Source organism: Bubalus kerabau, chromosome 7, assembly GCF_029407905.1.
Source record: "Bubalus kerabau isolate K-KA32 ecotype Philippines breed swamp buffalo chromosome 7, PCC_UOA_SB_1v2, whole genome shotgun sequence".
NCBI lineage: Eukaryota > Metazoa > Chordata > Mammalia > Artiodactyla > Bovidae > Bubalus > Bubalus kerabau.
Genome location: NC_073630.1, coordinates 39,119,782 through 39,335,793, shown reverse-complemented (window position 1 = coordinate 39,335,793; position 216,012 = coordinate 39,119,782). Strand labels below are relative to the sequence as shown.

At 38.5% G+C, this 216,012-nt stretch overlaps 1 protein-coding gene across 1 annotated transcript; it reads right to left on the bottom strand.

Moving 5' to 3' along the window:
- Window positions 1–14,471: 14,471 nt before the first annotated feature.
- LOC129657658 (bifunctional heparan sulfate N-deacetylase/N-sulfotransferase 3) lies at window positions 14,472–204,392 on the bottom strand. Its single transcript, XM_055588036.1, has 14 exons — window positions 204,286–204,392; window positions 190,743–191,887; window positions 130,083–130,170; window positions 116,275–116,429; window positions 91,602–91,787; window positions 87,058–87,186; window positions 52,837–53,019; window positions 50,552–50,648; window positions 46,857–46,980; window positions 39,295–39,469; window positions 35,930–36,100; window positions 34,158–34,267; window positions 20,843–20,945; window positions 14,472–14,645 (listed from the first exon to the last, which is right to left on the bottom strand). Exons 2-14 carry the CDS (start codon window positions 191,763–191,765, stop codon window positions 14,526–14,528), a joined length of 2,664 nt encoding a protein of 887 aa, XP_055444011.1. The 5' UTR covers window positions 191,766–191,887; window positions 204,286–204,392; the 3' UTR covers window positions 14,472–14,525.
- Window positions 204,393–216,012: the final 11,620 nt, after the last annotated feature.

Here is a 216,012-nt window from a genome sequence, read left to right as displayed (position 1 = left end):
AAACTGTGATGGTAAAAGTGAAAAAAAAATTTGTTGGAAATTATACACAGCATTCAAAAGGAAAATTTCCAGCTAGTATATTAAAGCAAAAATGTATTTTTTGATTTGGGGCATATCTTACCTCTGTCTTTGCCAAAAGTTTTAAATTGAGAGTTTTCTTTCCCTCCTGTGGCAATATATTTCAAGTTTTTATAACGGAAATCATTTTACAGAGAACATTTTGTGACAAACTTTGGAACTGATTGCTATTAGTCAATGTTTATAATTGAAATAGATCTTCACTGTCTTAAATCTCAATATCAGAGGTTTACATCTTCTTGAGACTGTAAGGACTATATTAAGTAATTTTGATTTGATCTTCAAATAACTGACAGGACTCATACAATGCTCTGAAGAATTTTAGCTTGAGTTGAATCTAGAAAAATCTTAACACTCTTTTTTAAAATGAAAATGAAAGAATTTATGTGATATGAAAATACCACAATTTACTATATAAGATGTTTTAGTAGGTGTTTATTTATTCTCTCCAAGCAAATTTATAGAAAATCAAGTAGAATTAATATCAGAGAAACAGCTTTTGTATTTCTTTAATTTAAAATCCTTTTACTTCTATGGTAATTTATACAAATGGATAATATGTCTTAGAAATCAGAAGAGTCCTGAAAGAAATCCCTGGAATTCAGTACATTTGATAAAAGCAATGAAAATTTTGAGATACTCATCATTCCTTTTTAAAAACAAAATATTTATTTTTTAATTGAAGGAGAATTGCTTTACAGAATTTTGTTGTTTTCTGCCAAATATCAACATGAACCAGCCATAGGTATGCATATGTCCCCTCCTTCTTGAACCTCCCTCCCATCTCCCTCTCCATTTCACCAGTCTAGGTTATTACAGAGCCCCTGTTTGAGTTCCCTGAGTGATACAGCAAATTCGCATTGACTGTCTGTTTTACATGTGGTAATTAGGTTTCCATGTTACTCTCTCCATACATTTCACCCTCTTTTCCTCCCTCCCCACACTGCTGTGTCTGTAAGTCTGTTCTGTATTGCTGTTTCTTCATTGCTGCCCTGCAAATGAATTCATCAGTACCATCTTTCTAGATACCACATATATGCATTAGTAGGCAATATTTATCTTTCTCTGACTTCACTCTGTATAATATGCTGTAGGTTCATCCACTCATTAGAACTGATTCAAATGTGTTTTTTTATGGCTGAGTAGTATTCCTTTGTGTATATGTACCACAGCTTCTTTATTCATTCATCTGTTGATGGCCATCTAGGTTGCTTCCATGTTCTAGCTATTGTAAATCTATGCTGCAATGAGCATGGGGGTACACGTGTCTTTTTCAATTTTGGTTTCTTCAAGGTATATCCCTAGTAGTGGGATTGCTGGGTCATATGGTGGTTTTATTCTTGTTTTTTTTAAGGACTCTCCATACCCTCTTCCATAGTGGCTGTATCAATTTACATTTCCACCAACAGTGCAAGAGTGTTCCCTTTTCTCCACAACCTCTCTAGCATTTATTGTTTGTAGACTTTTTGGTGATGGCCATTCTGGCCAGGGTGAGGTGATATCTGATTGTAGTTTTGATTTGCATTTCTCTAATAATGAGCAATCATCATTCTTTAAAGTACTGAACAGTAATGACTGAGGAGGTCTAAAGATGGAAATATGAGCAGACACTAAAGGGATTCTGAAAAGAACAATTATTTCTTATTATCACCTTCTAGAGGTAATAATTATAGTAATAGTGATAATAATGGTAATAACTAATATTGATTGAGTCTATATGTGCTCATTAACTCATTTCTTTGTCTCAACAATTGAATGAAATTGTACTATTATCTCCATTTACTGATATAGATGAGTAAATTGAAGCACAGGAAAATAATATAGTTAACCCAAGGTTAGCTCTGGCATTTGAGTGTAATCTCACTCAGGTCCCCATTTCTAACTGCCATGTGTTGTAAAGGAGGAAGAATGATATTAGGTATAAGGTAAATTTAAATCTGAGATCAAATCTTAAATTTTTGACTTTGCTTCTGGTGTGACATTGGTTTAGTTATCTGTCCTTTCCATACCTGTTTCTTCATCTATAAAGGAAGCTAGCAATATCTCCTTTTAGAATAATTGTCCAGGTAATTTATACAAATAGTTTAGTAAATACAAAATAGTACTTAAAGGCTAGAGGTCTTTTTTTCATCTTATATTTGAAAAACTTACTTTGCTAATTTTAGTTCTTTGTTAGAAATTTATTATTATTTAAAATCTGAACTTGTTTTTTATTATTTAGAAGAGAGACTTTTTTTTTAAGTCTTTGCATGATTGCAGAAATATATATCTTTACCAAATTTATTGATTGGTAAAAATTATACTTTTTTCTAAGGCTTAAATGGAAGAAAATATGCCTTGTTAAAACTATCATCCTTTGCCTTTATTCTTCCCCATTTATTGCTAAATTAATTAATTTAGCAAGTATTTATTGAGCACCTATTACATGTCAGAGACGACACACATGCATGTGGGGATACACTGATGAAAGAAAACAAACGCATTTGCCTTCATGAAGCTTACTGGAGCAGGAGAAGACAACAATGCTGTTAAATCAGTAAGCTACACAATTAGTTATAAGATTATAGGTACTATGGCAAAACACAAATTAGATCAGGGAAATGGGAATCAGGAGAACCGAGGGAAGTGAAATTTTCTGTAAGGTTGTTGGTGCTGGCTTTTTTTTTTTTTTTTTAAGATGATATTTGAGCAGGGACTCAGAAAAACTGTAGGAGCTGACCATGTGGACAACTGAGAGAACAACAGCACTAACTGTATGTTAGTCATCACGGAAGCCGGTGCAGCTGCCGCAGAGGGAGGGAGGTGCGAGGCGAACCGTCATCTCCAAGGCAATGAACATCAGGTCACGGAAGACCTCAAATTCTGGAAAGGAGAGCTGCTGCGGGAAATTTAACACAGGAGTACTTAATCTGTAAAAAGGTTGTTTTGGGTATGGAATTGACAGATTACTAGGACAGAGATGGAAGCAGGGAAGATATCCAAGTTAAAGAAGAGGTTATCTCAGAGCAGCTGTGGAGTTGGTGTCTTGACAGATTGAATGTGGGGTGTGCTAATCAAGAGAGTGATTGTCCCAACATAGCTACAGGTTCAGCCCACACTCAGGGCAATATTACACAAGGGCATGACTCTCCAGGTGTGTCCACCATAGGACGGAACAGCTTATTTCATAGGAAGATGAAAATCTGCAAGTGTGCTCCATCTGCACACTCATGCCTAGTGAATCACCATGCCTATCCCTGCCTCTTCCTAACTGAGGAAGTCTAGCCATACTCTTGACCCTGGCTGTTTGTTCTTCTTCTGTGCATCTCCATTGTTGCTAATTGAACCTGGGATAGACTGCTTATACAGTGGGTATAATCTACAACCTGTGCAGAAATGTAGCTTTGTTTAGTTTTCAATGACTGTCCCATTTTAGATCTATTTCATCACTTTAGAGATTTTTAATTCTGTTTTAGAAACAATGAAGAATTAAGCCAAAGACTTTTGAATTGTGGTACTGGAGAAGACTCTTGAGAGTCCCTTGGACTGCAAGGAGGTCAAACCAGTCAATCCTAAAGGAAATCAATACTGAATATTCATTAGAAGCACTGATGCTGAAGCTGAAGCTCTAATACTTTGGACACCTGATGCAAAGTGCCAACTCACTGGAAAAGACCTTGATGCTGAAAAGATTGAAGGCAAAAGAAGCGGGTGGCAGAAGACGAGATGGTTAGATAGCATCACTGACTCAATGGACATGAATCTGAGCAAACTCCAGGAGACAGTAGAGTATAGGGGCGCCTGGTATGCTGCAGTGCATGGGGTTTCAAAGAGTCGGAAGAGTCGGACACGACTTAGCAAATGGACAGCAATAGAAACACCCAAATTAAGAATGCATCTCTCCTTTCTCGTCAGGGTATGAGGAAGAAGGTGACACCGGGCCTCAGACATATCTGTCTTCTGCTGGCACTGGATGAGTCTCATCAAGTTTAGCCTTTGGTGAGTGGGTGTCCATGGTCTGGGCTCTTCATATCCTGCAGTCATCAGTCTGCACAGGTCATTAGATGTCCTCCTGGTCCTAGCTTATGGTCCCTTTAGATCCAAAAGGCCCATTTTTAGTGATTTATGCAGCTTCTCATGGAGAATGGGAATTTTTATATATTCTTCTGAGCCACTGTGGAAGCTGTGCAGTCTTAGATTGCATGCCTAGAACACCATGTCACTGTTTTGTTCCTGAACCATTAGTGGGCAGAGCACATAGAGGAGGTTGCTGTTTGGCAAACCTTTATTTGGAAAGTAGAACACAGCTTTGTCTCTTCTTGGAGCCTCAGTTTTAGAGAAAATCTCTCGTCCTGAACTCATACCTATGTTTGCCTCTCTTCTCCCTTTCCAGTATTTCTTCATCTCCAGCCAGGCAACGTCCAGTCTGAGAGTGGAATAGGAAGATGATAGAAGGTCTAGTCTGGCTTTCTATCTGTTTTCTTTCTAGCCTATTACTTTATGGTATAAGTTTTGGCTTATGGTACATAAATTATTTTCAACTTCTATGCCAGTGATTTTCACATTTTTTGGTCTCAGGAGCCCTTACATTTTACAAAATTATTGGCGACTCCAAAATTTATAAAGGTTATATCTATCAATATTTACTGTACTAGAAATTCAAACTGAGGAACCAAAAATATTAATTCATTTAAGAACAAGAGCAAACCCATAACAAGGTCATAGTTTTAATAAAATACAACTGTTTTCCAAAACAAAAAATGAGTGAAAAGGGTGATGTTGTGTTATATCTTTGTAAATCTCTTTAATCTTTGGCTCAGTAGAAGATCAGTTAGGTTCAGTCACTCAGTTGTGTCCGACTCTTTGTGACCCCATGAATTGCAGCACGCCAGGCCTCCCTGTCCATCACCAGCTCCTGGAGTTTACCCAAACTCATGTCCATCGAGTCAGTGATGCCATCCAGCCATCTCATCCTCTGTCGTCCCCTTCTCCTCCTGCCCTCAATCCCTCTGAGCATCAGGGTCTTTTCCACTGAGTCAGCTCTTCGCATGAGGTGGCCAAAGTACTGGAGTTTCAGCTTCAGCATCAGGCCTTCCAATGAACACCCAGGACTGATATCCTTTAGAATGGACTGGTTGGATCTCCTTGTAGTCCAAGGGACTCTCAAGAATCTTCTCCAACATCACTGTTCAAAAGCATCAATTCTTCAGCGCTCAGCTTTCTTTATAGTCCAACTCTCACATCCATACATGACCACTGGAAAAACCATAGCCTTGACTAGACTGACCTTTGTTGGCAAAGTGATGTCTCTGCTTTTGAATATGCTATCTAGGTTGGTCATAACTTTCCTTCCAAGGAGTAAGCGTCTTTTAATTTCATGGCTGCATTCACCATCTGCAGTGATTTTGGAGCCCAAAAACATAAAGTCTGACACTGTTTCCACTGTTTCCCCATCTATTTCCCATGAAGTGATGGGACCAGATGCCATGATCTTCGTTTTCTGAATGTTGAGCTTTAGGCCAGCTTTTTCACTCTCTTTCACTTTCATCAAGAGGCTTTTTAGTTCCTCTTCACTTTCTCCATAAGGGTGGTGTCATCTGCATATCTGAATTTCTCCTGGCAATCTTGGTTCCAGCTTGTGCTTCTTCTAGCTCAGCGTTTCTCATGATGTACTCTACATATAAGTTAAATAAGCATGGTGACAATATACAGCCTTGATGTACTCCTTTTCCTATTTGGAACCAGTCTGTTGTTCCATGTCCAGTTCTAACTATTGCTTCCTGACCTGCATATAGGTTTCTCAAGAGGCAGGTCAGGTATTCCCATCTCTTTCCCATGCCTCTCAGGTATTCCCAGAAGCAGATGGGTCTGGTATTCCCATCTCTTTCAGAATTTTCCACAATTTATTGTGATCCACACAGTCAAAGGCTTTGGCATAGTCAATAAAGCAGAAATAGATGTTTTTCTGGAACTCTCTTGCCTTTTCGATAATCCAGCAGATATTGGAAATTTGATCTCTGGTTCCTCTGCCTTTTCTAAAATCAGCTTGAACATCTGGAAGTTCACGGTTCACGTATTGCTGAAGCCTGGCTTGGAGAATTTTGAGCATTACTTTACTGGCGTGTGAGATGAGTGCAATTGTGTGGTAGTTTGAGCATTCTTTGGGATTGCCTTTCTTTGGGATTGGAATGAAAACTGACCTTTTCTAGACGTGTGGCCACTGCTGAGTTTTCCAAATTTGCTGGCATATTGAGTGCAGCACTTTCACAGCATCATTTTTCAGGATTTGAAATAGCTCAACTGGAATTCCATCACCGCCACTAGCTTTGTTCGTAGTGATGCTTTCTAAGGCCCACTTGACTTCACATTCCAGGATGTCTGGCTCTAGGTCAGTGATCACACCATCATGATTATCTTGGTTGTAAAGCTCTTTTTTGTACAGTTCTTCTATGTATTCTTCCCATCTCTTGTTAATATCTTCTGCCTCTGTTAGGTCCATACCATTTCTGTCCTTTATAGAGCCCATCTTTGCATGAAATATTCCTTGGTATCTCTAATTTTCTTGAAGAGATCTCTAGTCTTTCCCATTCTGTTGTTTTCCTCCATTTCTTTGCATTGATCACTGAGGAAGGCTTTCTTATCTCTCCTTGCTATTCTTTAGAACTCTGCATTCAGATGCTTATATCTTTCCTTTTCTCCTTTGCTTTTCACTTCTCTTCCTTTCACAGCTATTTGTAAGGCCTCCTCAGACAGCCATTTTGCTTTTTTGCATTTCTTTTCCATGGGGATGGTCTTGATCCCTGTCTCCTGTACAATGTCACGAACCTCATTCCATAGTTCATCAGGCATTCTGTCTATCAGATCTAATCCCTTAAATCTATTTCTCAGTTCCACTGTATAATCATAAGGGATTTGATTTAGGTCATACCTGAATGGTCTAGTGGTTTTCCCTACTTTCTTCAATTTATGTCTAAATTTGGCAATAAGGAGTTCATGGTCTGAGCCACAGTCAGCTCCTGGTCTTGTTTTTGCTGACTGTATAGAGCTTCTCCATCTTTGGCTGCAAAGAATATAATCAGTCTGATTTCCGTGTTGACCATCTGGTGATGTCCACGTTAGAGTCTTCTCTTGTGTTGTTGGAAGAGGTTTAGGTAGAAGACAGGTGGATTCTGATTTCTGTTTTTGCATTCAGTTTCTTTTGATGTTGCTTTTGGTGAAGTGTGTAGAGAAAATCTAAGCTTACCCAAATATGTGTTTGGGAAAGGGGAGTGTATGTTTATAGCCTTTCAGGTAATTGTGGATATTTTTCTTTGATACTATGCTAAAACTGGACAAGTGGTATTTTCTTAGAGGCTATTTGTAATGTGGAATCTGAAACCAAATCAAAGACCTTTTCACACTCTGCTACATTAAAAACTACTAGGTTATCTTGCCTAAGAATGGGTGTTTTACCATTATTAATGGTTGCACTACATATAAAGATTTTTGTAACCTCATACATCAGTTGTTTGGAAAATACTCATTTACTATTCAGATCTTCCAAACATTGGTACATTTTAATATATAATGTTAAAAGATCGTATTTGTTAATATCACCATCAGTCTCATCAGAGAAAGTATTTAAAAAATAGTATGTGGTTAAGCTCCAAGTAATGCACACAAGATCTACAACATTCTAATTTTCACTTGAAAGCTCAAATTTTATCATTGGCAATAAATACTGTTATTTATTGTTAATTGTTTTTCTTAAAGTGACAGGCTCACTTTTTTCATTAATAAAAGTCTTAAAATTCTCAAGTTTGAATAATCATAGTTCCTGCCATTCTTTTAAGTCAAAATGATGTTCTATGAGTGAGGCGAGTAGTTTTTGTCAGATTAAATAAATTAAAAAAGAAGTTCAATTTGCAACTCAAATAATTGCTCAGGTGCTTTTCCTTGAGACAGCTATCTACTTCAGTGTATGGTGGAGGTACTCCAGGTATGTGTCACATTTTGAACAGAGAAATATTAAAAAGATAGGTATTGAGGGGATGAAACTGAATGGTATTAATAATTCTTACTGCCTTGTTGCATGTTTTCTTAACTAAAGCTGACTTTGTAAATGAGTGTGTGATGGTGGGGAGTACAGTGACCAGGAGACTTCTGTTAAAGCACCAGCAGTTTGACCCATTATTACTCTTGCAAAAACAGTGAAAATATCAGCACAATGACAAGGGAATATGATAAGCTGGTACTATTATGAAAATAGTTCTGACCATGCAGATTCCCTGAAAAGGACTTGGGTCTGCCGGGGGACCACAGACTCTGCTTTGAGAGCCATGTAAGCACTAAGTAACGCTCTGTATTGCCACAGAGGTCTTGCCTACAAGTTAGTCTCCTGGATAACATCCACCAGCTGATGCTAAAATCAGTTGCCAATTACTGTTGGGCCTGAATATTTATACTTATTTTGTAAAAACTGATAGATTATTTCTGTTACTATTGGTACTAAGTAGTACATGCACTTGGAAATGAAAACTCAAATGCCTCTCCCTGGTCCTGCACTCCAGCCCCATTTATCAAAGGTAAGTAACCATTCATATCCGAGTTGTGTTGATTGCCTCCATAATACCAACTATCATTCACCTTATCATCTTGGTTTGTCAACTTGAAGCATCCTCTGTAGGTTCACACATGAAGGACAAGAGGTTTGGCTCATTTAGACCCTTATTCTTTGATGTGTGTAAATGTTTAACTCATTTACCGTCTTGGGCATCTTCCTATTTTTTTAAAGTGTATATTTATATTTTGTTTTTTGTTCCTTTGGTTATGTTTGTGGCCTTAAATAATGTATTTAAAAATAGATTTCTGCTGAACTTACCACAGGCCAAAAGCAGACCAGAGTATTTTCCAAACAGAAGTGAGGGAGGAGGGATTGAAGTACTCAGACCCCACTCCTGCCTCCAGCTTTCCCACCTAGATAATTTTTGGCTCCAGCCTGTGGCAGAATGTGAGAGACAGAGAGAGGCACATGTCATAATAAATGGTGATAAAATGGAACAAGGGAAGGAGCTGGTACCAACGATCTCATTTGGCTTCTTCCACCGAAGGATGGGGAAATTGAGGCCCTAAAGGAAAACTGACTGACTCAGTGTTGTTTTGGTTAAGAACTGATATCAGGGCCAACATCTATATTAGTCCAGTTGATTCTGTCTGCGATTCCAGTTGTACTTAGGGTATCCTTAATTGGGGATAGAAGCAACATGGTTTCATCAAGTTGGTCCCAGGTGGGAATGAAAATTGGTCAGTATTACATTTTCATAGCTTTTTATTGTTTTTAAAGTTAAAGTCTTTAACTTCTTTTAAATTTGTCAATTTATTTATATGTCTGTAAAGCAGACCCTTTGTTTTTGATAGTATATGTTTTGTGGGTTTTTAAAAGTTTTGTTTACTTTGAAAGACATAAATTAAGTTCCAAAAAAATACACTGTAGCCCTAAGAGTATATCGCATTTTGAGCTTGCATTTCTGTTTAAAGTGGTTGAAACTGAAAAATTCAGATTGAGAATAGTATTTACCAAATAGAGAAAAGAAGACCAATCTTTCTGGTCCAACTGTATAAATTATGCATAATATTTAAGAGCAAGATCTGCCTTCCATTTCATTTACTGATTTGAAGAAGAGCGTTTTGGCATCAGAAATGCAGACAGCAGGCATTTCCTACACCTAATTTATTCCCTCATAACCAAGAAACAGCTTGATATAGATGGTTTTATGTAAGATTTGTCACAGATCCTGGGTGCTTTGGAAATGTTTCACATTTCATTCAGTTTAATTCTGTTTTCTATATGAAAAAGTGTGGGTAAATACATTCTTCCTAGCAATATCTTGGAGACTTTATACTGTGAGTATTTAATTTGTGAAATTTGCTTTGACTTCTGTGGAAGGAATTGATAGGCAAATGAAATATTTGACCTGAATCTGGCTAGTGGATGTCTTTTTTAAACACTGACACTATTCATGATTCTTCTTTTTCTAAAAAGGGGATGGTGAAAATATAGCAGGTTCCAATTTTAGTGATCTATTAATCTTTGTGTCTATAACTTTTGGGAATAGACTGAGAAATGATAGAAACTCAATGAGTAAGATAAGTACAGGATTAAAGGAAGAAGGTGGAAGTGGAGGGCAAGAATAAATTTCACCTGCTAATAAATAAATGAATACATTTTTGTGACTTTTGTTAAGAAATTGAATATATAGAGAACTGTGTAGACAATAAATTGAGGACAAAATAGCAGGAACTTGTAGTAGCACTGGATGGGGAGAAATGGCCCTTAAATTCTCCTAGCTACCATTGGCCACAGGTGAAAGGCTTACTCAAAGTAAATTCTAGGTTTTTCTGGGAATGGAATCAATGACACATTGTGTCTTTAGCTCTTATCCTCAAAGCATAAATTAATGGCTTGACCTTATAAAATTTAGTTTGCTTTTAGGTAAAGTGAAAAGAAGTTAAACATGTCAAGCCAACACAAATAATTTCTCAAGGATTATCCACCACAGGGATTCATTGCTCTTTCCATGACTTCTAACTATCTGGGGATGGGTGTGTGTGTGGGTGGGGTGGGGTGGGCAGGATGAAGGCAGTAGCCATGCTGTAGGTGGCAACCACGCTGTGTCAGTTTTGGCAGAATAGAACTCAGCCTTAGAGAATAATTTGAAAATAGAGAAATCCCTTCCTTCTGAAATATCTGAACTGTTCAGTGCCTCCTCATCAGTGAGCCTTAAACACATCTCTTGGAAACTGCAGTGCTGCTATCTCTTGAAAGTAAAATATTGTAAGTCATTATAAGCCACTAACATTGACGGGGTTGGTTTATTAACCACTCACCAGTTGGTCTCAGAGTACATAGAATATAGGATGGCACACATAGAAGATTGGGGGTCAGGTGTATCGTAGACTGGAGAACTGTGTGTCTGGGAGATAATCCTATGAAGAATCAACTGGTGTATGATGACAGGGTGGCTTGCAACATGGGAAAGCCTGATGTTTAGCAAGGAAAGTGACTGGAATAGAGAAAAGAAAGTTTTGTGGAAAATGTAGATAAATGTCTAACTCTCCTGATCCCCTCCTTTTTTTTTTTTTTTTTTTTTGCAGAGATGGTCTGTTTTGCTAATTTTTTTAATAAATTTATTTATTTTAATTGGAGGTTACTTACTTTACAATATTGTATTGGTTTTGCCATACATCAGCATGAATCCACCACGGGTATACACTTGTTCCCCATCCTGAACCCCCCTCCCACCTCCCTCCCCATACCATCCCTCTGGGTCATCCCAGTGCATCAGCCCCAAGCTTCCTGTATCCTGCATCGAACCTGGACTGGCGATTAGAGAGAGACTAGCTGCTGCTGCTGCTGCTGCTAAGTCGCTTCAGTCATGTCCGACTCTCCCGCCAGACTCCCCCATCCCTGGGATTCTCCATATAAAGCTCTAAAGAAAGCAGCTGATTTGTGGGGAGCAGAGCAGAGCACTAGGAGTAAGAGATGCTAATACTTCAGGTTTTCAAGTCTGTTAAGTAACAGCTGTGTGCCCTTCTCACTTTCTGGTCTCATGAGTGACCCTAGGAAATGTTTTATATCTACTAGAACTAAACAAAAACTAACTAATATTGATTAGAAGATCTGTTTAAGGTTATATCATTAAAAATAAAACTCATGTCTTCCTGGGTAGTTTTCCATGCATCTCTCCATTTTGAATTGTATTAGTGGTATCTATGTTCTGTGACCACCTCCCACTTGGTCACAGGCAAACACCAACTATCAAACAAATGCCTTCTTGTTACCTAAAATCACCAGGCTCAAACTCTTTTCTTATCACAGTTTATTGTTGTACATATGAGGTACCATGCTACTATCAGAATTATATCCAGTTTTTTTATTTTAAAAAACTCAGAAAAAAAAAGTTTCCATTAATTTTCATTCAATGTGAATGACAAGAATATTATAGCTATAAACACTGAAATAACCATTTCATTTCTTCCTGAGGAAGTTTCATATTTTAAGCAATGAAAAAAGAATGCCATACAAAGCTAGTTTGAAATCACATTATCTGTTTCTTTCCCCATGTGTATTTATGTTACTTTCAGAAGAACATAACAACCACCCGGAGCATCCAATGTAGTAAGTGTGCGTGTCCCCTAGATTTTGAGTTGTCTTCCAGATACACTGAGTGATCAAAATTCCTTTCAAAGGTTTGCTGCTCTAGGTAGCATAATATCTATATTATGAATGAGTGAATTTCTCCTTTCATCTCACAAGCATCCAGTGTGTTTTTGACATTTCTTAAAGGGTAAGCTGTTTAGTTGACTCAGTTTACCCAGACAGAATTACACCATTAGGAGCTTTGTTTAGAAGTTTAAATGCACATCTCATCCTTGGAGTGTAAATGCATTGTTTTTCTTTTCCTTTCCTTTTTTTTTTTGAATCAGTAGAAATGTTGTTAAAATGAAAACACAATACCGTATGTAACTCCTGGGGCCTGTTCTCACTATGTTTGACCCTCTTAAGCTAATTTTCTTAAAATAATGACGATTAAAGGGTGTATTCATTTTCTAGTATGTTAGGCATGTGCTGTTCGTAAAAGGTAGCGGTAAGCATGAAGACTGACTTTACCATCTTTGTCCAAATGACTTTGATTTTGCTTTTACTGTCAGGGATCTTAAAATCTGGTTCTTTGTCTAATTCTTTCTGCTAATAGCTTGTTTGTTTAAAAATTGGCTTATTATTTGGGTATACAAAACTTTAAAACATTTAATTAGTATAATACAATTTTAGAAATGAATAGTTAGTGAAAGTATCTCAAAATTTGTTTTCAAATTAGTGAATAGTTGATAGAGTTCAATTTCACATATTATAATGGCCATAATAGTTTTATATTATAATGAAACTGGGCATAATTTTTTTTCTAATCATACTTTTGATTACATTCATAAAAGCTTATAAAGTCATAGCAAGGAATTTATTTACTACTTAAATTTCTTATGTGTATAGTATATTTAAAAACTAAATATAAGCACAGGAAAATCAGCATGACATTCTTTTCTTTTTTGAATACTTTATTAATCATATAATCATTAAAAATTTAAGTGTAAAATATATTTTAAGAACCATGCCTGGCTCATCTTGGTACTTTCCCCATTTAATTTAGTAGATAACCCATAAATTTAACTGTGTTCTATTGTCTTTCATGAAAGTGATGTACAAAATGCTCTAAAAAAATGGCACTAGGCTTTGATTATCTTTTTCTGTCTTGTACCATTGCAAATCTGAGATTAAAAATCCTACATTAATTTGTTTTTTGTCACAGATCTCTGCATTATACAATTTCATTTTGAATTATCTGAAAAATGTAATTTTTATGTGTTTAAACATAAATAACCCAACATATCATCTGGAGAAACTGTCCTTAGATTTCAGTTAATAGGTTTTTTCCTTGGGAGCATTAAGAAAAAGTTGTTTACATTAAAAAGTCAGTCTGTTTCTGGAGATGTCATAGACCTCAGATTCTGAGCAAACATTTCTGTAGAACCAGTGAGAACTACTGGAGTTGATCTGCAGCTCACAGCAAAGGGACATAAGTTGTCAATCAGATATCTTCAGACCCCTACAATTTCTCGCTTTTAGAGGATTTAGTCAGACACTTTATATTGCTTCTTACTGTTTTGGTATACTCAGTGTGTTTCTATTTCCCATCCAATATCTGATACAACATACCTTTCAGAATAATAATGTAATGATAGAAACATTGGAAACTTTTACAGAAATGCACTAGACTATGTGGATGAAAAATCACTTTTTTCCTTCTGTAACACTTATCTATTTTTTTTTTCGATGCAGATAAAGCTCAGATATAACTTTACCATTCTCTGATCTAGGACAAATTGTAAATTATAATTCTTTCTAAATACTTCAGTGGATTTTATATTTTTGCAAGCAGTTTTCACGGGCATTAGGCCTCTGGCGCTTTATGCTACATTGTGATGTTTACTTTTTGTTTTGTAGGACACTTTATAGAATCAAAGAATAAGAAAACATTCTACAGGCAAACAGCAGCCTAAAAGTCTACAGAGACATAATCTTAGTTGATATATAAAAGTGTAAATATTACTACGAAATGGAACAGTTCTGCATTGGTATTTGATATTTATATTGGTTGCTATTGATTAACACATGAGTGCACAGTAGTCTCCAATAACCCCACAGGCTCAGATATGGGTTAAGAGAAAGGCCATAGGCCTCAAGGCCTGTAACAAATACTTTTAGTTTAGTTTTGTTTTGTTTCTAATCATCCACGTGCCAGCACATGGAAAGACCTTTGTTTTTCTTTTCTCATTTGAAGAGGTATATTTTTAAACCACCTTTTGGTAGCTCCTGGAAGCTCTGGGAGAGGTGAGCATTCCACGGAGATGCATTCTCGCGCTTCCTCGCAGTGCTATCTCACTTTCTGCAGCTCCTGCCTCAGCCAGGATGGCAGAGGCTGCCCCAGTCTGTGCAGCAGCTTGGAGAGTTCCACGTTGTGGTCACGATAGTAGCTGGATAGAAATGCTCTGCTCTGAGGTGGGAGAAGGAGATACAAGGACATTCAATTTTATTTGTTGGAGTATACTTCATACACTTTGACGATGTTTATTTATATCTGTAGATATTTACATAGTGGCTTAAAATTGATTTTAAGCATGCAGGCTATTTATTTAGCACCAGATAGTCAACAAAAGAATCCAAAATACAATACTTGGGTGCAACCTCAAAAATGACAGAATGATCTTGGTTCGTTTCCAAGGCAAACCATTCAGTATCATAGTAATCCAAGTCTATGCCCCAACCACTGATGCCAAAGAAGCTGAAGTTGACTGGTTCTATGAAAACCTATTACACCTTCTAGAACTAGCACCCCAAAAAGATGTCCTTTTCATCACAGGGGACTGAAATGCAAAAGTAGGATGTCAAGAGATACCCAGAATAACAGGCAAGTTTGGCCTTGAAGTACAAAATGAAACAGGGCAAAACCTAACAGAGTTCTGTCAAGAGAACATGTTAGTTATAGCATTTCCAATAACTCAAAAGATGACTCTACATATGGACATCACCAGATGGTGATGAAATCATACTGATTATGTTCCTTGCAGCCAAAGATGGAGAAGCTCTATTCAGTTAGCGAAAACAAGACCTGGAGCTGACTGTGGCTCAGATCATGAGCTCCTTATTGCAAAATTCATGCTTAAACTGAAGAAAGTAGGGAAAACCACTAGCCCATTCAGCTTTGACCCTAATCAAATCCCTTATGATTATATAGTGGAAGTAACAAATATATTCAGGGAATTAGACCTGGTAGACACAGTGCCTGAAGAACTATGGACGGAAGTTTGTAATACTGTACCCAAGGCAGTGACCAAAACCATCCTAATGAAAAAGAAATGCAAGAAGCTGAAGTGGTTGTTTGAGGAGGCTTTACAAATAACTGAGGAAAGAATAGAAGTGAAAGGCAAGGGAGAAAGGGAATGATATACCCATCTGAATGCAGAGTTCCAGAGAAGAGCAAGGAGAGCTAAGAAGGCCTTGTTAAATAGAGGAAATAGAGGAAAACAATAGGATGGGGAAGACTAGAGATATCGTCAAGAAAATTGGAGATCTCAAGGGAACATTTCATGCCAGGACGGGCATGATCAAGGACAGAAACGGTAAGGACTTAAGGAGAGAGATTAAGAAGAGGTGGCAGGAATATACAGAAAAACTATACAAGAAAGTTCTTAATGACCCAGATAACCACGATGATGTGGTCACTCACCTAGAGCTGGACACCCTGGAATGTGAAGTCAGGTGGACCTTAGGAAGCACTACTATGAACAAAGCTAGTGGAAGTGATGGAATTTCAGCTGAGTTATTTCAAATCCTAAAAGATGATGCTGTTAAAGTGCTGCCCTCAACATGTCAGCAAATTTGGAAAACTCAGCTGTAGCCATTGGACAAGGTCAGTTTTCATTCCAATCCCAAAGAAAGGCAATGCCAAAGAATGTTCAAACTACTGTACAGTTATCCTCATTTCACATGTTAGTAAGGTTATGCTCAAAGTCCTTCAAGCTAGGCTTCAGCAGTACGTGAATTGAGAACTTCCAGATGTACAAACTGGATTTAGAGAAAGCAGAGGAACCAGAGATCAAATTGCCAACATTTGCTGGATCACGGAGAAAGCAAGTGAGTTCTAGAAAAAACATCTGGAAGGTCCGTCTAGTGAAAGCTATGGTTTTTCCAGTAGTCATGTATGGATGTGAGAGTTGGACCATAAAGAAGGCAGAGTGCTGAAGAAGTGAAGCTTTTGAACCGCAGTGCCGGAAAATACTCTTAAGAGTCCCTTGGACAGCAAGGAGATTAAACCAGTCAATCCTAAAGGAAATCAACCCCTGAATATTCACTGGAAGGACTGATGCTGAAGCTGAAGCTCCAGTACTTTGGCCACCTGATGCAAAAGAGCTGACTCATTGAGAAAGACCCTGATGCTGAGAAGAATTGAAGGCAAAAGTAGAAGGGAGTGGCAGAGGATAAGATGGTTGGATATTTTCACTGACTCAATGGACATGAATTTGAGCAAACTCCAGGAGATGGTGGAGGACAGAGGACTGGGGCGTGCTGCAGTCTATGGAGTTACAGAGTCAGATATGACTTAGTGGCTGAACAACAAAACGTAGTGACTCTGTTCATCAAAATACACAGTCCAAACACATAAATGTTTTCACTAGGGAAAAGGCTTTTGTATTAAACATGTGGTTTATTTGTGCAGAATTAAATGTTCAAATAGCTAGATTGAGTTTAGAAATATAGCTGTAACCACTGATTGGTTCCAGTATTATGCTCTATTAAAACCGTTCTGGCTTTGGAGCAAGAGTTGGCTTGATAAATCTATAAAATAAAACACTCTTTTGTCATCATTAATTTACATGTAGAATTTGAAGATAATATTTTCTTAGGAGCACTTTTAAAGCATACACAAAATACTCACTGTTAAAACAGTACTGTGGTAAACCTTAAAAATACAGTAGGTAAATCAGATAAACCTATAACCTGATATATTTGCATTATTTGACCCAAGGAAGGAAAGGAATGCCTTGTAAACTATCCTGATTTACAAGGAGGTAGACTTCCCTTTAATAAAGGAAAATATTTTAATAATTGAAATTGTAAGAAATGGAAAGTGCTGTGTTGTAAGGTGGTGTTTAGTGGGGTTTATATAGAGTTCAAATGACTGTGGTTGGGAATGTCATGGAGGGTGGGTTTCTGGATCTTCATCTGTACCTCTCCACTTTACTATTCTGAGGGTTTCCGTTCAGTTGAATCTTTAAAAGATTAATTTTAAATTAATCTTATTTTATTCTGCTGTTCTCTTAAAATATCATATCTGGTACCCCATCTTAAACGCCATTGAAAAACATGTCATTTTATGTTGATAACTTCAATGTAACATAGTGGTTTTTGCAGTAGTTACGATCACTGGAACAAGACCGAACATTTGTGCTGTACTGTAACCATCACTGCCATCAAGGGAGAACCCAAACCTTTGTGTGGCTCATGTGTCAGTCTCCCTGCTTTTCTGTTTTGGGTCTCCTCAGTCATCAGCTCTAAAACCACCGACAGGCCCAGCTAGCGTATCCTGGCCAGAGAAAGGTGGAGACAAAACATATTCCCAGATCCTCTGTCTGGGGGCCTGATCATTCTGTGCCTCCTCTGCTGCCAGCCAGACCTGGAATCCAGGGCTGAGCCTGAGGCCTTTGTGTAGAGGCTTCCCCACTGTTCTCTCCTAACATTGCCCTTTGCATTGTTCCTCTTTATGAAGGAAGCCCTGGGGCAACAGCAGCCTGGGACTGCCTACATCCTGCCAGCTTGCTCCCCAGTATTTCCCATGTGACAAAGGATTCTCCAGTGTCTCAACTAACTTTAGAATTGAACCTCTTGAGATCCACAGTCTTCCTACATTCCCTTGGGGTTTCATATCAGTATCGTACCTCCTGATATGGAGGATTATCTCAACTACATCTCAATGTATTGGCTTTTTTGGCATTATTTTCAAACCTGACAGCCTGTATCAGCAGCCAAACCCTTGTCCCGTGCCCTATTAAGTGAGTATGTTGGTCCCCATAATCAAGTACCCCTTCTTCTTCTTCTGCTCCCGCCTATGGCAAGATAACTGATAAGAGATTTGTGAAGTACAACATGTCCTATTTGAGAGTCTAATATGTTCAGGCCACAAATTACTAGGACAGAATTCAGTGATATGCAGAATTTACATACATTGTTATCTGATGATTGTTCAGAAAGGGTACTATTTTAAATGGCAAATCAGATAGAATATATGCTAATGTATGCCAATGCAGTCCATTTCATGCAAACCCACAGGAAATTAATGTCATAAAAGGAATAATAATGTATACTTCTATAATATAAAACACGATCAAAGAAGAAATCATATAATAAATCCAGTAACAGGTTGTTTATTGGACTATTATTAAAGAAACTATCAAGTACTTTTGATTTGGAGAGGTAACTGACTCAGTGGTTCATTCAAAATGCCAGCTTTTATTCCTTTCCTATAATATATTTTGATAAACAAAGCCAAAGTGGAAGCCTAATAATCCGCCAGATGGTAATTTCCAGGATCAAATGTATCCTGCGAGGTTTTGGCGATACTTGCGGGGCAGGGCACTGGCGTGTTTTCTGTAGCAGAAGGAGAAGCAAGCAGTGTGGTGACAGTACTGCCTGCTCGCGCCTGTTCTACGCTTTTGTGTTTTCACTGCCTCCAGGAAAGATGCCTTTCTCTCGCCTCCTGTCTGGGCATTTCTGCATGAAGTCAGCCACCCTACTCCCTCAAATAATGACTCTGGTTCCGGCAGAGAGCTCCTAAGACCCTTGTAATTTCCTGAGTTACAGGGGTGAAAAGAGTGTCTTTTGTTACATACAGTAAGTTCCTATAAACTTTGCCCAAGTTTCTGCTAATGAAGTGACTCGTATGGGTCCCTAGATAGCTTCAGACGGGGGCTGGTTGCTAGAGGAGAAGCTCTGGTGCTCAGGACCCTTCTGGACCTTGTCCTGTGTACCTCTCCATTTATAATAATAGGAAGTAAAGTATTTCTGGGGCATGTGAGTCATTACATCAAATTATAAAACCTGGGGAGGAATTCTTGGGAACCCTGATTTGTAGCCAAGTTGGACAGATGTGTGAATAACCTGGCAGTTTTGTGGGACTGAGCCCTTAATCTGAGGGGACTGTACTTAACCCTGGGTAGTTGGTGTCAGAATTGGATTAAATTATAGGACACCTACCTGGTGTCTGCATAAAATTACAGAATTGCTTGGTATGAAAAAACCCACATATCTGACGTCAGAGGTGTTTGAGAAAAAACATCTTAGGAATGTATTACATAAGAAACCTTATTGAGAGGTATGGAACTAGTGATATCCTGAAAAGTTTTAGATTTTTAATCTTTCTCTACCATGAATTTAATATCATGTCTCAGTATATGTTTGATGGGAGTAAAATAAAATGCTAAGAAAGATGTTCTACAGTGTCCTAAATGTTTTAGTTTCAGTGAATATATGGAGAAATAGCTTTGACATACATGAAAATAAAACATTTTATATTGCTGTCTTGAAATGCTATGGAAATCACCCTTGAATATTTATTAATGTGTGCTGTTTTCATAGTGCACTGAAGGTATATTTTAATAATCCACCAAAGAAAACTGTAGCTCTGAGAGTACCCTTTGTTTATCAAAAGAACCCCCAGAATGTCTTTTAGGTAGAATTTAATTATGAGCTTAGTGAGGACAAAGCTCAGTCTCTATCAGATTGGAATAAAAAAAAAAATGGTCCTGAAAGTCTTCAAGAATTAAAAAGGATTCAGATAAGTTCACACCACGTTAGGATTCTCAGACCACTGTAGGATTCTTAGTTACCACAATATATTAAACGTTGTGGGAAAACAGTCTCAAATGTTTTAATTTTTGAGTTAGTAATATTTTTTAATAAAATCAATCTACTTGCATTCTTATGTCCCAACTGCACATTAACTGGACTGATTATGGAATCAAAGTATTAATAAATTTTAATATACGTGTAGTAAGCTTTAAAGTGGAAATACAGGGCCAACAAAGTGGGAAAACTGTAGCTTTAAGTGGCCACCACGGCCATGGCAGCATTTGGAACAGAACAAACATGACATGCCACATGTCTATGGCAAACTTTGGGTGTCTCCATTCTCCAGAGCCTAAATTATCTGCTAGTATGTTACATATTTGGGAAATATATTAATTTTTTAATCTTATTATCATATTAGCAGTTCAAAACTTAGTATACCAGTAGTTAATATTATTATGCAGGCCACATTTACCACTACAGAGTGACTTAGTGAAAATAAAATCTTTGGTCCTATTTTTAATTTCCAGTTGATATATTTCCTGCCCTGGTTTCAGTTAATATTTTTAGTGCTAAAATTTCTGTGAATGTATCTCTTTTTGGAATGAGATGTTGCCTTCTTTGTTCTGATTCCAAATGGCAAGTTCTATTGTTGGCCTTTATTTTCGCATGACAGGTAATGTATCACTGGAAAAATCAAAACAAGCAAGCAGGATGCATCCAATCCAAATGTTGCTTTTTATTTTTAGAAAAGTGAATTTTTTATTTTAATCATTTTTCTAATAAAATAGATATATTTTTATGTATCATTTTGCTTATTTAGTTTGTATTTTTAAGCTCTATACTTACATCAGGATCCATTGGAGGGTATTTTCTTCCTTTGCTCTTTCCAAGGCATTTTGTTTTACCTTCTTCCAGTAACTGACACCAGAAACCTTTATGAGAATCAAACCTTAAAAAGATACAAAGAGCAAAATAGTAGTTTTTGAGCAACTAATATAATATGCTGACCAAAAACATGGGATATTTTAGTTTGGATATTAATCTGTAACTGAGGAAACTGGCATATTTTTTGACTGCATCACTTTACATAAAGTCTTTTGGCACACTTCTGAATTCTCAGTCCATCTGTCATCTCTGTGAGTTTGCCAGATTTCTAATAGAAACACTGTCAGCAGAAGGTCTCCTATTAATAGAAATTAATAAGCCTACCTCCTTCATCTGGAAAGAAAAGTTTTATAAGTTTCAAGTCCATTCTTTCCTTTTGCAGGGTTTAAAAATGACACATCAGGCTTCATCCATATCTGTGGGTTTACATAGTACTTTTATCATTCGATTACAGGTTAATAGAAGAGATAGGGTTTGGGTGTGTCATGGAGTGATTAATTTTAGAATTCTCTAGCTATAATCCATTTAATTTTTTTTTCCAGAGACACTTTCTTATTTTGGTGTGAGCTCTGTATTAAAGTAATAACACTTATAAATGAAGATTTTATGGTATAATTATAATAAAAATCATAGAAGCACATTATATTTTAGTATACTAAAATATTTCATGCAACTCTTTTTCATTTGAGCTTTCCTTATAACTCCTTAATGATATGGAGTATAGCATTTGTCCCATTTAGTGGCACTTAGCTTAGTGTTTGGCTTTTTGTGAACACTCACCGTTAGTTGAATAAAAAATGGGAAAGAAGGAAATGTTTGTCGATGTTTATCTATCTGGGACTATGTACTTTTTAAGTATGCAGGTGACAACTCAAGTCTGGGCCTCCTGACTCCAGGTCCAGGGCCTTTTCTTCTTTACTGGTCTCTGGTTATGTTTTGTATTATCATTCATTATGAATATATAGTAATTTCCATGCTTGACTATAAAAGTGACTGCTAACAGTATTCATGATTCTTTCACTTGCTTTAGTTATTCAGTGATTCTATTGCTATAATTTCTTCATTAGAAATTATTATCATTTAGGACCACTCAGATTGCTGTATCTAGCTCTTTCTTAAAATTATAGTGTTAACAGTGAACAACTGGAAATCAAAATAAAAACACATTTAATTTAGCATAAAACATGAAATACCTAGGGATAAATTTAACACAAAATATGTGCAAGATCTGTGCACTGACAACATATGTTAAGAGAAATTACAGAAGACACAAACAAAAGAAAAGCTGTACCATATTCACAGATCAGAAGACTAAATATTTTTTAAAATATCAATTATCTCCAGATTTATCTAGAGATTCAATGTGAGTTCAATCAAAATTCCAGTGGACTTTTTTGGGTGGAAATTAAAAAGATGATTATAAAATGTATATGGAAATAAAAGCTAACAATTTGTTTTTTTTTTTTTTTAATTTAATTTAATTTAATTTATTTATTTATTTATTTTAATTTTATTTTTAAACTTTACATAATTGTATTAGTTTTGCCAAATATCAAAATGAATTTGTTTTAAACAAGCCAAAACACTTTGAAAGAGGAGATCAAAGCTGGAGATCTCATACTATTTTATTTCAAGATTTACTATAATGTCACAATAATAAAGCCTATGTAGTACTGGAACCAATGGATCAATGAACAAAATAGAATCTAGAAACAGTCTTTTAAGCAAATGGAACTGGAAAAATTGGATATCTATATGGAAAATATGAATATCAATCCTAACCTCACACTATATATGAAAATTAACTTGAAATGGGTTATAAAACCTAAATCTAAGAGCTAAACTGTAAGAATTCTGGAAGTAAACATAGGGAAAAACACATATAAAATTTTTGTACCTTTGTTTAGGCAAAGATTTCTTAGGAAGAATGGTAAAAGAATAATGATAATTTTGAATACATCAAAATTTAAAACTTTTGCTTTTCTAAAATACTCAAGAAAATGAAAGGAGAAACCACAGGTTGGGCAAAAATATTTATAAAATGTATATCTAATAAAGGACTTATATTCAGAGTACACAACTGAAGTCAATAAAAATGACATTATCAGTAAAAACTGAAATAAAAGATTGGAATAGACACTTCATCAAAAAAAATAGATGATCAATAAACAAATGCAAGTTTGCTCAATATTGTTAGTCATTAAGAAAATGCAAATTAAAAATCACAAATGAAATATCACTAGATACTAGAATGACTTAATTTAAAAAGGCCAATACCAAGCATTGACAAAGATGTGGAACAGCTAGAACTGCTAAACTTTGTTAGAGGAATTTAAAGACATTACAGCCACTTTGGAAAATTTCTTATAAAGTTGAATATGTAATTACTTTACAACCCACTAATCCCATTTCTAAGTATTTACCCAAAAAGAAATGAAAATATATGTCCATACAAAGATCTATACACAAATGTTCATAGTAGCTTTGTTCACAGTAGTCCCCAAATGGAAACAACCTTATATCTATCAACTGGCAAAAGGATAAATAAATTGTGCTATATCCATAAAATGGAGTACTATGTAACAATAAAAAACCCCCAAACCCCAATTACTGATGATGTAACATCATGGAGGAATGTCAGAAGTATTATGCTAAGTGAGGAAATGGAAGAGGGGAAAAGATTGACTGCAAGAGGGCATGAGAAAACTTTTTTCTTTAAAAAACTTAAAAGTTCTTTCTTTCTCTTTGTGATGGCATATACATGTTTGTCAAAATTCATCAAACTGTACAATTAAAATGGGTGAACTTTATTATATGTAAATTACACATTAATAGACCTGATTTAAAATTATATTGGGATTGAATGTGTGATTTAGAGAGTAGTCTTTGTAGCTAATCTTGTAAACTTTGTAACTATAGCCCTATGGCTTCCCGACCCAGGGATTGAGCCCCGGTCTCCTGCATTGCAGGCAGATGCTTTACCCTCTATGCCAAAGGCCAAATACACATCTATGAGAAGAAGGCAAACCTATATCTCTCTATCCGCACTGCTTGGGTATTAGAGACACTATAGGATTACTCACATCCCACTTGTGCAAAGCCCATTTCAGTCATTATTAAAGTGATAATGTGGACTTCCCTGATGATCCAGTGGTTAAGAATCCACATGTCAATGCAGGGTACACATGGGTTCGATCCCTGGTTCAGGGAGATTCCACATGCCTTGGCAACTAAATAAATTTTTAAAAATTATTTAAAAAGTTAAAAAAGTGATTGTGTGGGATCAGGACACAACATGATATGTCTTCATGTTGCTTATTTTCTTGTTTGAATCTGTAAGGCAACTGAAAAAATTAGTTTCATACTCAAAGGTATAAGAAAGGAGAGCATTAATAAATCAACTAACTTCAATAAAGTAAATCATTAAAAAATAAAGACTATGATTGAAATAATCTATACATGAAAGCTGGGAAGCTTTAATACAACATTTCTGAAAGTCTGCTATTGATACAGCATTTTTCATTAACATTTTGTCATTAGTAATTTCCATAATTGAACTCTGACTCATTCAGGCCTGCTATTATTACGAGTTTTTTTTGTTGTTGTTGTTAATATACCTAACTGTAGATACATGCCTGGGTCATACACATGCTGCTGCTGCTGCTAAGTCACTTCAGTCATGTCCAACTCTGTGCGACCCCATAGACAGCAGCCCACCAGGCTCCTCCATCCCTGGGATTCTCCAGGCAAGAACACTGGAGTGGGTTGCCATTCCCTTCTCCAATGCATGAAAGGGAAAAGTGAAAGTGAAGTCGCACAGTCGTGTCCGACTCTTCGCGACCCCATGGACTGCAGCCCACCAGGCTCCTCCGTCCATGGGATTTTCCAGGCAAGAGTACTGGAGTGGGGTGCCATGGCCTTCTCCAGGTCATTCACATACCTTATATTAAAATGAGCAGCTTCTGATATAATGTTTCTTTAAGGAACATTAAACTTCACATGTATTAAAATTAAAAGTCAAAATAAAAATAGGTTTTCTTTCACTTCTGGTAATTGATTACATCTCATGCAGTGAGCTGTCATGCTAGACTTCACTGAGAAAAATATGTGTCTGTGCAGCTGACACCTAGCCCAGACACCTATATGCATAAGTTCACAGGCAGTGGTATAAGTGTCTCATAGTGGAAACAAAAAGGAGAGGAAGGTAAAGGAAGATCATATTATTTTTCAGGTTGCCTGAGAAGGTGAGGGACTGATGCTGATGAAGGACCTTGTGAGCAATTCAGATCCCAAGTGAAGAAGCTTGACAGAAGATGGAGAAAGATCTTATTCCAGTCTTTTTATAATACCAGCAGCATCCCTCAGGACTACTAATATCTGGTAGAACACCAAGGAAACAACCTTTTCATGTAGGCACTTGCAGCTAGTCATTTCATGTGGGAAGTAGTACTGGCTAGGAACATTTTGGAGAAAAATTAAGTGTTGTTTAGTGTCTCTCCATGTTTACCCCTCCCTGGAGGTCAGGTGACTTTATCATTGTGTTCCCAGAGTCATGACATAATATTGTCATTCAACAAATCTTTGTTGAATTAAATTTGGAATAAAACAAGAATGGACTGGTACTTAGGTTTGTGTGAAATATTGATATCACCTGGGGATGTCTAGAAATAACTGGAAGAGACTTGTGGGCAGGGACAATCAAGATTCTCCAATGACTCAGCTTCCAAATGGTAACATTCTCTTTGTTAATGAAAATGTGACCCTCATCTTACCTTTGGGCAGGTGAATTCCAGGGAACATTCAGATTATACTTAGGTGCAAGCCTGTTTGAAATGTCTTTACATTGCACTGTTATTTTCATGAATGAATACTGAATTGTGTGGATATGCCAAATTTTCTTAAATCTATTTACCAGACTGGTTCCAGCTTTTGGTTATTATGAATAATACTGCTGTGAACAATTCTTTGTGAACAAAGGTTTTCATTTCTTTTGGGGTAGATTCGTAGGCATGGCATTGGATTACTTGTAAACTTTTGTTTAATTTTTAATAAACTGTAAAACTGCTTTTCTGAAGTGGCTGTACATTACTATCAGCAGTATATGAGGTTACCAATTTCTCCACATTTGTGCCAATATTTGGTATTGTCTTTTGGATTATAGCTATTCTAGTGGTATTTTGATGTGATTTTAATTTGAATATCATTATCATTATACATTTATTGTGCATAGTGACAGTGTATCTGGAGGTGAATTCTTTTATTTTTACTTATTTATTTTTAGTGTATTTAAAAATTTATCCTGTTTTAATTAGTGAATAGTATTCCATTGGATGTATATATCACATTTATATTTATTTATTTATTTAATTGAAGTATAGTTGATTTCACAAACCTCTGTCCATAGTTCTTCAGGCACTGTGTCTATCAGATCTAATCCCTTGAATCTCACTTCCACTGTTCATGTAATATACAGGTTTGTGACATTGTACAGGAATCAGTGATCAAGACCATCCCCCAAAAAAGAAATGCAAAAGGACAAATAGTTGTCTGAGGAGGCCTTACAAATAGCTGTGAAAGGAAGCAAAGTGAAAAGTAAAGGAGAAAAGGAAAGATATACCCATCTGAATGCAGAGTTCCAAAGAATAGCAAGGAGAGATAAGAAAGCCTTCTCAGTGATCAATGCAAAGAAATAGAGTAAAACAACAGAATGGGAAAGACTAGAGATCTCTTCAAGAAAATTAGAGATACCAAGGGAACATTTCTTGCAAAGATGGGGACAATAAAGGACAGAAATGGTATGGACCTAACAGAAGTAGACGATATTAAGAAGAGGTGGCAAATCCAGGTTCGATGCACGATACTGGATGCTTGGGGCTGGTGCACTGGGACAACCCAGAGGGATGGAATGGGGAGGGAGGAGGGAGGAGGGTTCAGGATGGGGAACACATGTATACCTGTGGCGGATTCATTTTGATATTTGGCAAAACTAATACAATTATGTAAAGTTTAAAAATAAAATAAAATTAAAAAAAAAAGAAAAAAAATGACAATATATCCTGTCAACAAATAAAATTAAAAAAAAAACATTTAAAAAAATCATTTTTAAATAAAGATTTTCAAAAATTAAAAAAATAAAAATAAAAGCAGAGACATTACACTGCTAACAAAGGTCCATCCAGTTAAAGCTACGGTTTTTCCAGTAGTCATGTATGGATGTGAGAATTGGACTATAAACAAAGCTGAGCACTGAAGAGTTGATGCTTTTGAACTGTGGTGTTGGAGAAGACTCTTGAGAGTCCCTTGGACTGCAAGGAGATCCAACTAGTCCATCCTAAAAGAAATCAGTCCTGAATATTCATTGGAAGGACTGATGCTGAAGCTGAAGCTCCAATACTTTGGCCACCTGATGTAAAAAACTAACTATTGGAAAAGACCCTGATGCTGGGAAAGATTGAAGGCAGGAGGAGAAGGGGATGACAGAGGATGAGTCGGTTGGATGGCATCACTGACTCGATAGACATGGTTTGAGCAAGCTCCGGGAGTTGGTGATGGACAGGGAAGCCTGGGGTGCTACAGTCCATGGGGTCTCAAAGAGTCGGAAGCAACTGAGCAACTGAACTTAACTGAAAGTTGATTTGCAACGTTATGTTGATTTCTGCTCTACAGCCAAATGACCAGTTGTACATCCATATACATTCTTTTTTATATTCTTTTCCATTATGGTTTATCCGGGGACATTGACTATAGTTCCCGGTGCTATACAGTAGGACCTTGTTGTCCACCCATTCTATATATAATAGTTTGCATCTATTAACCCCAAACTCCCAGTCCATCCTCCCCCCACCCACTCACCCCTTTGTTGTTGTTCAGTCACTGAGTCATGTCTGACTCTTTGCAACCTCATGAACTGCAGCATACTGGGCTTCCCTCTCCTTCACTGTCTCCTGGAGTTTGTTCAGGCTCATGTCCATTGAGTCAGTGATGACATCCAACCATCTCATCCTCTGTCACCCCCTTTTCCCTTGCCCTCAATCTTTCCCAGCATCAGGGTCTTTTCCAACGAGTTGGCTCTTCACATCAGGTGGCCAAAGTACTGGCACTTCAGCCGCGGTCCTTGAATGAATATTCAGTGTTGATTTTCTTTAAGATCTCCTTAAAGCTTGATCTCCTTGCTGTCCAAGAGACTCTCAAGACTCTTTCCAGCACCACAGTTTGAAAACATCAGTTCTTCAGCTCTCAGCCTTCTTTATGGTCCAACTCTCATATCCATACATGACTACTGGAAAAACCATAGCTTTGACTATATGGACCTATGTCAGCAAAGGGATATCTCAGCTTTTTAAAACACTGTCTAGGTTTGTCATAGCTATTCTTTCAAGGAGCAAGTGTTTTTTATTTTGTGTCTGCAGTCATCATCTGCATAGATTTTGGAGCTCAAGAAAATGAAATCTGACACTATTTCCACATTTTCCTCATTTATTTGCCATGAAGTGATAAGACTGGATGCCATAATTTTGTTTTATGAATGTTGAGTTTTAAGCCAGCTTTTTTACTCTCCTTTTTCACCTTCATCAAGAGGCTCTTTAATTCCTCTTCACTTTCTGCCATTAGAATGGTATCATCTGTATATCTGAGGTTGTTGATATTTCTCCTGGCAATCTTGATTCCAGCTTGTGAGTCATCCAGCCTGGCATTTCAAATGATGTACTCTGCATTTAAGTTAAATAAGGAGGGTTCAATATATAGCCTTGATGTACTCTTTTCCCAATTTGGAACCAGTCTGTTGTTCCATGTCCAGTTCTAACTGTTGCTTCTTGTCCTACATACAGGTTTCTCAGGAGGCAGGTAATGAGGTCTGGTGTTCCCATGTCATTAAGAATATTCCACAGTTTGTTGTGATCTACATAGTCAAAGGCTTTAGCATAGTCAATGAAGAAGTAGATTTTTTTTTGGAATTCCCTTGCTTTTTCTATGATCCAGTGTATATTGGCAATATGATCTCTTGTTCTCTAAATCTAGCATGGACACCTGGAAGTTCTTGGTTCACCTATTGCTGAAGCCTAGCTTGAAGGATTTTGAACATAATCCTGCTGGCATGTGAAATGAGTGCCACTGTGCGATAATTTGAACATTCTTCAGCATTGCCTTTCTTTGGGATTGGAACGAAAACTGACCTTTTCCAGTCCTGTGGCCACTGCTGAGTTTTCCAAATTTGGTGGCATATTGAGTGTAGCACTTTAACAGCATCATATTTTAGGATTTGAAATAGCTCAGCTGGAATTCCATCATCTCCATCTGCTTTGTTCATAGTGATGCTTCTTAAGGCCCACTTGACTTCACACTCCAGGATGTCTCTAGGAGAATTGCCTCCTTGGTAATTAGAAGTCAGTTCTCTATGTCTGTGAGTCTGTTTCTCCTTCATAGATAGGATCATTTGTGTCATATTTTAGATTCTACATATAAGTGATATCATATGGTATTTTTCTGTCTCAGACTTAATTCACTTAGTATGATAATCTCTAGTGGCATCCATGTTGCTGTAAATGGCATTATTTCATTCTTTTTCATGGCTGAGAATTATTCCATTATATATACATACCACATCTTCCTTATCCATTCATCTGTTGATGGACAATTAGGTTGTTTCCATGTCTTGGCTATTGTGAATAGTGCTGCTATGAATGGCTGCATGTATTCTTTTTGAATTATAGTTTTGTTCAGATATATTCCCAGGATCGGAACCCTGGATCACATGGTAATTCTATTTTTAGTTTGCTGAGGAACCTCCATACTCTTTTCCATAGTGGCTGCACCAACTTACATTCCCACCAACAGTACAGGGGGTTCTCTTTTCTCCACACCCTCTCCAGCATTTATTTGTAGACTTTAATGATGCCCATTCTAACTGGTGTGAGGTGGTACCTCACTATAGTCTTGATTTGCATTTCTCTAGAAATGAAGTCTTTTTCTAATAATGTCTGAGACAACTTAAAAAACTCATTTTAAGGTTTCAGTTTTTTAAAGGAAATACTTCCTCTTGTTATACTATTCATTAGTAAAACTTTACAGTATCATTTTTCTCTGGTTTTTGTGCCAATTTGAAGAGCTTTGTAGATTGGCAGTGCAGGCTCCAGAGGAATAAGTGTCTTTCAGTCTTGCCCCCTCAGCTTACTTTTGAGGGACTTTTGGCTTGGTACCCAGCACATAGTATTATTATATATAAAGCATTTAGAACATATAAATGTATACTGATTTTGAAATGTTATAACCACTTTGAAAACAAATTTATATGAAATTGGAATAGATTATTTTCTTCCTTTTCACTTAGCATTTCCAGCTGTTTCACAGATCATCTAAGAACCAGCAGATTTTAGCTACTATGGCTACTGTTTTTTGCTACCAAAATAGTTTTATTTTGGCACAATTTTACTCAAACTCATCTAAAATGGGAAAGGATTCTTTGACCAATAGATTTGGTTGCCAGAGGAAGTAATATTAGAAACAACAGAAGCAGCTTCAGTTCTTTTTGACTTAGGTAACCCCATCCATAGAACAAAATACACACACACACACACACACAATCTTCATTTAACTCTTTGCCTTCAAATCCTTATTGTCCATTTATTGAAGTTTTAATAGTAAATTATTATTAAAAATTAATATAACTCAGTCTGGTTTCATTCATGTTAATGAACAGGTTAACTGAGAAATAGAGATGTCAGGTTCAGTAAGTGTGAAGACTTGTCACAGTCACTGGTGGCTGGATATAATTGTTAGTGGATATATTCATGAGAAAATTAAAAGTTTACATTTTTTTCATTTTAGTTTATAAAGCTTATAAAAAACTTTCATTTTAGTTTTAGTTTAACACATATATAAACTGTATGTGCTAGTTCAGTTTAGCACAGTGCCACACTGAGCATTATTTTTCCTGCTTTTTTTTAAATGATTAGACAGCTTAAACACTATATAACACATAATATACAAGCTAAAATAATGTTGGTATATTAATCCTATTTATAGTTTAGTGATTAAGGTTATGTTGAACAAGAATTATAAAATGTGAATTACTTAATTGAATGAGAAAGTTCCCATTCATATTTTTTAAAGCTTAAACTGCTTACTTCCGATAACAACCACACTAAGAAAATCTGATTTCTAAAAACTGTTTTATTTTGGTTGCACCACATAGCATGTAGGATATTAGTTCCCTGACCAGAGATTGAATCCGTGCCCCCTGCATTGGAAGCATGAAACCTTAACCACTGGACAACCAGGAAAGTCCCAAGAAGATAAGATTTTTATGTATTCAGTATATCATCTAAAATCCATGATGACAGTACTAAGTCATTTTAAGATATAGACCATCCATTACTTTATGAAATTTAGAAGTCTTGAACACTTCTGTAGTTACTGTGGAATGGAATAAATAATACTCTTAATGATGGAGATTTATTGCCATTTTTCTTGAAAATAGTTTTGAAATTAGAACATTTTTATATTGAAGATAACCAGGAGATTGTAGATCTCTTACACTGGAGTACTCGTTTGTGCCAAAATTGTATGGAAAAACTTTTGCAGAGGTCTAGTTTCATTGATCTATTGTATTGTGTGCAAAGAACTGAATTTATGTGGTTAGTTGAGAATTCATATCTGTTTGTGGTTTAGTACATTATCAGAAGGCTTTAAATAATTTTTTAACTACCTAAGAGGTAGTCTTCACTATCCTTAGCAGGAAAAATATAATGCAATTAAAGACATTCTTGAGAACATGCATTTCGTACACCCAGTCATCCCCAACATGTCCAAAGCACCAGAGAAACAACTTACCAGTACAGTTATTTTAACAAGAATAACTAAATTTTGAGGGCAGGATTCAGAAAAACTGCAAAGGGCGTGGGTGAAGGAGAATTCAGACCTAAGTCAATGACATGAAATTCCGAATATTCTACAACAGGTACACTGCTGTTTTTTCCAAGGTGTGTCAGGCCAACTGATTGACAAGAGAATATAAAAAGAAACTGAATGGCAGTACATTATTTTTATCAGCAGGGTGAGTGCTTGGGCAGCCCTACTGGACCAGAAACTGTGGTTTCAGAGACTACACACATCTTATCTTGGCTACTTCACCCACTGAGCCCCCAGCCAGGCTACAGAACCATATAAGGGGTAATTTTAGTCAGACACATCCCAGGTGCAAAGTGACCCACAGTTCTTTGGATATAGTATTTTGCTTTGGTATTATTTCCCTTAAGTTTACACTTCCTTTACTTGGCAGTGGAGGTGAATAAAAACCTTGCTGCTGAGCTGGATACAAAGGGGACACATACACAGCATGCAGGTCAAGGACCATTCCATAAGAAAAAGAGATTATGTCTTTATAAAATACTCCAATTCTTCTTTCTGAAATGCAATGCTTTGCTATATACTCTATAAAAAAGATCCAAAGATAAGCCAACTTGAGTTAGAAACCTGTTTAGAAAATAAAAGCTTTCTTTTCTAAGAGATACTTAAAAAGACATAAAGAAGAAAGTGGGCTTGAATTTCTAACTGAAGCTAAAATCACTCAGTTTTCTTTAAGGTCAAGCTGAAAGTTAAATACCTGAGGCTAGTGGCTGTGTTGGTACTTCAACTAAGCTCACCAAAGCTCTGATAGGACTCTCACTATAGAAAACATGAAGGTCAGAAAGGTTAACAGTAACAACAGAGTAAATGACTCTTAGAGAGGAAGCGCAAAACTCTCGAGTTCCACCTACTCCTTTGTTCTCTAAATCAAAATATCTCTCTTACATGTGTGTCTCTACATATGATTTGTGCAAGATGTTTGCAATATTAGATGGTTGTCTGCAAACCTTTTACTGTAAGGGATGGTGAAAAGTAAAGGAATCCTGTATCTCACTTTCTAAACTGCTACAGCATGAAGAGTACACTGAAAAGAGAAAATCAATTGATCTATAGAACTGAGTTTTATACTGAGAAATAGAATGGAAGAATCCCATACTACAGTCTTAATTGGTTTCTTTAAGGCTCAGTCTGTAACCCTAAAATTATATATATATTACATATATGTAAAATACAAAATTATATATGTAATATAAAATTATATATCTATATAATATAACATTTTATATTATATATATGTAATATATATACTACAGTGAGAGCCAGGTCCATGGCTCATCCAACTCAGGCTCTCTCAGTTGCTTGTTCCAGTTGCATGTGAAAAAGGAAGAAACACATCCCTCACACACCTGATTGCTGGGCTTCCCAGGAGGCTCACTGGTAAAGAACCTGCCTTGTCAAGCAGGAGACATGGGTTCAACCCCTGGGTTGGGAAGATCCCATGGAGGGAAGCATGGTAACCCACTCTAGTATTCTTGCCTGGAGAAGACACAGATAGAGGAGCCTGGCGGGCTATAGTTCATGGGGTCATAAAGAGTTGGACACTCACAAGGAGTTGGACTAAGCAACTAAACAGCAACAACAGTAGCATAAATGGAGAAAGTCAGATGGAGGTTTTATTTAAAATGTTAGATAAAATCCAGAGTCAGGATTAAAGTGAGGCAAGAGAGGCAGGTACCTTGGCCACTCACTCTCAGGTATTTGTGGGGTCCTTAAATCCTTGTTGCTTTTCTTGTGTCACCCTGGCTCCCACCCTGATGGAACTGACTACCTAAGAAAATCAGTGGGAACTAGCAAAAGAAAACCAAACAAGAGCTGTAACAGCTGAGGCCTCTGAAGAAAAGGTGATAAGGTTAGTCATACGGTGGGTAAAGACCAAAAAATGGAAGTATGTGTAAGAGTAATACTAGCACCTCTCTCTCTGCTTATTCAGCCACCTATCGGGCTATTTCTTGCTGTGTGATGTTTGTTTTTTAAAATTACACAAAAGAGAGAGGAGCTCATAAATCACCTAGTTCAAGAGGTCTTCTTATACTTCCAAGAGGTCTCAATGCTGTCTGGTTAAATAGGCTTAGTGCTTCCAACACAGTTCCAGTAACCTCTTTTACGGTTAGCTGTTGCTTTTAAGACTTAAAACGCTTTCTTCCTCTTTTTTCCTTCCAGAGAAAACTTCCCTAGTTAGAAATCAATAGGGGACTTTGGACATTTCATAGCCAAACTGTTGACATGTTCTTTCTCAAGTAGTTAACATCAACATGAAAATAATCAGTATGTAAGGAGGCAGCTAACTCAATAGCTGCATCACCAAACTACAACTTCTCTAAAATCAGCTCTCTGCTGAAACTTCAATAAATTAATTAGAATATAAACTTACGTTAATGCTTCTGAGTAATTATAATGAGGAGAGACTCCTAGAAACTTCTGTACTTCATCCATCACTGTAGCAGGATCAGTTCTTAGCTGTTGCCCATCAATAATTAGCAGCTAAATGACCAAAGAAATAAAAAAAAAAGACAATGCAAATTGGAAAAAGACACATAACAGCATGATACAAAAATTCTGCACTTTGAATTTATTCCATTTTAAGACACTGTACTGAGGGGATTTGCATTCATTGTTGTTAAGACTTAACCAGGCCATCCTCATTAATGACATGGAACAAAAAATAAATCACACTAATTAAATGCATTCATGTTTTATAGTTTGAGACGTCCTGCAAACACTATGAAAACAAACAAAAAAATTTGAGTACCAAGAGAGCTTAAGAAAGGTGACTATAAAATCACAAATGAAAATCAAGTTTAAAAACAGATAAAGCAATGATTCCATGATTCAAGGTGGGAAGGAGACTTGTAGGAAAGAAGAAAAGTGACCGGACCAGGTACCATGAGACAGAGGACATATCATTATCCATGATTCCAGTCAAAGGAGCAGCACTGTAAAGTTTGTAGAAATTCTTTGATAATCCATTTGGAGAAAAAGGTAAGATTCCTAGAAAACCTTAAAGTAAACAGAAGTTCCTCAACAGACTAAAGGGAAGAATTTGCTTGTTACTCTGGTGAGGGAAAGGGGTGGTCCCAGCAAGATAAATGACAGGGGGTGGTGATGAAGGGCCATAATGCCTGGAAAGCAATTCCTGCTCACACATCTTCTCGAGTGTTTCTATTTAGTTTATACCAGCATTGTTCATTAGAAATTTCTGTGTTAACGGACATACTGTGAGGCTGTGGTATCTAACTGGTGGCTACTGAACATTTGAAGTGTGGCTAATGTGACAGAGAAACAATTTTTAATTTTATATAATTTGAATAGAAATTTAAATAGCCATATATGTTTGCATGTATGGTATCACTGTGGCTGCTGCTGCTGCTGCTAAGTCGCTTCAGTCACGTCCGACTCTGTGCGACCCCATAGACAGCAGCCCACCAGGCTCCTCTGTCCCTGGGATTCTCCAGACAAGAACAATGGAGTGGGTTGCCATTTCTTTCTCCAATGCATGAAAGTGAAAAGTGAAAGTGAAGTTGCTCAGTCATGTCTGACTCTTCTTGACCCCATGGACTGCAGCCTACCAGGCTCCTCCATCCATGGGATTTTCCAGGCAAGAGGACTGGAGTGGGTTGTCATTCCCTTCTCCAATCATTGTGGTTCTAGACACACAGGTATACACTGTGTCTGATGTGATTAGATTGCTTTATGCAATCCAGTGTAGGGGCTGGTTTTGTAATCTAGGCTAACACTAGGCAAAAGAGAGAAACAAGGATGCCAAGGAAAACATAGGACTTGTGAAAAATCCAGCAAGGTGGTTCAAAGGGAAATAATGTCACTGAAAGCAAAACAGTGCTTGCCTTGTTTGGTTAAGAGCTTTATTCTCAGAATAAAAATCAGGAGTATCAAGCTTCTGAAGCTCTTAACAATCAGGAAAGGCATGCACTGAAAATAGGGCAGGGAGAATTATCCTGAAATAATACTTCTAGAAAGAGAATTAGTTTTTCTACCTCTGCCTGTTATTGTTTGCTAGAGTCTCAGTTACAGCTAAAGAGTAAATGCTAGTCTGTTTTAATGAGTAAAAAACGTCCTTCTATCCTAGAGGCAAAGTCATTGACTTAATGAGACTGTACTATGATGTAGATTCTTATCGCTCAGTACCTGAAAGGGGGGGAAATAAACAAGCCATCTCTCGATGTGGCTGGCATACCACCCTGGGACCAAACATCTCTTCTGCAAGGCTCTCAGCTCGGAGGGTGCACGCGGCCCAGCTGAGATCACTTCGTAGAAACTGAATTTCAGAGCTGCGGGGTCTTCGTGTGATCGCTGATGCTGTGATGAAAAGGTGGATAATTAAACCGACGTGAACCATAGGCATAAATAATTAAAAACCAATCTCTGTGACAAGTCGCAAAGCTAAAGGAAGGAGTGCCTCACTGAGGGAGAGTTATTTGTTTTGCAATTAATAAAGGAAGAAAATGCTTGCTTGGAGCATCAGGCTTTAAAATTACAATACTGATGAGAGTATATGTTTGAGAATTATTTGGTAGAGGTGGAATTCTTCTTGATAGAATTTCTTAACCTATTTTTCTGAGTTATTTCCATAGTGTGTATATATATATATATATATATATATATATTATTCTGAAAGTAAACTTTTGAAAGTCGCCTTAACACCCCTTTTCAGCCTGTAAGAAACCATTTATCATGTCCAGTTAATATCCATAATGCACAAAACACTCTGCCAGTTCTGCCAGATAGTTTTGTTCCATCTAGTAATGCAGTTTTAGATGAGAAAAACCCTATGGGCTATTCAAATGGAGAAACTGGTGAAAACTCTGACATGTGCATTATCTGAAATCCACAGCTTTTATCATACACACTCTAGCATCTAAAAGCCAAGATTATTTTACCTAATGGTAACCTCTGCGGTGAATCAGAACCACTTACTGTATAGAAAATGCAGACGGCAGCAATCCTAAAAGGAAAGCACTTCATAATGGCTCAGGCTCAGGCCCAGGGGTCTGAGGAAATCACCTTTTCCCTAAATTGACCAATAAATATTCAGGCTTAGTGGTGGGTTTGTGGATGTTTACCACATCTAGTTGAATAGCAAATTTGCTGCAATTGAGATTCAAATTACTACACTACAAACTCTACTAGACTTTGTTAAGGCCTGCATTTTGCCCCTGTGGAGTGATTTATTTGTAATATTTAGGATGTTTTGTTAGCTTTCAGCCTTGAAGCTTCCTTTTTCAGCAAATTCTCAATTTTTCAGGGGCTAAGTGGTTGCCAAGCTCCAATTTTCTGCTTCCTCTTTGAGTCAATTAAGGCGGGTTTTCTTTTTTCTCCAGATACCTAGCGGTAAAGGTAAAAGGCGCAAGATCAAATCAGTCAATTTGCTGTGTTTTTGGTTTAAAGGATGGTTCTAGGAGTTGGGCATGACTGATTAGTGTGGAATTGTGGATTTCATTTTTCCAGGATGTCCACTCCCTGTTACGCAGATTATTATCAATATGCCTGTTAAGATCCCATGACCTTTTCCTACTCTGTCCCAGCCATGAAACCTTTCCTGACAATGTGTTCTTTCTTTGGTGAACCTGGAAAAATGGCTTTTGTTTAAAAAATGACCCCATGCTGATAAACTTTGTTCTCTAATATCATAGACTGTCAGAAATTTAGATGTATGAGATCGGTGAGAATGCAGCATCCAGTCTTGCCTGATGAATCAGAGCTTTTTGGGTCACTTTAATTCAGAGAAGCAGCCTTATTTCCAGCCCAGGTGCAGAGTTTCAGATAAAGGATTTTTGGATATAACATTCCATGTTTGTCTTAACTTTAGAGTTTCTAAGGAAGTAAGTCTCTTTGTTTTCCAGCCCTGGCCCTGCTTGCACCTATTAAACAGTTCATGTTAATTTTATCTACATTTCTCCCTATCATACAAATCCTCCCTCTCTTTAGGGAAATGCCTGATAGTTAAGTGTTCAGGCTCCTCCGCTGCAGCCAGTTAATACACCTAACTTGTTGTCCCTGGTGGTCTTTATCAGGTAGGCTTTATTACTCTGTAGGAGTCTATCTGTCACTTAATACTTTCTGATTTATACACTGGTTATTTAAACATATTTCTCCAATTAGATTGAAAGCATTCTCAAATGTAGCATCCACATTTGTTAATTTACTTTCAAATCATACTTAGAACAATACTTTGCATGTGGTAGTCATTAAAATTATTTAATGAAGGGATGAACACATGACCATCAGGAAAGTGGTTTTTAAATTACAAAACTGAGGAATGATAACTAAGGATGCTATGCTATGCTACGTCACTGCAGTTGTGTCCAACTCTTTGCAATGCTATGGACTGTAGCCTACCAGGCTCCTCTGTCCTTGGGATTCTCCAGGCAAGAATACTGCAGGGGGTTGCCATGCCCTCCTCCAGGGGACCTTCCTGACCCAGGGATCAAACCCATGTTTCATTATGTCTCCTGCATTTGGAGGTGGGTTCTTTACCACTAGTACCACCTGGGAAGCTCCTAAGAATAATACAGACTAAAGACACTTACTCTATTAATTTTGTTATGTTCTTATATTTAATATTGCTGTTTTTTATTAAACTTTTTCCATTTGGTGATTAATAAAATATCACTGAGGCAGGTTTTTTTTGGTATTATTTTTAATATTTATTCCGGTAAAAATGTATGGCATGTAAGTTTTATTATTAGAATCTGTTAAAATTCTTTCAAAGTGATCGTTTCTGTGCTAGGTTCTAACCAACATCATAATGGCAATGTTTATATGAGGAAGAGGCTTAAAATAGGGTACTCTGGCTGGGCTTTCAAGGATGAAGAATTCATTCTTATATTCTGTTTTGCTGCTAGGTTATTTCTTCAACACAAGCAGTTATTTAAGCTCTTTCAGAGTCAGGGTCATCAATCAATGGTCCATGGGCTAAATTCTGCTTGTTGTTTGTTTCTGTAAATAAATTTTACTGGAACACAGTTAGGCTCATTAATTTACATATTGTCTATGGCTGCTTCTGCAATACAATGGCAAGAGTTGCAATTATATGGCCTGCAAAGCCTGAAATATTTACTCTCTGGACCTTTACAGAATAAAACCTCTGACTTCTGCTTCGGTGGAATCAGGTATATTTCTTATCTGTAAAACTGAGATAATAATAGCAGCATTATATACATATTAGATGAAAAGAATGATTTTAAATTATAACATTTTACTTTTAAAATACAGATATATAGAAGCACACAATACAAGCACATAATATTGTTTGCTTTAATTTCTTAATTGTATTATACATTTTATTAAATTAATCAAATGAATGCAAAATTAATAAAAACTAAAGGGAACATTTCTCTATGGAAACATAGAGAAATTTATTCCCTTTCTTCAAGATATAAAGCTAGCAAATCTTTTTTGTTAAAACCTGCGGCGGTGACTTTTACTGAAAACCACCTTCCCTTCTCTATACTCCTCTTCTACTTGCTGGATTTTGTCAGTATTTTCCTTACCTGGTACCAGGAATATGCGCGGTCTGATGGGTCAATGAGAATGGTGATGATCTTGGCTTTGGGGACCAAAGAAGCCGCCCTTTTAGGAGCTTCCTCTGAGTGGAAGTAGTTGGCACTCTTCTCAAACAGAAAATCAGTGGTAACATTAGATGGGACTGGGAAGAAATCCATATACCTAGAAAGGGAATATTTCTCAAAATGAAACTCTGGTTTATACTCATACACTGGTGAGTCAAAGATGTTAAAGGTGTCCCACAAACAAAATTCATTTGTTTCCTAAAAAAAAAAAAAAAAAAAGCTTTTTCTTTAAGGCATTTGTCCCCCAAGCCTGTTAGCAAGGAAAAAACATACAGAACACTAATAGTGTATTTTCAAAATGCTTTTCTAAATACATTTTCTTTGTATTCTACTTAATATCAATAAAAAGGTATGGGAAATAACAAAAATGTAGATACAAAGGGATCAAGTGGCAATAATCAACCTAACTATATAAAATGTATCTAAAAGCAGAAATATTTTACTGCATGAGCCTCTGGAGCCAGACAAATATGAGTGCTCAACCAAAAAGAAAACTGGATCAAAACAAATAGTATGTCTACTGTGGCGGATTCATTTTGATATTTGGCAAAACTAATACAATTATGTAAAGTTTAAAAATAAAATTAAAAAAAAAAACAAATAGTATGTCTAGTTCAAGGCATTTTAAACAGACTTAGACAAAACATTTTTACCTCATCACAAGAAAAAATAATTGCATTCCCACCAGTGTGTTGCCCTTACATTCAACTATAAAGTGTGTCAAAGGGCAGAACAGATGTGGTGTGAAAAGACTGCCTGTTTGCTTATTTTTTCACATAAAGAGCCACTTATGTTGTTTAGAATAATTCAGTTCAGTTCAGTCACTTAGTCGACTGGCCAAAGTATTGGAGTTTCAGCCTCACCATCAGTCCTTCCAATGAACACCCAGGATTGATCTCTTTTAGAATGGACTGGTTGGATCTCCTTGCAGTCCAAGGGACTCTCAAGAGTCTTCTCCAGCACCACAGTTGAAAAGCATCAATTCTTCGGCACTCAGCTTTCTGCACAGTCCAACTCTCACTTCCATACATGACCACTGGAAAAACCATACACTTGACTAGACGAACCTTTGTTGGCAAAGTAATGTCTCTGCTTTTGAATATGCTATCTAGGTTGGTCATAACTTTCCTTCCAAGGAGTAAGTGTCTTTTAATTTCATGGCAGCAATCACCATCTGCCATGATTTTGGAGCCCCCAAATATAAAGTCTGACACTGTTTCCACTATTTCCCCATCTATTTCCCATGAAGTGATGGGACCAGATGCCATGATCTTCGTTTTCTGAATGTTGAGCTTTAAGCCAACTTTTTCACTGTCCTCTTTCACTTTAATCAAGAGGCTTTTTAGTTCCTCTTCACTTTCTGCCATAAGGGTGGTGCAATCTGCATATCTGAGGTTATTGATATTTCTCCCGGCAATCTTGATTCCAGCTTGTGCTTCTTCCAGCCCAGCGTTTCTCATGTTGTACTCTGCATAGAAGTTAAATAAGCAGGGTGACAATATACAGCCTTGACGTACTCCTTTTCCTATTTGGAACCAGTCTGTTGTTCCATGTCCAGTTCTAACTGTTGCTTCCTGACCTGCATATAGGTTTCTCAAGAGGCATGTCAGGTGGTCTGGTATTGCCATCTCTTTCAGAATTTTCCACAGTTTATTGTGATCCACACAGTCAAAGGCTTTGGCATAGTCAATAAAGCAGAAATAGATGTTTTTCTGGAACTCTCTTGCTTTTTCGATGATCCAGCAGGTGTTGGCAATTTGATCTCTGGTTCCTCTGCCTATTCTAAAGCCAGTTTGAAAATCTAGAAGTTCACAGTTCATGTATTGCTGAAGCCTGGCTTGGAGACTTTTGAGTATTACTTTACTAGCGTGTGAGATGAGTGCAATTGTGCAGTATTTAAGCATTCTTTGGCATTGCCTTTCTTTAGGATTGGAATGAAAACTGACCTTTTCCAGTCCTGTGGCCACTGTTGAGTTTTCCAAATTTGCTGGCATATTGAGTGCAGCACTTTCACAGCATCATCTTTCAGGATTTGAAAGAGCTCAACTGGAATTCCATCACCTCCACTAGCTTTGTTCATAGTGATGCTTTCTAAGGCCCACTTGACTTCACATTCCAGGATGTCTGGCTCTAGGTGAGTGATCACACCATTGTGATTATCTTGGTAGTGAAGATCTTTTCTGTATAGTTCTTCTGTGTATTCTTGCCACCTCTTCTTAATATCTTCTGCTTCTGTTAGGTCCATACCATTTCTGTCCTTTATCGAGCCCATCTTTGCATGAAATGTTCCCTTGGTATCTCTAATTTTCTTGAAGAGATCTCTAGTCTTTCCCATTCTTTTGTTTTCCTCTATTTCTTTGCATTGGTCGCTAAAGAAGGCTTTCTTATCTCTCCTTGCTATTCTTTGGAACTCTGCATTCAGATGTTTATATCTCTCCTTTTCTCCTTTGTTTTTCGCTTCTTTTCTTTTCACAGCTATTTGTAAGATACTTGTTAGAATAATTATAGAAGTTTAAATAGTACATATTCCCAGATATGAAATACTGTCAAATATTCTAAGGTTAGGTTCTGTGTCCTTAAGTGAGGTGGGATTTGTCACCAGCAGAGTGAAGACAGGAATACCTACCTGTAGCCTGAAGCACAGAAATGTAGGATGTAATGGAATTTGTATAATGTGCCATTTGCACAAAATGTCAAATAAAAGTGAATTCAAGCATATGATGATGGGTGTTTCTGAAGCATCAAAGAACATCTTTTAAAGGCAAAGGGGCCTTTTTAGAAAGGACGTGCAAATTTAACGTTTAGGGTTTCTTACATTTTATAACAAAGGAGGCCTCACCCTCCAGACCTACACTGTCTCTAATTCATAAGCCACAATGATTTTGAGCTACCAAGACAAGGTAGTTCAATAATTACTGAAAAAGAGAGACATTAACACTGATGTGGTGAGTTCTTTTTGCAGTGTGTTGTTTTCTTCCCTTCACACAATAAAGCTCCTAGAAGGATTCCAGTTGTTATCATATTACATAATTTGGCTGGTGCAACAAAGTGATGTCTTCAAACTCAGCGCAGCACAGAAATCATCTTATATTTTTCTGGAGATTGCTTTGTTGGTCATATGTTATGCTGGCGTTCCTTTTAGGGGTAAAGACATGTAAACATTTCTGGAAAGTTTGATCTGCTATCTGTTCTGGTATACACTGTGTTAATAGAAGGTGCCAAATTTTAGGACATTTTTTAATTTAGATGCCCACACTTGTTCTGGGGGTGCTAAGGTCATGTCAAGTGTCTTAGTGGTATCTTATTTGGTCCGAGCTTGCTTATTCTGAGAAAGGATCCAAAAATTAAAAAAGAGGGCAGGAGGTACTGAATTCAGATAACTTTTAACTTCTGAAAACTGTGCCACCTTCCTGGTAGTCCTCTATACCTACGGCACTTTAGGCCCTGAAATTGTCCTCAGGCAGTTCTGGATCTTGGACCTAAAATGTATTGATTTTGTCTGACTCCAGAGGCTCATGGAAAAAGCAGGGGCCAGTTCTTGTTTGCTTATGTGCCCACATTTTTCTAAAGTACTGCTGGTACTTATGGGCACTTGAAAAGTGTTTGCTGAATACACAAGGTGGTAAAGAATTCAGCTTCATATTTCCAGGGTGGAAACAGGTCCACATATGGAGAATGTGAATTCAGGTTATTCAAAGAATTGGTGAGCAAAGTAGAGTGGTTTAATAATTTGGGGGTTAAACGTCAAAGGCCTGCCTCATTTAAGCTTTGCTACTCCCATAACCATTTCTGTCCTTTATCAAGCCCATCTTTGCATGAAATGTTCCCTTGGTATCTCTAATTTTCTTGAAGAGATCTCTAGTCTTTCCCGTTCTGTTGTTTTCCTCTATTTCTTTGCATTGATCACTGAGGAAGGCTTTCTTATCTCTCCTTGCTATTCTTTGGAACTCTGCATTCAGATGCTTATATCTTTCCTTTTCTCCTTTGCTTTTCACTTCTCTTCTTTTCACAGCTATTTGTAAGGCCTCCCCAGACAGCCATTTTGCTTTCCATGGGGATGGTCTTGTACAATGTCTCCTGTACAATGTCATGAACCTCCATCCATAGTTCATCAGGCACTCTATCTATCAGCTCTAGTCCCTTAAATCTTATTGGGCTCCAAAATCACTGCAGATGGTGACTGCAGGCATGAAATTAAAAGACGCTTACCCCTTGGAAGGAAAGTTATGATCAACCTAGATAGTATATTGAAAAGCAGAGACATTACTTTGCCAACAAAGGTCTGTCTAGTCAAGGCTATGGTTTTTCCAGTAGTCATGTATGGATGTGAGAGTTGGACTGTGAAGAAAGCTGAGCACTGAAGAATTGATGCTTTTGAACTGTGGTGCTGGAGAAGACTCTTGAGAGTCCCTTGGACTGCAAGGAGATCCAACCAGTCCATTCTAAAGGAGATCAGTCCTGGGTGTTCTTTGGAAGAATGATGCTAAAGCTGAAACTCCAGTACTTTGGCCACCTCATGTGAAGAGTTGACTCATTGGAAAAGCCTCTGATGCTGGGAGGGATTGGGGGCAGGAGGAAAAGAGGACGACAGAGGATGAGATGGCTGGATGGCATCACTGACTCGATGGACGTGAGTTTGAGTGAACTCTGGGAGTTGGTGATGGAGGTGAAGGAGGCCTGGCGTTCAGCAATTCATTGGAAAGAGTTGGACACAACTGAGTGACTGAACTGAACTGAACTGACTCCCATAACAGCTCAGCACTTTTTCTTAAAACTGAAAGATGTAAATTTAGCAACACTCCACATTTATTTGTTTCTGGGTTGACCCTGTATTTCTAAGTGATTTTACTCAGAGCCAGATTAAGATGTTTAGGGTTTCTAAATGTTAGCAGGGCTGTATGGCCCTCCATGTGCTGCTCCAACCATCCACTGCCTCCTCAAGTAATTATAAAAAATAATACCAAACCGTAGAATATAAAACTTAACTGTATGCCTACATCAAACATTTTTCTTAGAAATTCTGATTGTAAATCTTGGCTATTTTTAATCAAAGATGGAGTTTTCTCATTTTCATTTGCCCTGCTTTGCTTGTGTCCTAAGCCTGTGTTTAGGTTGCCTGATAGGGAAGCCCTGGTTTTGCCCAGTTCTCCAGAAAGAACAGATCCATGTATCCAGGTTAATTAACTGTGCCTGGGCTAATTCTGTAAGTGACCTTGGCACGCTGAGACACACAGACTTCAACCTCGTGGATCTGTTGTCTCAAAGGGACTGCTGAGGTGCTGACACTTCAGGGAGAGACAAGGCCAGTCTAAGGACTGAATACGTTTGCTGTCCTTGAGAGCCAAGCTCTAGTTATTGGTAATAGATTGATATTTACAGTTATTGTATTAATTGCCTTTTATAAGTGCATAATTTGTCAATCAAAAGTGTTTGCTACTGCTAAGTCACTTCAGTCGTGACTGACTCTGTGCGACCTCATAGACGGCAGCCCACCAGGCCTCCGCGTCCCTGGGATTCTCCAGGCAAGAACACTGGAGTGGGTTGCCATTTCCTTCTCCAATGCATGAAAGTGAAAAGTGAAAGTGAAGTTGCTCAGTCATGTCCGACTCTAGCGACCTCATGGACTGCAGCCTACAGGCTCCTCCGTCCATGGGATCTTCTAGGCAAAAGTACTGGAGTGGGGTGCCATTGCCTTCTCCACAAAAGTGTTTACAATTGGGGTATTTTTAGCAAGTTATCATTAAAATCTTTAATTGCTCTTTCATTTTCTACTTATTTATGCCATCTCTTTGGGGACCACTTAAGGGACTGTTCATTCCTGTTATAGTCCCTATACATATTACTGTCTTTGGAACAGCTTTTTTTTTTTTTTTTTTTTCAAAAAATGAATATTCTCTCAGATATTCTTAAGTCCCAGGGAATCTAAGTATTATTGCATTCCTCTCTACTTCCAAAGCAGTTTTTAATCAACCCCTTTAATCTTGATGTAAACAAGGACTAAATTTTTTATTCTGCTGTATACAAGCATATTTATTTGAGTCAGTGGGAACACAGCAGCTGAAGTAGTTGATGGATCCTTGACTCTCACAGCTATTATTTAATACTACAAAATTAATCAGTATCAACCAGTGTGCTGAAGAATTGGCAAGAAAATGTATAATAATTAGAATATATATAAATCCTAGTAGGAGCTCAGCTTATACTCAATCCATTTCTTTAGCTTTCCATTTGGACTGCTCACAAGCAAACCTTGAGGGCATTGATACATATAAAATAGAGATCATGCAATCTGACAACAGAAGTTAATATATTAAACCTGTATGCTAAACTAAGCTCTGTTTCAGCTGTATGTCTGATTAAAGCAAGCCCCTGGGCTAAGAGGCCCAGGGTCGTGCCCACGGTCCACCAGGCTCTGTGGTGTCTTTATTGCCCTGCTGCACGCGCCACTCCGGCCAACGACACCTGCCCTCCCCACACCTGCGGCCCCTGGTGAACAGCGATGCCCGTATTGTTAATGCCAGTTTCAGACAAGCACGTGGCTGAGAAAGGAATTTTGGATTGATTCCAGCCTGGCAACTTGTCCTGAAACTGCTAGTTTAATCTCTGTGGGACCAGAAGCTTGAGGGGCAGGCAGAGAAGGGTAGAGACAGCCGTGTCAGCAGCCTGGGCCCTGCATCAGGCCAAGGGGCTGTGAAACCTGTTCTACCCACGATGCTGACTGAAATAAACGCTTCCAACTTAAAAAACAAAAACAAAAACAAAAAAAACACAAAATATTTATGTTCATGCTCTATAGTTGTTATAAGAATTTACTTTTACACCACTTTCTGCACAGAATTTGTACATTAAAGACTTGTAGATACATTTTAGGATTAACACATTTGTTTGTAACACCTATTCCTCCTACGTTACATATTTTGTGTATAGTAGACATTTTAAGTTTTAATTTTAATTAACTCTTTTCTTCAGATGGCTGATATGGTTCTAATTTCAAAGGCCCAAAATTAAATTTTGTATATTGTTGATAGCTTTTTAAAAATAGCTTTCATTACTTATGACATGCATACACATGTCTAACTTTATTTATTTACCTTTTGTACCAAAGTAAAATAGTATATTATATGTGAACTGTAGCATCACTTTGATGCAAAGTACATAAGAACAGAAAATTATGAAAGTGTTTTCTTAAGAGTAGAGAAAAATGAAATTCTTGTGTAATAGGTATTTCTCTTTTTATTTGTAATTACCATCAAAGATAATTAATGCAAGTTAAAATTACACATGAGTCTCTTGAGGTGACAAATCCCTTCATAAACTGAGAAAAGTTTGTTATGAATAATTTCTGTGTTCCTTCATGTTATTTAATCAAGGCACAGAGATAACTACTGTTTGAGGCTAACAGACTTAAATGTTGATTATAAGCACTAATTTAATACTGTGCACAGTACATATACTTTTAGATTTATACTAATAACCCATCTTACCAATCAATCCCCCTGTGGTAGTTATTTCTATTAAAGAACTGTACCTCCTCAAAGGTTTTTGGGCTGGGGGAGTTACTAAGGATGGAAGGATGCATAACCAGGAACAAATACAAAGCAGTGGTTCCTGAAAAGACAATAGAGGTTCAGAGATTAATTGAATGAAAACAGTTTCCTACTATTAGCATTTGAGTTGTTAATAAACTGTATTACAATGATCCAAACAGATACATATAAGTAATCCTTGAATTAAAGTGAATAGATAACCAGCATCTTAAGAAACGAATTTTAAAAAATGAGGACAGTGTTATGTGAGAAAAGGCCTGTTGTAAGACCTGCAAGAACAGGCTTTTGACCTCAGTTCAGTCATTGACTTTGGCTTTTTGCTTTCTCTTGACTTATTAGTGGACAATCGCCTGCTTTAATCATTTGTTAGGCCTTCTCTGAGGACAAAAAGACATACTGTGCCTGAAGATATTTTGATATTAATAAAGTACCATGTAAATGAAAGACATCATAATTTAACATAAGATATTATATTATTAATACTTGGGTTCCCCTATAAAGTTCCTCCCAAGGCCTATGAAAGCTTACTAATTTGGGACAGAATGTAAACTTTTAACCAGTTTGTTCAAGTTTGAATGAATTGGTGACATAACACAATTTGCATTTTTGGAAAGAGGGTGGCATATCATAGGTACCCATATAGATTTGTTAAAATAACTCTTGTCAACAGCAATATTGTCTAAAACAATGAGTTGGAAGAGGCAGTGTTCCTAGATTTTATCTGAACCAAACAATGAACATTTTATCTACAATCATAGATAACTATAGGGAATGAAACACAGTAATCTATGCCATACAAGGTAAAAATGATCTTCACAAACTCGACTTAAAACAGTGGTTCCCAAACTTCAGCATGCATCAGGTTCACTTGAAGTGAAAGTCAAAGTCACTCAGTTGTGTCCGCCTCTGCGACCTGGAATTCTCCAGACCAGAATACTGGAGTGGGTAGCCTTTCCCTTCTCCAGGGGATCTTCCCAACCCAGGGATCGATCCCAGGTCTCCTGCATTGCAGGTGGATTCTTTACCAGCTGAGCCACAAGGGAAGCCAAAGAATATTCTTTACCAACTGAGCTATTAGGGAAGCCCCAGGTTCACCTACAGGGCTGTTAAAACAGAGCTGGGCCTGATCCCAGAGTTTCTGATTCAGCACACTTCAAGAATCACTGAGTTACAAGAAATATGGGACAAAATCAAAAACTCGTTGGGGAAAAAAATGTTCCATTACTTGAAAGCCATAGTAAAGCTTTCTAGAGCATACTTCAGAGTCTGATAACTTCTAGGATCAAGAGTTTTATTTCTAGCACTTACCAGCTGTTTGAACTTGAACAAAAAATATATGACCTGAGTCAGTGTTCTTATCCGTGTAGTGGGGGAGAAAATACTTAGCTATCATGGCTTTATGAGGGTCAAGTGAGGTAATCTCTTTAAAAATAGTTAAAAAGCTCGATATCTGAATATTGTAAGGTATTTTTAAAAAATAACATTTTTGTGCTAAAATTCAGTAATGCATTTAAAACAATTGAACAGAATATAGTGTTTGTAAAGACAAAAAGAATATCTATTACAATATGAAAGAAGAAAACAGGGTAATCCTTTCTGAGATCAACTGATAAAATTCTTTTCTGAATTTTATTTTTAAGAATTGTATTACATCATATTACTTGCTTTTAATAGCATGATAAGCATTAATAAGACAAGCAAAAAAAAATGAAAACAATCTAATTATCTGCCTAGTCAGTAAAGGCATACTGTAATTTATCAGTGGTCAAAAAATTAAGTTATGGTTTCTGAATTCTATCTTTACCTACTCATATTCTTGGGTCTGAATAAACTGTCGTGTGTGTGTGTATTTCAACAATATAATCATAGACACAAAACCAGGAATTCAAAAATTAAAAAAAAAAGCTTCAGGTTTTCTGTTTTTGTTAGTTTCAACACTAAAAATATTTGAATATCCAGATGACTATACCTTTATGCAAAATTATTCAGAAAAATACTTTTGGCAAAACTAAAGATTAAAAATAAAGCTAATTAATTTTTGTGGAATTGATACAAGAAGCTATGTCTGTCTACTTAAAAAATAACCTCAAAAAATATCAATAGATACAAAAGCAATATGCTAAGTGAAAGAAGTCCAACACAAAAGATACTTTATATTTCCATTTATGTGAAATCCTAAAAAAGCCAAAACTACAGTGCCAGAAGGTGGTTTTCTGTGACTAAGGACTGGTGAAGGAAAACTGACTAGAGAAAAGACACGGAGAAACTTTTTAGGGAAACAGTAGTGTTCTAAATCTTAAATGTTGTAGTGGTTGCACCACTGTGTACAATTTCTAAGATTTACAAAACTATGCATTTAAAGTTGGTGAATTTTATTGTATGTAAATTATATCTCTATAAAACTGAGAAAATTTCAATTTCTATAAAAAGGATTTAAAAATTCCCTTCCAAAGGTAAATGTCATATACAGATTGTAACATCAACATTTGGAAACCCAATTGAGCTGAAGATGACAAGTAATGATTCTGCCATGTAACCATGACATTAAAATGTTTGCATATCTAGCGCAACACAAGAGGAAGCATATCCTGCAGGGCTTTCTGAGGCAAACTTCATCTGCCAAGCTTCCGAGAGAAGATGCGACTGTTAATGACAAAGCTATGTGATGACAGTGGGAATTTGCTAAAGAAACTTTAGTGTAAATGTCTTTCTAGTTGCTTCTTGACTGTAAATAAGGACAAGTGAGATAAATAAGGATAAGAGAAGTACCTGCCATATTTATTATTGTTTTCAGATTGATATTTGTAAATGGGACTAAGAGAAAATGAATAGGTTAACTTAACTGTGTATATTACATAGAATTCTCCCAAGTTATTTCTAGAGAAATAAGGAAAGGAAATGTATTCCCCTTAGAAGGGATATGAAATGGCTGCTCTCTGTGAAGCTAGAAACGAAGAGCCCCAAATAATTTATCATGCAGGATACAGCTTGAATGTCTGGCATTTTTAAAGCTTCCACTGGGCTTCATTTTAATACTGTTTCTTACAGAAACAAGAAGTTCATGGGAAAAATTGCACACCAACTTAAAAAAAGGTGCCAGAGATTTCTTCTGGGTATGAATAAATATCTTTCTTAACACAAAGTAACACAAAGTTTTGTTTATGCTTGGGAATTCTGCTTGTCAAACATCCTTTATAAACTTTTGGAAAATAGTCATTTCTGCAAGAAATAGTTTAGAAATAAACTGTATCAGGAAGATGTCAGGAAAAGGATAAATTTCTGGAAGATTTATAGGTACATATATGTGTCCACCATGGATTTGATGAAATCTTGTAAGTCACTCTTCAAACACAGGATTAGTTTTGATTTTAGAAATGTTAATAACAGCAATTTTCAATTAGGATCTTTGGGAAAAAAGTAACAGTCGCCACCAAATTGACTGCTTGATATTCCAACTATGTAATATCTATTTTCATCCTTTTGACTTAAAAAAAAATCAGCTCAACAAAGAGAATAAAATATTATTCATTCATCAATATTTATAGGGAGTTTGAGAAGTCATTGTGGCAAGAATTCACTGTCTAGTCATCAGGATTTTTATACATGTTGATTACAACATAAAAAGTTCTCACCAGTTTTCTGGGGTCCTATTACCAAGAATTTTGGTAAGCGATCACAGGTTTTTTCTTTAGACCAAATGTCTCTGTGGCGTTTGTCATCACAAGGATTCTAAACAGGAGAAAACAACAGAGATGTGTATTTTTTGTGGCTGCCCGTTGTGTGCTAGAGTTTTTCAGCTTCTGTCCTTGAAAAGACATCCCCAGAAACAAGGCTATGGTGGCTCCCTGTTTTAAACGAAAGTCGTAAAGTGGCATCCATGGAGGATTTCAAATAAATCCTTTTCCATCCTGAAGGTGAGTGTTGACAGAGGAGGTGAGGGAGGGGAGACATGTCCATTATGGGTCAACAGCTTCATAGCACTGAGGGTTTAATTATTTTTTTCTGCTATTGGCGGTTCTATGTCTTGATTGTGTGTGTGTGGTTTAAGTTTTAAAATAGTGAGCTTGTTGGGCAGAGGCTGTGCTTGCTTGCCCTGCTAACCTAGAAGAAGATACACTCTCAGCACTGAAATATATAAGGTATCAGATTTTTATTCTAAGTAAATTCGAGCTTTCCTGCTGTGCTTCAAAAGGAGATGGATCTGGTCATAATAATACTGTTTAAAGAGAGCAGATTCCTTTCAGCTGCTTTCAGAGGTCAGTAAATGTATGTCTAAAACTATAACTTTACAAACTATGATGCTAAAAAGCACTAAATTTCTGCAAAAGGGTAAAATGAGGGTGAATTACTACCTTAGGGAATCTGCTTTTGGACAATAGTACTTAAACCAAACTCACTGTGCAAACTGCATCTAGAATATCCTTAATTTTAACCACTAGCTGCATATTACCTAAACAATTATGGCCCTTTCAATACTTTTCAGGAATAGGCAAATGGGACAGTGCTCTATTTCTATTCAATTAATACTACATGTGTAGTTAAACACACCTGCTTATTTAGCATAAACAACAGATTTTAAGACTAAGGTGAGGGTATTTTTTTTTTTGGCTCTTGTTCTAGGAAAAAAGTGGTTTCAACTGAAATAATAATGATTTCCATTTTAAAATAAGGTGTTAAATTAGCAGGAAAGTTTCATATCTTTCCAGTGGCTGACACTTGGTGATGTTCTGTAGTGGTTAAGATAAAAAGATGGATGTTTTAAAAATCTTAACTGCCAAATAGTATGCAGTGATATTTCTACAACCACCGACTTTAACCTACTAAAATATGTAGTTATGTTTCTTCTAGGGGTTATCTGTTTGTGCCTATGAGGCAATTAGCTCAAGTTCACAGATAAATGAATATAAGTGCAGAGCTTGCTGCAACTTCAATCTGTGGAATTTACTGAGTTCTACTTCTAAACAACAACTTCTGAAGATCGTTATTATTATACCATCAGCTCTGTCAGTAATTCTCATTTAGAACAGTGATTCAGAGTGCAGTGTCTGGAGCCATGTGGCCCAGAATTCATTTCCATTCTGTCACACAATAGCTGTATGCCTCTGCTTAGGTGTCTCAGCCTCTCTGTGTTGCCCCAGTTTCTTTATCTGTAAAATGGGGGGTAGTAACTATACCTCATAGGGTAGCTGTGAAGACTGAATGGATGAGCATATGTAAAGAACTTGGTCAGACAGATGACAGGCACTATGCAGCTACTTGCTAAGATTATTACTTTCCCTGGGTCGTGCGGTGGGCAATAAAGCTCAAAGTGTGTTTCTGTAATTCTAGGACACGTAGAGTGTAAGCTTGGAAATCTGGGTTATGCCTGGAACCATTTGAATATGCCATATTTACGAGACATTTTCTCTCCAGAAGCTCAGTGATTTTGCTTCTAAACATTTTCCCCACGTCCAAAGTAATACCTGACTAATGCTTTTGCCTATATTATGCAGCTGTCGTGACCCTGTGGTTCAGAGGCAGATAGCAGTTCTGAACTCTCCTCACCTGCCCCTTTAATGTTGTTTAGTCACGAGAGGTATACGGATATGTTCAAGGCTGACTCCCTGCCTAACACATGCCTAAAACCATTTTCTGTTGTGTCAACCTATTGCAGTCTGCAAATTTATCCCTCACTCCTGATTGAAAATAGGACATCCACTGACCCTATCACTGAGCTTTCAGCATTCATAGTTTCTAAAGGGCCTGGGAACAGAGAAGCTGGCCCACTATGAAGTTTCTCAAATCTACTAACATTTCCAAAATGTACATTATCTCCTCCCACCTCCACCCGATGCCTTCACTTTTCAGATTTGTATTAACTCATAGAACATATGTTTGTGGGATTAATTAATTTTACCAATTATTGACCCAATCTTACCTGCCAGAGAGGGTCTTTTTGATCAGGAAAGAGCTCAAAATACTTGTGAGCCAGCTGCACTGGAGGCAGAGTCTGAAGTCTCAAGTTGGTCCAGCTCTGCACGAAGTTGGCCAGGTTGACAAATGTGTATAATCCCAGCCGGTCATTCCCGTAGTTAGACAAATGGGTCATGAAAATGCTGATCTGAAAAAGGCAAATGAACTTCAGCATAAACACAAGTTATTTTCACCCTAGGGGGCAGTGCAACCATAGCAATGCTAGTTTTTCTAAAGAACTCTTTGCATAGGGTTTCAGTTCATGACAGTTCATGAAATGTTTTGGAATTTTGGACATATCTCAGATATTCTCACTGTATTAATGCCCTATGGAGGATGTGTTATTAGTAAGACTTGGTGAGCATTTTTTCTGAGGTTTTAATGGATTTCATAACAAAAAATGAGTCCAGCTGCCATAGCCCCTGTTAGTACAACTAGACCAATGCTGAACAACATGTCCTAGATGTTCACACATAATGGCTTTCTGATATGTGAACTATTCATAATTTGAGGTAGTAGGAGGGTGGGATTTTGTAATATCAGTCAACTTAATTTGGTTTGTAACACAGTACATAAAATTAATGGACATAAATAATCAATGAGTTGTCATTATTAGCATTAGCTGAAAATCCTCTGGTATGTATTTATCAGAGGCCATAATGACAAAAGTCCAGCAACTGAAGTTTTACTAAGATAACTGTCAACTATTTTCCATCCATAATACTCTGAAAGTCTTTTCCATATTTATTGAGTCTCCTATTTCCAGTATCAAATACCCCGAAGAAAAGTTTTCAATGCTTCAATAGATAAAATAAATTCTTCCTATGCAAGCAGGTGTCCTAGATCAAATCCATAAATTGAAAAAAATATTATAGCAAACATGGGGAACTTTTTATAATGAAATAAATTTGAATTCTGTAAGTTTAATTAGATTGGTAAGGAATGTAGAAAGGGCATTTTTATAGCTATTACTTTAAGAGAATGCAAGTAGTTTTTTTTGGTTAGTGTTGACAAATGGAAATAATTCTGCATGAGATTTTCAATGGCAATGAAAACCACTGTGACATTTATGCTGCTATAAAAAGATCATAAAAATAATTCATGTGATAACAGTATGCTCCTAAAATTTATAATGTCATATGAATGAATAGTAATAATAGTTATTTTAATCATCATAATAATGAACATAATAGCTTCATTCATTAAGAGACAGAAATATTTAAGAAAATTTATTGAGGTAAAGTGGTAGTGATGAAAATTTTGATATAGAGAATCAGAGAAATATAGTTACTTATTACTATGAATAAAAGGAAACAGTGATATCCTATATTCTATTGAACAAATCACACAGACTTTAACATGAAAAATTTCAAGTATGATCAAGGATGTTTGTGTTTCTATTCATGCTGCCTGACTGTATTTTATTTTATTTATTTATTTTTTTTTTAATTTCATTTTATTTTTTAAACTTTACATAATTGTATTAGTTTTGCCAAATATCAAAATGAATCCGCCACAGGTATACATGTGTTCCCCATCCTGAGCCCTCCTCCCTCCTCCCTCCCCATTCCATCCCTCTGGGTCGTCCCAGTGCACCAGCCCCAAGCATCCAGTATCGTGCATCGAACCTGGACTGGCAACTCGTTTCATACATGATGACTGTATTTTAAATCTTAGAACTTTTACAGACAAAAAATACTTCCAGGGTGATTTCAAATAGCTACCAGCACACCATTGCACTCGTGGAGTTGACTGGTGAGATTTTTACCATTTAGGGTATTTGGGAAAAATGAGACTTTTAAAACTTAACCTTCTGGTTATTATGTTTTTTTTTTTTTTTAGTAGTTTCAATTGTTTGACTTTTCTCACCCCCTCCTTTCTTCCTTCAAAATTCATCAAAACAGTAGGCTATTGAGAGACTTAAGAAAATCATTCTTAAGTTTGGAAGTTCTTTTCTAATATCTACTATAGGCAGTCTTTCATTATGTGTTTTATATGCCACATTTTTCATTGTAGCCCAATAACAATGGCAAAATACTCCATGTTGCCTTTCTACTCATTTTTTCATACAATGTAAAAAAAATATATGTTAACCTAGCTAGCCACTAATTCAAATTTATTGCTTTATTTTTATGAAAAATTTATCAAAACAATCTGTGCCTGCGTTTCACTTGAACAATATATACATTGAACAGAAAATGAAAAACTTAGAGATCCTGTGTGACCTTCTGACACAAGTGCATTTGACACCCCTTTGAATTTGTTTTCAACAGTGGAGAGCACTTTATGCTGTGACACTCAAACCACAGTGCCACATTTTCACTTGTATTTTTCCTGGTAGAAACAGAAGTGACCCAAAGTGAGTATGAGCTGGTTGTTGACATTGCTTTTGCCGAAACTGAACCTGATGGGCAAGAATGAAGGTTATATTTATAAGGTGTTGAACTTAATCCTGTAAAAGAAAAGCTACTTAACCTCCAACCAGCGAACCTTTGCTAAATGAAAGTTTCCTAGGTTTCAATTCTTTTTTTGTATGTCTACTTTAACATAATGCAAAGTGTACCATTAGCAAAAGGACTGTGTCAAAGTGATGGTTTTGTAATGATTGTCATCTTGTGACACTATTCTAGGCTTTGGACTCGAGCCTGGGATTGGTTTTGTGCTCCATAAAAAGAATATAATTGATCAGGACATAAAGCATCTCAGTTTCTCATTAAACACTTTTCTAGGGGGTGAATCATAGTATTCTCACCACATATACTGTTGTCTATATCTTTTTTTTTTGATGAACATGTAGCCTATCCAAGTTTTCTTTATTATTTTTTAGTTAGGAAGGGATGCACAACAAGCAACAGGACAGGTGGGAACAGATTATATAAGGAGAAGGTTTTGGTCAAAAATTAGCTTGCTTTCCAAATAGTATTTCTTCTTTTGTCCTGATCTGTGACAACTCTAGTGCCTCTACTTCTGGGCAATCCCTCACCTGCCAGCAATGTCTGCACAGACTAGAAAGAAAGGAAGAAGGAGTTTGAGAAGGTTGCCATTTCAGGGAAAGTAGATATTAATCTTTTCCTAAAGAAGATGCCTTTGTAATTTTAAGAGCGTTTCAGAACTGAGGGGTTTTGCTTGTTTTGCTTTAAACAAGGATTGAATGTATCAAAATAAGTTATGTTTACTATAGATACAGAATCCAATGAGAAGAAAAATGTCAAAGGAAGTTGCAACTGCATTTCTATAACAGTATTTGCTGTAAGCATACTGCAAGCAATTTTTGTTGTTACTCACAAGACTGCTTAAAATTCAAATCATTGGAAATTACCAAAGGCATAAAGTCTATCTGATTAGCAGCTGAAAGCAATTTTAGCCCGATTAACATATATTTGTATAGCAAGATACTTAAATATATATATATATTTTTTTTCTGTAAAGGCAAAAGGTGAATGCCAAACATCATATATCCTGGCATTTATGAGAATGAAACAGTTACCAGTTGTGAAACAGTTACCAATTGTAAAACAGTGACTAATAGAAAGATATGGGAAGTTTTATCTACACTTTCCAGCCTCAGCCATGTGACTCGGATAAGTTCCAGGCGGAAGAGATGAATGAACTACTACCAAGAAGAATAAGGAGCAAATCATAGGTCTTGGTGCAAATGCAGTTGACAATGCAGTAATTACTCTGTTTTGAGAAGGTTAGGAGGAAGGGAGACAAAATTTAGGTGAAAAAAAGTATGTTATCAATACTTATATTTGTTATAAACTATGCCATTTATGGGGCTTCCCAGGTGGCACTAGTGGTAAAGAAACCGGGTGCCAATGCAGGAGACGTAAGAGATGGGGGTTTGATCCTTGGGTCGGGAATAGCCCCTGAAGGAGGGCATGGCAACCCACTCCAGTATTCTTGCCCACAGACAGAGGATCCTGGTAGGCTATAGCCCATGAAGTGACTTAGCATGCACGCATGCCATTTATGATCATGCTGCTTAGTTCAAATCCACCAACTTTCTTATCCTATTTGCCAGATGCTCTGATTGGTTCTGTAGAGGTGCAAATACAAATATGATGCTCATTTTTCGCGAGTCTTGTTTGTGAAAAAGTTTAGAATTCAACAGGCACAAAAGAGTTTATAATGAAAAAGTCTTACCTCCCACCTCTCTCCTTTAGGCAAGCAGTTCTGTTTTGTTTTGGCATCCTTCCAGGTGATCAGAGATTCAAAAGCCTAGCATATTATACGAATCACCTAGGAAGTTTATAAAAGTTCAGATCGCCAGGCCTTACACTCAGAGATTCTGATTTTCTGGTCTGGAGGGTGGCCTGGTACCTACATTTAGAGGAGCATCCCCAGGTGTTCAGATGCAGGTGCCACTGGAATATGATTTGAGGAAAACCAGCCAGACCCATCATTTATTCCCACAGAAAAGATTTTGTTCATTGAAATCATCAGCTTTTCTGTAGTGATTCTTTTTTAATAAGTTTAAAAAACAAACACGATACATTTATGAATATGTTTTGATGTTATAGACTTAAAGCTAACCATGGCACAAAGAACAACTTGGTGAGTGCCCTTGGCCATGCCTTTGAAGGGCTTCTGCATTGCTGACATATGTGTGGAGATCCCCAGAAGACTGATAGAAAGAACTGGTCCACCCAGACACATGCCACTGGTTCCTAAATCTCCTTCCATCCTGTTTTTTGTTTTTAAACCAAAGCAAAATTCTTCTCTGTTTTGTCATGTACCCCTCAGATGCATATTGCCTTATAACGTCTCTATTTAATAGGCTGCTTTTCATATTCATTTTTACTTTATTTCATAGCATTTAAAAGATTTTCTGGAAGAGGACAAGCATAAGGTAATTAACTTCTTTAGGGAAAAAAATAAGGAAAACAGTTCATTTCTAGAGGATAGTAATCAAACTGTAGAAGTCTTATTACCAAGAAAATATGAGTTTCACCACTGTCAAGATGGTACTTCATTCCATGAGGATGTCTGTTTCTGGAAAATAAATTAAAACTTCTGAGGAGAAGGTTCTTCTAATGAGGCCCTGGGCCTAAAGCTCCAATCCGATAGTTTCACAGATCAAACCCTCTAATAGTTTCTCATTGCCTTCTGAATTAAATAAAATTCAGGATGTCGTCCTAAATTACATCATGATCCCAGGTTACTCTTCCAGTCTTATCTGTGTTCAGGGCACCAATCAGCCTGCCTTGCTTATTGCTCCCCAGTGTTCCCCAGACTCACCTACCTCTATGCTTAGTCCATGCAGTTTCTTCTTTAGAAACACTGCCTCACTTTTCCACTTGTCCATCCTGTATATCCAGAGGGTTACAGCTAATTTTCAGATCTCTCCAGGCAAATGCAGTCTTTCAAAAATTTGAGCCTTAGAGTTGATTACAGTTTAGTCTTTCTGACATTTTCTTAACTCTGACTTGTATTATGCTTTTAAAAAATACTTGTTTTATTTGTGTCTAGATTGTCAGTTGCTTGGGGGCTGGCATGAGGTCTCTTCAACTTTATTTTCTGAACTTCCTGGAGTTTACTATGTATAGTATACTCCTTGTGTTGGCACTAATAATCTTACTTAAAAAGCTGGGCAGTCTAGGGTCAGTTATTTTTCTCAGTGCCATTCATTCTGGTAATCCTTTGAAAGTGAAAGTGAAGTCGCTCAGTGGTGTCCGACTCTTTGTGACCCCGTGGACTGTAGCCTACCAGGCTCCTCCGTCCATGGGATTCTCCAGGCAAGAGTACTGGAGTGGGTTGCCATTTCCTTCTCCAGGGGATCTTCCCAACCCAGGGATCGAACCTGGGTCTCCCACATTGCAGGCAGATGCTTTAACTGCTGAGCTACCAGGGAAGAACTGGTAATCCTTTAGCACCATTCAAATTGTGAGCCTCCTCAAAGATTTATTCTTGTCTCTTCCAGCTTTATCCCCGTTTGCTCTGTACTCTTCCCCCGAACTCTGCCCACCCGTTCTTCACTTATCTTTTATGCCCATTCCCTTCTGTTTCCTGTGAAACTTCCTTCCTTTGTAAATTAACGGTATCTTTAGGTCTTTGACTTTAGCCTGCATGGTGGTTAAGAAAGTGGGCTGTACCACATATTGGCTCTTTGATCTTAGCAAGTTATTTAAACTCTCAGTACTTTAATTTACTTATATGAAAGGAAAAAAAGGGATAGAAAAATAGCAACTACCTCACAGGGTTGTTCTGATGATTAAATGTAATAAAACATGTAGGCTACTTACTGTGTGCCTGCATGCTAAGTCGCTTCAGTCGTGTCTGACTCTCTGCAACCTTGTGGACTGTAGCCCATCAGGCTCCTGTGTCCATGGGATTCTTCAGGCAAGAATACTGGAGTGGGTTGCCATGCCCTCCTCCAGGGGATCCTTCCAACCCAGGGATCAAACCTGCATCTCTTATGTCTCCTGCATTGGCAGGTGGGCTCTTTACCAGTAGCACCACCTGGGAAGCCCCAACTGCTTAATATCTGATAGCCATTTGTTATTGTTTTTGTTGTTATATTACTATGGGTTTGGAGGAACATCAATTCTCATTTATAGCTTCCTACCCGCAGCTCATCAATCTTATCTATATCTCTAGTTTTTTAATCCCTTCATTTTTTTATGCATCTGTCTATGTTCATCTGATTACTTCCTTCACAAGGCAAAATTCTATGGTCAGTAATTTGAACTTCTCTCCCACTATCAGCTCAGATTCCCAACCATCTTTTTGCTTTCTATTGTCTGCAGGTCTGAGACTTTCCATCAATTTTCCATTCAGTTTCTCCACTCCCATGTGTGGATGTTCAGCACAGTTAGAGAAAAAGTATACAGTGGGAGCTATCCAGGTCACAGAGGCACAGGGTCCAATTTCTATGGAATCCTCTACTGATGTTCTCTTTATTCTTTCTTTACCTCTTCACTCTTCCGTTACCTTCAGCAGCTATTTCAAACTCTCATTCTTCTCTTAAGGGCTTTTTCTCAGTCTCCACTCTCCCTCATCTACCTAGTTCATCTTGTGATTGACAGAGAAGCAATGGTCATAAGGCAGGAACTCTTTCAATTCCTACCCTCTCTGTAGATACTTGTCTTATAAAATTCCTCCTAACACCTTCAGTGTCAGACAGAAGTGTTCCATTTTGTTTTCAAGACCCAGTATATCTCCAAGTGCCTTTTACCCCCTTTACTTTCAACTCCTAAGATCTCATTCTATCACATATCCCTCTGTTTCCCTCTATTTTTAATCTGCTCTACTGTTCCTTCCCTAATACCTGAAAACATGCTTGAGGCTCTCTCACCTTAGGCTCTCTCTGGAGCTTTTTTATTTTCTAGACCTTATCCTTCCCAGCCAGGGTCTCTAAAGGAGCAGCGTAATAGGTGCTTTCATATCTCATTTTGTTCACTTTTTAGTCTTTTGTAATCTGGAGTTTGTTCCCACCATTCCATTGAAAATGCCTTGTCAAAGGTGAGCAACTGCAAACATAATATCTGCGGTCTTAAAAAATCATTGTGTAACTCACACAGGAAACATTTCAGATTCATGGGATACATTCATTAAAGTAACCTTATCGCTTTTTTGCACTGTCTCTTTAACATTTACTCAGTGTGGGTGGTTTCCCCTTATCTCTGGATGAGGCTGGGGCAGGCAGCATGCCCTCCCTAGTTTCTTTAGTGAATAGATAGCTCTCATGTAGCTTTAAGTTGCTAGCACAGTGTTGATTTACTCATTTAAATCTCCTTATTCAGAGAAAAGAAGCAAAACTCCAAGGTTGATGCAATATTAAATCTCCTTTCTTTCAGCGGCAACCTGGTACAGGAGGAGTGGATCTGCCAGAGAGGCTGGGAAGAGAGCCTGATTGATTCTTCTCCAGTGGGTGATTTTATTCTTCATCTTGCTAGCTGACATTTCTTATCCCTTAGTGTCTGGGACATGGACATGAAGGAGGGAAAGGGAGACAGAGAATTATTCCGTGGTTGACAGTGTCATAAAATGGAATATGCTTAAGTCATTTGAGATCTTTGGTGATACCTCTTCCAGGCCCCACCAATGCAGTTTCCTTTATGAGGCTCAGTCTTTAGTAGAGTCCCTTTAAAAGGATTCCCAGATAACATTCCTACTAAGAATTCCACATCTGGGCCCTGAGAGTTAGAGGCCTTTGATCTGACTTTGGAAAAGAAGGCACATCTTTCTTAGGCGTGTGCTCCTCCTCTTTAAGTCCTCTAAAATAACTTCTTTATATATAAGAATCTATAAGTAATACTGTTATGCAATGAGTTATATTTTCTAAAAGTGAATTATTTGAGGAGTTAGGTAAATCAGCTTAAGAACTGGAGTTTTAAAATGTTACATTTCTGAAACTGTCAACCCTTTCAGACAGTAGCAACAACCCAGAACCACATGTAACAGACCATTGTAGCCAACATCTCTCTCATGGTTTAGTTTTATGAGTCATGAGGCAGACTCTAGCCCCAAATGTCTGTTTTCTGCAGGGAAGTCATAGCAAGCTCTCCTATCGTTTCAGTGGCCCTCACTGCAGAGCTGAGATGAGCAGCAGGTCATTCACCCTCTGCTCTCCCGCAGGCAGAAAGTGGTGGGGCCATGCTCACTGCACAGCACAAGTCTCTCCAGAAATCCTCCTCACAAATTCTCCTTCATTTCCGGAAACTTGATCGTCTTATCATGGTGGTCCCAGGCACAGCTCACTTTGGTGCTAGTATCTTCCATATTTTTGTGCTGTTTTATGCTAAAAATTATTTTCCTTGACCATATCACCCTGTCCAGTGGGAGAAAAAAGATGTCACTCATTTTTGAGGCTTAAATTCATTGAGTATTGTTTTTCTACCTGGCTTGTGCCTTGGTCATCATTTAAGAATCTCAAAGGAAAGCTCAGCTGCAGAATAATTTGGCAAAGGGCCCTTAACATTTTGAATTTGGGATCTGATAGATTTTACAGGAAAGCTGGAATGGTAAATCAATTGCTCTCAATTAGGGACAGGTTTCAAAGGTACAGTGATGAGGTCAATGTAATTTAAGGCAATTTAGCCTGGAACATTTTTCTTTTTTATAACATTAATGTCTCTCACTTAATTTTTCTGGCTATACATTCAGAACTGAAAGTTCAACCCTTTTATTACAAGCTAATGATTGATGATCAATTAACATTTCTGTTAGGTGCCAGAAGTAGTAATTCTATTGGTTTAATGTACTGCCATTACTTCAGCTGCTGGACACACACGAGTGTCTCCAGCTCTCTATCACCAATTTTCAGTGAATTCTGCGTTGTGTACCCTGGGCATGCTGTTCTGATATTGTCTCTGCATCACTCTGAAAGACTCTTACTTATTCAGAAACTAGAAGGACAGCTGTTCTCATTCTATTAGACTTACAAAGTGACAGGATAATGAATAGTTACAGCTTATCATAAATTTAAAAATGATTAATTAAGAGAAATCCTTATTTAAGCAGCAATGTAGTATAAGAGTTATACTCAGTTTTGCAATGAAATTTTCCTCCCCCCCACCCCGGCAGAAAACGTTTTGCTTCTTCGTTTTCTATGGCATAATGAAGACGTAGAGAGGAGATGAAATTAAACATCCCTTAAGGTGTTTCAATGGAAAAAACCTGACAGAATTTTTAAAAAGTTTTCAAAGTAAATGTACCTACATGAAAATTTGATTTTGGCTCATATGTGAATGAATTATTTCTAGGTAATCACAAAGATCAGCTTCATCATCAGGAGATTTCAATTAATTATATTTGTTCATAAAGCTGAATTCACCCTGGGGGCAAAAATATCCATATCAAATAAGTATATTTATTTTGTACAGAAAAGCTAGTTTTTAAAAGCTAGGAACTAATTGCCAAGTTTCTAAATATTCAAAGTCATTAAAAAATTTCTTTTTACTTATTTAAGGCAGTCCCTCTAATAAAGTGATTTGTAAAATGTTGACAGATTTTGGGTCTCCATTTTGCACAGAAATTTAAGTAGAGGGTGAGGACTCAGAGCATAAGAAAGAACAATGCTAAAGAATAAACTGCTGCTGCTGCAGTGCTCAGATGTGTCCAGCTCTTTACGACCCCATGGGCTGTAGCTTGCCAGGCTCCTCTGTCCAGGAGATTTTCCAGGCAAGAATACTGGAGTGGGTTGCCAGTTCCTACTGCAGGGGATCTTCCCAACCCAGGGATTAAACCCAGGTCTCCTGCATTGGCAGGCAGATCCTTTACCACAGAGCTACCTGCGAAGGCTCTCTATACCTTCAACGGGAGGAAAAATGCCAGGGCTGGACTGGGCCTACACAGGCCATAGCTTGGTTCTGACAAAAAGAAAAAGGTATTTTAAGAAAGTTTAGCACAATGTAGCATAAGTGAATTAGTTCTTTTCAGGGCTTTGAGGGAGACCAACCAGATACCAAGAATCAGCTAAGATGCTATATGAAACTTAATTAAAACTAAGCTAACTAGAAGGGCTAACTAAAAGAAATGGGTAAGGAGAAGAAATAGAAAGGAATCCAAACTCTTATGAGTTAGCACAGCTCCTACTGCCAAAGATGTTGGCAGTTCGGAGGGTGTCTTTAAACTGTAGTGTTAATACTATGTTAGAGGTTTCTAAAAGGTGACTAGGGCATAAAAGATTGTAAATAAACCAGGTATCTATTTTAAAAAGTCTGTAGTAGGAACCCCACATTTGATTTATTTCTTATTATTGCTGTAAGTTATAAGTCCTCTAAAATAACTTATTTACAGGTAAAAATCTGTAAGTAATACTGTTATGTAATAAGGAGTTATAGTTTCTAAAAGTGAATTATCTGAAGAATTAGGTAAATAAGTTTAAGAAGAAGTGAAGTTTTAAAATGTTTCTTTTCTGAAACTGTCAACCCTTTCACACAGTAGCAGCTACTCAGAACTACACATAAGAGGTACCAGGAGATTTAATGAGGTTATGAAGTTTGAAATGTAGATTCTAATTTCTACTGAGGTCAACAATGTGATTGGATATCATCATTATCATCAGACAGACCTCATACAGATCAGAATTTTGAAAGAACTTCAAGGGTTTTAATAAACAGTTTCATTAAACACCAATGTCTAGGGAATACTGCATGCTGAATAAGATAATTTACCTTATTTGGTAGATAACTGGGCAGAGGGGAGGAGGGCAGGTTTCCTTTCCAACCATGAAGGGAATTTTCTGTACTTTTATAAATATGGCTCCCATTTAGAGCTTTATTTAGAACTCTACTATGACACTCATTTGTGTTAGTTTGGTTGAAGCAGTAAACCTCCAGGTATTCAGGTGCTTCGTTTGTAAAGATGGGATGGTAATTATATTTCCCAAAGGTTCAGGCTGCGATGCATGATTTCTTCTTTCTTTGCTTAAACACGCAAACTAACACTAGGCATATTTCTGTTCTTGGATGTCTACATTCTTCCTTTATAAAAGTTTATCCATCACTACCAACTTCTGATTATCTCTCTAACCTTATAGCTACCCCTCTGACTTTAGGCCTCACTTCTTTTAAAACTTACTTTGGTTAGGTAATATTGCTTCATGTAAAATTCTAAAGGCATGAGAAGGTATACAGTAAAACTCTTTTTCCTCCTGTCCTTCAGCCACTCAATTTTTATTTATTTATTTTTTTACTTTACAATATTGTATTGGTCTTGCCATACATTGACATGAATCCACCATGGGTGTACATGTGTTCCCCATCCTGAACCCCTCTCCCACCTCCCTCCCGAAAGAAGCCACCAATATCACTGGTTTGTGTGTTCTTCCAGAAATATTATATGTATACAAAACCATGTATGTATATATACTCCTCCTCTTCTTTTTTATTTTTAAAACACAAATGGAAGCAAACTGAACACATGGTTTTATTTTATGTCTTGAGTTTTTTAAGCTTAAATCTTGGAAACTGTTCAGCATGTGTGCACAAAGGGACTTCCTCTTTCTTATTGCCTAGATGTGCTATAATTCTGTTGTACGGATTGCTCCAATTTATCCAGTAAGTCCTTGTGATTTTATGATACTATGAATAATCTTGTGTGTGCATCAGTTCACCTTTTTGCAAGTATATCTAAGCATGAATTCTTGCAAGGGCAATTGCTGAAAATAATATGTGCATTTGTAATACTGATAGATATTGCCAAGTTGCCTTTCATAGAGACTGTACTAATTTACACTCCTGCTAGCAATGTGTAAGAGTGAGGCCTTGCTACTTTTGCCTGAACCACTCTAATATCTTCCTGAATGATCTCCTCCCTTTTATTTCTCCCAGCTCTGTTATATCCCAAATGTGCTGTGCTGTGTTTAGTTGCTCAGTCATGTCCCGCTCTTTGCTACCACATGGGCTGTAGCCTGCCAGGCTCCTCTGTCCATGGAATTCTCCAGGCAAGAATACTGGAGTGGGCTGCCATGCTCTCCTCCAGGGGATCTTCCCGACCCAGGGACAGAACCCAGGTTTCCCGCAATGAAGGCAGATTCTTTACTATCTGAGCCACCAGGGAAGCCCATATCCCATATGCTCACACCAGAAAAATCTTCCTAAAGCAAAACTCTTTTGCTTAGGAAATAATAATAACTCCATATTTTCTACTAAGTTAAACTCCTTTACCTGGCACTCAGAATCCGTGATGAAGCAGGCCCATATTCCTTCTTGAGTTTTATCTTCCCCCACATACACTCTCTAAGGAGAAAATGGAATTACTCCTTATTCTGCAAATGCTTGTGTTCTAGGGCTAATATCCCTGTCCTCTGTAAAGAATGCTTCTCTACCTATGTGTCTTTCAGGCTAAATTCTATCCACCTTTCAAGGACAGTCTCAAATATTACTTACTTAAAGGTCAAAACTGATTGGTTCTTTGACTTACATTCTTTATTCTGCTAATAGTGTACACTTAGAGTAAATAAGGCCTTTCCCGGTGGCCCAATGGGAAAGAATCTGCCCACAATGCAGGAGATGCAGGAGACATGGGTTCAATCCCTAGGTTGGGAAGATCCCCTGGAAGAGGGCATGGCAACCCACTCCAGTACTCTTGCCTGGGGAATCCCATAGACAGAGGAGCTAGGCGGACTATGGTCCATGGAGTTGCAAAGAGTAGGACGTGACAGAAGCTTCTGAGAGGCAGCAGAATATTTCAACTGTTATCATTGACTTTTGGTTCAGACATAATTCAAACCTTTTTGATTGTGTAGATGCTTAGTTCATGGATGACAAAAAGGAAGAGGTCAGAAGCGGAACCTGGTGCAAGGTTTCCAGGGTGAATGTTGTTGAGGGTGGTGGCAGGGAACACATATACACTGAATGCTCAATGTGGCAGCTCTTATATAATTTCATCACTCATAAGGAACTGGATATTATGATCCCCATTTTACAGTCAGACAAACCAGACAGCTAGGAGACAGCTGAGTCAGGATCTAAATTCAGGCCTATCTGGATGCGAAGCCTGGACTCCCTCACACTGCACTACACTGACATATCTGGCAGAGAAGAGCAGCCAGAAATGGCTAATATCTTAAGTTACATTTCTGAAGATGAAGAAAAAAACCCCTACCAAACGCTGATATATGAACATTAGTATAATGACTGGAACCATTCAATGTAAAGCAACCTGCGCTTTGTGGATGTCAGTTTTATTAGAGAACAAGGAGATAAGCAAATCATGTCTAGAGCAGTCTGATTTAGAAGGCAGGGAAAGGTTTACTGTATCTAGCAAGACTTCAATTCTGTTTTTTAAAATGATATGTGAACAAGAACTCTATCTGAAAGATGAACTCACCTCTCTGAATAAGTTAACTCTATCTGAAAACTGAACTCACTTGTCTATCGTTGGTCTATCATTCTGTAAACAGAGGATAAATGGGTAGGGGTGTGTGTGTGTGTGCATGCATGCGCGTGTGTGTACACTCTTGAGATTTTGGCTTTCTCTTTGAGTGTCTGTATGTCTTGAAGCTCATCTGCATCAGTGAAAATCTTCCCTATTTATACACAAACTGGTATCACTATAAACTGGGAGGTAAGGCTGCTCAACTTTAGATAAATGTTGGACACATAAAAAATAGAAGCAAAATAATATTAACATTATTATTATTAAATTAAAAAGAAACTATAAAAAAATAAGTATTTCTAGAATTAACAGCTGTTTTGGAATTCACAGAAAATGAAGTTAAAAGCCACTTTAATATGAGGCCAAGCAATCATACAGGTGTAGAGTGAGTGAATGCTCAAAATTGTTAGGTTTGTTAACTCTAATTTCAGAATAAACTTGCTATAAACAAGTACACTCATGTAAAAATTAGTTCAGCTAGCTTTCCTTGCCTTCCAAACTTATCATATCTGCTGCTTTTAAATTCTAAATGGTATTAAAAAACCAGTTAATAAGAAGCAACAGTATCTTAGAAAGTTTTTGTATCTATAGATCTATATATCTACATACACATATTATATATGGTATAAAAATATATAATTTATAATAAATATAATACAATTATTTATCATTTTGATTTACTCATACTTATTGACTTTAATTGACAGGGATTTATCATTTCAAGTCTTACATATTATGCTAATGTTGGTAGTTGATTTCCTATTAAAGTAAGCTTTTCTTGTTTATAAGTAATAACAATGAATAGAAACTATTACAAATGTTTTAGTCTGCATACATACATGAAGTAAAATAGAATATTCGATAAAAATGATAAAACACCTAAAATATTCCTTGAAATTCAACAGGTATTTACAAATATACTTTAACATATGCATCTATTTCAATTATATTTTAATGTTCTTTAGAAATGTAATTGAATGGCTATTTCACATTATTTGTTTCTTTAGCATTGTTACTTCTTAAGAAACATAAGGAACCAACAGGATATTTTGGACAGAAATTTGGTGATTCACATTTACTGTCCTTGAAGTAAAGTATACAAGTCTGACTTATTTGTGCTTATTTCATTAGCCATTTGAGTAAGAATGAAGAAAAAAGATTGATAGAGAACAAGGTACTTCATGGAAAATGTAAAGGCCTAGGGAGAAGGCAATGGCACCCCACTCCAGTACTCTCGCCTGGAGAATCCCAGGGACGGAGGACCTTGGTAGGCTGCAGTCCATGGGGTCGCTAAGAGTCGGACACAACTGAGCGACTTCACTTTCACTTTTCACTTTCATGCATTGGAGAAGGAAATGGCAACCCACTCCAGTGTTCTTGCCTGGAGAATCCCAGGGACGGGGGAGCCTGGTGGGCTGCCATCTATGGGGTCGCACAGAGTTGGACACGACTGAAGCAACTTAGCAGCAGCAGCAGCAGCAGCAGCAGGGATGGTCTGTAACCATTTAACTTCTATGGTCAGAGGGTACAGGTGAGAATGCAGACCACAGTTTATTTCTTTGGTATACGTAGAATAAAAGCACATTTATACTGATCAGTTATGGACACTTGATATTTTGTATTATTACACAATATTATTAATAAGAGTGTGTTAGTTAGGATTTTCCAGAGAAATATAACCAACAGGATGTATGTATATGTGTATGTTTGTGTATTGTATAAATATGTATGTGTGTGTGTGTGTGTGTGTGTGTATGAGGAGGGCATGGCAACCTAATCCAGTATTCTTGCCTGGAGAATCCCATGGACAGAGAAGCCTGGTGGGCTACAGTCCAATAGGGTTGCACAGAGTCGTACATGACTAAAGAGACCTAACACTCATATATATATATAGTAGTTGGGTATGCCAGAATTTCCTCTTCTTCTGGGGAGGTCAGTCTTTTCTGTTCAGGCCTTTAGTGATCAGATGAGACCAACCCACATTATGAAGGGTAATATGTTTTAGTCAACCTATTAACTTAAATGTTATCCCATCTAAAAAATATCTTCCCAGAAACATCTAGAATAATGTTTTACCAAATATCTGTATGCCTTGGCTTACCATGGAATTTGTAAAATTAGTCATTATAGAGAAGATGAATACTTTTTTTTAAAGGTTTCATTTTCTTTTTCAATAAGCGTAACAAAACAATTCATTAAACTGTTTTGTGTCACATGCATTCTCTTTAGAACTAGTTTTATGAGAGGGCTTCGTTAGGAAAGAAGAGGGAGAGAGAGGTGCAAAACTCTGCAAAACTCTAACCAGGACAGAGGTTCTGTGAGTGAGGAGGTGCCTTAGCCACCCTCTGACTACCTTGGGTAACTGTAGGACCTCCCATTTGCGTGAAAGCCTCTGTAGTCTATCCACGTAGACTGGGGCCAAGGCTTCTGGGTCTCCAAACTCAGCCCAGATTCCTTTATCCCAGCCTGACAAACACAGAAGTCAAGATCTGTTGACTTTTGTATCATCAGGCAGCTTAGCCAATGAACAATTAAGAGGATGTGAAAATGCAGTTATTTTAGTTTCAGTTTCATCTGAGGGCCCAAGATAAAAGCCACTGAAACCTAAATTTCAGGGTGAGGGCCTGGACCACTTGTCTGTATGGGAAGTGGTAACAAATCTTTGACCGTTCACCGTCTTGAGGATTGATTGTTGTTACTAAGGAATTTGATTGGTCTTTGTCCCTGGTTCCTGGGAGGAAAACTCTAAACCCATAAAATTTCCCTAGTGATAGAAGTTCTTTGTTATTCATGGAGAGTCCTAACAGTTTATGCTTTTGAGGTGACTCACAGTGGGCCCTACATAGCTTATGCTAATGCCTCAGAATAGGGATAGGCTACTGCAAGGAGATCCAACCAGTCCATCCTAAAGGAGACCAGTCCTGGGTGTTTATTGGAAGGACTGATGCTGAGGCTGAAACTCCAATACTTTGGCCACCTCATGCGAAGAGTTGACTCATTGGAAAAGACCCTGATGCTGGGAGGGATTGAGGGTAGGAGGAGCAGGGGATGACAGAGGATGCGATGGCTGGATGGCATCACCGACTCGATGCACATGAGTTTGGGTAAACTCCAGGAGTTAGTGATGGACAGGAAGGCCTGGTGTGCTGCGATTCATGGGGTCGCAAAGAGTTGGACACGACTGAGCAACTGAACTGAACTGAACTGAGGCCAGAAAGAGCAATCATGTAATTAGAGGGTTGGAGCTTTAACCTACATGATATCAAACTGAGCTTCTCTGAAGGAAAGGAGGAAAGAGAGGGCTGGAAATTAAGTTTGCATGTGGCCAGTGATTTAATCAAACATGTCAATGTAATGGAATCCCAATGAAAACCCTGGACGCTGAAGGCCAGTGGTGCCTCTCGGCTGGTGAACACACTGACGTGGCCTGGCCTCACCATGAGTGGCAGAGAAGCGCTGTGTTCTTCCCCAGGCCCTGTGCTCTGTGTATCCTGTATAATAAGACTGGAATCATAATGGCAGTGCTTTCCTGAGGTCTGTGGGCCATTCTAGCAACTTGTGCAACCTGAGGGGATGGGGGAAAGCCTGAATTTGTAACCAGGAGACCTGGCGGATCCCTCAGCCACTTGGGGCTGGCATCTGAGGTAAAGGCAGTTTTCTTGGGAACCAGGCCCTTAAACCTGTGGAGTCTGATGCTAATACAAGCAGTTAACATCAGAATTGAATTGAATTACAGTACATTCTTTTCAGGTGGACATAGAATAGGATATGAAAGAGACAAATAGTGAAATGGTTGGGGGAGTTAGAAAATTAGAAATTTTCTTTAATAAAAATTATTGATGTACCATGAGTGCCCTCCTTCTGACTCTTGTGGAGGAAGTGGTGCTATTTTTTCATCTTCAGACTAGAGCATCAGGACTACACTGAGAGATTAATATATTTTTTCAGTATTATTTAGGGCAGGGGCCCTAACCATCGGGCCATGGACCAGCACTGGTCTGTGGACAGTTAGGAACTGGGCTGCATAGCAAAAGGTGAGCGAAACCAAAACCAAACACCGCCCGCCCCCCATCATGGTCTGTGGAAAAACTGTCTGCCACAAAAATGGCCCCTGATGCCAAAAAGGCTGGGGACTGCTGATTTATGGAACTGCAAGTGAAAGCTTAGCAGAAGAGACAGCAACTTATAAACAAGAGAAAGTAGTAAAAGTGGGCAAAACTTGGTGATGGATGAGTAATAATTAACAACAAATGATATTGGAAAAAAGAAGGGAAATAAATGGTACCTAGAGCAAGAGGAGCCTTAAGTTAGTAAAAGAATGAACAATGAGTCAAAAGAGGCAAGATAAAGATAGGGAAAAAAATGGAAGAAAATGTTTATGGTTTCATGGTTAAATAGAGTTTAGCTGGTAAAACTGACATGGATAGGCTTTTAGATTAAAAAAGAGGCAGGAAGGCACCAATATTTTGGTGGACGTCTTTGAATACTTTCTGTGAGGCAAGAAAACAATCTGAAATCAAGCCTAAATGTTGGAGACTGAATTGATGAAGTGAGTCAGTGGGTGTAGAGCCATATATACCCAGAAAGGACTGCTGGTAAGATATGGAGTATTATAAGGGCAATGTGAAGTTCTCTGTAGAATGGCCAGGGTTCTAGTTACAGGTTTCAGCTGTCAGTCTTATGAGGGAATGGTGGGTCAGAGCATAAGAAATGACGAAACCAGAGGTGACAATGTGGAGGCAAGTGGAGAGGAAGTCACAGAAAGGGATTTCTCAAGAAGGTTACTGAAGATGAACTCAAGGATATCTGCAACTGGTTGGGTGACTATGAAGAGAATTCTTTCAAGGCTCAGAGAGTCAAGGAGAAGTAAAAAATTAGAACAAAAATTGTGCCAAACATTTTGTGAATGCTCTTCCTGAATTGGGAAGAGTGGTGGGAGCATTTAAACAAAAATGACATCTGATAGAAATGTTTAAGTTAGTAGCACACTATCAAAATATTCCATCTCCTTTCACTTGGAAACATAAATGCTTAAGAGCATGCTGGGCAGTGCTGCTGAGAGCTCTGTTCGATGCTGGTTAGTTCACAGTCCAGCCAGCCATTCCGAGTTATGAATATATATTTAAAAATTCTGAACAAAATGGTGCGTTACTTCCTATATGCTTCATCAGATCTGATTTCTCTTGTAAATATAAGTAGGGATCATTTGCAAAATAACAGAGTAGAATTTCCTGTGCAGACAGATGCTTTTTATATTTATAAAGCTTGAGCTCTTTTTTTTACCTCTTTAATGCTCTGGGAAACTAGAAACTGATATGATTTTTCATATCGAGTTTAGTTTAACATATGGCAGAGAACTCTCGGAGACGATCTCCAAACGTCGCAGTTAACAGTTTCCAGCCTACACAGGAAGCGGAGCTGTGCTGCTGACGCATTCCTGTTCTATGGGAAAACCACAGAGAACAGCCTAAAGTTAAACCACAGAAACTGTGTGGATACAAAGTGCGGTGTTCAACTGAAACCACAGTAACACACAAAGCTTTGGTTGATGTTTCAATTCTACTTCTACATTGTTCTAGCAGAATATTTCAAGGCATATCAATAACTAAGTAGCTGTTAAGTCTATTCTTGGCTTTTACTTAGACAAAAAACAAGCTCTGAATTTGGATATTGCATATTCTGAGGGGCCTCAGTTTAGTAATCACCTCATGTTTGTAAGTCTTCTACTAGATTCTTAAGTATAACAAAAACAAAACAAACACCTCATCCATTCAGAGCCCTTGGGGAGGAGTTAGGATGATCTTTGTGCAGAATAGCTTTCAGGTACTACGTTCCTCCTGTATTACAGAATATATGAAAAATAAAATATTAAATATACCAATTATCTCAGCTTTGCATAGACTCGTATGTTTTGTCAGAAAACCGTTCTATTCTACTGCATAGCTATGCTTTTTGAGTTCTTGGGTGCTTTTTATTAGGTGTTTTTGTTTTTGTTTGCGTGGGGGGGCTGTGAGTTCCTACTTTCCTTCTCAGCTTTTATTTCCCACTCCCATTGCTCTATCACTGTTTCTCTCATGTTTGTGCATAATATGTCCCTTAGGATGAGAAACCAGATTAAGCAGTGTGGCTTCAGATCAGATCAGTCGCTCAGTCATGTCTGACTCTTTGCGACCCCATGAATCGCAGCACGCCAGGCCTCCCTGTCCATCACCAACTCCCGGAGTTCACTCAGACTCATGTCCATCAAGTCAGTGATGCCATCCAGCCATCTTATCCTCTGTCGTCCCCTTCTCCTCTTGCCCCCAATCCCTCCCAGCATCCGAGTCTTTTCCAATGAGTCAACTCTTCGCATGAGGTGGCCAAAGTACTGGAGTTTCAGCTTTAGCATCATTCCTTCCAACCACAGCCTTGTCTAACTCAATGAAATTGAGCCATGCCCGTGGGGCAACCCAAGATGGGCGGGTCATGGAGGACAGATCTGACAGAATGTGGTCCACTGGAGAAGGGAATGGCAAACCACTTCAGTATGCTTGCCTTGAGAACCCCATGAATAGTATGAAAAGCAGTGTGGCTTAATTCTGTTTAAAAATGAGGCTCTTCAAGGTTCTGAATGTGGGCCAGGTATAGTCTATCAAGAAAGCACAATGACAGAGAAAGAATGAAAACTTTTCTCTTACTGTTTCTCTTTGGTCAAATTAGGGAATTTCTTTGAGCCCCAGTTTCCTCATCTATGATGTGCCTCATAGAATTGCTGTTGAGAACTGAATAAGTTAATATACACAAAGCCTCATGGAATTGCTGCTAGAATGAAATAGAGTCCCTTATGACAAGTGTGGACTTCCCTGGTGGTTCAGATGGTAAAGAATCCATCTACGAGGCAGGAGACACAGGTCTGATTCCTAGGTCAGGAAGATCCCCTCCAGAAGAGCCTGGCAATCCACTCTGGTATTCTTGCCTGGACAATTCCATGGACAGCGACACCTGGCAGGCTACAGTCCATGAGCTCGCAAAGAGTCGGACAGGACTGAGTGACTAACACTTTCACTTTCACAACAAGCATGGTGCCCATGGCCTGGCACAAGGTATCAACAGGTTCCCTTTGTCTCTTTCTCTCCTGTTCAGGGGCCCTTCTGGCTTATCACCTTGTTCTTGTTGCAGTCCATACAGTTGTGTCAGGGAAAAAGCAGAATTACAGAAATATTAGTGTTTCACCACTTATCCTATGGAATTTTACAAGGTGTTAATATTTTAAAATTTGAAGAAAAAGAGACTTTAGATGCTCAAAAAGTATTGTTGAACCAAATCCCCTAATATAATACCGTGACTTAAATAATTTCTATAAATGGTAATTCATAGTTGAACTGACTTGATCATTTTTTGTTAATAGAAACTCCTGTGTTAGTACTTTAAAAGTCAGTGCTTTATCTGTTAAAAAAAGATAATGGAAACTCATTAAAAGAAAAATTATAAAATACAGAAAAGCAGAAAGAAAAAAGTCCCCAATTTCAACATCCAAATATCCATTTCTTTTCAGTACTTTTATCTGTAGTTTTTTTTAAGCAAGATTCTGATACCTTATATATAATTTTGAATCCTAGTTATACATAATATAGGGTTTCCCTGGTGGCTCAGGAGGTAAAGAATCTGCCTGCAATGCAGGTTCGATCCCTGGGTTGGGAAGATACCCTGGAAAAGGGAATGGCAATCCACTCCAGTATTCTTGCCTGGAGAATTCCATGGACAGAGGAGGCTGACGTGTGCATGGGTTGCAGAATCTGACATGACTGAGCAACTAACATAAATATACATATCTTAACTTCTCATATTATTGCCAAATTATTTGTACACACAAATGTTTAAACCTGCATAATAGCCTAAGTGGACACTATGTAAGCATTTCCTTTCAGTCGGACATCATTTATTTCCATTGTCTTTTCTTATTACAATTAGCACTTTAAAAAAAATCTAGAATAGATTCCTAGGAATGGAATTAGTGTGTTAAAGGATAGGAAGATTTCTTTTAAAGGCTTTTGCCAAACTGGAAAATGGCAATTTCAGAATTATAATTTTAGTACGGAGGACACCTAGCCAAGCCTCCCTGGCATTTCCCTGTCTTGTTTTCTCTAGATGAGTCTTAGCATTTTTCACCCAGGATAGCAATCTCACCTGGGTTTGCTCACTTTACTGATGCCAATGCAGTGAGCGCTCAGATGGCCTGGTAACACTTTTGAACCCTGACTTCTAATATCTATTAAATATCTAACTTCTAATAAGAGAGACCTGTGTTGTTGTTATTACCTTGCTGAGTTCCTGACACACTGAGTTTATCCACAAGCCGTACTGATCACAGGGTTCACTGGTTTGGAAGGAAAGATGTGGCCAACCTCCTCATCTTGGAAATCAAAAGGCCCAATTATCTGTGGGACTGATACCTGCCCTGAAGACAGTATCATATGACCTTCAGAAAGAACCACAATTCTGCTGAGACCCAAGACCAAAACCTCAGGAGCAAATATATGCAATGACAATGTGGCTTCCATGGGGGCCTCCATCCAAGACAGGACATCACTGAGGCCTGTAGCAGGCAGCACAACTATCTGGGCCCTCAGGCAAGCGAGGTCCAATAGAACACTGAGCGTTAGTGGAAGGCAGCCGCGGAGAAAGGCCGTGCATTAAACCCCGCAAAGTGAAACCTTATTAAGATCCTACTGGTTACTACAGGGAACGCTGAGACACCCTGAACCTCAGTTATAATACAATACAATATGTCTTGGAGGTCAGATTGAAACAGAACCGAGCATCCTGCAGGGAATATCAAATAGGTGAAATTCTAATTTGAACAGAACTTTCTTACATTATCTTGGCTAGCTCTGATTTTCCTTTCCTAAACAGAATTCTCAGGCATTTTGGGGTACAGTGAGAATTGATCTGGCTTTGACTGAGTTCTTCTAGAGCAGAAGTTCCTACAACCAAGAAAAGAGTGAGTAGGCAGGGAACCGAGGCTTTACATCACACTAAATGTCCTTGCCTGGAGAATCCCAGGGATGGGAGAGCCTGGTGGGCTGCCATCTATGGGGTCGCACAGAGTCGGACATGACTGAAGCGACTTAGCAGCAGCAGCAGCAGAAGCTCTCTGAGATGTGGTACATAGGGGTTTATGGAGAAGATGCTTGAGAGGCAGCAATTAAAATAGAATATTGTAAACTACCCGCTGTTCCTAAAACACACAAAGCACACTTATGGGGTTTTTGTACTTGCTGCTCCCTCTGCCTGGAGATAATATCAGGGAGGTAAGGGTTCAGTTCCCACGGGGTCCTGTAGGTCACGGTAAGGAGTCAAGCTTCTACACTGAAGAAGGAGGTCTGGAAGACGTGAGCAGAGACATAATATGACCTGACTTACATTATTCCCCACTCGGAGGACCATGTTATAAACCTATAGAAAAGCAAAAAATTAGGACAACGAACATCTGTATATTCTTTACCTATTCTCCAGCTGCTTACATTTCACTCCATTTGCTTGGTATTTTCTTTGTTTCTCCCTTAAATGTACCTGTTATTTTGCTAAATCACTTGAAAATAAGTTGCAGATAGTAAAACACTGCCACTAAATCCTTAGCATGCATCATCTAAGAACACTATAAAATCAAATATAATCATGTCTGCTGCTGCTGCTAAGTCGCTTCAGTCGTGTCTGACTCTGTGCGATCCCATAGACGGCAGCCCACCAGGCTCCCCCCATCCCTGGAATTCTCCAGGCAAGAACACTGGAGTGGGTTGCCATTTCCTTCTCCAATGCATGAAAGTGAAAAGTGAAAGTGAAGTCGCTCAGTCGTGTCCGACTCTTCGCAACCCCATGGACTGCAGCCTACTAGGCTCCTCTGCCCATGGGATTTTCCAGGCAAGAGTACTGGAGTGGGGTGCCATTGCCTTCTTCAATGTCTAAGAAGACATAATTAATTCAATATCATCTATTGTCCAGTTCCTATTTAAATTGCTCTATTTGTTCCATAGTTGTCTGTGATAAATCATATTTTCCAAAGATGTGCCCCACCCCACCAGTTTCTCTCTCTTCTAAAATTCTGTCACTCCCTCGTGGAGAGGTGGAATCAAATTCTCCTCCATCTGAATGCAGGCAAGCAGCGTGTGAGCAGACATGCTGCTGTGACTTCTGAACCCCAGGCAGTTCTGCTTCTGCCTTGGTCATCCTGACACGTGATGAGCTCTGTGTGAGTGCCTGAGGGCTTTTTGCTGTGAGGAAGCCCCTAGAAGCCTGAGGGAGATGTCACAAAGGAGAGGGTGGGATGATTGGAGAGAATAGCATCAAACATACACATTATCATACGTGAAACAGGTAACCAGCATGAGTTCAAGCTTGATGCATGAAAGAGGGCACCCAAAGCCGGTGCTCTGGGACAGCCTAGAGGGGAGTGGGGAGAGAGAGGTGGGAGGCTGGGTTCAGGACGGGGGGCACATGTATACCTATGGCCAGTTCATGGTGATGTATGGCAGAAGCCATCATGATACTGTAAAATAATTATCGTCCAATTAAAATAAAGAAATTAATTAAAAACAAACAAACAATAAGAAAAGAGCCTCCAGTGAGGAGATGCCCTGCCAGCTAGCAGCTGTTCCAGCCGCAAAGTTTTCAGCTCTAGTCACCATCTGACTGCAGCCTCAAGAAACACTGGAGACCAGAATCTTCACCATGTGCAGCCCTCCCTGAATTCTGACCGTTAGAAACCATGAGTCATGACATAATAATTACTGTTTTCTTTTTAAGCCATTGTGTTTTGGGGACACTTTGTTACCCAGAAGTATTAACTAGAAAAATGACTTTTACAGATATATATTTTTTAAAAATTCAGGATTGAATGAAGGCTTAAGATTTAGAAATTGTATAAGGTTCTTATGTCTTTTGGGCTTCCTCAGATGGTAAAGAATCCGCCTGCAATGCAGGAGACCTGGGTTTGATCCCTGGGTTGGGAAGATCCCCTGGAGAAGGGCATGGCAACCCACTCCAGTATTCTTGCCTAGAAAATCCCCATGGACAGAGGAGCCTGGCAGGCTATAGTCCATGGGGTTGCAAAGAGTCAGACATGACTGAGAGACTAAGCACAGCACAGATTTTATCTTTTAGTTTCTTTTAAACTAGAATGATCCCTCTTCTTTAATTTTTTTCAAACATATTTTTTTGAAAACTCCAGGACATTTGTTTTATAGAATATACCAGATTTTGGACTTGTGAGATTGTTTTTACATGATTAAATTCATGGTTAAAATGTACTGTCAAGGGATTTCTCTGGTGGTCCAGTGGCTGGGACTCCATGCTTCCCATTCAGGGGGTGTGAGTTCAGTCCCTCACTGGGGATCAGGATCCTACAGGCTGCAACTAAGAGTCTGCATGCTCAAACTAGATATGCCACATGCCACCATGAAGATGTGTCACAGCCAAATAAATACATAAAAATAAATACTAAAAAAAATCACAGCTGGGACAAATTCTGGGAGGTACAAAGAGACTAAAAAATCCAACTGCCCCTTAAAAAAATGTACTGTCAGAAAGATAAAAAGGTATCTTTTAAAGTTCTTTCACTTTTAGAAAAATTGTGGTAAAAACACATGAAATCTACCCTTTTAGCAAATTATTTAATGTACAGTATAGTATGTACACAGGGTTGTACAGCAGATGTCTAGAACTTCTCATCTTGCATAGCTAGAACTCTATACCCACTGAAGAGCAACTCTCCATCTTCTTCTCCCTCTAGCCCCTGGCAGCCACCATTCCACTTGGTTTCTATGACTCTGACTACTTCAGACACCTCAAGAAATGGATTTATGCTGTATTTGTCCTCAAGTTTCATTCATGTTGTAGCCTATGATAGGATTTTCTTCCTTTTTAAGGCTGAATAATATTCCACTGTGCATATATACCATATTTTCTTTATTCATTCATCTGTCAAAGGACATTTCTTGTCTATTGCAAATAATGCTGCAGCGAACATTCAACAGCCAGTATCTCTTTAAAATCTCATTTTCAATTCTTCTGGACAAATATCCAAAAGTAAGATTGCTGGATCATATGTGTGCTAAGTCGTTCCAGTCATGTCTGACTCTTTGTGACCCTATGGACTGTAGCCCACCAGGCTCCTCTGTCCATGGGATTCTCCAGGCAAGAATACTGGAGCGAGTTGCCATGCCCTTCTCCAGACTGGACTGACCATATGGTAGTCCTACATATGGTAGTCCTATTTTTAATTTTTTCAGGAAACTCCATTCTGTTTTCCATAGTGGCTGTAACATTTCACATTCTGTCCTTAGAGGTTGCACCACTCTGCACCACTATGATGTATGAGAGTATATGTTTTCCCACAGCCTTGTTAACAGAATATTTTATCAGTCTTTTGAATTTTTGACAATATAGTCAATAAGAAGTGGTATCTCAGTATCTTTAACCTTGGATTTTTCTTCCTGTGCATGCAACTGACGATCTTTTCATAAAGTTCAGTTCAGTTCAGTCGCTCAGCTGTGTCTGATTCTTTGTGACCCCCATGGACTGCAGCACGCCAGGCTGCATCACCAACTGTCCATCAGCCTGTCCATCACCAGCTCCCGGAGTTTACTCAGACTCATGTCCATTGAGTCGGTGATGCCATCCAACCATCTCATCCTCTCTTGTCTCCTTCTCCTCCTGCCTTCAATCTTTCCTAGCATCACAGTCTTCAAATGAATCAGTTCTTCACATCAGGTGGCCAAAGTATTGGAGTTTCAGCTTCAGTATCAGTCCTTACAATGAATATTCAGGACTGATTTCCTTTAGGATGGACTGGTTGGATCTCCTTGCAGTCCAAGGGACTCTCGAGAGTCTTCTCCAGCACCACAATTCAAAAGCATCAATTCTTTGGCGCTCAGATTTCTTTATAGTCCAGCTCTCACATCCATACATGACCACTGGAAAAACAACAGCCTTGACTAGACAGATCTTTGTTGGCAAACTAATGTCTCTGTTTTTAATATGCTGTCTAGATTGGTCATAAGTTTTCTTCCAAGGAGTAAGCATCTTTTTATTTCATGGCTGTAGTCACCATCTGCAGTGATTTGGGAGCCCAAGAAAATAAAGTCTGACACTGTTTCCACTCTTTCTCCATCTATTTGCCATGAAGTGATGGGACGGGATGCCATGATCTTAGTTTTCTGAGTGTTGAGCTTTAAGCCAACTTTTTCACTCTCCTCTTGCACTTTCATTAAGAGGTTCTTTAGTTCCTCTTCACTTTCTGCCATAAGGGTGGTGTCGTCTGCATATCTGATGTTATTGATATTCTTCCAGCAATCTTGATTCCAGCTTGTGCTTCATCCATCCCAGTATTTCTCATGATGTACTCTGTATATCAGTTAAATAAGCACAGTGACAAAAATACAGCCTTGACATACTCCTTTCCCTATATGGAACCTGTCTGTTGTTCCATGTCCAGTTCTAACTGTTGCTTCCTGATCTGCACACAGATTTCTCAAGAGGCAGGTCAGGTGGTCTGGTATTCCCATCTCTTTCAGAATTTTCCATAGTTTATTGTGATCCACACAGTCAAAGGCTTTGGCATAGCCAATAAAGCAGAAATAGATGTTTTTCTGGAACTCTCTTGCTTTTTTGATGATCCAGTGGATGTTGGCAATTTGATCTCTGGTTCCTAAGCCTTTTCTAAAACCAGTTTGAACATCTGGAAGTTCATGGTTCACGTATTGCTGAAGCCTGGCTTGGGGAATTTTGAGCATTACTTTGCTAGCGTGTGAGATGAGTGTACTTGTGTGGTAGTTTGAGCATTATATACAACCCCATGGACTGTATATAATTCTCTAGGCCAGAATACTGGAGTGGGTAGCCTTTCCCTTCTCCAGGGGTTCTTCCCAACCCAGGGATTGAACCCATGTCTCCTGCATTGCAGGCAGATTCTTTACCAGCTGATCCACAAGGGAAGCCCTTTCATAATGTTAATGACTTTCAAAAGGATATCCCTGAATGGCATGTTGGGAGAAATGAAAGCACAGTAATGCAAACTCTTAAGTCAAATGAATTCTGTGAGTAATTCTGTGGGTATTTCCAAGGCACCTAGATTTTTCTTCAGATTCAAAGACAGTATACATATATGCATGTATGTTAATCCATTGTCATTTATTGAGTCTACTATGCAACAAAATTTTGCAATATATCGATTAAAAAATGGAATAAAACATGATGATGCTTTCTATTAAGGAATGCACAAACTATTGGATGAGAAAGATAATTGATTACAGTATTGGGGGCAAGTTATGTTATGGTTATGGCATGTTCAAGAGAAACTGGAGAGTTGGGGGAATTTTTCTATAAAAAGATGATAAATAAGCTCAGATTTTCTGGAAGGTATGCTAGCTGAGGTAGAGGCACTTGAAGGCACAGAATGAGATAACAGGTCCTGTATAGGGAACTACAAATTCTTCTGTATGCGTGGCGTGAAAGGTGGATATATGAGATTATTGAAAAAAGAAACCATAAAGGTGTGTAGGAGCCAGGCTTAATTTTTTCCAAGTTAAAGATTTTTTGTTTGTTTATAAGTTATGTGAAACTATGAAAGAATTAAACAAAGAATAACACAATATTCATTTCTTTAATATCTAATTTCTTAAAAATATCCATTTCAATGAGTTGAGAATTTACAATATTCCTATTTTTCTTAACTGTAGAATCAAAAAGATTTGATCATGCTTTCTTGGATTATTCTTAATTTCACAGTGGCAAGTAATTATATAATACCAGTTAGTCATGAAGAACACTGATAGAAAAATAGGGCTAATAATGGAAAGTAGGAAACAAATGAAATAAAGTGTCTCTTGGCTTTGCAAATTTAAAAGTCTAAATTTAATAGAACAAAAATTGTTTTAAATGTTTTGTTACATGTAATATTAATAAGATTTATTGTTTTAAGACAAAAATATATAGTTTATTATTCATAGTTCTTTAAAAGTACATCTGATATTTTTCCTTAGCTATAGCTGTTTATTATAGCTTTTTTTCAAAAGCACTTATTTTTTGTGTTTCACTCAAAAAATGGGTTGCTTTTTCTAGACAATGGCCAGAAATTTTAAGCCATTTGCACATTTTCCTGGTACCAGGTAACTGAGTCCTATTCAGAGGTGACGTGCATCACATCAAGGCCAGTTTACCCAGGAGCGCAGAAGCAGTGTGCTGCAGTGCTGGAAGCACCGAACCCAGAGTCACGAAGGCTGAGGTTCTCTTCAGAAAAACACAGGCGTGGTCTTGAGTCTAAAATTGGGTGATCAAGTAGAGGAATTTTGTGGTTCTTTCCAGCTTTAATTATCCATTGTTCCACGTCAGGCTAATTCATCATCACTTGTAAAAACCTGCCAAACATTTAGGGCCCCATAAAAATTTCCTGGATCCTGAATTTCTTTCTCTTGAAAGCAGAGAATCTGCTAGAATGTAGTTATATTAAAACCAGGCTTATTGTAACTCACATTTGGATATGCCCCTAAGTCAAGCGATGGTCCTAAAACATAGCTATTTTTGTGTTTAGTTAATCATTTAGAAAACATTTAATGACCTCTTACTAGATTTAAAACATTAATCCAGATACCATGGGAAGCACAAAAATGAAAGACACATAGATCATTCTGCAAGAATGTCCCCTCATATAGGAGAAAAGGTGCTATATATGTATACAAATAACTGCAGCAAGGCAGGTGTTAGGTGACATGGGACACATAGGGAACAACTGCAATGAGTGAATACTAATTTTCCCTCTGATATATCACTAAATAAATAATTACATTTTATATCCTTCACTGTTAGTGTTACATAATTCTTTATGATTGTTGTCTTTAACGTAACATTTTATGTGTGTGTGCTGGTTTTAAGAGTATACATGTTCAATGTAGACCTATAAAAATTAGGCAAATGAGCAAAAATCATCTTTACTCTTATGATCTAGGGCAACCATTGTTAACATTCTGCTGAATTCATTCTAGTTTAGTTGCATGCTCACATCTAGTTTTCTAATAACTTATTTTTTTCATTAAATAGAAATATTTTCTGTATCATTAAAAATTATTATACAATGTATTTCTTAATGGCTGAATGTATTCCACTGTGGGGGGAACACAATTTGCTCTTGTAGTACCCCTACCCCATTGTTGGACATTAAATATAATTCATTCACATATGAAATACTACTTCTTATCAAGGTCTGGAGTATCACTGAAGCTCATAATTACTATCTTTCAAATCTGGTATAATTTTTTTCTTTCCTGTAGCTAATAACTACTTGATTCTATCAGAATTTCTCATTCTCATTCAGTCCTTAAAAAGTGTCATGTGCTAAATTACTAGCATGCCTACTTGTACCTGGACCTTTCATCTTCTTTTCTTTTTTAAAAAAACTCTGTATTTTGTTTTGGGGCATAGCCAGTTGACAATGTTGTGATAGTTTCAGGTGAACAGCAAAGGGATTCAGCAATACATATACATGTATCCTTCTCCCCCAGACTCCCCTTCCATATCCAGGCTGCCATATAACACTGAGCAGAGTTCCATGTGTTATACAGTAGGACCTTTCTTAATTTTAACACAAACTTTATCCAGACATTTTATTTCGGGATGGAGAATTCATGGGAAACAGGCCGTGGGAAACACTCCTCACTCCGTTCTGCCAGGCAGCCCTTGCTAACTAATGATAGTAGTCTTTCCTTGGCTAAGACGTGGGCTGAGTCTAGAAGCGCGCTTCTTAACGGCAAGTCTCTAGGGAACTACAGTTGCTTCCAAAAATTGGAGTTTGAGTGCCAGATGAAGTTAATTTGGATTCCTTGAATATATTTTGGTATCTAACAAGGTCTGTCATTTATTTTGAGTCCCAGGATTTATCTGAAAGTAATTGTCTACTGAAGGTTTTCTGAATCAGAAAAAACAAGTTTTGGGAAGTTTTTTTCCTCCCGTTTATTCCCTGTGAATCTCCTCAGCAAGACAAATTTGCCAAAGGTTACTGATAAAGGCCTGAAAAGTAGCAAACTTTGCTAAACATTTGAAGGGTTTGTTCAGTTAGTTTAGTCCAAATTAGTATTCAAGGTTAACATAAGCTTTGCTATGAGATTTTTTTCAGTTAAGATAATAATATGGTTTTTAATTAGTAAAAAATAAATATTTGTAAATATATTGGACATGACCAATGCAAAGAAATAGAGGAAACAATAAAATGGGAAAGACTCGGGATCTCTTCAAGGAAATTGGAGATACCAAGGGAACATTTCATACAAAGATGGGCACAATAAAGGACAGAAATGGTATGGACCTAACAGAAGTAGAAGAGATTAAGAAGTTGCAAGAATACACAGAAGAACTGTATGAAAAAGGTCTTAATGACCCAGATAACCGCCATGGTGTGGTCACTCACTAGAGCCAGACATCCTGGAGGGTGAAGCCTAGCAGGCCTTAGGAAGCCTTATTATGAACAAAGCTAGTGGAGGTGATGGAATTCCAGCTGAGCTATTTAAAAATCCTAAAATATGATGCTGTTAAAGTACTGCTGTCAATATGCTAGCAAATTTGGAAAACTCAGCAGTGGCCATAGGACTGGAAAAGGTTAGTTTTCATTTCAATCCCAAAGGAAATGCTAGAGAATGTTCAAACTACTCTACAGTTGTGCTAATTTCACATGCTAGCAAGGTAATGCTCAATATCCTTCAAGTTAGGCTTCAACAGTATATGAACTGAGAACTTCCAGATTTAGAAAAGGCAGAGGAACCAGAAATCAAATTGCCAACATTGGTTGGATTATAGAAAAAGCAAGGGAATTAAAAAAATATATATACTTCTGCCTCATTGAGTAAAGCCTTAGACTGTGTGGATCACAAGAAACTGTGGAAAATTCTTAAAGAGATGGGAATACCACCTTACCTGCCTCCTTAGGAACCTGTATTCAGGTCAAGAAGCAACAGCTAGAACCGGACATGGAATAATGGACTGGTTCCAAATTGGGAAAGGAGTACATCAAGGCTGTATCTTATCACCCTGCCTATTTACAGAGTACATCAGGTGAAATGTTGGGCTGGATGAATCCCAAGCTGGAATGAAGATCGCTAGGAGAAATATCAGCAACCTCAGATTTGCAGATGATACCACCCTAATGGCAGAAAGCAAAGAGGAACTTAAGAGCCTCTTGATGAGGGTGAAAGGGGAGAGTGAAAAACCTGGCTTAAAGCTTAACATTCAAAAAATGAAGATATGGCATCTGGTCCCATCATTTCATGGCAAGTTGATGGGAGAAAAGTGGAAACAGTGACAGATTTTATTTTCCTAGACTCCAAAATCACTGTGGACAGTGACTGAAGCCATGAAATTAAAGACAGTTCTCCTTGGAAGAAAAGCTATGACAAATCTAGACAGTGTATTAAAAAGTGGAGACATCATGTTGCTGACAAAGGTCCATATAGTCAAAGCTATGGTTTTTCCACATTCCATGTGGATGTGAGCGTTGGATCATAAAGAAGACTGAGTACTGGAGAACTGATGCTTTCGAATTGTGGTGCTGGAGAAGACTCTTGAGAGTCCCTTGGACTGCAAGGAGATCCAACCAATCAATCCTCAAGGAAATCAACCCTGAATATTCATTGGAAGGACTGGTGCTGAAGCTGAAGCTCCAATACTTTGACCACCTGTGAAGAGCTGACTCACTGGAAAAGACCCTGATACTGGGAAAGATTGAGGGCAAGAGGAGAAGGGGGTGACAGAGGATGAGATGGTTGGATGGCATCACCAACTCAATGGACATGAGTTTGAGCAAACTCTGGGAGATAGTGAAAGACAGGAAAACCTGGCATGCTGCAGTTCATGGGGTCACAGAGAGTTAGACATGACCTAGCAACTGAACAACAACAACTGAACAACAACAGTTGGTCATGAATGATCTAGTTTTGAATTCTTCTATGTTAAATACAACTAATTTGGTTTAGAAAGTTCTGAAATTACAATACTACTAAGAATTTCTTAAGTGCCAAAGCAACTGTTGTTTAAAAAAATCAAATAAATGATTACCTGTTCACAGTCCTACTGCTCTTTGATGAAAGGAAACAGAAAACATTAGAATTTTACAGATTGTAGATTAAGGAGTCTTAAAATTATGGTGATAATGTTACCATATTAAGAATATTTTAACTGAGTTTTCAGTTCACAATCAGGCATTGGTTTAACTCTTTGGGTTGAATTGAGGGAAAAAAAGAAGAAAACCATATGATATGATTCCAAAGAGACTTCTATTTGTAAAGAAGATAGAGAACCAGGTTATTTATGATATATAAATCAGAATTATTTATATTTTGGCCAGTAGAAAGGTTAATAAACTTCCAAAAGGCCAAATGCCATAGAAATTCAGACTATAGTGATTTGGGGATATATGTGTTGATTTTGCCCAAAGATGAGTTATGCTTACTTACTTCTATCTCATTTTCTAGGAGCTGAGAAATAGATAGCTATTGAATACTAGTAGACAATGAAAAATATCTGCAATTTTGATTGCAAGACTGGTAAAATTAAGGTTAAGAGAGGGTTCTTAGAATTTTTTTTCTCATTTGGAGAATTACATTTTTTAAAAAATCTTGAATATTGCTGACATTAGGGACAAATTTACAATAAATAAGTACAGCTTTATATTTTATATCAGTGATTTTCAGAAGGGAAATAAAAATCCCTTCTTTTCCTTATACACCTTACTTCCATTAGTTATTTCTCATAAACTTGATGACACTTGCCTCAAACAGAAATAAATACAAATGGTTCCTTTGGGAGCTGGCACCTTGCTATTAAGAAGTAAAGGAGAAACAATAGTAGTAGCCCAAAGAACAGGCTGCTCTGCCCTGGCCTGAGACAGAGCAAAACAAGATCTAACATGAGTGTTTCAGCAATGACCATATTTGCTTACCTAATTCCTCTCCCATTTCACTTCTACTTTTACTTTAAGTAAGATAAAAATAGAGGTATAGTCACCTAAATGAAAAACTGGTCCCAGTAGGAACAGAAGAGTTTCATAGGTGAAAATTTTATTCTGCATAAAAGCAAGAATATCTGAATTTTCATCACTTTCCAATGCAGAGAAGGGCTTGCTAGCGCCCTTCCTTGGTTCTTCTGTAAGTTCCTCATCTCATTACAACTTGAAGAATTAGTTTGCCCCCATTACTAAATGTGGTTCCATTTAGTTATTAATTACTGTTTTATAACTGAAACTTCATATTGATTTGGCTGATAACTACCAAAACCCTGGCCTGTTTTTCATCTGTTTTGTCACTTTTCATTATCTATTTGGAGAAAAGCTCAAAGTACTTACTGGGTTGAGGACCACAGTGAAGAAAAGTTCACCTCCCTGAATACTCTTGTCCAGCTCTTTAGGACCTCCTGGATATTCTTTATAGAAAATCGTGTGAGTGAAAAGCCCACAGGTTTGTCTTGGAAGAACCTGAAGGAAGAACGAACAAGTAAGGAAAAAGTTCCCTTCAACCAATTAATATGCTGACATAGCTTCTTCCCTCATGGAAGATAAAGTTGGTGTCATTATTCAACTCTTTACTGTGGTGGTTTAGTGGCCAAGTCATGTCCAACTCTTGTGACCCCATGGACTATAGCCTGCCAGGCTCCTTTGTCCGTGGGATTTCCCAGGCAAGAATACCGAAATGGGTTGCCATTCTTTCTCCAGGGGATCTTCCCAACCCGGGGATCGAACCCGAGTCTCCTGCATTGCAGGTGGATTCTTTATCTCTGAGATCCTTCATCCCCCAATTCCTTCATAATCTGGAAAGTGGGGATGAGATCACTATGGGAGGAATACTGAAGACAGTGGAAGAAATATGTGAAAACTAAGACAGACTTTGAATTATTTTAGCCACTTATCTATTTTAAATCTCCAAGTCATTACTTCTGTTATGAAACCTAGTATGTTCCAGCATCTTATGAAATAAAACAAAAAAAGTAAAAATGAAATTTAAACATATTGGATTTGCCTGTGCTATACATTGTAATTCTAGTATGGCAAAAAATTTAAGGATAATACTTCTATCAAATTCTACACATGCATTAGAAAATGAAGTCAATTAGTAACTTAATATGAATCTTAGGAAATAACATTTTAAATTAGAACAAATATTTGAGACACAAGTCATAGTTTCTGCTCTACTCTGACAGGACCACTGTAGGTTGTAGTAACAGCCCCAGATTCTAAGTCTGAAGACTGCTAGTTCCAAAAGAAAGAAAGAGATTATGCATTTGGTTAGCAATTTTTGTAATGTATCACAAACAAAATGATAAAAAGGTCACTTAGTAAAAAGTATTCTTTTATCTTTTGTATATAGAGCCATTATTTATTTCAATTACACATATTTATAATAAGGATTTTTTTTTCAAATTCTTACAGCTTTCCTGGTAAAATGGCAGTATAATTTTAAAAGGGTGAGCAAAAGCTGTGCAAGATGGTATAATCTTTAGCTAAATTTTATTTAATGACTTCTTTATCATCTGCATTTATCATTATTCACTTGAAGTGGTAGAAAATAAATGAATATATTTAGGAGAGATACAAGTTTTACAGAATTTTAAAAAGGCAAGTCTTCAGCTTATTGTCCTAAGTAATCAATCTTCAGTTTTTTCTGTCTTGATTCTTAAAGCACAGTTGGTTCAGTTAGTGTTGTCAAAATATTACTGTACAGGACTCCCCATGCTTTGCAATTCCCTAGAAATATACTGGCTCTTTTTCTTTCATTTGAATATGCATTATAATAAATTTCAATCTAGTCCTTGAAAGTTTTCTTAGAAAACATGATTCTCAGCTCAATCAATATATTATATATTGCTGTGTAAATCAAAACTGAACATATCCTATTTATTTTGGTAAACTGGTTAAAGTTATATCCTTAGAAGCTATTTTATCTTGATGAGATCATTCAGAGAACTTCAGATTAATTGCAGAGTATTAGCTCTGATGATGTTTCTGTTTAAAAGCATTATATATTCTCATAATGTTATACACAGAATCAACAACAAAAGAGAACTAAGTGCCAAAATATTCTAACCAAATCAAATATATTCCTTAATAACTTATGGAACTACAATTTCCTGGAAATAGCAGTTATTTCACAAATACCAATTCAAAATTCTATGCAAGTCCAGGTGGGAGAACACAATGGTATATCCTTTATATTCAAAAAGGATTTAAAGTGTATGGAAGGTAGAGAGAATTATCCCAAAGCTAAATAATGAAATGACTACATGTAATTAAATGCCAGGTTAATTTTACATTTTAAATATGCATGATTCTGAGTCACTTTTAGGATTTAGTTTGAATATCTTGCTTGAAAAACTGTGGTAACATAAAGAGCCAACTTTGGGACTTGATTATCTAGCTGATTCTATGCAATGGAGAGAGACAGAAGTGAAAAGATATTTGAGCCTCACTGATTTCTCAAATTATTTGTATTTGAACAGAGGGAAGAGGAAGTGTTAGGCTTTACCCTGCAACTGTGGGGAGGATCACGCTTGCTGAGAGGATGAGAGTCACTGTGAGCCCTAGGAGGGTCAGTGGGCCACCGAAGGAGGCTGGGGAGACCATGCGCGTGTAGGAGGCTCATGTCCATTGCTTTGCTCCCTAATTCCAGTGCTACAGGACACTGACCATGTTTCCGGAAATAGCTCTCTTGTGTTAGAGAAGGAATAAGAGAGGTTTTAGGCATTCTGCTCTCTAGAACTGTTTCTGGGAGTGTAATACTATCAAATTCAAACTCTCATATATTGATAAGCCCATGGAAACCTTATAGCTGCTGACCCTAAATAACTAGGAGATGGTTATGAAAACCATAATCCCAAGAATCTCCGCTAATGGACCTAAAGCCAATATCTATATGTAGGCCTGAATTAGGGCTTCCCTGATGGCTCAGTGGGTACAGAATCTGCCTGCAATGAAGGAGATGTGGGTTCAATCCCTGGGTCAGGAAGATCTCCTAGAGGAGAAATGGCAACACTCTCCAGTATTCTTGCTCGAAAAATCCCATGGACAGAGGAGCCTGGAGGGCAATAGTCCAAAGGGTCACAAAGAGTCAGAAATGACTGAGCGATTGAGCACGCATGCACAAGCAAGGCCTGAATCCAGAGCAACTGCCAATAAGTGTTCCTGGTAAATGCCACCCAGAGGCTGCTGGGAGGATTGGTGGGAGTCTCTACCAGTGGGTATCTCCATTAGAAAGAGTAAGTAAATAATCAGGTCTGTAATCTAATTGCTTTGAGGTCTGTGGCTCTCTTCAGAGAGTCACATTTAACAACCAGGGATTAGGATGGGATGTCTTGGTTTTCCATCAGTTCCTTCTGAATTGCCCTATAACACAATAGGACTGGAGCCTCATAGTCTCCGGTTAGGGCACAAACACCTTGAAATGTGGTAAGTCTTTATGTTCCCAGTGGAGTTACAAGATATGTTATAGGTGTAGGCCGGACCTAGGTGTTGAACTGCTAGACATACACCAAGGTGCTTTATGTTATATAAGATACGGGACTTGATACTGAGGAATAAATGGAATAGGAATAGGTAGAGAGTGGTCAGAAAGTCTTTCAAGGTTGAAAGGGTGACAAAGGTATGGACACAGTGATACTGCTGCAGATCTTTTTGGCGGGAGTGAGTCTGTGCTAACTATGGGAAAATAGGAGCTAGAAAGGCAGACTTAGTTTAAATTGTTTTTAGGTCCCTGCAGAGCAAGTTAAAGGGTGTGGAAACAACTGGAAAGAATAGGTTAGGAAGGTCAAGGTGAAGGCAGCATTTTAGGATTAAAAGGTTGGCACTGTCCATGGGATGGACTGTGGTAGGGAGTGGATAGAAGCTATAAATAGATGAAATAGGAATCAGCCCTGTGGTTTACGAATAAGAGTAAAGGCAGTGAATATTACAGAAAGAGAAAGGTAGTGAATATTACAATATTATGAAGGAATTATTGATGGAATGTAGAGACTTGATTGGACATGGGGTGGGTAGTGCAATGTTCCAATCGCTGAAACTGAATTAGGAATAGCAGGACCAATAGCTGGAATGAAGGGAAGATAATAGGTTTCATTTGAGGTCTTATGAGTTTGATTTGTAGACAGATCATCAAAACCCAGATGATCAGAACATGGGTGTGATCTAAATGTGTGTCTAAAGGTGTGTCTAAATCAGGAGACCTACGCCTAACACCACAGTACTCTTTAGATCTTCTGATTTGGGAAAAAATTAGGATTTTTTCCTAATTACTTACTTTGAGAGGCCTCACAAAGTATTAAGTAACAATATATTTTGACAATATATATTTGTCACCAGTGTAAAAACACAAAACCAAATAGAGACACTTCGGAGAGAATTTGACAACAGATAACAAATGACTTAACATCATCTCTCATTTGTACTCTATATTATGACTTCTCAATAATTATGCAGGACATGTGGCTTCTTGTAAATACCTGAGTTTTTTTTATTTTAGTCTGACATTGATAAAGAGGACAGTTTGGCTTGTAAAAGAGTGTCATGGTTAATATACAGAGAGACGGTGTTAGTTTTACATGCTAAGTAACTGAAGAAATGATGGCTTCTATAAATTATCTGCAAGTTAGATGTAATGTCTCCTTAGTGTTTAACATCAGTGCCTGCTTATTAGCAGTAGTGTCAGTAAAATAACACTTTAAAGTTATGTTTGAAGAACTGAAAAAAAAGTGACTGTAACTGAAACATCCTTCGCTTGGATGTGAAAACTATGCTTCCTGCTGCATGGAGCTTTCCCTCTGTTAAGCTTTTAATACGTCCTTCTTCTCTTTGCTTCTTTCTGGCAGAATGTGGTGTGCCCTACCCAAACCACCGATGCTCACCATGATGTTTTTGTGGATGAAGCCCCTCCGGTATCTAGCTGGCTTCAGGTGTGGATATTCTTCAGTGCTGGTGATTCTAATATTCCAAACCTTCTTCCAGGCTTCATATAGCTGAACATGTACAGGATAGACACCTGAATGGTGAGGGGCCACTGCATAGCCCATGTCAGTAGGAATGCCATGCTCCTAAGACCAAGCAGATGTTAGTTAGGATGTGGGAAGATTGATCGGCATCCTATTTTTACCCCAGGATTTTCACATATGCTATAAATACATTTGCTTCAGTCCATCATTACTTAATTATATGGTAAAATTAAAGTGATGAATATGAAGACCTCTAGACTTCATGAAGCCCAACAGCCATCCCACCAGTCTCGATGATGATGGGTTTGTATTAAGAGGCGGTGAGAAGGACTGTCGACTTTAACGAATAATGTGAAAGAGCCTGCATTCACTGTATCCTGTTGCGGCCACATGCTCTTCTCTCCTCACCATCTCAGTAACTCTCATGACAAACACTTACTGTAAAGAACACTCAGTACTTCCCACAAAATAAAACCAACGCTTCCGAGAGGGACAGAACACACTCTGCATTCATTAGACTTGCTAACAGGATTTGACTTTGCCTGTATCCCAGTTTCTACCAACTCTGCTGCATTTCTGTTGGTCTCTCAAGGATAGGGCCAGTAACAGACAGCGTCCCCTGCCTTGGTAGAAGCACACACTTTTGACTAGAAAATGCGGTAAAAATTTTATAGACCAATTTTCTTTGAAGCCAAAGCTTGGTTACAGTGAAGTAGGAAGTACTGAAAGAACCTAACAATCTGGAAATTGAGTCGATTTGAAATCCAGCTTTGGTATATAAAATGAATCCAGCTTAAAAATTTTCTAAATTAAACACACACACTCTCTCTCTGTCCCCCTTCTCTCCCAGCTCCTCCTTCTTCTATTCACTTGGTCCTGACCAAGTCTCGAAGTTCCAAACATAAATCTATGCGACAACTGGGCTATTTTGGAGGGGGCTTGAGACAACTTTGTATAATTGTAATTATTCTTCTTCATTTCAGATGGCCCACTAATACTGTTAAGTGTCTTTTGCATATAAGATGAAATGCCTTTTAACAGAAGAACACACGTAGCTTCAGTGGCAGACATGTTTTTTTTTCTCCTAAATGATATTTTATTTTTCTACTTGTATTTTTCAAAAGTTCCACCCAAATAGACTTGAATTAGTTGTGGTTTTTCTTCATACCAAAGCACAATTTCACATACAGAGAACCATAGTATCAGGAATTATAGAAATATGCTACAAACGGATATGGATAAAATGGAAAAGGCATGGCAAGTTTTGCTTTTCAACCTAAATAATAATAGGAGGTGAAGGAAGTGTCTGAGCACCTAACCACAGAAGGCTCATGGGTTGCCAGTGGTTTGTCATCCCTTAAGTATCTATCAGACTCCTTCAGTATGGCAGAAAAGGTTCTCAAAATTTGGTCCCAACCTACCTAACGTAGATTATTTGCATTGCATCCTATTTGCATTCATCTCCCCACCCTAATTTCTGATGATTCCCTTTACATCTTTGCTGTACATTGTACATTTTATCTACCTAACTGGAATACCCCCTTTTCTCTTAACTTGTAAGTCTTCATCATTTAGAACTCAGCTCAGTCAGCTGTAGTTGAGGATGCTGGAAAGGGAGCTGCCACACCATTGCTGTGAGGAAGAGAATGGGTGGACTGAGAGATGGAATGGATTATACTTGTGTTTCTGAAGGGTGGGAGGGAATTTCCATGTTCTTCACTTTATTTGCATCTTTGCTAGAAATTACCATAAGTAGGCAATTATTATCTGGGCTTCCCAGGTGATGCTAGTGGTAAAGAACCTGCCTACCAATGCAGGAGACATAAGAGACATGGGTTTGACCCCTGGGTTGGGAAGATCCCCTGGAGAAGGAAATGGCAACCCACTCCAGTATTCTTGCCTAGAGAATCCCATGGACAGATGAGCCTGGCGGGCTACAGTCCATGGGGGTCACAAAGAGTCAGACACAACTGAAGTGACTTTAGTATATTAGCTGCTGCTGTTAAGTCACTTCAGTTGTGTCTGACTCTGTGCGACCCCATAGACAGCAGCCCACCAGGCTCCCACGTCCCTGGGATTCTCTAGGCAAGAACACTGGAGTGGGTTGCCATTTCCTTCTCCAATGGATGAAAGTGAAAAGTGAAAGTGAAGTCGCTCAGTTGTGTCCAACCCTCAGTGACTCCATGGACTGCAACTTCCAGGCTCCTCCGTCCATGGGATTTTCCAGGCAAGAGTACTGGAGTGGGGTGACATTGCCTTCTCCAAGCATATTAGCAGGCAATTATTATTATGTCATTTAGAATCAGAAGCAGCAATTGAAGAAATAGTGAATAGTAATTTCCCAAAACTGAAGGGATACTGTACATTGTACAGGGATCTGAACAGATTAAGAAATCTGTTAAACTTCAAAGCAAGATAAGTTTTTTAAAAATCGACATTTACAGAGCAAAGCTGTAAAAACTAAAAGCAATGATAAAGTCTTAAAAATAGCAAAACCAAACAAAAACTTTTAAAGGGGGGGGGAATGTGATTGACAACTGACCACTTGATAGAAACACTATAAATGTGAAAAACATGGAATAAAATCATTTTTAACCAAAAAAAACTGAATTTCACTACAAAGTGAATTGAAATATTTCTTTTTCCCCCCCTTGGTTTTTAAAAACTTAAGCTATGGCATTTTTTTTCAACTAAAAATTACCAACATACACTTTGTGTTAAAAAAAGTCAGTGAAATATTTATCTAAAGTGGTTTAAGAACAGGGGTTGTAGTGATAATGGACCAGTGGAAAGCAAGTGAATTTCAACCACAGAAATTTAAAGGAAAATGGTGAACAATTACAGGTAAACAGCTTTTAAAAGGGTATACAAGGAAGCAAGAATGAAATTCACAATGACAGGAGCGATGTTATAAAATTCAAGTATCTCCAAATGTATGAGAAATTATGCTGACAGAAAGCTCAAGGTAGTTTTTAAATACCTGTAAGTGGTCAGCTATCTCTTCAGAACACCGGGTGTTAGAAAAGGACTGTCCAATACAGCAGAGACATTCCCCTTATTTTGGGATATTTCCCAGGCAAGAACATTGGAGTGGGTTGCCATTTCCTTCTCCAGGGGATCTTCCACCTAGGGATCGAACTGCATCTCCTGCATTGGCAGGTGGATTCTTTACCACTGCACCACCTGGAAAGCTAGGAATATTCCCAAATATTTGCAAACCAACATATACACAATTTCTGTTTTTAGTTTTAGCTCTTAACTCTAAAGAACTACTGAGGTTCTTTAATCTCATCTTTGATTTGTATGCTGATGCAGTTAGTCACTGAGGCAAACTCCACTTCTGGAGTCAAACAGATCTGGCCAATTCACTCTTGCATTTACCACCTATGTGGTCTTTGGAGAATGATTTATGACCTGTAAACCTCACAAGGGGTTCGGAGGAAATTCAATAATATAATACATGGAAAGCATTGAGTGCAGCTCCTGAAACACGATGCACATTCAATGACTGTCGTTTAGTACCGTTGTCATTATTGGCCTGCTTCCATTTTTAAATACGCTATCATCCTCCTTAACTCAATGATATTAACTAGATTACACTAGATAGTGCCACATTCCTGTTGACCATGTATCTTTTTGAAGCTGAGTTTTGGGCCATGGCCGTGATAAAAAGCTAGTGGTGTGTGTGTGCTCGGTCATATGAGACTCTTTGTGACCCCATGGACTGTATGTAGCCCATCAGGCTGCTCTATCCATGGGATTTCCCAATCAAGAATACAGGCATGGGTTGCCATTTCCTCCTCCAGGGGCTCTTCCTGACCCAGGGATCAAATCTGTGTCTCAGCTATAATGTGGAATTATGAAAGTACTGGGCCACCCTTTCTCTGTCAATAAAAGATAGGCCCTTTTTCCTGCTTTCACTGTGGACTTGGGGACTCTGCCTTATGAGCCTTGGTGCTTCTATCCCACTCACTATCCCCTCCTGGGCCTGCTTTCCTCCTGATCTGTCTACCCTCAACCAACGCCATGTGGCTCCAGCCTGTGAATCACTGAGCATTCATTAGTAGGTGGTCTCTTTTAAAAGAGATGAAGGCAATATAAATTGGCCCCCAAATTTGCATTCAATACCAGGAAGAACACCTAAAATATTATTTCACAGAAAAGTTTGGGCTAAGATTGCAGGTTGTATGTTCTGGAAGGCAGTCTATTATGTTTCAGAAGATTTATTCCTTATGCTAAATGCCTGATTTTCTCTTCCAGATCTCTTTTTTCCCTCTTCCAGATCTTTTAATTTGAAATTAAGTACACTATTATTTTGCAATCTGGGTCAAAAAGTCTAAGAGAGTAGACATTTTAGATTAAAAATTTAACTCTCCTTATTCTTTTAATTACTCCTTGATTGAAAGTAGCATCTTAGATCTAGCATCTGTAATCAAAATTTTCCTAGTAGAGGACATGGACCAAAAAGATTGGGGATTATGTTTATGTTACTATAAAATGTATGTTAAATACTTAGAACACAAGTGGGATTAATTAGTCTCACAACTGAACTCTTCAACTCACAACTCTCAAGCTCTACCAGACAGGCTCTTTCCCCAGGGTTCCTCCATGTGACTAAATAACATGATCAGTTATCAACCAACGAGTTGCTGTGTCAAAAAGACAGAGGCTATTCTTGACAGGTTTCTTCATTCTTTTCTTAATCTAGGTCATTATCATGTTCTATCAGTATGTCTCTAGTGTAAATCTGAAACCTATCCACTTTTCTCCAGTTCTAAAATCAGCATCATCATCACTCCCCTAATCCAATCTGCCACGTTATTCCATGGCCTCCTAACCATTCGACCCATTTCTGCTCTGTGTGCTTCCAATCCATCCTCTACATAGCAGCCGGAGTAACACTTTAACACCCAAATATGACCTGGTGACGTCCTGCTCAAAATCCTTCCATGGTTTCCCCTGGCACTTAAGATAAAATACAAAATTCATAGAATGGTTGTGAATCTTGCACGGTGTGACTTTTGCTTCTCTCTCTTGCCTAGTTTTGTATCACCCTCCACATTTTACTGTATTTTAATTACATTAATTTTTGTTGAAAGTCACCAAGCAATTTCCACCCTCAGCACCTTCCACCTGTGATCTTGCCAGACTAGAATTTCCCTACTCCAGCTCTTCACTTAGATGGATTTGATATCTCTCTTAGTTCCTTTATTTGTGATATGTTCAGAGAAGCCTCCACTGACAAGTCCCAATCTAAACTAAGTCCACATTAAGACTTCTCTTAGTAGTGCTCATCTTTTTTCCATGGTACACAGCACAGGCTGTAAGTGAATATTCCTTCATATAATTATTTCCTTGCTTTTAATAAGTACTTTACAATTGTTCATTCATTTATGTGTTTTGGTCATGCGTGGTGATCGCTGCTGTGCTCAGGCTTTCCCTCTTGCAGAGCACGGACTCTAGGCACCAGGGCCTCAGCAGTTGCAGCTACGGGCTCTGTAGTTGTGGCCTGTGGGCTTAGTTGTTCCACAGCATGTGGGATTTTCCTGGACCAGGAGCAAACCCATGTCCTCTGCATTGGCAGGCGGATTCTTAACCACTGGACCACAAGGCAAGTCCCATATAATTGTTTCTTAATGTTTCTCTTCCTCATTAAACAATAAGCTCCATGAATTCTGGGTTCTGTTCTACCCACTGCTATAAGCCCAGTGTCTTGCCAACAACAAGCACTCCAATAATATTAATGAACAAGTGTGTGAACTGATAATGACTACCTCCCTCCAATTCTAATTTTTACTCTCTCAATTATCTCAAACTGTCAGTTCTCTGCAGAATGGACATATGGTAACTCACAGAGAAATTTAACACCTATAAAATTAACACCCATAAAAGTAATACTTCAAAACACTTTTGAGACTACAGTTAAAGATTATTATTCAAGTAATAAACATTTATTATTATGAATTTATATTTAAATTACACTGTATAGAATTTAAAATTTCAAGATTTTCCTAAATTGTATGTTCAGATGTTTCCACATGCAAATATGAAAATAACACAATTTTATTAAGCAAAAAGTGATGTGTTATTTCTCAGAAAAACTTTCTCAAAACCAAAAGAATACAAGGAATAAATTGGTAGTCATGTATTTGAGAAACACGGTAACTTCATTCCTGAAGAAATAGTTGTTTATTACTATCCTTGATAATTGATGCTTTTGAACAGTGGTGCTGGACTCTTGAGAGTCCCTTGGACTGCAATGAGATCCAACCAGTCCATCCTAAAGGAGATCAATCCTGAATATTCATCAGAAGGACTGATGCTGAAGATGAAATTCCAATACTTTGGCCACCGGATGCAAAGAGCCAGTTCATTAGAAAAGACCCTGATGCTGGGAAAGATTGAAGGTGGGAGGAGAAGGGGACGACACAGGACGAGATGGTTGGATGGCATCACTGACTCAATGGACATGAATTTGAGCAAGCTCCAGGAGATGGTGAAGGACAGGGAAGCCTGGTGTGCTGCAGTCCACGGGGTCACAAAGAGTCAGACACAACTGAGCGACTGAAGAACAACAAATCCTTGGTAATATTTCTTATTTAAATTCTTGCTAGTAATCAAGAATGGTACTTTACTTTTTAAAAATTGTAGTTGATTTACAATGTTGTGCCAGTCTCCGCTGCACCAGCAGAGTGACTCAGTTTTATACATATATACATTCTTTTTTAAAATGTTCTTTTCTATTATGGTTTATCCCAGGAGATTGGATTTAGTTTCCTGTGCTATCCAGTACTCTTGCCTGGAAAATCCCATGGACAGAGGAGCCTGGTAGGCTGCAGTCCTTGGGGTTGGGAAGAGTCGGACATGACTGAGCGACTTCACTTTCATGCATTGGAGAAGGAAATGGCAACCCACTCCAGTGTTCTTGCCTGGAGAATCCCAGGGATGGAGGAGCCTGGTGGGCTGCCGTCTATGGGGTCGCACAGAGTTGGACATGACTGATGTGACTTAGCAGCAGCAGCTACACAGTAGGACTTTGCTGTTTATCCATTCTAAATAATGGTTGGCATCTGCAAACCCCAAATTCCCAGTTCATTCTTCTTTCTTCCTCCTTGTCCCTTGGCAACCACAAATCTGATCTCTGTGTCTGTGAGACTGTTTTCTGTTTTGCAGATAGGTTCATTTTAAACTACATATAAGTGATATCATATAGTATTTGTCTTTCTAACTTCACTTAGTATAATGATCTTGAGTTGTATCCATGTTGCTGCAAATGGCATTATTTTGTTTTTTTTTGTTTTTTTTTTTTTATGGCTGAGTAATATTCCACTGTATATAGGTACCATATCTTCTTTATCCATTTATCTGTCAGTGGACATTTAGGTTGTTTCCATGACTTGGCTACTGTGAATAGTGCTGCTATGAACATAAGGATACAAGTATCTTTTTGAATTATAGTTTTGTCCAGGTGTATACCCAAAAATGGTACTTTACTTTTAATATTTTCCTCTATTTAAATCTTTCTAAAGAGAACATTTTAAATTTCCACTAATGACCTAAAAATGTGTTGTCTATTTCCATATTTTTCAGATTAGCAAGTACAAGAACTAATGTAATAAAAAATGCACAATGATAGGAAATCAAGCAGACACTCTGAAACAAAACAAAAACAAACATTCTACATTCTATAGTTGGAAGAAAATCTAAAATTTCATTACAAACTTCATTACAAAGTAATTTCAAAATACTTCTAAATGCTTTTCTGGAGTTCATTTGGGTTAGACTGTCCCATTTCTTCTGTATATAGAAGTTAACGCTTTGTTTAACTATCTTATAGTATTGAGAATTTACATGTACAGATAAAATGGGCTTCCAATAAAGTGTACCTATGTTTATATTTAGTAGTATATTTTGGAGTTGTTTCTAGAAGAAAATGGTTTGCTTCGGTTTTTAAACTGGCTTCTTTAAAAGCTGTGGCTGTATAAGCTATTATTTCACACAGAAAATAATGCATTTTTTCAGATAATAGGAGCTTGTTTGGAGAAGTGGAATTAAAACCTTTTCACTAAAAGACATACACATATACATACACATATGCATGTATATACACATACACACACATTCCCTTAAATTTGAGAAGCATTTTAAAACTTCTAAAGAGTGTTTTCCTAAGGTAATACTAATGATCGACACATGACTTTTTAGCTTCTGAGAACCTGTGGGGCCTCTGGCACTGGGAGTGGTCCTGTAGCAGTTGCTGTAACTCGGGGAGGGAAGTAAGAAATGGAATTGACGGTGGCCCAATATATGTAAAGTTACTATTTAAAGGAATCGTATTTCCTTCTTCATCTAGAACCAAACAAGGCAAGTCAGGATTTATCTTTAGGTTAGGGAATTAGATTTGGTACTGAGTGCTAAGAGTGTAAATATTAGAACACATTCCTGTGATTAAATGATGGTATTTCTGGCATGCTATGCAATGAAAGATCTTAAAAGAAATAACTCCTTTAGTAAAGGAAGCTGAGTTTTCATTTTTTTTTCAATTGTGAATTAAAAGGGTTGTGCAAGTAATCACTAAGATTCAGATTTAAAACTCTGTGTTTTTTTGACATAATCCTTGTGGTGTTTAGAAATAGTCTCATATTTGGATGCTAAATATAAATGCACTATTTTAAATCCATGATCTAATCTTAAACTAACATGTATAATTTTCTTCTTACATATTTAAGGAAGTGATAACACCCTAAAATGTGATAGGCATATTTACATAAATCTGGTTAGTATTTATAGATTTGGCTGCTAGATTTCTTTCTAGTTTTTCAGTGTGCTCCTTAATTCATAATATAAATTGTTTGCTGGCTGGTATGTGAAATCTTCAGTGATGATCATGGTGTTTTTAGATTTGGTTTATGAGCTCAAAATCATCCTCTGTTGGCAGCTGTTATATAACTAAAAAACTGGCTGGTCTTCATCATCCCTGGTTGCTGGGAGGTAAGCCCTAAATCCTTGGAATTTTCTAAGTGATAGGAATGTCCTTTATTCATAGTGGATTCCTGAGACCAAAGATCTGAATTTATGTTAACAAAATGACTCAGTTCAGAATTTAGCCAGGCCTGAAAGACCAAACATCCAATTAGAGAGTTGGGGTATTGAGCCACCTTATATCAACCTGACCTCTAGGCAGGGGAGGAGACTTTGATACTGACTTCAACCATGTGGCCAGTGACTTAATCAATCATATCTATGAAATGAATAGATATGATTGTGTGTATGTTAGTCGCTCAGTCGTGTCTGACTTTTTGTGACCCCATGGACTGTAGCCCATCAGGCTTCTCTGTCCATGGGCTTCTCCAGGCAAGAATACTGGAGTGGGTGGTCATTCCCTTCTCCACGGGATCTTCCCAACCCAGGGATCAAACCTGGGTCTCCTGCATTGCAAGGGGATCCTTTACCATCTGATCCACCAAGGAAGCTCCTATAAAATGAGACTCCAACAAAGACATGGAACACCAAGGCTGAGGCAAACTTCCCCAGTTAGTGATATTCCTGTGGGTCCAGAAACCCCAGGAAGGTGATGGTCTTTATCTCACAGTTTGGAGTTTGAAAAAACATGACTACAGTAACAAAGGGCTTCCCAGGGGGTTCAGTGGTATAGAATCCACCTGTGATATAAGAGGCATGGGTTTGATCCCTGAGTTGGGAAGATCACCCCGGAAAAGGAAATGGTAACCCATTCCAGTATTTTTGCCTGGTAAATCCCATGGACAGAGGAGCCTGGTGGGCTACAGTCTGTGGGGTCACAAAAGAGTCAGACAGGACTGAGCAACGAAACAAACAGCAACAACAGTAGCGAAAGGTACAAAAGTCTTTGGATAAAGGTGTTAATAATGAGATCTTGTTTTTATACTAACTCATAAAACAGAGGTATGACCTTATCACTCTGAAGTCACTCAGATCTGGAGAGTCTAGTGTTTCATTAACTATACAGTGAGAAAAGAATCTTATTTTTCCCATGTTCAAAGAGAGCCATAGAGGGAAGGATGGATTGGAAGTTGGGCATTAGCACATGCAGACTATTATAGATAGCATGGATAGTAACAGGGTCTTATTAATGTAGCATAGGGAACTATATTCAGTATACTGTGATAAACCATAGTGGAAGATAATATGAAAAAAATATATACATGTATAACTGAATCACTTTGGTATATAGCAGAAATTAACACAGCATGGTAAATCAACTATACTTCGATAAAAATTTTTTTAAAGGTAAATAAAAGATAGTCAAACCCACAACATGAAACGATCAGTGTTTACCAGGGAATATCAGGGATGGGGAATGACAGTGTCATGGAGGAAGCACAAATTTAGAAGTTCTGGGCTCAATCTTAGTGCTGCCCTTCATTAGTTATAGCACCCTGAGTAGGTTACACAGCTTCACCAAACCTCAATTTCTTTATTTGCCAAGTAGGGGTAATAAATTATCTTACTGTATTATAGAAAATAAAACATACAAGCAACGTTAGAGGTCAAGTGCCATTTGATTTCCTTTCATCTTATTAACATTATTCTCTTTCTTATTGAAACAACAAATAAAGAAACAAAAGTAAACTAAGAATCCTTCCTCCAGTTCTTCTAGTTCCCCCCCAAGACTGAGGATTCTTATTTGAGAGAAAACATCCCTTAAAAGAAGATATGGGGTGTTTGGCGAGCGCGATTGCTGCGACTTATCACCTCCCTGCTGCTCGTTTATCTAGGTGTACAACCGGCGCACCTTGTTCATCGCAGCACTGTTTATAATAGCCAGGACATGGAAGCAACCTAGATGTCCATCAGCAGATGAATGGATAAGAAAGCTGTGGTACATATACACAATGGAGTATTACTCAGCCATTATAAAGAACACATTTGAATCAGTTCTAATGAGGTGGATGAAACTGGAGCCTATTATACAGAATGAAGTAAGCCAGAAAGAAAAACACCAATACAGTATACTAACGCATATATATGGAATTTAGAAAGATGGCAGCAATAACCCTGTGTACGAGACAGCAAAAGAGACCCTGATGTATAGAACAGTCTTATGGATTCTGTTGGAGAGGGAGAGGGTGGGAAGATTTGGGAGAATGGCATTGAAACATGTAAAATATCATGTATGAAACGAGTTGCCAGTCCAGGTTCGATGCACGATACTGGATGCTTGGGGCTGGTGCACTGGGACGACCCAGAGGGATGATGTGGGGAGGGAGGAGGGAGGAGGGTTCAGGATGGGGAGCACATGTATACCTGTGGCGGATTCGTTTTGATGTTTGGCAAAACTAATACAGTGTTTGAGGTTTAAAAAAAAAAAATCTGTACTAATAAAAAAAAAATTAAAAAATGAATTTGGCAAAAAAAAAAAGAAGGTATGGGGGCTGAAAATACACATTATCAATCTTATCTTAAAAAGGAGTTTTATCAAACAGTATACATTTCTTCTGGAAAAAGTAATTGATATTGTATGTAAAGTAGGAGATTAAAATATCCTTGGTGAACCATAAATTTGATAAGGCCATAATAATGACATCGTCAAAAGCCCTTTCTTGACATCAAATATTCCTCTTCAAGTATCCTAAAAAAATAGCTGAATTATTTGAAGAACTTTAATGAAATTTAGTAAGCCTTAATGCTTTAAGAAATTCCAGAAACACATATAAAACATCAAATCACTATGTTGTGTAACAGAAACTAACATGGTATTGTAGATCAGTTATACACTGCAGCCATGAAATGAAAAGACACTTGCTCCTTGGAAGAAAAGCTATGACCAACCTAGACAGCATACAGCACTCATTATCAGAGAAATGCAAATCAAAACCACTATGAGGTACCATTTCACACCAGTCAGAATGGCTGCGATCCAAAAGTCTACAAGTAATAAATGCTGGAGAGGGTGTGGAGAAAAGGGAACCCTCTTACACTGTTGGTGGGAATGCAAACTAGTACAGCCACTATGGACAACAGTGTGGAGATTCCTTAAAAAACTGGAAATAGAGCTGCCTTATGATCCAGCAATCCCACTGCTGGGCATACACACTGAGGAAACCAGAAGGGAAAGAGACACGTGTACCCCAATGTTCATTGCAGCACTGTTTATAATAGCCAGGACATGGAAGCAACCTAGATGTCCATCAGCAGATGAATGGATAAGAAAGCTGTGGTACATATACACAATGGAGTATTATTCAGCCATTAAAAAGAATACATTTGAATCAGTTCTAATGAGGTGGATGAAACTGGAGCCTATTATACAGAGTGAAGTAAGCCAGAAAGAAAAACACCAATACAGTATACTAACGCATATATATGGAATTTAGAAAGATGATAACAATAACCCTGTGTACGAGACAGCAAAAGAGACACTGATGTATAGAACAGTCTTATAGACTCTGTGAGAGAGGGAGAGGGTGGGAAGATTTGGGAGAATGGCATTGAAACATGTAAAATATCATGTATGAAACAAGTTGCCAGTCCAGGTTCGATGCACGATACTGGATGCTTGGGGCTGGTGCACTGGGACGACCCAGAGGGATGGAATGGGGAGGGAGGAGGGAGGAGGGTTCAGGATGGGGAACACATGTATACCTGTGGTGGATTCATTTTGATATTTGGCAAAACTAATACAGTTATGTAAAGTTTAAAAATAAAATAAAATTAAAAAAAAAAAAAAAAAAGAGACATTACTTTACCAACAAAGGTCTGTCTAATCAAAGCTATGGTTTTTCCAGTAGTCATGGTGTGGATGTGAGAGTTGGACTATAAAGAAAGCTGAGAGCTGAAGAATTGATGCTTTTGAACTGTGGTGTTGGAGAAGACTCTTGAGAGTCCCTTGGACTGCAATAAGATCCAACCAGTCCATCCTAAAGGAAATCAGTCCTGAATATTCACTGGAAGGACTGATGCTGAAGCTGAAACTCCAATACTTTGGCCACCGGATGCAAAGAACTGACACATTGGAAAAGACCCTGATGCTGGGAATGATTGAAGGTGGGAGGAGAAGGGGACGACACAGGACAAGATGGTTGGATGGCATCACTGACTTGATGCACATGAGTTTGAGCAAGCTCCGGGAGTTGGTGATGGACAGGGAAGCCTGGCATGCTGCAGTCCATGGGGTTGCAAAGAGCTGCACACTACTGAGCGACTAAACTGAACTGAACTATACTTCAAAAAACAAACTCATAGAAAAAGAGATCAGATTTGTACTTATCAGATGTGGGGGGTGGGGGAGTGGGAATTGGATGAAGTCAGTCAAAAGATACAAAAATAAGTACCAGGGACATAATATATGACATGATAAACATAAAAGTTGTTAAGACAATAAATCCTAGGAATTTTGATCATAAGGAAATATTTTTATATCAATATTTCTTTGATTTTATATCTATATGAGATGAGGGATATTCCCTAAGCTTACTGTGGGAATCATTTCATGATGTATGTAAATCAAATCATGCTGCACTCCTTAAACTTACACAATATTGAATGTGTATCAATTGTATCTCAATAAAACTGGAAGAAAAAAAAAGAAATCACAGAAGCAAAAGTTAAGCTAATAATTTCATACCAATAAAGAAAGAGGGTATACATACTTAGCTTCATTTTCATTTTAACCTCTAAGAAAGAATTATTTTGGGGAGAGTGACTGATTTTCTTCTAGTCTCCCCTAATAATTATGTAATTTATTTCAAGTAAGTTTCCATTTAACAGAGCATGCTGTTTTCCTTTCTTAGAGTTCCCTTCAGAATTTCTGAAGTGTCATCATATCTTTGTTGAATGTCTCATAAATAAATATACCACTAAAGAGTGCACTTTTGTAAGAATTCTCAACAGAATGATGTAAACACTTTTACTTTACACAGGCCAGGTTGATTTTTTTTTTTTTGAATTGCCAAGATTTCTTCAAATATACACATGAAGGGGTTTATAGAAATGTAAGAAAAAAAGAATCTATGAGGCTTTACTTTTTTATGCTGTAGCAAAATAACTGAAAATAAAATTATCTAGAGACACAGTGAAGGAATTGGAGGGTTTAGTTTAATCCAGCTTTCTCAGAGTTTGAAGTTATGAGTTTACTATGGACCTTCAGGGTCCTTGAGAAGTAATAATGCTATAAACAATTCAGGGGCAGGCTTAAACTCCCAAAGTATTTGCAAACACATTTAATCTTTTTGAAAATATATAAAGTTGAATAGACTAGGAATCTTTAAGACTTCATGGTATTAACTTTAACTGAAGTAATAATACTGACAGAGTAGAAAAGTTGATACTGATCTTTGTTATAACTACTGCATACTGTCTGGTATTTATAATAAACATCAGGACAGTTAATACTTGGATGATAGCTGCACAAACGGAAGAAATTGCACAAATCATATAAAGAGCAATTAAAAGAAAAACATTGTAAAAATCCAGATTCTAATATTCTGAATTTGTTTAAATTAAATATAACTCTTCAGAGAAACAGTAACATTCCAGTCATGAGGTTTTTGTAATAGCAATCAATAACAGTATCAATGGCATAGGCAACTTTCAGTTACACAAACCATGCTGGTTACGTGGGCTCTGGATCTTGACCGGCCTGAGATCGAACCCTTTCCCCAGTTTTCACTGGCTGTGTGATTTTAAGAAAATTACATATGCTCTCTGAGGCTCACTTTTTGCATTTTAAATATGGGAATAACTAGGTTCACAGGTGTCTGGATGAATTGAGGATACGTGGAGAGCACCAAGTTCAATGTCTGGTCGCTATCTGGAGCTCGAAATGTTCTCTTCTTACATTTCCTCTGGAGAGCCAAGAACCTTTCTCACTGAAATGCAAGGTTCTGTTTCATGCAGGGAAAACAGAATAATAGAATTTCAAGTTGCACAGCTTTCCCTCTCTGAGCATAAATTAAAGGAAAAGAATGGGGAGTTGGGGAGACTAGTTTGGATGCTGCTGCAGTGATCCAGGTGTGGGATAAAACATTTGGAAGTGGAGTGGAGAAGGGAAGTTTTGAGATGGAGCAGGAATAGTGCAAAAGAAAACTCAGAAAATACTGAATAACTAGGAACTTGAAGGGGGAGGTACAAAACGGTGAAAATAGACACAAAGTTAGCAGTTGTATAGATTTTACTTTCACTGATGGATTCATCATATTCAGGGTTAACACTCAAAATATTTACCAGTCAACTTGCCATCCACTGATTGGTCAGACCTGGTGCCAGCTGTAGAACTGAAGCTGGATGTTGGAGACTATGAGCCAGGCCCTCTGAGTTGCTGAGTAGTTGGGAGGCTTGGAACATGTATGGGGAGGGTCTAAGGTGGTACTGGGGGTATTGACATTTTCAATATTGTAATAACTGGCATGGCCATACCAGTACTTTAATGTGGATATTAACCCTGATAATATATCCCTTGCTCTCCTCTTCTTTGTCTCGCCCTCTCCAAGTTCTTTCAGCCATTCTTTTCATGAAATAAATTATATATTTCACCATCTTGGTCATCCTGAGCTGAATAATGGCTATTGGCTTTCTCAAACTGTGCTGCTTCCTTTGGTCCAGAAGCAATCTACCAGCTCAGAGTTGACTTTGTGAATTCTGGTTTAAACTCTATTTCTACTAGGATAATTAGAATTACACTTTGTTTTCAATATCAATAAAATGACAACCTAATGTCCTTCTTTATAAAGTGCTTCACTGAAGTGAAAATGATAAAATTCATTCATTCTCTAACTGGCAAGCAAACTAATTAAAAGATTATTATATATTCCTTAAGCCAGCAAGTCTTTCAATATATTTTAAATTACAGTTTGATACTGTAATCTTTATTTCCATTTTAGAAAGTTAATGTGCTCAGTAGCCTAAGAAGTTGCATAATGGGCACTAGACATGTCAGATAACGTAAAGTAACAGGTTCTGCTGAACTTGGAAAACGGGGGAAAGGACACTGTGTGAAGGAATAATGATGATGCAATCAAAATATACAATCCTGCCTAAGATTTTGTTTTCAGGATCTGGAACACTGTTTTACAGCTACCAATTTTAAAAGTATTGCCTATAACAGTGCTAGGTATCACTGATATTGGTGATGAGTTCTATGATAAAAATTTCTACTGATTATCTCTAAAAATTAAACTATCATAATTCACTAAAATTTAAATCCAAGTTTCCAGTTGAGAGTATATATACTGATGATTTTTTTGATGTTTAAATCTGGTAAGTTATTTTATTTTTCTAATGGAATTGTATCCAATTTGAAAAACTGTATAAGACATTTCTACTGTGTTATAGGTCAATAATTAATGTTACAATTAATCTTTGCCTCAGAAATAGTACCTTTCAAAAAAAATTCCCTGTTGAAATTTCATCTTAGTACCTGAATCATCCCATATTTGATAACTAAAAATATTTTCTAATCAACCTCTAAAGCTGTATTTCCTGATGGCTATAATCATCAAATGCAAGTTTGCTTAGAGGATTTGGTTGACCTTCCATAGTAAGCAATTAGACAGAGCTTTCAAAGCTAAATTAAAATGGACATCAAATTCCCTTGTGAGACAGAAGTGTCGATATTGTGCCGAAGGATTAATAGATAAGATGTGTTTGCTAAAACTCAATGAAAATCGCAAGCGTTTGGCTGTAGATGGTGACAGAGAGGATCCCATCCAAGAGTCTTACATCGTAGTCTCAGATTCGCTTAGTTGGAAAAGAATTTAAATGTCCTCTAGCTAACTGCTGTGCATGTTCAATTTTACCCATGGTGTCTAGTCTTGTTTGAACGCCCAGTGGCTTCCCTGTCTGTGCTTTCAGTTCCTTCACTGAGAAACACTCATGCTCTTCTTTAAATTTAGAGCTCCCACGCTGGTGGAAAAAGCAGAGTGCGACCCAATTTCCAAATGCAATATTAGCACAATACTGCTTGTTCCATCTAGTGAGTGGAGAATTGAGGCAGAATTTCCTCCAGAACAGTTTCTTTGAATTAAAGTTGACTCTGTATCTCACAGCAGTGGAGACACAGACATAGAGAGCAGACTTATGGACATGGCTGGAAGGGGAGGAAGTAGAGGGTGGGATGTATGGAGAGAGTAACATGGAAACATATATTACCATGTGTAAAATAGACAGCTGATGGGAATTTGCTATAGGACTCAGGGAACTCAAACTAGGGCTTGATATCAACCTAGAGGGGTAGGACAGGGAGGAAGGTGGAAGGGATGTTGAAGTGGGAAGGGACATGGGTAAACTTATGGCTGATTCATGTTGATGTTTGGTAGAAACCAACAAAATACTGTAAAGCAATCATCCTTCAATTAAAAATAAATAAATTTTAAGAAAGTACCACTGGGAAAAATAAAAGTGCCATTGAACTAAAAAAAAAATAATAAAGTAGACTCTGTATGGGACTGTGAAGTAGACATGATGGGGCTTCCAAGGTGGTGCAGTTGGTAAAGAATCAGCCTGCCAGTACAGGAGAGGAAAGGGATGTAGGTTTGATACCTAGGTTAGGAAGAATCCCTGGAGTAGGGAATGGCAACCCACTCCAGTATTCTTGCCTGGAAAATTCCATGGACACAGGAGCCTGGCGGGCTACAGTCCATGGGGTCACAAATGACTGAGCACACACAACCAACTTGTGTCTACACATGATAAATGCCGGTCAGTCATGTGGAAAGTTCCCCTGATGCAGCTGTTTGTTTTCCTTCCCAACATGTTATAGACTCTGCCTATCTCAAGGAGCATTTGGGAACCTAAGGCAAATGTTGTCCTATGAATTTCACCTCTAGTTCTCAGTTTCCCTGATGTTAGCAGAAGTCCCAGATACCCCCTTGGGTTAACAGGCAAAAGAGAAATCTAGACTTATACCTGTGAATTGGTTTAGGAGGCCAGTGAGGATGCTTGGAATCACAGTTTATGCAGTTTAAAAATAAAAGAGGATTTCTGGTTTTAAATTCTACCACTAGTGAGCTTTATCACCATGAGTGGATCAGTGTCATTTCTCTGACTTTTCAGTGTTCTTCTTCACGGTGTGAGAATAAGTATGCCTACAGTTCAGAGCTGCTGTAAGAATTTAAGGAAATAATATAGAATATATAAAAAAAATAAATAAAACCCTTGAGCTTTTCTTATTGCATCTTTAAATTTAACAGCAAAGCAGCTTTGTGACTAATGACTTAGTGGGCATTAGAGAACACATACTAGAAAATGTAGAATTCACATGAACCAATGTCTTCCCCAATATAAAATAAGCTTTTAAACTTGAGGATCTTTGTCCCTCGTACCTGTCACTCTAAACACAGAAACCTAGGCGAAAACTGAAGATGGCAGTTTTATGATACTGAATATAATGATAATAAAAACAACAGCTGTTCTCCACTGTGTGTTATATACTAATCACTGTTCCCAAAAGCTTCTGTTCTCCTTCACGTTGTTATGACCCAGGAGGGACTGATCCTGGATCCAGTCTCTTTTTATGTGTGTCTTCTCCTGTCAAAAAAGTCAATTGGTTCTGCATCTGATTAAACTTTTATGAATGTTCTCTACTGCCTCAAGACCATAATTTGGGTTGTCAACCTGAAACTACGAATGGCATTTTTAAGAAATGTCCTCTGTTTAACATGTGAGGTTAAGAATGACCAAATTTCAAATTTGAATTATTCTTTCAGTTCATGATCATTTCTCCTGGAATGTGAAGTCAAGTGGGCCTTAGGAAGCAGCACTATGAATAAAGCTTGTGGAGGTGATGGAATTCCAGTTGAGTTATTTCAAATCCTAAAAGATGATGCTGTGAAAGTGCTGCACTCAAAATGCCAGCAAATTTGGAAAACTCAGCAGTGGCCACAGGACTGGAAAAGGTCAGTTTTCATTCCAATCCCAAAGGCAATGCCAAAGAATGCTCAAACTACTGCTCAATTTCATTCATCTCACATGCTAGTAAAGTAATGCTCAAAATTCTCCAAGCCAGGCATCAACAATGTGTGAACCGTGAACATCCAGATGTTCACGCTGGTTTTAGAAAAAGCAGAGGAACCAGAGAACAAATAATATCTGTTGGATCGTGGAAAAGAGCAAGAGAATTCCAGAAAAACATCTATTTCTGCTTTACTGACTATGCCAAAACCTCTAACCGTGTGGATCACAATAAACTGTGGAAAATTCTGAAAGAGATGGGAATAGCTGACCACCTGACCTGCCTCCTGAGAAATCTGTATGCAGGTCAAGAAGCAATAGAACTGGACATGGAACAACAGACTGGTTCCAAATTGGGAAAGGAGTACATCAAGGCCGTATATTGTCACCCTGCTTATTTAACTTATATGCAGAGTACATCATGAGAAACGCTGGGCTGGAAGAAGCACAAGCTGGAATCTAGATTGCCGGGAGAAATATCAATAACCTCAGATATGCAGATGACACCACCCTTATGGCAGAAAGTGAAGAGGAACTAAAGAACCTCTTGATGAAAGTGAAAAAGTTGGCTTAAAACTCAACATACAGAAAACTAAGATCATGGCATCTGGTCCCATCACTTCATGGCAAATAGATGGGGAAACAGTGGAAACAGTGACAAACTTTATTTTTGGGGCTCCAAAATCACTGCAGATGATGACTGCAGCCATGAAATTAAAAGACGTTTGCTCCTTGGAAGAAAAGCCACGACCAACCTAGATAGCACATTAAAAAGCAGAGATATTTTGCTAACAAAGGTCCGTCTAGTCAAAGCTATGGTTTTTCCAGTGGTCATTTATGGATGTGAGAGTTGGACAATAAAGAAAGCTGAGCACTGAAGAATTGATGCCTTTGAACTGTGGTGTTGGAGAAGACTCTTGAGAGTCCCTTGGACTGCAAGGAGATCCAACCAGTCCATCCTAAAGGAAATCAGTCGTGAATATTCATTGGAAGGACTGATGCTGAAGCTGAAACTCCAATAGTTTGGCCACCTGCGAAGAACTTACTCATTGGAAAAGACCCTGATGCTGGGAAAGACTGAAGGTGGGAGGAGAAGGGGATAACAGAGAATGATATGGTTGGATGGCATCACCAACTCAAGGGACGTGAGTTTGAGTAAACTCCGGGAGTTGGTGATGGACAGGGAGGCCTGGTGTGCTGCAGTCCATGGGGTCACAAAGAGTTGAACATGACTGAGTGATTGAACTGAACGGAATAATATTGGCATATGTTGATTAATTCATCCAAGTCCTAACAGAATACTATTATTCCAGATAATGTTCTGTTTTCAGGGGAATATAACAGCGAATGTAGTCAAATATGCCTTGGTAAAATTTTTTTTGAAGGCTACCAAAACAACAATAACAACATACCTTGAAATTTTCTCTATCACTTCTTAGTTTATCTTTTACTAGTACTTTATTTTATTTTATGTATGTATTTTCCTCTTTTAAAAATTCCTTCCTTTCTCTACAGATTTAAAAAGAAACTACAAAATAATTTTCTCCTCCATATCCTCTCTTCCTGATTAACATTGCTAATATCAGCAGTCTTTTAGATTTCTGAAGATGACGGAATTACTGTTTGCTACATTGAGGGGATTTTTAGTGCTGTTACAAACTGTGGCAATGTTTATCCACTTCTACGTGCTGTTTACTAGTCCTATTTATATATATATATTTAGGGAAGAATGGTGGCTCTCCATCTCACAGGAGTTTGCAAATACTGTCAACATATTCAAAATACTAGCATGTAGAGACCTATTTGTGTTTTTTTGACAAAATATCAATGTCTGTAAAATGTGCACTTGAAGCCATTTGTCTATTTTGGGGAGTAGCTTGAGGTTAAAATATAAATATGGGCTCCTGATGCTACCCATAGTATTTGGTCTTCTATATTCTTGTGGAAAAAGCAGTATGTTTCACAAGTTCTAAACTTTTGTTGTACAAATTCGAGTAAGATACTATGTGAGTCAACTATTCAAACCTCCTGGGGCTTTAGAAGTTTATGTAAAATACATTTCATGTTAATTGGGCAAGTGGCCATCAGCACTTTCTTAAATTCTGATTAACCAAAAAAACTGATAGTTACATAACTGGGGGGCCAGCCAAGGGAGATATAACACATGCTCTTGTTTCCACAGAGTTTCATATAGTTTCAGGGTTTAGAGACTATAACACTGGAAAAGGCAAAACTGCAGTAAACCTCAAAATTGAGATTATGCTTCAAATTAGTCATTTCTAGTTCTGGTGCATGTTTAGTCACATCCAACTCTTTGCGACCCTATGGACTGTCACCCACCAGGCTCTTTTATCCATGGGATTCTCCAGAAAGAATACTGAAGTGGGTTACCATTTCCTCCTCCAGGAAATCTTCCCAACACTGGATCGAACCAGCATCTCCTGCATTAGCAGGCAGATTCTTTTACCACTGAGCCACCTGGGAAGACCCTAGTTCTGGGGTCAGGACTTCAAATCTATAGAAAAAAATGTTTGGTCTGTCAAGGGAGTGGTTATATTTTAGAATTTCCCAAATCATATCCAAATTAACTAGTGTAATGTATTTTAATTCTTTTGCACACTAGCCTTAGACTACAATTAGTAGGATTTACCTAGAAATACAGTACATGAACAACACTACGCCAGAGCCTTTGACTGTGTGGATCACAACAAATTGTGGAAAATTTTTAAAGAGATGGGAAAAACAGACCACCTGATCTACCTCCTGAGAAATCTGTATGCAGGTCAAGAAGCAACACTTAGCACAGGAACAACAGACTGGTTCCAAATAGGGAAAGGAGTACGTCAAGGCTGTATATTGTCACCCTGCTTATTTAACTTATATGCAGAGTACATCATGAGAAACTCTGGGCTGGAAGAAGCACAAGCTGGAATCAAGATTGCCGGGAGGAGTATCAATAACCTCAGATATGCAGATGACACCACCCTTACGGCAGAAAGGGAAGAGGAACTAAAGAGACTCTTGATGAAAGTGAAAGAGGAGAGTGGAAATGCTGGCTTAAAACTCAACATCAGAAAACTAAGATCATGGCATCTGGTCCCATCACTTCATGGCAAATAGATGGGGAAACAGTGGCAGACTTCATTTTTTGGGGGGCTCCAAAATCACTGCAGATGGTGACTGCAGCCATGAAATTAAAAGACATTGGCTCCTGGGAAGAAAAGCTATGACTAACCTAGATAACATATTAAAAAGCAGACCTTTGTTATTTTGCTAACAAAGGTCCATCTAGTCAAAGCTATGGTTTTTCCAGTAGTCATGTATGGATGTGAGAGTCGGACTATAAAGAAAGCTGAGCGCTGAAGAATTGATGCTTTTTAACTGTGGTGTCAGAGAAGACTCTTGAGAGTCCCTTGGACTGCAAGGAGATCCAACCAGTCCATCCTAAAGGAAATCAGTCCTGAGTATTCATTGCAAGTACTGATGCTGAAGCTGAAACTCCAATACTTTGGCCACCTGATACGAAGAACAGACTCATTGGAGAAGACCTTGATGCTGGGAAAGATTGAAGGCAGGAGAAGAAGGGGACAACAGAGGATGAGATGGTTGGATGGCATCACTGACACGATGGACATGAGTTTGAGTAGGCTCCAGGAATTGGTGATGGACAGGGAAGCCTGGTGTGCTGCAGTCCCTGGGGTCCCAAAGAGTTGGACATGACTGACTGACTGAACTGAACCTAGAAATATGATCCGATGGTTTTAGCTTTATTAACAACATAATCTATGAACACTGTAATATAAATTTTGGGGTTTGCAAATAAGAAAAATGCTGTAATAAATAAAGATATATTACACTTCACTTGCTTTTTGAGAGGTAATTTCTGCCGCTTTAATTGTTCATACTACAAATATTCACTGAGTATGTTCATGAACTGGGAACTGTGATAGACAGAACACAGTCCTTGCCCCAGTGTACTCTCTGCCCAGGAAGGAGAATGCTGGTTCAGCAAAGAGTTACTTGTCTGGACTTCCTCCACATGTTTGTGTGCCCATCAGAATAATACAAAGATAAACACCCTCCCACCCCAAACATGCCGTGTTGGTTTGTTAACCTCTCTATACCATCTCCACTCATCACAAGCACATTTTCCCATGTACTGCACTTAACTTTAACTGTAAAATTTCCTGTCCAGAATCAGAATCCTCTTGGTTATAAAACAGTGTATCTTGCTCAGTCAAATGAATGTTCCTTCCCTGTGTTATATGTATTTGATGTCTTTGAAATGGTTTTCTTCCCATTTGCCTTTCCAGATTGAGATTTCATTACCGTCTGCCAGCAAACACCTCCTACCTGTGTTTCCCTCAGCCTCATTTAACTCCAAATTCTCCCTGACACTTAAATCTTATTCTTATTTCAGAACGTACCTGAAATCCTATTTACACAACATTTCCTTGGGTAATCTCAATGACACTTCTTTCTCTGAGTGGTGGCTTTTACGTCTATACAGTTTGGCACTAGGTCCAGGAATATCTCATTTTACTGAAGACTGTTTTTTTAAACTGAACTATAGTTGACTAACAGTGTTGTGCTAGCTTCTGTTTACAGTAAAATGATTCAATTATATATCTATATGTATGTGTGTGTATATATATTCATTTCATAGTCTTTTCTATTATGGTTTATTCAGTTCAGTTCAGTTCAGTTCAGTCGCTCAGTCATGTCCCACTCTTTGTGACCCCATGAATCGCAGCACGCCAGGCCTCCCTGTCCATCACCAACTCCTGGAGTTCACTCAGACTCACGTCCATCGCGTCAGTGATGCCATCCAGCCATCTCATCCTCTGTCGTCCCCTTCTCCTCCTGCCCCCAATCCCTCCCAGCATCAGGGTCTTTTCCAATGAATCAACTCTTTGCATAAGGTGGCCAAAGTACTGGAGTTTCAGCTTTAGCATCAATCCTTCCAAAGAAATCCCAGGGCTGATCTCCTCCAGAATGGACTGGTTGGATCTCCTTGCAGTCCAAGGGACTCTCAAGAGTCTTCTCCAACACCACAGTTCAAAAGCATAGCATGTCAAATATAGTTTCCTGTGCTATACAGTAAGACCTCATTGTTGATCTATTTTATATGTAGTAGTTTGTATCTGCTAATCCCCAATTCCTTTTTTATCCCTCCCCCATCTCCTTTGGTAAGTGTACGCTTGTTTTCTAAGGGGAGATTTGTTTTATGTGTGTATTTTGTCTTCTCAGTGCAGCTGAAAGCTCTTTCTGGATGTGAACCATATTTTATGAGCTCTGACTGTAATGTCATGTAGCTGAGTCCTGTGAATGTCCTGAAAATTTCCTTTTAAATTAGACCCCACTCTTGCCTGGGGGGTCCCATGGATGGAGAAGCCTGGTGGGCGGCAGTCCATGGGGTCGCAGGGAGTCGGACACGACTAAAGTGACTTAGCAGGAGCAGCAAAACATGAAACATAGTGATGAACATCCAATACGAATTCAAAAGTCACATGCTGACAGGCTGCACTACCGAGTGTTTCTGACCATCACATAGAAATGCCTGCTTAAAAGTGCCCGTATGCCCCAAACCTCAGATGTTCTCAATATAAAAAGCCAGTCACTTTAGTAGTCTGTGCACTTTAGTTCAAAGTGAGTTACTTACTAAGGCAAACTTTTTGTTGAGAATCATCTGTTCCACCAAAGATGACTCATTATGGAAGAGGTGGGGCTGCATATGGCTCCACATATGTGGAAACCACCAGAACTCTTCAACAGACCCCAAAAGACGGTCATCCCCTTCATCTTCCTCTTCAGTTCCTAGGGCGTAGGGAAGAGGGAAAAAATTATTCAATTAATTTCAGCTACACTGATTGCCTGTTCATCTGTATGTATGTCTATCCATCTATCCATCCAGTAATGTAATCCTATATATGCATTTAGAAGATACCATTTATACTATCTTACATACATGTAAAGCTTTGAACATGAATTGTAACAAAGGAAAATCTGTTACTTGGTGAACACTCCTAGAGGAGAACATAGGCAAAACACTCTCTGACATACATCACAGCAGGATCCTCTATGACCCACCTCCCAGAATATTGGAAATAAAAGCAAAAATAAACAAATGGGACCTAATTAACCTTAAAAGCTTCTGCACATCAAAGGAAACTATTAGCAAGGTGAAAAGACAGCCTTCAGAATGGGAGAAGATAATAGCAAATGAAGCAACTGACAAACAACTAATCTCGAGAATATACAAGCAACTCCTCCAGCTCAACTCCAGAAAAATAAATGACCCAATCAAAAAATGGGCCAAAGAACTAAATAGACATTTCTCCAAAGAAGACATACAGATGGCTAACAAACACATGAAAAGATGCTCAACATCACTCATTATCAGAGAAATGCAAATCAAAACCACTATGAGATACCATTTCACACCAGTCAGAATGGCTGCGATCCAAAAGTCTACAAGTAATAAATGCTGGAGAGGGTGTGGAGAAAAGGGAACCCTCTTACACTGTTGGTGGGAATGCAAACTAATACAGCCACTATGGAGAACAGTGTGGAGATTCCTTAAAAAACTGGAAATAGAACTGCCTTATGATCCAGCAATCCCACTGCTGGGCATACACACTGAGAAAACCAGAAGGGAAAGAGACACGAGTACCCCAATGTTCATCGCAGCACTGTTTATAATAGCCAGGACATGGAAGCAACCTAGATGTCCATCAGCAGATGAATGGATAAGAAAGCTGTGGTACATATACACAATGGAGTATTATTCAGCCATTAAAAAGAATACATTTGAATCAGTTCTAATGAGGTGGATGAAACTGGAGCCTATTATCCAGAGTGAAGTAAGCCAGAAAGAAAAACACCAATACAGTATACTAACGCATATATATGGAATTTAGAAAGATGGTAACAATAACCCTGTGTACAAGACAGCAAAAGAGACACCGATGTATAGAACAGTCTTATGGACTCTGTGGGAGAGGGAGAGGGTGGGAAGATTTGGGAGAATGGCATTGAAACATGTAAAATATCATGTATGAAATGAGTTGCCAGTCCAGGTTCGATGCACGATACTGGATGCTTGGGGCTGGTGCACTGGGACGACCCAGAGGGATGGAATGGGGAGGGAGGAGGGAGGAGGGTTCAGGATGGGGAACACATGTATACCTGTGGCGGATTCATTTTGATATTTGGCAAATCTAATACAGTTATGTTAAGTTTAAAAATAAAATAAAATTTAAAAAAAAATAAAATAAAAAAAAAAACAAAAAACAAAAAAAAAAACAAAAAAAAAAAACAAAAAAAAAAAAAAAAAAAAAAGTTTTAAAACATGAGACATGCATATAAAATCGGTGTAAGAAGGAAATACACAATCATTCCAAAGGACTTTAGAATTTTTAACTTTTAGGATCTTTGTATAATTTAAGTTTGGAGAGAAATGGGGGATAAGCAGGGAATGCAGTGCAGGGAATATGAGTGGGAAATGTGTTGTAGAGCTCTAATAGTATTTAGATCACTCTGACATGGGTTGTAACACAACATTGCCAACAAAATAATTCCATAATTTATCTGGGTTACTCCTTACGTTTGTGAATAAGTTCAGTTCAGTTCAGTTCAGTTGCTCAGTCGTATCCAACACTTTGCGGCCCCGTGTACTGCAGCACGCCAGTCCTCCCTGTCCATCACCAACTCCTGGAGTTCACCCAAACTCATGTTCATCGAGTCAGTGTTGCCATCGAACCATCTCATCCTCTGTCGTCCCCTTCTCCTCCCGCCCTCAATCTTTCCCAACATCACGGTCTTTTCAAATGAGTCAGCTCTTCACATCAGGTGGCCAAAGTATCAGAGTTTCAGCTTCAACATCAGTCCATCCAATGACCACCCAGGACTGATCTCCTTTAGGATGGGCTGGTTGGATCTCCTTGCAGTCCAAGGGACTCTTAAGAGTCTTCTCCAATACCACAGTGCAAAAGCATCAATTCTTTGGTGCTCAGCTTTCTTTACAGTCCAACTCTCAAATCCATACATGACTACTGGAAAAACTATAGCCTTGACCACATGGACCTTTGTTGACAAAGAAATGTCTCTGCTTTTTAATATGCTGTCTAGGTTGGTCATAACTTTCCTTACAAGGAGTAAGCGTCTTTTAATTTCATGGCTGCAGTCACCATCTGCAGTGATTTTGGAGCCCCCAAAAATAAAGTCAGCCACCATTTCCCCTGTTTCCCCATCTATTTGCCATGAAGTGATGGGACCAGAAGCAATGATCTTAGTTTTCTGAATGCTGAGTTTTAAGCCAAGTTTTTCACTCTCCTCTTTCACTTTCATCAAGAGGGTCTTTAGTTCTTCTTCACTTTCTGCCATAAGGGTGGTGTCATCTGCATATCTGAGGTTATAGATATTTCTCCCGGCAATCTAGATCCCAGCTTGTTCTTCTTCCAGCCCAGCGTTTCTCATGATGTACTCTGCATATAAGTTAAATAAGTAGGGTGACAATATACAGCCTTGATGAACTCCTTTTCCTATTTGGAACCAGTCTGTTGTTCCATGTCCAGTTCTAACTGTTGCTTCCTGACCTGTATACAGGTTTCTCAAGAGTCAGGTCAGGTGGTCTGGTGTTCCCATCTCTTTCAAAATTTTCCACAGTTTGTTGTGATCCACACAGTCAAAGGCTTTAGCATAGTCAATAAAGCAGAAATAGATGTTTTTCTGGGACTCTCTTGCTTTTTTGATGATCCAACAGATGTTGGCAATTTGATCTCTGTTTCCTCTGCTTTTTATACTAATGCATAAAAGGGAGAAAAAGGGAAATGTGGGAATTGTTATTGAAAAAACTAGAGAAAACTGAAGGAAAGAAAAAAAGAAAGATGGTGATGGAAAGAAGCTGAGAAATGAAGTCATCATAAAACAACCCAAGAATCACTGTGCTCCTTGGTGAAACTCATGTTCGTCATGCTTTTCCTTTCTTTCAAGTTCTTGGAAGCAAACATCAAAAAACCTCTATTTCCTTGAGAGTCAGCTTTGTGGTTCTTCTGAATTTCATATTTGGGCTTATTTTATTTCCTTCATTTTCTCTGATCTGCAGTTTAGTTGAGAGTGGGAAATGATACGGTTCTCTAATTTATATGCAGGAGTAGGAGTCTCTTTTTATGTTTCTCCAGGTAGAGTTTCTTTACTAAACCATAAATGAGAGCAGTGTAAGGTGTCTGTCCTGACATCTCATAAGATGATATTAATCATCACAAAATTATACAGTCACACTTTAATTTCAGCAATGACACTCAATTCAATAAGGTCCTAGAACAGTAGATTCTTCAAATGATGTCCCTTCTGCATGGAGAAAAACGTCTTCGTATTTTCAATAGCAGTTCTTGTGTGACTGGTTCTGATGGGTCTCTAGAGGCTAATGAGGGTGGACAGACTACTCCCCCTGCACAACCAACCAAGCCACTTGTTACCACCCCTCTATGATTTAATTTTCCGAAAAAATGAAGGTAGTAACTACTGGCAGGAAAAGGATCAGTTAGATCTTATGATTTATTGGGCAAGGAAAGAGACCAAAGGTAAAGATGTAGTACATGGCTGCATGGTTGTTCTGATGTATGCAGGAGGAACACGATTAGTTATATAGAATGGGTGTAATAACATAATCTTTCAATAAGGACAGTCTTCAATTTCACTTTCACATGCTTAGGTACTCTGCTGATGTGAGGGAACTCTTGCTCTCTCTGTAAAGGGCATACATAAATCGAATCTGTTTTAGTTCCCTTATTTTATTCTCTTTAGCATACTACTCATGTTATTCTTGTTACTCATGTCAGTGGAGTTGAACAAGTATAGCCTTTGGAGTTAGAAGCTTTTTAGTTTATTTCTAGGTTCCAACACATTTGAGCTGTGTGGCTGTGGGCAAGTCATATAACCCCTTTAATGTTGGTGTTCACGTAGGCAAAAATATGGACAGCAATATCTATTTTATTCCTTTTGTGAGAAAGTGTCTACAAGATCCAGGTACATACTGGGTAATTTAAAATGCCCGTGTCCTTCCCTCCTGCATTTCTTGCTCCTGTTCTTGCATCTTCTATGTGTCTCCTGGAGTTTTTTCTTTTTTTCACTACAGTACTATATGGGGTGGGGGGGGGCGTGCCGCGGAGGCTTACCAGAGTGTTATGTGACAGAGGGGACATTGTATTTAAGAATTTAAGAACTGATCAAGCCATTATATTAAGTAATTGCTTGATTAATGAGTCACCCACACCAGGCATTCTTGGGGCTTCTAAGCTCTGGGAAGCCTTCTAGAAAGGCATGCAAAAGAATAGGAAGATACAGTCAGGGGCATAGAAATCTGATGACCCCAGTCATGGCAAAGTCTTGTGTCCTGCTGCCTTTTAGGTAATAAATAAGGTGGCCCTGGTAAAGAGACATTTACTAAGTGTGACTGGTGACGCTTAAATACGTTTTTCTTTTTTTTCTCGACATAAGGATGATGCTTTTGGTTTCCCTGCAGTTAAACGTCTCTACTTAAATACTCTCCTCTTGCTTAATTTCCATGTCCTCAGGACACCTTATTAGTTAAGATTACAAGTCAATTACTTGTTGCAGTTTTACTTTCGCATACTGAAAACAAGTAGATTTCTCTTAGGGTTTCCTAGTAATCAGTTCATTGCTGATTTCCACCTCCTCTGGGAAAAGTGAGCTGAGATTTCCTAGTTTATGAATAAAGTCACCCCTCCAACTACTTTTAGCTCTATTCTCTGTCTCCTATAGTTCCTACCTTTCCCTATCTTTTTTCTTCTCTCCTCTTTATTCATTTTTCTAGTTAGCCTTTACTCAAAGTTTATATATGAGGACAGTGCAACAGATTTCAGAATTCTTTGGAAAGATTGCTCAGGCATTTGCTGTCCTTTTCTGAACATCATAGAGGGCCCCTCTGATAGGCTTATGTAAATTCATAGCAGGCATAACTGTAAGGCCCTTCCTTTTTTCTTTACAGCTCTTCCTTATCTGATTTCCTTTAATTCTACTTTGGGGATGTTTTACATCAGAATTAATTATATTGAGAATAAGTATCTGTTGCCTAATACTTCAAATGTCATGATAAAAAACAGTTGAAACATAGTCATTCATGGTTTGATTATCCTGGCTTCTTGTCACTCCTTTATTTCTCCACTTTACCAACTTTTGTCAGAACTAGAGAGAGAACTCAAGTCAAATTCCTCAATTTTAAGTGTCATTTCTTAAGTTGTTACAAAACTACATTGAAATCTTACAGTTAATGTAAATTATTATTTTATTATATATCTATTTAAGTAACTTGTGTCTCTTCAATATTTTTTTCTGTAGTATTTTCTACTCTGATACTATATTAAAAACTATCATTGCAATTGAGACTATCTTAACTGTTTTTCAAGTATTGTCTCATTTAATTCTCACTAGAACTCTGTGCTCAAAGCCACTAATTCCATTTTACAGATAAGGAAATTGATATTTGGAGAGGCGATGTAATTTGCCACAAGTCAATGGAAATATGGGATAGAACCTGAATTCAGAATCTTAATTCTAACCCAAATTACACAACTCCAAATTCAGGACCCTTAACCAACATTTATGGACCAAATGTGGAGTTTAGAGATAAGATGAGCATTTACTAATTTATATAACTTTTCTCTTCACATAGTTAAGTAATTCTCTGATATAATTAAAATTTACACACTATTGGTTCTCATCTGTAACACTATTTCAGATGGTGACTGCAGCCATGAAATTAAAAGGCGTTTGCTCCTTGGAAGAAAAGTTATGACCAACCTAGATAGCTTATTAAAAAGCAGAGACATTACTTTGCCAACAAAGGTCCATCTAGTCAAAGCTATGGTTTTCCCAGTAGTCATGTATGGATGTGAGAGTTGGACTATAAAGAAAGCTGAGTGCTCAAGAATTGATGCTTTTGAACTGTGGTGTTGGAGAAGACTCTTGAGAGTCCCTTGGACTGCAAGGAGATCCAACCAGTCCATCCTAAAGGAGATCAGTCCTGGGTGTTCACTGGAAGGACTGATGCTGAGGCTGAAACTCCAGTACTTTGGCTACCTGATTTGAAGAACTGACTCGTTTGAAAAGACCCTGATGGTGGGAAAGACTGAAGGCGGGAGGAGAAGGGGATCACAGAGGATAAGATGGTTGGATGGCATCACTGACTCAGTGGACATGAGTTTGAGTACACTCTGGGAGTTGGTGATGGACAGGGAGGCCTGGTGTGCTATAGTCCATGGGGTTGCAAAGAGTTGGACACTACTGAGTGACTAAACTGAACTGATTGATTCTTGGTGATCTGGAAAAATATACAAACCTAAAGAACCTATAGATAAGGGGAAGGCACCTTTTGACATTCAGCTTCCTTAACCAAGGATTGCCAATTAAATGATAATAATCCATTTTTTCCTAATACATAAGACTTGGGCTCTGACTGAAAGTTAAGAGTATTGTTTTTTACACTTAACTAGCGATATAACCTTGGGCCCCACTAAGTTTCTATGTTATTATCTAGAAAACAAGATACACATTCTTTAACTCCTAGAATTCAATGAAAAGTTACATGAAAAGTGCTTAGTTAAGTAACTAGAATATGGTGTTGCTCACTAAAAGGGAACTACAATTTTTATTCTTTCATCTCTTTATTTTTCACAAAATGCACAAATCTTTCAAAAATGAAAGTAAACCAAATAAGATGAAACCCTTTTCTAAAATAAAACTTACTAGTATGAGGGTGCTGTTTTTCTTCTTCCCTTCAAGACTGAATAAAACAGAATTTTTAACAGAAAAAGGAGTTACTCATTTAGAAAGGAAGACAATGTAATTCAATTAAACTTTACAATATCCAATTTTCAAAGGATTCAGATGATTAAATTTTATATCTGTTCCCACTGAAAACTGATTTTACTGGTTTTAGACAACCCTAACTAAGTGTTGTGGGAGCTTTCAGATCTTATACAAAACTCTGTCATGCTTTCTCCGTAGCTTCCTCCTGTGTTCCATCTACTCTCCTTGGCTTAGAGAGAGGACACACGTACTGTGAGCTGTTTGGGAGAACCCAAGTAAGGAAAGAGGTGAGTCTCTCAGAAACAGAAATGAAGGAGAGCAACTGGCTCGAGTTGGTCTTTAGCATCAGCATTGGACAAAAAAAAATTTAGTTGCCAGGAATGTTTTCTTGTATTTCTATTATGTTTGGGAAAGAAGTTTTAGTTATTCTTATTGTTTAGAGTGATTTTCTTTCACAACACAACATGGTCAAATTTTATTCTCTGACCTTGTTCCCTATAAATACTAATGGTGAAAAGAAAGTAATTTTATTTTCACCCAATCCTTTATTCATAAGCTCATTTTTTTTCATTAGGCACTGTTCTACTTGCTGGTATTACAACAATAAAGTGTTTTAGAGTGATCATTTTAGTGAGGAATGACAACAGATAATTTATAAATAAAATACATTCAACATCCATACATTTAGCAATCTAGGAACAGAAGGGATCTTCCTTAAGCTAATAAAGACTTTCTATGAAATTGTCTATTGAAAGAATTCCCCTCAAGAACAGGAACAAAACTACTTAAGGGTTTCCCCTGAGGTCAGGAACAGGACATGAGTGTTGTTATCACCATGTTTATTTAATATTTACTGGACATCCAAGCTAATGTAGTAGGCAAGGAAAAGAAAAAAAAAATTCATAAAGCTCAGAAAGGAAGAAGTAAAATTTTTACTATCCAAAAATTTTATGATTGAATAGGTAGAAAATCCAAAAGAATCTTGAAAGTATAGAATTAATAAGTGAGTTTAGCAAGGCTGCTGAATATTAATATCAGTACACAAGATCAATTTTATTTTTACATATTATTAACAGAGAAATGGGGGAAAAAACTGTAAAAAAGACACAGTTAACTACTGCACCAAAAAACTCCACCAAGGAATAAATAGAAAAATAATAAAGTTTTGTCAAGTATAATTAAAGAAGACCTAAATATGAGTTCTTCCCAGTTAGTAAAGAATTCGCCTGCCAATGCAGGAGATGCAAGAGTCTTAGGTTTGATCCCTGGGTCAGAAAGATCCCTTGAAGTAGGAACTGGTGACCCACTCCAGTTGCCTGGAAAATTCCATGGACAGAGGAGCCTGGCAGGCCACAGTCCCTGGAGTGGCTGAGAGTCAGACATGACTGAGCATACACTGAGCACAAATATGTTCAAGCATAGGAAGACTCCATGTTTAGTACAACAATTCTCCCCAAATTAATTAATAGATTTAATGTAATTTAAATAAAAATAGTATAGGGTGACAAAGCTGTATATTGTCAACCTGCTTATTTAAGTTCTACGCAGAGTACTTCATGTGAAATGCTGGGCTGGACAAATCACAAGCTGGAATCAAGACTACCAGGAGAAATACCAACTGCCTCAGATATGCAAATGATTCCATTTGATGGCAGAAAGTGAAGAGGAACTAAAAAGCCTCTTGATGAGGGTGAAAGAGGAGAGTGAAAAACCTGGCCTGAAACCCAACATTAAAAACTAATATCATGGCATCCGATTCCATCATTTCATCGCAAACAGATGGGGAAAAAGCAGAAGCAGTGAGACTTTCCTTTCTTGGGTTCCAAAATCGCTGTGGACAGTGACTACAGCCATGAAATTAAAAGATGCTTGCTTCTTGGAAGGAAAGCTGAGAAACAGCATATTAAAAAGCAGAGACATCACTTTGTCAACAAAGGTCTGTGTAGTCAAAGGTATGGTTTTCCCAGTAGTCATGTATGGATGTGAGAGCTGGACCAGAAGAAGGCTGAGTGCCGAAGAACTGATGCTTTCAAATTGCGGTGCTACAGAAGACTCTCGAGAGTCCCTTGGACTGCAAGGAGATCAAACTGGTCAATACTAAAGGAAATCAACCTTGAATATTCATTGGAAGAACTGTTGCTGAAGTGGAAGCTACAATACTTTGGCCACCTGATATGAAGAGCTGACTCACTGGAAAAGACCCTGATGCTGGGAAAGATTGAAGGCAACAGGACAACAGGGCAACAGAGGACGAGATGGTTCAGACAGTATCACTGACTCAACTGACATGAATTTGAGCAATCTCTGGGAGACAGTCGAGGACAGAGGAGCCTGGCATGCTACAGTCCCTGGGGTTGCAAAGAGTAGGACAGGACTTGGTGACTGCACAACAACAGCAGCAGCAGCAATAACATAAAAATTCCAGTGAGGATCTTTGTGGATCTGGGAAGCTAATTTTAAAATCTATATAAAAATGCAAAAGGCCCAGAATTGCCAAGGCTATCTTGAAGATGATGAACAAACTTAGAGTACTTAAATAGCAGATATTAGTATCAACTCTGATGCTTTGGCCACCTGATGCAAAGAAATGACTCACTGGAAAAGACCATGATGCTGGGAAAGATTGAAGGCAGGAGGAGAAGGGGATGACAGAGAATGAGATGGTTGGATGGCATCAAGATTCAATGGACATGAGTTTGTGCAAGCTCCCGGAGTTGGTGATGGACAGGGAAGCCTGGAGTGCTGCAGTCTATGGGGTCTCAAAGAGTTGGACATGACTGAGTGACTGAACCAAACCAATTAGTAGTGGAGAAATAACTCCAGAAAGAATGACGGGATGGAGCCAAAGCAAAAACAATACCCAGCTGTGGATGTGACTGGTGATAGAAGCAAGGTCCCATCCTGTAAACAGCAATATTGCATATGAACCTGGAATGTCAGGTCCATGAATCAAGGCAAATTGGAAGTGGTCAAAGAAGAGATGGCAAGAGTGAATGTTGACATTCTAGGAATCAGCGAACTGAAATGGACTGGAATGGGTGAATTTAACTCAGATGACCATTATATCTACTACTGTGGGCAGGAATCCCTTAGAAGAAATGGAGTAGCCATCATGGTCAACAAAAGAGTCCGAAATGCAGTACTTGGATGCAACCTCAAAAACGACACAATGATCTCTGTTCGTTTCCAAGGCAAACCATTTAATATCACAGTAATCGAAGGCTATGCCCCAACCAGTAATGCTGAAGAAGCTGAAGTTGAACGGTTCTATGAAGACCTACAAGACCTTTTAGAACTAACACCCAAAAAAGATGTCCTTTTCATTATAGGGGACTGGAATGCAAAAGTAGGAAGTCAAGAAACACCTGGAGTAACAGGCAAACTTGGCCTTGGAATAGGGAATGAAGCAGGGCAAAGGCTAATAGAGTTTTGCCAAGAGAAGGCACTGGTCATAGCAAACACTCTCCTCCAGCAACACAAGAGAAGATTCTACACATGGACATCACCAGATGGTCAACACCGAAATCAGATTGATTATGTTCTTTGCAGCCAAAAATGGAGAAGCTCTATACAGTCAGAAAAAACAAGAACAGGAGCTGACTGTGGCTCAGACCATGAACTCCTTATTGCCAAATTCAGACTTAAATTGAAGAAAGTGGGGAAAACCACTAGACCATTCCGGTATGACCTAAATCAAATCCCTTATGATTATACAGTGGAAGTGAGAAAAAGATTAAAGGGCCTAGATCTGATAGATAGAGTGCCTGATGAACTATGGAATGAGGTTCGTGGCATTGTATAGGAGACAGGGATCAAGACCATCCCCATGGAAAAGAAATGCAAAGAAGCAAAATGGCTGTCTGAGGAGGCCTTACAAATAGCTGTGAAAAGAAGAGATGCAGAAAGCAAAGGAGAAAAGGAAAGATATACCCATTTGAATGCAGAGTTCCAAAGAACAGCAAGAAGAGATAAGAAAGCCTTCCTCAGTGATCAATGCAAAGAAATAGAGGAAACAACAGAATGGGAAAGACTAGAGATCTCTTCAAGAAAAGTAGAGATACAAAGGGAACATTTCATGCAAAGGTGGGCTCAATAAAGGACAGAAATGGTATGGACCTAACAGAAGCAGAAGATATTAGGAAGAGGAAGCAAGAATACACAGAAGAACTGTACAAAAAAGACCTTCACGACCCAGATAATCACGATCACTCACCTAGAGCCAGACATCCTGGAATGCAAAGTCAAGTGGGCCTTAGAAAGCATCACTACGAACAAAGCTAGTGGAGGTGATGGAATTCCAGTTGAGCTATTTCAAATCCTGAAAGATGATGTTGTGAAAGTGCTGCACTCAATATGCCAGCAAATTTGGAAAACTCAGCAGTGGCCACAGGACTGGAAAAGGTCAGTTTTCATTCCAATCCCAAAGAAAGGCAATGCCAAAGAATGCTCAAACTATGCACAATCGCACTCATCTCACACGCTAGTAAAGTAATGCTCAAAATTCTCCAAGCCAGGCTTCAGCAGTATGTGAACAATGAACTTCCAGATGTTCAAGCTGGTTTTAGAAAAGGCAGAGGAACCAGAGATCAAATTTCCAACATCTGCTGGATCATTGAAAAAGCAAGAGAGTTCCAGAAAAACATCTATTTCTGCTTTATTGACTATGCCAAAGCCTTTGACTGTGTGGATCCAATAAACTGTGGAAAATTCTGAAAGAGATGGGAATACCAGATCACCTGATCTGCCTCTTGAGAAACCTATATGCAGGTCAGGAAGCAGCCTTTAGAACTGGACATGGAACAACAGACTGGTTCCAAATAGGAAAAGGAGTACGTCAAGGCTGTATGTTGTCACCCTGCTTATTTAACTTCTATGCAGAGTATATCATGAGAAATGCTGGGCTGGAAGAAGCACAAGCTGGAATCAAGATTGCCGGGAGGAATATCAATAACCTCAGATATGCAGACAACACTACCCTTATGGCAGAAAGTGAAGAGGAAGTAAAAAGCCTCTCGATGAAAGTGAAAGAGGAGAGTTAAAAAGTTGGCTTAAATCTCAACATTCAGAAAACTAAGATCATGGCATCTGGTCCCATCACTTCATGGGAAATACATGGGGAAACAGTGGAAAGTGTCAGACTTTATTTTTTGGGGGCTCCAAAATCACTGCAGATGATTACAGCCATGAAATTAAAAGATGTTTACTCCTTGGAAGGAAAGTTATGACCAACCTAGATAGCATATTGAAAAGCCGAGATATTACTTTGCCAACAAAGGTCCATCTAGTCAAGGCTATGGTTTTTCCAGTGATCATGTATGGATGTGAGAGTTGGACTGTGAAGTAAGCTGAGTGCTGAAGAATTGATGCTTTTGAACTGTGGTGTTGGAGAAGACTCTTGAGAGTCCCTTGGACTGCAAGAAGATCCAACCATTCCATCCTAAAGGAGATCAGTCCTGGGTGGTCATTGGAAGGACTGATGCTGAAGCTGAAACTCCAGTACTTTGGCCACCTCATACGAAGAGTTGACTCACTGGAAAAGACTCTGATGCTGGGAGGGATTGGGGGCAGGAGGTAAAGGGGACAACAGAGGATGAGATGGCTGGATGGCATCACCGATTCAATGGACGTGAGTTTGAGTGAACTCCGGGAGTTGGTGATAGACACAGAGACCTGGCGTGCTGTGATTCATGGGGTCGCAAAGAGTCGGACACGACTGAGCAACTGAACTGATATGACATGCCCACTAGAAGGGCTAAAATAATAAGATAATAATATTAAATACTTGGAGGAATATAAAACAACAGGAAAACTCACATAGTATTGGAAATATAAATTGATATCACCACTTTGAAAAACTGTTTGGCATTTTCTACTAAAGCTGATTATAAGTATACCATATAACCAGCAATTCTACTGGTTGATAAACAACAGAAAAAAACTGTCCTCTGAAGGACAACTATTTTTAACAATAGTTGTGTTTAAAACATTCTTAACATGACTATTCCAAAAAAACGAAAGGCAAAGACTGAAAACAACCTAACCATCCACACTGGAACAGAATGAAATAAATTTGTTAAATTCAAACATTGCAATACTACAGAAAAAGTTGAAAGAAATACAACCCTACACAATAATATCTGCAAAACCAAAATAATGTTAGACAAAACAAGCTATATATAAAAGAGTCCATTTATATGATTCTTTTTATACACATCTTAAAGCCAGGCAAACTAATTTATGATATTAGAAGCCAGGATAGTGGTTTTCTTGGTGGGAAGCAAGTGACTATAAAGCAGCACAAGGGAGAGGGTGTGTAGATTCTGGTAGTACCTCTTTCTTGATCTGGGTACACAGCTCTGTACACTTGGTGAAATCCATTGAACACTATACTTATTAGTTATACAGTTTTATGTCTGTAAATTATAGTTCAATAGAGAAAAGGCCATTAAATAATAACATGGTGAATAAACTTTCAAGCTATTAACATTCTGTAAAGGTTAAATAAGTTAAATGAAATTGAGTAATATGAAGAAAATAAAGTAGTGGAGAGACACAAGAAGGTCTGAAGAGGAGGGGGTCACAGTTTTAAAGAGAGTGGTCAGAGAGGCTAACTACGGGGATAGTTAATCTCTCTCTTACCTGTATGGTAAAATTTCCCTGAAAATCCCAGGTTGAAAGTAAAATTTGCGATTTGTGCACGCAAAAGATTCTGAGTATCAAGCAGGGCCTGAAATACATAATTAAAAAACGTATCAGGTAGAGAATCGCTTTGAGAAGATATCTTCTGTTAGCAGTCAAAAGGTAAAAATACTCCTTTAGGCATGAGAGAATTAAATGATGGAAAGTAGTTTTTTTTAACCACCTTCCAACTAGCAAGATGGTTCTGAGATTACATATTTATATACTTATACATTTATTCTTTAGATGCAGTAAATCAGCAAAAAGTGTCAGTTAGAAAAAGGAAGTTAAATGAAAAGTTTATTCTTCATGTTCGAAGGAACTAGTATCTAATACATAAAATACATCTCATTTTACCCTTTAGGGGATGTACTTCACCAACTGTAAAAAAAAAAAAAAAGATATTCTTTTAAAGTGAAACTATGTAAAAACAAATGAAAGAAACAGTTGTTTCTCAGATACATCTTTGGTCTTCAAAATCCAATTCTTTTCAATCTGTTAAGTCTTAGATTCCCCGAAGATAGTGATTATTCTTCAAATATGGGTATCATGGTAAAGTAAATTTCTGATTTGCCCTTTCATTGGAAAACAGATAACAAACTTTTTACTAATGACAGGTAAAGCTATTTTGAGGTTTAATTATTATATTGTATAAAGTATCATGCTATGAATATTTTAATGGACTTCTCTTTCTCCTTTTCTTTCTCATTCTTATTCAAATTCACATTCTTATATTCCTTCTCTTCCCGTTCCCCAGACTATGGTAGTTCAGTGCCCACCTCAAGGAAGCAAAAAGTAACTCTAAATGGTAGACTTGTAAAGGATCTTAGTTAATTCTTATATTATACATGAAGAAAGTCAGGAGAACTGATTTACCTGTTTTCACAGATAAAATTAATGGTAGGTCCTAGGTTAAGGATATACATCATCTGATCCAAGTTAGGTACTCTTTTTAGTCTACCACTCTAAATCTTTTCCTACCCTTCCATAGTACAGCTGGACCCACAACAGAATCTTTTCCTAGTGTCTGATACCTGGAAGCCCTGCCCCCTCATGCTCATGACCTGAATCTTTTGGGGGGATAGACAGATATTCATTTTATTCAGAGACTCTCTCACAACTGCATGTGTTCAACAATTACTAGTTGCCACTCCTTTCCTATTGCTGCTGCTACAATTACTACTACGAATTTGTTGTTGTTATTAGTGGTAGATAATACAAATCTATCTGAACTTTACCCTTCATTTGTTAAAGTGGAGACAATTACCTAGTTCAGAGAACTGTGATGAGGAATGTAGAATATGTAATATATGCAGGAATGTCTGATAAACTTTTTAAAAAGTGGCATAAAATATTAGGTGTTCATATAATTATCAGCAATATATTACATATTAATGTAATTATGTGCATTATATTATTGATAACTGTATCTGTATATTGTATACTTCTCATCTACTTATTTTTTATTTGAAATACAGCTTACAAACAATATTATGTTAGCTTCAGGAATATAAAATAGTAATTTGACATTTAAATACATTATGAAATGATCAAACCTGAAGTCTAGGGAACATCTGTGCCCACACAAAGTCATTACAGTATTACTGACCATATTTCTTATGCATATGTATGTAAATTACATCCCCATGACTTAATTATTTTATAATCAGCAGTTTGTACTCTTAATTTCACTTACCTATTACCTTAATTTCACTCATTCCCTCAAACTTCTTCTTTTGGCAACTACCCATTTGTTCTCCGTATCTATGAGTCTGTTTTTGTTTCATTTTGTTTGTTTTTTACATTCTACATATAAGTGAGATCATATGGTATTTATCTTTCTCTGTTTATTTACTTCACTGAGCATAATACCCTCTAGACCCATCCATGATGTCCCATGGCAAGATTTCACTCTTTTTTTAAATGGCAAATATTCTACTGTATGTACACACTACATCTTTATCCATTCATCTATTGATGGACCTTAGCTTGCTTCTATATCTTGGCCATTATAAATAATACTACAATGAAAATAGGGTTTTTTAATTAGTGATTTTGCTTTCTTTGGGTAAATATTCAAAAGTGAAATTGCTGAGAGATATGGTAGTTCTATTTTTAATTTTTTGAGGAAGGTTTATACTGTTTTCCATAGTGGCTGCACCAATTTAAAACCCCACAAACAATATACAGGAATTCTTTTTTATCCACATCCTTTCTAGCACTTGTAATTTCTTGTCTTTGCCTTAGCTATTCTGAAGTGAGATCTCGTGGTTTTGTTTGCATTTCCCTGATGATTAGTGATGCTGAACATCTGTTCCCATGTGTGCTGGCTATCTGTATGTCTTCTTTGTGTTCTCTGTTTTTTTACCACAATAAAATAGATGCATCTATATATATATATACACACACACACACACACCCATACACACATTTCATAAGCTTCCCTGGTGGCTCAGTGGTAAAGAATCGACCTGCCAGTGCAGGAGACCAGGTTCAATCCCTGGATCAGGAAGATTCCCTGGAGGAGGAATCACAACTCATTCTAGTATTCTTGCCTGGGAAATCCCATGGACCGAGTGGCCTGGAAGGCTACCGTCCACAGGGTTGCAAAGAGCTGGACATAACTTAGAGACTAAAACAAAAACAACAACATATACTCAGATATACAGATGTATAGCTCAGTGAAATTAGAGACATAAAGTAAAAATTAGAACTGTATCAATTATAATATAAAATACAGGTTTGAATTTTGCCTTTTCCATTTAACAGTATATCATGAGCTTTCATCACATTAACCATTCAAATCCAAAATTTTTAATCTATTGGTTTTAATGGATGCTGAATAGTATATCAAATGTATACATTATAATTTATTTAACCATTTTATACTACTGTTGTACATTCAGATTGTTTCCTTTTTTTTGTCTAATATAAATTCTGCCCTATGTATCAATACATATTTATATAGCAATGAAGTAACCATTTCCTCAGGAGAAAATAATTCTGCTTACTCTTACCAAGCAAAACAATTTCTGAGCAAATCTGAAAATGCTTATAAGAGTACTGGGCTTCCCTGGTGGCTCAGTGGTAAAAAATCTGCCTGTCAATGCAGGAGATGGGTTCAGTCCAGGGTTGGGAAGATTCTCTGGAGAAGGAAATGGTAACCCACTCCAGTATTCTTGCCTGGGAAATCCCATTGACAGAGGAGCCTGATGGGCTACAGCCAATGGGATCATAAAAGAGTTGGACCAGACTTAGCAACTAAACAATAGCAAATACAAGTATTAATAGGGAACATAATATCCAATAAACATTATAACAGAATTGTATTTGAATACAATTTAACACAAAAATTTGACTATTTCCAAAATTATTTTTCCAAATTTGAATCTCTATGCTACCCCACTAACTTAGTTTTTTGAGGCTTCATTCTATAAAGCCAAAAGCAGTTACAGGCATTAAAAGATCTAGTTGAAGGCAAAAAATAAAAATAAAAAAGATCTAATTTAAAGAAACAGGGGTTTGAGAACTGAGTGAAATGGGAGATTTTATGTATCTTTGGATTTTTCTCCAAATTTCTTTAACAAAATGAACATATCAATTAAAGAAAATAGAAAAGACAAATTTATAAAAAATAACTGCAAAAGAGTTTTATATGGAGATTTATGTTAGGATTCATTACATGTGTGACATTGTTTGGGGAATTATCTGCTAGCTTTTTGTTTCTTATCTGGGCTTCCTAAATTATATTTTGACCTATTTTATCTTTTGATAGTTAACATAAGTAGTTGGTGACCAAATTAAGGCTGGGAAAGAAATTTTAGTGTTTAATATGGTTTTTCAGCAATAGGCAAAAGTATGTTTCAGCACAGAATTTTTAGAGTTAATATTTTCTTAATCAACCAAATACTAATTATAATATAAATATGTATAATGTAGCTAGATCTGCTAAAGTAAACAAAAACAATTGGGCAGCTAATTTATATAAGCTCCTGTATCTCTTGATCTATGTACACATACACACAAACATCAGAGATATTCATGGGTTTGGCATGAAGATCAAATGAGAACATGGATACTGGATGCTTGGGGCTGGTGCACTGGGACGACCCAGAGGGATGGAATGGGGAGGGAGGAGGGAGGAGGGTTCAGGATGGGGAACACATGTATACCTGTGGCGGATTCATTTTGATATTTGGCAAAACTAATACAGTTATGTAAAGTTTAAAAATAAAATAAAATTAAAAAAAATAATAATAATAAAGTAAATGCTGAGCAAAAAAAAAAAAAAAAAAAAAAAACAAAACCAAATGAGAACATGGATACATGACCTTAATCCTAGCACTCAGAAGTGGAGTTTTAAGCCTATGAGTGGAATTTTTCATCCTTTCCTCTGTCACCTTAAAAGTTCTTTATTATCCTGTCACAAAATCCCATCTTCTATTTCTCACTGTTGTTCACTTGGTGTAAAGTCAGGCATATGCCTAAAATTTTAAATGATATTTTAAAATTGAGCCTTGGCACTTTCGGAGTTGTCTAATCAGCACTGGGGCTTCAGATGGCTCAGTGGTAAAGAATCTGCCTGCCAATGCAGGAGACACAGGAGATGTGGGTTGGATCCCTGGGTCAGGAAGATCCCCTGGAGAAGGAAATGGCGACTTGCTCCAGTATTCTTGCCCGGAAAATTTCATGGACAGAGGAACCTGATGGGCTACAGTCCATGGAGTTGCAATCAGACATGACTGAGCACGCACACGTTGTCGGCACTGAAGATTTAAAACAAAAGAGGAATATGGCCCACGCAGCTGTATTACAGCAACTTTTACAGTGCTGTGCATTTCTTTCTTAGTGCCCTTGTGTGCTCAGTCACTCAGTCGTGTCTGACACTTTGTGACCCCATGGACTGTAGCCTGCCAGGCTCCTCTGTCCATGGGATTCTCCAGGCAAGAAGACTGGAGTGGATTGCCATGCCCTCCTGCAGGGGATCTTCCTCAACCCAGGGATCGAACCCAGGTCTCCTGCACTGCAGGCAGATTCTTTATCAACTGAGCCACCTAGGAAACCCTTAGTGAATCCTTTATCCTCCAACAAAATGTTCATGTATTTTATTGTTTGTATTGTAGTAAAAGAATAATGACAATGGTTTTTATGGAATCCAAGGAAAGGACAGTAACACAGTCATCTTGAATTATTCATTAATCATACCTAAACTGTCCAGAGCAAAATTATATAACCTCTAAATCATACACGAGAGATGGTTTGCTAGAAAATTTATTGGGCTGAAATTGGCAAATAATGATATATGAGTAGGAAAACAGAAAACAAGTTAAGTACCATTCTCATTAAGCATTCATTTGAAATTGTTATACTTATTCTATTTAGCTTATGGCTGTATACCCAAATAGTCAAAATGCTAATGTACTTTTTCAAAAAAGAAATAAAAATAAAAGCTACTTCTCAGCACCTTTAGGCAACTGTAAGTTGTATCTCACTCATTCAATTATACAGAAAAGGTTTTTATGTGTTGTAATAAACATAATTTTTAAACCTTAGTAATTTAAAATACTTGCTTCCAGCAGCAAAGCAGAAAAGGATGGAGAGGTGTAGGATTCCATATGAAGGGACTAAAGCATCTCAAACCATGTACTACTGTTACAGAGCAAATTAAGTTTCCTTTAACAGTTGCAGAGTTATGTTGGAAACCCCTTAAGTAGCATTATCTGTTCTGCCTAACAGGTGAAAGTGGTAAATACTTAAAAAAAAAACTCTGATAACTAGTTACCACTCCTATCCCCACCAAATACATTTTGGGTTTTAGTAAAGCTGGACTATAAATTCCATGAGGTAGTGTCTCTGTCCAGTTCACTTTTCACTACTGAAGTCTAGCATGTTGTAAGGGGGAGGAGAGGGACAAGTAACTTTATTGAATGGGGACATTAATGAATTTCTGATTGATCTCATAGTGCAGTAAACTCATAAAGACTTGACAATAATATTGTGGAACATTCTTTTGCTATTTTATTTTCATAAACTGTTTTTAATCTTGAATTAATTTGAACATATTTCATATCCAAAAAGTTATTATAAAACATTATTTTCAAATTATTTGTAAAAAAAAGTGCTAAAATAAAAGCATTCCCTATTTCAGTACTTCTCAAACTTCTAAACACATGAAGATAATCTTAAAAGCTTAATAAAATGCAGATTTCTGGATTCTAACCCAGGAATCTCGGAGAAGGCAATGGCACCCCTCTCCAGTACTCTTGCCTGGAAACTCCCATGGACAGAGGAGCCTGGGCTGCAGTCCATGGGGCCGCTGCCAGTCGGACACGACTGAGCGACTTCACTTTCACTTTTCACTTTCATGCATTGGAGAAGGAAAGGGCAACCCACTCCAGTGTTCTTGCCTGGAGAATCCCAGGGACAGCGGAGCCTGGTGGGCTGCCATCTATGGGGTCGCACAGAGTCGGGCACGACCGAAGCGACCTAGCAGCAGCAGCAGCAACCAGGAATCTAACCAGAGATTCTGAACTATAGTGCTGAAGCAGGCCAAAGCATCCTAGATGATTCTGCTGTAGGTGACATTATGCCACACTCTAAGAATCACTGTCTTATTCCTTGATTTCAAATAGCTCAACACAAGTTTTCTCTTACTTAGAGGCATGTTTTCTCTGAGAATATGAAATCTTTGATATCCACTATATAACAAAATTCTTGTTATACAGTAGGCATTCAGCTATTGATTTTATAAGCCACATAAATAATAGGTACTGTGAATTCTAAAATCAAAAATATTCTAGAAAACAAAAGGAAATATATAGGATCACAGAATCCATCCCACTGTATTGACCCCAAAGTACTTCATCATGCCTGGAGTAATCTGGGTAAGAAATTATACAACACAGATGGTAGCCTTTAGAAGTTTTCATGTTTTGTCTTTATCAATTTTATTTTCCTTAGTTTTTCTAATAAAAGTCCCCCTTCAGCTTGAGTTGGGAGAACCAGTTAATCAGATTGCCACCTAAGGTAATCAGCTTCAACCTAGGGAAGTTAAGGTGTTGAGGAGGCAAGTGATTATAGAGGATGCTGCTGCTGCTGCTGCTGCTAAGTCACTTAAGTCGTGTCCAACTCTGTGTGACCCCAGAGACGGCAGCCCACCAGGCTCCCCCGTCCTGAGGATAGATATGTCTTAAGAATCAGACTGCCATGGGACTATACAATTCAGCTATTGTGGAGAACAGTTTGGTGGTATCTCAAAAAGTAAAATATATTATCATATGACTCAGCAATTATGATCCTCATTTTATATCCAAAAGGACTGAAAACAGGTTTTTAGAGAAATACTTGTACACACTTGTTGATAGCAGCAGCATTCACAGTAGCCAAAAGGCAGAAACCACCCAGGTGTTCATCAGTAGATGAACAGGTAAACCAATTGCAGTTCATATATACAACGGAACATTATACAGCCATAACAAGGAATGAAGTGCTGATACATGCTACAATATGGATGAATCCTGAAAACATTAATACTAAGTGAAAGAAGCCAGGCATAAAAGGTCACATACTATATGATTCTATTTACATGAAGTACCCAGAACAGGTAAATCTATGGTGATGGAAAGTGGACTGGTGCTGCAGAGGGAGGTAGGGAGACATTATTAGAACTCCTTAATGGGTGTGGGTTTTCCTTTTGGGGTGATGAAAGTGTGTTTTGTACCAGACAGAGGTGGTGCTTGAACAGCACTGTGAATGTACTAATGCCATTGAATTATTTTAACATGGCAGTTTTATGTATGTGAATTTCACCTCAAAGACCAGAAGACTGTGCAATTGTGAGTACTGTTGTCTTCATGTTTTTTTTCCCCTAAATTTTATTGAAAGAGCATTACATGAATTACTCTACCCAAAATATTTCTAACAGATGTCCCATATCCTTTACACTGACTTTAAGAAAACTGTCCAGAAACGGATTAAGTAAACACATCAGGAACTATTGGGATGCAGCGACAGTTGATATTCAAAAATTCCTATGGTATTTGGAACTTGCCTTAGACCTTATCTTCTATCATCCTCCCTTCTATTCACCCAGCTGTGGATTTACTCATCTGTATGCTGTTCCTGGAGCATACCAAGTGTATTCTCACTTCAAGGTCCTTAGTCTTGCTATTTCCTCTTCAAAGATATACTTTGCTCAGATATTCATGTGGTTTACTTCCTCACCTCCACTAGATCTCTGCTTAAATATCATCCCCTCGGTGAGACCTTCCCTACCCCCTTTTTCACTGAAGAGTTGATTTACAATGTTATATTAGTTTCAGGTGTACAACACAGTAATTTGATATTTTTATAGCTTATACTCCATTTAAAGTTATTATGAAATATTAGCTATATTCCCTGTGCTGTACATTACATACTTATATATATACCTGTTAATTCCCTACCCTTTTCTTGACCTTTCCTCCACCCCTCTCCCCTCTGGTAACCACTAGTATGTTTTCTGTATCTATAAGTTTGTTTCTGTTTTGTTATACTCATTTGTTTTATTTTTAAGATTCCACATATAAGTGAAAACATACAGTATTTGTCCTCCTCTGTCTGAGCTACTTCACAAAACCCAATACCCTCCAAGTTCATAGAAGTTGCTGCAAATGGCAAGATTTCACTCTTTATTTATGGCTGAGTAGTAGTCCATTGTGAGGTGGCAAGAATACAGAACTGTACAAAAAAGATCTTCATGACCCAGATAATCATGATGGTGTGATGACTCTCTGAGAGCCAGACATCCTGGAATGTGAAGTCAAGTGGGCCTTAGAAAGCATCACTATGAACAAAGCTAGTGGAGGTGATGGAATTCCAGTTGAGCTATTTCAAATCTTGAAAGATGATACTGTGAAAGTGCTGCACTCAATATGCTAGCAAATTTAGAAAATTCAGCAGTGGCCACAGGACTGGAAAAGGTCAGTTTTCATTCCAATCCCAAAGAAGGGCAATGCCAAAGAATGCTCAAACTACCGCACAATTGCATTCATCTAACACGCTAGTAAGGTAATGCTCAAAATTCTCCAAGCCAGGCTTCATTGATATGTGAACCGTGAACTTCCAGATGTTCAAGCTGGTTTTAGAAAAGGCAGAGGAACCTGAGATCAAATTGCCAACATCCGCTGATCATGGAAAAAGCAAGAGAGTTCCAGAAAAACATCTATTTCTGCTTTATTGACTGTGCCAAAGCCTTTGACTGTGTGGATCACAATAAACTGTGGAAAATTCTGAAAGAGATGGGAATACCAGACCACCTGACCTGCCTCTTCAGAAATCTATATGCAGGTCAGGAAGCAGCCGTTAGAACTGGATATGGAACAACAGACTGGTTCCAAATAGGAAAAGGAGTATGTCAAGTCTGTATATTGTCACCCTGCTTATTTAACTTACATGCAGAGTACATCATGAGAAACTCTGGGCTGGAAGAAGCACAAGCTGGAATCAAGATTGCCAGGAGAAATATCATTAACCTCAGATATGTAGATGATACCACCCTTATGGCAGAAAGTGAAGAGGAACTAAAAAGCCTCTTGATAAAGGTGAAAGAGGAGAGTGAAATGTTGGCTTAAAGCTCAACATTCAGAAAACGAAGATCATGGCATCTGGTCCCATCACTTCATGGGAAATGGATGGGGAAATAGTGGAAACAGCGTCAGACTTTATTTTTTTGGGCTCCAAAATCACTGCAGATGGTGACTGCAGCCATGAAATTAAAAGACGCTTACTCCTTGGAAGGAAAGTTGTGACCAATCTAGATAGCATATTCAAAAGCAGAGACATTACTTTGCCAGCAAAGGTTCATCTAGTCAAGGCTATGGTTTTTCCTGTGGTCATGTATGGATGTGAGTGTTGGACTGTGAAGAAAGCTGAGTGCCAAAGAATTGATGTTTTTGAACTGTGGTGTTGGAGTAGCAGCAGAGTAGACTCTTGAGAGTCCCTTGGACTGCAAGGAGATCCAACCAGTCCATTCTAAAGGAGACCAGTCCTGGGTGTTCATTGGAAGGACTGATGGTGAGGCTGAAACTCCAATACTTTGGCCACCTCATGTGAAGAGTTGACTCATTGGAAAAGACCCTGATGCTGGGAGGGATTGGGGGCAGGAGGAGAAGGGGACAACAGAGGATGAGATTGCTGGATGGCATCACTGACCTGATGGACATGAGTCTGAGTGAACTCCGGGAGTTGGTGATGGACAGGTAGGCCTGGAATGCTGCAATTCATGGGGTCGCAGAGTTGGACACGACTGAGTGACTGAACTGAACTGAGTAGTCCATTGTGTGTACACACACACCATATCTTCATTATCCATTCATCTGTTAAAGGATACTTTAGGTTGCTTCTATAGTATGGCAATTGTACATAATGCTGCTATGAACCTTGGAGTGTATATATCATTTCAAATTGTATTTTCATTTTTCTTCAGATATATACCCTGGAATGGGATTGCTGGATCATATGGTAGTTCTAATTTAGTCTTTTGAGGAATCTCCTTACTGTTTTCCATAGTGGCTGTTAACTACACTCTTTTAAACAGATCATTGTTATCTGGTTTCCCTAGTTTATTTTTTTTCTTCACAAAATTTATTATATTACTATTATTATTTATAATCATTCATTCCCTCTCCCCTTCTAGAATCATTCATTTAGCTTTGCAAGAGAGTAGATATGACATCTGTATTTATGATGCTGGACCTGCAGTGCCCAAAGCAGTGCCTGGCACGTGGTGGGCTCCGAATAGCGCCTTGTTGAGTGAGTGAAAGAATAACTGAATGGAGGTAATGCCACGATACTACCCAACCAGAAGAGTAAGGAGCAACATTTGACATTTTTTGTAGGACAACTAAAGAGTCAACAGACGTGATGGCTTCCATGAAGAGGACACAGGAATTCTGTTGCACAAAGTGGGCACATCGTTAACATGGGTCAGGAACTGTTGCTTTGGTGAGGGCTAACAAAGGTCCATCTAGTCAAGGCTATGGTTTTTCCAGTAGTCATGTATGGATGTGAGAGTTGGACTGTGAAGAAGGCTGAGCACGGAAGAATTGATGCTTTTGAACTGTGGTGTTGGAGAAGACTCTTGAGAGTCCCTTGGACTGCAAGGAGATCCAACCAGTCCATTCTGAAGGAGATCAGTCCTGGGTGTTCTTTGGAAGGACTGATGCTGAAGCTGAAACTCCAGTACTTTGGCCACCTCATGCGAAGAGCTGACTCATTGGAAAAGACTCTGATGCTGGGAGGGATTGGGGGCAAGAGGAAAAGGGGACGACAGAGGATGAGATGGCTGGATGGCATTACCGACTCGATGGACATGAGTTTGAGTGAACTCCGGGAGTTGGTGATGGAAAGGGAGGCCTGGCATGCTGCAATTCATGATGTCACAAAGAGTTGGACACGACTGAGCGACTGAACTGAACTGAAGTAGAGCTCAGATAACCTGTGGGTGCTTCAGGTAACAAGGTCCAATGTGACCCCACACGGAAACTCAGAGTGTGGCTTTAGATCAGACCACAGAACCTGTCTGGTTCCTTTGGACTGAAATGCTCTATAAGTTTTCTTTTTTTTTAAATGAAAGCTAGGGTAAAGACACAAGTACATACTTTGCTTAGCAACTTAGTCGACTAGAGACTAACTGTAAATGTATAAATAAAAAAGATGAAGTCAAAACAACAGGAAGCATGAATTAATAATATTGAACTTATTAAAAAATGTTTCATGCTCTCACTTAGAATCACTTTTACATTATAGGTTGTGATAAGTGTTATGAAATGAATTCCAAGAATATGGCAGATTAGATAAATTTGAAGTTATGGAAACTAACTACAGGAAAAAGTGCTGAAGAACTTAATGGAAGAGTTATATAGAAAAAGCATAAATTACTACAAAAAATAAATACACATATATATTATGGTGGAGGCAAATGACCTGAGACATCACCATAGCTTGTAAGGCTTCCCTACATTATAACCCAATCTGCTGCTGCTGCTAAGTCACTTCAGTCGTGTCTGACTCTGTGTGACCCCATAGACGGCAGCCCACCAGGCTCCCCCATCCCTGGGATTCTCCAGGCAAAAACATTGGAGTGGGTTGCCCTTTCCTTCTCCAATGCATGAAAGTGAAAATTGAAAGTGAAGTCGCTCAGTTGCGACCCCATGGACTGCAGCCTACCAGGCTCCTCTGTCCATGGGGTTTTCCAGGCAAGAGTACTGGAGTGGGGTGCCATTGCCTTCTCCATAACCCAATCAGTGGTCCATAAAAAGGAATATGATAAGGTTGACAAAGTTGTCCCATTGATTCCATAACTCAACTTATTAATTCAATATACATTCACTGAGTGCCTACTATATTTTATGTCCTATGGTAGTTGCTGGGATAATCAAATTAGACTTACCAGTCAGTCATAGGAAGTTTTAAGGAGAAAATGAGATAATATCTGAGAAAAGTCTCTTTAAAGTCCTAAGCAATGTATAAAAATATTAATATTGTCTAAAATAAGTTTTCTGGGAAACGATTTGTATTTTTAAAGTCAAATGACATTCTTGAATGACTTACAGATGAGTCAAGCAATTTCAGGCATCAACTCATTTTTCTCAGCTCTAGCCCACAGGCTCTCTTATTGTCAGGGAAAAACTCTAAGCTTCTTCCGGCATCTGGGCCTTTGTTTTTGCTGTTCTTTCTCTCTTCCCCATACAGGCACATTTTTGATTCACATTTCTTTTATGTCTCTGCTCAAATATTACCTTATTGAAGAAGCGTTCCCTGGCCCTCCTTTTAAACTTTGCAACAACACACCCGCACCCCGAGGCCCATACTTTGCTATCCCCTCTCCCCTCCACTATTCTCTGCAGCACTGTCATGCCTACTGTGTTGTGCCATATGTTTGTTTATTGTTGTCTACTCCCACTGATGGAGAAGGAAATGGCAACCCACTCCAGTGTTCTTGCCTGGAGAATCCCAGGGACGGAGGAGCCTGGTGGGCTGCAGTCTATGGGGTCGCACAGAGTCGGATGCGACTGAAGTGACTTAGCAGCACTCCCACTGAACATAAGGAACATGAGAGCAAGGACTTGGCCTGTATGAAGACTGCCCACTGCCTGATATGTAGTAGCTACTCATAAATATTTGTTGAATAAATAAATGAATGAATGGATGCTCCTGAATTGAAATTTAGGGTAGTTTGAGCTGAAGCAAAAGTGCAATTCTTTAGCGAAAGTTGGAACTGAAATTGAGAAAAAATTATTTGGACCAGTCCAGCTTCTTTGAAATGCAGTAAAAGCAAAAAGAAGAAGAGAAGCTCTAAAGATGGAGAGAAAAGGCCAGTTGTCTTGACGAGACCAGAAACAGAAATGGTCTAACATCTGACAAAGACCTCAAGCCAAGTCAAGCTACCAGGATGACTTCCTCTGACTTTCTGACAATATTTTAATTGTGAGGCTATTCAGAAAAATAATAGTGTGGTTTCTGGAGGGAATGTTCCTGGGCTTGAATCCCAACTCCAAGTACACTAAGTAATTTTTCACACTGGCCTTTCCTTAAGCCTCAATTTTCTTATTTCAAAAACACTGTGTTTCAATACCTATTTCATAGGCTTGTAAGTTTTGGATTATGTCATTTGTGTAAAGAGCACTGTCTGGAACATAAAAATCGTGATAGAATTTTAATACTTTAACCTAAATCTAAAAAATAAAAGACTTAAAATGATCACAAGAATGTTTAACACTGGGGCTTCCCAGGTGGCGCTAGTGGTAAAGAACCCTCCTGCCTATGCTGGAGAAATAAGAGACATGGGTTTGATCCCTGGCTTGGGAAGATCCCCTGGAGGAGGAAATGGCAACCCACATAAAGTGGTTTAAAAGGGAAAAAATGATAGATATAAAATGGAATAAATTATTATAAAAATTAAAAAATGCACATTACTTTGGGCGCTAGTATTAGCTCTGTGGGGACTGTGCAGCAGTGGCCAGAGCAGGGGAAGCTATTACTACAACTGGAAAGGGGAAAGATCCAGAGATTCTTTCATGGAGTGGGTTCTGAATTCCTTCAGAGAGCAGGGAAGAGCAGGAAATATCTGGCACTCAAAACTTGACTAGAGAGTCCTCTGCCTGTGGCTGAACTAAGAATGCATCATAAATAATGAGAATCACACAGGAGAATCACAGAATCTGAAGCTGGAAAAATTTTAAGAGATGGCCAAGCCTGGTATTTTTCAAACTGTTGCACTGAGGTCACTATCTTTGATCACAAGGATAAGCATATTACTGCTGAGCCCTCATACCCCCAGGACTTTGCTCTATAGACTGACATGCTGCTGCTGCTAAGTCGCTTCAGTCGTGTCCGACTCTGTGTGACCCCATAGACGTCAGCCCACCAGGCTCCCCCGTCCCTGGGATTCTCCAGGCAAGAACACTGGAGTGGGTTGCCATTTCCTTCTCCAATGTATGAAAGTGAAAAAGTGAAAGTGTAGACTGACATGAGTCCTACCAAAAAAAAAAGAATCGTTTAAATTATTCATGTTAATTTATAAAACCAAACCAAGAAAAATTAATTTTTAAATTAAATTTGAAAAACATTATTCATATACATTATTTTAATCTTTCATAGCTGATTCAGTCAGACCATTTCATAAAACTCTTCAACTTCATAAAACTCTGGAATTTTGGCCCGGAATTATTTTATACTAAAGAAGCCTCTTTAAATACTGGAACTAGTTTACAAGACATCTGAAAATTACTTATTTCTGGTTAATTTACCTAAGAGAAGTATTTCCTTCCTTCCTTGATTTTTTTCCTTCTTTTTGAGTGAATAAAGTTATGAAAGGTTACAAGTTTCAAATAAATGGTAAGATAAAAATCAGAAACAGTACTGGCAGATTTCAACATATGATTTTAGATTGTTTACTTGTTAATGAAAAAAATAGTGGTTTGTTACTATTGCTCTCCCAGCCTTGCATGATTTCAAGCTTATCTTGTAAACAGGAAGTTCATTTATTCATCTGTTTGAATTAATTAAAAGCCAAAGAACCCACAGTCAATTAATGAAAAGTTAAATGGCCCACAGCTACTGACTTTATATTCAACCCAAGGGGTCTAATAAGATGGGGCAATCCATTCCATTTTAGAATGAGCCTTTCAGTTGCTTGTAAATATCTCAAAAAATGTCTTAAAGCAGAAGTAAACTTCAAATCAGATTTGCTCTCAAAGTTTAACATACTCTTTAAAATATTCCCCATTCACTTTTTGTGAAATGGGGTATCAAATGAAGAAATGCTCAATGCCCCACCAAGTCCTGCCACAGCAGGGCTGTGCTGGGTATGAGGGTGGAGGTGGAGGTAGTTTAGGTGGCTTCTAATTCCTAATGGAAAAATAAAGGGTCCCATGAGACGATGCCATGAGGATCATTCATCCCTTGGCCATGAATGCTCCATAGGCTGGAAGTATACAGTTGCTCCACTCGTTTGTATGAGTAGCAGGTGGTCTCTCCCATTGGTGCTCTAAACCTTTAACCCTTTGTGCCTTTTCCTCTAGGCACGGTCTTTCAACTATCCGAAGGGTGACATTTATCTCCAGGATGGAGTTGGCTTGACATGTGCCTTCTTTGACTAGATTTTCTTTCCTGGTTATCATTCTGCATCTACCCTTGTTTGCAAAGTTCATGTCTTACTCTTCATAGCTCAGGGTCAACAATGGGGGTCCTAGTTACAAGAAGCCCTTCTTATTCTTACATATATAATTTTTAATAAAAGGCTCTGTCATGGCCTCTCCTGTGAAAAGAAACTGGGAACACACACCAGATGCTGATGTGTGACTGACGTGGGGGATTCTCATACACAAAGGCAAAGCACAGAACACAGACTTCGGTGCTTTAGTCTTTGAATTATTAAACAGAAAGTCACATTTGTTTGACATTATGACTTCAGACCATTCTTCTAATAATAAATCCTAGGCTTGATTTAAATTTTTTTTTTTTAATTTTATTTTACTTTTAAACTTTACATAACTGTATTAGTTTTGCCAAATATCAAAATGAATCCGCCACAGGTATACATGTGTTCCCCATCCTGAACCCTCCTCCCTCCTCCCTCCCCATTCCATCCCTCTGGGTCGTCCCAGTGCACCAGCCCCAAGCATCCAGTATCGAATTGGTAGGTTGACTCTAAAGTTGGGAAACATGCCATTATTTTCTTCTTTTTTCAGCTTTACTGAGGTTATTTATTCTATTTAGGTCATCAAATAGTTTTTTGCTCTTGGTGACCAATTTCAGATGTAAATAAATAAGATAGATGGGAATCCTCTTACTACCTCAGAAGGAGTCCAGGACAACATCTCTTCAGTTCCCTAGTAGAAAATTTTTTCTTTATAAATATAATTTCACATAAAACTAAAATGAAAGCCTAGTCAATGATAGAATTGTCTAGAATCCAAAGGCTCTATATTACTGTCTGCAGTGACTTAAAGAAATCATATATATATATATATATATATATATCCCATTACTAAGGAAGAGAGAATTTACGAATCAAATTATTTAACTTGTTTCTGCAAGATTGATTAAAAATTTTCAAAAAGCTTTGAAACATATTCTTTTTCCACAGAGCCTTCCAATATCATAAATTCCAAATAGGAGTTAAACTTTTCATTCCCTGAACCTATGAAAATCAGTTTCCTTAGATGAAGAGACCAGTTGTGACCTATACCAGTTTTTGTTTGTCTTATGTAAAAAAATCTCATAATAACATCATTAACTATCAGACGGTCAGCAACAGTCTGAACATGGAGGCTGTGAGTTCATATGTGAACTCAACTGAGGCACAGCTGATGTGGCAAGGAAGCTCCTAACCACTTTGTTCTTTATCTCTCTGTTTGAAAATACAGATGAAAATATGCACAGCCTTCAGAGTGGTTTTAGAAAGGCCCTCTTTGCAAACACAAGGAGAATCTTTGTGTTAGTTTCCATGTAAACATTTCAGAGATTAATGAAGTTACACAAAACTGACAAACACTAAATTACAATTTGTTCGTTTGTTACTACAGATCGTGTAAAACTAGCATTCTAAGAAATACTGTAAAATGCTGATGGGACTGAGAGGAGCAGAGTGCTTCTTTAGGTCCTGTGAGCAGCAGGAGGTAGAGCTGGGCATGCCCTGGCCATGCCCCACCCCAAGTCAGCTGAGCACAGCAGTGGCCACCCAGTCGTTCAGATAATTTTGAGTTTCATATTTATTTGTACTCTGTGAATGCTAGTTTGCTTGCCATTCACAGTTAGATGCCCTAGGAACAACTTAGGGAATAAAACATTTTATTTTGACCATGGTTTTAGTCACTGCTGCTGCTGCTGCTGCTAAGTCGCTTCAGTCGTGTCCGACTCTGTGCGACCCCAGAGACGGCAGCCCACCAGGCTCCCCCGTCCCTGGAGATAACCCTAAAAATCTGCTTTCATGAAATTCTGAATAGTATGATTTTGATAAGGAATGGTTTAAAACACTATTTCCACTTCTCCCATTGCTATTATTTTTATTCTCAATATTAAAAAAAAAAATACTTAGCATTGGACCTCACCTAGATGACTCTCATTTCTGCAATTTGACTGGTACTTTCACAGAAAACCCAAGTGGTGACTAAGGTTTTATTATAGACAGTTCCACTTACTTTCAACTTCACTTTAAACAAGGGTGGGAAGTGAAACCAAAGAAAGAAAATAATGCAACTCAAACTCTCCTCTACTATCCCTAGTATGGTGAGTTTCCTTATGTCTGACAACATCCCACAGGTTGTACCTGGGGACACCCATCCTAGTTGAGAATGGTTAAGGTCAGTCTCCCTTGTGTTAAAATCTAACCTTCTAAATCCTCCCACACTATTATTTTTGTATTGGTATGAAAAGACAATGTGTTTTGTTAGTATGTTTACTTATTCATCTACATTCTCCCTGCATTCATATTCTCTCTATATACGTATATGTGTATTCATATATATATTGTTGTTCAGTTGCGGAGTTGTGTCCCACTCTTTTTGTGACCCCATGGACTGTAGCCTGGCCAGGATCCTCTGTCTATGGGGATCTTCAGGCAAGAATACTGGAGTGAGTTGCCATTTCCTCCTCCAGGAGATCTTCCTGACCCAGGGATTGAACCCACATCTCCTGCATTGGCAGGTAGGCTTTTTACCACTGAGCCACCTGGAAAGCCCTATATATATATATACACACACATACATACATACACACACACACATATATGTATATTACATATATAATATAAATGTAGTCTTTCTTGAGTATGAATCACAAAAAAAGTATTTAAAATGGAAGAAGTTGAGACCAAACCGTTGAACGCATAGCATTTATAAGTTCACTCTTTATATTACAGAGAACAGATTAAGGCTGGATATCCTGAGAGTTACGGTCTTAAAACTGCCCAATTGTGACTTTCCACAAGCAAGAGTGGCTTTCACATTGATACAAAGCGTGATTTTCTGTCCTCAGGCCAAGCTAGTAGGCAGACTGCTTCTATGAAATTCCTGTGAAGCTGGCAGGAGGTGACTCATATACATAAATGCCTCTTTCAATCAGGAAGAAGGTGTCAGAGGGCAGGTGGGTGGTGTCTGAGTGACTAACTTTTAAGATGTTAGGGGTACTGAAAAAATTCTCCTAAAATGAAAGTTTCTACGGATATGTACACGTGAGGCTCTGGATCACATCGATGAATCAAAGGAAAATGTTAAAAGACTTTTTATTACATTGTTTGAATCTCAGTCTTTACTTCATAACTCAGTGCAAAGAGAAACTCATATATAATCTTAAACTACTCATAAATTAAAAACAGCCCAGATTTTAAACAAGCTCTAGGAATGAGCCTTGATTCCAAGACACTCAAATTAAAATACTAAGTACATTGTATGAAAGGGACAGAGAAGTTATGGGTATGAAAAAGGTGTCTGAAAGTCACAGAAATGTTTAGCAGTAGCCACAGACTACATTAGAGGAAGAGTACATTCCTGAGAAAATAAGTGACTACTCATGGTAAAGCATTTGCTTGCAATGCGGGAGACCTGGGTTCAACCCCTGGGTCAGGAAGATCTCCTGGAGAAGGCACTGGAAACCCACTCCACTACTCTCGCCTGGAAAATCCCATGGACGGAACAGCCTGGTAGGCTCCAGTCCATGGAGTCGCAAAGAGTCAGACACGACTGAGCGACTTCACTTTCTTTTCACTCACTGTCTCATTCAAGTAAAATAAGACTTTCTTACAAATGGCAGTGGTATGGAACAGAAAAAAATCTTTACTGAAATCCTTGAGAGGATTTCAGATAAACACGAAGTAACAAAACGGCCAAGTATCTAGGTGGTAGTCCATATAGCTGATGTTCTCAGTAGATGCTGGGTGGAACAGATAAAAGCCGATACGGTAATTGAACTCCTAGGGAAAGCTTAACAGGCTGACAGAGTCAAATTCTTCATTTCATGGCTTTGTGTTCTAGTTTTCTCACAAGACCATGTTATATAGCTACTGTTTATTCCCTCTAAAAAATTTAAAGGAGGCAGAACAACAACAACAACAACAAGAGTAGATCATGTATGAAGTTGTTTTAATAGTAACCAAGAGTGACCAGTGTGAGCGAGGGTGGGGTCTGGATTCAACAACGTTAGCAATGAAAGGCTGCAAAGTTTTTTTCATTCACTTATTCTGTGTGTTATGTTGGTTGGCTGGCTTTCCCTATAGTATCAATTTATTATTTTCAGGGACTATATGATTACTTTCAATTATTGTACCAGAATAGTTTCTATTAGTACTTTTCCCGGTTCATGTATGTTTAAGATTATATATGAATTCTAAATATCCTCAGGCAGTTCTGGGACATTTGCCTGAACCCTTCTATCAGACATTTAAAATTTTTTATTTTGGAGTTTTCTTGATGTGGTGAATTTCTGAGAGACCTGGAAGCATTATTTCAGAAAACTTCTGATTTGGTTCACTACTGTCTATAAAGATTTTAGGAAACACAGGATCTTAATTCTGCAGCAAATCTATAGCAAACCTTACTCCAGTGTTAGGAAGCAATCATTATTTTCCACAGCCTGATTTTTTCTGAGGTTCTTTAAAGAGTGTATAATCGATTTTCTGAGCAGAGTTGCTAAGAAAGAAAATTCCTTTGGAACTGTTAAAAAGGCATGCTTTTACCTTTGTTTGTTTTAGTGTAGCATTAGGAATCTCTCTTCCAAAGTTAAAAGGAGTTTGTAGGATTTACCTGAATGAGAGTTTTTTAATTATTGCAGGCTTATTATAATTTACTTTTATAATTTGTTTAATGGCTCTCAAAAAAGCCAACATACTACAGAAGTGGTCATGCTTGCATTTCTCAAAGATGTCACTCTGTCATTAAGGTTCCTGAGAGAGATTTGAAAGCCACCAAAACCAGGAATCATATATTCAAAATGACTGAGAAAAACATGTTTATTGGACCTATGCATCTGGCAATAGGCTGTGGTATAAAAAGTGGCATTTAGGCCACAAGTGTAGCTCAAACCTAGCAGGTTGTATATATTATTGTCCTAAAGATGGGCTTCCCTTGTAGCTCAGTTGGTAAAGAATCTACCTGCAAGGCAGGAGACCTGAGTTTGATTCCTGGGTTGGGAAGATCCCCTGGAGAAGGCAATGGCAACCCACTCCATTATTCTTGCCTGGAGAACCCCACGGACAAAGGAGCCTGGCAGGCTACAGTATATGGGGTCGCAAGAGTTGAACACGACTTGGTGACTAAACCACCAAAGACAGGGAGATCACTGAAGAAAGTAAGATTGGATGGTTAAAAATTAAAAAGGCACAGTCATACTAGTCAGACAGGGTTTGACTTCTGCTCCTCCATTTATAAGCTGTATGACCTTGATAATAAATGAGTCTCAGCCTACACTTTTGTAAAATGATGCCTTCTTTAAAAGGTGATTTAAATGACATCTTCTACGAAGAATGACTTAAATAATTCATGGAAGCACTACATCAAATAATAGACCTAAAACACATAATGCTACTGCTAAGTCTCTTCTGTCGTGCCCAACTCTTAGCGACCCCATGGACTGCAGCCTACCAGGCTCCTCTGTCCATGGATTTCCCAGGCAAGAGTACTGGAGTGGGGTGCCATTGCCTTCTCCGAACACACATAATAGTTCTCCAAAAATGTTACTTCCTTTTATCTCCACCTATTGCGGCTTCCCAGGTGGCACTGGTGGAAAAGAACCTGCCTTCCAATGCAGGAGACATAAGAGAATGGGTTTGATCCCTGGGCCAGGAAGATCCCCAGGAGGAGGGCATGCAAACCCACTCCAGTATTCTCTCCTGAAGAATCCCATGGACAGAGTAGCCTGGCAGGCTACAGTCCATAGGGTTGCAAAGAGTCGGACATGACTAAAGTGATTTAGCACACACACGTGGATTCCTGATACATGCTTCAATAGCAACAAAAAGCAAAACAGCACCCCAAGGTACATATGGCAATGGCCCCAGTGGTGTTGATTTAGTGAATGAGGTGTTTTAAGTACTTCTCATCAAGCTGCACTTGTATCCAGTTCTAATGAAAGCTAATATTTATTGAACAATGGGTACTTAATGTTTACTAGGCTCTGTGCTAAAGATGGACAATCTCATTTCACTTATTCAGCAACTTGTTGTTGGATTATCTTACTTAATCTATTCAACAAATAGATACTATTATTTAATTCATTATACATATAAGGAAATTGAAGCACACAGAGGTTAAGCAAATTAAGCAGAAGTTAAAAACTGCGATTTTAACTCAGTTAAAAAAAAGATGCATGAGGTATTCCTTTGCAAGGGTTGACTTATGTGATTTGAGGATTCAGTTCAGATCACTCAGTTGTGTCCAACTCTTTGCAACCCCATGAACTGCAGCATGCCAGGCCTCCCTGTCCATCACCAACTCCCAGAGTATACCCAAACTCATGTCCATTGAGTCGGTGATGCCATCCCATCTCATCCTCTGTCGTCACCTTCTCCTCCAGCCCTCAATCTTTCCCAGGTTCAGGGTCTTTTCAAATGAGTCAGTTCTTCCCATCAGGTGGCCAAAGTATTGGAGTTTCAGCTTCACCATCAGTCTTTCCAATGAACACCCAGGACTGATCTCCTGTAGAATGGACTGGCTGGATCTCCTTGCAGTCCAAGGGACTCTCAAGAGTCTTCTCCAACACCACAGTTCAAAAGCATCAATTCTTCAGTGCTCAGCTTTCTTTATAGTCCAACTCTCACATCCATACACGACTATTGGAAAAACCACAGCCTTGACTAGACTGACCTTTGTTGACAAAGAAATGTCTTTGCTTTTTACTATGCTGTCTAGGTTGGTCATAACTTTCTTTCCAAGGAATAAGCATCTTTTAATTTCATGGCTGCAATCACCATCTGCAGTGATTTTGGAGCCCCCAAAATTAAAGTCAGCCACTGTTTCCACTGTTTACCCATCTATTTGCCATGAAGTGATGGATCATAATAAACTCTGGGAAATTCTGAAACAGATGGGAATACCAGACCACCTGACCTGCCTCTTGAGAAACCTGTATGTGCAGGTCAGGAAGCAATAGTTAGAAGTGGACATGGAACAACAAACTGGTTCCAAATAGGAAAAGGAGTACATCAAGGCTGTATATTGTCACCTTGCTTATTTAACTTATATGCAGAATACGTCATGAGAAACGCTGGGCTGGAAAAAGCACAGGCTAGAATCAAGATTGCCGGGAGAAATATCAATAACCTCAGATATGCAGATGACACCACCCTTATGGCAGAAAGTGAAGAGGAACTAAAAAGCCTCTTGATGAAGGTGAAAGAGGAGAGTGAAAAAGTTGGCTTAAAGCTCAACATTCAGAAAACGAAGATCATGGCATCTGGTCCCATCACTTCATGGGAAATAGATGGGGAAACAGTGGAAACAGTGGCAGACTTTATTTTTGGGGGCTCCAAAATCACTGCAGATGGTGACTGCAGCCATGAACTTAAAAGATGCTTACTCCTTGGAAAGAAAATTATGACCAACCTAGATAGCATATTCAAAAGCAGAGCTATTACTTTGCCAAGAAAGGTCCATCTAGTCAAGACTATGGGACCAGGACAAAGACTTCCCTGGTGGCTCAGACGGTAAAACGTCTGCCTACAGTGCGGGAGACCTGGGTTCGATCCCTAGGTTAGGAAGATCCTCTGGAGAAAGAAATGGCAACCCATTCCAGTACTCTTGCCTGGAAAATCCCATGGACAGAGGAGCGTAGTAGGCTACAGTCCATGGGGTCGCAAAGAGTCGGACACGACTGAGCCACTTCACTTCACTTTACATAGTCAAGACTATGGTTTTTCCACTAGTCATGTATGGATGTGAGAGTTGGACTGTATAATAAAGCTGAGCTGTAGAATAAAGCTGAGCACTGAAGAATTGATGCTTTTGAACTGTGGTGTTGGAGAAGACTCTTGAGAGTCCCTTGGACTGCAAGGAGATCCTACCAGTCCATTCTAAAGGAGATCAGTCCTGGGTGTTCTTTGGAAGGACTCATGCTAAAGCTGAAACTCCAGTACTCTGGCCACCTCATGCAAAGAGTTGACTCATTGGAAAAGACTCTGATGCTGGGAGGGATTGGGGGCAGGAGGAGAAGGGGATGACAGAGGATGAGATGGCTGGATGGCATCACCAACTCGATGGACGTGAGTTTGCGTGAACTCCAGGAGTTGGTGATGGCCAGGGAGGCCTGGAGTGCTGCAATTCATGGGGTTGCAAAGAGTTGGACACGACTGAGCGACTGAACTGAAACTGATGGAACTGAATGCCATGATCTTTGTTTTCTGAATGTTGAGCTTTAAGCCAACTTTTTCACTCTCCTCTTTCACTTTCATCAAGAGGCTCTTTAGTTCTTCTTCACTTTCTGCCATAAGGGTGGTGTCATCTGCATATCTGAGGTTATTGATATTTTTCCCAGAAATCTTGATTCTAGCCTGTGCTTCATCCAGCCCAGCGTTTCTCATGATGTACTCTGCATATAAGTTAAATAAGCAGGGTGACAATATACAGACTTGACGTACTCCTTTCCCAGTCTGTTGTTCCATGTCCAGTTCTAACTGTTGCTTCCTGACCTGCACATACAGGTTTCTCAAGAGGTAGGTCAGGTGGTCTGGTATTCCCATCTCTTTCAGAATTTTCCACAGTTTATTGTGATCCACACAGTCATAGGCTTTGGCATAGTCAGTAAAGCAGAAATAGATGTTTTTCTGGAACTCTCTTGCTTTTTCAGTGATCCAGCGGATGTTGGCAATTTGATCTCTGGCTCCTCTGCCTTTTCTAAAACCAGCTTGAACATCTGGAAGTTCATGGTTCACGTATTGCTGAAGCCTGGTTTGGAGAATTTTGCGTATTACTTTATTAGCATGTGAGATGAGTACAATTGTGCCGTAGTTTGAGCATTCTTTGGCATCGCCCTTCTTTGGGATTGGAATGAACACTGACCTTTTCCAGTCCTGTGGCCACTGCTGAGTTTTCCAAACTTGCTGGCATATTGAGTGCAGCACTTTCACAGCATCATCTTTTAGGATTTGAAATAGCTCAACTGGAATTCCATCACCTCCACTAGCTTTGTTCGTAGTGATGCTTCCTAAGGCCCACTTGATTTGGGGATTACATGTTCATAGAACTAAATCCATGTTAACTTTACTGGGACGACCCAGAGGGATGGAATGGGGAGGGAGGAGGGAGGAGGGTTCAGGATGGGGAACACATGTAAACCTGTGGCGGATTCATTTTGATATTTGGCAAATCTAATACAGTTATGTAAAGTTTAAAAATAAAATAAAATTAAAAAAAAAAATAAAAGCATGTATTGAAAACACTAATAAAATATAACACAGGTCCATGAAGAAAAAGCTTTGGTGGTGTTGGAAGATAATTCTGTGTGCTATTCTTGCATGCCTGCGTGTCTGTGAGCAGAGGCACTGACTGTCTTTGCCTGGAACTCTTTTCGAGGATGTTTATAGAACAGACAGCCTTGCAAGGTAGAGAGGGTATCTCCCTTCAGAGCAAAGGGCAAGATGCCTACTCTCCAGTATAAACAAGACCATGTCTATCCTTGGGGCAAAGGTCACTCAGGATTACCACCCATTATAAAAGATTTGGATTCCTCGACGATAGGATTCCTCTCCTGTAATGCAATCCACGGCACGTGCGGGTATCAAGCTAGACTTCTGCATGGCACCCTGCAGGAACGGGGACTTGAGGAAGCAGCACACATGTGAATACTCTGGCTGCTGCCATTGCTGTGAGTATTATAACACTTTCTCTGCCTCAGGAGTCTCGCACCTTCTGATAGCATTCACGAAACTGTGGCGTGTGGACTTGTTAGCTTGCAAACAGGATGAAATCTCAGACCCTTCCCAGTTCTTAACAAGTGGAAAAAGGAGAACTGTAAACATGCAAGGACAGGAAAAGATCCAGTCTATTTAAGATACGATTAACAGCAACTGCACAAGGATGTATGTGGGAAAATAACCATCCCCGAAGGCTGTGTTTTGGGACAAATCAGAGCAGCTTTGGTACAGGAATTTGTGTGTGTGCATAGAGAAAAAGTAGGATAGGGCAAAGAAAACATATTGCCTGAAACCATGGGATACTAATAAATATACATGACAGTAAACAGCTTTCTAAAGACAGGTACACTGTGCTGCACGTGATTTATATGTTTGCTCCCAGCTTAAAAATGAGCACCAGTACTAGATTCACAAAAGCTGTTAAATTCTTCTGATGTTCAAAGCTGCAGGAAACAGTTTCATATCTATAGTCTCAAGAAGCCAGCAGGCTGGTTTGTAGCTTTATGCAACTCTTTTATCTGGCAAACTGAGTGGAGAAAGAGGGGGGAATTACCATGAATTATAATTCATAGTTAATAAAGTATTACTGGCGACAGTAAGTAAGAAAAACACAATAGCTTAATGGTGATATGGAAAAGAGACATTTTTCCACTTTAATTTTACTTCATTAACACAGTTCATCCTCTGAGGGGCAGGGAATAATGAGACCATATCAGCCCTGGCCTCTGGATCCTGCTAAGTCTGTTTAAAAGCAGCAAACAACCTGATTTGAACATGGGTAGAAGACCGAATAGACATTTTTCCAAAGAAGAAATGCAGATGGCCAACAGGCACACGAAAAGATGCTCAACATTGCTAATTATCAGGGTGATGCAAATCAAGGCGACAGTGAGATATCACCTCACACTTATCAGAATGGCCATCATCTAAATGAATATAAATAATGAATGTCAGTGAGGATGTGGATAAAAGAGAACCCTTGGACACTGCTGGTGGGAATGTAAACTGGTGTTGCTACTATGGAAAACAGTATGGAGGTTTTTCAAAAGACTAAGAACTACCTTATGACCCAGAAATTCCTCTCCTAGGTATATATATCTGAAAAAAAAATACTAATTCTAAAAGCTATATGTGCCCCAATGTTTACAGCAGCATTATTTACAGTTGCCAAGATATGGAAGAAACCTGTGTTTATCAACAGATGAATGGACGATGTATATATGTACCAACAGATATATGTGGTACATATATACAATGGAATACTACTCAACCATGAAAAGAATGAAAATTTGCCATTTGCATCAACATGGATGGGCTTGGAGGATATTATGCTAAGTGAAATAAGTCAGACAGAGAAAAACAAATAACTTACATCATCACATACATGGAATCTAAAAGTAAAACAAACTAGTGAGTAAAACAAAAAAGAAGCAGACTCATAGATACAGAGAACAAATTAGTGGTTACCAGTGGAGAAGGCAATGACACCCCACTCCAGTACTGTTGCCCAGAAAATCCCATGGATGGAGGAGCCTGGTAGGCTGCAATCCATGGGGTCACTAAGAGTCAGACACGACTGAGTGACTTCACTTTCACTTTCCACTTTCATGCATTGGAGAAGGAAATGGCAACCCACTCCAGTGTTCTTGCCTGGAGAATCCCATGGACAGAGAAGCCTGGTAGGCTGCAGTCCATGGGGTTGCACAGAGTCGGACATGACTGAAGTGACTTAGCAGCAGCAGTGGGGAAATGGGAGGGGCAATACAGCAGTAGGGATTAAGAGGTACAAACTATTATGTACAAAATAAGCTACAAGAATATGTTGTACAATATGGGGAATATAGCCAACATCTTATGATAACTACAAATGGAGTATAACCTTAAAAAAACTGTGAATCACTCTATTGTATACCTGTAACTTACACAATATTATACATCAAAAAAAAAAACCCAAACCAAAGCTTCCCTAGTGGCTCAGATGCTAAAGAATCTGCCTGCCATGCAGGAGACCCAGGTTAGATCCCTGGGTTGGGAAGATCCCCTGGAGAAGGGAATGGCAACCTATTCCAGTATTCTTGCCTGGAGAATTCCATGGACAGAAAAGCCTGGTGGCTACAGGCCATGAGGTCACAAAAGTCAGACAGGACTGAGTGACTAACACTGTCACTTTCACACCTCAATTAAAAAAACCCCAAACTGAAACAAAAGAGAAAAAGGAACAAATTACTGGCCAGCACAGAAGGCGCTCTTAACCCCAGGTGCAGTTTTCTGCAAGCCTGGTAAGTGTAAGATGCTGAGCCACTCAGGAGGCAGTTCAAGATGGCCACAGAGTAAGACCCTGAACTCACCTCCTCCCACAGACACACCAAGTCTACAGCTACATATAGAATAGCTCCCGTTGAAAAAGACCTGAAAACTAGCTGAACTGCTCCTCCACAAAAAAGGATAAGAGAGCCACGCTGGGGCGGGTAGGAGAGGGAGAGATACAATCTCTGCAAATGTGTCTCCTGTCCACCCAGTGCAGCCAACCATGGTTGGGAGGTTAGCTCACAAAAATGGGACTTCTCCTGAGGACTGAGGTTTGTGTCCCACATCCGTCACCTCAACCCTTGGGACCTGCACCAGAGAGACAAGCCTCCCAAATACCTGGCTTTTAAAACCAACAAGGTTTGTGTCCTAGAGGCCCAAAGAGCTATAAGGACCTGAAATTCTGCTGTTAGAGTGCTCACTAACTCCAGGACCCAGTGCAAAAGCAGCAGTTTGAAAAGCACCTAGGTCACATGTGAAGGAGATCAGTGCACTTCTGAGTATTTAACTGAAGAAAACAAACTAATTGGAAGAGAAATATGCACTCCTCTGTTCACTGTAGCATTATTTACAATAGCCAAGCTATGTAAACGACCTAAGTGTCCATTGATATATAAATGAGTAAAGAAGATGTTTTCACACAGACAGACAGACAGACACACACACACACACACAAACACACACACACACACCCTCAATGGAATACTACTCAGTCATAAAAAGAAAATTTTGTTATTTGGGACAACAGGGATGGACCTTGAAGGTTTTGTGCTAAGTGAGATAAGTAAAACAGGGAAAGACAAATGATGGATGATTTCACTTACATGTGGGATCTGAAAAACAAAACAGATGAACAAACAAAACAAAACTCATAGATAGAGAGAACAGATTGGTGGTTGCCAAGGGGAAGATGGATTGCTGGGGAGTGGTGGGGAACATGTGTGAAGGGGATCAAAAGTTACAGATTTCTAACTATTAAATAAAAAGTCATGGGAATATAGTGTACAGCATGGTGACTACAGCCAAAATATTATATTGAATATCTGAATGTTGCTAAGAGACTAAATCTTAAAAGTTCTCATCACAAGAAAAAAATTTTGTAGCTTTTTATGGATACAGATGATAACTAGACTAGTTCTGGTGATCATTTTGCAGTGTATACAAATATTTAGGTTTACATTATGTTGTACACCTAACATATAGTGTTATATATCAATTATACTGCAGTTTTAAAAAATTACACTTGCAGTAATTAAAATGACCATTCCATCTGAGGCAGTCTGCAGATTTAACACAATCTCTATTAAATTACTGATGGAATTTTTCACAGAATTAGAACAAAACTTTTTAATTTATATAGAAACCCAAAAGACCCTGAATAGCCAAAACAATCTTGAGAAAGAAGAACAGAGCCAGAGGAGCCATGCTCCCTGACTTCAGACTATACTACAAAGCTACAGTAATTAGAACAGTATGGTACTGGCACAAAGACCAACATATGGATCAATGCAACAGGATAGAAAGCCCAGAAATAAACCCATGCACCATGGTCAGTTAATCTATAACAAAGGAGGTAAGAAAACACAATAAAGAAAAGACTTTGTCTTCAGTAAGTGCTGCTGGGAAGACTGGACAGCTACATGTAAAAGAATAAAATTAGAACATAATCTAACACAATATACAAAAGTAAACTCAAAATGGATTAAAGAGCTAAATGTAAGATAAAATTCCTAGAGGAAAACATAGTCAGAACACCCTTGGGCTTCCTTGGTGGTCCAGTGGTTAAGAATCCACCCTGAAAGTCAAGGTACACCAGTTTGATCCCTGGTCCAGGAAGACCCACATGCCATGGAGCAACTAATCTCATGTGTCACAGTTACCAAGCCTGTGCTCTAGAGCCCATGAGCCACAACTCCTGAGCCCATATACTGCAACAGCTGAAACCCATGCATCGAGCTTCCCTGCTCTGCAACAAGAGAAGCCACTGCAGAGAGAACCCCGTGCACCTCAACCAGAGAGTAGTCCTCGCTTGCCACAACTAGAGAAAGCCTGCGTGCAGCAACAAAGTCACACCACAGCCTAAATAAACAACTAAATCTTCACTAAAAGAATGCTCTTTGACATATTATAAATTGCAGAAATATTCTTTTTGCATCTGTCTCCTAGAGTAATGGAAACAAAAATAAATACATGAGGGACTTCCTTGGTGGTACAGTGGATAAGAATCTGCCCTCCAATCGCAAGGGACAGGGCTGTGATCCTTAGTCTAAGAAGATCCCACATGCTGCAGGTAGCTAAAGTCCATGAGCCACAACTTCTGAGCCCACGTGCTGCAGCGCCTGAAGCCTGCGTGCCTGGAGCCGGTGCACGGAAACGAAGAGTAGCCTCCACTCACTGCAACCAGAGAAAGCCCATGCACATCAGTGAAGACCTGGTGCAACCAAAAATAAATAAACACATAAACTAACTAAAAGAATAAACAAATGAGACCTAATTAAACTCAAAAACATCTGCACATTAAAGAAAATCATCAAGAAAATGAAAAGACACCCTATGGTCTGGGAGAAAGAAAATATTTGTAAACGATGCGAGTGACAAGGAGTTGATCTCCCCAAATATACAAAGAGCTTGTACAACTTAATATATAAAAAAAAAAATCCAATCAAAATATGTGCAGAGGACCTAAATAGACATTTCTCCAAAGAAGACATACCAATAGGCACATGAAAAGATGCTCAATACTGCTAATTATTAGAGAAATGCAAACAAATCTACAATGAGGTATCACTTCACACTGGTTAGAGTGGCCATCATCAAAAAGTCTACAAATAATAAATGTTGGAGAGGGTATGGAGGAAAAAAAATACCTTTCTACACTACTGGTGGGAATGTAAATTGGTATAGCCACTATGGAAAACACTATGGAGGTTCCTTTAAAAATTAAAAATAGGGCTACCACATGACCCTGCAGTCCCACTCCTGGGCATATATCCAGACAAAGCTATAATTCTAAAAGATACATGCACCCAAATGTTCACAGCAGCACTGTTTACAGCAACCAATACATGGAAGCAACCTAAATATCTATCGACAGATGAGTGGATGAAGAAGATATGGTATTAATGTTAGCCATGAAAAAGAATGAAATAATGCCATGTGCAGCAACATGGCTGGACCTAGAGATGATCATACTAAGAAAATGAGACAGAGAAAGACAAATATCATGTGATATCATTTATATAAAAAGATGGTACAAATGAATTTATTTACAAAACAGAAATGGACTCACAGATATGGAGGGCAGGCTTGTAGTTATCAAAGGGTACAGTGGAAGGAGGAAGTTTGGGAGTTTGGGATTGGCATATGCTTAGTGCTGTACATGGGTGGGTGAGCAGCAGGGGCCTGCAGTGTAGCACAGGGAGCTATGCTCAGGGTTTTGTGGTAGCCTATAATGGAAAAGAACAAAAGACAAGAACATCACAAATTACTATATGTGTAACAAGTCTCACCTGTTACATATGAAAGATCTTGTCATATACATTTTAATTTAAAAATGAGTAAATTTATTTATGTAAAACTAAACAGTATATTTTTATAACTCAATGTACTTTTATATCTACAGATAATATACAATCTACGATTTGCATACATAATTTAAAAAATAAACCAAATTTTGTATGTATAATGAATGCATAAGTACAAAAAGCTTTCCATAAGTTTTATAAAAAAAAAATATATATATATATATATGGCACTATAACTTGTAGGAGAGAAAAGGAAATCATGTGAGTGTGCAAAGTATCATTTAGACTTCTTCAAACTTTATGATGTAGATATTATCATCACCCCTACTTTAAAGATAAGGAGACTGGGGTTCAGACTGGTTGAGTCACTTGTTCAGGTCTCACAACTTGCATAGATCTGAGATTTGAGCACAAATTTGCTTTAGTCCAGAACCTCATTATCTTTACACTTTAAATCTCTTCCTTGTGCAATAGAGAGAGATAAGAATCTAGGCCAACACATAAATTTACCTTCCTAGAACCTGTTTTTTTCCAAAAGAGTCATATTTTTTTTTTCAATAAAACACTTTCAACTGATGTGCTTCCTCAGAGAAAAATAATTCATGTCTTTAGTAACTAGTCGTTCATATGGTAACGAGGAAAAGATAAATTATTCATTATAATTCTTTAAATACCCTGATATCCAATGGGCATTTATTGAGAGAGCCCCTGTGTATTACTCTGTATATTAGGGCCAGAGAAGAACATGAAAAAAAGGATGCTACATAATTTGACTGGGAGGATCTGATGGAAAAGTATATATGTGAATATGAAATGGAGGACAGTTTGTGATCCAGAACTTCAAGTGAAATTTTTATGAATTAATTTAGGAAAAAGATGTATCTAAAAAGAAAAAATGAGATCATTCTTTCAGGCTCTCCGCCATCTCTCTGTCATCTAAGTGTATCTGAGCCATGACCTCAATGGTAGAGTGCCTCAGGGCCGGTGCTGTTTTATTCTCTTCTCTACTGTCTTCTCCCAGGTGATGTCATCCAGCGCCAGGACTTGAAATGCCATCAATATGTTAATGTGCTCTCGATTTATATCTTTCCACATGACTTCTCCCTAAACTCTAAGCTTGCATGCTCAACTGCCTGCACATCTCCACTTGGACATCTAAAAAACAAGTCCAAAAGAACTCTTGCTTTTTCTTCCTTGTGGTGTTGTTCAGCCGCTAAGTCGTATCCAACTCTTTCTGACCCCATGAACTGCAGCATGCTAGGCTTCCCTGTCCTTCACTGTCTCCCGGAGCTCGCTCAAACTCATGTCCATTTTAAAAAATCCATAGATTAAAAAAAAAACTAAATTTGACCCTATTACTGCCATGCCAGAGATATCCAATGGTTGCTCCCTGAAATTAGAATAAAATCCAAATTCTTCTCGAGGAGAAAGGCAAGGGGCTGCCTTCCTGAACTAACCTCACTGCAGGCTCCTTCATGGCCACTGGACTCCACTCTCACTAGCCTCCCTTTTCTCCTTTCCTTTTCTCCTTCTCTTCCATTTCTGACCATGTGCAGCTGGTTCCATAGCATCTTTCTGCATGGGACTCTCTTACCCTAGGTCTTCGTATTCATCCTTCTCTCCAGTCTCAGGTCAAATATCACACCAGAGAAGATTTTTTTACCTAGTTTCTCCCAAATCAGAACTCTCCTTGTGGACTATAATTGGACTATAAAGAAAGCTGAGTGCCGAAGAATTAATGCTTTTGAACTGTGGTGTTGGAGAAGACTCTTCAGAGTCCCTTGGACTTCAAGGAGATCCAACCAGTCCATCCCAAAGGAAATCAGTCCTGAATATTCATTGGAAGGACAGATGCTGAAGCTGAAACTCCAATACTTTGGCCACCTTTTGCGAAGAACTGACTCATTTGAAAAGACCCTGATGCTGGGAAAGATTGAAGGCAGGAGGAGAAGGGGATGACAGAGGATGAGATGGTTGGATGGCATCACTGGCTCAATGGACATGAGTTTGAGTAAACTCCAGGAGTTGGTGATGGACAGGGAAGCCTAGTGTGCTGCAGTCCATGGCGTTGCAAAGAGTCAGACACGACTGAGTGACTGAACTGAACTGAATTCTTTGGAACTGCATGGACTGTAGCCTGTCAGGCTCCTCTGTCCATGGAATTTTTCAGGCAAGAACACTGCAGTGGGTTGCCATTTCCTTCTCCAGGGGATCTTCCTGACCCAGGGATTGAACCTGTGTTTCTAGTATCTCCTGCATTAGCAGGTGGATTCTTTACCACTAGCACCACCTTGGAAGGCCCTCTGTTCATCCTACTTCACCACATAATTATTCTGTTCCAATCAGTTCATGATGGGCTTCCCATAGTAATGTTTTAAAAAAATCTCACATAGTTACCTAGCAGAAGCCTTGGCAATGCTTAAATCTAACGCTCTCATCTCAGAGAATGAAACAAACCCAGAGATAATGATTTATAATTTTTAAATTCCTTTCACATTATAGGTTTACCACATCCTCACAAAGGCTCTCTGACAAAGCTGGTGCAATTGTTTTCATTATCATCCTTACATGGGTGGAAAGAATGAGGCTCTGAGTGGTTACACACACGTCAGTGAGCTCGTCGTTGCAGGAGCAGCGTGAGGTGCTGAGACTTGGTACCTTTTGAAAGAGGCTCCTTGAGCTTTGTCTCTCTGATACTAATGAGAGTCTCAGTTTAATTTGTGAGAATTTTCATGAGGTTTTCTTGGATGATGCATATGTGTAGTTTATATACCAAGTATTCGCTAGGTCATGTTTGACTCTTGCAACCCCATGGACTGTAGCTCACTAGGCTCCTCTGTCCATAGGATTTTCCAGGCAAGAATACTGGAGTGGGTTGCCATTTCCTTCTCCAGGGGATCTTCCCCACCCAGGGATGGAACCCAGGTCCCTTGAATTGAGGCAGATTCTTTACTGACTGAGCCACCAGGGAAGCCCTTACCAAGTGGAAAACATAGTATTCTATTTATGGAATGTGAAATATAAGGAAAAATGATAACTAGTTGGAGAGATCTATAAATATAAGGAAAGTAAGTCATCCCTTTAATTACATGAATGAATGAAAGTAATTTACGATATGTTAGACTGGGGAGAAAAGGGAGAGATCATCATTGTTATCTTTTTATTTGCAAAGAGATAGCATCCTACAAATCAATAACAAAAGCGCCGTAATGGAAAAATAGACAAAAGGCAATTCCCCAAAGAGAAATACAAATGGGCAATAAACATATGAAAGTGAAAAGTGAAGTGAAAGTCACTCAGTAGTGTCCGACTCTTTGCGACCCATGAACTATACAGTCCATGGAATTCTCCAGGCCAGAATACTGGACTGGGTAGCCCTTCCCTCCTCCAGGGGATCTTCCCAACCCAGGGATCGAACCCAGGTCTCCTGCATTGAAGGCAGATGTAAACATATGTGACCATGGTAATTTGCTCTCACAACTAAATAAAGATAAAATTTTAAAAATGAATGAAAATTTTTTTTAACCTTTTGGATTTTCAAACATTAAAGTATGACTAAATTCAGTCTCTAGTGGGAATCAGGGGAAACTTTTTTCCTGTCTTTTCTCTTTATAGTTTTCTACATTGTTTAATTGCTTTTATTACAAAGTACATGTATTATCTATATATTTGAAAACAAAATTTATTTTTGTTTTAGACAAAATGAAAAAACAAGGGTAGACCACTCTAATAGTAGCTTTTTAGAGACAAATGTTTAAAGCTTTCTAAGATAAAATTCTTTTCCTCATTCAAAAATATTCCCCTTTTGAATGATTTTTAAAATCATCTGGTGGGGTACCTCTGTTGCTACTGCTAAGTCACTTCAGTCGTGTCCGACTCTGTGCGACCCCATAGATGGCAGCCCACCAGGCCTCACCGTCCCTGGGATTCTCCAGGCAAGAACACTGGAGTGGGTTGCCATTTCCTCCTCCAATGCATGAAAGTGAAAAGTGAAAGTGAAGTCGCCCAGTCATGTCCGACTCTTAGCGACCCCATGGACTGCAGCCTACCAGGCTCCTCCATCTATGGGATTTTCCAGGCAAGAATACTGGAGTGGGTTGCCATTGCCTTCTCCGGGGTACCTCTAGCCCACCCATAATTTTCAGCCCAAACCTTTGTGATTTCTTTGATTTTTGTATTATAAGCACATTCACTTAGACTTGAAACACAAAGAATACATCCCACTCTTATGTCTCCCCACCTGCTTCCTTTCTTTGGTCTTTTGTCCCTCCTGTTTCTTCCCTCCCCATCCAATACCACTTCTCATCCTAGTTCTTATAAACCTCTTGCTCATAGCCCTCTTTGCTTCCATAATCCTTCTTCCTGAAAGATCGCAGAAGCAACGTGCCTCTCATTAATTTGCTATGTTAAAATTATCCATCGTCATCTTACTAGGCCATACTAAGCTATCAACTTGCTGGAATCACCTCCTCAAATCTCTGCTTCCTGTGCCTTCATGTAAAATCTACTCTATCTATATCCATAAGAAGCTTCACATGTATACACATTGGCTAAAGTATTGTTGAACAGTCTTGCTATATGGCTCAAAATAAGAACCCTTTGAGCATTAGGTTGAAATCAGTTGCAAATCTATTAATTCTGTTATGACCTGCTTTCATTACATAAGTGCTTAAATATGTTGAATCAACTATTTTTATGCAAAAGTTAACATTTTTCTACAGAGAAAAATAATAGGACCCATGTCTTTGTATCCTGCAGTAATACTGAATGCAGTTTATTTAAACCAGCATTTCTCCAAACTTGCACATTTGACATTTACATTAGAATCATCTTAAGTGAACATATGAAACAGATTCCTTTGCTCTCCCTAGATCTACCAACAAAAACTACGTGAGTGTTGGACCGGGAAATCTGCAGTTTAAACAAGCATTTTAAATGATTATTTTGCCACTTCTGATTTGGAAACTCATGAAAATAGTTTCATTTTGATAAGTGACTAAATACATCTAGACATCTCTGAGTGAAAGATTGTCAAGATGAAATTAGGGGAAAATTCTTGGATTGTTTCTTAAAAAAACTATATAGCACCCTGCTTTTTGTTAATTTACAAGTTGATTCATCACTGGTGACTTTAAAAGTATCTCTGTTTTAGGCTCACCAACAATAAAATATAGCTATAAACAGCTGACTATGTCATACGTAGGGGCTTAAATGGGGAACTTAAGTTCAGTGATGACTTTGCTCCTTCAAGGCATTCGATTACAATAGAGAGCCAGTGTGAGAACGTGATGGCTTAAGAGGAAGATGTCCAGTGAATCACCATCCTAGGCTGCCCTTTCTCTTGAAGATGTTACATTCACACTGTACTAATTGCCAAGTACAGGGCCTCTGCTAAAGCTCTGAATTATCCTGAAGGATTGATGAATAGCCTTCTGTCACTGGCATCCATTAGAGATTGATCCCATCCAGGGAAACAGAACTTTTTGAATGTAACGAGCTACTGGGTCTTCACTGAGAATGGCGATTGAGTACTCATTAGTTCTTGTGAGGCTGCAAGTGACAGTAATTTTGGAGGTCTAATTCTAGCAATAAAGTTTTAACAAGAATGAAAAATAAGCTTTCCTCTTCAATTATTCATGCGCCCCTCAGTCAGACCATTGGCAATGCTCCTGTATCAGTTAAGAAGTGTCAAAGACTGGGAAAGTGTTTTTTCTTCTCTCTTTATTCTCTTCAAATGCTTCTTACATTTCTAAAGCAGATTAGCAAATTATGCAAAAATATTTTGAATATAAACCTAAACTAATTTTTGTCGAAGCAAATACACTATAGTTAAAATGAGCCTTCCTTACAATCTCTTCTTTCTCTTGAAAATATTGTCAGATAATTTTTTGTTAAAAATTTTGTTAAACACAAACCCTCTAAAAGGTATTATTCAGTAGTAGATCAGAAATCCAACTGATGACAGCAACTCTAATCTATCAATGGTCTATTTTCAAAACCACTCAATTCACTTACTCAAAAGTATCAAGTAAGTTGTCTTTCTATGTGGACTCAAATACCTTGTTTCTTAGGAGTTTTGAATAAGGAAAGGCTGTTACATGTTGTTCTGATGTATATAGATTATTTAATCCAAGACAAAGAACAGAATAGTGAAGAGCTTTTTTCCCCACATAGATTATTATTGTTCGATGCCCTAACCAGCTGGCTCAATTTCTACATGCAGTTTTTTCCTTTTTTTGGAGAGCTGATTCTACTCAGTATATATAGTTCAGAGAGAAAAATAGAGACAGTAAGTTACGTAAAAATAAATATGTAAATCTAAAGGGGGAGAAAATGAGGCACTGCTGTACAAATCCAAACACCAGGGAATCAAGGCAGGGGAGAGGAGGAGAGAAGGGATAAGCAGATGGAATAGAACTCCGCTGTTGTTTTTGGATTGGGGTAATTAGAGGATGGATTCTAAAGAGGGTAGAGTGATAAAATAGGGACTGAGGTGGGTGCAGGAACACAAGATAGTCAAAGAAGAGAAAATGGAAAGAGAAAAAGCATGTAATAAAACTGATGATCAGTGCTTAAGTAACTTTATGATAATTCGTCCTAATAAACTGTTTTTTTATTAAATTGTTTTTTAGTTGATCTCATAATACCTGCACTTTTAGAAAAAATGGCTTTAGAAACTACTGAAGTAGTAACCTGGTGATAGTCATACATCTGCTTCTACTGAGAAATCTTGGGAGGCTAAATTTCTTAAACTGCCCAGGTGAATAAAGGGTGACTTGCTTGCTGGTGTTAACTGGTAGACTGTAAGGGATAGGAAAAGTTTATGAGAAGAATAATTTAATTTTCCCCAATTAATTACTATTGACTCAGAAGGCTAAATTAATTATTTGATCATAGGTATGGCATCAAAGTTTCATTTCCCAATGAGAAGAGTAGTAAAGTCTTTCTGGGGATAGAGCAGCTGTAAGAATTGTGGACATGATTACAGGAAGAGCATAATTTGTGGCAGAATAATGCCTCCTTCTTCCCCTTCTCTCCCCAAGATAAACACATCGTAAGCCCTGAGACATGAGGGCTTCTCAGGAGTGCGAGTGGTGAAGAACCTGCCTGCCAATGCAGGAGACATAAGAGATGCAGGTTTAATCCCTGGATTGGGAAGATCCCCTGGAGGAAGGCATGGCAACCCACTCCAGTATGCTTGCCTGGAGAATCCCATGGACAGAGGAGCCTGGTGGACATGGGGTCACAAAGAGTTGGATATGACTGAGGCAACTTAACATGCACGCGCACAAGCCCTGAAACCTGTGAATATGGTAACTTATACGGCAAGAAGGATTTGGGACCTTGAGACAGGGATTGTGTCGGTGCATCAGTCTGATCACATGAGTCCTTACAAAGTGAAAAAGCTTCCTGGTTTTACTCAGAGGGAGACGTGACTATGACGGAAAGGCACAGAGGTCTACCGTTGCTAGCTCTGGAAATGAAGGAAGGGAACACAAGCAAAGGAGTGTGGATAGACTTTGGAAGACGGACAAGGTGAGGCAATAAGAACACAGTGCCGACAAGACCTGGAACTTAACCCAGTGAGACCCGTGTGCAACCCAGGCCTCCGGAATTGTTAAGTGATAGTCTGGGTTGTTTTAAGTCACTAAGTTGTTGTAATTTGTTACAGTCACAAAAGAAAACAAACACGTAGCTTTTATAACAATTGGTATAATTAATAGCAATTATTATTTATAATCATTCAAATTATTAATATGAAAATGAAAAAGCACTTAATCTTTTAAGGTAAAATTCCAATATGTAAATTTTAATACTTTAAAAGTTTTAGTCCACTTAGAAGTTTAATGAAACTAGTTGGCATATTTTCTTGGTCTGTTTATAAACAGTCCATAAATGTCAAGTAGATCTCATAATTTATTTTTTTTTCATATTATGATTTTAAGACTTATTTAGTATGAGTCTATAGTTCCCTTATGCATACTGCTGCTGCTGCTGCTGCTAAGTCGCTTCAGTCGTGTCTGACTCTGTGCGACCCCATGGACAGCAGCCCACCAGGCTCCTCTGTCCACGGGATGCTCTAGGCAAGAATACTGGAGTGGGTTGCCATTTCCTTCTCCACCATTATGCATAAATGGTCCATAAAAGTTAAAAATACAAAAAGTGCTTTAGCTATTAATTCATTCTTCCCAAAGACCAAGAGACAACATACCAGCTTTTACTTCATTTGAAAAAATGGTCAACACCGAAATCAGATTGATTATATTCTTTGCAGACAAAGATGGAGAAGCTCTATATGGTCAGCAAAAACAAGACCAGGAGCTGAATGTGGCTCAGACCATGAACTCCTTATTGCCAAATTCAGACTTAAATTGAAGAAAGGAGGGAAAACCACTAGACCATTCAGGTATGATCTAAATCAAATCCCTTGTGATTATACAGTGGAAGTGAGAAATAGATTTAAGGGCCTAGATCTGATAGATAGAGTGCCTGATAAACTATGGAATGAGGTTCGTGACATTGTACAGGAGACAGGGATCAAGACCATCCCCATGGAAAAGAAATGCAAAAAAGCAAAATGGCTGTCTGGGGAGGCCTTACAAATAGCTGTGAAAAGAAGAGAAGTGAAAAGCAAAGGAGAAAAGGAAAGATATAAACATCTGAATGCAGAGTTCCAAAGAATAGCAAGGAGAGATAAGAAAGCCGTCGTCAGTGATCAATGCAAAGAAATAGAGGAAAACAACAGAATGGGAAAGACTAGAGATCTCTTCAAGAAAATCAGAGATATCAAAGGAACATTTCATGCAAAGATAGGCTCGATAAAGGACAGAAATGGTATGGACCTAACAGAAGCAGAAGATATTAAGAAGAGATGGCAAGAATACACAGAAGAACTGTACAAAAAAGATCTTCACGACCCAGATAATCATGATGGTGTGATCACTGACCTAGAGCCAGACATCCTGGAATGTGAAGTCAAGTGGGCCTTAGAAAGCATCACTACGAACAAAGCTAGTGGAGGTGATGGAATTCCAGTTGAGCTATTCCAAATCCTGAAAGATGATGCTGTGAAAGTGCTGCACTCAATATGCCAGCACATTTGGAAAACTCAGCAGTGGCCACAGGACTGGAAAAGGTCAGTTTTCATTCCAATCCCAAAGAAAGGCAATGCCAAAGAATGCTCAAACTACCGCACAATCGCACTCATCTCACACGCTAGTAAAGTAATGCTCAGAATTCTCCAAGCCAGGCTTCAGCAGTACATGAACTGTGAACTTCTAGATGTTCAAGCTGGATTTAGAAAAGGCAAAGGAACGAGAGATCAATTTGCCAACATCTGCTGGATCACTGAAAAAGCAAGGAAGTTCCAGAAAAACATCTATTTCTTTATTGACTATACCAAAGCCTTTGACTGTGTGAATACAATAAACTATGGAAAATTCTTAAAGTGATGGGAATACCAGACCACCTGATCTGCCTCTTGAGAAATCTGTATGCAGGTCAGGAAGCAACAGTCAGAACTGGACATGTAACAACAGACAGGTTCCAAATAGGAAAAGGAGTACATCAAGGGTGTATATTGTCACCGCGCTTATTTTAACTTCTATGCAGAGTACATCATGAGAAATGGTGGGCTGGATGAAGCACAAGCTGGAATCAAGATTGCCGGGAGAAATATCAATAACCTCAGATATGCAGATGACACCACCCTTATGGCAGAAAGTGAAGAAGAAGACCCTCTTGATGAAAGTGAAAGAGGAGAGTGAAAAGTTGGCTTAAAGCTCAACATTCAGAAAACAAAGATCGTGGCATCTAGTCCCATCACTTCATGGCAAATAGATGGAGAAACAATGGGACCAGTGGCAGACTATATTTTTTGGGGGGCTCCAAAATCACTGCAGATCGTGACTGCAGCCATGAAATTAAAAAAAAACTTACTCCTTGGGAGAAAAGTTATGATCAATCTCGACAGCATAGATGTTACTTTGTCAACAAAGGTCCATCTAGTCAAGGCTATGATTTTTCCAGTAGTCATGTATGGATGTGAGAGTTGGACTATAAAGAAAGCTGAGCATTGAAGAATTGATGCTTTTGAACTGTGGTGTTGGCGAAGACTCTTGAGAGTCCCTTGGACTGCAAGGAGATCCAACCAGTCCATCCTGGGGGGAAATCAATCCTGAATATTCATTGGAAGGACTGATGCTGAAGCTGAAACTCCAATATTTTGGCCACCTGATGCGAAAAGCTGACTCATTTGAAAAGACCCTGATACTGGGCAAGATTGAAGGTGAGAGGATAAGGGGATGAGATGGTTGGATGGCATCACTGACTCAACGGACATGAGTTTGAGTAAACTCTGAGAGTTGGTGATGGACAGGGAGGCCTGGCATGCTGCAGTCCCTGGGGTTGCAAAGAGTTGGACACGACTGAGCAACTGAACTTAACTAAGTACCCCTAAACATATCATTATAAAATAATTGCATCTTTTATGGACCTAGAAGCCATCAGCACAGAAATATAAAAAAAGATCCATTTATGTGTTGATTTATTCCTAAGAATCATGCAATATTTGAAAAATCAATCCAAAGAAGGAAGAACCCAGTAAAATTTTGTCCTTTCTTTTTCTCTTCCTTTATAAAGTATAGTGTTTCATTATTCATCAGTATACCCCTTGAAATCCTCATCACAGCACTTTGATGGAGTAGATGTTGATTTTCTGAAGTGGACTGAATATCTCTAGCACCTAACTCTGTACTCAGAGTTCTCCTCTTGTCGTCTCCTGCTCATCCCCAAGTTCGTCACTGCCTGGTTGACCTTTCGTACCACCTACGATTGTCTTGCTCTTTATCCTTGGGTGGAGTCACCACATCAGACCTTCAAATATGTAACAGTCACCAGATATTCCGTTTATGTATTCATGTGGTGTTCAGAAATAGCATTTTGTCTCCTTTAAATAATTTAGAACTCATTCTTTTAGGATGTCATTGTATAACAAATGTCTCCTTGATATTAATAATGAGAGATACATTCCATTTCACAATGTAGCAAATTTAATAAATGTAAGTAGAAGTAGATTATGGATACAAAAGTTTTTCCCTTTGCTAAACTATTTTCTTATTTCCCCATGTTACTGCCAAAAATTATTTTCAGAAAATTATATGTTTCATATAATTGTCTTCATAGTTGCTAGCACAATGGCTATTTGATCTTGACAATAATATTGAGAATGATTCTTTTCCTGTATATTATAAATCACATTATATCAAATTTAGAAATAAGTGTTCTACCAAACTAAAAGAAAGGGAGAGAAACATTTCATAAACATTCACAACAACAGTTCCAAATTGCCTAACTTTTTTGACAATTATAAAACAATTAGGGTCCAGGGGGATTCTGATACATCTTACCACCACAAACATTCAGGTGACTTCTAGGGAGCCCTATATTTCCAAATATGAGCAGCAATGGTTATACATGAAGAGACCATCAAGTAGGCTCTGTAAATTCAACAAAACTATCCTTCAAAGACAAGAGTGAATAAAGACATTTACATACCATAAAATCAGAGAGAGTTTACCATGAATACACTCACTAAAGGTACATCTAAAGGGTATGCTCCACGAAGAATGTGATTCAGCCACTCAACAGGTATATAAGGAGCCAGGCACAATTCCAGATGCTGGAGATACCTCAGTGAACAGACAGAAGAGAAAATCTTATCTGCGCTGCATTTACATTTTAGTAGCCAAAGTCACAAACCAACAAAAATAAGTAATCACATAGAGTCTTTTCAGTTGTGTGCTGTAAACCTTTAAGACCAGCTCTTTGAAAAGAAAAAAGCCTGAATTTGTATCATTTACCAATTTTTGTGGTAATACTACCCTCACGTCAAAATTCCAAACTACTGGCCACGTTATTGAAGCTGGGAAGAGATGTATACAGTTGACCTGGTGGGCATGTGTGTGCCAGTTTCAGCACATTATAGATGATCACAAGTTTCAGGGAAAAAAATTAGCAGGAAAAGATGAGAAGGCTTGGGGGTTGCAGTTTTAAAGAGAATAGTAAGAGATGTCACTGAGAAGGTGACATTTGAATAGAGACCTGAAAGAAGTGAGGAAGAACCAATTTAGCTCACACCCAAGTGAGCCATGAACCAATCTGGGGAAAAGCATTTAAGTCAGAAAGAACAGCACGTGTAAAACCCTGAAGCGGGAGCTGGAAGAGCAAGGACGGTAGAGGGGATTAGAGTGAAGAAGAGTGGAGAAGGATGTGATCAGGGAGTTACAGAGAGGGCAGAGACTAAGAACTTTGGCAGTTATCATGGTTGAGACTGGAAGTCACTGGGGGGTTTTAGGCAGAAGTGCATGATCTGAATCGTATGTTAATGACATCGCTCTGGCTTACTTGTTGAAAAGGAGTAGGCTAGGAGGAGGAGCCAAGATGGCGGAGGAGTAGGACGGGGAGAACACTTTCTCCCCCACAAATTCATCAAAAGAGCATTTAAACGTCGAGTAAATTCCACAAAACAACTTCTGAATGCCGGCAGAGGACATCAGGCACCCAGAAAAGCAGCCCAACTCTTCGAAAGGAGGTAGGAAAAAATATAAAAGACAAAAAAAGAGACAAAAGAGGGAGGGACGGAGTTCCGTCCCGGGAAGGGAGTCTTAAAAAGAGAGAAGTTTCCAAACACCAGGAAACCCTCTCACTGCCGAATCTGTGCCGAGCTTTGGAAGCACAGAGGGCAACATAAAAGGGAGGGGAAAAAAAAATAAACAATTAAAAATCGCGGATTGTGAGCCCTACGGTAACTCCCCCAGCGGAGAAGCAGCGCAGACGCCTGCACACGGCATTAGCAAGCGGGGGCTGGGCAGGGAAGTGCGGCGCGGGCTGTGTCCCTTAGAGTAAGAATCGGGCCGAATGTCCTGAGCGCTATCTGAGCGAAATAATTTGGGCTAACAAACCAGACTGTGGGATATCTACCACGCGAAAAGCCAGCCCTAACCTAAGACACCGCCAGGCCCGCGCACAGAACAAAGGACTGAACAGAGATAGCCGGCTGCAGACCTCCCCCCTCCGGTGACAGGCAGCCAGAGCCAGAAGGGGGCAATCGCAGCCCCAGAGAGACACTATCTATAAAACTGTAAGCAGGCTTCTTTGCTAACTAAAACTTCTTGGGGGTCTGGACGGTCAATATCTGCCTGAGAAGGTGCGCCGGTTTTACACCCAGATAACCGAGTGGCGGGGAGGCGATAAGTCGCAGCATTGGCGCCCACCAAACACCTCATCACCTGAGCTGCTCGACCTGGGAAGAACACAAAACGCAGGCCCAACCGAGTCTGTGCCTCTGAGGACTACCTGAGTCCCTGAACCTGAGCGGCTTGGACCTGGGAGCTCAGCCCACCAAACCAAACAAAAGAGGAAGAGATAGGGAATCTACCTGATAAAGAATTCCGAATAATGATAGTGAAATTGATCCAAAATCTTGAAATTAAAATGGAATCACAGATAAATAGCCTGGAGGCAAGGATTGAGAAGATGCAAGAAAGGTTTAACAAGGACTTAGAAGAAATAAAAAAGAGTCAATATATAATGAATAATGCAATAAGTGAAATTAAAAACACTCTGGAGGCAACAAATAGTAGAATAACAGAGGCAGAAGATAGGATTAGTGAATTAGAAGATAGAATGGTAGAAATAAATGAATCAGAGAGGATAAAAGAAAAACGAATTAAAAGAAATGAGGACAATCTCAGAGACCTCCAGGACAATATTAAACGCTACAACATTCGAATCATAGGGGTCCCAGAAGAAGAAGACAAAAAGAAAGACCATGAGAAAATACTTGAGGAGATAATAGTTGAAAACTTCCCTAAAATGGGGAAGGAAATAATCACCCAAGTCCAAGAAACCCAGAGAGTCCCAAACAGGATAAACCCAAGGCGAAACACCCCAAGACACATAGTAATCAAATTAACAAAGATCAAACACAAAGAACAAATATTAAAAGCAGCAAGGGAAAAACAACAAATAACACACAAGGGAATTCCCATAAGGATAACAGCTGATCTTTCAATAGAAACTCTTCAAGCCAGGAGGGAATGGCAAGACATACTTAAAATGATGAAAGAAAATAACCTACAGCCCAGATTATTGTACCCAGCAAGGATCTCATTCAAGTATGAAGGAGAAATCAAAAGCTTTTCAGACAAGCAAAAGCTGAGAGAATTCTGCACCACCAAACCAGCTCTCCAACAAATACTAAAGGATATTCTCTAGACAGGAAACACAAAAATTGTGTATAAATTCGAACCCAAAACAATAAAGTAAATGGCAACGGGGTCATACTTATCAGTAATTACCTTAAACGTAAATGGGTTGAATGCCCCAACCAAAAGACAAAGACTGGCTGAATGGATACAAAAACAAGACCCCTGCATATGTTGTCTACAAGAGACCCACCTCAAAACAGGGGACACATACAGACTGAAAGTGAAGGGCTGGAAAAAGATTTTCCATGCGAATAGGGACCAAAAGAAAGCAGGAGTAGCAATACTCATATCAGATAAAATAGACTTTAAAACAAAGACTGTGAAAAGAGACAAAGATGGTCACTACATAATGATCAAAGGATCAATCCAAGAAGAAGAGATAACAATTATAAATATATATGCACCCAACACGGGAGCACCGCAGTATGTAAGACAAATGCTAACAAGTATGAAAGAAGAAATTAACAATAACACAATAATAGTGGGAGACTTTAATACCCCACTCACACCTATGGATAGATCAACTAAACAGAAAATTAACAAGGAAACACAAACTTTAAACGATACAATAGACCAGTTAGACCTAATTGATATCTATAGGACATTTCATCCCAAAACAATGAATTTCACCTTCTTCTCAAGCGCACATGGAACCTTCTCCAGGATAGATCACATCCTGGGCCATAAAGCTAGCCTTGGTAAATTCAAAAAAATAGAAATCATTCCAAGCATCTTTTCTGACCACAATGCAGTAAGATTAGATCTCAATTACAGGAGAAAAACTATTAAAAAATCCAACATATGGAGGCTGAACAACACGCTGCTGAATAACCAACAAATCACAGAAGAAATCAAAAAAGAAATCAAAATTTGCATAGAAACGAATGAAAATGAAAACACAACAACCCAAAACCTGTGGGACACGGTAAAAGCAGTCCTAAGGGGAAAGTTCATAGCAATACAGGCACACCTTAAGAAACAAGAAAAAAGTCAAATAAATAACCTAACTCTACACCTAAAGCAACTAGAAAAGGAAGAAATGAAGAACCCCAGGGTTAGTAGAAGGAAAGAAATCTTAAAAATTAGAGCAGAAATAAATGCAAAAGAAACAAAAGAGACCATAGCAAAAATCAACAAAACCAAAAGCTGGTTCTTTGAAAGGATAAATAAAATTGACAAACCATTAGCCAGACTCATCAAGAAACAAAGGGAGAAAAATCAAATCAATAAAATTAGAAATGAAAATGGAGAGATCACAACAGACAACACAGAAATACAAAGGATCATAAGAGACTACTATCAACAATTATATGCCAATAAAATGGACAACGAGGAAGAAATGGACAAATTCTTAGAAAAGTACAACTTTCCAAAACTCGATCAGGAAGAAATAGAAAATCTGAACAGACCCATCACAAGCACGGAAATTGAAACTGTAATAAAAAATCTTCCAGCAAACAAAAGCCCAGGTCCAGACGGCTTCACAGCTGAATTCTACCAAAAATTTAGAGAAGAGCTAACGCCTATCCTGCTCAAACTCTTCCAGAAAATTGCAGAGGATGGTAAACTTCCAAACTCATTCTATGAGGCCACCATCACCCTAATACCAAAACCTGACAAAGATCCCACAAAAAAAGAAAACTACAGGCCAATATCACTGATGAACATAGATGCAAAAATCCTTAACAAAATTCTAGCAATCAGAATCCAACAACACATTAAAAAGATCATACACCATGACCAAGTGGGCTTTATCCCAGGGATGCAAGGATTCTTCAATATCCGCAAATCAATCAATGTAATACACCACATTAACAAATTGAAAAATAAAAACCATATGATTATCTCAATAGATGCAGAGAAAGCCTTTGACAAAATTCAACATCCATTTATGATCAAAACTCTCCAGAAAGCAGGAATAGAAGGAACATACCTCGACATAATCAAAGCTATATATGACAAACCCACAGCAAACATTATCCTCAATGGTGAAAAATTGAAAGCATTTCCTCTAAAGTCAGGAACAAGACAAGGGTGCCCACTCTCACCATTACTATTCAACATAGTTTTGGAAGTTTTGGCCACAGCAATCAGAACAGAAAAAGAAATAAAAGGAATCCAAATTGGAAAAGAAGAAGTAAAGCTCTCACTGTTTGCAGATGACATGATCCTCTACATAGAAAACCCTAAAGACTCCACCAGAAAATTACTAGAACTAATCAATGACTATAGTAAAGTTGCAGGATATAAAATCAACACACAGAAATCCCTTGCATTCCTATACACTAATAATGAGAAAACAGAAAGAGAAATTAAGGAAACAATTCCATTCACCATTGCAACGGAAAGAATAAAATACTTAGGAATATATCTACCTAAAGAATCTAAAGACCTATATATAGAAAACTATAAAACACTGGTGAAAGAAATCAAAGAGGACACTAACAGATGGAGAAATATACCATGTTCATGGATTGGAAGAATCAATGTAGTGAAAATGAGTATACTACCCAAAGCAATTTATAGATTCAATGCAATCCCTATCAAGCTACCAACAGCATTCTTCACAGAGCTAGAACAAATAATTTCACAATTTGTATGGAAAAACAAAAAACCTCGAATAGCCAAAGCGATCTTGAGAAAGAAGAATGGAACTGGAGGAATCAACCTACCTGACTTCAGGCTCTACTACAAAGCCACAGTTATCAAGACAGTATGGTACTGGCACAAAGACAGAAATATAGATCAATGGAACAAAATAGAAAGCCCAGAGATAAATCCACGCACATATGGACACCTTATCTTCGACAAAGGAGGCAAGAATATACAATGGATTAAAGACAATCTCTTTAACAAGTGGTGCTGGGAACTCTGGTCAACCACTTGTAAAAGAATGAAACTAGAACACTTTCTAACACCATACACAAAAATAAACTCAAAATGGATTAAAGATCTAAATGTAAGACCAGAAACTATAAAACTCCTAGAGGAGAACATAGGCAAAACACTCTCTGACATACATCACAGCAGGATCCTCTATGACCCACCTCCCAGAATATTGGAAATAAAAGCAAAAATAAACAAATGGGACCTAATTAACCTTAAAAGCTTCTGCACATCAAAGGAAACTATTAGCAAGGTGAAAAGACAGCCTTCAGAATGGGAGAAGATAATAGCAAATGAAGCAACTGACAAACAACTAATCTCGAGAATATACAAGCAACTCCTACAGCTCAACTCCAGAAAAATAAATGACCCAATCAAAAAATGGGCCAAAGAACTAAATAGACATTTCTCCAAAGAAGACATACAGATGGCTAACAAACACATAAAAAGATGCTCAACATCACTCATTATCAGAGAAATGCAAATCAAAACCACTATGAGGTACCATTTCACACCAGTCAGAATGGCTGCAATCCAAAAGTCTACAAGTAATAAATGCTGGAGAGGGTGTGGAGAAAAGGGAACCCTCTTACACTGTTGGTGGGAATGCAAACTAGTACAGCCACTATGGAGAACAGTGTGGAGATTCCTTAAAAAACTGGAAATAGACATGCCTTATGATCCAGCAATCCCACTGCTGGGCTTACACACTGAGAAAACCAGAAGGGAAAGAGACACGAGTACCCCAATGTTCATCGCAGCACTGTTTATAATAGCCAGGACATGGAAGCAACCTAGATGTCCATCAGCAGATGAATGGATAAGAAAGCTGTGGTACATATACACAATGGAGTATTATTCAGCCATTAAAAAGAATACATTTGAATCAGTTCTAATGAGGTGGATGAAACTGGAGCCTATTATACAGAGTGAAGTAAGCCAGAAAGAAAAACACCAATACAGTATACTAACGCATATATATGGAATTTAGAAAGATGGCAGCAATAACCCTGTGTACGAGACAGCAAAAGAGACACTGATGTATAGAACAGTCTTATGGACTCTGTGGGAGAGGGAGAGGGTGGGAAGATTTGGGAGAATGGCATTGAAACATGTAAAATATCATGTATGAAATGAGTTGCCAGTCCAGGTTCGATGCATGATACTGGATGCTTGGGGCTGGTGCACTGGGATGACCCAGAGGGATGGAATGGGGAGGGAGGAGGGAGGAGGGTTCAGGATGGGGAACACATGTATACCTGTGGCGGATTCATTTTGATATTTGGCAAATCTAATATAGTTATGTTAAGTTTAAAAATAAAATAAAATTAAAAAAAAAATAAAATAAATAAATTAAAAAAAAAAAAGAAAAGGAGTAGGCTAATCTAATTAACTCATGATGATAGTAAAAGCAAAATGTCTACTATCTGGGATTAAAAGACGCAATGTAGTTAACTTTATTTTTGGGGCTCCAAAACCACTGCAGATGGTGACTGCAGCCATGAAATTAAAAGATGCTTACTCCTTGGAAGGAAAGTTATGATCAACCTAGAGAGCATATTAAAAAGCAGAGATATTACTTGCCAATGAAGGTCCATCTAGTCAAAGCTATGGTTTTTCCAGTGGTCATGTGTGGATGTGAGAGTTGGACTATAAAGAAAGCTGAGTCCCGAAGAATTGATGCTTTTGACTCTGGTGTTGGAGAAGACTCTTGAGAGTCCCTTGGACTGCGAGGAGATCCAGCCCGTCCATCCTAAAGGAAGTCAGTCCTGAATATTCATTGGAAGGACTGATGTTGAAGCTGAAATTCCAATACTTTGGCCACATGATGTGAAGAGCTGACTCATTTGAAAAGACCCTGATGTTGGGAAAGATTGAAGGTGGGAGGAGAAGGGGACGACAGAGGATGAGATGGTTGGATGGCATCACCGACTCAATGCACATGAGTTTGAGTAAACTCCGGGAGTTGGTGATGGACAGGGAGGCCTGGCATGCAGTCCATGGGGTCACAAGGAGTTGGTCGGACACGATTGAGTGACTGAACTGAATGCAGTTAACATCCATAACGAATGGCTCATCAGAGTGGTCAGGGAGGGAAGGATTGGGAGTCTTGGATTTGCAGACGCAAACTATTTTATATAAGATGGATAAACAACAAGGTCCTACTGTACAGCACAGGGAACTATATTTAATATCTTTTAACAAACCATAATGGAAAAAACATATACATACATCTATCTATCTCTATATATCGGAATCACTTTCCTATACATCAAAAATTAACACAACATTGTAAATCAGATTCTCAAGTGGTGCTAGTGGTAAAGAACCTGCCTGCCAATGCAGGAGATGTAAGAGACATGGGTTGGATCTCAGGGTCAGGAAGATCCCCTGTGGAGGGCTTAGTAACCCACTCTAGTGTTCTTGCCTGCAGAATCCCATGAACAGAGGAGTCTGGCAGGCTACAGTCCATAGAGTCACAAAGAGTCAGACATGATTGGAGCAACTTAACATGCATGCACACATACTTCAGTAAAATAAATTTAGAAAAAAGAACGACTCATCAGTCAAAGGAAAACAGACATGATTGGAGACAAAGTAGCCAGCACTTGTTGACTGAGGGGTAAGATTATTAACATTAGCACTTGTTTAGCACATATGTTGGAGAAGGCAATGGCACCCCACTCCAGTACTCTTGCCTGGAAAATCCCAAGGGCAGAGGAGCCTGGTAGGCTGCAGTCCATGGGGTCGCAAGGAATCGGACACGACTGAGCAACTTCACTTTTCACTTTCATGCATTGGAGAAGGAAATGGCAACCCACTCCACTGTTTTTGCCTGGAGAATCCCAGGGACGGGGGAGCCTGGTGGGCTGGTGTCTATGGGGTCGCACAGAGTCGGACACGACTGAAGTGACTTAGCAGCAATAGCAGCACATATGTTTAAATTTCTGGAGATTCCACAGTGGAAACTACATATATATACATAACAAACTACAAATGGGTAGAAAATATAAGGAAACTGACAGTAAAAGCTGGAGAAGGCAATGGCGACCCACTACAGTACTCTTGCCTGGAAAATCCCATGGACGGCGGAGCCTGGTAGGCTGCAGTCCATGGGGTCGCACAGAGTCGGACACGACTGAAGCAACTTAGTAGCAGCAGCAGCAGCAGACAGTAAAAGCAAAAAAGGACAGAAAGAGAAGAGGACACAGAACAAGTGGGACAAATATAAAGCACAAAATAAGATAGCTGAAATTACTTTTATATACATTGATAATCATATTTAAGTGTATGTAGACTGACTGTATCAATTAAAAGACAAATGTTGACATAGTAGATTAATAGTAAAATTCCATAGAGAGTTGTTTTCAAACCTGATTCATAATGTAAAGAAAGAAGATAGAGCAAATATAAAAATGAGATAAAGTCAAATTTTAAAATAGTAACCCCCCCCAGCCCAGAAAAAGCTGATTGTAGCTCTACTATTATTGAGGTAGCCATAGAATAATAAAATATTAAATTAATATGTAAATATGTATAAACCACACACTTAAATAACAGCTTCAAAGTAGGTAAGGTAACAACTGACAGAAAAACAGGGATATATTTACAGTCCACTATCAGAGTTGGAGAATTAAACACACCACCTTTGGTAATATCAGTTAGTACACTTATTCCTTCCCCTTCATCCAAAAAAAAAGAGATCAAAACAGGAAGACTATAGAAGCTCTGAACAACACAGGTAACAAAGATGAGCTAATAGATATACCCCGATTGTACAATATATGTTGTTACAAGCAATACTGTATCCAGTCATAAAGTGACTCTAGCAGACAGAAAGTGTTGGTATCAAACAAACACATGCTTCCAGAGCATAATGCAATTAAAGTGGATATTAGCAAATACAAGATACATCAGAGATAATGGAAAGGAATTAGAGAAATATGGGTTTATGGGGGGAAAAAGGTTGGTACAGGTCTTGACATCCATCCAGAGCACTGTCGGTAGTGAACTATCTGGAGAAATTTGTTGCCCTTCTATTTCTTCTTCTGACAGAACAATTGATTGCAGTTGCCTTTTCCCTGCAAACATCTGGTGCGTTAGGTTCTTTTTCAGTAACTTTATGAAGCCTCTGGCTTGACCTCAGCTGGGGCAGGGAAGGTTCTTGTCGGAGGGTGAAGTCATGCAGCATGAAGCTCCCCTTCACTGAAGCTTCCCGTTTCAGCCTCTGGGGTGTCAGCCCCCTGCATGACTGAGGAGCCAGCCACGTCTGTCCTCTGAGCCTGATACCTCTGACTTCTCAGAGCTTTATGGCTGCCTACTTCTGTTTGCAGCACTTTCTTTTCCCTAAGTGGTCTGGGACCTTCCGTTAGCAAGAAAAATGATGATAAAACCACTCACAGCATTTTATTAAGGACTGAAGAGCTGTCCTCTCAAGAGGCCACTTAAGAAATGTAAGGGGCAATTGACAAACAGCCAAACTAAGGAAGAGTGCGGTGTGAGGAAAGAGAAGGAAGGGTTCTGGAGCGAGGTCACAGGGAGATTGCTGAGCCCCTCTCCCCATGCTCAGGCCCCTGTTCAGTGTGCCTGGGGACACGGCCGGGCTGGGTCTTCATTCTCTCATGGATGTTAGGAACTCTGTCAAAATCGGAAAGAGTGTGTATGCCTATTGCAGAAAGAGGAGGGAGAGACGTGGCGGTGGGAGTGATGTGCAGCTCTTTTGTCTGCTGAGAGTCCAGATGCACAGAGTTCAGTGAAACCCATAAGACCACTGTTACCAGAGCCTCCGCCATTCCACTTCCCATCTATCTTAGGGCTAAAACGTTACACAGTGTGGTCTGAGTCTAAAGGTATAATGAATCTTAGGCCAAGAGTGAATTCATTCTTCTAGGAGAGAATTTAAATTGTTAGTATGCACTCCATCATGCTGGGCTTTCATGTAGAACTTCAAAATGCTTTTAATGGGAGAAGCATCTATTTATATATCACTTTCCTTCTCCAAAAAGCTTGTTTCCCCCCACAACCACTAGTCTCGGGAAGTTTGAGGACAGATCTTAGAACACTAGGGACTTGAATTTTCTATCACAAAACTAGCCCAAGGTAAATTTGAGACATGTCTTGTCCATAGAGATCAATTACACACAGACACACACACACACACACACACACACACGCACACACGCACACACACACACATACACATCCTGACTTCAATTTTACTGAACTTAATACTGCCTCTATGAAGCGTGTTTTAATGTCTAAACTATTTAATACGTTCTTTGGTTCTTTAAGGGCTATGGCTTGTGGCATAGCTCTGTAACTAATGAAGACAACCCCTCGGATTTGTTATTTATTCTCTTCCTCTGGAAAAGTCTTGTGTTTTGTGCTATGTTACAGTTTCTTCTTAGCTTTGAGGCTCTTGGAAATGTGCTCATATTATTCAACAGCAAGGCAGGTAAGCACTGACACTGCATTGCTAATTCTTATCTCCCAATTAAATGAGGAAACAGTTTTTTTGTTCCATGTGAGCTAAAAAAGCACTTTTGCAGTGATTAGCATTCTTGTTAAAATTTATGTGATATGCACCATCCTTCTAATTTTGCAAGAAACATCATAGGACGTCACCTTCAATTTCCTCACATTCCTTTCAGTTTTCCTAATACATAAAACAGGGACCATATCATACTTGTTTTTTAGTGGTAATAATTCAATAAAAGAGCTTGATGAAAATATTTCTGTTAATTATGGACTATTAACCACTGCATCCATGACCTTTTCTTAGACCACCTGCTCTTGGATCATTCTTCCTAGGAAAATATCCTTCCTTTACCCTAGTTAGTTAGGGAGATCCATCATTCCAGTCTGCCTGGGACTGAGTTGTAGCCTTGAATGCCTCTAGTCTAAGCAAACCAGGATGGTTGGTCAGTTGAACTCCAGTCCACACTCCAGCTAATTTCTCCTCTCTCTTTTATATCAAAATTTCTCTACTGAGCACTCCATGTTCTCCTTCTTCATATCTTAAACCTTAAATTTACTCATGAATTTACTTCATCTGTGCTTCTATTACCCTGGATTTTTATGAGTCCCCAGTGACTTGTATCTTTTGCCAAAGGAAACTTGCCAGTTCTTACCTCAGTGGACCCTGATAATAGGTTTTATATTGCTGTTCACATCCTCACTGAAGCCCTTTACTCCCAAGGCTTGTAGAGCATCAGTTCAGGTCAGTTCAGTTCAGTCGCCCAGTCGTGTCCGACTCTTTGTGACCCCATGAATCGCAGCACGCCAGGCCTCCCTGACCATCACCAACTCCCGGAGTTCACTGAGACTCAGGTCCATCGAGTCAGTGATGCCGTCCAGCCATCTCATCCTCTGTCATCCCCTTCTCCTCTTGCCCCCAATCTCTCCCAGCATCAGAGTCTTTTCCAATGAGGCAACTCTTCGCATGAGGTGGCCAAAGTACTGGAGCTTCAGCTTTAGCATCATTCCTTCCAAATAAATCCCAGGGCTGATCTCCTTCAGAATGGACTGGTTGGATCTCCTTGCAGTCCAAGGGACTCTCAAGAGTCTTCTCCAACACCACAGTTCAAAAGCATCAATTCTTTGGTGCTCAGCCTTCTTCACAGTCCAACTCTCACATCCATACATGACCACAGGAAAAACCACAGCCTTGACTAGACGGACCTTTGTTGGCAAAGTAATGTCTCTGCTTTTGAATATGCTATCTAGGTTGGTCATAACTTTCCTTCCAAGGAGTAAGCGTAATTGTATAGCATAATAACTTTCAAATCTCTGACTGTGTTTTTTGACTCTTATTCATGGGATTATCTTTCTCCACTTGTTTTCTGAAAGATGATTTTCCTCAAGATTCTGTACTCGATCTTTTTATCTTTTTTTCTTATCACTCTATAAACATTTTCCTTGGCTGATCTCACATGCTTTCTTGCTTTGAACCATCCCTTACACAGCACGGTAACTTCAAAAACTACACTTGCTACCCAGACTTCTCTAGTGAGCCAACTACTTGTTAAACATCTGTATACCTGTATGCCCCAGATGCACTTCAATAAAACTGAAATTTTTACTATGACCTCCAATGACCTTCTTGCTGTCTCCTCTTTCTTTCTTGTTGAAATAATCAACTGTTATTCAACTATGCTAGAAATCTTTTAACTTTAAAAAATTTTTTATTTAGGTATAGTTGATTTACAATATTATGTTTTCCACTGTATAGCAAAGTGATTCAGTTGTACATATAAATATCCTTTTTCATATTTTTTCCAATATGATTTATCCCAGGATACTGAATACAGTTCCCTGTGTTACACAGTAGCACCTTGATGTCCATCCATTGTACATATCATAGTTTGCATCTGCTAATCTCAAACTCCCAGTCCTTCCCAAGTCTGTTCTGTATGTCTGTGAATCTGTTTCTATTTCATAGATATATCCATTTGTGTTGTATTTTTTTTTAATTTATTATTATTTTTTTTTTACTTTACAATATTGTATTGGTTTTGCCATACATCAACATGCATCTGCCATGGGTTCCACATATAAGTGATATACAGTATTTGTCTTTCTGACTTCTCTTATTATGATCATCTCTAGGTCCACCCATGTTGCTGCAAATGGCATTATTTCATTATTTTTAATGACTGAATAATATTCCACTGTCCTTATATACCACATCTTTATTCATTCATCTGTTGACAGACATTTAAGTTATTTTCGTATCTTGGCTATTGTAAACAGTGCTGCTGTGAACACAGAGGGGCATGAGCATGTATCTTTTTGAATTATAGATTTGTCTGGGTACATGCCCAGGAGAGGGAGTGCTGGACCATATGGAAACTCTATTCAACTATGCTAAAAGTCTTAATGTCATTCTTGGTTACATTCCTTTTCATCTCCATTGACCCAGTTACTAAGTTGTTCAGTTTTACCTTCTATAGAGTTCTTAAACTGTTCATTCCTTCTCCTTTCTTATTCTTATTTCCTAGTTTCAAGAAATCTCCTTCTTTTGTCTGAATATCATCGCTGCTGCTGCTGCTGCTAAGTCGCTTCAGTCGTGTCCGACTCTGTGCGACCCCATAGACAGCAGCCCAGCAGGCTTCCCCGTCCCTGGGATTCTCCAGGCAAGAACACTGGAGTGGGTTGCCATTTCCTTCTCCAAGAATGTTGTCACTACAGCCTCTCAAATCATCCTATGACTATGGATTTGCCTTCTCAATCTGTCCTGCTTAGTAGGACTTAATAGCTCTGGTATACAGCACACAGTATGGGTGTTTCACATGACATTACTTACAAAAAACCACACAGGCACCTTTACTATTGTGCTCACCAAATTGCAAGCTACCTATGTATTTATCACTCCCACCCCATCCCTAACAAGACAGCGGTGTACTGATTAAGGGGGAGCCCCACTTTATTAGTCTTTGTGTCCCCAGTGCCTGACTCCATGGCTGGCATGTCATACGCGGCGATACCAAGTGCTAAGCAAGAAGATGCTCAGCACTTTTTTCAACTGTGTTCTTTCTGAACTTCTCTAACTGTACTCTCTCTACCCTGTCTTCTAATGGGATAATAGCAAGGTGTATGATTCTATTATTCTTTTTTTTTTTTTAACAGGTAACTGAAATTTTAATAAACCTACATATGTACATAAAAACTGCAAAAATCAACATTACAACATGGGTTTTCAAAGATTAACATTTACAATTATAGTAAAATATATAGTTTCACAAGTTAAATTTCCCTGACATTTCATTTCAGTATTAATCTAACTCTTTATAGTTTATCAAAATGGTATTATTTCATCTTTTTTTTTGAAAGCATAGGTGTTTTTCTTAAGTGAAATGTTAACATGGGACCCCAGTATATAAAACAGAAAGTGAAGCTGTTCTAGTTCATTAGAAGGGTTTCAGAGGGGGCCTCACACTTCCCTCAGTATCACCTCTTAAGACTTGTAGCACCCTAAGCATTGTCTGAGAACTGAGGACTGAAAATATTAACAATATACACTAAATGGGATTTCACTGACAAATAAGAACTAGAAAGCTTATTTGGTAACCAGTTTGTTTTTCCACATGCTTTTCTTTGGTTTTATCACCTTAGAAAATTCCTCAAGTATTAATTATTTGAATGGCAGCTATAAGAAGCAAACATTATATTTCTGATTTGCTGCATTCTCCCACCTGGTCTCCTTTTTTCTAAACATTTTTGCTGCTCCTTGATTTTATCTTTCCAAAGCATTAGTTTTATGTCTTACTACTTCTTACTTACTTCCTACTACTTCCTTACTACTACTTACTTACTTCTTTCTCACCAGGAGAAGGAAATGGCAACCATTCCAGTATTCTTGCCTGGAGAATTCCATGGACAGAAGAGCCCCGTGGGCTACAGTCCATGGGGTCAAAAGAGTCAGGCCTGACTTAGTGACTTGTACTTCTATACCTGGGAAATTATCTACAAGATAGATGCTGCCGAATAGGGTCCAATAACAATGATTTTTTAAAAAACATTTTTAAGGCAGTCTCTTGTTCACATTAACAAAAATAAAACATTTCTCATGAATAAAGCCTTAAAGTGAAGCTAATTCTTGGGATGATGAAGCATTCCAATAAAGCGAAGGGAGGTTCTAAGTAAGATGTAACATCACGGGGCCTTAGGATGGACGTCTAAACAGGACAGAAAAAGAAACAGTAAAAGCTCAGTCTTTCTATTTGAGGTTTAGAGGAATGGCTGGGCTGTGGGAACATGAAGGTGTGTACACAGTGACGTTGATTAAAGAAAGGTAAGAAGGTTGCACTGGACCCCAGCAGGCACAGGGCCACAGGGAAGCAATGCGTGTAAGAGTTATTTACAGGCCATGGCCTTGGGTTAGCTGGCTGGACTTGCTCATTAAGGTCCTTTCTTTGAGGCTTACTCTGGGTAGATTATTCACTCCACAAACACGTCTGTATTTCACAAACACTGGTGCAGTGCTTACAGTGTGCTCCAAGTGCTCACAAAAGTAACTCATTTAATCCTCATAACAACCCTGTGAGGTAGGTACTATAATTTGCCCCATTGTACAGATGAGGAAATGGACACAGGCAGGTTAAGCATTCTATTATTCTATTTCACTTTCACTTTTATATTGGGCTTCCCTGATAGCTCAGTTGGTAAAGAATCCACCTGCAATGCAGCAGACCCTGGTTTTATTCCTGAATTGGGAAGATTCGATGGAGAAGGGATAGACTACCCATTCCAGTATTCTTGGGCTTTCCTGGTGGCTTAGTTTGTAAAGAATCTGCCTGCAATGCAGGAGACCTCAGTTCCATCCCTGGGTTGGGAAGATTCCCTGGAGAAGGGAAAGGCTACCCACTCCATATTCTGGTCTGGAGAATTCCATGGACTGTATAGTACATGAGGTCGCAAGGAGTCAGACACGACTGAGTGGCTTTCACTCTATCTACATATCACCAAAAATATTTCACATGTAGGACATGCTTAAAACTAGTTACATAATGAATCAGTGAACAAATGAATGAATGGGTGAATGACTATGTTTAGATCAATGTTTTGAGACACAATCACAGATACAACTTAGAAGTAGTTCAAAATCAAAGAATTCAAAACATACTTTCTTTTAAGCCTTTAGGTTGGTTAGAAAGTATATTCCTATCTAACTGTGAGCAATTCATAAAATACTTTACAATGTTAAATTCTTACTGAATTTATTCAGTAAAGTTTTAGTTTTTTATACCACTTAAAAATGGCTTAACCTTAAGAGCACCAAGGGCATTTTGTATTTTGTATAATTTTAGAGAATATACTAGAGTTTCATAAAAATTTGGAGATTTATCTAACTTATTTTTAAATGACATAAGAACATATTTTGGCAGTTTTAAAGACATATTTCAGATACAAAGCCTTAAAACATTTTTATCATAATATTTTAGAATGGAAAAATTAGAAATAATTACATATTGTTTATAATTTTCAAGGACATAATAAATGTTTAAACTACCAGCTCAGTTTTAATTTAGCTACACTTTCAAAGACTATTTCAAAAGACTAATGAAAACTTGAGCACAAATTTTTAATTAATTAATTTATACTGACTTAAAAGGAAGAGTCTAAAATATTACCAAGAATATGAAAGTTTTTTTTCTTTTCAGTCTTCACAGTCCTATGGTAACATTTAATAGTCCTTCTGGTATCCTTAGCTCATTTAAGTAGTGTGATGAACATTACTATTATTTGCCAGATGCTCAGTGTCTGGAGAAAAGAGCGCAGTTTCAAGACTTTTCCATCTGATTCAGTACTCTGTATTTTACCAAAAGGTCAAAACTGTATAGAATAAAAAATTATGTATCAAATTTCTCCTTTCATTTTTATGTGAAATCAATATGTAGTATAACAGAGATAGAATCCAATGGCATTTTGAATGTGAAACTAAGATGAATGTAGATCATTTTAATTTTAAATTCCATTAATATTAAACAGCCAGTCACATTATGTAATAAATACTTCACAATGATAATCAACTATCTTCAAATAATCATTTTCTATCTAAGGGCAGCAGTTTACATAATGAGAAATCTAATCCAATATAAATGTAGCATGATAGATTTCATGTATGAACCAGAAGTTCAATGAATTTTGACAATTAATGTAAATCCTTATGCATATATGTGAATAAGTATGCTTGTGTATTCATAACTCTCCACATTTAGTAGTGCTGATTTTCAGAGTTTCAAAAAACATAATAAGAGAAAATTAGATGTACATTTAACTTCCCAAAACATCTGAACTTGCTACTTATGAGATCTTTAATTCTTGAAAATTTGTGGGAATATTTATTTTCATTAAAACAAATTCACCATGATTTCATATGTAAATGGACTAACGTCTCAGATTCATAATTGTTTGCAGAAGTAGACAGTTTCTGGAAAGTAATTAAACAAAGTGGTTTCTATCCTGTAGCTTTGAATACACACAGAAATGCATTTCAGGACTCTGCCACACTCAATCCTTTAGTACACGCTTCATTTTTTTTATTGATTCAGAGAAAAATAGATTATCTACTTAGCTGTTCTAGGGCTGAGATATATTCCCATATCTCAAAAAAAGCTGATGGTAGACAACTCATCCCAGTTTGCCTAAGAATTTCCCAATAAAATAAAAATCCTCTGTCCCAGGAAATCCCTTACCCCTAGACAAACCTACTGAGAGATGAACCATACTTTGAGATAAAGAGCCTTACCTTAACATCATTGGTGTTCATTCTTGTTCCTTCCTTTCCCACAAAAATATCATCAATATCCACGAGGATGTACCTGTCCAAGGACAAAGCGAGCCTCTTCCCCGACAAGAAGGAAACAGCATCTATGAAGATAAGCTTGTGCAACCAAAAGTTCAAATTGTTGCCAAAGAGAACTCTTTGAATCCCATCATGGAGCCCCAGGTCATGTATGACAGTGGCGTAAAAAGCACCTTTAGAGATGGGAGGAGACAGGTTTTCTGGGGTCTTTACTTTGGCAAATATTACCGGTTGGTAGGCTGAGTGATTAATCTGGAAAACAGTCCAGTCAGTTCCAGGTAAAGAACCTTTTTCAAGCTTAGAAGATTTGGTCACGTGAAGCAATGGAGAATGAGGATTAATACAGCAATCTTTGACTGCAAGGTTTCCATATACAGAAAAAGGGAAGCCTTTCAACTGAAAGCTCTGTAGGCTCTTCTCACTAGTTCTGTGGAAGCCAATGACACCCACGCCATATTCAACACAGTATTTATCTAAAAGACTTCGATTCCAAGCATCCATATTTATATACTTTAAAATGTTCTCATAAACAATGAGAATATATTTGCCTCTAGATTTTTCCGTAAGTGCTGGAAGATCCCCTTTGCCAGGAGCAATTTCAATGTGATACTGGAATCTACTGGATTCTAGAATCATAATGATGTCTTGACCAAGCGATGAGTACTGGCTCTCCACAAACACCAGGACCGTGGTGTCTGTCCTCGAGGCATCAGAGAGCTTCGCTGGCTTCACTTCCATCAGCCGGTATGGTAGGTGCTGCAAGTCCCCACAATCCACTTCTAAAGCCATCTCAGACAGTTCATTTTCCTGTTTGTAGCCATTGTACAGATAGTAAGCAGAAATAATAATGCTCACCATACAGAATGTGGCAAGCAGAATCACTGTCCTTTGAAAGTGTCTGTGCAGCTTCATGATAAAACTCATGTTGCATATACTTCCCTCAGACTGTTCCAACAGAAGCACCATAAAAAAGTGAAAGAAGAAAAGAAAAGATGATGTTTCAGATACTTTTCCAGTTTCAGTCAATAGTTTATGTCACCATTGCAGCACATTTGTGTCAGTTTATCAGGACTCACAGAAAATATAGTCTGAAAAGCAGAATAAGATACAACAGAATATTAAACATTCAATCTGCAGCATTAAAATGAGCAAGTTTTTATCCTGGTGACTGGCACAAGTGGCAACCTGTTAGGCAGATGAATTGGTGTCTGCTAATTAATAAAACGTATCTTTTCTTCTCCCAAATCTGAATGAGATCAAGGGAGGAATGGAAAGAGGGAAGAGCTCCACTGAACAGAGGTCTCTACCCCTAGTATACAAAAGGCACTGGACTAACAAGGAGTTTCCTTTTATTCCTTGAACTTTGGATCAAATTGTATAGATTATATAAACCGAATGCCACAGAGATGTCACCTTTGTGATACACTGTCACAACATGCAATACAGGTGGTTAATTACATATATTGAAAATTCATAAAAGTTTGGATGTATTTCATTAAATCCTACAATTAAGACACTGCTGCTGCTGCTGCTAAGTTGCTTCAGTCATGTCTGACTCTGTGAGACCCCATAGACGGCAGCCCGCCAGGCTCCCCCGTCCCTGGGATTCTCCAGGCAAGAACACTGGAGTGGGGTGCCATTTCCTTCTCCAATCCATGAAAGGGAAAACTGAAAGTGAAGTTGCTCAGTCGTGTCCGACTCTTGGCGACCCCATGGACTGCAGCCCACCAGGCTTCTCCGGCCATGGGATTTTCCAGGCAAGAGTACTGGAGTGGGGTGCCATTCTCCAAATAAAGACACTAGTTTCTACTTTTTAGAAAATCTCAGTAATATATAAAGAGTACTATAAAATGTTTTTTAAAAACATAATGAAAACAACTGCAACTTCATGAAATACTTTGTTATAATTTCAATTCTTTTTAAAGACTTAGTAACCTTTGAAAAATTCAGTAACTTCTGAAAAATAACAAGAAAGAAAAATGGGTGCTTTTTAGAGCAGAAGTTTATTAGGTCTTATGGTCCTGGCAATTTTCAAGGAAATATCATGGAATATAAAATATATTAAGAAAGATCTTATTATTGCCCATAAGACAGGATGAAAGCTAGCTGTACAATAGCTGAAAGCAGTAATGGAGAATACCGCAGTTGACTTTCTTCATAAGATTAGGGTTTATTACACTTCTGTCTAGTATTAATTGTCACTTTGGCCCTGGTACCTTCTCAGGAAAATGATAAGGTTAGAATAAATGATCACCAAGAACATTCTGGCTCTCTATTATACAGATGAAGTAAGTCAGAAAGAAAAAAACCAAATATCGTATATTGTAACACATATATATGGAATCTAGAAAGATGGTACTGATGAACCTATTTACAGGGCAACATGGATATGCAGACATAGAAAACAGACTTATGGACACAGGTGGAGGGGGAAGAAGGGTAGGTTGGAATGAATGGAGAGAGCAACATGGAAGCATATACACTACCATGTGTAAAATAGATAATGGGAATTTGCTGTGTGACTCAGGGAAAGCAAACTGGAGCTCTATAAGAACCGAGAGGGCTGGGAAGGGCTGGGAGGTGAGAGAGAAGTGAAAGAGGGGTGCCTATGGTTGATTCATGTGGATGTATGGCAGAGGCCAACACAATATTGTGAAGTAATTTTACTTCAATTAAAAATAAAAAAGTTTGGGAAAAGAAAGAACATTCTGGCTCTAAAATTCTGTGATATTCACCTGTGAAATAATCTATGATGAATATTCTGAGTAATATGTTTATCTTTATGACTAATATAATATTCTGTAATTGCAGAATACTTATAGGATAAATATCTTACTTATCCTATAAATTACATATCGTACTTTATTCATTCAAATATTTAGGGAAACTATATCATTAATTCAAGTAATTATGAGATAACTCTCTTTTTATTTCAAATATAAGTCATCAGCAGAATGAATTTCTTTAAAGGGTCCCAAATTATAAGGTAGAGACAGTAACTTGAATGCAAATAACAATGTGTGGATTGTTGATTAGAGACAAATGTCTGTCACAGGATGAGAGGAAAAAAGACACCATGGCAAGTGGGGGTGTCTGCAGTGTGGGGAGGGGTTGGATTTGGGCAGAGGCTTGAGGGATGAGGGTAAATGAATAGGCATTTGAGACAGAAGGGATTTTACAGACGAGGAATGAGTACAGTATTGGGCAAGGGACACTGAAGAGTTGAAGGAAAGAGTAAGGAAGACCTAAAAAGTAAATCGTATAAATACGGGTAACTCAGATCATAGAGATTAGATAACATAGAAGTTTATTGTCAAGAAAGCCTTGTAGGGAACCATTAAAATTTTCCTGATTTGGGAAATAAAATGAATTAATCAAGAATCTAGACGATATCACAAGGCAGTGTGAGAGCAACTCTGGCAAGCCAGTGCAGGCTCATTTCTCACCGTCCAAGTACAAACTGTTTAGTGATCACAGAGCAGACAGAACATGGGCATGGATGAGTTTGAGGGACAGCTGCAAAGAAAGGAGGTGCTGAACTTCATATGTCACCGAAGGTCTATGGGACACCACCCTTGGCCAAGAGAACGCCATTAAGGGATCTGACGTGTTCCAAAAGAAATCCTACTCTTTTAAACATTTCCTCACAGGTTTAGATGTAATACAAGCAAATCAAAATTACCAGGACAACTGAGAGTTTTCATTGTAACTGTAGCTATTTCATTTTGAAAAGTAATTGCACTTTTAAAGTTAGGTACATGTTTATGAATAATATAATAGTCTGTGGTACAATAGCAGGATATAAAATCTCACATCTCTCTAGGCCCCTGTTTTAGTTCTAGCTGTGAAGTGCTTCTGAGTGGATACAAAACCTGTTCTCACTTTTTGCAGTTCAGATAGCAGTGTCTCATAGTTTGTTCCTATTGTCAGAAGTGAAAGGCATGTAATTCATAAAATTCTTACCTGTGATGAGACAGGGTGGTGAGGTGTATTTGCTCTCATTGTGTAGGGTAGTTATGAGAAATCTATCAAAGCTGCCTCCTCCATTAGCAGGTATAAAATACTGAAAAACGTGTGAAACAACAGCCAACTCTGTGTTGCACATAATGAGTAGGGATTTGTGCTGTACAGACAACGTCTACTACAAGTTTCAGAAGAAAGAGCAAGAGAGAAGGATGAACTTAGGAGAGTCAGTGGTACTTTCTAAGAGACATGCTGCTTGAGGGGGGCCTAGCATGATAGGCAGGATCTGGGTATAAGGATGTGGTGTACATGCCCGACATAGAAACCTGGCAAGGATGAAATGCAATGATTACAGTGCATTTATCTGAGGATCAGTCTAAACTAATCATAACGCACTATGTATTGGACCGAAAATGGAAATAATGTTTCACTGAAAAAGTGCTGCAAATTAAAGTGACTGTGAACACAAAAGCATCAACTGGGAAACAGCACTGGATGTATCTGGACAGAAGAGAGACAATAAAAATAGGGTTTACAGATGATTAGTGTAGCAGTGACACCCAGAATGGACAAAGAACAATAATACGAACAGAGAGAGTATGTGCTGCATTGCACGGAGTGAAGAAGTAGGTGGAATCAGGACAGTCCCAGCAAAGACGCTGCTGCACAAGCCAGGGAGGAGTGGTCTGCGTCCAGACAAAGGTGGTTATCAGAGAGGATGACAACAAAGAGGGGCCCGTGAGGAAAAGAGAAAAGGACATGATTACTGGTGGGGGCGGGTTAGGCAGGATTGGGGACTAGGGGAATGACAGTGCCGGTAATGAAAGCACCATGGCACAGAGTGGAAATTGGCGTGAGCTACTGCTGGATACTTAGGGTTCAAGCAGGTGACCAAATGATGCGTGAGGTGATAGCAAAATCACAGTCTTCTACAAAATAGTTGGATGCTAACAAACAAGAATGTCGAGGAAATTGACTAGGGTCAAAATTGGTGGGTTGCGGGCAAATCTCGATATGGTGCACAAATTCAGTTCTTCAGGAAACTCTTTCCGACCAAGTCCACTCCTCTCCCCTTTAGGCCAGGTCCCCAGATTATATACTCTAATTATAATCACTTTTCCTTTAAGGCCTCTACCAAAGGCTTACTATTATTAGCAAGCAACATGATTTGTTTAAGGTCTCACTGCTTTTTCAGACTGAAATTTCCAAGGGTAGGTTTCATGTTATTCCCAGTGATCTTTTAAACAAGACATGGCATAAAAACATTTTGAAAGGTCAGGAAGATCAACAAGGCAAACGCTTCAGTATAGTGACGACTGTCTTCCTGAAGTGCTCTCACAAAAATATATTAGAAAGTACAGACTCTGCATGGTCTGAAGGGCTCTCTAAATGACTGAAGAACAGGCACATGAGCTTGTGGGTCAAGAGAGTTTCCATGGACACCACTGACTTAAAGCACAGAGCTGACAGCTATGGTTGAACTTGGCTACCTATCTGACCATGATATGGAATATGCTGAATGACCAAGAAACTGTATATGAAACCGAGAATATCAACAAGCCATTTAGGCAGGCAAAGTTTTGGAACAGTCACAGCAGATACAGGAAGTTACAAGGTTGGGCTGGTTATAAGCATCACCACCTCATTAGGATACCCTATAGGGCACACTGAAGCAAATCCCATCTGTGGGCAGGGAGGATGCCAGCAACAGCAGCTCAGCTAACATTAATGAACACTTACTATGAGCAACACAGTCTGAGGCCCTTTAAAGGCTAAGCAGCCTGCGCAAGGTACAACAGCCTGCAGTAGCTGAACCGATTTAGAACCTGACAGCCCACATTCAAGATATCATCCACCCAGGAAGGCAACTGCAAACACGTCCCTTTCATGCTAGGAACATATAGGTAAATGGATATCAGGCAGCTCTTCCCTTTAGATGCTGCAGTTTCCTCACTAAAAGTGAGATACTTGCGGTACCTACTTAACAGGGTTTTTTTTTTTACATGCACTAATTAGTCATTTTATTCTTTTTTAAAATTATTTTAATTGGAGGATGATTACAATATTGTGATGGTTCTGATGAGGATTATGAAATAAAAGTGTAAAAGTCTCTTAGAAAATTATCTGGCACAGAGAATGAATATCCTAAATGTTACCTGTGGTGGTGATGATGATGATATAAATAACATAATAAATGAGAGAAATATCCTGAAGATGACCAATAAAAATGTACTAAGAGTTCATAAAAGGATAGCTACAAACATGTTAGGATAGCGCGGTGGGAGGTACAGAAAGTCCACTTTTGATGCAGGAATCTAAAGTCAGATGGGTCTCAGAGCAGAGGAAGAAGCCCCCAAAGAGACATAATCAGCACTGTATCCACCCTTGGGCTTCTAATTCCTCCCCCTTCTCCCAGATGAGCTCACACACCCCCTGGCTTTCATTACCAACAATGCTCCCCCAAATTGCAAGTGTTTATTTGGAATTGAAACCTCTTTCCTCTGAGCTCCAGCATTTCAAATTGAACTACTGACTTGGTATAATAACAACTTCCAGTAACCATGCCCTTTCTAACGACAGACCAGCCACTCCTTGGCTCCACTGGAACTGTCACAAGCAAGCCCAACCTGTCCGTAACCAAACTTGCGACCCACCCTCTAAACCTGTCTCCATCTTCCTGCAGCCATCTGGTGGCTCCTCTCAACACCTTCTTTTCCCGCACTCCTGCCTATCGAAATAGACCCAAGTGCTCTTATTTTCAGTTTCCAAAACTCTCAGACGCAACGTCCTTCTGTCTTTCCCGGCAGAGTGCCTCTCACTTGAACCACCTCAACAACTAGCCCTACCAGAAACCCTCTCAGCTCCCTCTCTACTTTTCTCAATCCAGCAGGTTCGATGCACGATACTGGATGCTTGGGGCTGGTGCACTGGGACGACCCAGAGGGATGGAATGGGGAGGGAGGAGGGAGGAGGGTTCAGGATGGGGAACACATGTATACCTGTGGCGGATTCATTTTGATATTTGGCGAAACTAATACAATTATGTAAAGTTTAAAAATAAAATAAAATTAAAAAAAAAAAAAAAAAAAAAGTAGAACTCTGATCTCCTTCCCAGCTAAAAATCCAGTGATGGCCACCCATCTCACTTGCTGATGAAAACTCAAATTCCTGTACATATCCCACAAGACCGGAGGCATGCTCCCTTCTGCCTCTGACATCTCAGGCCTGATTCAGGCCTGATCCTATGGATTACTCTTACGCTCGGGCAGGAGCTGGGCCTGAAACTCTTTTCTGACCCTAGGATGCTCTCACATGCTGTTTTCTTTGTCTGGAAGTTTGTTCCGCTCTTCTCATTTTACTTCATTCTCCAAATCCTGTGGCTCTATGCGTGTATGTCCCAGCCTTGCAGAAACTTCCCTGCTTCCCTGATCTGCCAGGTCCCTGGAATACACTCTCACATCACTATCTACTTGTGCTCTGCAGCACGTTCCAGTTATAATTAGTCGTGGGATTTTCTGGATAATATTTCTTCACAGTTTGGAAACAGCTGGAAGCACCTGTCCTGTTCACTTCTATACTCTTAATATCAACACAGTGCCTGAAGTGACCACATCCCACTGAATACTTGACAAATGGGCGAAAAAGAGCCTCTACTAAATTTTACAAATGGTAGCTGCAGTCACAAACTAGGGCAGTCATGAAGTAAAACGTTCTCCCATGAATGGATACCCCGATCAGTCACACTGGCCTCAAACAGTCAGGGTGATGATACAAACACTGTCAACGGCAGTGACCACCTTGACCACAGCCATAAATCAGACACATCCAGAATGTACCTTTTACTGACTGAATACCCATTTTTTCCTCTTCTGATAGTTCTCAGAATTCAGAGTGGTTAGAGTTCTTTTGCAATTCATCTGTTTTTAAAAAGGAAAACATCTGTTTTTCACCACGGGAACATCAGCCAGCCATTATTTAATTATCTACCATTAATGAAAGACAGAGGGAGCAATTATTTTTTGGGAATCACAGGCCATTATACATACATAGTGAAGAACTGACTATATACAAACCTACACTTTGTAAAACATGGTAAAATCTGCAGGGGAAAGCACCTACTTGTCCCTGTAACCTATCTTTTTTCTTCCATTCTCTCCCACCATCATTCCAAAGTAAAAATCAATTTCTAAATGAAATAGAATCATGTTGGCAGCATAAGGAATGTGAAAAAAAAGATTGCCATCTGGAAAATGAGTATTAATAACTAAAGAACTTCAGGTTCTAACATAAATGAAAGATATTTAAAAGATCTTGACAGTATTCCTCTTTCACAAAATTAACCATATTTTATAGTATTGAAAAATGCATTCAGAGGCCTCAAATACACTGCATGGATTTGCTAAAAGTAATTTTAGCAATATTAAAAATTGACAAAGACCATGCTTTTGTCTGAGAAAGAATGTGTGAAATTGTGTCATATTTATTGAACCCTGCTGTGGTAGGCAAGTAATTTGCTGATTTGCATGGACTACAACCAAGAATATACTCTTGTCTCTAGAACTGGGCTTTTCTTTTTTTTTTTAAAGCTGGATGGGAGAAAAGCTGCACTGATGGGGGTATTAGCTTTGTTTAATACATTAGATGGAAAATGACTTTCTACTGCAACTTTCCCTCCTTTGTACTTAGAAATTATGAAGGAAGGAATCCATTTTGTTCACTTCCCCCAGTGGTGTGCCAAACAGTGAGGCAAGAGAAGAAAACTCTCCCAGTGCTGCTTGCTGTTTCTGCCTCTGTGACTTACGGGCGATCATGTCTGCCTCTGTCTTCTTAAATTCAGCTAGAATGTATGTATCAATGCACGCCTAACAGCGGGGCACTATGCCTGCTGCCAGTGCAGCCTTCAGCACAGACTCTAACCTGTGCCACTTTATCCTTCTCCAGAGACATGGGGACAGAAGATGTTAACTGTTTGCCTGGACTGTAAGATGTAAAGTTGCAGATCAGTTTTTGGCTGTGTTTGAGGGCAGGTTACATGAAGCTGAGAGGCAGAGGCAGTCAATCTGCATAGAGAGGATAAAAAAGAGTACAGAGGAGCAATAAAAAATATGATAGGGAGTCCTGAGGAGGTCTGAGGTCCTGGTTCTCTTACTCACTACCCTGTGGATGCATCAATGAAGAGGTAAGATAAATTACTCCTCTGTTGTCATGGGCAGCTTTCAGAACAAGTGAAACTCAACCCACTTGGAATACCAAGAGAGGAGAAATAAATCACCTAAATTAAATACAGCTCATTATGGAAGGCATCACATGTAATGGTCCTGGGAACTGCTTTAAACCTGGCACAAAAGTAGGTGCAGAGTAAATTTTTCTTGAATAAATGAATGATCATTTCATACATAAGGGGAGAGGTGGTAGAAATGACTGGAGTGGTACATGAGTTTCCTGTGTTATATCAAGAGGTGTATCAAGCACAAAATTTGAAGCCTATGGAGAGAAAATGTAATTTAGTTGTTAAGGGCATGTGCATTGGAATCAGAGTCAAACTGAATCCCGGCTTTACCACTTGCCGGGGATACAATATTTGACAGGTAGATAACCTCTCAGCGCCTCAATTTCCTCATCTGTGAAGTGGAAATAATTACAGTATCTACCTCACATAATCTTTGTGAAGATTACATGAGCTAAAAATTAATATATAAACTGCTTAAATGGTGCCTGGTACAGGTGTCCATCCTATGAATGTTGGCTGTTATTTATTTAAGATTTTTTGATGTGCACCATTTTTCTAAAAGTCTTTATTGAATTTGTCACAGTATTGCTTCTGTTTTTAGGGTTTTGTTTTTTGGCCCCTGAGCATGTGGGATCTCAGGTTCATGACCAGGGACTGAACCTGTACACCCTGACTTGATGGAGAAGTCCTAACCACGGGACCACCTGGGCAGTCCTAACTGCTATTATTATAACCTAGCTGTTATTCCAATAACACATCTACTACTAAAATTCTAGACAGTAGCACTTTAGTTTTGCATTATTCTTTAATTTTTTTCATGTCTCATTGTCCAGTCCTCCAGAATAACTTCCACAGTGTTGGGCAATACAGAGGACAGGAAAGGATCTCTGAGACCCTTATTTTCCAGGTGAGGGACAGAGGCCCAGAGCTAGCAAAGGAGTTGTCCAAGACTAGAGCTCTCATGGCAGAACCCAGCCTACAAGCCAGATCTAGCTTCAGGTTATTCTCAAACCCTGCAATCAGAGAAGATTTAAAAGGGAAATGTATGTAAAATGGAAACCCATCAGTGAGATGCTAAAAGGTTTTAGTACAGAACTCTCCTACCTGACTTTTTCACAACAGGTGGTGAAGAGTTTGGCTTCCCTTGTGGCTCAGCTGGTAAAGAATCTGCCTGCAATATGGGAGACCTGGGTTCGATCCCTGGGTTGGGAAGATCCCCTGGAGAAGGGAAAGGCTACCCACTCCAGTATTCTGGTCTGGAGAATTCCATGGACTGTACAGCCCATGGGGTCATAAAGAGTCGGACACAACTGAGCAACTTTCTCATACACAAGTGAAGAGTTACATCTCTCAGTAATTTGCAGGAGTTTTTGTGAAATAATTTATTATATATAATAATTGCAGAAAAGTAATTACAGAAGGGCTTGACATTTTCCTAGTTATACAACTTACATGAAATTGATGAGCAATGTTTAACGCAACGTGAAGGGATAAATCACCCACTGTGACATCCCAGAGCTGAGAATATGGTTTTTATTAAAAGCAAACAAGCAGCCAAATAAACCAATTGGTTTTCTAAAACCAATTCTTTGGGTATTCTAAGAGAATCTTCCGTTATAAAACAGTTTTAAGCGTTCAGACTAGTTATCACCATAATGCAGGCCGTTACTGTAGTGGCCTGGTAGCGTCCTCTAATCTGGACAGCTGCTCAGAGTTCATGCATTTCATTGTAGATGCTCGTCTCCAATAGTCACAGCACAGGACAGGCAGACTTCCACTGTCTTTTCTCTGCTGTCTAAACTGTTGAGCAGTTAGAAACCCAAGGCATTCATTTAGCTGAGAATAGTGTTTTTATTACCAATTCTAATTCCCTGTTTTTGTAGCACAAACAACAAAGTATTTTATAGCTCAGATTTTATTTAGATTTAAAAGTTGCCATTAATCACCAAAGAGCAGTTGAGACTCAACCAGGATTCAATGAAGTCATAGAAGATTCTCTGAATTAAATGAAAATTTTGTAATTTCTTTTGTTTTAAAATTCTTAACTGACAAATCAGCCTTTGACTATAAAGATTCTAGCTCATAATAACTTCTTCAACAAAATATATACTGTTCAGAAAAAAAGAACCTCAAATGCCTGGTTATCTCTTCCACTGTATTTTTTTTTTTTTTTTTAACAAATCTTTCAGTCACAGCACAAATTAGTCTAACATTTGCTGTAATCTTCAGAGACAATACTTTTCTCAAGGAAATGTATTAAAAGCGAAGGGAAGGAAAGAGAAAGGGTTAGTCGTTCAGTCACGTCTGACTCTTTGAGACCCCATGAACTACTGTAGCCCATCAGGCTCCTCTGTCCATGGGGTTCTCCAGGCAAGAATACTGGGTATGCTATAACTCAACTACACTGAACTATAACAAATCTCTCTAGAAAGAGATAAAAGTTTTGTTTCATCTAAAATAGCTTATTAACATGAGAATCTTTATTCTAAAGACTATGAAGAAAATTAACTCATGTGACCAGTTTAATATCAATATTTGCTTATACAAAGAAAGAAACCTCTGTTTTACCATCAAGACCATAAAGAAAAACAATAAAAATATCAGAGAAATGGCAGATATTGTCTGTGTTAACAGGAGAAAGAAAAGGAGAAAAGCTTCTGTTAAGGCAAGACTCCTGATATGTTTAGTACTATTTTCCAAAAGAATGTCTTTCAAATTTATTTTTGAAATCTCCTTCTCAAGTTTAATATTAATAGGGATCTATGGCTGAAGAAAAAGGAAAAATTTTTCCTTTAGTTGAGTATCAGATGTTTGGGAGTTTCTCTTCCACATCATTCTGCTCTCTTGTGGTGAATAGCATTGTTCAATAGTTTATAACATATTTTCTAAGAAAAATAAAAAGTGGATTTGAGATCAGTTTCACATGTGTCTTAAGATTTGATTTGTATTTTAATATCAAGATGTAGCTGTTTACATCACTTAGGAGTGATTTCCTTAAAACTGTTCCAGATTACATATGTTGCTATAACCAATATGTTTATAGAGAATATGGATAAATTTCAACTTTAAATGAGTTTGAGGCTTAAGTAGTTTCCAGATATTAGAAGAACTAGTTGGAAGATCATTTAGGTAAACCCCTTAAAAAAATCTTAGTTCTTTTATAAAAAAATGTAGATATATCAAATGGACTATATATGTATTTTCTTTTAATTTTAAACTTCTGTGTTCAATACTTAGGGTATTTCTTACCAGTTGCATTTAATGTTATTAACTGTATAATTTTAAATGATATTTATAAAATGAATTGCATCAAATAGAAAGATTTGTTGAGGATCATTACTATATAGATAGGTAGTTATAGTTTAAATCTCCAATGTTGCTTACAAATTTCTAGTCCAACAAGCAACAGACATATGTTCTGTTTAACAAATCTTCTGAAGAATAATTACAAGTTGTTGGTGGAAATCTGAAACAACTGTAAGAGATCATTGCCTTAATACTTTAATTTTATAAAAGAGAAGCTTTAAAATTAAGCCAGGGTAAGACATTTCTTTGTTTCACTCATTTTAATTAAATGCTCTATTTCTTCTGTAAGGATAAAATCAGGCACATGTTCAATCCTGAAATTCTTAGCTCGATTGTAAACAAAGTTGCTACTCCTACATTTATGAGTTATCCATTAAAGTATAGTATAAATAAATAGATACACTTACCTGGTATTAAAACGGAAAGAGCTGCAAACGTTTCAGAAAGTTTCAATAGATAGAAAAGAAACTAAAACAGCAGTATCCACTACCACTGGCTCAGGCTTTTTGGCTTTACAAGTGGCAGATACTACCAGTCCAGGCCCCGTACCCTTGTTATGTAACATCTCATTAATATTAGCCATCAAACTGCTACCAAGCTGCTGAGGCACTAGAGGGCAAGAGTGTCACATGCAAGACCGGTCGCCAAGGGACAGGTTTTGGTACCACTTGGGGAAGACAGATGCTAAAGAAGCTGATAAATAACACGATGCCTGAAAGCAGCAGCGAACTAGAAATGTTTCTCAAATATTTTAAATGTCAATTTTCTGTCCAGCTGAAGAGTTAACAGGTTAATAAATATGTATAAGCAAATAACCACACCATGCAAAACTTTCGGGATTGTATTTAAAAACCTCCAGTCATCTAGGAAGCTATCTTTCTTTTCTTTGTCTAAATAAACTTATTTTTAACAGGCGAGGAAAGGTCGATTAAATAAAACGAGTGGCAGTCTCAGGACCCCTTTAAACCGCGAGAAACTTGTCCTGACCGTGCGCGCCGCCTCTGGAGTCCGCGTTCCAAGTCTCCGGGGGCGGGTGTCTGGGCGAGGACTGCCGGGTCCCTGGCGATTCCCTCGGGCTGCGGGCGTCCGCGGGATGCTGCTTCCCGGGTCCTCGGCCTCCGCGGGTCGCGGCCGCCCCGCCGTCCGGTCAGCGCTCGGGGGCGACGCGGTGCCGGGAGCCGGGCGGGGCGGCGCGCGGGCGGCCCCTCCCCTCGCGCGCCCGGGTCCGGGAGCGCGGGCGGCGCCGGGCGGGAGCGGCCGCGGGGCTAGAGCGGCGGGCGCGCCGGGGACTCGTGCGCTCGCTCCGACGCGCTCCGCGGCCCCGGGACCCGCCCGGCCGCGCCGCCGCCGCCCTCACGCCGCTTCCCGGCTCCCGGCCCGCGCGCGCCCGCCCGCCCGGGGAAGGGAAGGAGGCGGGAGCCAGGGGGCTGGAGGCGCTTGCATCCGCCCGCCTTGCGCACGTGTCTGCTCCGCCCGGCTACCTGCCCAGCCCTCGGCCTGGGGACCCTGGGTGTCCCGCCCCGGTCGGCCGACTCCGACGGCCACTGCGGGCAGGTTGATAGCGGTCGCCAAGGAGAAGGGTTGGGCCGTGTGTGGGAAGTGGGTGTGAGTTCCAGAGGCGGTGCGGGGAAGGTGCGGCGCACCCTCGTCGTCCCGTCTCGTCGCGCTCCCGCCAGTGACGCTGAACCTAACAGAGCTGCGGGCGGCTTCGAGGTTGTAAGCTGGTAATTGCCTCGACTTGCCGGCTTTCTAAAGGCCACGTGCTGTGTTCCAGATCTTGAAGACAGATGAAGGCCAACAACTGGAGCGACATTTTGGATACAAGGTGTGAGGTTGCACTTGTCCTAAAATGTAGGTTGACCAGGAGCCTCAATTGAACGACTTTTTCCCTTTTTAATTTTTGTTTTGATCCACTGAGTGGGTTGCCATGCCCTTCTCCAGGGGCTTGATCCACTGACAACAGCATATGTGAAAGTTTTAGCAAGTGGACCTACTAAAGATATACGTTGTACTGGATTTTTATGGTTTTGCCTCTAGCTAAGCATTTCTCCTCCTGGAAACAGTACCCTCGTTTACTTTGGAGGATCGAGCCAGCGCCCCTCAGCCCATTTGATTCAGGTGATGTCAACCACTCAGTGGGTGACCCACGACTCTTGTGTGGCCACTGGAAGCTTTATGTCCTCCTAGTAGCTAGGGTTGGCTTACAGAAAAGTATGTGACCAAGTCTGGCCAATCAGAGACAAGAAAGCACCGTTCGAGGACCATTTTGCCCCCTTAACGAAGGGACTCCCTTCTGTTGGACTTTGCAGAGTGAGTTGTGAGCTTAGAGCTTTTTTGTGTCATCATGTGAAGTCTGGGAATGCAGATAATACTCAGCGAGGCGTGCCTGGGAGCTGGAGGAAAGTTAAATCTAGATGGGGATAATTGAGCTCTGAACCCAGATGGAAAAAGCTCCTAACTCTGGATGTTTTCAAATATGAATCACCAAATTCAGTTTTGTCTTAAGGCAGCTTGAGTTGAAATTTCTGCTGGGTGAATATGAAAGAGACCCAAAATGATACAGAAATTAAACATTTTGGTAGATTACTAATGGGGGCATTTGGATATTGTATGGCAGGACTTTTGATTAGATCTTAATGTGGAAATCTTAAAAAGCCTGAAGGATTTTGCTCTTTTGATAAAGAGGTTACAGAAGTAACTGAACCAGTTACTCCTTCTGGAAGCCCCCAAAGATGTCAAAATGGTAGAATTATTTCACCAGATGACATGTGTTAAGTTGGTTTAATTTATTTATTTATTTTATTATGCCCCCCCCCATCCCACCCCCAGAGTCTTATGCCTTTCAGGAATTTTAAGATTCTACATTTATTTTTTTTCATACTTCTTTTCCAAACAGCTTCCTCTGTCATTCAGGCACCTTTACAGTCTTCATTTCAATGATTAAAAAAAAAAAAAAAAAGAAATTATTGCACATCTACCAAATGGTCCTGGAAATACAATTATATTTTAATAAAATGAAAGCAGGAACATTTCCTGCACTTCTGTTACTTGTTATGTATTGATATAAGGATAGGAAGTCAGACTTTTCTACAAACAAAAAAATAGAAAAGTTTTTCTACAAAATAATGCATTTAGTATTTCTATGACTGTATTTTGAGGCTTTCTTCAGCTAGGTGTGCTGGAGGCACAAATTTTCTGGTGCTTGGGAAGAACTGCTCCCTTCACCATTGACTGCTACCCTAGCCATCTATCTGGAAAGTACAGACATCTTAGAAAATGTGAAAGTGTTAGTCACTCAGTTGTGTCCAGCTCTTTGCTACCCCATGGACTGTAGCTATCAGGCTCCTCTGTCCATTGGAATTCTCTAGGCAATAATATTGGAGTGGGTTGTCCTTTCCTTCTCCAGGGGATCTTCTTGGATTTTTTTTTTCTGTGAGATAGACAAATCTTACAGCTCTATTCTACCAGTTCCTATCTCTGCATATGTGAAATTTCAGTCAGTGTAATAGCAGATTGGTAAGTTGCCTCTATTTCCTTACTCTTTACATGCCCAGCAGAAGGTAAAGTGGCAACAGATAACACTGTCAACCATTGTTCCCTCTAGCCCTTCCTTCCTGTCATCTTTCCTTAACTAAGAAATATTAAAGCCAGGGAATAATTTTTCCTCTGAAGAGATTCCAAATTGTGGAACACTTATTGTAGACAGCAAAGAACCTGTGGCAGTGGCTGAGGCAGAGGTGGAGAAGGTGGTCTGGTCCAATGCCTCACATTTGCAAAGCACTTGTATAATTTAGTATAATCTCTAAATGAGTTCGGAGAAGGCGATGGCACCCCACTCCAGTACTCTTGCCTGGAAAATCCCATGGATGGAGGAGCCTGGTAGGCTGCAGTCCATGGGGTCGCTAAGAGTTGGATATGACTGAAGTGACTTAGCAGCTTAGCAGCTAAATGAGTTTGTATAATATTTTTCAATGTGGTAAATGTGTTAGGTTATTTTAGACTTATAGGATAAACCTCAGAGTTTATAGCTTTGGCGTATCTACTATTACTATTTATATAAATACTACCTACCTCAAAAATGGAAAAAGTTCAGACTTCTATCAGTCTCTGAGAAACCCTGAGACAATATGAAATATATTTATTAGAGGCCCAGCTTCCAATCCAAAAGGAAGAGTCTATAAATTAAATACCCATGGAAACCATTAAAAAGAAGAGACAAAGAACAAAACTATACACATTTGTATATTGAAACATTCAACCCTTGAATTTAGTTACTCTGAAACAAGAAATTGAATAATGCAGATTTAAAAATGTATGCTTTTTGTAGTTTAAAAATTATTTATGTCTTTAATGGTCTTTTCCCCCTTCATCTAAATACTTCTATGTAGAGGTGATGATTATGAAGGAATAGGAAACTCATTGCAGTTTGCAGAGTCTTCTATTTTTTCAGTGTCTAAATTAAAGCAATATAGTACTCTAATAAGTTTTTTAAAATGCAAGTATTAATAAAGAATACATCAGTATTTCTGCCGTGAAATAGCTAGTAAGTATGTGTGTGTGTGTGTTAGTCACTCAATCGTGTCCGACTCTTTGTGACCCCATGGACTGAAGCCCGCCAGGCTCCTCTGTCCATGGGATTCTCCAGGCAAAAATACTGGAGTAGGTTGCCATTTCCTTCTCCAAGATAGTAAGTATAAGAGTTACTTTTCTTGGAAATATTCAGTTTGGGTTTATAGTTATCATAATTAATGATTATAAAGCTGCTGAAATGTAATGGGATAAAGATTTAAAAGAAAGCATATTCTAGCTAAAAACTGCTAACTCACCTCAAGGAAATATACCCCAAATTTCTTTATTGTCTAAAGATATGTTTAAGTGAAAATAGACCAAAACCAAAAATCTCAAAAAAATGATTGGTTAGGAGGAAGAGAAATGGAAGTGGTATCTGGCTTCTCAAAATCGGCAGAAAAGATGAATTTTACCTGCCTCTAAGTCTCCTTACAAGCAGGCCTGTGAAAAGTGTACTGGGTTGATTTAGTAGAATGAAAATCTTGCCTTATTTTATAAAGACCAATTTAAAACTTAATAGACTAGTTTGGAGTAGTGGTTCTCAAATTTAGTGTACATTAATGTAATCTGGAAGCTTTATTAAATCAAAGATTGCAGGGCCTCACCCCCAGAGTTTCTGATTCACTAGGAGTTGGGTAGGGCTGAAGAATTTGCACTTTTTGCAAGTTGCCTAGTGAAGGCGATATTGCTCATCTGAGACCACACTTTACAATCTTCTGTATTAGAGCACTACTGAGAACACAGATTGTGGATTTTTTTAAAATGTTTATTTCTATATTTATTTTCAGCCTTTTTTTTTCCAGGAAAAGATTTAAAATGGATGGTAGTGGTTGGGGGGAGGTTATTACACCTTATAAAGTTCCTGAAGGGCAAAAAACCCTGGCAGTTCTTTGATACAAGACCCAGGCCTGGAGAACTGTGATCTGTAAGAATGAACATTTATTATTATATAAATTATTTGGTTTTCAAAACTTCTTTTCTTTTAATGTTGACCATAATATACAATAAAGTCAAGATTTTAATTGGCTTCCCATACAGTCGATTAAGTAAATCATTAATGAAAAGTAAATTGTTTGTTAAAAAATGTGGGGCCTTTGGCATAATAAAAAGTAGCAGGATTTTCAAACAGGTGAACAGACGCTGTGCTTACCTCTTTGAGGGCTACCTCCCTTCCTGGTTTATTTTGTGTCTTTCATCGCCCCAGGACCAGGGTCTTGCACAACAGTGGTCATTTAAAATGAAGTAAAGAAGAGAAAGACATTACTTTCTTAGATAACAGGTAATGTTTTACATTGCCCCTGATCAAGGAAATCACCTTATTCTATTATGTCATTAAAAATTGTTTTTAGTTTTTAGCTAAAAATACCTCTACACATTATTTTCTATCATTTCTGTTTAATTTTAAGATGCTTTGTCCTCAATAATAGCTTTTTCCCTAATGTGCAACTAGTTTTAAGTTCTGCTCTGATCATAATGTGTGTAATTAATTACCAGCCTTGGGTGATGGCTACTTGGCAGTATAAGCATATTCATATCTATAGATTTAGTATAAACTGTTGAAATAACTGTTGTTTTGTTCCATTTTAATGGGGAAATATGAGCAATTGTTAGATTGGAGAACATACTGTGTGAGTCTTCAAAGCTATCTCTTCATAAATATTCAGGCAGGACCAAACATCATTAAGGTGTTCCTTTGATCTAGCTTGCAACATTAAAACATCATTTTATAGCTTGGCCTCATGCCATGTAGTACAAGAGAGATTCATTGTGAAAGTAAAATGGATGATTTCTCTTTCAATTTGTGTGAAAAACAAGTTTCATAAAAAGACCGCAGAATACTTTCCCTACCACTTTAGTATGATGTTTCTCCATTATATCTGATTTTTCTATTTCAAAAAAATTGAAGAAAATAATAAATATTCAAGAAGTAGGAGTTGTATGAATTCATTTTGTTTTGCTCCTCTGAAAGTATCTTTGAAATAGTGACATGGGAAGTTGTTAGAAAAAAAGAGAAATAGCAGAGAAAATTGAGATGCCCTGTACATTATGGATCGACACATCCAATATTCTTAGGCTTGAGGCTTTTGGACTGAACTGTCCACCAGTTATTTGAATTAGGAGAATTTTGAGTATAAAAATGAAAATTTAATTGGGAAAGGGAAAATTTATGCATATAGTTTTTGTCCCCCAGACCTGAGCAAGTGCTCTCAGTAGTATAGAAGAAATAGAAAATGGAAACTCAGTTCATTTAGCATTAAATGTAAGTGTTGTTCAGCATCTTCTGCCTTCTGAGGGAAAAAATGTAGATGCCCTAATTATTTTTTCTTAAAACTCACACTTGAAATCAAACACATACACTTAAAAGAAATAAAATTACTGGAACCTAATGGTTAAACCCAAAGTAGTTTTCTCCAAAGTCTCATTTTAAAGTTGAGAATCCATGATCACTTTTTTTCCCTCTGCCAGATAGAGCTCAGCCCTCTGGAAAAGATAAATACATGTTGGTTGGACAAATGAATCCAGAACTTAAAATGTTCTTTTCCTTAAGCCCTTTATGTAAACTAAAGATTCTATTTGTAGTTTGTGCCTATGGTTTTGTATATAAATTATACATTTAGAACTTAATTCTTTTGTCGATCACAGCAAGGAATAAGGTTAGCAGAGACCCTCTAGAGTTCCAAAACTTGTCATAGCCTTGTGTTTACAGCAAAAGAAAAAATTTAAAACTGATTAAAGAGCTTGAGGTGATAATGAAAGTGTTTTTTATCCAAGCCTGACTGTTCTGGGGGCAAAAGCTTTCTGGCTCTTGTGAAAAATCTTAACTTTAACTCAATATAGAAAACTATTACTTTTCAGCATAGGATAGAGTTTAAACCATATGCTAGGAGAACTCTATCAATTTAATTTTTATTACTTTATAAATAATAAACTATGTATTAGCATTCTTTGAAGTCAGTCTTGGTTACTTTATATACTGTATATCTCTGTGAGTATTATACAACTACTTTACCTAAGAACTTAAGCATTTTGACAAATAGTAATAGAACCCTTACATGTTAATAACAGATACTGCAATGAACCCCTACACATTAATAATGACAGATACTGCAATGAGGCAGAAAACATGTACTTGTCATGTGTCGGAACTCTTTGTATGCTGTGTTATGTAATGTATATGTTAACTCTACAGGCTCTCCTTCCCAGCTTGATGAAGTAAGTGGCCACACTGGGGAAGCCCATATGTCAAAGAACTTCAGGAGTCCTCAGCAAACCATGGGACGCCTCTGGGGACTGTGGCCTCTTGGAGTCAAGGGCAGCCTGCAGGCAACAGCCAGCAATGAGCTGAACCCTTACTCCTACAAGCATAGGAAACAGATTCTGCTGACAACCTGGGTCATCTTAGAAGGAGATTCTTCCATAGCTGAGTCCCCCTATGAGAATGCAGCCGGGCCAGTATCTTCACAGCAATATTGTGAAACCCCAAGGAACTGGCTAAGCTGAGGCTGTATTCCTGACTAGGGAAACTGTAAGTTAATAAATTGTCATTTAGTTGGTAAGTCGTGTCCAACTCTTTTGAGACCCCATGGACTGTAGCCCACCAATCTCCTTCTGTCCATGGGATTTCCCAGGCAAGAATACTGGAGTGGGTTGCCATTTCCTTCTCCAGGGCATCTTCCTAACCCAGGGATTGAACCCACGGCTCTGTCTCCTGCATTGGCAGGCAAGTTCCTTACCACTGAGGCCCCAGGAAAGCCCAAGATAAATATCTTGTTGCAAAAGTTGCTAAGTGCATGGTAGCTTGTTTTGTGGAAGATAACTAATATACTTCCTCAGAAACAGCTGGCACAAGCCCTTTGCCCTCTTTTTCTTCCTTCCTGTCTTCTATCCTTTGCCTAAAACTCAGCTACATCTTTACTGGACCAAGAGTTTGTGGACCACACTTTTGGAATGCTAGCACTTTGAGCTGGAAGGCATCTAAGTTCCTAAGGCAGGGAAATTCCTGTGAGCATAACCATTTATCTTATTTGAGTCCTTATTTTGCTTTTTCTAGTTTTCTATCGTTATTCCAAATAATATTGTAAATATTATTAACTGGACTTTGTTTCATTTTATTGTTTATTATAATAAGAATTTATGTTTATTATAGGAGATTTGGAAAGAACAAAGAAATATCACTCATAACTTTATACTCAGAAACACCCACCACTAACATGTAGTGTATTTCTATAAATACTAAAGTATTTTGATCTAACTGTTGGGAAAAAAGACATCTATAGCAAATATTTGTGACATTTAAATGTCATGACTTTTCTGTCATTAAGATAAAGTTTATTGAAATTACTTTAAAACATCTGCTTGGAATGTGGAAAATGCAATCAAACAAGCGTTTGGCAAGAGAGAGACAAAATATCTCATCTTTTTTTTTTTTTCACTAAATTTTAAGATTTTTTTAAAAAGTCAATTTAGGCTGTTTGTTTTTGTCTTCAGAAATATGACCTCTATATCTAAGCAGATAATTCAGGTTCCGAACTGCTGGCTATTGACATGGAAGTTAATTTTGGGCACCCAAAATATGTAGTTTTTTTTTGCATTCCATGATGAATCTCAGATTATTGCTTAACTTTGTAAACATATATATATGAGTTGTGATTTTTGCTAATATTTTCACATGCTAGTTAAAATTCATTTGAACTCAAACTTGTATTTTTCATTACAGCTTTTTAAAAGTTGAAGATTTGCTAACCTTAGTTTGAGAGTTTTATACTAAAAATTCTCAAGTCCAAGGTTCTTGGTAGTTATGATCTTCTACATATTGGAACCAGTCTGTCTTTACTAAAGTACCTCCCAAGACAGCCCTCAGCTCTTGTCTTGCTGGTTTACCCCAAATAAGCTTTCTAAAGCTTTCTCCTTCACACCTTAACTCAGCTCTCCAGTTTATTATGATCACACCCCCTCTGCACTTTATTTTTTGATCTATTTTAAAAATATTTATTTATTTATTTTTTATTTGGCTGTTCTGGCTCTTAGTTGTGGCATGTGGGATCTATTTCTCTGACTAGGGATTGAACCCGGGCCACCAGCATTGAAGGTGAGGAATCTTGGCCACTGGACCGCCAGGGAAGTCCTCTCTGCACCTGAAATGGGAACTCTCAGCTTTTTCATAGAGTCTCTCTTAGATCAAATCAGACGTTTATGATTTCTCCAGAGATTATTTCTTCTGCACCTACCCAGATGGCATTAGAACCTGATACTTTCTTATAATTAGACTTTCTTATTCCCACCTCTCTTCTGCTTGTCTGTATGGCATAGAGACTGATTAGCTATTTTGTTGGAAAGTGAATTTATAAATACAGCTCAAATCTCTATTAATAGCTGTATTTTCCACTTATTAAGATGAGTAGAATCATTTTCGATGAAAAGTATGAATTTACTTCATCCATGGGGAAAGATTTGAGAAGAAAATAGAGAGCAAGGAAATACAAGCCTGAATTTTGGAAATCGGTACCCTTAACTTCTGAACTAAAGTCATATTAAGGACACACTCTTCAGGTCATTGTGTTTCAGTGTATTGCCCTTGAAAGGAACAAACCTGTCCATGTGATCTTACTGTATTTCCTTTGGAAATGAGGAAAACCAAGTAAAATGATATGAGGAGTGCAACATGACATTTTCCAAAAAACGATAATTTGTAGAAACTCTCAAATTCAAGGTGAAGATGTCAGTTAGCACTTAGAAGCTTTTATGTTCAAGGGTACTTCACAGAAAATAGATAACCAAATTGAGGTGCTCCTCTTTTGAAATCCTCCCAGGGTATTTAGCTGCGTCTTTGTACTATAATGCCACAAGAGCCCTGTGGTAGGATCCCAACAGTGTTCAGGGAACACTGTTTGATGATGTTTCTTTTTATTGTGCTTGAAGGATATTGTGCTTTTTTTTTTCCTTTCAAACTGAAGGTTTGTGGCAACCCTGCATGGAGCAGGTCTATTGGTGCCATTTTGCCAACAACATTTGCTCACTTTTTCTCTGTGTCACATTTTGATATTTCTTGCAATCTTTGAAGCCCTCCACTAGCCAAAAGGTTATGACTTGCTGAAGGGTCAGATAATGGTTAGTGTTTTTTTAGTGTGAAGGTATTTTTTAATCAATATATGCATAAACATTTTCAGGCATAATGCTATTGCACACCTCATAGACTATAGTATAGTGTAAACAAAACTTTTATATGTGCTGGGAAACCAAGAAATTTGTACAATTTACTTTATTGTGATATTCCGTTTACTGTGGTGGTCTGGAACTAAACCTTCAATATCTCTAAGGTATGACTGTGTTTAATGGAGTAAGTTGTAATTTTTAAACATTTTAAAAATGCTCATAATTATGTGAGCCTTTCCAGGCGATACAGGAGACATGAGTTCAATCCCTGGGTCAGAAAGTTTCCCTGGAGAAGGAAATGGCAACCTGCTCTAGTTTCCTCACCTGAAGAATCCCATGAAGAGAGTAGCCTGGTGGGTTACAGCCCGTGGGGTCACACAGAGTCGGACATGATGGAACACTACCTCCTCCTCCTCTGCTTCCTCATAATTATGTAAAAAACGGAAATGAATTTCCTAATTAGAAAATCAAAATATAGGTGGGATTGAAAAACATGACTTGATTGTTTGCAAAATACTTCAATGTTTGTAAATACTTTATTACTTCAAAATAATTCAGTTTTATTAAACTCTTAGATGATTCCCTGTATTATCTACAGGTAAAGCAGAGATTCAAGGTACAGGCTTTCGGACGTTCTACTCAGTGGTAGAATGAAGTCTTCAGTTCTGCTCCTTTAACTCCTTGGAACAAACTCTCATTCTTGTGAAAAGGAACATTTATTTATGGTGGTGTCTCATTTTAAATCCATGCCAGGTTATTAAAGAATAAAAACTCTTTGCTATTTTAATTTCAAAAAAGCTGGTTATTATCCTAAATTGAACAGTTCTGTTTTCTCTCTCAGTTTCTGGGATATTTCTTTCTACAATGTTTCTTAGACTTGGCCCAATTGTAGATTTAGTCACTTTCTGCTTAATCAGGGGAGAGTGGGCAGGGGTTCTTCCTCTAGGAGGTAAAGCAGAAAGCTGTGACAGGGGGGATAATTTCCTCTTCATTGACAAATTGCTTTATACATTTTGATGTACAATTCCAGATTCCATTTTGTTGCAGTCTTATTTTATAAGTTTCTAGGTAAGGTAAAATATTCCAATGATTTGCCATTTTAAGAATAATTTTCAATTTTAGAGAGATGTAGAGATGCAGCACTTTTTAAAATTGTGTGTGTGTGTGGGGGGCTCAGTTGTGTCCAACTCTTTGTGAGTCCATGGACTTTACCCATCAAGCTCCTATGTCCATGGAATTCTCCAGACAAGAATACTGGAGTGAGTTGCCATTTGCTTCTCTGGGGATCTTCCTGACCCAGGAATTGAATCTGGGTCTCCTGCATTGCAGGCAGATTCTTTACCGTCTGAGCCACAAAGGAAGGCTTTTTTAAAAATTGAAAAGCTTATTATTCATTTCTGGAATGTTATCTGTTTTTCAGTTATGAAAGGCACCTGGAACAAAATTCAAAAGTTGTATGAAATAGGATTATGCCTTTGTCTCCCCTCCCCATTGTCCATAGCCCCCTCAATTTAAAGTATTTTGAGTATTTACCCCAAGGTGGAATTGATGAATCATTTGGTAATTCTATTTTTAATTTTTGGAGGAACTACCATACTATTTTCCACTGTGGCTGAACCATTTTGCATTCCCAAGAACAGTGCATATGAGTCCCAATTTTGCTACATACTCACCAACACCTATTATTTGTTTTTATAATAGTCATCTAAATGATATGAAATGATATCTCATTGTAGTTTTGATTTGCATTTCCCTAATGATCAATGATATTGAGCATCTTTTTGTGTGCTTATTGACCATTTATATATCTTCTTTGGAGAAATTTCTATTTAAGACTTTTGCCCATTTTTTTTTCTTTTTAATTTTTTTTATTGAAGGATAATTGCTTTACAGAATTTTGTTGTTTACTGTCAAATATCAACATGAATCAGCCATAGGTATACATATATCCCCTCCTTTTTGAATCTTCCTCCCATCTCCTGCCCCATCCCA

Excerpts from the sequence above, each read along its gene's own strand:
- LOC129657658 (XM_055588036.1), bottom strand. The coding sequence starts at position 191,765 with ATGGTGCTTCTGTTGGAACAGTCTGAGGGAAGTATATGCAACATGAGT. Across the intron at positions 116,430-130,082 it reads AGGGAAATTTTACCATACAG|GAACTGAAGAGGAAGATGAA; the intron begins GTAAGAGAGAGA and ends CCTACGCCCTAG. Across the intron at positions 50,649-52,836 it reads AAAAAGACCCTCTCTGGCAG|AATCCTTGTGATGACAAACG; the intron begins GTAAGATTGGGT and ends TCTCCTGTTTAG.